General features: G+C 41.0%; 9 protein-coding genes and 1 long non-coding RNA gene across 16 annotated transcripts; 6 read left to right on the top strand and 4 right to left on the bottom strand.

Moving 5' to 3' along the window:
• Nucleotides 1–55,966: 55,966 nt before the first annotated feature.
• Nucleotides 55,967–61,217, bottom strand: fam72a (family with sequence similarity 72 member A). Of its 2 annotated transcripts, none has more exons than XM_022197305.2 (4): nucleotides 61,084–61,217; nucleotides 59,424–59,501; nucleotides 58,613–58,737; nucleotides 55,967–58,512 (listed from the first exon to the last, which is right to left on the bottom strand). In XM_022197305.2, the coding sequence occupies exons 1-4, from the start codon at nucleotides 61,212–61,214 to the stop codon at nucleotides 58,418–58,420; spliced, it is 429 nt and encodes a 142-aa protein (XP_022052997.2). In that variant the 5' UTR covers nucleotides 61,215–61,217; the 3' UTR covers nucleotides 55,967–58,417. The 2 variants fall into 2 exon arrangements, with proteins under 2 accessions (XP_022052997.2, XP_022052996.1); XM_022197304.2 differs by having other exon boundaries at nucleotides 59,754–61,196.
• Nucleotides 61,218–61,620: 403 nt separating this feature from the next.
• Nucleotides 61,621–121,288, top strand: srgap2 (SLIT-ROBO Rho GTPase activating protein 2). 4 transcript variants are annotated; one of them, XM_051948114.1, is made up of 23 exons: nucleotides 61,621–61,758; nucleotides 92,705–92,897; nucleotides 99,938–100,100; nucleotides 105,147–105,209; nucleotides 106,311–106,526; nucleotides 106,885–107,013; nucleotides 108,341–108,562; nucleotides 108,652–108,753; nucleotides 108,875–109,072; nucleotides 109,212–109,296; nucleotides 109,832–109,859; nucleotides 110,119–110,149; nucleotides 110,837–110,897; nucleotides 111,106–111,183; nucleotides 111,280–111,414; nucleotides 111,505–111,610; nucleotides 113,310–113,534; nucleotides 115,006–115,085; nucleotides 115,445–115,625; nucleotides 116,566–116,703; nucleotides 117,415–117,628; nucleotides 117,992–118,102; nucleotides 118,197–121,288. In XM_051948114.1, exons 1-23 carry the CDS (start codon nucleotides 61,692–61,694, stop codon nucleotides 118,752–118,754), a joined length of 3,384 nt encoding a protein of 1,127 aa, XP_051804074.1. In that variant the 5' UTR covers nucleotides 61,621–61,691; the 3' UTR covers nucleotides 118,755–121,288. The 4 variants fall into 4 exon arrangements, with proteins under 4 accessions (XP_051804074.1, XP_051804073.1, XP_051804072.1 ...); XM_051948113.1 differs by having other exon boundaries at nucleotides 115,427–115,625; XM_051948112.1 differs by lacking the exon at nucleotides 61,621–61,758 and adding an exon at nucleotides 91,600–91,770.
• Nucleotides 121,289–122,763: 1,475 nt separating this feature from the next.
• ikbke (inhibitor of nuclear factor kappa B kinase subunit epsilon) lies at nucleotides 122,764–139,317 on the top strand. Its single transcript, XM_022197300.2, has 21 exons — nucleotides 122,764–122,956; nucleotides 123,472–123,571; nucleotides 125,041–125,178; nucleotides 125,409–125,538; nucleotides 125,655–125,836; nucleotides 127,370–127,530; nucleotides 129,154–129,264; nucleotides 129,380–129,559; nucleotides 130,879–131,075; nucleotides 131,315–131,373; nucleotides 131,472–131,563; nucleotides 131,713–131,814; nucleotides 131,934–131,991; nucleotides 133,628–133,740; nucleotides 133,826–133,902; nucleotides 133,992–134,031; nucleotides 134,140–134,241; nucleotides 136,196–136,292; nucleotides 137,021–137,112; nucleotides 137,203–137,274; nucleotides 137,365–139,317. The coding sequence occupies exons 2-21, from the start codon at nucleotides 123,473–123,475 to the stop codon at nucleotides 137,426–137,428; spliced, it is 2,166 nt and encodes a 721-aa protein (XP_022052992.1). The 5' UTR covers nucleotides 122,764–122,956; nucleotide 123,472; the 3' UTR covers nucleotides 137,429–139,317.
• A 715-nt stretch (nucleotides 139,318–140,032) lies between these two features.
• Nucleotides 140,033–167,359, top strand: rassf5 (Ras association domain family member 5). 3 transcript variants are annotated; one of them, XM_022197297.2, is made up of 6 exons: nucleotides 140,033–140,879; nucleotides 154,383–154,510; nucleotides 162,626–162,739; nucleotides 164,120–164,453; nucleotides 164,541–164,656; nucleotides 164,856–167,359. In XM_022197297.2, exons 1-6 carry the CDS (start codon nucleotides 140,150–140,152, stop codon nucleotides 164,997–164,999), a joined length of 1,566 nt encoding a protein of 521 aa, XP_022052989.1. In that variant the 5' UTR covers nucleotides 140,033–140,149; the 3' UTR covers nucleotides 165,000–167,359. The 3 variants fall into 3 exon arrangements, with proteins under 3 accessions (XP_022052989.1, XP_022052990.1, XP_022052991.1); XM_022197298.2 differs by lacking the exon at nucleotides 140,033–140,879 and adding an exon at nucleotides 145,751–146,764; XM_022197299.2 differs by lacking the exons at nucleotides 140,033–140,879; nucleotides 154,383–154,510 and adding an exon at nucleotides 156,954–158,119.
• A 3,796-nt stretch (nucleotides 167,360–171,155) lies between these two features.
• dyrk3 (dual specificity tyrosine phosphorylation regulated kinase 3) lies at nucleotides 171,156–183,819 on the top strand. Its single transcript, XM_022197296.2, has 6 exons — nucleotides 171,156–172,127; nucleotides 174,296–174,405; nucleotides 179,298–179,503; nucleotides 179,638–179,941; nucleotides 180,060–180,476; nucleotides 180,581–183,819. Exons 1-6 carry the CDS (start codon nucleotides 172,085–172,087, stop codon nucleotides 181,310–181,312), a joined length of 1,812 nt encoding a protein of 603 aa, XP_022052988.1. The 5' UTR covers nucleotides 171,156–172,084; the 3' UTR covers nucleotides 181,313–183,819.
• A 25,654-nt stretch (nucleotides 183,820–209,473) lies between these two features.
• mapkapk2a (MAPK activated protein kinase 2a) lies at nucleotides 209,474–241,384 on the top strand. The gene is made up of 10 exons (XM_022197295.2): nucleotides 209,474–210,246; nucleotides 230,403–230,542; nucleotides 236,022–236,086; nucleotides 236,351–236,430; nucleotides 236,590–236,716; nucleotides 236,844–236,919; nucleotides 237,009–237,133; nucleotides 238,604–238,689; nucleotides 238,811–238,891; nucleotides 239,560–241,384. Exons 1-10 carry the CDS (start codon nucleotides 210,001–210,003, stop codon nucleotides 239,707–239,709), a joined length of 1,176 nt encoding a protein of 391 aa, XP_022052987.1. The 5' UTR covers nucleotides 209,474–210,000; the 3' UTR covers nucleotides 239,710–241,384.
• A 4,740-nt stretch (nucleotides 241,385–246,124) lies between these two features.
• Nucleotides 246,125–248,235, bottom strand: il10 (interleukin 10). The gene is made up of 5 exons (XM_022197294.2): nucleotides 248,071–248,235; nucleotides 247,809–247,868; nucleotides 247,478–247,642; nucleotides 246,676–246,738; nucleotides 246,125–246,554 (listed from the first exon to the last, which is right to left on the bottom strand). The coding sequence occupies exons 1-5, from the start codon at nucleotides 248,233–248,235 to the stop codon at nucleotides 246,444–246,446; spliced, it is 564 nt and encodes a 187-aa protein (XP_022052986.2). The 3' UTR covers nucleotides 246,125–246,443.
• Nucleotides 248,149–267,618, top strand: LOC110953340 (uncharacterized). Its single transcript, XR_002595848.2, has 3 exons — nucleotides 248,149–248,273; nucleotides 263,454–265,460; nucleotides 265,907–267,618. It is a non-coding gene; the product is annotated as an uncharacterized LOC110953340 (long non-coding RNA).
• On the bottom strand, nucleotides 263,198–264,972 carry il19l (interleukin 19 like). The gene is made up of 5 exons (XM_022188168.2): nucleotides 264,811–264,972; nucleotides 264,560–264,622; nucleotides 264,261–264,413; nucleotides 264,102–264,164; nucleotides 263,198–263,513 (listed from the first exon to the last, which is right to left on the bottom strand). The coding sequence occupies exons 1-5, from the start codon at nucleotides 264,967–264,969 to the stop codon at nucleotides 263,427–263,429; spliced, it is 525 nt and encodes a 174-aa protein (XP_022043860.1). The 5' UTR covers nucleotides 264,970–264,972; the 3' UTR covers nucleotides 263,198–263,426.
• A 302-nt stretch (nucleotides 267,619–267,920) lies between the features above and the next one.
• Nucleotides 267,921–279,032, bottom strand: prelp (proline/arginine-rich end leucine-rich repeat protein). Its single transcript, XM_022197293.2, has 7 exons — nucleotides 278,895–279,032; nucleotides 274,689–275,127; nucleotides 274,421–274,606; nucleotides 274,156–274,313; nucleotides 273,876–274,072; nucleotides 268,577–268,652; nucleotides 267,921–268,397 (listed from the first exon to the last, which is right to left on the bottom strand). Exons 2-7 carry the CDS (start codon nucleotides 275,121–275,123, stop codon nucleotides 268,307–268,309), a joined length of 1,143 nt encoding a protein of 380 aa, XP_022052985.1. The 5' UTR covers nucleotides 275,124–275,127; nucleotides 278,895–279,032; the 3' UTR covers nucleotides 267,921–268,306.
• Between the last annotated feature and the right edge of the window lie 9,326 nt (nucleotides 279,033–288,358).

The raw sequence follows: 288,358 nt of genomic DNA, 5'->3' as shown, positions 1-288,358 counted from the left end.
CAGAGGGGTGTTTGATGTAATCCAGGAAGTTAGTTCAGTAACTCCATCCCTCTGCCTTAGTGAAGGACAGGAGAAGGAGGGATGAAGGAGGCCCTTGTCTGGAGAGCCAGGGGTTTTCCACATCTGTCCTCCGCATTGTAGCCAGCCTCTCTAAACAGCCCAGGAGTCTGTTATGGCTGGGGGAGGCGCACACACACACACACACACACACACACACACACACACACACACACACACACACACACACACACACACACACACACACACACACACACACACACACACACACACACACACACACACACACAGCAGCTATGTCTGAGTGAGCCTTGTGGAACGCTTTAACACTGATTGCAGTTAAGCGTTAAATCATCCATACTACAGTTACCAATGAGAGAAAACACATCAGGACACAATTCATAGCTGGGCGATGTCTGTGTTTGGTGCACGTCTGTAGGTGTGTGTGTGTGTGTGTGTGTGTGTGTGTGTGTGTGTGTGTGTGTGTGTGTGTGTGTGTGTGTGTGTGTGTGTGTTTATGAAACACCAGTCACGCAACACTGCACTGACTGCTGAAGGGATCCTTGTTTTTCTTTTTTCCCCCTCTTTTTTCTCTGGAATTCTCTCTAACACGCGCTCGTCTTTTCTTTCTTCAGGATATTTTAGAGGTTGCCCTCACAGCCTGCTCCACAAAGTATCACCCAACAACCCGATACTAACTCACTACTTACCCAATCTATCACTGAGCTGGAGCATGGCAGCAACTTTGATCATTTCAATGAGTAGAAGGCAAATACGCAAATTATTAACAATACTGTGTGGACTCTACAGTCAGGCCTGAGCCCAGGGAAAGTGGATTCATCCATATCTGCACATTTGTGCCCCTGGTGGTAACAAAGAACAATTACTATAAAAATCAGTGCACTGAGTAGAAATGAAATTAAGGTGAGGTCAAGACATCTCAATTTTAGTAATATTGTCACAATTCAGACTGTCAAAGAAAACAGTGGTCAATTTTCAGCCAGAGAATGTAATTAGAATATGATGTAATTATGCCTTAATGAGATAAAAACAGCAACTTTAAAATTTCAACACAAAGTTACACATTCCAAGTTACAAGTAAGCCTTATTTTAGGCTGTCATAACCAAAGCTTACTTAATGATACCTTGTGCAGTACATGGCTCTATTTCTCGCCTAGAATTTGTTCTGTGTCAGTTTCTTAGCAAAGCAGTCATTCAACATTATTTCTTTCATTCTCTCTATTTCAACCATTTTCTGCCCATCTCAACGGGCTGACATGTCATTGTGGTGGGCGTTTGACAGTCAAACACGTTTCAATATAATTGCCACCTCATAACGTCATAATTACCATAGACGCTGCAGCCCTTACTTGTGAGAGGCTTGACAATAATGGGAAAGCTGTAATGATAGGTGTGTATCATGGTGCACACACACACACACACACACACACATTGACACACACGCAGAAACCAAAACAACATTGTTCCCACATGTCTACCGTGGCCCTGGCCAGGACTTTTTTGCCATTTCTCTTCATGTAGATAGCTCCCATTTAATTCAATTAAAAATTTTAAACAACCTAATTGGAAACAACTGCCTGGAAAAATTAAATTACATAAACAAAACTATTCTGACAGATTACGTCTAATATTAGGCATCTGGGCCTTATTAGGCTGCAGTAATAACAGCACCAGCACACGGGGAGGACAGGGGAGCAAGCCATTTTCTGCTGTATTAGCTTTGACTGGACACACAACCAGAAGGTAGGTTGTGTGTCTGTGTGTGTGTGTCTGTGTGTGTCTATAGGAGCTGCACACTCCAAAACAGAGCAGTGTTTATTTATCCTCTATTAGAGCAGGAGCAGACATTAAACCCAAAAAGGACTGGAGTACTGCTCCCCCCCCTGCCAATTCCTTCTTCTCTCCCTCCGGCCCGATTAAGAACATATGGAAATGGGACATGCTAAAGGTGAAAGAGAGGGGAGGGGGGCGCCTGTGAAGTACACATGTGTTAAGAAGTGTGAGCAACTATGCGTATGCCCTCCTTGAGGCTCTCAAGCACACACAAAAAAGTCTTTGCTTTTAAAAGTTTAATTCACTGAGCTAATGCGCAGTATGTGGGATGAACACCATCAGTTTTGGCTGCTACCCTGCCATACAAGGTGTTACTGTATGCTGACTTTAAGTAAGCAATGGGTGGGCTGAGAGCTTTAGGTCTGCAGGTCGGGACTTGCATGCTGAACTATCAGGCTTGTAGCCATGGTCCGGTGCCTGTTCTCACTTTTATGCGCTGCTGCTGCAGCTGTTGTCAAGGTCAACCTTCTCTCTTAAACCTCCTCTCTCAAACTTTCTCTCTGATCTCTGACACCCAAACTGCCTCTCACTGTCTGTCTCTCTCTCTCTCTCTCCCTCTCTCCCTCCCCTGCTGTGGTTTCAGCCCATGTCATCACATCAGAGTCGACAGCTCTAATCACTGTGCAGAGCGGACAGGCTGTAAAACATGGCAGGGACTGACAGCAGAGCTCAACACGCACACCTTTCATCTTCTGTAACCAACACACAGTCGTTCACATACATGGCCACAAATACATGGACATGCAAATGCACATAGGGGTTAAGGACACAAAATGCATGATTTAATTATTTATTTTTTGCAGGTGTAAACACACGCAGTGATATTTCAGGAGACCTCTATTTTTCAGCAGGCTTTCTCGGGTGTGTTGTAGTCATGGTTTCTCACTTGTGTTCTTCCATAACCCCAAACATGCCGTTGCTCGAAGAGGAGGCAGGAGGGGGAGGCGTAAAAGAAGAGAATCTGTCAATCATTGTCTGATCCACCTAATCCTCAGGTAAGACAGGAGCTTTACGACGGAAGACTGTCGCGGGCCAGACAGAGCAGAACACACACACAAACATGTGACCCTCGACAGGCAACTTCACGTCTTCGCTACAAGCTGAACAAATTTTATGTGTCACTGGTGGACAGGCAGTTACTTGGACAACTGATTTTCAAGACACAGAACCCTATACTGTACATATCGTCGAATCATAAATTCTTCAAAACCTTTACTGTCTGTAAACTTTGTTTTTTTTTAATTTAATTGTTCTTATTTTTAAATTATTTTTTACTGTGGTGCTCCAAATTGTGTTCAGGTGCATCCTGTTTGGTTTAATTTTCCTTGAGATGTGTCTGGAGCTTGACTGAGTCCATTTGTGGCAAACTAAACAGAGTGGACAAAGTTTACAAAGACACACACCTGTGTATATAACATCCTATAATTCACAGTGATGTCAGGACAAAAACACAGTCATAAAGTCCAAGGAACCTTTCTGTACACCTCCGTCATAAAACGGGGAGGTAAACGGGTGCAAAACCATTTCTACAGCTTTGGCTGCTTGTATGAACACTGTGGCTCAACCTTTGTTTGGAATCACCACAACTCTTCCTAGAGTCCAGTCAAAATGAGTATCTGAGCGAAAAGGATCTTGGTCAGTGAGGAGACAGGAAACAGTTATTCTAAGAGAAGTTTTCTGCAGTGACAAGAGAACCTGCTGCAGTAATGACTGTCCCAGCATCACTCTATCAACCAGGTCAGTGTGGCAGAGTATCTAGACGGAAGAATAAATAGTCAAGATAGTTCACCTGAAGTTTGCCTACAGGCATTTAAATGACTCTGGAGGAAATAAAGGAAATGATTTGCTGGTCTGATGGGACAAATATGAACATATTTCCAAAAGGTTACACATAAAAACTGTTTAAAAATAAAGCTGACTTGTTCTGATTTTAAAAAAAAATCACTTTGTAAACAGTTATTTTTCAGATGCTGCATATATCACCAATTCAGCAACACTGAACAAAATCTTTTCATTTACAGGATTTTCCAAAAACCATGAGTGGCCATGAGGAAAATTAGCAGAAAGGCTGAGTGTCTGCAAGTATCCCTCTTTATTAATTCATCCATGGGTTTTATACGTCATCTTGCTTCATATCACACTAGATAAATTTTGAAACAGCCCCCATACACACAAGATTGGAATCTTCATAAAGTGATGTATAATGCATAATAATGCAATAATAATTATAAAACATCTTAAGTGCTTAAGTGGAAGATAGCTGGACTTCTCTTATTGGATGAGAAGTGAAACATCCAAAAAGAAAAACCAAAAAGTTACATTCCACTAAAGCTCTTAGGATTTCTTTTTTTTATGATGATTATTATATTAGGTTTCTTAGCTCTTATTACTACCATGACCTGGATAAATGACATAATAAGTGGGACCTGAATAAATTTCCCTCTACACGATGAATAAAAAGACAAACTCTAAACTACAGAGAGGCTTATCAAACTGTCCAACTATCCTAACTAACCGTCTAGTTTTCCTAAACGATAGCCATGTGTGATAAGTTCAGCTTCGAAACAACAAAATAGAAACATCCCAGCAGCTGTGATGGAGATTAGGATTGAGGACGTCTGCTTTAAAATATGAGCATGTGTGTGACCTTTCACCTATCTGACGTCAAGAAAGGTGCATAGTGTGATTTGCAGTTGGACCTCGACCGATCCTGTCTCCATGAAATTGAAGTTACCCTGCTGATCCATGTACCTGAATATGCACAACTCTCTTGCTTTGGAGGCACTGTATGGACTCTGCTGCTGTCTGATGCTACATGTATTTAATAAACTCAGAGAACAGACTCCTACAAACAGCTGGAAGCAGCAAACTGTAGTTCCTGTATAAAATTTGTCAAAACTTGGATTACATGTATTACTGATTAGCCTCATTAAATTAGCCTGTTACAGATTCTGTCTTTGCTGCTGTAAGTTTGATTTTTATGATACTGGTACTTAATAGACGAAAGCAAGTGAAACTGTAACGTAAAGTAGATGAGATTTGTGATCAGTCTGTAATGTTTTTGGACCGATACTGATGCTGAAATGTGGAAAAAGTCTTCCCTAAACCCATTCACACTCAAAGTATACTGATTGCACATACAAATCTATCATTGCAATTGTATGCAGTTTAAATTTGTGACGTGTTGAAAGTGGTACAGAAATGTTATTTTGTCCGACCCAGACTGACATCTTCGAGAAAGGAGCGGACGTCTGAAAGAGGTTTGGCATACAGAATGCAATGGCTATCGTAGTACTCAAAAGTTAGATAAGGAAAAGGTTGTAAAGCTTTTATCTGATTATCATTAGGGAGAAAATTATTACTTTGGGGCTCAAAACATGTGATCAGTCTCCGCAGGATACAACAAAGAATGGTATGCTTATTATCAAATCTGTTTTTGTTAAAAATACATATTATTCAACAAGCTGCGAGTCCTTTGTCAGTCTGCACAATCCGCTTCTTCAACGGGTTTGTTTAAACAGCTTCGATGGAGGCTGTGAAGTAAGTCAAAGCAATGTTTTTTTAAAAGATCTTTTCAGTGTTTATCTTTAGAAACAAGGTTTTAAAGCGGTGCAATCAAAAATGTTTGGGTATTTATGAATTTTTCCATTCAAAGCAAGCAAATTTTATTGAGCTATATAGGTATTCAAATTATTTTTTAAGCTTGGATGAGGAGAAAGGACCAGTGCCTCTCAAGGTTGGTCTAATTGTAGTTGAAGTGGGTTGGTGTCCTTGCACTGTCCAGTCCTTGTATTTTCTCTAGTGTTTCTGAGGGTGTGTGTGTGTGTGTGAGATGGCTTGTGTGTGTGTGTATCTGTGTGTGTATGCGCTTACGTGCATGTACACATTAATAAAAAACATTTTTATTGACAGCCACTGTGCTCCTGATACAAAAGAAGTCTGAGTTCCAAGTCTGGAATTCATTAAGGGCATTTTAGCATTCAGCAAGACAACAAAATGAAATACTGTATGCATGTTGCCTGAAAAGTTAAAACAGTTTCACTTGCATAAACTCAGTTCTACACATAACATAATACTCAGAAGGAGACAAATAACTCAAATAACTAATTAAAAGAAGCTTTTATTGTCCTTTCACAAGCGCAAGTAATCAGTGCATACCAGCAACTTCTCTGCAATATTATTCAAAAATATTTTTCACATACAATATATGAAAAGAGTACGGTTGACAAATAGTAGAACTGGCTAGAACATCTCAAACTGTTGGTCCTTGAGCGCTATTTGAGTACAAACTTACATCGATACATTCCCCGCAAAATATAGCCATGAGGAAAAGATTGAGATCTTTAAACCACCTGAGCACCAGACACATTTTCACCATTCTTTAGTCTCTAAAGATACAACAAAACCTCTATTCAACAATTACAATGTGGAAAGTGTGTCTGGTGCTCCAAGGGACGAGCAAGGCTGCTTGCCTAACAGTTAAAAACGACATGTTTCTAACGCGTTTTACTCCGCAGAAAGTGACCATTATCCAATTAAAATCTATTGGTCAGGGGAAGAAAATGAGGGTGATTTTTATACCTCTGCTTAAAAACTTTTAAATGGCAAAAAAAAAGAGAGAGAGAGAAAATCGGAGCTTCCCCCTGTGAGTCACAACCGTAACAGCTCCCCTGTAATGTAATGCACGTATAGGGGACAATTTAAGTGATGTGCGTATCCTTTTCATTGTCACCCTAAGGGTTCAGTGGGTTAGAGGGAGTGAGAGGGTGGAGCTATATGTGTGTGCATGTGTGTGTGCAGGTGTGTGCGTGTGTGTGTGTGCAGGCGTGTGCATGTGTGTGTGCAGGCATGTGTGCGTGAGTGTGTGTGTCAGGAAACAGGATGGCTTCAGAAGATTTATCACTGCTTGATCAGGTTGCGAGTGAGTTACTACTGTTACCCCCCCTCCTCCTCTTCTGCCCAGGGGCCAAGGTGGTATATCAGCCTCTATATGACACATGCGCCACGCACACACACACGCACATGCATGTACACACACATCGCGGGACAGTATATCAGCTTGTCTGTGACAGGCTCTGTGTGTGTCTCTCCCATCATCTGGCCATTAGACAGTAATGGCTGGGAGAGGAGAGTAGGGTTTCCCTGTGGGCTCAATACAACAGCATTTATTACACACAACAGAAGCACCATCCTGGCCCTGCCACTCACAGGAGAGATGGAAGAGGAGGAGGAAAAACAGGCTGCTATAAAGTGTAGTGAGGACTGCGTGTCAGGAGTTCAGTGTAACTTTGTGTACTCCCTTGTTTAACTGTTATGCACCTCAGGATGCTGCTTGTGAATCTGTGTTCTATGTAGCTTTCAAATAAACACTACAAGTCTTTTTTTTTTTAAAAAAAACAAACAAACATACCTTTGCTCAGTAGATTTATTCATTCATTCATTTACTACAGACACTGACTGGAGGAATTTAGTAGAATCAACTAATCTTTCCTTATTAGCTTAATTTAAATATTTAACACTTGAGCTGCTCTACCTTGAGTCTTTCTTTACTTGACATGAATTGAATTAATTTGCTGCTGAGTGCTCATTGAACTAATTAATTTTATTTTTTAAAGAAACAAAACTGGCGTAATAGCAGACCTTCACTGTTTGAGACAATTCTCTGGAGACTCTTCTTTTTTTTTTCTACTATGAGGAACCCATTCATGATGCAAACTTGCTATGTGTCTAGAATACATGTTAAAACGAAGCCATGACTTTTTCTTCCCATAACTGTGAAAACACCAGTAACCACAATGAAGGTTAATAAATTCAGTCCACACTCCTGTACAATTAGCCTCTTACTGAACACAGTAAATGGAAGCAGCCGCACATGTCGTCTTTGGATTCCTTCTGATACATAATGGAAGCTGCAGCTGCGAGTTCACCTCATGTTAAATGAAAAATGACCTTGAAACAAAGAAAATGTATAAGGAAAATAAGTTTGTCTGGTTGTGTAAAACTACAGCGTTGCTTTAACTTCATATCTTAACTTGAGTGAATCTATTTTTTCAAGTTTAGTTAACAGAACCTAGCTAGATCGACATTTTCAGAACTGATAAAAATAATTTTAACTCTTCAGTCTACATCTAGTCAAGTCACATTTTGATGGCAGCAGAGAACTTACACATCTAAATGTATTTATACTGTGGCTGTGACTGATAACATAAATCCGGGCTGCCATCCATTTTTGTATTCCAGTAAGTAATGACAGCGTGACAGCAAACTAATACCAGGACCTTGAAACTAAAGAAGCTAAATGGAATTCAGTTATTGTAATTTTATTTTTTAAAACTGTGTTTTTCCATGGCTTGAAAGAAAAATCCCTTTTATCAGTCAGACGTTTCACCGCTACATGCTCACTTAGTATGACCAGTAACTAATGTCACTATACTTTAGATGCATGGCTGTGATATTATTGACTCAGTTTACTGACTTTTCACCCCACCTGGGCCACTTTTGCATGACATTTTTTAGCATGTCACACTTTAAGCATTGGCAGGACTTGGTCACAGACAAGAAGTAAATATACTGCACCTCACGAAAAACATGAGAGATAAAGAATTTGCTCATGTCTGTGTGTTGAGGCGCTTGTGCTTTGTGTGATTTTAAGCTAAGATATAAGACTACAGCTGTATGAGGAATGTGCTAAAATCTCAAACTGATAGCATGAAGTTTGATGCATATCAAGATTATTTTAGACGTAAACAATCAGTCTAAAGGAGCTTGTAAGCAAAGAGCTGGAATCAGGCTGTGGTTAGCTTAGCTTAGCCTGCAGAGTGGATCAGAAGAAAAACTTGAAAAGAGTCCCACTATTTAAGTTTCATATGTGTTGGCAAATGCTTTATTCCATTTTGACAAAGCCACAGCAGCACTTTCTCCTTGCTGTCTTTATGCTGAGCCATAGGCTATCTCCAACATGCAAATGATACTGATCTTGCCAGCAGACTGCCTAACAGACGTACATAATACATGAGAATGGAAGAAGGGAATTGGGAGTGAAGATGGAACTTCATATAAGTGCACACATTCAATACAGGAGTTGCAAGAGAGAAATGTTACACAAAAAGAAAAAATCATGAAACAATACTTTTAGAAAGAATGGCACATTGCAAATTTGATGGCGGATAATAGATTCCTTTCTGAGCTTCTGATACCATTAAGGTTCCCGAGTGAGGCTCCTCAGTAACCCCCATAGCAGGATTAAGAGGCGTGAAAAAGAAGGGTTTCACATGCGGGACACAGGGATCTACATCATGTTAGCGTCGCACAAAACATGAGCGAATAGGCTGTAATTCCCCAGTTTAAGTCCCTTATTTCCATTTTGTCATGTCTGAGCGCCTGTCATGCTTTTGAACAAACATTGACATAATTAAAATGCAAATGCAGTTTGGTGGTGGAGGAGACAGAGAGAGATCTCTAAGCTGATATGCACACAGATACAGAAGCACAGAAGGAGAAACACACACAAACACAGATTAACCCTTACAGAAAACACATAAGCAGAAACTCTGTGTGTCAATATCACAAACGACAATAAAGGTTTAGAACAAATTCGACACTGGGGCAAAAAACTACTGAGGACGTGTAAGTGGGTTTTTTGTTCTGATCCTCTGAGTGCACTGTTGTATACGTCGGTATGCGTGTGTACATACACGCACAGGCTCCGTGGGCTTCAGGCTCCCCAGGCCCTGGCCTTTATTAAGAGCAGTTGTTTGATGAGAAAAGGAGCCGGCCTTCACTCCAGGGCCCGGCAGAAGCCTGGGGAGTGGGTAAGTGGGGTTAACCCAAAGGCCCAGACAAAGCCTGAGGAATGGATAAGTGGGTCACCCGCCCTCAACTGAACACTCAAAGGATCCACTCTGACTCCTCTCTCTTTTATTATTAGAGTTGGTCTAATATGTGAAGGGACCTCAGGAAGGAACACAGCACTCATCTGTGCATGAGCGAGTGAGCTTCTATGAACGTGCATGTGCTCGCATGTGTGTGTGCGTTCTTGCAGCGAAAGCACAGTAAATGCAGTGGTGCTTGAAGACCCTGAGAAAATTAGAAGTAGCAAGTTCAAGGCCGCTGTAGGAATGCAGCGCTGCTATAGTGTCAACAGCACAGAAGAAACCGATACAGAAAAATGGCATCTTGTGTGAAGGATGCTCACATTTTGACCACAGTGTGACAAGGCACGCTGAGAACATGAAGAACAGAAAGCTGACTGCGGTGTTGCCATTCAGTCCTAGCACAGCTAAAAGACGCACACATACGGTTTGCCAGCAAATGCTTTCTGTCATTAAACTAAATTGTGCTGTTTTGTTCAACACCTCTCCTTGACTACGTTTATCTTGATCACAGGTCAGAGCTATACAAGGAACAGATTCAGATACTGAGAGTTTTATGCAGCTCTGTAAAATAGCAGTAATCAGAAAAAAAAAATTTTTACCTGAATTAATGTACCTAAAAGTTTAGCTTACGGTCTTGTTTGTTTTATGAACTTGAAACACACATGTTCTATACCCGTTATCTCATCTATGACACTGTTCTGCATAAGAAAAAATTGGTTTCTGGTTGTGGCACGTCCTTGTTTTGGCTGATGATCTTTGTTCCTTATTTATTGAAGGCAGTTATTTGCAAAAAAAAAAAAAAAAGATTGAAAACGGTTTATCATCATTTATGCAGACAAGAAATTGTACATCCATCCATCCTTTCCATTCTCTATGCACCACTTCACCCTCACTAGGGCCGCGGGTGCTGGAGCCTATCCCAGCTGACTCGGGCGAAGGCAGGGGACACCCTGGACAGGTCACCAGTCTGTTGCAGGGCTACATATACAGACACACAATCACACTCACATTCACACCTACGGCAATTTAGGAATAATCAATTAAACTCAGCATATTTTTGGACTGTGGGAGGAAGCTGGAGTGCCCGGAGAAAACCCACAGATGCACAGGGAGAACATGCAAACTCCATGCAGAAGATCCCAGGCCCACCCCGGGATTTGGAACCGGGGATCTTCTTGCTGCAAGGCAAAAGTGCTGACCACTACTCCACTGTGCAGCCCAGAAATTGTACAGGAATACTTAATTCATGCAATGTATTTGAATAATATGTTTACAACTTTTGCCTCTTCTGGTTAGTTTGAAAAAAATAGTCTGCCCAAAAAAACAAGGATTTTCTTTCACGCAAATGAAAAACTCTTTTTTTCAAAAGAGTTCAGTGGTCCTCAAAATGCCAGAAAAAACTGTCTGTTGAACAATGCGCGATACTGCATATGATTGTGAGTTTCAAAAATGATTTAATTTCAGAACATTTGTGGACAAAGGTTTTTTAGATGTGTTGCAATTTATTAAAACTACACTTTTAAGGTCTTATTTTCTTGTTAAATCTTTGATTCAGATTTCAGCACCACTTATGGCTTTCTCATGAATTGATATTCCCTGGTGTGTACATTATCCCAGTGCTGGTGTCAAGCTGCATATAACACATCTGGGAAGTAGATCTGAACTACTACAGTGCAAAGACTTCACCACAACAAGGTGCTGCATGGTGCACAATGCTCACACACACACAAACATCCAGAAGCACATACTTCAGCGGGGAGATCAGCAGGAGGATCAAGTGTAAAGTCTCTTGTGTAATGGAAAGGCCTTTGATGAAGAAGAATACAAACAGCGTATCCACACCAACATAACACAGATACCCATACTCACACACACACACACACACACACAAGACCGATTCACTGATTTCTTCCTGACTATAATTATCTTCTCACCACAGTCTCAATAAGATTTACTTTTATTCATCTGCTAGCATCTGGTTTCCTGTCATTTGCTGGGCGGCGCAAGATTAATGAATGACTTTTACTCCACTAATTTTGAGTGACATGCAGCATGCGCACACATGTGCAAACACACATACGCACACAGGCAGAGTTCCCACATAAACAAACAGAGCGGGTCTTTGTATTCCGCTGCACATCACCACAACACAGATCAACAGTCCCTGAGGTAACGGCCAAAATAAAGATCTCATTACTTTACTCTTGCTCTCTCTCTCTCTCTCTCTCTCTCTGTATGGCTTGTCAGCTGCCAGACCCTGACGTCTCCTTTCATGTTGGCCAGGCCTCTGAGAGGAGCTGAGAGATGCTGAGAGGCGCAGAGAGCCTCCCAGGGCTTTGAGCAGCGTTTGATTCCTGCTAGATAATAGCTGGTTCACTGTCAGCCGCAGGATGATCAGTTAAATCCTTAATCACTGCCTGTCCACTTGCATGACAGTTATTTTAGGGCTCTTTTCTGGACCTTCTCCTCTCCCTTTCCAGCGCTCCATCTCGCTCCCTCCCTCCGAGAGCAGTAATCCCACAAGAGAAGCAACAGAAAACAGCATGCGGGGATGGGAGGACAGAGGGGGTAGGAGGCAGCCTCATCCCAGCCAGACAGAGTTGCATGGAAGAGAGAGGACGAAGAAGGGCTCGAAGTATATGTGTGTGTGATTATCTATGAGATCATTCTTTTTGCTTGAAGAGGGCAAAAGGAGACAGATAAAGGAAGAGGGGGGTTTCTCCTAAAGGAGGAAGGAATAAAGACAAGTGCAAAGACCAAACTGAGAGGAAGCTGTCTTGGAACTGTCAGACTCGAGACAAGGAGAAGGAGGACTGCTCTCTTCCTCCTCCACTCTCCTTACCTGCCTGTTTTAAAGGACATTCAAAGGCCTGGAAGAGAGACAGTTAAGGCGTTGTCTGTCAGTCTGTCCTGTAACAGTGTCACAGGCTGAGCGGTTTGGGGAGATGAGCGTTCCATGTTCATGTCCAACTAAGGGCCTTGATCAAGGCTGTTCCATAGCAAGGTGCTGCCACCGCTGACAACCTCATCTCCACCCCCACCTGCCTCTGTCTGGAAGATGGAGGCTGTTTCACTCTGACAAAGACAGAAATTTGGGGGCTGGGTTGGTTCGGCTTACCTGATGTACATTTTGACTACAGAGAAATCACAGAAACTTTTGGACAGTCTGGAACATTGACGTTATTGCGTCGTTATATCATATGATAAACAGGTGGAGCTTTGATAAGTTTGAGTGTGGGATCACATTTCATGAGTCAAGTATAAGGTGTGTGTTATTTTATTACTAATATATGCAAAGATTTTTCTAAAACACAAATTGAATGTGAGATGTGGATTTAAGATGTTGCACATTATGCTTTGTTAATAATGGCTGTGGCTTTTACATTCCATTGAAAAGTGTAAGTGAGTTTTAATATTGGATATTTAAAATGGGTACTGGTTGAGTGACACCAATTATATGGATTTGACTTACATATGTTGCATTATTTCAGCTCACACTTGAGAGTCGTGGCCTTGCAGTTAAGTATTACTTGGATGTTATTCCTTTATGCCACATTTCTGGTTGATATCATGAAACTGTACATATAAACAAACAAATTTCTGAGATCTCTGAAATGAATATCATTGTTAATGGAAGGCACACCAGCAAGCATGAAGCCCAGTTTACCAGAGTGTGATCAGAGACAAAAGCCAATGGTAAACTTGTTCCCCCATAACTGCTGGCTGTAAATATTCATCAGAGCGTGCAGAATGACATTCACAATATTTCAGGTGAACTTCCTGAGCTTTGGGTTTTATCCCCAAAATAAGTGGTGTCTCCCACCTTAGTTTTAGATTAATTTTCTGAGTACAATGTTAAAAGGCCAAAACTTCAATAATAATATGAAGTTTTTTCAATAACCAGCTCTGTCCCTTCCAACTTGAGACTGGCTTGAAACTTTGAAAAAACCTTTCTGGTCAGAAATCACAGAGTCACTATCATGTCACTCTGCAAAAACCCGTCGTCGGATTGCATTCTGTTCTCTTACACTCCCTTGCCCGTCTGTCATACACAGTCTTGCTCTTTCTTTCTCACGTGCACCACTGTGTGTACAGAATGATGGTATTGTGACTTTGCTGTATATGGCCAACCGTACTTCATTGCCTCATTTCCACGAGCCTCGACCTTTGACCCCTGATTCTGACTGGCGGCACTTTGCTGCACAGGACAGGGAGCCTTTCAGCCAATAGAATCGGAGCGCAGCTGAAGGTCGCAGGGTCACAGACGCACCATGTATGGAATTCCATAGAGCTGGAGAGGTCAGAGGTTACTCTCAATCACAGTCAACACAAAGCAAAGAATCATGAGGCTCCACAAGCCACAACAATGACTGGGAGAAAGAGACAGACTAAATGAAAGAGGCAGGGCATGATAGGGTAAATGACTGGAAGAGTTGATGAAGTTAGAGACGATGATGCATCTGTACATTATCAGAATGCCAGTGTCATCTGACTGCATGGCTGGGCAGGATCTGGAATCATTCCGATGTGGTGCAACCACTGTAGATTTTTTGTAATATGTAACAATACAGTGGTCCCTCATCTATCGCAGGGGTTTGGTTCGAAGGTGAAATTCCACGAAGTAGCGACTTTACATTTATCTTACTGTTTATATATATTTTATGGCTTTATAAACCCTCCCCACAATCTTAGAAACCTTACAAACCACCGCAGAGCAACACTATGCGCAGCGATCAGACTTCGATGTGAAATGGACATGGCAAAGGCAAGAAGTTATTATGCTGAACGCATGCTATGGAGACGGAGGAGACTGATGTTACGGGTGCTGAGCCAATCAGCACCCAGTACTGTACACTATGCTTTTATTTCCATTTAATATTCTTTTAATATATTTTAATTATTGTTTTTTTATTTTCAGATGTGCTTAAAACTTTAAGGGCTTGGTGTGTTATTGTGTTTGATGATTCCTGTTGTGCTTTAGTGCAAAATAAAATCTTCCAGTGTTTAGATCCGTTTGCTTCTCTCCTGCTCTCTGTGCTCAAATATACAACATTTAAATACAACTGAATTCTCAATACATCTGCTCTCATTTACATTCTTCTGTTTGTGTTGTCAAACGAGTATGAAATGTTGACTGACAAGTAGCTAAATGAGACTACATGTTTACCAGCAGTCACTTCAGAGCCATTTCCTGGCTGCAGCTCGGCACCAGAAACTTAATAATTTCGATATTATCTGATAAACTCACCACATACACTAGTTAATAAACAGACTCACAGAGAAAGTTAGAACTGATAGAAAGTAGTGGTCTTACATCCTCATTCACAGCTGTGCAGTAAATCGCAGCTCAGCATTTAGTACAGCGCTAAAACCATATTTTATACAGTCATGGAAAATAAATAAATCATCTTTGCAATATTTCATCTGTAAATTGAAAGACACATTATAGGGACACGTGACACTTTAATTACTTGCTGAAATGAGCACAAGGTAAAACCACATTATTTGTTACAATGCTTGGTTGTGATGGATTAAGGTTTTTTGATGAGTTACAAAAGTCTTAAGTGTTCAGTAATTTACACTTTTTCAGCAATTAAGTATAACTTCTCCTACAAAGACTTCAATGACAATAAATACTTATAGCTTCTTATAACCACATTATAGTCGGTGTAACTATACTTTACATATGTATATCTTGCTCAGTGAAGGGGGGGTTAAAATAAATATACCAATATGTTATACTTATAAAAGAATGTAGAAAATTTGTACATGTGGGAAAATCTCTTGGTAGTCCCTGCTGTTGGAGTACAAATTATCAGAAGACCAGTCTTGCACTGTCCTGACCACTGGAACTTGCATTGTTAGCAACACTTTGGTTCCTCAAACCCTCATCAGCTAAAGATCATGTGACTTCTGGGATATTCTTAGTTTTTTCTCTGCATTTTATTACCAAAACTTGTAGCACAGAAAGTGGGTGTTTATGGTCTGTGCTAAAAAATCAGTACTATTAACAGGTGTGCTTAATATGGCAGTATTCATGAGGATGGTTTAGGCTGGGATCTACATTCCCATCTCTGTCATCCTAATAAACAAATTAAGCACCACCTACCTGCTGTATAGGTGTGTATATATATATGTACGTATATGTTGTATGTACGTGTGTGTCGAAGTCTGTGAAGAGTCCCAGAGGTGCCCTAGCTGCTTGTAGATCTGTTGAAAGATCATCAAGAGACTTTTTCTCAATCTAAGTGCGTGTGTGTGGGTCTGTGTGTGCGTGTGTGTGCGCATGTGTGCGTTGTCTCTGTGGGAGCATGCTGGCTGCGTCTGCTGCTTAACACTCACTTTCATCACACACACGCTCAGAAGTGACAGTCCCTGTCTCTACAAAGGGATTTAGAATATCACCAAGAGACCTGCCATCTCTTTCCCTCTCTCTCACACACACACACACAAACACACACACACAAACATGCAGAAATACCCGCACAAAGCTCGTTACAAAGGGATTCATGATGTCACCCAGAGACGCAACTTAGTTCCACATAATTTCCCATTATTCCTTCTAATGAATCTTAAAACAAGATAGTGGCTGTTAAATTACTCTCCTCTTCCATCTCCTCTGTTCATTCCTCCTCACCTCCACTCATCTTTATTTCCTGTCATCCCTGGCAAATCTCCATTCCATCCCACTCCCTATTGACACATATCCCCAGAACGTACAAGTAAATACCAGGCCCACAAAGGGCTAAGTACCTAAGCTAACAACCGATACACAAAAACACAACAACAAAGCAGTTGTTGTCAGGTTGTTAAGTCCCTGCTGCTGTTTCCGAGGGTCGGAGAGACGGCAAGCAGACAGAATAAGGGAGAACAGGATGAGATGGGCTTTGGAGAATAAAAGCCGGCTAATCCCTGCATTTGGATATGAGAAACGCAGGCCCGCAGGAGAACGCATCAAAGCCAGTGCTAAATTAGCCTACATACAGAGAGTGAGAGGAGGAGAGAGGAGACGGAGTGAGAGAGAGGCCGCTGATTTGAGACACTGCGAGGAGCAAAGAGAGGTAGTCTCCTAGGGCCCAGATTAGCAACACACACTCATTATTCTCCGGCATTGCTGTTGCACACAAACACACATGCGTGCACACAGCCATAGACACAGATTAGAAACATACACTTATTATTCTGTCTCAGCGGGACACTAAACCCTAAAATCCAGCACGCTTGCTGGGAGCACTTGCACAGAGACTGGCTAACCGAGTAACGGGGCCCAACACTGCCTTTGTAGCTGTGCATCGTTAGCCACTAGCCACACTGGGCGCTAGCACCTCATAGGGAGTGTGTAGGTGCACAACTGTGTGTGTGTGTGTGTGTGTGTGTGTGTGTGTGTGTGTGTGTGTGTGTGTGTGTGTGTGTGTGTGTGTGTGTGTGTGTGTGTCAGAGAAGGGCTGACGAAAGCAGGCAATTAGGACTAGAAGAGTGCGCTGGTTCATTCAGCTTCACAAGTGGAACCATCCAAAGCACATTAAATAAGGAAGTTAGGCAGAGACAGTGGAGGTTAGGACATGTCTTTGTGTGTGTGTCTGTGTGTGCGTGGGAGACAGAGGGGCTGAGGGAGAGAGCGATAGAAAAAGTATGTCCATGGTATAAAGAAAGACCAAAGAAGAGGATGCAGAGAGACAGATTGAGCAAAAAGAATAAACATATTGAGAAGAGCCATGGACTCAAATTTTTGACATTTTGATTTTGGGAAGTCTTCGTCTGTGTGAAGGGCAGAAAAGAGTATTCAAGAGAATGCAACTGAAAAGAATGGGTTCTGGCAATACAATTCATTTATATAGCACCTTAACAAAATAAAGTTCAAGCATAATCAAAAGGAAAGGAACCAAGAGCTACACAAGCACTTTCACACGGCTGACGATTGCATATCCAATGTCAGAACTTTTTTTTTTACTTGCTTTCATTTTACTCAGTTTCACTTGATTATTAGTTTTACTTGCTGTTTAGTTAAATGAAGACACCAAAAGTACTTGGTTAAGTTTAAGAGAAAGTTGTTGTTTGGGTGAAAATACACCACAGGTTACAAGGCAAATGTCAGTGATGACAATAGCAGATGACCTTTGGCTACAAATTCACAGAATCAATTCTTGATGTTGATGGACTGTTTAAGGGTTATCAAACTACCCTGCACAGTGAAAGGTAACGCCAAATGGTATCCAATATGTTCAGATGTGAGGCCATTGAGTCTGTATGGGGTGATTTGAGAGCGAAACCAGGCTCAGGAAAGGGATTGAGGGCATTATCACATCTGACAGGTTTGTGGGACAAGACCTCTCAGGGACCAGGTGACCAGTGTACTGTTGCCAACAATGATGAAATGTGTTAATTTTGTTTAAAAAAAAAAAAAAAACCTGGTCAAAATCCTGTCAGCAGAATTTTGGACCAGTTGGAGGCAGGAAGGCTTTACTGATCCCAGAGATCATGGCATTACAGTGCTCTAATCAACTAGTTATTGATGTGGGAGTAACATTTTTCTGCATATTGTAGTGAAAATTAATGGTCTAATATTTGAAATTCCAACATTGGCATAAAATGTTTGTCTAGGCTGAGGTTGTGTTAAAAATGACACCCATATTTTCCCAGATTTTTATAGCGCTGAGTGATTAAATAGGAAACGGATTCACAATTTGGTAATTCAGTATTTGCAATCTCAACATCCATAACCAGTATCTCTATTGTATCCATATGGAAGGCAGAGAATTGTGCGACACTCACCTGCAAGCAAATTAAGCAGCTATACATTGCTTTGGCTGATGCAGACTCACAGCTCAAGTAGATCTGCTTTAAAATGTAAATTGGTAAGTCTAGTTGGCCAAGAGGGGGCATGTATAGAGTGAAAAGGAGTGGACTGAACACCAAGCCCTGAGGCATCCCACAGTGAACACCTGTTGTAGCTGACCTGGCATTAGCAATACAGAGAAGCGCCTGTTTTGTGTTTTTCTCAAAGCTTAACCAGTGCAGGGCAATAACAACTCAACAATGCTTGTTCTTCTGCAAGTTTAGGTCTGGTTTGCATTTGCTCTTTACAACAGTAGGTGATTTTCTCTGCATCTCAAAAGTGGCTGGTGGAAGTGTAGGACTGTTTGTAGAGCTGACTTCATCCTCCTCATCCTCAGCAGATAGACCCTGACCCATCAATATCTTCTCACAGTCTCTCCATTCACATCTGATGGTGCGGCTCTTCCAGACACCTTCTTGTTTTTCTTCTTCTTGTTTGGGATTAACCTTCAACGTCTCCTTCAGATCCATCATCTTTTTCCTGTGAGGTAATTTTGTAAACTCCTGTTTTGAGACACTCCACTCGTACATGGTGAAATCCTTCCCTTCGGTCCAGATCACATTTAGATCGACAGGTGACTAGTCAACACTCAGCAGATAATCAACGTGACCATAGAAGTTAGAGACAGCCGCCTCCTCCAGTACATAAAGAGTTATTTTAGATCCAGCTAGAACTGATCTGATCCATATTCTGGTTACTGAAACACCTACAACAGGGTGACTGAGCATGCACATGCTGAAAAAAGGTGAAGGACATGAAAGTGAAGCAAGACCCTTTCAGAGAAGTGCATTACTACTTAAACTCTCTCCAAAAATGATTTGCAACAAGACAAAACAAGAAAGTATGGCAGAATTATATTGTACCTGTGACCACATAAAAGCTGCCTCCATCAGTACCCAATTACAATCTGTTCAGAAAAAAACCCTCTGATCCAAACAGCAGAAATTATTTTGCTGTTGACCGCATCTTGACACAGCTTATTTCATTTTAATAAGCGAGCTAGCCTGAGGGTTTATTAGCAATAATGTATGACAATGTTTTTGCTATGTTTACTGTCTGGCTGAATTCTCTGATCTTAACTCCTGTCCGGTGGAAGCTGGATGTTCTTTTAAAAGTGAAACAGAAAAAAAACAAATGCACTTAATCAGCATTGCGAGGTGTCATTGTACTGTGGGATGGGTGTGAAATGGATTGAACGATGTCACTCAGTAAGTGTGACGTATAATAAGTGTCTGATCTACTGGTGGAATTTGAAGAGAAATTTTTGATATAATTTACAGGTAACTTTGTTATCTGCAATTTGTCATAATGCTCTGATTTGTATAACACTTGAAGAATCTTATCTTCAGGCAGAACAATCTGAGACTACTTTCTCTTTTATTAGTTATCTGGAATAGTTCAAATATTTCTCATAGCGTGAGCTTTGTGTTGCCTCAGTTCAGAAGAAGACATATCAGTATCTGAAGAGTTGCTGCTCTCTTTCAAAATGTTACATAATGCAAAATGTCTTTCCAATTACAAATTCACTTGTACTATTTTCAAACACAGATATTATCTTACAGTATTTAGGAACATGGTACTACAGTTAGCGATGCAATGATTTGAGCAACTAAAAGTTGTTTTTGACACAATTTTTAAAAATCATTTTGTGAAAAACTATAAGAGGAAAGAACTTAAGGATTATAGAATATCTGATAGGAAATATCAGAAATAAAATGCTGTTTTCATTTTGTTTGTGTTGTATCTATTGTTTGGCTTATTTACGTTCTTTCATTTATCCCAATACCAATGACAATTGTAAATTTAACTGCTGTTGTGAGCTACATCGTACTGTCATATACTGTATTTTGTTTGGTCTGTATTTGTGCTTTGATCATTTTGTTCTGCTTGTTTACCCTATTATAATCACAGACAAGTCTAGCATTACAAAATATTGCCATTCACATTGAGCTTTCTGCACTGTGCTGTAACCAACTGTAAATAATATCTCATTTAATGAAAAGCATGGATTTCTCACCTATTATAGCTTAAAGTTGTTTAGCCCCTCTCTCTCTCTTTCACACACACACTCACACACATACACAGCTACTTGCCTAGCATCAACCCTTACTGTAACCCTGACTTAAAATCAATTCTGACCTTAAAGCATTTCTGTAAAGGGGTGTATGAAAGTGAAGAACAGCCAAAATGTCCTCACTGCAGTTGTCTAAAACTCAAACTGGTCCTCACAAGGATAGTTGTACAAGTACACGCACACACAACACACACAACACACATACACACACTTACACACAGTAGCAATTATGGCAATCAGCAAGCCGACCCAATTAGTGTTTCCTGCTTGTTAAGCCCTAGGGGTTGGCTGCCTGACCACCTCACTTTGCATAACTTAATCTGCAATGACAGGGTGTGACACCCAGACTTCTGACCCTACCGGCAGCTTGTTTGTGTGTGTATGTGTGTGAGTTTTGCCCACGTGTGTTATGTGTGAGACCCTGCTGTTTCCCAGCCCATGTGTGGTTACAATTTAGATTCACCAAAATGCTCCCAGGCTGAGCCAACACCAGCCAGGCCCGGGAGTTCTGGATTCAGGGGAGAAGCACTCTTTCTGGGTGTGATTCTGGAAGCTGCCTCACTTCTGCTGTGGGTTTCTCGTCTGTCTGAGCTGCTTAACGGCTGATGGACAACTCTGTTAATATGCAGTTTGTGATACGTGTCAGCTGCACACATGCAAGCGGGCCATGCTTCATGTGTGTAGGCAGACACTGAAAAAAAAACCAACACCTACTGCCAGGTTTAAACTCAGCTCCTCTAAGATAGTGCCACGATAGTAAAATTTGTTTCATGGTCAAACACTTGTGCTGTTATGAAGTGTATCCGAGGCCCTCCCCTTCTCAGTGAGTGGTTGCCCCGTGACACATGTTGCTAGGCATTAAACCTGACAGAAACCATGGTTACTGAACACAAAAGAACTATTGTGGAGGTGCGTTTGATCTCACTTGGTGTGTGTGCGTGTGTGTGTGTGTTTGAACTCAGTGTGAACTGCATGGAGTCTGCGGAAGCTTTCCTGCAAGGGGAACAAAAGCACAGCAGAGTGTGCGAGTGTGGCCATCACCCTGATTGCCGCGAGAGGAAGCAAAACAACCAACTTATATCTCCTTCAGCTCTCAGAGTTTCTCTCTTTTTTAATTCTCTGTTTCTTTCTTTCTCTGCCTGACTAATTGTTTTTTGTTGTTTTTCCTTTTTTTCTTCTTGAGTTCAAAACTGGCAGAAGCGAGGAAAGCGTAGCGGGGTGTGTTTGTACGAGTATCTCTCTGGTGCCTATTCCATTAAAGGCAGACTGATAAACAGGCTAGGATAATTAAAGGGGAGTGATAAATAGTTCTGCCTTAATTAAAGGGGAGTGATGAGGACACGTGTCGAAATGTTTTGTTAGCGGGCCGACGGACAGATGAAGGAGGAGAGTAATTGCTTTGGATTAATTATTTGGATACGGGCGGCGAGAGGGTACACACATCTCTTGAGGGCTCTGTCGGGATGGAGAGGAGGGGGAGATGAGGAGGAGTGTAGGAAAAGAAGGCTGGTTTCAAGGAAGATTCACTGGTGTTCATCTCTCTTCACGCCAAGAACAGCCTTTCGCACTAACAAGAACATCACCCATGAGGGGGGAAACAGGGGAGCAAATCAAAATTAAAGTCATGTTTACTTTACTATTTCCATCTTTATTCATCCAGGGAAAGCTGAAAGAGCGAGTCTTCTTCAGCAGCACCCTTTCTCACATTTGCACAGTCCTTTGCCTCTGAGAGTTGCCCATTTATAACCACATGCTTCAACTGGTGTCCACAGCAACTCCTAGAGATGAATTACGTCACCTTAGCAGCAGTTATGGTTCTGTATTATTGTTCTGCTTTTATCCATGGAAATGTAACAAAAAGGTTTTTTTTCCTTGGCTGAGGTGTGACAAAGTGCCCATTCAAACAGACAAACATATCTGATCTCTGGGGAGCAAGAAGACGAACATTCATGACATCAACATAAATGCCAGATCATATATTTCATGATTTGAGGGTTGACTGACTTGTCTTTTATTTGCATCATCTCATTGTGGTCTTCCCCTTAAATGGCAGCAGACTTAAAGGGAAACTTCGTTTTTTTCATCCTGGGGTCTGTTTTCATATGTAATTTCATACATGTGAATGATGGAGAGATGAATTTCGACATAGCTCCAGTATTTAGCCAGGCAGGCAGCTTCGCAGGTCAGCTAGCAACTCAGCTAGCGAAAAGTATGGGGCAACTTGCCCCCCCGCGTCAAAGTCTGCCCTAACATGCTTTTTTTTCCCCCACACTGACCGGCTCGGATAGTCTCAACGAGTGTCCTACAACATACTAGAGATGAGAAGTGAACAAAAACCTCCACATTACTTGGCGATTGCTATTTGTTGTGGTCTGTATCCCAATGTCGGGACGTTAGAAAGCAAATCTCGTTCCGAAATCATGCGAACACCGGTGGAGGCACGTTAGGGCGGACTTTGACGCAGGGGTGCAAGTTGCCCATACTTTTCGCTAGCTGAGCTGCGAAGCTGCCTGCCTGGCTAAATACTGGAGCTATGTCAAAAATTCATTTCTCCATCACTCACATGTATGAAATGACAAATGAAAACAGACCCCAGGTTGAAAAAAACCGATAGTTCCCCTTTAAGAAATCGCACCAAAAAACTTTTAATCTCGATGCACCCAACACCCAATTTTCACATTAACGAGTGGTGGATGAAATACGCATTCATTTGCATTTTTCCTTTGCCGATTCTTTGGAAATTCATTTAAGATTTGCACTAAAGCTGGATGGAAGGTTGGCTAGGAAGAAGGAAGGGGATTATACCTTTTTTAAGTTTTTTTCAAAACTTGTAAAACCATAAAGTCAAGTCTGTGTCTCTGCGTTTTGGATTAAACCTTTAACTAAAATTGCTGCAATTACATTTCATTTAAAAAAATGCTTTGGAATAGTCTGGGTAATTGTGGTGCACGATTATAACACTAATATACAGCGCAAGTCCTCATAACACAACATTTAATGCAAGCAGTCAAAGCACACTCTTTGTGTGTGTTTCTCTTATTTCATTAAACATTACATCAGTGTTCTGTAAGTGCATACACACATTTTATATGAAACGCTAAATTATTGTATTTATGAGCTAGCACATGAGACTGTTTCATGGTGCAGGAGCAGAAATGCCTTTTATTCTACACTGAGCAGTAGCTCAGTGTAGAATAAAAGGCATTTAAATGTGTCATTATTGGTATGTTAATGCATGCAAGTGTGATTCAACCTTAAAAGAACAGATTAATGCAAAGCCATGAATGTAAAAAAACAACAACAACTAACAAATTGAATTTATGATCATTTAAATTTGAAAATAACATGCAGAAACTAACAAAAACATTCTGTTATAGGATTCTACTTTATGTATTAGGTACATTCTTTAATTTATCATGATTAACTTTTTCATTATTTTGTTTTTCTGAAATACTTCTATTATGGTTATTTACAATGCATTGTAACCTGTTCAATTTCACATGCAGACTTTACAGACAGACAACATCAGTACTGGTTTAAAAATTGCTTGCAAAAGGAAAATGAAACAAAAGATTCTTTAACTTGTAACTTTAAAGTCATGCTTGGCATCAATATCTGAGTGAATACATTGGCACAGCACTAAAATACACAAAGAAAATACAAACTACCGCTCAGAGAGGAGTTAATATGTAGTATAGTCTGATATAAGCAACAGCTCAGGAGACTACACAACAGTTTCCACAAAAAATTTTGATGAAAAGCATTTTTTCTAAGTTTTCTAGCAGCCATGCTCTGAGAACAAATGGAGCTGATGGAGTAATGAGGATGAGGATGATGACAGTAGTTACAATACTTTTTACCCTCATACTGGTAAGTGTTGATGTGGTGACAAAAATCCTCTCAAAGTAACCTACAAAAGGCAGAATGTGTGGAGGTCCCGTCAGCTTTGGTAGCTTCTATGACAACATCAAGCCTGCCAAGGTAATGCTATAACATCGCAGTTTACAAATATCACATTCTTACACATTTCTTTACTGACATGAAAATCAAGAACTCCTGACCTAAGCTGAAGCTGATCATTCATACTTCAGAGTGAGAAGTGGGTGTAATTATCTTTATGCGTAGCTATTCAGACAAACAGGGAATGTATTAGTTGTCATTGTGCATGCTTTTTATATATGCTTACTCCTACTTGTTAAGTGTTTCTTAACCAAGCCTAGAAATCAAGCATGCATGACCCCTGCTCTGAGCAGTGCGTACGGTGCATCCCGCTGAAAGACTTTCCTTTTAAGCAGCGGGCACTAATGCCTAAAATGTACAGCACATACACACACAGCTCAGCACATAAACTCACACACTAAACATCTACCTCACCTCTCCACCTCCAGACTCTGTGTGTGCGTCTGTGTGTGTTGTATAAGTAGTGTGTGTGCAGGTAGAACCATCTGTGATGTAGATCACAGCCAGATGTCCTGGGCTCCACCAGCAGCCAGATCACCTTACATAAATACTTTACCATGTGAGGGAATCATTTAGCCATATTAATTGATGGTAAACTTGCCCTGGAACGAAGGCCTCAGACTCCTGCAGACACACACGCACACACGCCCACACGCACGCACACACACACACTGCTACATCACAGGTGGGTTCCTTCACTCACAGGAGCAGCGAGTGGGTAACCGGTGGTAACCGGACTCTGATCAAAAGGAAGATTGACATAAATAAAGAGCCTGCAGGAATGCATTGTGCAAACAAAATATGAGCTGGGCCCCAAAACATTCCCTGGAGGGGAGGGCTAGGGAGGAGGGGGTGAGGAGGGGGAGAGAGAGAAGGGGGGCAGCAGAGCAGTTCTCTTTTTTATTCCCTCTTGCACTCAACTCAACTGTCTTTCATTTCCAGACATGTCTCCGTATTCAAAGACAGATTAAAAACAAGAGCAGACCAGGTGAAAGTAGCAGGGAAAGTCAAAAGGAGCGGCTACAGAGGATGGTAGATGTGAGGGATGTTCATTTTTGGCAGCAGCGGACCCATCAAATTTAAACTGGAGAGATTAAAACACATGTACTTCAGGGCATAGCAGACTGGGTTTCGCCCCTCTAGTGACAGTCTAATGTTCTGCCACCTATTGTTGTCACGTCTAAACAGGACCAAACTTTCTTTAGCAGGGGAGTGACACTTAATCCCTGCTCGCTGAACCTTTGATATGGTAGCCTTCACCCATGGGCCTCCAAGGTTTGTGTACACTAAGACACAGAATGACACACACATATGTGCACACACAACAAAAACCTGTCTGGGGAACTTCCATGTAGCTTCTGGTGTCTGTTTGTCTCCATGTAAGGCTTTAAATCCAGAGGGGAAAACAAAGTGGCATAGCCCACGTAGACATACACACACAGTGCTGTACACATGGCCATAACACTACCATAAGAGGAGTTTACAGCTGGCATGCCGGGTCACTTCAACCAGCACCAGGACATTTTTAGTTTTTCTTTCCAAAACAGAGCCAGAGACTATATCACTAAAAAAAGAGTGTTGCTAAAATCAGCTGCCGTCACACACAAACAGAAACACACTACCATTTACTTTAAACAAAACTTTCTGGAAGTCTTCTCTTCTTTGCTTATGTCATCAGGTAATGAGTATTAAAATAAACTTCTTTGGTTTACTGTTGCTCCGTGTGTGTTTCTGTGAGCACTTAGAGTTTAAGTGCTTCTCATTTTTTTCTGTTTGTCTGCAAGTCCCAAAGCATACAGGAGCTACCGGTGAGGAGAAAAGAGGTGGAAAGGAAGGAGGAAACGCATAAAAGGCAAAACAACAATAGAGAGATCACAACATCTCCCCTGACAGCAGGTTGCGACCTCGGTTCTGTGGGGAAAACGCACTCTTTTTCAACTGTGTCACAAAGACGTTGTCGCTCTCAGTGGGGACCGTTCGCCCTGAGATGTAACTGTATGTTTGTGTTTTGGGGATTTGCATGCCCCTCAGCAACGTATACCACCCCCTCCAGGTAGGGGTGACACACCCCTCAGGTAGGGTGGGTGAGGGTGCTGAGAGAGCAGATCCCGCTGGCGATGCTCTGGGAAGAACCCCAGGGTGCTGCAATTCCCAAGGAAATAAAGGAGGCAGAGGACAGGTGACAGAACCAGGGAGGGAAGAGAGAGAAAAACAGAGGAGAAAAATAAAATAAGATGTAAGCAAGGAGAGAAGGTGGAGTTCCTGTCCTCCTTTTTCTTCAGCCCCCTTCAGTGGAAGAAAAACAACTTTGATGGAGAAAGGGAAAGCAAAAGGCAGGAAAAGGGCCGAATGAAAGGAAAGAAAAACAAGGAAAGGTAAATCTAATTACAGAGGCCAGATATGGCATCGATGTTAGTTAACACTGAGACAATAAACATCGCTCCCATGCAAGCACGCTGTGTCTGTGTGAGTGTGCGTCTGTGTTTTCATGTGAGTGATAGGGACCAGAGGAGGGCAACAGGGAAAGACGAGCCTGTGTTTGTTTGTACACGGCTGTTTCTCAGGCCCTTGACACTGGCATTCCACAGCCACACACACACACTAATGTACACAACCACATTTCATAAGCAGTGGAGGTCAGATCCCAGCACACACCCTGTGGCTAACTTAAGCCCTCGCTGCTGCACTTCGGCCCCAAACAGGCATGTAAATATGTCAATAAAGCACGCAAACTCACTGAAGCAACACACGCACACCAACGCAAGCTCTTATTTCTTGAATTATTTCAACCAGAGGCGTTTGTAGCGTAGTGAGAAATCACAGAGATGGTGCTTGCCAACGTGCCGGCCTTGACAAGAGCATCAGTGGAGAAGGTCTGAAGGGTTTTAATTGATGCTGCACTGTGCATGGTGGAATTACAGAGCTTAAGTAAGAAAAGAAGTTAATGCTGTCTTCACATATTAATTAACATTGCTTTGAAACATGACATTTCCTGTGCGTGCCCACTATGCCTGCACAATGCTGCATGTCATCTCTTTCTCTCCGACTCACACTCATTCCTCCCTTGAATACTTGGATGTGTTCACAGCAGGTCTTACTCAATAACACCTGCCTGCTTTGTGAGGGTGTGCACGTGTGTGTGTGCATGTGTGTGTGTGTGTGTGTGTGTGTGTGTGTGTCAGACATAGGGACCCCTAGTCTAACCTAAACACTTGTGAGAGAAGCTTTTTATAAAGTCAGACATTCAAAACAATCCCCCTGCCTCAGCCACTATCTGTCTATGTGGACGAGTGGGACATTTTTAAAAGGTGCTTTTACTGCACATTAGAAATTGAATGCCTCACAGATTTGGTGATCTAGTCTGCGCATGCAAAAACACACACACACACCCATCCACCCACCCCTGGTACCCCATCGGGGGAGGTCAGAATGAGGAGGGGGAGGTGGGTAACATGCCGCTGTATTAGTGCGCTTTTACCGTGGATGAAGAATGGCCATAAAAGGTAAAACCATCCTGCTCGGACCTGCTTACTGTAAACAAGCAGAGAGGAAAGTGGAGCGGGCGAGAGATGCCGTCTGGAGAGGTGCAGAAAATGAAGAAAGCAGCAAAGGAGGAGGGTGAGGAGTGGCAGAGGACTGATGAGGCCAGAGTTTCAGACTTTGTTCGCTTGGCAGGTAGAGAAGTTATTTATTTGGTCAACAAGGCCAAATTTCCATAACACACAAAGTTTTTGCAAGAAAAGATTTTTTTAAAACATAAAAGAAAATACTCCATGCCGGCTTCCACCACAAATCCTCAGCCAACATGTAAGCAGAAAACTGTGGCAAGCTCCTTCATCTCCATCGCTCCTTTACTTTTAGATTCTGTGACACAGAATCTCACAAATTGTTGACAACATTCACACGTTTTATATCTACCAAGGCACTGATGTTAAGCTGTCATACTTTTCCAATTAAAGTTAATAACAAATTATGCGTGTTACATAAAGATAGCTATAAACCTATATTATTTTGCACCTTAATTTCCAGGTCAATAAAAGTTCAAAAACCAGGGTTTTTTCCAGTTTATATGACACATTACCTTAATCATAAGCAGGTAAATTTTGCATACAGTCAGTCTTAGTTATTTATTAATTTAATCAAACTACTATCTCTTTCTTTTATTATTTTGTTCATTCACTTCACAGTTATTTTAGTGCTGCATATGAGTCTTTTTTCCAATATTGTATTGTGCATATAACTATGCACATTTCACATGGACTTGTAATCCAACAATAATTCAAATAAGCTATGCCCATAATGTTGCATGTACAATTTTTGTCTAATGGAGAAATTATGTCAAAAGATATGAACTAGACATCTTGCCGTCTTCTTGAGACTCTTCAGAAACTTAAACATTCATTGCACATTTTGATAATTTATACGACAGAATACAAAAAATATATAGTCCATTTTCCATTTCTTTCAATTTCCACAGCTCACACAATCGCTTCTCCTCGGAAATGTTTTAAATATGAAATCTCAATAGCTTAATAATACCCATTTCTTAAAAGTGCACTTGAACGTCTTTGGCTTCATGCTGCCCACATGCATTTGTAGAAAGACACCATGATTACTATTTGTGTATGAATGGTTAAAAAAAATCATTATTAACCACTAGAAGTCTTATTTCAGTCTGATTTCTTATTTCAAGACTGTGTTAGTTGTCTTCACTGTACACAGAACTTCAGCAGCCTCTTTTACAAAGCTGAAGATTCTGTGAAGAAGAATTCTTCCTCACAGAATGTTTTTACTTATGTTGAGAAGACAGACAGGTTGACTCAGGGTGAGGTGGGATTGTGGGATAATAATGTGTGCCTTTGTTCACCAAGTCTTCTTATCCTAATTCATTTCACAGGCACAATTTCACCAATTTCTCCTCTTTCAAGGTGATATATACAAATGAATAGATAGAAAGATAATAAATAACTCCCACTTCTAATCGTGAAATTGCATTGACCAAAAGCATTACATTTGAGAGGAGTAATTGCTTTTAGGGTTGTTTTTTTTTCCCAGTTGAAAGGACCTGGACAAGATATTTGTATACGCACACACACGCACACAAACACACACACAGGTTGGCCAGGGGCAACGTAACAATGCAAAGTGGAAAAACATGAGTCTGGCTGTTTGAGCGTGAAAAAGATGTCTTCAAATGAATAGAGTAAACCACGGCAAATGAAGAGATGCATCAAGGTGGAGGAGGATGAATGAGAGATGAATGGAAGCAAAGGGGTGAAACGGGGAGAGGCTGATTTGCGTAATCCCATTGTGGAAATTGACTTTTAAATGCAATATTCAATTTTCGCACTCCTGGTAGTGTGTGTGAGAGAGAGCCTGGCTTTTTGGTTAATAATAATAACAAAATAATGTACTTGAGACATAAAAGCAAATAGAGAAATGAGAAAAGGCGAGCTTTGGAAGGCAGAGACACATTTTCTGCAGCGCGCAAACAAAGTGCGACAGCCTTCACTAACAAGGCTGAGAGAATTAGTTCCACCTTGGCCTTTCAGGTTTACAATCAGAGCACGAAAAACACTCTGAATTTCAATAAGAGTGCAACAGTCACCGCAGATATGCAGAACGGACGATGGTCTTTGAATTCAACTCATTCCTCTTGTAGCTTCTGTGTATGCATCGCCAAACAGGAAGGTGTGCGGAAAAATTCAATTCAAGCCAGTGTAAAGGGTCCAGAGACCGTCCCAAAAGTCTCTTTGAGCTGACCAATAATTGATTATAAAAACATAACAAGCTACTGAAAGTTAAACACAGTCACTCTCAAATTACTAATGTATCTTCAGAAACACTCAGTAGGCACTGATTATTGTTTATACAGTGGGTGGAGTACAGCATAATTCCTGCTGGCGGACAGTTATTATATATAATTCAAATAATTCAGTTTGGTAACTCCGCAACACTTGGGGCACTGCTTTTTAATCATTTTCAGGTCATATATAGTTTAATAATTTAGTTTGTTCATGTTTATGCAAATAAATCCGTCTGGGTCAGAACATTTAATGGAATAATGATGGATGGTCAACATACATGAGGCACTGCCAAAAGTCCACAGCTCTGATCAGTAGAAAGAACAGAACAGAACAGAATGGCATACAATGTAACAGAAGGGAATTTAAATGAATGGAACAGAACAGATAAGAAAAGAAAATAACAGAAGAGAATGAGATTGAATATGAAGGAAGAAATCGACAAAAGAGAGCTCATTGTACCTGTGTAACCAGTAACCTTTAGAGTGTCTGCACTGATGAAAATGGTCACAGTTAATGTAAACAGAGCAGCTCATTCAAATACATATTACACTGTTAGTGGGGAAGGAGTATCCATCACCAGCACTCAGTACATCTATAACACACTTCTCTCAGCACATATTTAAAAAAAAAAAGAAATAAAAAATCTATATGTTTAAGAGGCAAGTTAAAGGCCATGATGTTCGGGCTCAGTTTGAATAGAAGCACTTAAATGCTGATTGATTCACTACGACAGGACATTGACTTTCAGTAATAATTTGAATTATTCCCTGCTACTTTGAATAAATGTCTATTTATGCAGTTGCGATTCAGCCCATTGTACTCATGCAGAACTGCATATGTGGAAAAGTCTTCCACCACACAGGAGATGGTGTATTTTACATCCTCGGCATCAGTATCTGCACTTTGTGCGCAATTAAGTGGAAAAGGAGGCAGGAATAGATAATACAAACGAAAAAAATCAAGGAAAGTTTAAATTCCTCTAACTAAATTCTAAGGAAAACCAGCAGTGAAGAAACATTTTCCATTTCTTTGGGGTAGTGCATCGTAAAAAAACAACTAAAACTAAAACCCCAAAGCAACTCCATAAGAATGACTGTTCAGCAAAAAAAACATTGCATACAAATATATGCATGTATATATGGAATATTTTATGACTATGATTACAGCTGGGAGTGGTGTCTGTAAGGTTGCTGGGCACCAATTTCTCATTGCTTGTAATACTATTGTTTAGTCTCCTTATATACATTTTTGGTTTTCTAAACTATTTACTTACTACCGTTATGTGTTCTCCAGTGTGTGTGCTGTTATTTTTGGAAATTGGATGTATGCCATGTGTGTTAGTGAGGCCATGTAAGAATGAAACAAAACACGTGAAAAATAATCTTTCTGCTTGGTCATGGCATCTAGTCACTTGAGAGGAGATCTGGAGTAGATAATATTAACCTTTGGCTTTGTGCTCTCCAGGTTAATCTCTGCTGTCAGGAAAAAAAGAAGTAGCCAGCAGGTTCATATTTAGGTCTGTCGAATGGGAAATTTTACACCCTGCCCAGATCAACAGTGAGTGTGCAGCGTCATGGGACACAAAATTGGCTTTGACTAAATTTAGGAGAAAACTTAATTACCTCATTAAATACTTGGTATCTTCGCAATCCAATGAAATTCAGGTCACTCCAAGTATGGCAATTCTGATATTTTCAATATACTGGAAGGATTACATGTACTTTTATGTCCTAAGATGTTTCAGCTACTTCATGGGCTCACGAAAATCCTTTCAAAACACAACGGAGTATAACAAAAATGCTTTATCATTAAATTTAAAACGAGCTTGTTTTCTTTATTCTGGAAAACATAATGTGCATGGTTCAAACTGGGTTATAGAAAAAGATGCTTTTTGAAAGTACTCATTAAAAGTGTTGACTAGACAGCCTGTTACCAAACAGGACTTCAGCCACAGAAGTGTCTTTTCTGTGGAACCATGATTTGGAAAGTGAGAGCAACAGTGTCAAGGATTTATATGTATGCAGAAAGCATTCCTGCTGTTTGCCTTTATTAACTGATTAATTAGATTCACTGCAAAAGCGAGCACGTGACCATTAGCAGCTCTAATCAAAATTTGTAGCATAACCTACTTGAAAGGTTCTGTGCCAAATACTGTACCTTGTTGAGACAAAATCCTCAGCACGCCACAGAATTTATTTTCTAAAAAGAAAATTTTGATTCAATAGTTTTTATGCAACTGAAAGAATGTTTCATTATGCATTTATCTAATCCATGCTCCAAGGGCATGTTGTCAATTCAGTCTTGACAGTAATGGATATCAAAGTGTGTTACACTGGTAGGTGTATTTTATGTCATCTCGAAGTTAATTAAAAGTTCCTGGAAATTAACTTGGTAAAAAACAAAACAAAAAAAACATGTATCTTTGGCTGTGAGCTGTTTTGAAACATATGTAATGGAATAGATGGGCTGCTGAAAGATGTTTCTGCAAAGTTAACATTTAAACACAGGTGTGCATTAGGCGTCAGTCACACACTGATATACTGTGCACGAACACACACACACACGAACACACAGGTCCCACAGCTCAGGCTGTAATCAGTGTGTTTATATGGAGTGTCAAGAAACCTGGGCAGCGCTGACAAAAAAGCACCAAGTGAAATGAGGAATGCCAAAGACAACGCACTAAATGGCGCAAGACCTCATCATCTGCCCCGAAACTTTACACACACACTCCGTTGTCCAGCGCCGGTCACTGACGAGGACTGATAGAGTGAACGGAGATGAGGACAGAGGAGTCAAACAAAGGAGTGAAATATGAAGACAGGAGGAAACAGAGAGCCAAAATAAGAGAGGAGGAAGCAGAGGGATGGAGCACAGGATGAAGATGACAGATATTAAAACAGCCAGAACACATGGAGAGAGCTTTCCCTTCCTGAGAGCTAATATACAGAGATTAGTGGGGGGTGGGAGAAAGAGATGGAGAGAGAATTACTTTCTTAAAACTTGCAAAAAAAAAATCTTAGGAGTGCATAAAAAATAGAAACTTCTTTAAATCCTAAAGTGGCCTTATCAGATCATTTCTCTTCTCTTTCAATTTTTCAAAGCAAATTTCTCATCCTGGCTGTTGGAAATATTTGATTTACCTGAGTATGTTTTAGGATCATAATGCTGCTTATAAAATTGGCAAAAATACAAATCATTTCATTGCTGATACAGTAAAAATCCCTTTGCTGAAGCTGCTGCGAAAATAAGGCCTCATTCACTGCACCTCCAGCCAACAAATAAAAGTGTAATTGATGTGTGGTGATAGTTAGAGGTTGTTTTATGTCTTGTTCATGGCAGTGGAATGTCACCGACTATTTTCACCAGTTGTGTAAGCCTTGCGGGGGACTGGAGGTAAATTTGAGACAAGTTGAAAGTGTGTCTTTTTTCCGATGTCTGGCTCGCTGCACACATCCATGGATCGCGCGCGCGCACACACACACACACACACACACACACACACACACAGAGGCAGAAAAACACATACGCAACCCCGGCTTCCTTCAGCATGTGTGGGTGCGGGGAAGGAAGGTGGGGGAAACTAATATTTCTCTTGAGAGAGATTGATGTGATCTGTTCAGCACTTCATTGTTTGAGGACGATTTGAGCGAACAGCCTGTTCTCAGCAGACCTGGGCGTCCCTGTGTGTGTGTGTGTGTGTGTGTGTGTGTGTGTGTGTGTGTGTGTGTGTGTGTGTGTGTGTGTGTGTGTGTGTGTGTGTGTGTGTGTGTGTGAGTCAACAGCAGACCATGAGCATTAAGGAAAGAAATTGCTCTATTATTTTAGCGACTGCAACAAATCAGTTGGTTCACCTTTGTCCCTCTCAATTGTTGGAGCGAACATGGACAAACTCAACCAGCACACATGGGACTGTCTGCTTGTTCGTGCACTGCATAAGCCCAGCCAAGTGAATAGACCCTTTCACATCCACAGATAAAGGGATGAAGGGTAATAAAACGTGTATACTTTATTCGCTGGTACACTTGGGCTGTCCTTTCATGCTATTCACCCGAGCCATCTCTGAGGGAATCAGTAGCATGCTCACACACAATGAATTATCAATTTGTCTGTCTAAACACGATGAAAAAACTTCCTGAAGTGCTTCTTGAAGTGTTTATTCAGTTTGTTGCCATCATTTAATTATAGTATGCGTCTTTTATCCGAGTCTACATCCGTATAGACCCTTTAATGACCCACGTCACGAATGACGTCACAGCTTTAGCTGGAGGCAAAAGAGGCAGCATGCGGCCGTGACCGAAAGGCGAAAGACTGAGGGACTCGGCTCTATCAACTTTTCTAAAATGTTGTCCTGCTGTGTTTTTGGATGCCAGAATAGGAGGAATGACATTGGCGAACGCAAATTAAAGTTTTATAGGATTCCACCTAACACTCGTGCTCAGAGGGAACGAAGACAGTTGTGGTTAAATGCACTGAGGCGAAAAGACTGGACAGAGACGATCAGCTGCAGTCAATTCCAGCCATTTTCAGTACAAAAAAATCGCTGATATTCTATTTGTAAATAAAAAATATTCAGTTCAATTCAATTCAGCTTTATTCCAGACACTGGGTCCAAATACACACACCATAAGAACAAGGACACAACAAGACACAGAAAAAAATACAATCAAAACAATAACCCGTTAAATATGACGAGAAATACAGGGAATATTGGAAGCGCATCGCGAGGTGCATTTCCTTGAAAACGACCGATTCGTGGATTTTATACCGACTTCAAGACATGTTTTGGACAAAATAGTTTACTGGCTTGTGTCGTCTGGATGTCCAAGGATGGATTATGGCCGTTTTTTGTGGAATATTTTCATCTGTGTGTAATAATGAACCCGGAAATGTGAGTCGCGCTGTGTGCGTTGAAGCCGTGTACAGAGAAAGGATGGATGGATATTCGTTGTTTGTCGGACAAATGTGTTTATATTACCCGCTGTGGTAATCACATCTGAAAGTGGTTTATACCGGCGGATTCATGAGAATCTAAGCTTTCCATCGGCGTATAGTGTTTATATAATCGCGTTTGCAGCCTTCGGACATTCTTTAAATTCCTATGCAAATTAGTAAGTGTACCGCCGGCGGTACACTGAAGTTTTACGGGTTAAAAATGCTCGAGTTTGCTGCGCAAACTATATACTCCCAGTCCCGCTTGACTTCTCGATCCGCTTTTGCCTCCAGCATAAGCCCCGTCCACAAAAAACGTCACAATGTTTGTAAACAAATAAAGGGTCTATTGCCCCTTTCTCTCACTGTCAATTTTTTTTTTTGCTTCAAAGTGTTCATGCAATGGAAAATCAAATTAAAAACAAATCTGTGAAACTTAACAGTGATGACAAATGAACAGCACTAATGGTAGAATATGAGCTAGAGCCCGACCAAATAATCGGCCTGTCAATTTTATCGGCCAATATGTTGGTATCGACATACACATTGTCTGATCTGAATACGTAATTAAAAGAATGCATTGCAGAAAGAGAGGCTTGGAAAGAGTTAAAAGTTGTGTCCTTGCATAGTTTGTCAACAGGCAGCAACTGTTAGTAATGGGCACATCATCAGCACATGCAACAAACAGAGTCTGCATCACAACTACAGTGGGGCGGTGTCAAATGGTGCCTTAACGCTAAGCTGCTAACTAGCTTTTAAGACAATCCTGGAAAGTTACAGCAACAACCCAATCACCTTCTCTTTTCAATATAATTCTAATACAGCTGTGTTGCTGATTAACTGTTATGCTGAAAGGACATGTTTGCCATGTTAGCGAGGAAGCTAGTCAGGTTAAGTTTGTCAGCAAAGTCAGCTAACGTTGGAAGGTTACCATCGTAGCATGTCTTACCACTGATCCTGCAGCTTAACAGAAAATGGAATGTGGTAAATTGTGTCTGACTTCGCACTACATTGTCACCTAGTTGGGGAGATGTAATGCTGGAAAATAAACAACATCTCCATCTTTTCAGTCACTGGATATGCATCATGTTACACATCCTTGTTTGTTAGCCAGCCAGCGAACCCCATAGCTACTCTCATATCTTGTCAGTTGAGCTAAGGCTAAAGGGTTGGCATCAAAGTCCATTCCACCTGTACATCATAACCTTAATGGGAGTCTAACTAATGGTAACATTAGCAGTATAAACTGTTCAAGACTCGCAGTTTGATACACACTCCAACCCGAACAATTCTCGTCACTGCATTTGCACAATTTAAAAGTCTGGCTCTCCACCAGAAACCAGAAAGTTTCCTCTGACGTTTCCAGGTCTTGACTCAGAAATAGAGATTAATGAGTTATTGATTGTAACCGTCGTACATTTACAACAATATTTTGCTTCAGATTACTTTTGATGAGCAAAAAGGAGTCAAATCCACAGCAATAATGGTTAGGAACAGATCTGTAACATGAATTTCAGAGCTAGCTTGAAACAGCAGATAGTTTAGTGGCCAAAAAATGTTTTACTTGAATTTCATTTTGGTATTTTTGATATACCAAATTAAGCTACTTAAAACAGATTTTAAAACAGAACATAAGATGTAAAGTGGTTACATGTCAAAATAGTTAATATCTAACACTTTTTTATGTCTAGAATATATGCTATATTTATATTGGCTGCTATGTTGATATTGATTTTTTTTTTTTTTTTCAGATATTGACAATAGCCCCAAATTTCTGTATCTGCTGGACTCTACTATAAGTATAATAAAAATGGTGATTTTAAATATAAGAAAGGTAGAACAACTCATTTTTGAAGTTCAGGGTGCTGAACCTTCTGCAATTCAGACTGTAAATTGTGCAAGGCTACTCTATGCGAGCAAATAAAGCGCAGTAATAGTCAGGTCAATTTTACTAGAGTAAAAAGAAAAGTTTTTAAACTAAATTTCTCAGCCGGACTCACTTTGCAAGATGGCAGAGGTGTTAAAAAGAAGCACACTGAAAACAGTGCTAGACTCTGATGGACAATGTAAAGATGTTCAAATAACTGATCTGTGGAGGTAAATGTGGAACAGGTGTATTATGCTGAGCTTTCCCAATTACAGCAAGAAGAAACACCAAGGGGAAGTTTTCATCATGACCCAGCTGGCTCGGTTGACCTGTTCAACTCTTAAATTCTGAAAGAAAACCACAGGCAGTGATGGTTAAGCACATCTATGCCGTTTCATTAAGATGGCGTTGTTCAAAAGTCAAAGCAGGTTGATAAATAAGGAGAAAGAGAGTGTACATCCATGTGGCTAGAGAAGTAGTAACATTAACTCTTACTCCAGAAAATGTTTCCTCCTTTGGGATATAAGCTGAAAACATACAAATGACGAACTGAAGAATCTTTTGTCTCAAACTACGATTCAGCTCAGATTTCATAACTGTTGAATATGCTCTTGTATATAAGTGCTGCTTAATGAGCAACCTTGTGTGTTTATAGCTTTACCACACTTATTTAGACAGATGAACACAGCTGCAGCACACTACAAAATCTAGCATATTAGCACAGGAATACTGGTTTCATCTGTTAATGTGACATGAAATAAAATGTTACCTTGTTTTTGTTTTTCCTTTAACAAAGACGCTGTTTGTAGTTTGTCAAATGACAAGGGCAGCCTGAGCTAAAGCTTCAGAGACGTGGCATTACATCGGTTTTGCTCTGAATAGTAAAAATTAGTGTTTTCATGTTCAAAGATAAAAGATAAAGTGCAAGGTTGTGCTCATGAACACTGCACAATGTTAGAGGTTGTGACATATTCAAGATAACACATTATTCTGTTGATTTTATGAACTAGTCAAAATTCTCTCATGCCGTGAAACTAATTTGCCAGGATAAAAGCACAAATGTAAGAGAGAAAAGAATTAAAACCATGTAGAGGTTAATACAATAAGTAAAAATAGTAAAAAAAAAAGTCAACAAATAGTTAAGGTATGGGGGAAAAACAAGGACAGTTTTAAGATGCTACAGAAGTTTGTTGTTTCTTTTGTCTTTCCCCTTAGTCTCCTTTTCATGGGATGATCAATGCCTTTATCTTTGTCTTTTATTTTATCACTGCTCATTGTTCGTGATCACAGCGGCATAACAATCAAGTTTGCTACTGCAGCATGTTAACAACAAAAACCAGTTTATACTCAAGTCTCTGTGGCACAACAGTCACTCCTCTGGATGGGACAAACGCCATATGAAAGCTTTATTATTGAAGAATAAACAATACAAGAGAACATCAAGGTTTTTACAAATCAGTAACCAAGTGAAACAACACTGAATAAAATATTGCATTGTCTTTAAGGTGGATTAAATAAGACATTTTCTTTAAGGTGGACTGAATCTAACTTTTATTTAAGGAAATACGCAAAGAAAGAGGGTTGCATCAAAGATAGATCTATATCTATATCAATATATCTGTATCGATATCTATTTATAAGGTGCAAAGGAGCTGTTGTCGTTGCATAGTAACTCATTTTAATTTTAATATGGCTCTATCATTTATTAATCTGCATTTAACTTGTCGCTAATGCTTATATATGTTGTCATTGACAAAATTAGCTCAAAATACTGTTTTGAGAGGTCAAATCAAAACAAAATGCATTATTCTCTGTTATATTCTCCGATGCTGTGCCACTAAATGGAACTGACATCTGATTTGTTAGCACTTTGAAAGAATTTTAAAATGTGACGAACCACTTTCCATCAATGTCTTCATGAGATGTGCTTATGATTCTTCATAATGCCTTATGAGCCGCACTTCAGACAAAGTGTTGGTACTTTGTTCTTTTCTCAGACGTGTCACGATAATGAGAAGCGTCAGGTTCCATCAAGCAGAAGAGGACAGGTCCACATTACAGATGCATACATCAGTGCTCTCATTTCAATGTAATAACACCTGTCAGGCCTGATGAGGTGGGAGCCATGATGGCTTAGTCTGAGAGCAACACACACACACACACACATCCATCCATATATAACGACACACGTGCATATGTGCGCACAAAATAATCAAATCAACAAAACACATGTAACACACTTCAGGAGGCACTGAAGAGCGAACCTGCGTTTTGTGTTTTAAGCATTTTCACCTGCAGTCACTACAGAAACGCATGAGATTAGCTTTGGGAGAATGCGTGTTGTCAGTCTCCATTACCGTTGTGTCATCAATCTCTGATGATGATTATATTTAGGATGTGAAGCTTTTCTGTATCAGGAGGACACTTACTCTCTAATGTCACATGTAATTTTTTATCCTGTGAAGACCACTGCAAAAAGTAAATGACACGGAAGAGTTCTAATGATACAAATGCCATCATGTTGCCTGACAATACAATCTTAACTCACAAGAACATCTCCACATTGTAATGATGAGAGATAAGGAAAGATTGTGTTTGGGGCTTCCCATGTTAACCTCAGGAGTCAGACTGGGGTCAGTTGTTATTCTAGTCTCCATTACTGGCAACTAACTAACAAAAAAGTTCACAGTTAACTTTTACAATGACATGACAGTAACTATTTGACACTATTGCTTTATCAAAGGATGCCAATGCCACCTTTCTTCCCTCTGGGAGGCTTTGATGTGGCTTTAATATTATGTTTGACCATAATACTTCACAGCTACAACCTAAAAGACTACCGTTCTCACTTGTTTGAGGAAAATGGTCGAGAAAGATAGTAAAGATATGGTCACAAAGAGGACAATATGGTTCTTCTTTCCTACAGTCTGTCTTTACTTCATTATGTTGTGTACAACTGGGAGGCACATTGGGATCCTGCTGGTCCATGCCACAGACACATTGTGGAAGCTGTCAAATGACAAAGGAGAAGGTAAAAAATATCTGATATTTTGTCTAGATGTCAACTATAACACACTACACTGGATAAAATGATCAACTGTCATGCCTAATGCTCATTTTTAGCTCCAATTCCTTCGGTCTTTCACTTTGAGCTGTACTGATTTATTTAGCCTGAAGCTAACTCACAGGTCATCACATGACCAAAATGTGGAACTTTAGTCATGTAAAAAATAGTTCTGTGGTGTGCATAAATAGAGAATGCAACTTTCATTAAGTCCCATCAGGGATTTTGAGCATAAGCAGGACTATGGTTTGAGATTATTTTGCTGTTTTTCATTGAGCGATGAAAATAATGAAAAGTGGTGGTAGGAACCAAACTAAAAAAGAGAGGGGCCTAAAAAGTTTTGATGTGTCTATGTTAATATCTATGCACAATGGATGCTTTTTAAAGTTTAATGCTACAATAAAAATAGATATTTGGGCAGAGACACATTTTCAATCTATTTTTGAAAATCAAGCAAGACTGTTTACAATCCATAACCGTTTACACAAAGTGCAGGCACTTTGATGACTTAAAAAAAAACTCAAAAGGCAAAAGAGAATTGCGTCTAATGAAGAAAGGGTGGCATTTGTTCTGATGCTGCAAAGTAAGTTTGAGATGAACATGTTTTAATCAGCATTGCAGTAGTTGTAGCTGAATTCTGCATACTTTCATGTTGTACTGTCAGCGGTAGGTCACTTTGTGAGATTTTGGTCTTCAGTTTCTGGCATTGTATACATTTAAAGGCAATTTGTTTTTTGCTATCAAAGCTCTACACCAGCAATTTGTAGACTTTTCTACACCGTTTTTGCTTGTTAAACTGAAGATGATGTAAAATTTATCTTATGACTGTCAACTTTAGTCTGGTGAACCCCAATTGTGTTCGACCTGTCACCTCCCAGTGACAATGTGCCTGCCACACTGCAAAAACTGCCCAGAAACAGCTTGAGAAACAAGACAAAGAGCCCAAGCCGTTGATGTTGCCTCCAAACGTTCTAGATCCCAGCCTGATTAAGCATAAATGAGATGCCCCAGAACAACCCGAAAGCCTTCGCCAAAGGGTTCTTTTGTGAAACCTTAGTGGAAACAAAAGACTCAAAGGATCTGCTGCCAACAAACAGTGATGGAAAAAAGTTTTAGGACATCCCATACATTTGCATGTATATTGCATTAAGAATCATTCTTAGGCGCCTGCTTCAAATGTGATTTCTTTTCATACAATCACAGCCATAATACTAAAAAATCCTTAAAAAGCCGTTAAAAACTGAAAATTCATTGGTTCCATAAAAATACGAAATTATGAGTACTGGGTCGTTTTGGTAGAATTTAGTTTTGTTAATTTTTCTTGTAAACAATAAACAAAGAAAAATCATTTGTATTTGTTTGTGTCTGTCTAAAGCAGCCACACCTTCTGAAACAGAAAAAAAGATTTTTCCACAAATGTTTCATGATAATATTTGAGATTGTGTAAAATTTTGAGAATGTCCGAGAACTTCTTTCCATTATTGTACTTGTGACCAGAGTCTCCCTCTCCCCAGATGTCCCACATCCATGACTCATTATGTCAGATCTGTTTTGGCAGCAAAACAGAGACTACAAGGCAGATGGTTTAAGTGTTGCAGCCGATTGGTTTATATATTGTTTAGTTCAATGAAAAGAAGGACTGGAACATTTAAGCCACGGATGCCTTTTAAAATTCAACATAACAGACTGAATCATATTATGAAAGAAAAAGTCAGTCCAGCCACAACCACTTATCCAATGAGTAATACTTTGGTTTGCTCTCCAGCGTTTTTCCAACACTTGGAATTAAGTTTAATGCCTATCTATTTTTTATTACAAAGAAGAAAATGTGGTGAAATAAGACTAAACGAGTTAATGGCAAGTTTAATAATGTGCACACATTTCCAGCGGTATTAGCTGTCTCTGCCATGTCTTTAAAAAAAATCATCAAAGTCAAAACCAACTGAAGAAAAGTTTCAGCAAAAATACAACACATATATTTCATTATTAAACGATCAGATCTTGCTGTGGTGAGTTGAAGCGAGGTAAATGGAATAAAGCAGGGTTGGCTTGCTAATGGACTTCGTACTGTGGCACATCGGTTCATAACAGTCATTCAGTGTTCGATGCTGTCACAGGTTTTAAGCTTTTAACCAGGCTGCATGCACCTAGAAATAAAAAAAAAAAAAAAGAACTCCAGAAACATCAGAAACCAGTAAAATGTGTGCAGCAGAGAAGCAATACATGCACACTCACACCTTTCACACATAAGCATTCACACACACACACATGCTCATACACACAGCAGAAGCAGTAGAACAAGGCATTACCATAAATTCATTAGAGTGGCTGGGCAGTATTTATAAACATGTAGAGATGTTGTTTACAATGTCTGACTGGATGGATTACACATCTACACAGACTAGTAAATGAAACACTCCCGATATACACACTGTTTACACTGGGAGAGGGAGAGAAGAGAGAGACAGGGAAAGGGGTTTGAGTACATCGCTCCACGAAGTCCCTGAGTGGCATGTTTTACAGAGCGAAGTAAACATCCAATAAAATAAACACCACTCGGCTGTGCTCTGCTGCACTCTGCTGCCATGTTCTGTACCGGGACAGCACAGAGAAGCCTCTGTGTGCGCGCTACATACAGGCAGAAATACAAGCGTGTCCACAGGTGTGAGGTGAGAGGAAGGAATCTGAGATGAGTTTTGAATGTCGACACACACGGTAATAAATATAGACTCATGCTCAAGTATTAATTAGATCTAAAATGACAGAGAAGCATTGGTTACCCTCAAGACACACACATATAAATGCTGTCGGACATTTTTTTTTCTGTTTGAAAGAAAATAAGAAATCACTTGATATCCATGCAATGATTTCTTTACATTTGTTCGAAAGAGTTCATTATTTTGAGAGATACAGTTCCTTTTCTTGCAGAGTGTTAGATGATAAGGTCAATGCTGCTCTCATACCTCCACTATAATAAAGCTGCCATCATCAGCGACTAGGTTAAGCTTAGCTCAAACCCTGGACTGGCATTATCATCTCCTTAGTAAACTCATGGTGACACCCAGAAGTTACTGTTCTCATCCAAGAAATGTTCTGATTCATATCACCAAACCACAATGTAACACTGTTAAACTAGTCAACAACATGTAAATTGAGGTTTGCAGGTTCTAGCAGGAGATGTTTATTCCCAATTCCAGTCTTTGTGCTAACCTTTGCAAGCCAAACTAGACATATATATGAATGTATAGCAGAGTGGTGTCAACTTCTTGGCATTACAGAGAATAAGCCTGTAAAATGTTTTCTATTTCTTTAAAGTCATCTAAATGGAAGCCTATCAGCTAAAACCGCTTTTTTCCCCCATTCATTTATATTTATACACACTTATGTTGGTTTTTTGAAATAAATCTTTGTTCCTAAATAACATATTCATGTGTATAATTCATGTATATAAAGCTGCTTAATAGTACACGGTTTCTTTGACAAATAGTTGGTATTTTCATTAATCACTAGGAACAATATGTAACATTGGAAAAACTGTGATTTTCCTACAAATAAAAAAAAAATTCACAAAAATCAGTCTTGCCTTCGATTGACGTGCTAAATATCAGATTTACACTGGGTCCTAGATCATATTGTTGAAATGTAAGTGGTGCCAAACATTTAAAATGGTAGTTATTGAGATACAGCCATTGCTGTATCATACTGTAGTTAGTGGTTAGTCACATGGAGTGACTCATTTTATCATTTTTCACAAAAGCACTAGAGCACAGATACTCAGCTTGTCTAGCCTGGGGGCCATTTTTGCAAAATGACAGGAAGCCAGAGGCTAATTAAAAAACAAACAATATTTATCAGATAAACTGAACAAACATTGAAAGGTCCATTGCTCATATTTCTTTGAAAAAATGTATTTTCAAATTAACTGAGGAACAGCTAAGTGACCATATTGAACATTTATCATACAAGCAAACAAAACAAATTCCCAGCATGAGTTATTTTCTTTGTGAATTAGAAAATGGTCAGAAGGCCAGCAGGCACCCTGTCATGGGACCGATTCAACTAGCAGACCATAAAATGCCCCATACCAGGATCACATGTGACAAAAAAGTCAATCCACAAATGAGAATTAAAAAGGGCTTTCCAGTTTTCATTGAGACTTTCTATTTAATGACCTCTGTTCCTTTTGGTATGTCTCAACTGTAACAAAAACACACATTTCTACTTTACCAGCTGTGGAACATCATTGTACTTAACTGCTTTTTGTGGTCACTTTGAAGCTGCATACATAAACCTAAAGTTAATAATGAAATACAAAGTGCAAATAAGGATTTATTTAAAATGATAAAAACTGCCAAAGGAAGAAGCTGAACTCTGATCAATGTCTAACAATCAAAGAACTCTGGCATTGGAAACAGCATACCGTATTTCATGTATCTAGATTTTACTTTTATATAGAAAAAACCCCCACAGTTTTAAATGTTTTAAAACATTGGATGTGTGAAAGGGAGGGGGAGAAGAAGTGTCAGAGATATTGAATTGGGGTGAAAAGTTTAAAAACAGACATTTTAATCGTACTAAAAATCGCACAGGAATACTATATCAAATGTCTGTAGGTCTGCACAACGTCAGATGGGCCAAGAAAAAGCAACAGATTATTGTATTTCTTTTTGATTCAATATTGTACAAATGAAAGCGAACTATAAATGATGGAGATCTGAAATTCCTAACATACAGTTCTAGTGGTATTTTTGTGGAAAAAACTACCAACTTCTTGGACTAACGACAGCACAAAGGACGTTAAAGCTGGAGTGTGGGACACATAAATACATGTGACATCCAAGCACTTGCAAAATAAGTTCACACAATGCTGATTTAGCATTTCAGAGGCAGGTTAATCACTCAGTATTTGGCAGCAGTCTGCACTAGAGTGTTAAATGTGGTGTATGCGGTGACATTGCTGTACTAGCGCACTGATGGAGATACACTTTATGTCAACCAGCAATGATCAGTTTGCCAGAGTGAGGAGACTGGCAGAGCTTGAAGTGGGAAAAGGTTTTCTGATGCTCCAGACAAAAAAAAATAAACTGTGGGAAGATCACAGTCTAAAGCACAAAGCAATTGACAGCGAGGCAGATATTATAAACAGGCCTCAACAGTGTGTAATCGCTTTCATTTCCAGAAGGGGGAGACAGAAGTTTTTGCCACTCGGGTTTTAGCAAAACTTGCGCTGTGCATTTAAACTTCTGCTCATCCTTAAGTGCAGCAAAAGTAATTAAAAGACCAACTGTGGACATTTAGCGGTTTTAAACCACATCATTTCACCAAACAATACTCAAATACAAGTGCTTTGCTTTTTTTAATTAGTGGTACTGGCCTTGACACCATGTTTAATGAACCATATGAGGCCAAAGGGAGGCAGAAAGGATCGGCACAAAGAGTGATAAGGGTGTTGATGGAGCAAAACATACACCGAGATTTGGAGAGAAGAGGATGAATTTATTGCTCTGCGGAGAAGCGTATATAAAGGAGAAGCAAGGAGGAGGAAGAGGGGGTAGGGACGGAGGAGAGGGAAATCAGACAGGTTGGACTATGAGAGCACACACAGACGCACTCTGTTTAATGTCTCGCTGACATTTCTGCTCTCCATCTCCTCCCCACCGACCCTCTCTCACTGGAGACGAATGGGCAGAGAGGAAAAGCCAGAGGAGAGAGGGGAGAGAGAGAGAGAGAGAGAGAGAAGGAGAGAGCACAGATGAGAGTCTGGGAGGAGATGCGACGTTCTGAACGTACTTCACTCAAGGTCACAAGCACCAGACAAAGTCAAGGGTCAGGGTTCGTGGGAGGGCCAGCCAATCAGGAGGCGGGCAAGTCTGGGTGGGATCAGGTTTCTCTGTCAAGGAGTTCCCCCTCATGGATTTGTGACTTGCTTTCCCATCTTTTCAGCTGCTCATCAAAAATCTTTGCGTCTTTTTGTTGTCGCTGCCTCTCCTTGCGCATGAACTTCTTTCATGTCCTTGTTAAAGAGCTGCAGATGCATTTCAATGTGAAAAGGTGCAGCGCTCTTGGACTTTCTGCAGGGCAGTTTAGGGGCTACCTAATAGTTCACCGCCTGAGTCCTTGAGTGAATTCTTTCTGGATTCCGTCATTCTATTAAGCTGAGCAGTCAGTGCTACGTGTGTGTGTTTGTGTGTGCGCGTGTGGGTGTGTGCATCATTGAGGCTTTCGTTCACTGTCACTGCTCTGTGTCTGGTGCTCATTTCATTGCTCTAAACCAAACCATCTGTGTATTCAATGGCTGGAATGTTCTCCACACACAGTGCTCCCTAAAACACCTCCCATCCACTGACCCAGTGCTAAATGGTGGTGTCCATATCAACAGATGAAAGATGTTAGCTACCAGCTTCCTTGCTGACCCTCATATTTACACATTAACCGTCAGCTACTTTGCAGTGCAGCAAATCTGGCGCTCAGCAAATCTTATATCAAAGCTCAAACAAAAACCGTCATCTCTAGCTTTTATTGCCCCTTCACTGGTGACAGACCCTTCCCCTCCTCTTGTGCTGTACAGCTGTTTAGACAGTCCCACAGCGGTCTGACCGGGCCAGTTGGCTGGAGTCATGCAGTGCAGTGCAGTGAGCAGCAGGGACAACAGGCAGCAGTGTGTAGACTCCTGGCCAGGCCTGAGATCACTTCACTAACCTGATCAGCACCAAGACAAATAGAGAGGTGATTGCTTCCCCGTGGCCCATCTGGCTTCTCTTAAGGCGACTGGAGGGGAGAAACAGGGGTGTGCGCGGATGTGTGTGTGTGTGTGTGTGTGTGCTCTCAGAGGCTGCCACTTTACATAGGGTATTTCAAACACACCACTGACTTGCCGACCAATTACAGCCAATCGGTGCTGTCGGTCTGACTGCTTTCACCCGTCAATAAAAACATTTTGCTTGGGACTGCTCAAGCCTCTCTGGACTGCAGCCCGGTCCAAACAAACGGCTCACTCGGATTTCTGACATTCCAAAACGGAAGCGGCAGAATTTTAGCACCAGATCTCGGCAATTTAACAGCGGAAACAAAGGGTGAGTTCAGTCCTGGAGAAGGTGAAGGAGGGGAAAACGAGCTGACCATGTAGGTGTGAGTGGGTATGTGTGACAGATGGGAATGTTTTCCATACGGTAGGCGTGTGGCTTCCTCATGTCCTCACAGTTTAGGACCACCTCAGCTCCAGCGGGACAGACTGAAACTGAACTGATGATCCAAATGCTTCAACCTTAAGGCCAACACTGGGTCAGAGTTGGAGCAGGACCATATACTCGGTGGCTGCCTATTTCCCACATCCCCACCTCCTGGCTACCAGAGGAACAACAGCCAAATAAAAACAGTAATCCTCCACAGTTCCAGACCATTACCTAAAACACATGTTTATTCTAATATAAGTCACTTTTTGTATCCGCTCAGTCATGCATCTGCCGCTCACTTTCTCCGTCTCTGGTCTCTGTCTCCTTCTTTCTGTTTCTCTTTCTTTAAGCTAATAGTAAACAGAGATGCTGCGGGCTGGGAGCTGTCCAAACAGCAGGACAATAATAACTGTTTGTTGTCACCACGGCTACACACTTTGATTACTGGCAACACACACGGGAGCATCTGGCTTCTGTTAACTGTATCCTAGCATCTCACAAACATATATGCATGTGTGTGCGTGTCTGCCGTACCGAGTTGTCTACAAATCAAATAGATTGGTGACTAAGATACTCTCCAACCTGACACTCATCCATCCCCTTCAAACACATGCACTCAGGTTTATATATGGAAATGAATGGACACATATCCCATGTGAGAGGGACACCTTCAAGCTGTTACCACCTGCAAATTACAACACAGGACTCAAATAGTTAAGATTGTGTTCTTTCAGCTCAGTTTGTGTGTCTGCCTATGTTGGTGCACGTGCATGAGGGAGCGTGAGTTTTGTGTATGCACACGCATGTGCACGGGCTGAGGAATGCCCTTACCGGTTAGAGTGTGGGGGCCCAAGCTGGGGGCTTTAGAGAGGGGCCCAGTGTGTGTGTGTGTGTGTGTGTGTGTGTGTGTGTGTGTTTGACTGAGCCAGTGGGAGCTTAGCAAGGGGCCCTGTGTTTTGTTCTGTTCCACATCAATGGGACGTCAAGCCGGGTTTGGGCCTGACAGCACCCGGATTAAAGGTTTTCTACCAGACACTCTCTACCCCTCCCCCGGCACACACGCGCACACATATACAGACACACAAACACACCCACACAAACACGCACACAGTGTGCTGAAAGAACACAGTCTTAACTCTTGAAGTACTAAATTGTAATTTGCAGATGGCTACAGGCGGTGGGACAGGCCCTCCCAATAATAAGAAAAGAGGTTAAAGAAATGCATGTGTCTGTTTAAGTGTGAGCCACAGCAAATGTGCACAACTAAATCTAAAATCTAAATCAAAACCTCTTTTATCCCTGGTGAATTTCTCTCTGCTCCACAAACTTTCACTCATAATTTGCATTAGGATGCAAACACAATACATCTGTGGATGGGTATCTGTGCAACAAGAACTCTACAATGAAGAACGACAGGGCAGACACACAACCAATTGCATGTGTGCAAGCATAATTAAGCATTTTTCACGGAGCATTAGTTAAAAATACAGAAAATGAGCAGAAGATAAGGCAGGTGTACAGTAAAGACATATAAAAGAAATATCTAAGAGTGATGCATGCAGAAAATGCAAGAGCACATAGAGGCCAGGCTAACACAAGGACAAAATACAAAACAGGCGCCATAAAAAGAAAAGCAAAGAGAGGCCGGGACAGAGCACTTAAAATTCAGTGACTGTCTGTCTGGTCAGTGGTTCCACATCATACCAACTGAAGCAAATGTATTTAAAATATACTAATGCAAAACCATAAACCCTAAACACACACACACACACACACACACACACACACACACCCTTAAATGCCAAAGTACACCAGCATGCACAAATACACACTCACACAAATTTTAAAAGTTCAGTCTATTCAGTGTCTACCGAGGTCACAAAACAAACCACAGCAATGTCGCTTCAGCTGTGCCTATTCAGAGCTGTGATCATGGAACATAGTAATATCCATTCTATTGAAATGAAATTTGAAAATTAGATGCAACATGCTGACACTGACCTGAAAGACAGGTTCACAGATTCACAATTAGTCTGCTTTTACAGTGAGTATTATTCTAAAGACTCTTTTTAACTGTCTAATTGTCATTACACTGAGGAAATGAAAACCATTTAAATTGGTTTTATTTTTCATGGTGACCAGCAAAATTAAGGTTAAATCAAGGATTTTGTTTTATTATGTTAACATGTATTTATATTTTACTTAGTTACTGGATAAATGTGGCATTTGCCGCAATTTTCTAAACTCAGCTAGGGGCACTAAGATGGAGAGAAGACAAGAGGAGAATAGACAAGCAAGGCTAAGAAGCTGTAGCTTCTGCTTTTTTTCTTTTTTTTCTCCTCCCAGGTGGCTTTGAAGATCCAGCAGTTCATGCCTCTACCGGACACTCAGCTGACAACAAACACCTTTGATGCTGATTGCTGTTGGGCTGTAAAGTTCCCACTAAACCCCTATGGTCTGGGTGTTGGGGAACACATCCAAGCCGACCGCCTCAGATCCCCCATGACTTAATTAGTGCTCTCTGATTCTCCGCATTAGTTTACTGTATAGGAACAACTTTTATCCTTAACTGTAATCAGCTTGCCCAGAAGAATAGAACACAATAAGAAGCCTGTTTGAAGTTTTCTTTGTGTTATCTTGAGCACTTCAACAAAAGCCCAGTGCAGCTAGCCTCAGAGTATAATACTGGGCCAGTAGGCAGCCCAGTTTTTAAAAACCTGCTCTGCTGCGTATGCCACCTGCAGTTCCTTTTCCCCAGACAGCATGGAAAAGCAATTGTTTTTATTATCCTTTAATTATAAAATGAGTACTCTAAAGCTCATGAGCTCATTAGTTTCTAAAGGATTTGTTGTTTTTCCTGGATAACTGATCATATTACATCTAAAATTGGTTTAGTTAAATTATTTAAGAATTCAAGCTGCCTGGCCTACCAGTATCATGAAAGTTTCCTCTCCTGATTAAAGGGATTATTCCTAAAGTGAATAAATTCGGCCATTTATTACCATTTGCCCTCCTCACCCACTGAAAAAAGATTTTTGTGATGAATTCTTGAGGTGTCATTAATATGCATAATCAAGCAAAGCTGGACATTAGTCTAGCCTTTTAGGTCTATTATCAGGAGATGACCATGACAGACTGCTGAGCTTTTATGAACCTCCTTATATGTAGTATAAAATATTCTGCTCCCTCTGATGATCAAGGTGACCGCTAATTTGATGGCAATCCTCTTCATCTGTCCTCGCAAAGTACAATACTGACATTTACTCGGAGTATTTAAATGCAAAACCATTTATTTCATGCAAAGAGAACAATAGTTCAGTCTTTGAAAATGCTTGGCGTGTCCATGAAATCAGCTGAAATGTGGATTTTTCTGCATATTTATTTATTTTTGATTTTTTTTTATTACCAATCACTCTATCATTATGACAATTCAGAGGATGTCAGTTGTTTTATTAGAGTCACATGACAGAAAGACAGAATTTTGTCCTTCAGGACCTTTCGTCTTTCTGAGTATAAAGTACTAATATAGTGATGTAGCAAATACGAAGAAGCATTTTTTCAAATCAATTATCTCTCTACTCCGTGTGCTTCTTTAACACTAAGGGGTTGTATTTATGTCTCTACCGAGATCATCTCATAATGGTCTCCATTAATGGTGCAACTACTCCATCTAGTGTCAAGAAGGCAAAATATTTTTCGGTTCTGCAGAGCCCCCTGAAGTCTAAGAAAAATGAACAACACAATTAGAGGCATGTTTTACAGGAAACAAACTGCTTCAAATAGCAACACTGACCAGCAATTGATTTAAAAATTTGGAGACCAGAGCAATACTGAATTTTGCTGAAGCTGCAATCCATGAATCAAACATAAGCAGACTGAATATTAGTCTTTTCGTGTGGAGACTACTTGCAAACAGAAACATTTTTTCCACTATTGAAACACATAAAAAATACTTATGTGCACATCAATTTTCTAAATACATGTAAATATATGTGCAATTCATGTGGTTCGACACAACTGTCAAAGTTTGTGTCTTTAATGTGGTAGTTCTAACAGATACAGGTCTACAGTTACAGTCTTTATATAGAAGATATTAAGTTTTACACTTACAAAAATAATTTAAGGGATTCATAGCCATCATTTGATTTTTTTTTTTTTTTTTTTTTTTTTTACTGATTTGGGTTGTAAACTTTAATTGGTTGGTTTGACTCAATAAGGCTGGTACTTGCATCAGCCTGATATGATGCGTAACCAACTACTTTTTTATTCACCTTGAGGTCAGGATTTCAGCTTCCCTCTTTTACCAAGTTTGCAATGGAGCAACTTTTTTTTTTAATTTGCTACCTTAAAATACTTCTGTTATGGTAATTAAGTACATAAAACTTTAAAAATTATTTTAAATAACATAGAAATACTACTTTTAAAAACAACATTTTTGATAAGAGTAATCCACAATGTTTCCAATCATTAAATAAGTGGAGGTTTGATAAGACTTGTGGGTAAGATCCCCCTCCAAGTGGCCTAGTAGGGTTTGTTAGTTTAACATAGTTTCATTAGAAGCTATCATAACCCAAATTCACTGATGCAAACTCTTGTGTTAATCTTTTTTTGTAGCCGATTTTTCTTGGGGGTGGGGAGCGTACGTTGTCTTTGGCTGCTTGAGATGTGGCTTTACTGAAGTCAGAGGTCAGATTGAATGTTTCCTTTACATAAGAAGAGTTATATTATCTTAAAAGGACATTATATTTCATTTAGACTTTCAAAAATAACATGTTGGTGCTTTTAAGAGACCTGAGAAATCAGCACTTTGTTTCAAGTCAAAGTCACACTGGCAGCCCATTCTGCTTTCTGTCTGACCTGTCAACGAGCTGTCTGTGGACAACACAAAGCTGCTCTGTCCTGAAGATTATGGACACTGACCTGAGACTCTGTAAAGCACCTTTCATGTTTTATTTTTTATTTTCAGAAAAAAAAACTCAGAATCTGTTACCACATTAAATACTTTTGTTGCCAGATTTTCCCTATTTTCTGTGTTTTTTTTTTTAAATATATAGATTTGTGTATTATTTCATAAACAGGTCTCTAGTCCACTCTTCAATGAGCAAAGAGGACTACAATAGGTCGTAATCATAGTTTACCTTACAGACTGCACAAATTGAATGTGTGTTTTCTAATATCAGCTTTGTTGACCTCCCTTAATTCACGTCTAAGGAGGATCACTCATTCAATCAGCAGCAATAGATCCAAATAAAAAAACAGGTAAGAGTTTGAGCATCACTGTGATAAACATGCACGCACACAGGCTAAAATTAGGCAAAAAAAAATTTTTACAATATTTTGGAATGTCACACATACATTTTATATTGATGTAACTGAACTAAAAGAAAATAAAAAATCTTTTCTTGACTTGTCATTGCACCTCAGATCCAACAGAGGGAGCCAGAGTGCTCTGCCGGAGATGTATCAAAGCATCAGGCATACAGTTCTACTTCAATACGCTGCAGTACTACAGTATTCAGAAATACTGTGCTACTGACGACTCTAAGTCTGATTATATAATCAGTTGCTCCAGTTAGTGTAGTTTAAGACTCTGAATATCAAAATTTCTCAGATTTTTCTGACAGATCAGATCTCTTCTTCTGAGCACGTTTGCTTGATTGGTATCTCACTCACCATCATGTGTAGTTTTGTTTTATCTGTAAGAGGAAGCAAAATGAGCATAATCTGTTTTATAAACAGGTTGTTTTTTTTACTTTTCCGAAGAAGTCTTTTAAAGTTCTTCCTAATTTAGTGACTTTAAATGAATGTGAATTTAATGTGGAGAGGTTTTGAAGTGCCTTAATATAATCACATTCTTGGGTGTTTTTGTGATTAAGCAACATGCTCTTGTTGTTTTACTTGTACTCATGCACTGAATGTTTGAGTGCAGGAAGCTTTTTCACAAGTCATGTCATAGCAGGAAAATCAGGTATAATGAATAGCATAATTACGGCTCCATTTCCAGGCTTGCTCAATACTGTGGCTTACAAGGACATTTTAGTGGAACAATTTGTATGACGCTCCTCACACAGTCCTTCAGGCAATTACATTTAATATGGAAAATGCCAACATGCAAAATTCAGCCTTGAAAAGCAAAGCAGATATAAGAAAAAGAATATTAAGTGGTTCAGAAGTTATTCGACTTCTGACCCTTAAAGCGTCCCAATTGTCACAGTTTGCACATCTATGAATCGGTATCGTCCGCGGTCGTTACAAAAGGCTATTTGTCAATTTTCTCTGCTTGTTAGGTCTTTGTCTATCACACTAGTTCAGCATTTTGTCATATTAGTTGAACAAGAACTGTCACCAGTGTTTTTAAGTTCTAGCAAATGGTGGCACTTCTGTCCAACTCACTATCACACTAGTAGCAACAAAGTCCAACTAGTCAGCTTAATGACGCACTCATCGCTCCCTGGAGTGAACTGTTGTGAAAATGAGGAGCAGGAATCATTGGTGACTTGTCTCTTTCTTCCCATGTCACTCAGCTTTTGGGGATGACTTGTTTTTGGCAGATCTATGCATGTTCCATATTCCTTTCATTTCTTAATGATGGGATGGTTTAATTATACTTGAAGGGAGTTGCTCTGAGTGTTCTTTTGTCTTCATAGACTAGTTACAGCCAGGAGCACTGAGTCACCATTTAGTGGACACTTCCAGATACGTGTGTCCTTATACTGTAGTCCCTTGACATACGTTCACTGCATTCAAATAATCTCCATTTCAAGAACTGTGACTTTAAGCACCAATTGGCCGCGCCTGTGTTGAATTAGTTGTGCTACTTTAAAAGGGGGGTGAATGCTTATGTAATCACTTATTTTAGATTTTTGATTTCTATTATTTAATTAGGTTTGACATGATTTTTTTCGAACGTTTTTGTCAAAAAAGCCAAAATAACCTTTGATTCAGTGTCGGAAAAACAAAAAAAACAAAAAAAAAAAAGAGAAAAACTTTTAATGCCACTAGCTGCTGAAAAATAGTGACTAATAAGAGTTTTTGTTTAACTAGGATGACATAATGCCATACTAACATGACCAAATGTCAACTCATGCTGACAAAGACCAAATGAGTGGAACAATATCAAGGAAATGAAAATCCTCAAAAGGCCTTCCATGAGCCAGTAGCACACAAACTTTTACAAATGTCGTAACACTGACTACAGATGATGGTGATCTTACCTTTAGGTGTTTTCAAAGCTGAACTTGTGCCTTCTGTAGTTAATATTCACCAAATAAAAGTTTTGTGCAAGTTAAAGTTGTGAACTGTGAAAGATTAAAACTATTGTTTCATTTGTGGAGTAGGAAAGGACCTGCAAGACTTGTCAGTCTCTGCCCTATAAGGCGAGTATCTGTCCGATTACCCACAGTGGCCGTCACTGAAGCATAAACACAGTACTGGATGGAATTTATCCATTATTTGTGCAGTAAATGCATCCGTGCATTGAGTGCTATGCATGCATTCTTCTATTTTACAACACCCTGTTACACATTCATTCACCGTCATACAAACACACGTAATAGAGGCTGCTGCCCCAAACAAGTTAGTTCTCTCATCGACCACTGGAAACTTTGAGGAAACAATGACTGTTAGCTGCTGGAGTGTTTGTCCTTTGGGTTACAAATGCTCCCAGATATCTCTTTTACAGGAGTACTGCATGCTGATCGAGAGAGGGACTCGCATCTTCTCTTGTTGGGATCTCCAAGGTGACATTTAGTGAAAGTTAAAACACAAAGAGCCGATGTTCTGCGTAATTTGCACAGATGCATGTGAAAACATGGCAAACCACAAGAATCTGACTTTTTTTTGGCACTTCCTAAATTGCCCTCTACGTGTCCCAACAGCAGCAGAGAATGCTTCATACAGAGGCATGCAAAAACAAATTCCAAAACTTCATTCAGGTCATTCCAAAGAGAGGTCAGTTTTCCTGGTGCACGTGAGGGTTTAAAACAACATACAGTGCTGCAAAGAACACAACGCAGAGGACTGCAGATCAAGCAATGCTTTGAAAATCTAGTCACTATTATCATGATTCCATTTCTCTTATATTTTCAGCATGTGTCATATTGCATGAATAAAATATACAACATAATAGTATAAATGCACCAAAAATCAAGCTTTGATCTCTCTCTCATATCAGCAGTGCTGATTAGACAACCTGCAGAGCCATGTTTTCATGTTGCTGGATGTGGAAAACCAAGCACAATAATACGACAAAACTGCAATATTTTGAGCATTTTGCACCAACTTTTTTTTACCCTATCAGGATCTTGTGTGCACCACATTGTGTTGATGAGTAATTAAAACAAGATGGAAGCATACAAAAATGATTTATGAAATTCCAAAAATATTCTACAGTGCAACTTGAGTACATAGGCCATAAAATATAATTTTTATTCCTCCCACAATAACTTTTCCAGTTTTGAGATCCAATTTTGAAAAAAATGACAAGAGAACTTCCAAGCAAGGAACATATTTTGAAAAAAAAAAGAAAGTTTATTAATTTAACAAGCATACAAAACAACAAATCCTCTTTTTTCAAACTACCAATGCAGTTTCAGTGCAATTCCAAAATATACATTTTCAGCAGGGCATGTTAATCAAAGTTATTCACGTCAGAAACAGCCATTTAAATAGCTCTTTTGATTATCATTTAACAATTGTCCTAGCCAGAGGAAGCTCACAAGTGATACCTTGTTGAGGTAAAACTGTACACATCCAAACTTTAACAGAAAACAAAGCACTACACAATGAAATATTAAATACATGAACAAAAACATAAGTACTATAGCACAATACAAACCAAAGCATTTGTAAACAAAGTCTGTAAACAAAAAGGAAGTATGTGGTTATAGATATTTGGTTTGTGGATTTAATAAATATCTATCAAATGCACTGTATGTTATCAATTTACCACACAGACAGTATTTGGTGTGAAAGTGTAACACACTGTCAGTTATAACTTTAAAGTTGACGGAAGTGGAAAATCTGGACCAAGTTCTCCTGTTCTATGAGTGTTTTTTCCCACAACTAAAGGCTTTAGCATAGATAAACAGAGGGCAAGTAACATGAAAAAAAGCTTCTTCCTTTATCCTTTTCCTTCAGGTAAGAAGTGTGACATTCAATGTTTGCCTCTTCAGCAATGTTTGCCAACAGCACAGGCAAATGTCATTCACTCACAGAACGACCGATACTTTAAGACGGGATCATAGTATTAGCAGGGCACAGCAGTAAAACAACAACATAGATGGCACTGCCAAAAAACGGACTGCTTTGGGTGAAGTCCCTTGTGACTGGAGGATTTTGAAGCTTGCTGAGAAGAAGGCCTGGTCTGATAGTGATGGCCAGCTAACACACAGCATCAACCCAGAGTCTACAGCGCAACAGTGGTTCATTGTCAGCAAACACAATATATCTGTCAGGCTAAAATACTAAAACGTTGCAAATTTTATAGTCAGCTGCACTGTTATAAGGTTAACTTTAACATCACAACAGATTGCTCAAAAAAATGAAATAATCTACAATAAACTATCCCAAAATGACAGAACTGAACTGTATTTTTAGATGGGTAGCCAGTCTGTAAGTTAAATACTGATATGTTACGTGATTCTTTGGAGTTCACTTTTTCCTTCTCTTCAGATGCTACAGGTATTTTGCTACATAAAACTGAATGGCGGTGTAACAAAAACAGAGCATGGATACCAGATTAAAAGGTGGGCTGTCACAATTGGAGACCTTAGTTAATTTTTACAGCTTTCATGTATCACTGATGCAAGACATATTTATTCTTTTTTTTATATATGACTTAAACTTTGAAAAAACACTTAATTTTAAACTCAGCTGCTCTACGCTTTTGTGGAAGCACACCCTATTCACAGATTAGTATGTTAGTACGGTATACTGCTACAGTTGGATTCATCTGGGTGTCAAACACATACTGCTGCTGTCAGAGGTGTAGCAAACACTGTATTAGCATATCAAAGTCTAATCACTGATAGAATATCAGATCATAAGGTAACTTAAATTAAATACACCCTTTAAAAGCAAGGAATATATATATATATATATATATATATATATATAAATAAAATTCAGTAATTGTGCTATTTGTCCAATACGAGGGGTTTAAAAAGCACTCAAAGCTTCAGTCAACACCCAGCCACACAGTGAGAATACAAGCCTTTAAGACATGACTGTTAATGGGAGCTTTTCTTATTACAGCATAACCAATATGCAGATTATAACTGCCATTTTAAAGAAAATAGGCAAACCGGAGCCATCTTCTGAGAAAGCGTAAACAGCATGAAAAAGCACAGCATTCACTGGTAAGTTCCACTGACTCATACCACACTCTCAACTTCTTATGAGGCTGATCAAAACTATGAGTCCAGATAAGTAGAACACACTGGATTAACGAGTCTACTTGTCTGTTAGTTTCAGTTTACTCCAGCTACATGTTTATAATAGCTCACGCAAATATACAAACAGTGAAAAGAATATATGTGTGTGTCTGTGCTTTTAACAGTGAAAAGTGATTGGGAAAGGCATGGTCATGGTTTAAAGGGTAATTCAACACTCAACTATAAAGACCAAAAACTTGTCCTGTGCTCTTCTCTGCAGGTTCAAACTTTAGAGCACATTGTGCTTACAGCCACAACTCAAGCAAGAATATTGCACCTGATATTTTCCATTTGGTGTCAAAGGCAAACATCTCCTGTGACATCACTTGGGTGTAGCCAGACGTGCACTACTGTTTTAGCCCACATAGAGTAATACAGCAGAAGTTATCTGCCTTTTGTGATTCAGTGTTCAATTACCCTTTAAGGCTCGTCTTTTCTCTCTCATCCCGGCATGGTTTGTACACTGTTTTAGCTCCAGCTCTCAAATATTGGTGCTCCAGGTCTCTCACAATGTCCGTTTCCCTTTCTACCTAATACACTCCTCCTCTGATGGGCTTTCTGATTCTTCATTCTCACTGTCGTCTAGCTCAGGAAGGTCTCCCCACAGGAGCAGATTCAGACCTGCAGACACATTGTAGTGTGATTTGTGAAGGCTTATGAACATTTAACAGGCTGAAATTGCATTGAATTCCAGTGTTATCAAAGGGAAGTTTTTACTGACCTGTCGCATCCAGTCTGTTCAGAGTAGATACAGCATCACTATTGAACATCCAGAAATGGCCGTTGTTACAGGAGAGCAGGCAGGGTTTACAGGGGGCTACAACATGATAGCCCACAACATTGCCACTGGGAGAGGGAGGGAGAGAGAATAAAGAAGAAACGCGAGTCAGCACTTCACTAGGGGCACTTCTGAAAAGTGCTAACTCCACTAGAGTGTGTCTATTATCTAACCGATGTTTGTTTTTGCCCTGTGTACAACAACAAAAGCCGGGGGAAACAAAAGAGGTTCCATAAACCCTCACTGTAGCACTAAACTCTACTACAAGAGTAAGTTTAAATAAATGCCAAAATACAGATTATCATTCCAAATGTATTTGCAGAGAGCTGAAACAGTAACACGACACCCATTATGCTATCCTTTACAAAATTTAATAGTAGGTATTACAATAACTGATTACCTACTATTTTGTTAATTAAATTTACAAAATATTTGCAAGTACCAGCCTATCAAATGTGATAGGTTGCAGTTTGATACATTTTAATTTCATTTTAAATTGTCATTGTAAAATGCCTCTGCTAGTAATTGCTTAAGTTAAATAAATCAAGTGATTAACGAATTAAAAATCATGAATCTACCTTGAAAATAATTGCTATTTGCAGCTCAACAGCTGGACACAGTATACAATACACACAAATGTGGAAAAAAAAATGCTTATTTGTTGCGGTAACTGTGGTCAGGTGTTTTTAGCTTTTCACATCAGCAGATGGTGTTCCTAAAGCAAACTTTTTGAGTATAGAAGAGCTTTACATACCATTTGAGACATGCAATGTCTCTCAGTTTGCATTTACAGCTTTCAGTAGAGTAGCAGCTGGCCACAAAGTCAACAGTCCTTGGTGGTGGGAAAGCGTGCAAAGAGAATCAAACACAGCCAATAAAACACTGCAACACACACTAACCTTACATTTTAATAAGAAAAACTATCAATCACAATTTGGTGAAAAGTATGTTTTCCTCTTCGTACTAAGTCAATATTGAAATATAAACTGATTACAGGTTTGTGAAGTACACCGTACCCTGGTAACAACAACAACAACAGACATAAACAAAGATTAGCAGCAATGCTAATAAAATTAGCACTTACCTATTCGGAGGAATATCGGTGGAAAAAAGCTCAACCTCAGTGTCTGCAAGAAGCACTGCCTTCATGCCTCTTGTGCACAGCAGACTCTCACAAAATATACAGTTCACCTGGGTCACACACTTGTTCTTAAAATTAGCGTTGGATGTAGACATTGTTGTTTTGCTAAAATGGACGAACTCTCTCGCTCTTTCTGCTTCCAGACACCAAATGCAGCAGAAAACAAGAGCCGGATCCGGTTGGTCGTAACTATCCGTGCAATTCAGTCAAATAAAAATTGATTTAGATGAACTCAGAGAGGTATAGAGAGCTCCAACGTCCTTGTGCAAACGTTAGCCTCTTTCCTGACGATTGAACGGAAGGCAGCTAACGTTAGCTTGTGTAACACGGAAGAATGTACAAATCCGCAAAGCGAACTCTTTCAGAAAGAGCTGGCTGGCTATATTATTGATGAATACACAAAGTCGGCGTTACACTAGCCTGTTTTACACCGCCGGCTCTGCATCCATCCAGACGTTGTTAACAGCTAACTAAATAGCTGTCAGCTTTGTTTACAACTTCCTGGTATTTAACGGCACTTCCTGAAACTATCTTTAAAAGACCCTAACCCTCACTCTGATTGGATATGCCTCGTGGTAAGCGAAGCCATTGGCCAGCTTCGTTACAAAATCTCAATTTTATTGGTTAGAAATTCGAACTGAAACGCCCTCATTCACAGCTTCTTAAAACTAATTGGCTTAACTGAATGTCATTCAAATGCCATTTCACTAATCGTAGTGTGGGAAGTATTTCGCTTGTCCTATAAAATTAGGCGGAGTCATCGATTAAAAAAAAGTTCCTGCTTTGATATTCCAGAGAGGGTGTGCGTCTTAACGACACACTGAAATCACTATATTCCGTTAAAAGTTGTTATTTTAGACAAACGCCACATGGTTGATAAGTTAAATCACAATGATATCATCAGTGAATGTGTAAAGCCCACGCTGGAGCTAAAGAGTTGTTTGCTAACTGGCTAAAGCTCCGACTTTTTGGGTAATTTTGGGCTAACGTTAGCTAAGTACTTTCCCAGAAGCACATGGTTCGTCACGGTTTTTCTTGGGGATATAATCATATTCGCAGACACTAAGTCTCTTGTCACTAGTTGTAACGTGACTTAAAAGTTTATGTCAAGTGGAAGTTAAAATGTTTTTGCTAACGTTACCCACATTAACCTAGCTTACCTATGGACTGTGTGGGTTAAATGTATTGAAAGTTTGACTTCCTCTTAAAGTTTGCCATGTACTGAGGCCTTCTCTGTCAAACATTTAAACGAAACTCACCTGACCAAACATACCTCGGTTTTTCTGCCCGCAGTTTAGAGCTTGCCAGCAGCAATTGTGGTTTCTGAGTCCAAATGACTACTACCCACGTTTTCATCCATGCTTGTCCTGCGCACTGAGGCTGACCAGCAGCCAGCCCCTCCATCTCCACCGGGTTTCCTCTGCTTTACTTCAGGAGGGGGAAGAAAAAGAAGAGAGCACTTCAGTTTGGGCAGGCGCACGGGCAGCAGCGTGACCGAGACCCGCTCAGGGAAGAAATTTTAAAAAAGAAAACTTTTTGGGGAGTGCTGGCTGACGAGATGCTAGTTTCTAAAGAAGGGAATGAGTCTCATTTCACTTGAAGTTGTTTGCACCATAACCGGTTTTGAGGAGGCGGTGAGGCGCGGCGGCGGATAGCAGCAGCAGCAGCGCCAAACTCACAATGCGCCCTGAGTGAGTAGAGGCAGGGAGACAATACAGAGGCACACTGAGGAGCTGCAATCTCTCATCTAGGGCTCTCTTTTTCTCTCTAAAGCCGCCTCCGGAGTGGCGTTTTCCTTCCATCCACGGCAGATTTATTGATGAACTGAGAGAAAATTGACTTGACTACGAGCGCAAGTGGTTTAATCTCCAAAACTCAGCCATGACGTCTCCAGCGAAATTCCGAAAGGACAAGGAGATCGTGGCCGAATATGAAACTCAAGTTAAAGGTAAACTTTTAAATGGTGATTTAGATGTCATCTGACAGCACAAAGCCGAGTCAATACGGCGTTAAACCTGTTCTTGCTTACTATGTGGTGTGTTTTCCTGGACTTGGCAGATTGCATGGCTTTTCCACCCCTCACCTCTCGTATCAGGCGCAATGGGTTGGCTTGCCTTTGTATTCTGCTGACCATTTATGAAGGTTAATTGTCATTATGCAGACGTGGCAGATCGCTAATATATAAATGATTGTACTCGTGAAAAGGGCATCATGATCGGCGTGTCTGAAAACGCTCGCCTCTAAAGCAGCGCACAGACGGCCAACAAAAGCAGGGAAAAAAACGCTCAGAAATCAGCAGTGTTTTCCAGATGTGGCCTCAACACAGCCTCTTATAAAGCTGATATGAAGGTGATGTGTGGATGTTGTGTAGGCTACCCAGAGGTGCTGAGGTTTCGACATTGAACAAGGCAGGGCGTTTTCTTTCCCCCCTCTGTCTCCTGCGCGTCTGTGCTGCTGGTTTGCGCTGCCGTCCCTTCATGCGTGAAACGCAGATTGCAATTAAATGATCAATTTGTTGCTATGGCTTGTTCATCGATCACAGTTCATTGGTGCCGCTTCTGCTGATGATCAAGGACATGGGAGAGCAGATTGTAGTTGTTAGAAAGGGACGTTGAGATGTTAACCGTTTACTGGCTGATGGGTGTGTGTGGATGTTTGAGGCAGACACACTGGATTCAGATGTCACAGTGACAGTGGGTGCTGATCAGATCTATAGGGGTTATGTGGGGGATACCTCAGCCTGTGGAGGAGAGGAAACGAGCAGAGGTACTAGGAAGAGGAGGACAGGATATTATAGTGTTCATGAACAGCGTTTGCTCTGCTACTGCAGTACCAGCTCGCTAGATAAGATGGGCCACTGCTCTCCTCATCACTACTGCTTCTCATTTCTGTTTAGCAACATGACACCCAGCGCCCCTCCGTACTGTCCCCTCACAGCACTCCCCTGTGGCTCTGTTTGATAGAGCTACAAGTCAGTGAGTTAGATTTTACGATAAGTAAGGTAAATGTTGTCAAACTACAATTTGTGGTGTTTTGTATACAGTTGAGTGACAAATAAAAACAAAAACCTGCCGAAAGTGTTTTAGTAAGGCCTAGTGGCCAAAGCAAAGCTTTACTGTCATGGCATGGACTCAACAAGTTTCCACAACTTAAGGAATCAACATAATTATTGCAAACCGTATTATTGAAATCAGTATCACACCTATCATCTGTGGTGCCTTCTTGCCCTGCTGGGCTGCATTTGAATTTGTTATGTTTTAGAGTTAGGGTTAGGGCTCTGTCCAAGCGTTTTTGTTTAATTTGATGCTTGTAATTTAAGCATCATATTACATCTGCACAAAATCTGAGCAAAGGTCTGAATTGGTGGCGTATTCTAACAGTTAGTCCTGTCATTTTAACTAACTTACAGAGCAGTCCAGGGTACCTCAACTTGCCGTTAACCTCCTCTTATTAACTGCCTCCTCTTGTTTACCTGCCTATTTGATAACTCCTTTGGTTGTCACCACAGTGACATTAGTGTTGTCGTCTCAATGTCCTTTTAGACTGCCGTTTATGCTTGGCGGCCTGTGTATAGGCTTTCTGTCCGTACTGCATTGTGAGGACTGTCTGCTTTGTTTGTCAGACTGTGGACTTAATGTTTGTCCATCGACCCTCTGCATTGATTTCTCCTGTCAGTTACTTCACTGCTTCCCAGTGAACAGCTGTATTGCGCTGCCTCTTCTTTCCTCACTCTGTCCGCTCGTTTTTCCACGTACCAACTTCGCTATCTGGAATGGAACAGATGAAAGGACAAACCTGTGCATCCACATAGCTGTTAGTGTCAGTGTGTGTTTTTCCATCTGTGCAGAGATGTCTCCAGATGCCGTGTGTCTGCTGTGACATTTCCAGCAGTCTGCCTTCTCCAGGTGACACAGTCTGTCATTACCCTGTGCACTGCTGTTACATTCTCTAATAAAGGGTATCCAGCAGCAATATGTGAAGCAGCTACTCGTCGCATCTCTATTTCCCGTATTTACTTGCATGTGTCTGTCTGTTATCCAAATCTCTTATAGATGCGCTCTGCTTTTTTAGGTCCAGCTAGCAGAGGAGGACTCATACATATCTGCATGTGTCTGCTATCGTCAGACAGCAGGAATAGATTTTACATGCTGCAGCCACACACTGCAGCATCATGGGGGAAATAAATGTAAATCCTCTCATGGATAACATTCATGAAGCCCTGCAGCAGGAGAGCGAGATGCATGAACATTCAGATATTCTCACAGACAAAGGCTTGACAAAAGTAATTAAGCACTTGGTGAATACATTTACCTTGATTATTCAAGACCTTCCCTTGCCATATTAAGGACTGTAATATTGTGCTGATTTTGTTTTCATAGCCCTCAAAGTTATACATATATGGAGCACTTTCCACTGCAGGAGCTTGTCGGTTGTTTTAGGGCAGCCCAAACCTTTATGTATGCTCTGACCTCAAAAACTAGGCCGGAGAACCTCTTTCAGGGCCATTTTTTGGCTGGAAAAAACTGAGGAAAAATCCCCAGTGGGGTTTGGTTGAACTCAGAGAAGACAAATTCTAATTGGATGAACCCAGAGAGGATAAGAATCTGCATTTTTCTGTTCTCTCAGTGCCTTTGTTGTCAAGTCGCAGCCTTACCCTCTAAAACATCGCCATCTTCAAACTAAAATTCACTAATAAGGCCGATATAACCCCTCCATTGTTCTATTTCCTTCATGCTCAAAGAACAGTTATTTCCAGTAGCTACTATTTATTGTTGTTAGTAAGTTAATGGCAGTATTGAAGCTGGTGGATTTTTTTTTTCTTTTTGAAAAGGTGGATTAGGGAACCGTTCTCGTAAACATTTGCATCACGCCACACTTAGCTCGAGTTCCTGCTGGGCAAAGCCACCTATACTGTCCTGTCACCATGCTGCTTGGTTGTTGTGCCATCTTACTGCTTGGAAAAGGGGTACATATGCATTCTTGTCCTATTTTTGTATTCTATGCAACATTTGCCAGTTTTAGCATAACATGACGCACTGAAAATTGTGGCGAGATTCCTGGCATAATGTGGCTTTTTATGATGGTATTTTATTGCCCCACTGACTGTCTCACTTTCACTGTTGGTAAATGTTTAACTTTATATGACAAATCATTTTTCATGATGCAAAAGGTTTTTGTGAAGTGAGGTTGTAGGTTTGGAGAGGTCAGGACAGTGTGGCCTCACCTGGTGACACGAGAGTAAAAGGAAAGTTGCTTTTTCAAATGCACAGCAGTGTTTGAATATCACCATCTCTTTCTCAGTCTGGGTTATTTCACACAGGCAGAGTGCTGATACTCTACTATGAGATTCTGGCTGATGCAAGGAATGTTCCTACTTGCTCAGGAGGCGGGTTTGTGTCTGTGAAAGTAGAGAGACACACAGACAAATGATTGAAAAGAGAAAGAAAATGAGACACGGCATTACAGAAAGAGGGGGGAAAAGGGTGCATTTTAAGAAGGGGTGTTGTGACACGGATGCCAATGGTAATACATGTTGCTCAATTGGAGTTAAGGATTGTGTTTATTGGTCTACCATTTGTAGTTCAGAGTATTTAGTGCATGAGGAACTAAATCCAGGAAGCTGTTTTGCCTTTAGAAATGCTCCAGATTGTTCTGTTACCATTCTTTCCCACAGCTTTTTCAATTCTCACAAGCTCTTTATCAGGTACACATGAAATGGTTTTGGCCAGTAGATGTGCATCGACCGATGCTGCCGAGCATACAGTGGTAACACTGATTAATTTGGAGTGTTTCCTTTCTACTCCACTGGCGATACCATCCCTCGTTTGACAATCAGTAAACTCCCAGTGTCATTTCAGTGGAAATTCAGTCACTATTTTGCTGAAACTGTTTCATTTTTTTCATGTGCATTTTGGTTCAGCATCTGCCACATCTGGGAACGATCATAAGTGGCCGCCTTTGTTGCCACTGATAAAAGAATTGAGGTGTTTTTGTGGTCCACCTGACAAATGAAAGTCTATGAATGGCCATCCAATCTGATGATGTACCGAATAACTGCTTCAGATTTTTATACTAAACGCTGTCAGACAGACAGACAGACAAAAGCATGCACAGGCCGCATCTCCAAACAGCTGTAGACTGTTATAATGCTCCAGACTGGCTAAGAAAGTCATTCAGCTCTGCAGATACGATGTTGATCTGTCCCTCTGAAGAGCGATGAGTGCCTCTGGCCATAACCTGAAACTGTGTGTCTGCCTACGTGTGCATTACTAAGCTGCATGTTTACAAGGTAGCCAGAGAAACATATGATTTAGGATAAATGGCTGCTTTCACTAGCACACAATAGGAAAGGTGGTGACACAGCAAAAGTTTTTGTCTGCAGGATTGTGGGTCTGTGAGGCTCTCTGCTTGGCCTATATTTTTGTGAGTGTATTGTTGTTGATTGATGCTTATTTGAGCAGAAAGAGCAGGGGTAGTGCAGAGGATTCTATTTTTACTTTATTATCAAAAATAATAAATGAAGAGGCAGAGGGAAGAAGATGAGTACAACATTACTGCTACAGCCACACGTTGCTGACGTTCATATCAGCAATCTGTGGTTGGGAGGATGTGGGAAGACATATTTAAGCTACTCAATTAAGGACCGCTTTAGGACTTTGTGTGTGATCTTTTTAACAACCTCTGGTTAATTAGAGCCGGACTGCATTGACTTAGTGGTGCAATTGTCAACCACAAGTCAATCACACAACTCTGAATGTGATTGTTTACTCGCTGCACCCGGTACAAGTGTGTGAATGTCTGTCAGAGTGTGTCGGTGTGTGTGTGTGGGCGCAGGGTCCTGGATCAGAGTGTTGTATTGTGAGCTGAATGAAAATGCTGACGGGGCTTAAAATAATCACTCAGGAAGGATGTTTGTGTGAAGCTGAGTTTCGGGAGGCTGGAACACACATGGATCATACAGGAGTGTGTGAGGCTTCCTGTTTGGACTCACAGCGTTGTGTTTGGGCAAAGGAATCAGCTGCCTTTCGCACAACACACACGCACATATACACACATTGCGACTGCGCTTGCTACGTGAGTCTTCTTTGCTCTGCAATTACAGCAATTGCCTCTCAGAATACAAAGGAACAGAAAGATAGATGAGTTGTTGTTTTTTTGAAGAAACTGAATCCTCTGTTCCCCTTGATAGGTCACAATAGAAAAATGTGTTCCAACCAAGTGTCCCACTGTCCTCTCAGTTTTATGTGCATGGTGCACCTTGTGCTGTGTCAGCATCAGGCACGACATGGCTGAAAACTCTCATTGATTTTCTGTTCCCTTTGGCCTCTTTGCTTCCTTATTCTTCAGTATTCGATATGACAATTTACTACAGGGCTGCTGCGGCACCTGAGAGAAAACACACAGCCCTAAATTTACTAACTCTGTAAGTGCTGAGTTGGCCTCCTCCACAGCTGTGCTTGCGAGTCAATGAGTGTGCTATTACGATTTGGATTGAGATGTCTAATTCATTTCTGCCTGCGCCCCCTACATTCTTGATACAGTTGATTGCTGAGAGATAAAAGAGGAATGTCTGCATTGCTATCACCATGGTATGTAGATGAACCGGTACAGGCAAACAACAACTCCCTGTGTATCAGATCTTAGATGTAACAGCTCATTAATGTCAGTGACGGAGAGATGAAGGAACACGGCTGGAGAATGAATGGAGAAAAAGAAAAAGAAATAAACCTTGGGATAAGAAATGGGCGGTCGGTGAAGCCAAGTGGGTAAGGTCAGAGTTCATCTGCTCGATGACTGCTGTTCATTACAGCCAGATGTTCCAGATCCTATGATTGGGCAACAGATGTTCTGTCTGCCCTGGTTGGCTAAACCTGACACTTTGGCTGCCACCCCTTGACTAGGCCTACAGCATGGAGGCGTGTTGGGATTGGTTGAAATCTCCCCTCCTTCTTTTCAGGTGCTTCTGTTTTGCTATAGAATAAGTGTGTGTTTTAGGTGCACCCATGCGAACCTCATTTGAATGGCCAGTCAATAGATTGCCTTCTGTGCTGTTATTTTGAAACACGTAGAACTCATGTTCATGCAAAACACACACGCACGAACATACAAAATCACCCCTCCAGCTTGCAGACTTTGTTGTTACCTGCTGTAGGGTTTTTGCATAATGTCAACTGTAGCCTTCCATTTAGACAGTTGCTTTTTTGAGGTTATTTTTTGAGATGATGGAGTTGAACAGTGTTCTGGTGGAGCAGCTACTTGCCTGTGTCAGTGGGTTAAACTGTCATATGTCAGATTCTGTACAGTGGTATAGGTAGCGTTCAGAAAGTTAAAAGAATTTTTGCCTTTGTATGAATGGTGGTTGACATATTTCTGTTGTTTCATAGTATAATCCCCCTGTTACTAAAGCTTATTTTGAGTATCGACCAATTTGCTGGTTATTTTCTCAATTAGCCTGCCTCTGAAGTGTCAGAATGTAAGGCAAAATGGACAGAAAGGGCACAAGTACACACAATTCAAACCCAAAGTTTTGTAGTTTACCAACACTGAAGACTAAGATGACTGCAAATATGCAATTTTTAATATGTAAATATACATATTTTGGGCATTTTGCTTGAAAAATGATCAAATAATTTATGTAAAATTTTGCAGATTCCTTTTCTAATTTGTTTCCGGTATAAAGTATATATGACAGCATTGCCCAACCCTGTGTGTGTCAATGTGTGTCTGGTCTGAGCACCATAGTTTGAGGTCTTGACCTCTGTTTGGGTGCCGCATTGAAATTTCTCTTTCTTTGAGACACACGCGGCAACAGCAGAGCAACCAGTGAGAGTGTTTAAAAATGTAAAAACCAGAGCTATGATCAACCCCCCCCCCCCCCCTTTTCTCTCTGACACACACACTCCGTCAGTCAATTCCCTACTACTCCCTTTTTTTCAATCTTTCTCTTTCCGTCAGCCTATACATCGAGTGAACAATCAGACCACTGTGAAAACTGCCGGTCCTCAACTCAAACTCTGTTTTTCTCTCTCTTTCTTTCTCGCCCTCTCTTTAAGTCGGCCTCACTCCTCTCCCGTCTCCGTGCTCTGTCTCATGATGTTTGTCAGTTGTGATGAAATGTGACACACTCATTTTCGACACACCTCCTATGGCAGCTTAAACCAATAATCATCACGTTTTGATTGCAGCCTATGTGACACATGTTGTGCATGAGCCTCTCCACCGGACACTGATTCACAACCAGCTGAGCAAGAGGATGTTTGTGCGTGCGCGCATGCATGTCGGTGCGAACATCTTTAAGAACACAGAGATCTATATAAAGCCGAGCAGGCCAAAGACAAAGCCCACTCATATCCTCTGTAAAACAATCGATAGAGGAACAGACGTCCAGCTGTAAATAAATAGGAGAGGCCGAGAGAAAGAAAGGACAGAAAACACAACAGTAGAAAGGTTGGATAATACTCCCAGGGGACGCCAGAGGAAACAGGTTGTGTTTGAACAGCCCTCGCACTGGCCTGAGAGCTGGAGGAGAAATAGCAAGGGGTCTAACCGAGGAGGAAAATATGAGCAGGAGGGGGACAGAAAGAGGAGGAGGGATCTGCAAGAGAAGGCCTGAGTAGAGGAGGATTTAAAAAAAGGTATAAAGGAGTGAAGAAACCCCACTTCTACTTCACTGTCTGTATGATCCATCTGCTCAGTTCAGTCTGCATTGTGTGCATGGTATACACTTGTATTAGCCCTTTCACTCCCCATCTCCGTCTCTTCCTCTCTCCTTCCCCCTCCATCAGCAGCTTCTCTCGGCACGTAGGCAGAGTTGGTTGCTAGGGTTACTGAATTGCCCCCATTTTTCTGGGTTTGTGAGGAGCAGAGGGAAAATGAGAAAGAATAATGTAGATTTGCCTCCCCTGTAGGGTCTGGCTAATCAGGTTACCACTATACACACATACACACACTTTGACTCCGTTTTGAACCTTCAGAACTCGGTCCTTTTCAGGTTTTTTCTCTTTAGCTTTCTTGCTTTGCATTCTTGTCCTTCTTTTTTTTGCTCTCCTCCGCCTTCTTTATTCCTTCTTTTCATTGCTTTCTTGCTCTGTTGGTGTCACTGCTGTTTCCTCATCTCCCTCAGGGTGTGTGTGTGTGTGTGTGTGTGTGTGTGTGTGTGTGTGTGTGTGTGTGTGTGTGTGTGTGTGTGTGTGTGTGTGTGTGTGTGTGTGTGTGTGTGTGTGTGTGTGTGTGTGTGTGTGTGTGTGTGTGTGTACTTGTTTCTGCTATACCGGTGGGGACTTTGACCTGACTATTTGCTATAAAGGTGGGGACTTGTCTTACGGTGGGGACCTAAAATGAGGTCCCCACGGGTGGCAACACCGTTTTCTTGGCCATATTGTTGTTAATAAAAAATGTAAAAGTGCAAAAACGTTTGTTTAGGGTTAGGCATTGATTTGGTGATGGTTAGGGTTAGGGTAAGGGTTAGGAGTTAGATATGAATGGGAGTCAATGGTAAGTCCCCACCGGTATAGAAAAACAAACGTGTGTGTGTGTGAGAGAGAGATGAAGCAAAGTGCTGTTTGATTAAAGGGAATTCTAAATTGTCGCTGTTGTTTTTTGAAAATAATTTGGCCTGTCAGTGATGTTTTAAGCTTGATATTTATGAAAGCCCGAGGTTGCGTTTCAAACCTGCATTTACATCAAACACTGTAAATGAGAGGCAGAGGGCCGGTGGGAGGGTGGGTGTTTTTGTTTTTTTTTTTTCTTTTTTTTTTGCTGGTGCCAGGGAGAGAATTTCAGTATTGTGACAAGTTTCTGTGTGTTGGAACAGAGCAATCACAGCACACTGGGTTCACACCTCTCCTAATGCTGTTTTAATGAAGCCATTCATCACCTCTTCTCAGCTGAATCTGCATCACTTGCACACACACACACACACACACACACACAACCTATTGCTTTTCTCTTCTCTTCTATATAAATGAGTGTGAGAACACTGTGTTCTTCCCCCCCTGGTTGCTATGTGAATGCACCAGTTCTATTTTAGTTGTTCCCAGCATCAGAGCTGCTCTGGTGGAGATTTCTCCCATTTTCTCCCAGTGTTTCTTACAAGCTTAGAGTGGCTCGTTTAAAGTGCTGAGTCCCGGCTTTTCTTAAAATATACTTTGAATGTGGGAATACTGCAGCTTTCTTTCCCATGGTCGGCACACACGCACTTGTTTTCCCACTGTGATGATAAAAAAAACGAAATGGCACACACTCCTGGATGGGTAGCTGCCCTAAAGAGGGGCATCCTCTGCTCTCTGATCCTGAGAATAGAACGAGTCAGGCCTTCTTTTTTACCTTCAGGCCCATGGTATCGTCTCACTTCACACTCCAACCAGGTGCACACAACCACAGACACTACCTAAACAGCATGGCAGCTGCACAGATGGTGTTTGGCTTCTAGCGTTTGACCTTAACTGAAGGTTACATTGAGGTCACTGCTTGCTGGTCATGGAGGAAGTAGATGTAGAGATCAAACTTCAACTTTTCAGTCATCCATGTGGTACATCTTATCTAGAGACATGGAAACATTGCTGCTTGTGTGCAGGAGCAAGAAATTCTAAATGTATTTCTACCTGACTGCAATGGTGGTTGATCTGAACAAGTTTGTAGCCATTCACCCAACCTGCAGTAAATATGAATCTGGTGGTGTCTCAGTGTGATTAAAAAAAAAAAAGGGAGTCTACAAGTGATGCTACTTTAATCAAATGCTTTTTGACATCTAGATGTTTAAACACCTTCTCTAAGAAGAGCAACCCACGTGTAATTCTCATAATGTAGGGGTTTGTGGGATGCTTGCAGTATGTGAGTTCCTGTGAACAAGATGTTTGGCGGTTTCGCATTAAAGTGGTCAAACATGGGTTCAATATGCGCTCAGAAGACATGCCGTATCAGTACCCTTGTCTGCAGCCTCATAGCAGTAAGTGCTGGAGGGTGTGGTTGTGTGAGCACGTCTGATTGCTGACCTCCTTAAATGCATGTATGTATTTGTGTTGGACTGACAAGTTAGCGCTGGTGCCATGCCTGGTGTGGATGATTCCACCCTGAAAATGTGGTTCACCTGGAGCTCACATTGTGCTTGTGCTGTTAGAGGCAGAAGCATGTACCTATGGCCTGGTATTTACCTCCTGGCAGGAGCCTGTTAGCCGACTCTGTCTCTTGTTGTGCCTCTCAATGAGTGAGAGCAGGGAGGCAATGGTGTGTGTGACTGTATGTGTGAAAAACATACTTAAATGTGCTCTTCACCCATGCATGCTTAAGTGTGTCCTCAGGCGGTGGAATATGCTGTCATATCCTCTGAACTTGTCATGTGCTAGCACAGCCATGGAGAGTGGATCTTTGTTGTGCTGCTGCTGCATGATAGAGTCTAACCACCCGTCCATCCACTGAGCTCAGGTAGCAGTTATGACATGATCGACATAGCGAAGACGACACTGAGAATAATCACGCACGCTCAGTAACAGGTTGTACAGTATACCTGTAAAACCTGATGTCATGTAACACAAAGCCCTGCAATAAATCATATCACCGTCAAGCTAAAGATGTTCATTATTTGTTGACACAGCGTTAGAGGCGTGTTTCTTCAGAGGATTTGAATCGACACGCCACTGTGTGCCAGCGCTTGTGATCTACAAAATATTTTAATGTTTGGGCACAGCGTGATTTGTTGAAAAAGGGCTAGGCACATTGATGAAATATTTCTCTTTTGAGGTTCATTACAGTTCATTTCACCCTCCTTTGATTCAGATCTGTTGCTATTTGTGTGTTATTGTAGGTCTAAATGAGATACTTTAGTAATGCTACAATCCCAGAAACTTGGTTGTGGAAAACCAATACCACCAGGGATGCAATGGATCACAGGTCACAGATCAGCCAAAAGAAAAAAGAAAAAACATGAGGGAGAGAGAGTTGGAGAGATACTGTTTCTGTAAACTGCTTTTAACATTCCTCATTCGAGTGGACTCACAACTGCTTTTTATCAAGTCACTGCAACCCTGTGTTTGGATTTAAGTATGTTTTCATTGAGGTTTGTCTGTCAGTTTATTTGTATGTAATTGTGTCTATTGAAAAACTAGCAGGCATGGTTCTGGATCAGTTTTATAAAAATTGTGAAATAGGGGCTTTGCAGAGAAGATTGCTTCTCTGAGAGCCGTTGTTACTTTAAAAAGTAACAGCGACAGTAGAACTGTATTTTTCTCTACCATGGTTCCGTGTGTATCAGTTACGGTTCATTACACCACTGAACTTTAATGAACTTTAATGAAATAGTAATGAAGTAATAATTCATAGGAATGCATTTCGAAATGGAATTTTATTTAATAAACAACTGCACAATTCACACAAACATACAAAAAGCAGTATATATTGACAGACTAACTAGAAGCCTATTAATGTTATTAAGAGTACATTGCTCACTTTATGAGCTATTGCTCATTATGGTATGAGCCATTAGCCTTGTGACATTGTTAATGGAGCATTGCTGCATAAAGGATAACGGTAACATTTCAGGATATGCACATTTTGTAAAATTAAACCAACTGACTCTCACTCACCTTTAATTCTGTGTAGAGACACAGATGCATAAAGAATGTTGAGTTGTTTTCTCTTTGTTCCAGATTCTCTGTGACAACGTTTGTACTCTGGGTTTTGGTTCTCTATAAGTTGTCTCTAATCCTCTAGCTCAGTGACTCATGTGCAAGTATTATCACATTTTCAGAATTTTGACTTAGCATGATGTACGTGTTAATTGCAAATTGATCGGTAAAGCGAGATCTGTTTGCCAGTCTTCACTCAAGATGCGTGTTAAGATGCGTTCCAATGCCTGGTGTGAACAGATCCACTTGGAGCTGTCCTCTTGTGATTGGATTACCTCAGACACATCTTAATGCTTAGTGTCAATAAGGTAGTAAATTGTCTAAACTCAGCGCAGGGTTTTCCTTGGGTTATATAAGTGAGCGTCTTACAAAACACTACGATTGTATTTGAACAAGATGGCAGGGGAGAGTTTAGAAGTACTTTTGATAAATCACTGTCTTGCAGTGATCAATTATCACCTTATAAATTACTTCAAAAGTGACTGGTAGTAATATTTTCCTGTACGCACAATACATTAGCATATTTAATTGAGGTATAATTGAGTGTTTTCTGCCGGTGAGGACTCCTCTAACGTATTTTTCAACAGATGAAGCAATTCCTCATATGTGTTGTTCTCCTGTTGGCACTGTTGGATTGCTCTATTCAAGCATGTGATTGATAGGGAAACCTTTTCTGTCAGCGTCGCCCTCGTAGTGCACTGGGCCCACAGTGGAGTGTAAAGACCATGTGCTAGCCTGCACTGTGGGATACCCCTCTCAGATTACCGCCTTCGCCTATACCCTGACCCTCCCTCTGCTGCCCTCCTCCCCCTCCTCACATTCCGACTCAGTCCATGTGCTTCAAACAGAGTGGAAATGGGAACATCCCACCCCTCATACATGCACACACACAGTCTCATTCCTGTTGTGCAGTGGCCCATGCAGGACAGGGGGTTTGAGTGGGGCTGGTGGGTACTTTTCATACAGATAATACATTTTGAGCTACAATATGTCTCAGGGAAGGAAGTAGAAAGTAGACTTCTGCGTGGACCTGTGCTGAGCTCAAAGTCGAGACCCAAAAGTTTTTTGTCGGAAATGAGCAAAGACAAGCTCCAAGTATTGAGGTGATGGAGAATTTGACAAAGAAAATAAGAGGAGGCTGTTGAGAGGGGAATGTTCTTTAGCATGAAGAATCCTCCCATCAAGCACTTCATCACATTTGTGGCATAGCTACTTGACACAAACATGTTCTCTGACCCCCCCCTCCCCATCACTCTTTTTTTTTTTCCTTTTTCCCAGAATCTTGCCTCTCTGTCTCCACTTCTCTGTGATTTCTTTCTGTCTGAGGGCAGTGCTGCGTGTTAAAGGTTGCTGTCCGTGACACATATGCACATACACACAGGCATTCTCTGTGTGTAAAGGTTGTAGTGGGAGGCAGCGGGCTAAGTGGCTGAATGTGAGTGGGGCTCTTGTCATGTGCTGATGGTGTTCCTTCTCAGGAATGTGGAGAAGAGAGTTTCCCAGTCCAGAATGGTGGATTCTGACCGCTGGGTCTGAGCATGAATGTAAACCTTCAGGAGTCACGGTGGTCCCCTTTTTTGTTGCAGTTATTGTACCATTGGCTATAGGAATTGTGAAAATGGCCTATTGAGAAATTGTTGGTGTCTCTGAACAACTGCATTTTTATAGAACTATCCCTTAAGATTTCTGAGTTAATTTCCCATCATGTGGCCTTATTAATGGTAGAGTGTGTTATAATACTATTAGGTTCAAGAGTTCACTTTAAACTGATGCTTGTTTCAGTCTGTGGGGCCACCAAGCACACCTTGACTGGTTGCGCTAAACCAGCTGTGTGCCAAGAGGAATTTATTTTTCATGAAGAGAATTGTGCTAACACTTTTCTGCTGACTTCATTATGGAATCACACCTTCCACAACATATACACACATTAAACAAAGGTTTCTCTGCCATTTGCAGTATGTGCATTTGTGGTTTTCTCTACGTTCTTAAACCATCTTAATGTAATGGGGGAAAGGCAGATTCTGCTAGTAACCATGGAAACTAGAGGTAATAAACAAAAGCTACCACTCTGAATGTTAGCACAACATTACAGTTGCATGTAATCTTGGTCATTGTAACTTTAATATCAGAAATAAACAAAATTGATCTTGTTGCAGAGTCTATATTCGCCACTTGATTGTCTTCCAGGTTTGAATAACAATAACTTGGCAGTGTTTTTTAATAACTGACGCTCCTTGATTTGAGAGCAGCTGATGATATATTGTGGAGACATTTGTTTAATATAAAAAGAAGAGCAGTCCATGTGTTCAGATGGGCAAAAGTGCCCTGAAATGCGCTGAACCCAAAGCAAAACAGCCTGGCAGTGATGTTTTTGTGTCGTAAAACAGCTATTGTATCTCCACACAGCACGTTGACACTTACTGGCCATTGTTTTCAGCGCCTTTGTTTACCAAAAGCAGCCAGGAAGGCTTACAGTATGTGTGAGTCAGGTCCCTGGCTGTATCCCTCTCCATTGTGTCCTGCTTTGCTGCAGATGACAATGATGGCCACTGTCCTCTGAATGAAATACATCGCTGACATAGCTCACATTCTACATGGTCCATATGCACACAGCACAGCTGGCCTCAGCACAGCTTCTACATCACCCATTTTGAATTAATGAGTTATTTTGTTGTTGTCTTGCTGGTACAAGAGGGAGAATGTGTCTGATTTCTAACAAGGGCGGCAGGGAGAGTCTGTGATTCCCTTTTTTTTGTGTGTGTGAAAGGGATAGAGAGAAAAGGAGGGAGCTCTCCTCTCCAGTGAGTGAGCGAGGAGTGTACGCCTGATGTCTGGGAGCTGGAGAGTCAGAACAGCAGGACTCTGCTAGATCAAACAGGCTTCCTCTGCAGATAAGAAAGAGAACCAAGCAGGGAGAGAGAAAAACACGAGCAGGGAAAGGATAAAGCAAAGCTAGAAGAGAGCTCAGTGTAGTCTTTCAAACTAGTGAGACTGTCAAACAATAAACGGCACTAACGACCATCTCCCTCATCTCGTGTACCTTTAGTCTGACTCCTGATGATCTTTCTGTGTGAGTCTGCTAAGGCCAGTTTAGAACAGGTGTGGGCCACATGTCTCCTTCTGGTTTACTGTGAACCTCGACCTCTTCCCTACAAGCCTCTGGTTCTCTCTGGGGACCTGCTCACAACTCTCAAGCCTGTTGTCAGGAGGGACCATCCTTGTATATTTTCCTGACAGCTCTGCATGTGTGAGCTTGCATGTTTATGATGCAGGGGTTCCACTGTGTGAAAGTGCTCCCTCTTCTCACCCTTTAACTCAAAGGGAGCATCAATAATTCAGCTACACAATGCTTAGCCCAGCACTGCGTTTTCCCTGTTTTCCCCTCTCCAGATTCCTCAGTATTTATCTGTCTCCTCTTAAGCACTTACTATACCCCCATTTTGTTTTTTTTACCGACACCCTTCCCTCCCTCAGCCTACTCAGTCCTGCCCACTGTCTCTTTCCGTTCTCTGTCATGTTTCCACTAGACCTGATAATCTGTCAAACCTCTCACTTTGTCTTGCATTCATTATTATCTGTTTTTTTTTCTTTTCCTCCGCACATGTTTTTCTCTTTGCCTCAGTTTTTTTTAATATATATATAAATATGTCAGGCATTTTATCCCTGTGTCTCCATTCCCTCCCTTCTGCTGCCTCTGTCCCTTCCTTTTTAAATCCTGTCAAGGCGGTTCTGAGGGGTCGGAGAGGAGGCTATGGAGGGGAGCTTGGAGGAAAGGGTGTGGCCACCCACACTGCAGCACTCTATTGTGTTGCACTGATTCCGACATGTCCTCTCTCTGACAAACACACATCACATCAGATACAAAATAGGACACACATGCTGTGTAGACTCGTCAACCTTGTGTTCCCCTCTCCACTCTTTGGAGAGGCGTATTCTCTTGATATCAGGGCTGTCCATTCCTGAGTACAGATAGCTTTGTTTTCTATCATGTGTTTCAAGATCCCTAGACAGCAGACTCCTGTTGTGTCAAAGGGCAGAAAGCAGGGGAAAGAGACGCTTGACCAGTGGGATATGGGCACAGGGTCTGGACTGGTAGATGTGATAGTGTGGTACTTCCAGAAGTTTGTCTCATCTGGGAGGTCAAATTTCAGGGTCAGCTACTAAGCGGTACCACTCTATACAGCATCTTGCTCATGCAAGTTCCTAAAGATGTTTACTTCCTTTTGTTTTTGGGTTGAGCCTATTGCTTCTGAATTGAGAATGCATCTTTAATCAATAGGATTAAATTAAAACTAACCATAGCAATGTATTAAAAAAGAAAAAAGGCAAGAGGGTGTGTGGGTGTGAGCATGTCGTTGCACGTACTGAAATATATGAAACAATCTGAAATGTGAAGTAGGAGGTCCAGTCTGAATAATACATCTGTGAATGTGAAGGCTCATTGATGCCAAGACGCTGCTCAGCAGGTTTTACTCTTTTTAAGTGGTATTTCACAACTTTAGAAATGTAGTATGATAGAAGTTTTTTCACTGCCATCTTGGAGTTATTTGAAGGGGAAATACATATTTATAAAACCAATGCACTGGTTTCACTAATTCAGGACTTTTGCAGTGGGTTAGAAAACACTAGCATGTTAGCAGAACTTTTCCTAGTGTGACTCACGCTGCAGCCAGGAGCACGGCTCATCATCTGTCCTTAGCTGACTGTGGTGACCATCAGACTGTGAGTGAGGTCGTGAAATTTGAGCCAGTCATGTGGGTGACATATCATGCTTGCTAAGTAGGCAAGTATGTGTGAGAAAGCAAAACAACAGAGTGTATGTGTTTGAGCATCACAAAAGGCAGTGTTCATTGTGTATGAAGATGTCTTCAGGCTGACCTCAGGTGAGTGTTCCTTCGTCTGCAGTGGTTTACAAACACACCCTACAAGTATCCTTTCTGTCAGATTTTTTTCTCTGAGAATTCTGTTAGAAAACAGGCATTTTGATCAATTCCCCTTTGGAATGGTGTTCTACTTTTTACTTTCCAAGTACTGTGAAGATTTGCTCCAGGCTTACTTGAGGGAAACATGCAGTCTGTAACACTAAGCCATACAAGGACTGAGTGACATTTAGCCAGTGAGCTCAAACTGACCCTGATTTACTCTACTGCAGGGAGATTGATTTAGTCTGATATATCCCAACCACTTACTGGGTATACACCAGGTCGCACACCTGCCAGCACACTATGTACTGCTCAGTGTCCACAAATCTGCATAAGTTGCGTACATATGTGTATGAAATAATAATAATTTATAAAGCAGTTGTAGCTTCGGTACCAAAAAGTCAAAATTAGAACGAGTCCTCTTGTATGGTTTTGGTTTTTTTTACTGACTCGAAACTGTCACGGTGCACTAGGCTGAAAGAGGTGTGAAAAGTACCGTTTTTATACTGCTGGTAGGTCTGCAAGTTCCTGTCCTTGAGCTTTTTTTTCAGTGATACTCTCAGTATCACTGTTGCTGCCTATGCTGCAGCTCATCCTGTTAGAGGAATCAGAAAGCACGTAGTGCTTTAATTCTAAACCCTGCTTCACTCATCCAGCTGCATTAGCATCATGTACTGGCATGTACATGTTTTAAATGCAAAAAAATGCAATTTCTAGCAGTTGCTTTATTTTCACATCATTTACCAAGTTTTGTCGCAGAATGTAATATTTAAATGAAGAAAAAAAATAGATCCAAATAATGAGAATGTATTGAGTTTGTCCAACTAGCTTGCAGATACTGATTAGTGTAATCTGTTTCACTCTCATTTTAAGCCTGCTGAAATGAATGGCCTGACTTATACATTTTCTATAATCTCATTTTCCTGCTTTACTTGCTACGTCTAGAAGACCAAAATATTCATTAAAGGGCAGCTCTCTAATGAAGAAGTCTGCATAGAAAGTGGGCTATAACCTAGCAGTGTAGTGAATTGAACAATGACTTGAGTCCTAATTCATTCTACTTTTACTACAAGCATCTATTTTTATCACATAGGAGCTTTTTTTTTTTTTACACCAAATCTGATGACTCATGATATCCCTGTCTCACAAGTTGCAGGAAAGACATTAGTTACTGTCATTTGCTAATAATGTATGACACTTCCTTTCAAACATCCTTTTGACTCCAGGTTACTGTGATCACACATCACACTATTAAGATGAAGAACCCAGTCTCGGTATTTAAAAATAAAAGACACATACTGGAATAATAATCTTCAGTTTAAACCATGTACGATCTAAAGCAGTAGAACAAAAGTATTTATTGGCTGTCTGTAAAATGGCTATTTTGTAAATATTTATTTTACTGATTAATGGAAGATACAACCTACTTTGTGTTGCGTGCATTTCTTTGTGAATCACATGACAAAAATAATCTACAAATGAACTGACAAAATGATTGTTTTTAGATTTTATAAGCAGTGCTTGAAGCAATACAATTGTAGCTGCCTAATTACTATTCATCCTGATGTCAATCATGCACATGGGACAGCTGTTTAATGTAGAAGTCACTATCATAAAGAAGAGTAGTAGTTGGAAAAACTTTGTACTTGCAACTCTTGTTGACCCTATCTCAAGAGAGCTGGTTTACCTTGTTGTCATAAAAGCTACTAAATGTAAAACCAGTTAAAGAGAGAGGAATACTGCAGAGAAAAGGAATGAGAGAAGAAAAAAAGGTGTCTTTCTTTCAGTCAAGTTCCTCGTGCTGTTCTCATGCTGTCCAACAGGAGTCTTCTGCGGTGGTTTGTTGTGCTGAGGTGTTGAGTTGTCGTCCTCACTGGGAGCCTCTTCATGCAGCTTGGCCCAGTTTCTCTCTCTTTTTCCTCCCAGTGTCTCTGCAGTATTCAGATACATGTCTGGGTGGGTATGCAAGCGAGGAATATTTCAACTAACTGGCTGAATGGGATCCGCATTGTGAGGGGAAAAAAGTCCCTAAATAAACTGAAGCAGTGAAGTACGACTCTTAGCGTTCAGCGCCTTGTTTTCCAGTATAGTACTGTATATACCACAAGGCTGTGTTCTCCATTGGGCGAGGGGCAGGCAGGGTGGGGCTCTGATCTTCTAATATGTAACGGTTCCTTGTGTACCCGGGCCTGGCATCTGCAAGGGCTGTTGTGACAGACTGCTGCCTGGTTGAAATAGTCGCCATATTTCACTGGCACACCTGCCACTGCTGGCAACCGTAGGCTGTCTGAGCCGCTACCTCTGAAGCGGTCATCGCATGACAAGGCCACCTTTCCATAAAGTGCAAACACACACATTAGCCAGAATGAATTACACCTTTGGAGCAGTGGGCTGGAGAGAAGGGCGAAGTGGAGGCTGCAAAGAGAAAAGGAGGGGTGATTGCAGTTGCTGCACTGGCTGCACCTCTCTGACTCACACACTGTTGTCTAATTGTGACCTACGCATTTTACCTCCAACGTCACTTTAGCGTTCAAAGCTTTGTTACAAAAGTCACTGTTTCTTAGCAAATACAAGTAGGCTTTTACAGATCAGTGTGTATAGGTTCTGGAAGCCTTCATTGATACTATTCAGGACTGTAACCATTGATTATTTTCTGTGTCTGTTAATGTGACCATTTCAGTTTTTTAGTTTAGCAATTAAGTCTTTTAAATATCAAAAGATGGGGGAAAATTCATAGTTTCCCAGATCTGAATGTGTGGTTTTCATTTTGCTTGTTTTGAAAACAAGTGGCAAATCTTCACATTTGAGAGACAAGAATTCATTGTTGTCTCTCAATTTATTTATTCGTCTAAATAAAAAAAAAACTGAACAAATGATCCAAAATTGTTTTTCTGCTTATCATAATTTCAGCAGTTATTCAGTTGTTTTACAGTTATCCTATTTTTTCTGGAAGAAATTGACAGCATGAGGTTTTACATAGATGAGAAATGTGTTCGTGAAATGTAAGGTTTTGTCAGAGGATCAGAACCATAGCTGCACGTTTTGTACATCGTCACACAGGCTGTACAGTGCGTTTTATCTGCATGTACCTGGCACTCCTTCCACTGCATCACTGTATCTTGTGCCTCATAAAGCCTCTCCCTAGCCCTCCCCTCCTCTGCCTGAGAGAGTTGCAGCTGAAGGGAGCGCCGATGTGACCTCAAGGTGGATGCAGTGATAGTATCTCATGTTATCGCCTGCTGTTCTGGGTCTCATCCTTTGTTTGATTGAACATATCCCTTTGCACTCTTCTCCCTGGATTCACTGCACATTCTCACTGGCACTCAGATTTAAATCAGCAGCCATCAGCAGATCCAGCCTTTAACTCGTGTGTTTCTGCCCACCCTCTGCTCTCAGCTCTCACTTTATCCGCTATCTCCATCTCCACCATTTTCCTGCAGCCATTTTCGGCATGCCAGTGATGTCTCTTGGAATGTGGAGATAAGAGTTTGCTACATAAGAACATATGTACCAGTCACGTACACGTTTACTATCGTGCGTCTTTTTCCCACTGAGTTCATGTGTGTGTGTTTACAGTTTGTTGTGGGACAGATACTGTCATGGACAACTACGAGATGACAGAGGGAGGCTATTACACACTGTGTTAGGCTTCAAAGCACTGATACTTCCCTTGGGGAGGGGTTTGCGTGCACTTGCACATGCCCACGCATCCCTCAAGGTTCCTGTGAATCATCAGTGATGACCAAACTAAATCTTGCTGAGCAGTGAAAGAAAGATGAAGAAAAAAATAATACGGGATAAACGATTGATGACTGTCTAATCGAGAAGTAGGGAGTCATTACGAGTTGTCACTCATTCACTGGAATTATGACAAGTGTTAACCTGCTAATAAAGATGGGGAAGAACCTTCACCCGCCCAGTGATGAGCCTGCACATGAAAGACGTCCGCACCCATCCATCGCTATTTGAAAGTACTCTCAGATGATTCTTGTAATGCTCGATGCTTAGAGAAAGCGCTGTCCAAGACTGTCGAGCTTGATTTAACTTACACACACCGTCAGACAGACCACTCGCGCAGACAGACACACACCCACACACACACAGTGGGCTTCTTCCCATGCTTGTGTTGTGGATTAGTCAAATCCCCTGACTGGCTGTTAAGCTGATTACAGAGGGTGTTATGCACTGGCCATTTTGAAACACTGGAAAGCGTGTATAGACACACACACGTGCACACGCACACACAGTGGGGCAATTCAGCTTAATATTCCCTCCCTTGCTGGCTGAAGATGGTAGGATGTGTGTGTGTGCAAGGCTTTGTCTGATGCCTGTCCATACCACCTCAGACAGATGGCATAGATCACTGTACAGTCATGGTTTGCATCCCTACTGCGAACCCTGTATTAGTGTGTGCATGAAAGAGTGTGTGTATGTGTCTGTGCGCTAGAGAGCGAATGAGATGAAGAGAGGGAGGCTGAGATGAAGCCTGTTGGAACAGACTGAGGCCCAGATGGCTGTGTCCAGCAGAGACAGGAAATAGAGGTGACACCAGGTGGATGGTACCCTTGAGGATGAACTACACACAGACACCCACACATGCACACACACATACACACGTCAGCCTGCCTAGAGGCCGAGAAAATTCAGGATGGCTGGTCACAAATCTTGCAAGCTGATGAATTCTGAGATAAAATGGGATCTTGTTACACGCTGAAAGTCAACACATGAATTAGCTATCAATGAATCTATCAGTTAAGTTTGCCTGAGCTGACAATTAGCCCCACATCTGCTTTGTAATTAAGTCATCCCTGCAGTAAAAGTGCTAAATATATGTCTGTGCTATTTTTTGAGGTTTCTGCATCTGCAATGTTATTTGCTGTCAAAACAGACAAAACCAGTAATTTGCAGACACCAGCTTGTGGTTGTGGCCACTCTTCCATAACCGTGTCATTTTACTGCTTGAGCGATTATTAAAACGCAGCTGAGAGATGAATGAAAATAACACTGCAAAAGATCATTAGTTGCAAGCCCTATATCATTTGAAATTCTTTCCTTGAAATTCTTTCATCTGCAGTTCCCGCACTTGTGAGACAAACCCCTCCCCCAGCACCTTTTTAGACTGGGTTACTAGAGCAGGCATGGGCTGCCAATGGGTGAAGAGCTAGTTAACTTTTGATAAGCAGTGTTTTTCATTATGCATAGAAACCCCAGCCCCCCAGTCTGCAACCCTTCTGCCAGCATACAAGAGGAATCAGAGCATGTGATGACAGGAAAGGACTGCTGGTGTCAGGAGGGGTAACTGTTTTGTGATAAAAAGGCAGAATAGATAGAATATACCCCTGGAAAGTCTGAGTGATTTAATACTAACAGGGATAATGATTTAGTTGAGTAGTGGCACTAAAAAAACGTGTGGGGCATTCTTCAGAGTTGAAACTGACAGTCGCATTGTTGTAAGTGTTTTGAAGCAGTTGGTTGACGTGGGAGACTGAGCCCCCTCCAGTAGCTTCGCGACCCTTTGGCCCCTGACCTCTGCTCCTGGCTCCTGGAGTGCAGGGAAGCCTGACGAGAACCCGCATGGCTCAGGCAGTCCACCACAGATGCATTAACGCAAAACACACACATTGCCACAGAAACACACCTCTCATCTTTCTCTCTCTTTCCTGTTGCCGTGTTCTCCGGCTGCAGAGAAAGCATTTTGCTGTCTGGTAAAGGGTTAATGACTTCCTGATCGGACTAGAGAGGTGTGGAGTAATGCAGAGGAATTCACCCCCGCTGAGGACTAACCCCCACAATAACTCCCCATCACCCTCCTTGTCACCTCCTTTTCACATTCTTCTCACCCAGCCTCCTCCTCCTCCTCCTCCTCCTCCTCTCCCTGCTCCCTTATAACCACCATGGAGAGGGCAGCAAGGACAAGTAAGGTGGCTACCAGGCGTAAACTAACCGTGACGTCACCCGCTGGTTTCAACGCCAAGAAAACGAAGCCCGGATTTTGCTACTTCCTGGTCGCCGTTTTGGATTTTTTGGAGCCAGTGACGTAAAAAGCGTCATCAAACAGGCTGGACCGGAGAGCAACTAGGGGCAGGATTGGCTGAGGACTCTCTTATCCCGCCCACGTTTTACTGCAGAGGCTTCTGTTGCTGTCCATCAAGTATAGCCACGCCCCTTGGCTCCGCCAACTTTAACGATTTATTTAAAATTCAGTATTGATTTATTTTAAGATCGGCCACCTGATCTCTCATTTTGACCATGAAAACTAACGGGAAAAAAATCCTGAGCTGTAAAACATCAGTCTATCAAATTTTATTTTCTCCAAAAATGAATTGGGGTCTATGGAGAAAAAGCTTCTTGGAGCCAACCCTAGCGGACGGCGTGATATTGCAAGTTTTTGACACTTCCGGGTTGGCTTCAATTCTGGAGCCAGATGCTACGTCCACTATATATACAGTCTATGGTGGCTACCACACTTCAGTCAGCAGTAGTACCGTAGTTAAAACGGCTCTTATCTGATGTCTGTTCTTCTAACTTAACATATCTGGATCTCAACAGCCTACATATTTATTTTCCCTCGGAAAGTTGGGTATCTATCACATCAGAGACTTTAGAAGTCACTGCATCAACCAAGAAATATTCACATATTCTCTTCATAGAGCCACAAACTGCTGTTTTCACACTCTGGCTTTTATGTGGATTAAACAAATGAGATGTAACTTACTAATTAATGAGCTTTGGTGGTGCTGGTGGGCAAAGAATGACTAGCTGTTTCCTTGTTTCCAGGCTTTAGGAAAACGAGGGAAACGGCTTTATATTGCACAGACAGAGAGTGTTATCATTCCTCTCATTTAACATCTAAGTTTGTATCCCAAAACTTTGAAGTATTCCCACAGCCCCCTGAAATCCAGAATCCATCAGCAGGTCTGAAAAGCATGTTATCTTGAAGAATATCAACAAAACTACACCATTTATTAGAGCCATAAACTTGAGTCCTCAAGCTATTAATTACCCAAATCTAATCTTAAAATTGTGACATTTCATCAAAATCACTTTATAGATTCTTTAAAACAAAACAACAATGAAATCATGCACTACCTAGTGCGACCATGAAGCCATCAGTTTGGAAACAAATTAAAATGTAAATTGTATGATTTCTATAATATACAAAATAATAATCTATATGTATGCACCAGTTTTTTTTTCAGTGTTGGTAACACCTGAAAGCACTTGGAAAAATGTTGTGCATGTTGATTGCAGTATTATTTATTGATGTTGAATAAACAATCAAAGGAAGTCAGATTTTGCTTGTTTTCTGTGATTTTTGGCATTATAACTGTGTCATGCTGCTCAGAAGACATTTAAGTTCTCTCTACTTCTAGCAACGGTTACACTGTTCCCATAGATTGGCAGGACTTTATATTCAGTGAAAAATGAGCCCACAGTGAGTCAAAATTTAAAAGAAGAGGAAAAAACAGAAACTGCTTGGAGTTCAGTGCTTTAAGAGGTCTGCTCTTTATTCTTCAAACACTGCATGTGCTTTGTTAGTAAGACAATTACTGATGATGACTGGACATATTTCCTAGAGCTCATAGTGTTGCCTTGTGTTTCTTCACTTTGTTTCTGTGCATTTCCTGGACAATCACTAACTCAATTATTATTTGAAGAGTGTTTGTTTGCGAGATGTGCATGAAAACCGAAAGCTCAGAGGCTTGTTTGCTCAATTTCCTGAAAGCATCCTTCTATACTCTGTTCTCCGATCTGAAGTTGGGTCAAAAGTAAAATCTATAAAGTTCTTAAAAGACTCCAATAACTTTCAGAAACCTCCTGCACTTTACTTATTGATGCCCAACTGTAGTTCAGAGCAGCTTTTATTTCCCTCTCTTTCTCTCTCCCTGTTTTCCTCCTCTCCTCTGCTGCACAGTACATTTGCAGTGGTTTGGCTTCAGCAGCGTTTTCCATGTCTAGAAGTCGCTAAGCTTGTTAACTTGCCTCTTCGAAACGACACTACTTTTCCTAAAGGTTTTAGGCTCTGGGTGAGAGAGGAAATGCCTATATAAGTTTTAATGTGGGTATGTGTGTGTGTGTGCGCGTGTGTGTGTTTGTTTTTAGAGGAAATGTCCAGACTCAAGGAAAAGACATTGACTGGAATCTTTCCATTCCTGCAATAGTTTTCCCTCCAACACTTACTGTACTGTAATTCTATCTTTTCCTCTACTCCCCTCTTCACTTGCTCGCCTGTGTGTGCACATGTGTGCGTTTGCGTATGTGTGTGTGCGTGTACATCAACACAGTATTAGGCAGACATGTCTGGAACTAATAGATTCCACCCTGCTGAAGAATCTTATTCGGAAATACTACCTGCAACCTGAGGCTTCAGTCTACCTACCCATTCAACTGCCTGAAAGTCACGTTCGCCCCCCGCTCCACATGCACACATACACACACTTATGCATACAGCTTTGCCCCACTCCAACCTGCAAACCCTTGGCCTGGTCTCTCAATCCTCTCTTTTCCTGCCTGGTTTCAGGTCCGGAGGGTTATATTGGTGAGCTCCATAGCTGCCTGTTTTTCTTCAGGCCCTTTCATTTGGAGAAACACACACCTCAGTGCAACCCCCCATCCTGCTGCACTCCATCTTGCGCTCACACACACACACACACACACACACACACACACACACACACACACACACACACACACACACACACACACACACACACACACACACACACACACACACACACACACACACACACACACACACACTTCCTGTAGTTGTTTTAGTATGACCCTCCCTCCCGTGTGCTCCCCACTGGCAGTGAACTGGTCCGACTGACTTCCCGTCTCCCTGTCCTCTCTTCCTGTGTGTACCAGGATGAATGGACATATTATTCACACTGACGCAGTGCCCTCCCTCTTACTCACCCTTTACACTACTTTGTGTTTCTTTCCCCCTTTCTTTCTGCTCCTTTCATTCTTCTGAGGACAATAGTATGAGCTCACAGTGGTACAACTCTAAACCATTACCGCCCCCTTTCTGCTCCCCCTCCTCTTTTCCACCGCTCTGTACTCAGTACTGCAGTATCAGCCCCCGGAGCAACAAAGACCAGGCCTTACTGCATAAACACAGCGCGTACGCGTGCTCACATGCAACACACACACACAAAAGCACTAATAGACCAAGAAGAATGGGTAATGTCGTACGATTCTCGTAGCTCCATCTCCTCGTCGGTTGTCTTCCCTTTCTTAGAACTAGTTGAGTGTATGTTCCTGTGCTCTTGCTGTGATTTTGGATTACCTGGCACAGGTTGTAGGAGCTTAGACCCAGTGTTGGCAGAGAGACTTGTGTTTGCTCTGTTGGATAGTTTTTGCTCACTGTGGGCTCATTTTTTGCTGCATTACAAGGTCCGGCACCTTTATGAAAACAGCACAACCATGGCTGAAAGTCAAGAAATAAATCAGAAAAAGAAAAAAAAAGCAAACGTTGAATTTCTTTGATTGTTTATTATCCAAAAATTTAAAAAAAAAATGGAATCATGTACAAAATATGTTACTGATACTGGAAAAAATGCAACTCTACATACTGAACATTTTTATTTATTTTCTGTCCGTTCTGCACAAACACAGCCTGCAGTTCAGTCCAATCCAGCCAAAAAGTCTCTGAATTTTTGGCTGTGTGACCGTTAGTCACTGCTGAGTCACTAATTGCTTCACAGTTGCCCAAATGAGCAGAGAATTCTTTGTTGTTTTTTTATCCCCCGCCTCCACGAAGTGGAAAAGGGGGATATAGGTTTGGCCTACATCCATCCGTCCGTGCTTCCGTCTGTCCGTCCGTCCGTCCGTCCGAGATGAAGGGGACAGCTTTTCTCGGAAACTATTACAGCTAGGATTACGAAATTTAGTGTGTAGCTTCACACCATGGACACCTTGATCAAGTTCGAAAATGAGACCTGTGCGATAATACTTAACAGAGTTATGGCCCTTGATCACTATTTTGGACATAGACTCATAGACATCACATGTGGCGGGGGATATTGATGACCATGGCGTCTTGTTTTACTGAATCTGATTATTGCTAGTGGTCTATTTTTGGTGAATTTTTAAATGGGACGTATAGAATACAGTGATTCCGATTAAATATCAGGACTTTAGAATTGCATCTAGTTCACGTCTGTTTCTCATCAAAATGGCACATCCAAATTATTAGTTTAGGGACCGCCAGAATGTTGAAACTTTTAAGGATTCTTTTTGTTTTTACAGTGGCTCTAATTAATTGTGTATTTTGGCAACATCCCTTCTAAACCACCCAGTAGCTTTTGAGATACAGAGGGTTAAAGATCCTGGTGTTCATTTTTCACCAATTGCCACGATCTGGCTGCCCTGTGTCATTGCTACAATGTCAATGATAAAAAAAATAAAATAATAAACAAAGTGAGAAAGTCAAGGTTGTAAACCAAACAATAGTTTAACCAAATTATCAAACTCAGTTTACTTTCTCTGTAGACAAATTCAGTGCTGTAGTAAAGTCAGCAATAGTTGTTGCAGATGTAAATCAAACACCACTGACTCCTGCCTGACACCAGCAGCACACATAACAGAATTTTGACCTGAGTGGTTTGATGTTTCATACCGCAGTACAACTAACATTACACCTTATGTCATGATTCTTTAGTTCTGAGTCATGTAATATTGTTTCTGGTGAAAACCATTTAAAATTTAATACCCAAACATACATACATATAATAGAGTAATGCATATTGTATATAGATACCTGAAATGAACTCAAATTGTTGTTTTATCAAGAGAATTGTCAAGACTGCGCTGTGTCCTCTTTTGTCTGCACTCTGTCACACTCCCTCTCCAGCCAGTTCATGCCTTGTCTCGAACATTCACCACATCATTACATATACTTGCAAACAGCTGTCATGCATAAAGGTGATTGTGTGTATATGACTGGGGATGTGTGTGTGTCTGTGTGCATGACTCTACTGTAGTAATATGGTAATAGAGGAGGACAGAACTGGGGTGGGGCTTCCAAGAGCAAGCTTGATAGCTACTGTCAAAACAGCTCAGAGTGACAGCTTGGACTGCATGTGTGCGTGTGCCGTGTCCGTAGCCCTGGGTGTTTTCAGGTATAATGAGTCCTCCCGGCAGTATGTGTGGCTCCTGTATCTAGGCCAGAATAGAACAGCATCCAGGGCAACCATCACTTCATTCAGCGACCAGCAAAACAGCCTAAAGCTGGTGGTGAATTTGCTGCAAAATTAACTCCAGCTACAAAAGGTGATGTTGCCAGAAAGCTATTTTTAGCCTTCACACTGTGCTTGCCAAAATTTCTTGTGACAGGTTGTGTTGCCTTTTGCATCATATTCCTTTTCTTCTCTGGTTTTATTTCCTTCTGAGCATCCATCCACGCATTTATATGCAGCAACATGTCCGGGTCTTGTTTGATTTGAGGCAACTCAGACCAGTTGCCTCGAATCCTCAGCCCACGACAGAATTAACAGCAGGTATTGACTGTGGTGGTTATGCTGTCTCCATCCGTCATCTCGCCACTTTGTCTTCCTTTCTCAGGGTCAGAATAAGCACACTAATCAATAATGGATGCTTAGATGGGGTAGGTGGAAGGTTTGAGGAAAAGAAAAAAAAACATTTGAACTCCTCAGATTTCAGCAAGTTCATGCTACTTTGTGAGTCCTGCACTGAGCGCCAGACGTACGAATTCATTGATGTCACTTATTCACATTATACCACCCCCTCACTTCCACCGAGTGCCAAAACAAACCAACAGGTGGCTATTGAGCATGGATAGAGTTGCAATAACAGAAGGAAAATAAAGGCAGATCTTGGAAAAGAAAAGGCTATCAACATCAACAGTGGTGTCACTATGCTTTCACTGTTGCTTCTACGGCCGGCACGGAAAATGCATGTCCCACAGAGAAAATTAGCTGCTTTAATGCGAGCAACCGTCTCGTTTTGCCGAACTGCTCCTGGTGATGGTGGTGTGCTGGGCCTCCTGGTGAGCAGAGTGAAAAGTGTATGAGCGAGGTTCCCGTAGACGGAGCCAGACAGCCCTCAGCACTACAGACAGAGGAGGCGGAGGAGAGGGAGGGAGGGGAACTGGAGAGGAGAGCATCAGTAAAGTAGAATCCCAGAGACCGATTACAAGACCTGCTCTCATCTGCCTGGAAAATGTGACTGGGCTGTCAGGAGGGGGTGGAGGCGTCACATTCCACTTCACATCCCACTTCTTACTTGCTTGGGATGATGACCATTACAGAAGGACCAAAGTGAAGGGAAGACCTGCATCAGTCTTATCTGACCGTGTCTTTTCTCTTTGCTGTACCAAGCTCCCTGTCTCTCAGCAAACACTCCTCTCTTGGTGATAACAGTTTCTGCATACAGAAAATTCTTTTTTTTTTTTTTAAAACATTACTTAAGGAAATTCAGTTTAGCAGCCAGGACCAATAGCATTTAATGTGGAGAGCTCCGAGTTAGCTGTGTCACACAGCCATACATTTTGTAAATGGAGCGTGCTGTCAAACTCACTCTTCATCCTAATGTGAATGTTAGGGGCCAGAGAGGGGTTTCGGGGCTCAGGGCTCGGCCTTTCTATTAAATTAATTTTCCCCCCTTTAAACGTTCTTTCTAACCGTTGGAATCACTTGGGACTGCTGTCGCTTTTTTTCTCCACATGTCGTCCACACCTCAAGCTGTCTCCACGCTGATTGCCATTTGCGTTGCGCCAGCTTCTTACACTCCTTGTGTATGGGAGACCTTGTTTTCAAGCTGAGGTGTTGTGTGTTGTTTTCTTGGATGGGCTAATTACAAGGCCGCCATCTCGAGGTTTAGTGTCACAGCCTTTAAGGGGCGGGCACTGACTCACTTGCCATTATTGACAACACTGTGCAAATTACACACAAACACGCACATACAGGCCATGAGACAACAACACATGTTGTCAAAGCAAATATGCACACCAGGTCATTAGCACACAAACAGACCATGTGCTTGTGTTTGTTTGTGCTCTGGTGCCACACGGTCACAGAACTCCTCCATTCTGGCCTTTTAATCAGCAAAGAATGACTGTGAGCGGACTCAGCCACCGGCTAGCGGCACAATGTTTAGGTCTGTGTTTATGAGTGAGAGACAGAGAAGTGGGAGGAGCAGGGTGGCCACAGACACATTTAGATATCCCACTTCTCTTTGTGGTAATGAGAAACTGCACTCTCAGCTGTTAAACACAAAGGCCGCATCAACAGTCGCTGTCGGCTGGGCAGGCGGCTGACTCTCGTCTGCCTTTGAGAGTGTGTGTGTGTGTCTGAATGAGTTGTGTGAATGTGAGCGAAGGCAGTCCATTCTGCCCTGAAACCAGGATGGATTCCAAAACCGTCCGCTTTCTCTACAGCCAGCGCTGCAAAGGTAGGAGAGCTGTGTTAGACCGAGCATGATGCAGCGGACAGCTGGCAAAGTGTGTGTGTTGTTTCTTAACTCTTGAGAAGGATGCATGTGCAGCCTACTCAGCATTGGCAGGCAGCTATGAGAGCATGGCATTAATCTGTCAGCTGTCTGCACTGATCTAGCTTATCACCCTTGTGTGTGTATGTGTGTGTCCTTGGATGTGTACATGTGTGCACGTGTTGTTGCATACGCTTTGTGCGTCCCTGTCTATAGCTGCAGCGGGCAGGATTCTCCAGAGGACTTTTCTGTAGCCAGTGATTGAATATGGTTAGTGAGTGTGTCTGCACTGAGTGCACTCTATTAATTTGAGGCCAGACTGGAGAGCAGCATGGAGGAGGGAGAGGGGAAGGAGGCAGGAGGAAAATGAAAAGTGATAAGCTGGGATAAATGACTGCCTCTGGAGATCTGTGTTTGGAAGATGATATCTGATTGCACACACACACATATGCACACTTAGGTATAAATATGATGACGTGCGGACACGCTCAGCAGTCTGTGCTTTACGAACTGATGGGAGGGTGATGGATTTCAGCCAAGACTTTAGGGCTCTGCCAGGTGTTCTACTGAAGCATCCAGTCATCCACACTGGCAGTGGAGAGAAAAGACATTAGATTTCATCATCTTACACATTGTTATGGCATGTATCTTAATAATAGTGCTGCATTGCCAGTGGTAATGTATGCAGTTTATTCCCTGGTTGTTTGGATAATTGCTTGTTGTTCTGATTTTTAGATAAAACAAGCTTTTGAGAAATGCAAGAAAACTAAAGAAACATTCTGTACAGGCTATCCTTTGCTACTTCAGTTTGTTGGGTATGCCTGTGTTGGAGTGACCACAATAAAGTTAAAAATTGAGTGAAACTCACTTCTGTCCCTCTTCCTTCCACCCCTGGCAGAGATCCGTGCCCAGCTGGTGGAGCAGCTCAAGTGTCTGGACCAGCAATGTGAGCTGAGGGTGCAGCTGCTTCAAGACCTGCAGGACTTCTTCAGAAAGAAGGCCGAAATTGAGATGGACTACAGCCGCAACCTGGAGAAGCTGGCTGAGAGGTTTCTTACAAAGACACGCAGCACCAAGGATCATCTGCTCAAGTATGAGGCAACCACGCATTCACACATCATGCTCTGTGACACTGAGCTGCAGGTTACAACTCAGGATGTAATGATCAGAATATTCTTCTTAAATTTGTCTTGACGTGCATTATTTCACATAAATAACAAAAACGCAACATATTGTGTACATGTAGTTTCAGCTAATATCCTTCCCTTTTAAACTTTCCAAGTCACAAAAAAAATCACCCAGTTTCCTTATTTAGCCTTTTAAACGACATAGTGTTTCAGAAACTGGTGACTTCCTTCCTGAGAATAGAGAAGTAGAGGCAGGCAAGAAAATCAAACGGAAGGATGGCTGATAGAGACTGCAACAGAGGCCAAATTAGTGCTTCTGTAAAATAATTACTTGCATCACTTACTGCCTCTCTGTTTGATCTGTTAGAAAACCAAGTGATTTATAGCCCGGACATTTTATTTAGAGGCTTCTTCTATTATCTGTGAGAGCCTTTGAGCTTGTGTGTGTGTGTGTGTGTGTGTGTGTGTGTGTGTGTGTGTGTGTGTGTGTGTGTGTGTGTGTGTGTGTGTGTGTGTGTGTGTGTGTGTGTGTGTGTGTGTGTGTGTGTGTGTGTGTGTGTGTGTGTGTGTGTGTGTGTGTGTGTGTTCTAGCATTTGCTACGTTGTGGGGGACCAAATGTCCCCACAACGGTAGGAAAACCGAAAACTATGTCACTTGTGGGGACCTCATTTCGGGCCCCACAAGTTTAAACAGTGTTTTCTTGGCCATGTTGTTGTTACTGAAAAAAGTAAAAATGCAAAAACGTTTCTTTAGGGTTAGCCATTGTTTTGGTTAGGGTTTGGTTAAGGTTAGGGTTAGGGTTAGGGTGAGGGGTTAGATATGAATGGGAGTCAATGGTAAGTCCCCACAATGATAGAAAAACATAATGTGTGTGTGTGTGTGTGTGAGTGAGAGAGAAAAGCTACAACTTTTGCCAGAAATGGCCAGGTGGTGATTTTGTGCTCTGACTGTTTTGTAGTGTCTTGCCGTGAGTGGAACTTTGCCCAAACAGGGATTCTCTCTCACCAGTGAAGGTCTCTTTCTCTTTGTCTCTTTCTTGTCCGTTTGTATTTCTCCCTCACTCCATCATTAGAACATACAATGCATACAAAGTCACACTGGAGTTAATCAGCTTTAACAGCTTAATGTTTCTGTATAAATTATCTGGTATTTTTTCCTTTTTTTGAGAGACAGTTTTTTTCCCGGTGAGGAAGGATTCACTGGACTGTTAGCTAATCATCAACCACACACACACACACACACACACACACACACATTCAACAGAGCTACTGATCACTGCTGGAGGCAGAGGGCACTTTCCAATTAGATAATTGCGCCGCTTTGCATCTGACTCGTCCGTCTTTTAGCCTGTGACTTGGAAATTGACTAGGAACACACCATCACTGAGGATATTTCAATACCCTAAATGCTTCTCAGAGGAGCAAAGAGACTTGCAGAATCAAGAAAACACCAATTTATGCCATGAAGACTTGGTCAATTTGTTGGCAGGAACCCTACCAACCCTAATTGTATATGATGATTGATCACTGCTGCTGATTTGAAAGGTCTGAAGGCTTCTGTGATCGTTACTGCTGTGTCGTTTTTACATCATTAAACAGTCCATGGAGGCACAAGTAGCAGTGCTAAAGGCCAGTTCATGGTTTTTGCATCTGCATCAGCTGACTGATGCAGACTTTCAACGATGACAGCAGATGTGCACACAGTTAAATTCATACTAAAAGGATGCACATCAGTTTGCTACATTGACAGATCGCATTGCCTTGCACAACAAATGCAGAAAAACAGACATAGTTTCTGCAGAGGGTTCTGAAATGCTGGCTGTGACTTTGCACTTTTTACAGGATACAGCAGCAAAGCATAGAAACTGGCTGCCTGAGTTTGTTGCCTTCCTGTCCCAAGCACAGTGGGAGGACATAGCACAGGATTTCTGCAGAATTCGGAAATTCCCGCTGTGTTTGGGCGCCATCAATGGAAATCACGTATAAATCAAAGCCCTTCCTAAGTCCGGTAGTAGCTACTTCAAAAACATCTGTTATGATGAGGAATTTTAAAGGTGTGGACAGTGCTAATCTCCTAACGCAGCCTCTCCTCAAAACAAGAATTGCTTTTATTTTTATGGCACTTGTTCAGACGGCATACTGGCAGTGGTCACAAATTTTGCCTCCTGCGCGTTTGGCCCCAGAGGGGTCCATGCAAACGTGCAGATTTGCTGATGACAAAATTTATGTCACTCGTGCCCCTGTGTTTGAGGAAAGCATGAAGTCTCCTTAAGAATTAAGTAATTCATGGGACAGCTATGTGTAATCAGTAACTACTTACTCTTCAAAATTACGGTGTTGGATGTAATAGAGATGACCAATTCTGTAGAAACCATAACGTCATCCTTTTTATGCATTTATCTCATGCATAATCAGTGAAAACCCCAGTAACAAAGGCAAGAGAGGACCAAGGAGATACTATAGTTTCGATAAATTGAAACATCTCTGTACTGTTTCAAACCAACTTCTGGATACTTTTCAAATTTTGGTATCAAAGGTGTTGTTTAATTATTAGACAGATGAATGAGACGCTGAATGTTCCACCAAGATGTACTCAGCAAGCAAAGGTAGTGCCCTATCCAGATCCACACCAAAATGTATTGGGTTCTTTCTTTCCCACCTCTTCACCAAGTTTCATGAAATTCAGTCAAGTAATTTTTGTACAGTCCTGCGACAAGACAAAACGGATAAATGGCACTGAAAGTACACATACCTCTGTCTTGGCTCTCACATTGATGAAAGAGTAATTGCAGCATCTTCATCTTTATTTAGGATACCAATGTAACATTTTTTAATGTAGAAGTGTAGAGGTTGCTTTATTGTCGTATTATTTGCTAAAACAAATAGTAAAAAGGGAAGAATGAGAACATTTTTCTAGTGGTTGCCAGCTTTGATGCCTATTTAATTTTACTTTGGAGGTATTCCAGGTGCTTTGGTTGCTCATGACTACAGAGAAACGTTTTTTTCTTTTCTAACTTTGTGATAAACTGGATCTTTCAAAATTACCTAAACCGTTGAGCAGGACAGGGATTTTTTTTCCTCTTCTGCCTGTCTTCTTTCTCCATTTAACTTCCCGTTAACTGTGACCTCCTCAGCAGCTTCTTTCCTCTTTTTCCCTGCGCTGTTGTTGTTGTTCTCTTTTCTTATGTGACATGCACCCTTCCAGAAATATTAATTCTTCTGCTGCGGGCTAATCCACATTCATGCTCTCCCCCGCAAAGGCACAGACTAAAAGGGATCAATAGGTCCTCTAAACGAAACCCAATTTCAACCACAAGGACATACCCCTAACACACACAAATTCACACACCCACACACACACCCTCCAGCTCGGATCAATACTGAGACAGTTGCAGAGTCTGTGTTTCCCTGTGTTGCATATTGGGGGAGGGATGGAGAGCAGAGGAAATGAGAGGGCAACGGACAGAGAATAAAATATGTAGTGGAGCAGGTCTGCTACTGCAGCTGCTACAGCAGGTTTGTTCACAAAGTAATCTATCAAAATGTTAAGAGGCTTTGAAAATTATAGTTCTCTGACTTACAAGTGTTCAGTCTTTATTTTTCATCGGTTTCTGTCTTCATCTCCCACTCTCTTCTTGCTTTTCTCTTCCTCCAACATCTGTGTGTTCAGCAGTCTCCCTGCATCTGCTGCTGCTCAATCCGGGTGCCACGCTGGAATTTCAGCTATTTTCCGGTTGTGTGTGTATGTGTGTGTGTGTGTGTGTGTGTGTGTGTGTTGGGGGGTGCCTGTGGCTGTTTCTCTGTACAGCCAGGCGTTGATGGTGCTCCAAGCATTGCGGGGTGTGAGGGGTGTGAGGGGTGTGAGTGCGTTGATCCCGTGGAGACCCCTGGTATTCGTGCTATTTGGCAGCCTGCATACAGCAATGGTTGAGGGGTTACATGGTTTAACTGTATTGTGTGTGTGTCCATGTGTGTTGGACTGTCTGTATGTGTGTGCCCCAAGGCTGACAGGCTGATTGGTCACATGGAAAAGCCCTCACAAGTTGCACACTCAGTCAAAGCCTATCCTTATGCTAAATATTAGCTTTGTTTCTCTGTTAACAATCTGCAGCCTCTTGCACAGCACATAGCTACATATTACTTCAATGTGGTTTTTGGGATGTGATCACATGATTGTATGAAAGTTCATAGAGTTAAACTTGCTGTTTAGCTTACAGATACCTTTTTTTTTTAAAATAATGTTTTTACGTTTCCATATCTCAACACTGTCGCTAAAGAGTTATGTTCCTTTTCAACTGAACTGGTTTCTCAGTCACATTTTAAAGAAACGCATTCGCTTCCTGTAAAGTATGTAAGAGCTAAAGAGTCAGGGTTGGGTGATTGTAGAAGTGGTTGTGTCATAAATCTGACACATGACTTACATTTCAGACACTGGAACTTTTAGCCAGAACATTTGGTGAAAGTCCCATTTTGATTATATTTAGACCTGTATTTTGTTTCACTTGCTGTTTCCCTTTATTTTCACTTGCCGCTTGGTTAGGTTTAGGCACCAACACTGTGCTGCTTGATTAGATTCATGAAAATATCATGTTTTGAATTCAAATTGAACCTCTTACAACACTAACTACATGTTAGAAGTTTAGGTAGGTGTTGGCGCTAAAACTGTTTGGTTTGGTTTTGGAGCATATCCTCGTTTGGGTCAAAATTTTCTTTCTCAACGTGTTTGAAGCTTCTCCTCCCTTGACTCGGTTTACCGGCATGATGAGTCCTATCCAATATCATTTCAAATATGTATGGTGCATACTTGGTTGTTTCATGATTGGGAAAAAAACAAAGATGATTTTAAGAAGTAAGAATATTATATACTGCATTTATATGTTTATTACATATAGCTGGTAACTAGTGACAACATGTGATAGATTGAAAGCAGTACAATGAACGACAAAGAATCTGTGTAGATTCTCAGTCATCCAGGTCATAGTAGTCCTGAGATCTTCAGTAAAAGGCAACTGGACTCTGGACTTTTTTGGCTCTTGAACACTTGTTCACTTGAAGGTTCTTGACTTCTAAACCAAGACCTTTCTTCCGTCAGGACTAAAGAGGCCTCTTGAATGAGAGGTTGAGCGTCTTAAAAATGGCAAAGATATGTTGATTAGACAGTTGTCACCTGACAAACAAGTGTAATCCAGAAGGAAGGAAAGGGTTTCTGTCAAAATGTATTGAGGGAAAGAAAGCTTCAATAAAAAAAGGAAATTGTAATGGAGTTGCGTATGATTTGAAGACACGACTCTCATGTCTAAGATTACGTATCAAGAATGTCATTTGAATTTAACATATTTTCAAATATGTAAGAAAACATCCTTTTTGATTCTGCTTTTGAACTACCATGCTCCTGTCTATTCATTGGTTTCACACACAGCAACACACTTCATTATAGTGCTGTTGACCAGAGCAAAACTCAACAAAACCTCACATACAACTGAACAGTTACAACAATTTATTATGACTGGGGCCAGATAGGGGAAATAATTCCATGCAGGGAAAGCAGTCTGTGCAATGATATATAACAGCGTCTTCACCATGTGACCTTTTGGGGAACCAGTGACATTTCAGTGTTGGCCTTGTGATGGCTGATGGTCAGAGAGAGTTAGGTGATATTTTCACCCAGTGCTGCAGTGGCAGGTCATCACTGGTGAGCTGAGGGTGACATGTCACATGAGGCAGAGAGGCTGAACAGCAGAGGAACTACAGCCCTGTTTTTGTGTTGTGCAACCAGAGAAGACAGACATACCGGAAAAACAAGCAGACGGCAGAGAACAGAAGTTGGAAGAGAATTTGTCACACACACGTGTATGTCCACATAAACGGAGCTTTCAGCTTGGAGAATTTCTGCATTTGAGCTTTGTAACAGGTGTGTAGGAGGATTTTATTTCATTTTAGTTTTCAACATTGTTATTATTGCACTCAGTCGGTTAGTCATTTGACCATCTGACCAGTGACAGCCAGTACCAGCTTATCACACCAATGACTCATCCCCCTACACACACACACTCACACCTCTCACACACACTCACTCCCCTTGCCATGGACACCACCCCCACTCTATACCCCTCAGTAAAGTCAAAGACTTTCTCTGTCTGTCTGACTTTGTGTATGCTTTGGTCACTGCTCTACTTTCTGTGACCCCCCCATCTGTGTGTGTGTGTGATGTAAATGCCTTGCAGCTCTTTGCTCTCTCTATCCAGTTAAAGCTGCTCTTAACGACACAAAGGCCTTCTTTCATCCACTTACACTCACTCATAATCCATTTTACCCACTAGATCATCCGTGGATCATCCATAACTGATACTGTATACACTCACACACACACACACACACACACACACACACACACACACATGCAGTCCCTTATACTGTGTGCACGCCCCGTGAAAGCGTTTGTGTTGTCGTGTAAGCGGGGCATTAACAGTCTTGCTTTTGTGTAGTGGCTTTATGGGCACTTGAAACAAAGACAATGCAACAGTACTGAACTGTTACGCTGTTAGTGAAATGATTACAGCCTTCAGAGTTCCCTCATTTTTCGGTCTCTTCTCCTCTCTCTTATTTCTTTCGACAACAGCTGTGCTTGTGGGGGAGCCTACTTCTTCCCGCTGGGTTTTGTACCCTGGCTGAATCCCCTGTTTGGGCTGGCTTACCGACCCAGTATGTGTGTGTGTGTCTGTGTCTTTGTGTGCGTGTAGAAGAGAGGGTTGAATCCGTCTGGGAATTCTCTCTCTATTGCCATGTCTATATTAAGAATGTGTCTTTGTACAGTATGCTTGTCTCTACAATTTACATGAAACAAACTTGAATTCATATGTGTGTGCAACTATGAGCATGATGAAAAGCTGAATTTAGAGGATGAAAGAGACTTAATGTGAGTCTTTTATCTACAAATATGCTCGGAGGCCCTTGAATACCTGTTAAGACTCTCTCTCTCTCTCTGTCTGTGTGTGTCTTTTTAGGAAGGAGCAGAGCATTTTATCTCCGGTGAACTGCTGGAACCTGCTGCTGCTTCAGGTGAAGAGGGAGAGCCGCGACCACGCCACTCTGTCCGACCTCTACCTCAACAACATCATTCCCCGCTTTGCACAGATCAGCGAGGACTCAGGACGCCTCTTCAAGAAGGTCTGCGAACCCACTCGAACACACAGACACACCAGATACTTACTCCGATTGCTTTTCCCAGTGGAATTAGATGTTATCTGCTCTTTAGGTTACCATCGTTTGTAAGCACAGTGTATGGATTTCAAAGCCTCTGTTACCATGTGTGAAAAGGTGTTCTATTTTTTTTTTTAAAAATGAATTTGGTAGGTAGAGGCTCCTCCTCCTCAGCTTCAAACAATAGCGGAGCAAGAGAATTCAGAAACTGTAGCCCGATATGCTAAATCCGTGTCATTTTTTTGCTCTGTCTGTCCATCTCCCCAGCACCTGTTTTCTGTCTTGGCTCATTTCTTGACTGACAGCAAGTCAGCTGAACCTCAAACAAGAAGAGTTTTATTCTGTCTGTGTTTGATACAGGAGCCTTTTTCTTGTCTCCTCTGATCTTTGCCTCTCTAGTTTGAGAGATAAAAGAGACAAGAAAGAGGAAAACAGAAAAAACAGAGAACCAAAGGAAAAGGCATAGAGAGGGGGGGTTTTACACGATAGAGTTCCCTCCTGTGAGACAGTTTTCCATTTCCAGGATGGACACATTAAAACTAAACACACGTGCTGTGAGAGGCAAATTTGCAAAGATAATGTATTTAATAGAATCCTTTCCGCTTCATCTTTTGATTTACATGCATTTTCTTTGTTTTTTGGGAGTTTTAGAACATGAACATTTCTGCAAGGTGACGTCATTTTGACTGATGGGTGAATGCACAGAGCTTTGGTCTGGATTTCACATTACTACTCTGATTAAGGTTTAAGTTTAAAGTAAGGTCAAAGTGAGGAGGGCTGGGCATGAATGCAAGGAAAGAATGTAATCAGTGGAAAGCCCTCACAGGTATAGAAAGATAAGTGTGTGTGTGTGTCGACGGCAAAGCGAAGCCGTCTGTGTGTGGAATGTCATGGCTGCTGATTCCAACCTGATAGTTTGTCTTTGAACTACAGTTTGATCACAGGCGATGGGAACACACACATACCTCCACCCTCATTTCACTGTCCACCCTGGTCTGATACACCACTACAAAAAAACAAAACAAAACTGTCTTGTCATGGACATCGATTTCCATTTTTATGTTTTCCAACACTGCTTGTTGTTTGGCATGAGGGTTGCTTCCATTATGTCTGGGTCATAAACAGGCTGCACACATACACACAGAGAATGCTCTGATGGCTAATTAAGTGGATAATTAGTCCATTTATAACATTTGCAGTCATCGGCATGAATACCAGTCGTGCCAGGGGCCATGACACACAAAGCACAAACATGCACCACTCATGGAGATGCACACCACAGCCTGTGTAATGCCGACACACTCATCTCTGACACATCCGTCCAGTGTGGAAAAGGGTGCTGAATGATACTGTTATCGCAGTGGGGGGGGGTGTGTGAGAGAGATTTTATCAGTTACAGAGAGGAAGTACTAATGAATCGAGCTGTGTTAATGAGTACACAATCTCAGCGTGGACCACAGACATCAGTGCTAATGAAGCTTGCTAGTTGCTAGTTAATGCTGCAGTCTTGCTGAGCTGGACTACATGACCACAGGGAAAATGAGAAGTCCAAAGGTCAGCATCCACAGTTGATGGATCGGAAGGTTCAGCCATGGCTGATTGCTTTTTGATTGGCTGTGGTCTGGTTTTTGTCACCTAATATGAGCCTCTGACAGCACTTTAAAGAGCGAGGGCGGGACAGTCTCTGTTACTTCTTTGTTGGCTGTGCTACCCTAAGTCCTTTACCATGCCGCTCTGTCAATCTGCTTTCTGTAACGTAGCATCTGTACTCCCTCTTTCCTTCTTTTTCTCCACTCTGCTTTTATAAACCACCTCTCACCTTACCACCCTTAACTTTTTCCTACCAGTTCACCGACAAACCCTCCACACACCGCACCCCCCCTCTCTTCCAGGAGGAGACAGATGCTCAACATGCGCTGGCAAAATCTGCTTTTGCTTTCATTCTGCATTCCTCATCCATTTTTTGTTACTTTCTCTGCTTTTTTCTCTCCTCCTTTTACCTTTCTCCTTACTTGTCCCCTGCAACCTCTTACCTTTCAGTTTAAGTCGTTTGGTTTTTTTTTTGGCATGCACACATTTGTATAATGTGTAAATCTGTATGCATTCAAGTTGTAACTATGTCAAATTTTAAAAGACAAGGGAGTGTACTTTTGCTTGCTACTGGTAGCTCTGCAAATTAGCCTATTTCTAAAAGCTCCAAATGCAGCAACACCCTTAAACTTGGCTTTATAAATATTAGATCACTGTTCACTAAAGCCTTACTGATAAAGGAATTTATTCTTCAGCATAAATTGTAAGTGGCTGATTGGTTTGTATAAAGCATGGCTTTAAACAAATGTTTTCTTAACATTAAATGAAGCTTCCCCACCTTCTCGTGTTACTTGGGTCAATAAACAAATGTTGAGGGATTGCCTGTGGTTTTGGCTCCTTTCACTGAAATGACAAGCCTTGTTGAAAATGGTACCCATGCCTTTAACGTGGCCATTACTAGTGTCCTGGATGTAGATGCACGTCTCACTAAAACACCAGATTGTCGACGAAGTGTGCACTCTGATTTACTGAAGAATTGCATGTTCTTAAGCAGGCCTACATGAGATTGAAAGGCAAACTGAGTAAGTCAAAGCTGGCAGGTTTCAACCCCTCATACAGAGTGTGTATCGAATTACCGTTCTGTCTGTCTCCAAAGCAGCATATTTCTTTTGCCGAATCAGCAGTAGTAAACACAATCCACTGTACTGTCTCTAAAGCAGCTATCTTTTACCTGCTGCTTGCCATTTACAACTTATTTTTAGATGCCTTTTTTTGCAGAAAAATGGATGAGACGAGAAAAAAGCTACAAGATAAATTCTTTATGTCCAGCTGCTTTTGCAGAACAGGTTGTCCAGTAGATCCAAACACTGATTGTTGTGAGCAGTTCTTCAAACATTGTCTAATGTGGAGTTGAGTTGAGACAACATCTTTCGCATTCTTGGGACCTACAATGCAGAATATCATGAATTTATTCTTTAAAAGTAACACTTTCTATATGACAACTAGTGTAGACCTTTAATTCAGAAACCACACCTTGACACAGGGTCTGAATAGTTGTTGGACTACGTCACAGCTCTTCTTTTAGCCCTTGCTTTTTTCTCTTTATACTTCACCTCTGCTATGTATGACTGGATAGGTGGAGGAACTTTATCAAATGATTAAATCTTTGTTCAGTTTATGTGCTATTAAAAACTGAAAGTCTACATTTCCAAGATTCTTAGTATTGACTTTCATTAAAACAAATGACCAGCCCTGCCTCTTGTCACCTTATAAATTACAATTCTCTCTCGTTGGTCAGTATCTGATGCAGCAACCCTAATTCACTTCTCCGCTTCTTTTCCACTTAATCTAACATCTTGTTTTCAGGCAAAATGCTGGTGCCAAAGGTCATCAGAATTCACCTCCAGCTAAAATTTTACCTCGAACCATAAAATTTGACCACATTTAACCAGTTGTAACTTCCGTTCAGTGGCTTCCTATCCGTGTCAGATCAGACTTTAAAGTGCTTGTGATGGCCTTGATGTTTTTGAATGGGAATGCCTCTTCATACTTTGCTGATCTCCTTAAACCTCATAATCCATCTTCTGCTCTCTGCTCCCAGAACCCAGGGCTACTTTCTGTCCCTAGATTTCAAAAGAAATAAGCAGGCTGCATGAGCTTTTTCCTATCGTGCCCCCTGCAGACATCAAGACTGTTTTTCTCCTAATGTAAAATTCATATTTTTACTTTAAGTATTATCTCACTAATATTCCATCTGCATCCGACTCTCCATAAAGTCTGGTACAGTAGTAGACATGTTTGTCCTCCTGGCAAGATCGCACTAAACTTTCTAAAAACCGCTGCATCTCTTTAACCCTCTGTCAGTTTGCTGTCCCTAAAGCGTACTAACATCCAAGCTGTGCTCTCTTTGGTGTCCCTATTTTCTTTTCACTCGAGCTTCACTGTGCTGGGTGTTGATGCTTCATTCCAGATGTTTTTGATCAGGATCTTAGTCTTGTGGGACATTCAGCTTCTTTTCTTGTCTCTCCGTCTCCCCTATGAGCATGTTGTGCTCTCTCCTTACACATGTTTACTTCCTTTCTCCTACACATGTGAAAGTTTTACATGACTTCTTCCTCACATGTGCATGAACTCTTTATACATATTGGGGAGGAGGTCACATGACTCAGGCTCTATCTGTTTGGCAGCAGCTTGAAGTTTCTCAACACTGTCCTGAATGTACACTTCATACATGTTCACCATGATTGTTCAGACTGTAAATCTGTTGGTCTGGTCAGAGGTCTGTTGCTCTTTGTGAGAGAGATTTATTTTTTATCCAATTTATCTAATGAGTGATATTGAGCTACAGAAGTAGAACTGACCTGACTCGATTTTATCCCTCTCTTGGCATCAATATTGAAAATAAGTTAGAACTTTGTCCTTTAAATAGTTTAGGAGAGTCCCAACATGTTTATGCAAATGTGTAAGAGCTGTGAATACATGCGTTTGTGTGTGCACACTTGTGTTTATGTGTGGAGCGTTACTGATGTGTGGGTTGTTGTGAAGTCATCAGTCACTAGTGGCTCCAGGCAGTTATGTCTGGGGAATAGCAGTGCTTGTATTTCTGTCTTTTTTAAAATCTTTTGCAGCTTCGTCATCTCGCGCTCTGTCTTTGGCTCTTTTGTCCTCTTGCCGTCTCTGCTAGCTTGTGGAGATCAGTATCTGCAGCTTCCCCTCCTATCCATCAAGTCCATCACTGCCATGTTCATTTATCTGGATTAAAGGCTTCTCCGTTCTTGTTCGGCCACATAATCTGGCCTTGATTAATGATGGCTCAGTTGCTCGAACACACGGCTCAGTGGGTTTGAGTTTAATTGGTTTGCAGAGAGATGACCAGGTAGACGAAGAGACGGCAGAAGCTGCAAGTTATGATGTTAAGCTTCTGCTTAGGACTGCATATTCACATTGTTCTGCCTTTTTTTTTTTTCCTCACTGTGTCTTCAGAGCAAAGAGGTCGGCGTGCAGCTGCAGGAGGACCTGATGAAAGTTCTTAATGAGCTTTACACGGTAAGGAAAACCCCTGCCCTTCCACTCACAGTATTGTAATCCATAATTATGGGTTGTGGTCTCTTGTGTCTCATACAGTCTAACGGAGAAAGCTTTGCTCATGCGCCTCGTTCTTCTGTTGGGAAGAATGGGAAGCTAAATGTTATTTTACAGTGCATTTTAAAACCAATGCTAAAAACTAAAAATTCAACAAATATGGGCATCAAAAAGCATGGGGATTCCCTGATTTTTCATCTAGTTTTACCCACAGGTTGACATTCGCGATTTTATGCGAAATGTCTTACAATTATTGAATCATTTATGGGTAAATTTGGTGCTAAATAGAATTGGCGCTTAAGTTTTCAGTCAGATAAAATAAAGCACTTGATGCGCTGATGCTGCTGCTGGAAATATTTTGATTTCCGACCAAACGACTGAAATACCAATGGCACCAGCCTCCACTGTACTTTATCTTTAGCAAATGATACCATGCTACAAAGCTAAACCTAAACCTCGCTGTCTGGTGTTTTGATCCTCTTACGCTATCACGAGCATAATAGCGTCTGGTTCCACATGTCCATGGTTCTGCCAAAAGGACTGAGGCAATCGCAGTGTGTTTCCCTGTGTGTGGGTTTTCTACTACAGCAGCTATGGCCTCAGTTCAACCAGGCACCATAAAAGCAAGTCTTATGCTGTAATTATAGTCTGTAGTAAGAAATAGAAATAGATCTGGTTTGAGTGACGCTCGCATGCAAACTCATAGACGGACCAGTGTGTCTGTCTGCAGTGTTGTCGGAGGGTTTGAGCAGAGCAGCATAATAATGGTTCTGGTGGTGGTCACTGAAATAAGGCTGACAGTGCACACACACTCATTTCATGTGTTTAACTCTTAATGGTAAACTCATACCATCACCTCTAAGCAGAGTGGGGCTGATTAGTAGAGGCTGGTTGTGTGAGTCATGCGCTGTAATATTGTGGAATGCCATCGCTCCACAGTCTCCACGATGCTGACTGGCATAATCCTGCTTTTGATCCAGAGGCAGAACTGAAGAAAAAGAGACACACTGGGGAAACATACACAGGCATGTTCATCATGTTCAAATCTCTGCCCTTGTTGTGCAGGTGATGAAGACGTACCACATGTACAACACCGACAGCATCAATGCCGAGTCCAAGCTGAAGGAGGCAGAGAAGCAGGAGGAGAAGCAGATGGGACGCTCGAGTCGACAGGATGACCGTCAGACGCCGCGCTCCCCCGACACCTTGGCCAGCATTAAGACGGACGAGAAACCCGTCCGACGCTCCAGTGTCAAAAAAATCGAGAAGATGAAGGAGAAGGTGAGCAGAGTCTGGTCTGGTCGGGGAGGGGAAATCAAGGGCAGCAAGTGGAGGGAAGAAGGCTGTTTCAGTGTGCCCCACCTGTTGTCACACAGACTTATGTGTGTGTCTCATGAATGATTTATGAGTGTACGACTGGCTTATTGCTGACCTTGTCGGCTACAGCTGGAGCCTGTCACTGCAACATGGTTCCCCACTTGTTATTATCCCTAATCAATACTGAGGCGTTTCACTCTAACACCTATTTTGTCTCTTCTTCCTTCCCTCTCCATCATCAATACTCTTCTTTCCTTCTTTCCTGATTTCTTTACTGCTCTCCTTTTTAACCTGTGTTTTTCTTCTCTCTCTCTCTCATCAGAGACAAGCTAAATACACAGAGAACAAGCTGAAGGCCATCAAGGCCAGGAATGAATACCTGCTAGCTCTTGAGGCTACCAACGGCTGTGTCTTCAAATATTACATCCATGACCTCTCTGACATCATTGATGTGAGTATAAACACACAGTACTACTCTGTTGGTATCATTATGAGCCCTGTGTGTGTCTCAGTGTCGCTATGTCTGAACCACAGGTGGCCCCTCAGTCAGTCTTTTCACATTAGCTTCAGTTCTCTTAATGAAGGCAGAAGACCTTTTGCTTCCCAAGACTTCACACATGGTGTGTTGTGGCCCCCCACAGACAGCCGGTGGCGAGAACATCTAGATAGAATGAGAGCTGTGCTTGATAGTGACACTTCACTGCCGGCTGGAGCAATGGATCTGCCACCAGCGAGTGCTTCTTCCTGATCAAACTGACACACACTGATTAAGCAAACCACACTCAGCTTGGTAGTGTGTACTGTACTGATATGTTCTTATTTTTAAATTTGAATGCTTTTTGTTCAGATTGAAAAATTCTTATTTTTCATACAGTTTTGCTTTAGAATCTGGCATTTACCAGGTAGACACAAAGTTAAATTGTGCACATAGTAAAGAGATTAAGGAAGTATTAATCACGAGATCAATATATGAACATATTTGTGTCATGTCAATAATGCACATATGATAATCTAAAAAATAGTCTATATGATTGACTCTCCAACATAGAAATGGCATACAGTATACTTGTATATGCTTGTATTTTGTGTGCTTTTCATTGTGTATGAAAAGAGACAAAACACACAATGAACACATTTCAGGCTGACTTTGTGTAGATATTGTTGTTAGATATTGTAAAACCACTGTGGTTGTATCAAGGAGCTTCATATTTCGAGTTTGAGTGTGAGAATAGCATTGCTGAAAAAGAGAGCAGCACTCTCAGTAAAACATGTTACATTTTGTCTTTCTGTTTGTACATTTATCATGCTTGTACAATACCTTTGGCATTGCAGATTACAGACCTTTTAAATTTAAAAAAAAAGATCCATTTTAATGGCATTTGATGATTGACATTGAAACAGTGATTAAAAATGAAATGACAAACATAATATAGTATTGCAATCGTGTCAGACATTCAAAGAGAGATACAACATGTGACATCTGAAACACTACATGGTGATACGTAAACTTACAGTGCAACACTTTTAAAACTTATCAAGTACAGATCAGCAGTGTGTCTAAATAGTCTGGCGATATTGCTACATACTGTAATTATGTTGCATTCTGGTTTGCGTCCAGCTCAGGACTTTCTCACGTCATTTCTCTCCCTATGTTTCTTGTCTGCCTCTATTGTACAGGACAGCAAAAAAAGGATGGAATTCTAAAAATCTAACAGACTTTGCAGTGCTTGCATTTCATGCCATGTCTTATTGTGCATGTGTGCCTGTATGTGTGACAGTGCTGTGACCTGGGCTACCATGCCAGCCTGCATCGTGCTCTGAGGACCTACTTATCTGCAGAACAGAATGTAGAGACGTCCAAACACACCGGCCTAGAGACACTGGAAGGAGCGGCCGAGAGTTTGGAGGCCAACGGTGACAAACAGAAACTGATGGAGACCTACAACAACGTCTTCTGCCCTCCGGCTCGCTTTGACTTCCAGTCCCACATGGGAGACACGGTACAGTTGTGGTGTTTGTGTCAGTGCATTTCTTAACAGCAGCTTTATAATATGTTAATGTTCTCGATGCGTGCGTGCGTTTTTCGTAGATGGGTGTGATGTGTGCACAGCAGCCGGTGGAAGGCGAGCTTCTCCAGAGGTGTCAGCAGCTGCAGTCCCGCCTCTCCACACTGAAGATTGAGAATGAAGAGGTTGGATATTTTTCTGCTTCATCTAATGTTATTTGATTCAGCCGTTTCCTCTTCACAACTGTCCTGTGAGATAATCATAACTTTTGTTTTATGTTGTTTTCTTTTCCTAACCGTCGCTTAGGTGAAGAAGACCATGGAGGCCACTCTGTCCACCATTCAAGACATGGTGACGGTGGAGGACTATGACGTGTCTGAGTGCTTCCACCACAGCAACAGCATGGAGTCAGTCAAGTCCACTTTCAGTGAATCCTATCTCAGCAAGCCCAGCCTGGCCAAAAGACGGGCCAATCAGCAGGAGACGGAGCAATTTTACTTCACAGTCAGTTCCAGTTATGGTCATAGAAAATTGTTTAGGCGCTTTAGTGTGATCAAGCCTGTAACTGCTGAAGCTACATGCGTATATGAGCATAATCTGCACGCATGAGACTCAAGCACGTGTGTTTTTATGTGTACTGCAGAAGCTGAAGGAGTTTCTGGAAGGCAGGAACCTGATCACCAAGCTGGAGGCTAAGCACGACCTCATCGAGAAGACCCTTGGAGAGAGTAAGTGGGACTGCCAGTGTCCTTCATACCTTTTAGACATTGTCCTTGTTTCCCATCTGTGTGTTTAGTGGAAGCCCCCCAGTAGGACAGAGATGGGTTCAGGAAAGGTCTGGTGCCTGGAGGCTAAACAAGGAGCACATGAGAGAGGCGAGCAGGGCAGTGGGACACGTCAGGGCTCGTGGAGGGAGGCAGAATGACTTTAATATATCTAATAATCACGAACTGTGTGTGTCTGTGAGTGGAAGGGGAGGTCACAGTGACAGTGACCATATGTGGATGCAGCTGTGTACTGTAGTGTGAGTAGGGGGGTGTTCCTCTGGGCCGAATGTGTCGATGTTTCCACAACCTTGCAGGAAAACCGCTCCTAAATTGTGTGTGCGTATGGCTCAAGTGGGAAGTTTGTTTCCCGGTTTCTGTTCCATCTGACGCCGTTTCCTCATGCGTCCTGCTATAACTGCCTATCTGTGTCTCTTTTCTGTCATAACCCCCTTCCCTCTCGCTCCCCTCCCCCTCTTCCTGTTTCTCCCTCCTTTAGATCAGAAGACTGACTGTTGCCTTGCCAGGTAGGTGTGGTGAAGGAAGGAAATATGTTCAAACACATATGCACACACACTTGCATATACCATAGCAGCTTTAAGGCTTGATTCTCTGGCAGCCAGGGGTATTATTTTCCTTGTCACTGTTTATAGATATTCTCAACACATGTGCATGTGTCTGTGTATACAAATAGAGCGTTACCAGAGTTGTGAGTATAAATAGACTTTCTCTGGAGACATAATGACAGAGTGCTGCTTTTTCTCTCCCCTTTCTCTCGCTGCGTAGTGGACGGAGAAACTCCACAGTACGGAAGCAGGTAATTATCTGTATGTGTGTGTTTGTTTCTGAGTGACTGCTCGCGTCACAGTCAGAGCCACTGCAGATTTGTTTTTAACTCGAGCCACATGTTTTCTCACAATATCCTCCGCCCACACGATGTATTCGCACATAGATGCTGAAAGTGATTTGGGTGTTATCACACAGCCTATTATAACCCGATATGTAAATATAAGCCTCTATTTCTACAGTTGAATCAATAGTTAGTGATGAAAAGGCAAAAGCTCCTTCAGGGACTCTCATGTTTGTAGCTCCCCCTTGTGGCTTGGCTTGTGTTTTGGCCACAAGCTCTTATTTTACAAAGAAATCAGCTGATTGTTATTTTCAAATAATAGTTTCAGCGTATAAAACCACATTTGTATCGACAAAACAGTGGGCACATACATGACCCAGTATATATTTCGTAGCCTCACATCCCAGATTTTTCTCGCAAACCCCAAATAAACAAAGGGAAAAGGAAAAGGTACTGTCTCCTAGCAACAGCTGGGTACTGCGCCCACTGTCTCTCCCCCATGCCTGATACCCATTCCTCCTAAACGTGTGCACCGATGCATGTACATGTGCAGACGTGTGTGAGGAAAGAAGTGTGCTGTGTGTGTTTTTTTTCCACATCAGTCTCCTGTCATGTGTTCTTCTAACAGGAGCGTTCTTCTCTCCCCTGTTGTAGGAGTCGGGTGAAGCCATTCCTCTGATGGTCGAGAGCTGCATCCGCTTCATCAGTCGCCATGGTGAGAAAATTCTCCAGTGAAGTGATAGGTTTAGCATCAGCGTTTTCAGTCTGCTCATTGGTTGCATTGTTATGTCAAGTGTGATTGGTTCTGGATCAGTTTGAAGTGGGGAATTTTTTACCAGAACTTCTTACCTCCAGATCTGCAGAAGTGGCGATGAAAACGAACTAAGGGTCTTGATTTTAGCGTGTGTGTTATGTCTGTGTAGGTCTGCAGCATGAGGGAATCTTCAGAGTGTCAGGCTCTCAGGTGGAAGTCAATGACATCAAGAACGCTTTTGAGAGAGGTAATTCTATATTCCAGCAGGAAGCATGAATTTTGTGCGTGTTTATCAAGTGCTTTTATTATGTTTTTCTCTCATTTTCTTGTCTTCCGGATGTAGGTGAGGACCCACTGGCTGGGGACCAGAATGATCATGACATGGACTCTATTGCTGGTGTACTGAAGCTGTACTTTAGAGGGCTGGACCACGCCCTCTTCCCTAAAGAAGTCTTCCATGACCTCATATCCTGTGTCTGTACGTGTCCCTTCCGTTCCTCTGTTTGTGTGTTTAAGAGTTCGATTGTGTGACTAATCTCCTGGGTGTCGTGACTTTGTTATTTTCCAGCAATGGAGAGCCTCCAGGAGCGGGCAGTCCACATTAAGAAAGTTCTGCAGTCCCTGCCAAGCAAAACCCTTATCATCATGAGATACTTGTTTGCCTTCCTCAACCAGTGAGTAGCAGGACGCTTAGAGGTCAAGTGTTTGGGTTGTTGAACCGCAAGTGCATCAGTATCAAGTGTGTGTTCATGTGGAGGGACAGTTATTGTGAATAAATGATGGGCGAGCTCATAAACAAAGCCAGATGGGTGGACAATGAAATGGTAGCAGCTAAAAATCAAAAGATGTGTTTTCCAAAACAGTCAGATTATTAAATTAAATCCAACATAATGGACAACAAGCTATGAAGATTGTTACACACTTAAGGATCAGTTTTCATTTAAAGTAAATTACACGGGCAAGTGTGCCAACGGCGCATTTACTCAAGTTTGCTTCACCAAAGAACACTGCATTGTCTCAGCTGAGCTCCCAACCTGCATCAGTCTCTACTGGAAGCATGTCAGAGGGTGCAGGTTGAAAAAGACTGAAGTGAATCACTGTTATTACCACTGAGGACAAGATGTATAATTAAAGATGACAGCCTCACTCCTGGACCATTTCAGTAAATGTTAATATCAGTCACAGGAAGAATGAGAAACAAATTCAATCAGTTTCAGTGTCAGTCAGTGTACAAAAAGTTTTTTCAATTTATATTTATAACGTCACAGACAAGAATAACTGTTTGCACAATATATGGCCAAAGGAAGCAGACACTTATATTGGTCAAATAAATGTGTATAAGGAAAACCAAATCTTACTGTGTGTGTCTAAAAAAAGAAAAGACAGTTGTGCATAATTTAATATAAAGCACAGAATATCAGACTTTCCTAGCAACGGCACTAATATGTCGACTTACAGCAGCTGAAGAAGCTTCCTCCTTCCTTCCTCTCCATTTACCCCATACACACTCATTTGTTTCATAAACATCAACTTGCACTCGACTTTCTCACACCAAATTCTAAACATCCTTTAACCTTTGTGTGGAGTCAAGTATGGGCCGTAATAAAAGTTCAAAGTGCACAAAAAATAACCAGCACTTCATTACTCAAGGAGCTGGAAACGTTCCTTCTTGAGAAACAGTTTAATTTCCCCCCTTCAAATCAAGTTTATTTTTATAGTTGATATTGCACAGTGTCTCAATGGGCTCCATATTGTCACATAAGCTCAAGTTCACAAAAAAAAAGACAAGGGCGAACTCTGCAAAAAGGATTTATAAAGGTATACGAGTCTCAAAGCCATGCCAACAAATGGGCAAAACATAAATTTTACACATGCTCGCATGCATGCATGCACACAGATAAAAAGGGAGTCGTGCATTCCATTCTGTCCAATCCATCCTTGAAATCCATGACAAAAACCTTCAGTAAAGGGAGGCAACAAAAGGGAGCGAAAGACAGAAACCAATGGGATGTGGGAGACCTGACATTTTAGACTCCTGGGTAAACCAAGTGGTCCCAGACACTTATGTGGAGACAGGGGAGCTTCTTCCTCTGCTTCAGTGATTTACAGTCGATCCAGTGCTCTTGTTTCTTCTCACTCACACACATTGTGTCTCCATCACCACAGTTCTGGGTGCTGTTTACTGTTGGACCTCTTCTAGTTTCATATACACAGATACTGGTTGCATTCACAGCTTCATCACTAGGATGTCATTGTCTGCTAATAACATGTCACAGTTGTTGTATGCATAGTCTGCTTTGTGCATGTTATGTTTGAGACAGACGAAGGAGATAATTCCCTTTCAATGACTCTGCTTTCCCTTCCGCCCTTCAGCCTGTCCCAGTACAGCGAGGACAACATGATGGACCCCTACAACCTGGCCATCTGTTTCGGCCCCACCCTGATGTCTGTCCCAGAGGGCCACGACCAGGTCTCTTGCCAGGCCCACGTCAACGAGCTCATTAAAACTATCATCATCCACCATGACACCATCTTTCCTGGGCCACAGGACCTGCAGGGCCCCATCTACACCATCCCCGGAGCAGGAGACGACTTCTGGTGAGGCTATAGGATGAGGGCGTATATGAGAGGGACGTTTAAGGAGTGACAAGACATGTAGGGGACAAACTTAAATTGCAAAAGCTAGTAGAAGGGCAGGGGGCGTCGTTTCCAAATCTTATCTAATTACAGTAGAGGGGGTGGTTGATTTAGTGGCTGCTGGGGAGCCATGGGGGGCTCGGCTCGTCTGCTCCACTCTGGGCCAGGGGGCCACGAGGATCAGCTTACCCTCCATCGCACAGAAGATTAAAGCACCGCCTGACCACAGCAGCCCAGGAGAGCACAGCATGCACACACACACATACGCACCACACCACACAACACACAATGGCTAACTTTCAATTTTACTGTAATGACAAGGCTTGGCACCAGTTATTATGATTACCGCCAGTCAGTGCAGTTGTATAGACTGTGAGTCACACTGCAGCAGCAGCTTTCACTCTGCTGTAGAAAGTGTAGACAAAATATTATCACTCAGGCGTAGCTTTGAGTTTTCAACCTATAATTTCAGAAAATGCACATTTTGGGGATTTAATTGAATGATTGCATTATTTTGGACATGTAGATATGAAAATCTTGCTACCTTTAAATTAGCGAAAATCACTATTTTCAGAAAGCTTCCTGGCAGTTTGGAGGATAATGTAGATGATGTCGTTGATCATCAACATAAACATCCCCAGTTCAAGAGTAGGAAGTTTGTCATATCTTGTCACATCTCCTGTATCATCTCTCTGGTATCTTTCTCTAACTGAAAACATCATTAAAACCATTATAATAAAAACTTAGGTCAGCTTTCTGAGGTAGGGAGGATACAAGTTGATACCTTCCTCCTTAAAATCCCAGCTACAGTTCTGGATGCCCCAAAACCAAGCTGTAGGTTTTGAAATGCTTAAAATCTGACAGTCAGGCTTGTGGAGTCACAGAACACATGGAATGGCATCATGTAATCAGGACAGAAAGAAGAATAACTGTATTCCATCAAAGTTACAAAAAATACTTAATCAGATTACCAATGCATTTATTGTAACTCTGAATTGTTAGCAAGATTACAATTTCAATATATGTTTCAAAATAAAGTGATTACTACTCACACACACACACACACACATCACACAGTACACCTGAGTACCAGTCATCTTTAGCACATTTTTCTCTTGTTTGCATGTCTTCGGTATCAGGATCAAAGTAATAAAAAGTTTAGCTATAATAGTTATATTAGGTCACCGGCTACATTTTTTAACTAGTTATCGTACAAATAACCAACTGAACCCTGCTCATTTTGAACACGTTATTCAAAGAAGCGCAGAAGGTTGCAGGACAGTTATGATCTCAGCACTCAGCAGTGGTGTGGTGTGTACATTATCAGCTTATGTAACTCAGTGGACGACTGTGAGCTCAGGCATGATGTCAGTCTGAGATTTTGGTCTCTCCTAACCTCTCCTGTCCTCTGTATCCTCTATATCCTCTGTAGTGACAGTCCACACTGTGAGCCCCCCCTTGTGGAGGAGCCGGCCCCTGACACCGTCTCTGTCACCCACAACAGTGAAGATGGTGCGTAACACACACACACACAAACATGTAACTACAAGCACTATATATGCCGTGTGTTTCTTGCTGTCACCAGTTTATGAGATTTCATCCTGCTTTTCTCACCAGTTACTGTGGCTTTAACCTTTAAAACCAGCTTACATCTCGCTCTTAGTAACCTGTTAGTTATGCTTTTATGTTACTGCAGTTTTTAACCTTTGTGCAGTCACCATCTGCAGCAGCACTAACCTGCTATGCACTAATCTTTGCTCCTCTCTCTTTCACTTCTCTCTTCTCTCTGAATTGCTGCTGCCTCCCGCTTCTCTGCCACTTCCTGCCTCTGTCCGCCATTCTCTGAATCACAGGCTCCTTGGCTGTTTCAGAGTCCGACCCGATCGAAGCCATCGCTCGGTTCGACTACACCGGACGAACCGCTCGGGAGCTATCGTTCAAGAAAGGTGCCTCTCTGCTGCTGTACCAGCGAGCCTCTGATGACTGGTGGGAGGGTCGGCACAATGGAGTGGATGGACTGGTGCCGCACCAGTACATTGTGGTCCAAGACACGTAAGATGTGTTGTAACTAGTCATGATAGGAGAAACATCTGCTAAAGCAAGAGAACAGAACTGGGTCTGAATGTCCTATTTTTGTCTGTTATAAATGTTGGTTATGATATTTCACCCCCTGACCAAAACACACCCTTCTATCAAACACATAAACAGCAAAGGTCAAACACTTGTTGATTAGCTAAAAGTAAACTAGTTCACTGGAAATCCCCGTAGCTAAGGAAGTTGATCTGCCATCAGACAACCTGCCTATCATAGTAAATCAGTTTCCTTTCAACTTAACTCGCTGTTTGATCAAGCAGACTGGTTTGTTTAAATCAGTGTTAGGATTCCTGACACTTCTGTATTTTCAAGCCATGTAGTTACAAACCTGAAAAGTTTAGGCGCCCATATCTGTCAGTTGAATAAGACAAAATGACAACCGAAATGAGACTTCACTGCTGCTGATCGCTCTATAGCTGCTATGTAGTTTCCTACATCAGCTTAACTTGTGAAATTATGCTAATTATCAGTGGTTTACGAAAACTCACAGCAGATGTGGTGAGTAAAAGGTTATCAGTTTCAGTCATAATAGAAAAGAAAAAGAGACTTACAACCAGGTTGACAAATACTGGAGTTACCCTTCAAGTTACAGTGGCTTTTCTTCTGCCTATGACACTGTAGTTTTGAAAAGTAGAAAACATATTGTAAGTAGTGTTTCTGTTATACATTTAGTACAGCATAAACAGTTTTCATCACTGTTCATACTCCCTTTTGTCAGTCTAGTGTTGCCGATTTGGATAACAATAAAAAGTATGTGAAGTATTTGCTAATTAGTCATAAAGTGACACTAATCACAGCGTTTTCTTGCAGATGCGATGTGTCAGTGTGGGATCTGTTCCTTCCTCTGCTGGTTTGGCGCAAGAGAAGTGATTTCTAAACTATTGTTTTAATGTTTCAGGTCTGATGTGGGACGGGGAAGTCCAAAGCCTGATGTGGACAGCAGGGACCTGCTGGAGGAGAGAGTGTCCACTAGAGGCAGCGCTGCCTCTCCTACAGGAGCTCATGTGGCTGACATCTATCTGGCCAATCTGAACAAGTGAGTTTACCTTCTTACAGCATATCATAGAGGTTCAGTTGAAGTTTTAGTTTTCAGTAGGACATTTACCATGCGTGTTTCAGACCATTTTTCTCATACTACAGGATGTGTAAAAGCCCAACAGATTTTGAAATCAGACCCAAAATGATACTACTGTCTATAATGGCATGTCACACACTACTAGATGTTAAGATTATTATGCTAGAGGGAGCAGTCAAGGAGACGTGCATCACCTCAAATGATCTCATGCAGGCAGCTGTAAACAAAATGAAGAATGTGGTGCAACAACTTACTGTTACGTAAATAATACTGTGCATCATAGAGGTGCATCACCTACCTTTTAAAATGTACTGGGGAAGAATTCAGGTGACATGGTGGAAATTCATGCTTGTATTTGTCCAGTGCACTTTTTCATGTCATTTGTAATGTTTCCCTGATGATTATACCCATCCTGATTTCATCTCGTGAGTATAAGACATGTTTGATATTAACTGTTTGAGGGAGGTTTAAGACTGGAGCTGTAAAGAACTCAAATTACCAACCAATCTGGATTGAACTTTGGTTCCCACCAAGATTTCAGACGAGATTAATTCTCCAATTGTCTGGATGGGTGAAACAGAGAAAATTACCCTGAAACTCCTGTTTCTTGAGATCTGTCTTGTGATTTTGAACAATATGGTAAAAATACTTGCAAAATCTAATCTCATTCAGGTTGAGGAAACGGCCAGAGCCCGGGAACATCCGAAGACCGTTCCGCTCAGAGAGCGACACTACGAGTCCAGGAGCCAGTGGAGGGGGAGGAGGAGTGAGAACAGCTTCTCTTCCTGTTGGCAGTGCTCTGGTAAAAGAAGCAGGAGATAAACGACCAGTCAGTGCTCACAGCATCCTCAACTCTGTCACTCGCCACTCCTCACTCAAGACCAAGGTACTGAAATTGGAGCGTCTTTTAGCTGCAGCAGCTTTCTATATTTGCTAATTACATGTAGACTGAATTTGGAAGGCATTTAATTGAGGCCCTTGAACATCTACTCCTCCTGGTGCCTCAGCAGAGCTCAGAACGTCATCAAGGACAGTTCACATCCCAGTTCTCAGCTTTTTGATCTGTTGCCCTCTGGAAGGCGCTACAGATGCATAAAAGCAAGGACAAACAGACTTAAAAACAGCTTCTTTCTGAGAGCCATCACTACCCTAAACTCTCACATGCCTCACACCCAGGAAATAATATAGTGTAACTGTGCAGTATATACCACTGCCTCATTCACTTCTTCTTCCTCTTCTGAATATTTAGGTGGAGAGTCCACAGTTGCGGAAGACAACTTCAGCAGGACGGTCCAAGAGCTTCAGCAACCACAGACCGCTGGACCCTGAGGTCATAGGCCAGGTGGAGCACAGCTCACAGGTACTGCTCTCATTTCACACCTACTTACTCCTTTTCTTGTAATTGTGCGTGTTTACCTTTTATCTATATCTCATATCTGCCTCCTGTGTTGCAGGACATTGAGGCGACCATGAGCTCTACCCTGAGTGAGCTCAGTAAGCTGGAAAGACAAGGCACCCCGAAGCATACACACACCCCTGACGTGGTCCTGGACACACTGGAGCAGCTGAAAGGTGTTGGAGGCGGTGGAGGAGCTTCAGAGCCTTCTAGTCCACTTCACTCCCGTCTGCTGCGGGACAGCGAGGGGGGCTCCTCACACGCCCATCCACTTCAGCGCAGCGCCTCCTCAGCCAGCGACGTTCCCTCCTCCTTCCGCCCTGCCAAGAGCCAACCGCGGAGCCCCCTGCCCTCGGCCACGTCCCCCTCTCTGTCCTCCTCCTCTCTCTCCTCATCTGTACCTTCCTTTAGAGAGCTGCGCCCTCCAGCTACAAGGCCCAAGCCGGTGGTGTTCCCAAAGAGCGGCGGAGGGAGCGGCAGTCCAGCGATGGGCTCCCCGACCTCCACCGTTCCCCCTACGCCTCCTCCTCCCCCAGCAGGCCACACACACTCGCTCCCTCACACCCCTCCTCCCCCTCCGCCACCCCAGTCTAATGACAAATCCTGCCCGGCTTAGGTCACCTCAGTCTGAACGGCAACACTGATCCCTACAAACTCTTAGATTCTTACAGCTCTTCTACCAGGTGCCAAAAGCACTTCATTTATTTCACACAAGACCCCTAACCCATTACTCACATGTAGCATTCACTTGTTGGTGTCCGGGCCACTTCTGTCAAGAGTTTTTTCTGCTCCCTCCTGGCAGCTCTGCTTTACTACAGGTCAACTATCACAGGCCGCAGACCCTTCAGAGATTTTCCTTTTTCTTGCCACCACAGAGATTCCAGAGGTCGCTGGATTTTAAAATCTTTGACAAGGGAACAGGACTTAAGGTGGACACCTACAGATCTAAAGCTTACATACACTAGTTTGTGACGTATGAATTTGTGTTTGAGTGGGCGTGCAAGAGTGTTACTTGCCTTTACACACAGACGTACGCGAGGAACTAAAAAAAAAGCACTGTTTGATTATGTATAGTAGACATGACAGGAGTTTTTTTTTTTTTTTCTTTTAGAAGACCCCATGACTAGCAGACTGGGTGGGCGTGCTTGATTTCTTTGAATAGACTGTGAAATGCTAAGCTCTCACTCTTGTGTAGAACTGAAACACACTGACTTGCTGCTTCAGAAGTGGAAGACTGGAGTTAAAGGTGGACTTTTGGGATGATGAGAGAAACGAAAACTGGGCCAAATATCAGTGTAAGTCATGTGATCAAGAGCTTTACTTTATCACTTCCTCCAGTGTTTGATATGTTTGTGATTTTTTTTTTTTCAATTGCCGTTTAATACTAGTACCACAGCAGGAGCATAACATATACCTAACACGGCCAACAGTAATTCTAAATCCATATATAGCAATAAAAATAATGAAAGCTGGTAATTTGTGGCATTATGCTGCTTCTCTCCTGCAGCTCTGTTATGTGTGTAGGGGACCACTGAAACCCAGCATTTTTATATTTAATGTTGGACTGTACACACACATGCACATTTTCCCCCAAATGTGTGTGTGGTGGTGTTTTGTGGCAGCTAGACGCCTTTTCAGGTTTTCCTTGCATGCTGGGGCCATAGACAGCAGCCACAATAGCGAGCTGGCTGATTGCAGTACCAGCTACGAGACAACTTCAAACACCGTCACATCTTGCTCCTTTTAACTATATACTTCAGACTTAACAGTAAAAAAAAAAGGGGGGTTTCATTATTCTAATAGTGTGTATGTATATTTAATAATCATGATGATAACTGGAAGCACGGAGCTGAGGATCCTCCTGAGTGTGTTTAGATAAAAGCACAACCAACCACCTCATCTGATGCGTTCTTAAGCAAAGTTTTCTTTATGTTGTTTTGAAATGTTTTTTTTTTTTTCCCAGTTGATGCTCAGAATCTTTTAGGGTAAAACTTGTAGCCGTCTGGGTGTGTGCATGTGTGTGCGCCTGTGTGAGCATGCATGGAAAGACAGCAAGTATGCACCTCACCCAACTTCAGAAATGGATGCCACCCAACAGCAGCGGTGTGTAGATGCACAGGAAAACTCTTATCCCATCATCTGGAGTACTAGTAGCCTTAGTGTTGGAAAAATAATGCACTCTATACATGTGACCAGGTAAAAATCCTCCAGGGATACCTGAAATGTCTTCAGTGGGGGACCAGCTTTAAGTAGAAAGAAGACGAGAAAACCCGAATCTAATATTTGTTTGGTATTGTTTGCTATTTCCAAATTTGGATCTGGTGGTGAATTAAGGAATATGTGAATCATTTTGCAAACACTGACTTAAGAAGTGGACACATGTCATTCAGGGTAAACTGAATAAAGCCTTTTTTTGTCGTATTTCTTGAGAAAGTACTGAACTCACTTTACCCAGGTGTCCTATCAAGCCTTTGCCCCTTCCCCAAAAATACAGCACATACTGCATTCCTTTATGCTCTCTTCCAGGTAATGAATTGTAATTGTTGAGGTTTTTTTTTTTTTTAAATCTCTGTATACTGTTTGTGTATTACCTGGTGTATTTGTGTTGCTCTTACCTCATCATGACAACTGGAGGGACTGTGTATGTGTGTATGTTTTGTGGTGCAGAAACATGAACTCGCCTCATCGACACACACGCACACTCTCACACATACAGACATGCATGTGGGTGGTTGGTGTGTTTTGTCCCGGTTGTGCTGTCAAGGGGAGCTGGGACCCTCTTCGATCTCAAATCAATCATCGTGCACTTGAACAACTTGGCTTGCATGTGGACTAACTGTGTGGGGATGATATGTTGGAGTTGAATATTGTTAAATATGCATTTTTGTGTCCATTTGAAAACAGCAGAACTAAAAAAAAAAAAAGACTGTAATGTCAAATCTATTTATAGTTGTCTCTGTATTACTGGAGAATCCTGTGTTCAGATGTACTTTGTATATACAATGTTGTACATTACAGAGGTACACTCTTTTTTTGGTACAATATTGTACAGTAATAGCAATAGTAGTTTAATCAAATAGGCCTTATATAATTCTATGTGTAGTTCTTGTAGTAGATCTGTTTTTTAATAAACATTGCTTGCTATAAAGATTCTAGAGTTGTTTGTGGCATTAAATTGAAAACATTACAGTTCAATTCCAGTAAATTATCTATGAAATATAGATTTTTAAAAAAAATATATATATATATATATATGAAATTTGTCCAAAGTACATTCAATTTAAAAACTTTGATTATCAAGAATTACACCAAATGTATAAAGATATAAAGTGGAAAATTAGGGGTTCTATTAACCAAAATCTTAAGATGAACAATTGAAGCTGTGCAAACAGAGGAAGGAAGGATATCAACAAAACAAAACGGTACTCTGCTACATGGGCACTAAAAGGGCCTGGGAAGTGCAAACATGGCGTTCCAAGGAGTTGGGGCCCACATGGTGCTGTTTTTCTGTAAGTTTCTTTTATTCAAGTGAATGAGACAACAGGAGACAAAATATATTCCTGCACAGTCACAATGGTCCCCCACTCTCCTTAGTAATCATGGAGGTAAACAATGCTGGATTTAAAATGCATAAAAATCTGCTGATGAGGAAGAAAATGTAGTCACACTTGTTTGACCTCTATAATTCTCTGGATGAGCTTCCATTGTTTGTGAGGAAACTCCACAGGACACCTTTAAATATCTCTGAGCACAAAGAAAAAGTGCCTGCCACTGTGAATGAACCCAAAAAGTCGTTGCAGTTGGAACACGTTTTGTAGTGGTGTGTGAGTGAGTGAGTGAGTGAGAGAGAGTGTTGATGTAGAGCACTAAAAAAGTATAGTGTACCTGTAATTGATGTAACTGTGTGTATCATAGGTGATGTTGCTTTTGCAGCTGTGTTAACCCTTTAATCCGTATTATGCATTTGTTAGCCCACCCAACAAATTTCACCACCAGCCGCCACTGTATATATCTGTGTGTGTGTGTGTATGTATATATATATATATATATATATATATATATACAAAATATATAAAATCACACTCACATTTACACTTATGGATGATATATATATATATATATATATATCATCCATAAGTGTAAATGTGAGTGTGATTTTTTTCTTGCATATATATATATATATATATATATGCAAGAGAACCATCTGTGATCCTGTAGTAGTTAGTCAACTCATTGACCTGTGGATGTGGAAAGCATGATTTGGCTTTAAAACTACAGTAAATTATACAATGGCAGGTTATGACAACCTATGATTCCACCTTTAAGAAAAATAAAATAAAAAGAGAATTATTCAAACCAATTAAAATATGGCGACTAATTTAGTAAATGACAGCTAATCTATTAATATTGCTGCTCTAACTGGAATTCCTCCATAACATCCTTTAAACCTGGAGTTTCCCAACAAGGGCTCAGAGAGGAAGGGTCGGATTTCAAAATGAAATACATTTTGAATCTATATATTTTTTCTTTCGACTGTATGGGATATCCCCTCTGCTCAGGGTGCTTTCACCGTGTATCTATGGCTTTCACGGTCACATTTAGTCGAAAGCTCATAGTCTGTGGTTTAGACAAATTTCCGTCATCACCCAGACTCCTCCCCATGTCAAAGCCACACTTCCTACATCCAGCACCGCAGTGAGAAGAAGCTGCTGCCGCTCAGAGGTCTCTCATGTTTGGACGAACTTCAGGGAGAAACTCAGGAATTTAGTTATCGTCTTCTAACAGTCTGAGCTGTTTCAGAAAGCACACATTCCTCAGGTATGCAGTTGTTTGTATTTACGGAAGAAGTCTGACTCGCATAGTTTAGTTTCCAGGCGAGTTTGATTTACGGTAAAAGAAAGAAAAAAGTAAACACGAAGCTGACAGAAGTTAACGTTCCTTACGGCTGGCGTGAATTAGCTTCCTTAGCTTTAAAATAAAGTACGGCTAAGCTAACGTTACAGCTAATGAGGAAAAAGCTCGATACATTAGTTGCGAACCAAGAGTGAGAAATTAACTAGTTAACATGAATTGTGTTTACAGGAAAAGTCGACAAGTATATCGTGATGTTAGCTATCTAGTTTACAGCTCAAGGAATAAACACAATCATAATGCAGTGTTTTCTGAAGGAACTTAGCTTATCAAACTATTAGCTGCTTCTTTTAGCTAATGCCAGTTAGCATGTGTCTGCTTTGTTTTGGGTTTTTCCAGGAATTAGCTTGTTGCCATTTCCTGAAGAGTGAGCAAGGTTTGTCTTGATTATTTTCCTCCTGCCTGTTTGTTTTTTTCTGCAGTATGTCAGGACTGACAGCCAGCACAACCAACTACCTGTGGTCCCTGCAGGATGTCCTCGGTCAGGGGGCCACTGCCAGCGTCTACAAGGCTAGAAATAAGGTATGACTCTGTTTTCATAACATCCACATCACTGTTAAGGTGAAAGGTGATCTATTTCTAATCAAAATCACCTGGTGTAATACTGCAATTAGCAAGTCATGCAATTTAAAGTACCGATTCTGCAGCACATCTGACCTAAGGTGTATTTTTATATCATTCTTACTTCATTTAACTGAGCTTTTGTGATAGTTTTATGTTCTATTGAAATATGTGAGAAGTAATTTGTGTCTTAAAGTTATCATCCTGGTGCTGCAGTCTCTCCTTTATTAAGTTTAGTCTCAAACTACATGTGTAAATCACTGTCCATATTAATAAATCTGAAAATTAAAATAGGCACTGTGCAGCACATCTGACCCAAATTGTATTTAAACAAAAAATGTTATTACTTCATTTAGCTCAACTTAGTGTTCACGCTGCTTCTCAGCCATGCAAGTCCAACCTGTTTCAATCGTAGACACGGTTTACAGAAAGGTCTTAGTATTTAGTTTTTAACTTAACACAGTCACAGCTTTCGTGAATGTTCTATTTGCTAAATAAAATACGATGAAAGCAATTCGTATCGTCAAATTCTCATCCTGATGGTGCAGTGTCTCTTTGATATTTAGTCTCAAACTACCGGTATTAATCACTGTCATCGACAGCTTAGATCCATGTCAGTAAATCTGCAAATTTAAAATATGCACTGTGCAGCACACCTGAGCCATAGTGTATTATATTTTATTATTATTACTTAATTTAGTGTATATACAGTTCCTCAGCCATGCATGTCCAAGCTGTTTCAATCTAGGAAATTATTTACAGAAAGATCCTACTATTTATTAGGTTTTTTTTTTAACCTAACAGAGTCATAGCTATTGTAATAATTCTATGTTCTGCTTTTCTCTGCCGAGTGAAAAACTAGAAAATTAGCATCTTGCTTTTCTCATCCTGGTGGTGCAGTTGCATAGAGGTCAGAACTTCAGATCTGCTGTGTGAAGTTTGCATGTTCTCTTTGTGCTCTCGCTTCCTCTCAGTCCAAAACCATGCATGATAAGTTACTGGTGATTCTAAATTGGCTGTAGCTGTGAGAATGAGTGTGCGTATTTTATATTTTATCTTTCTCTCTGTGTTAGCTCTGGGATGGGCTTGCAGCATGTATCTAATGTCTGAGCTGGTGGTAATGATCTATAACATGTTTTGAATCTGTTACACAGTGAATATTTAACTGAAGCTCAATTTAAAATTTCGTTGCCCCTCAAATTGCAGTGTCTGTCGGAAAAATCGCAGTTAGATATTTTCTCAGTCATTCAGCCCTTATCTTTGCTGCCATCGTCTCACATGTTCCAGCCTTACTTTTTTGCTCAGAAGCGACATCAGGACGTGAGATGAAATAGGCTGTGGTTACAGTGATGTGGGCTGTTACTGACGTTCTCACTGATGCTGTGATGTATTTGCTGATGTAAAGTGTTTACGTGTGTCTGTGTGTGCAGAGGTCGGGGGAACTGGTAGCCGTCAAAGTGTTCAACATGGTGAGCTACAACCGCCCCCATGAGGTCCAGATGAGAGAGTTTGAGATGCTAAGAAAGCTCAACCACAGCAATATTGTTAGACTGTTCACTGTGGAGGAGGTAAGGCTACAAAGAGAGGAGAAAACGGTACAACAAGGGCAAGTGTAGAACACAGATGTGATAATAGAAGGAGATAATTGATTCAGAACTTTATCAAATATTTGAATCCATAGTCCTACGCTGATGGGTGCTGATATCAGATTGTTTTTATTCACATATCTAGTCAGTTACATACAAACGATATCTCCAGTTTAATCCAACAACAATCTGTCAAATCTTTCTCTTACTAGCTGCCGTCTAAACAGAAGGTGCTGGTGATGGAGTATTGTTCAGGAGGAAGTTTGCTCAGCTTGCTCGAGGAGCCAGAAAACGCCTTTGGTCTGCCTGAAACAGAGTTCCTCACTGTATTACAGTGTATAGGTGGGTGTGTGTGTGTATACAGATATACAGATATATATATATATATATATATATGGGATACTGTTTTCTATTTTCATGTACATATTTCTAAAGTATTTCCTGTCTTTTGTCTTCAGTGCAGGGTATGAACCACTTGCGAGACAATGGTGTGGTGCACCGAGACATTAAGCCAGGGAACATAATGCGGCAGGTCGGGGACGACGGCAAGTCTGTTTACAAGCTGACAGACTTCGGAGCAGCAAGAGAGCTGGAAGATGATGAAAAGTTTGTGTCCATTTACGGAACTGAAGAGTATCTGGTAAGATAACAGCGGTATGAGTAAACTTAGTAAGCCTTGCAAATACCAATAAATGCTCATAGTTTTTCCACCTAATGGCAGAGAACGCCAGGTCTTTCTTGTAGTGGAATTAAGATTGTATTATGCCTGTTGTTATGATTGTGGTTCACTGGCAGATACAAACATAAAGTGCAGTGCTTTTCAAATGTACACCTTCACTGGGCAAAAGGACGTTCCTTCCACTTGCATATAAAACATGGCATATTTATTTTTATGTAGCAGTGTCATTTTATTTGCCTGTCAGTGTTAGTTTTGCATCAGTGCCAATATTTCACTTTAAAGCCTTTATCTGCTGATACAGACAACATACTGCTATCATCGTGCATCTCTAATCTGAGAATATGCAGCCCAAAAATACTTTCTTGAACAAACAGTGACTTGACTGTGCCTGTGTACATTTTAAAAAAAAATTTCTTTGAAATCTTTAAACTTGTTTTTTGATATATCTTGCTACCTAAACAGGAAACATCAAAAAACATAAAGTATGTATTAGAAGTATTAAACAGCAGGACATGCTCCCCAGAAGAGATACTGGCACCTCTTTCTTTCTTAAATTTGTCTCGAACCAGCAGGTCAGGTTAGCCTGCAGGCAGTCTTAACATGGACAGCTGCATTCATAGTCCATTGACTTTACCAACAGAAAGTCCTTTACTGCCTCAGTGATGGGGACATTACTGAGGAAGTGCATTCTAACCTCATGCCTTAGATAAATAAAGGTATCCAAATAAAGGGAAATAAGATGTGATAGCTTGTGACTCTTATGATTGTGCATTTGGTAACTTCTCTGTTTTCCAGCAATGAAAGCTCCCTAGGCTCATTTGTAGTAGTAATGTAGTAGTAACAGTAATGTCTTTCAGTGTTACATTAGTAACCAGTTCTTTAGAAAAGAAAAGCATCTAATTTTAAAGTCAAAAGTGCAATATATACAGTCTCTTTATTTCTACAGTTTTAGCTGCTTCATTTTATACCCAGGTTGTGTGCTTCTAGACTTTTCTGTGTTTAATCATTTCATTTTTGTTGTTTCCTAATGGGGACGGCTCACCCTCTGAACTGAGATCTGAATGTCTTTGTTCTATGTGACCGGTGGTTTGTTAGAAACTCCACCGCTGCATGCGAGTCCAAACCAGACTGATGTGAAAAGCCTGTGTCACCAGGATCAGGTTTCACAGTAAAGTCATTTATGTTGTTGAACTGACAGTAAGAAAAGGTCTGTAGAGGACCAATCACAATATTTCAAAGCAGCTGCCATAGCCAAGACTGGGTGTCCCTCTAGTGGTCAAATGAGTGAACATGCTGAGTATACGAATGAAAATTGAACATGGAAATACTGCATACACAGAATAGCTTGTCAGACCAACAACCATTGGTTTCTACGATGCTCAGTGACTGTATTTAAATGGAACAACATAGATAATCTCAACCAATATCAGTATATTATTATGAATGTATTCTGTTTTCTCATCTTACTGTGTGTGGCTGTTGGTGTGTGTTTAGCATCCAGACATGTATGAACGTGCCGTGCTGCGTAAACCTCACCAGAAATCCTATGGCGTGAGCGTTGACCTGTGGAGTATCGGTGTGACCTTATATCATGCCGCCACTGGGAGTCTTCCCTTCACACCGTACGAAGGACCACGCAGGAACAAACCCACCATGTAAGTTGATATGTTTGGTGTGATAAAGTAAATCACAGCGGGACCCCATGGTGACGACTAATGGGGATCCAATACACAATAAACAATACAATAAACAGCGACTCATTTCTAATGACAGGAGTGTTTCAAACTATGAAACTTAAACCATAGCTGATAACGGGATGTTAAAATCCTTATACGCTAGTCTTGCCACGCCACAAGCATATCTGTTATGGTTCTGGACAGTTATTTTGACTAACACGACCAGGACTTTATCAAAATGAATGGAGAGAGACCCCTAACAGCAATTTTAATGATAACTACAACATAAAAACTATTTTCTCCCACTGTTATACTATTGCGTAAGTGCATGGTTTTACAACATTGGGATCAGTGCAACAATGCGATTGGTTGGATGTTTTCCAGTTCACCTATAAGAGAACAGACAGTTCGATTTTTGACAAGAGGGTTGGGGCAAGTATCACGGGGTTTCTGCAGAGCATTGAAAAGCATTAATAGTCATTAAACTGATTTTGCAAAAATTAAAGCCTTAAATGGTGTTAAAAATCATTAAATTTGATTCTCAGTGACATTAAAAATTCTTTCTGCTGTTTTTAAGAAAAAAAATTAATAATGCATAATAATAATGTAACAATATATAATTATAGACTGCGATTTGCCAGATATGTACGTCCGAGTAAACATGCGGAACCATTGCAGTAATTGTTCCGGTCGGTCGGGTACAGTCGCAGTAAAACTGGGTGTTCGGAAAGAGACCGGCAGGCTGGACCAGGTGGAGGAGAGCTGGGAAAGGGGGAAATGCACATTCCAGAAAAAGTGGCTAGAAAATGTGGAATTGAGAGATTGGCTACAGCTTACAGGTGGTCAAGATGGAGAAGGATTTTACAGTGCTTGCAAAAAAACAAAATTTAAGCTTGGTGCAATGGGTATCAACACCAAGAAATCTCACATGCAGTCCGACAGCCACAAATCGGCTGTGAGAGGCAGACAACGGTTAACTGTGGCTAGTTTCTTTCCTGTGACGAACAGCGCAACAGCTTCAGCATCTACTTGAACCACCACAAACAGTACAACTGCAGCTGTAGTAACCACCGCTCCCACCGGAGCCACTGCTGCTATTGGAAAATCAAGCAGTCTTCGGGCATCTTTTGGGTCGAATGCATCGCTGCAGACAGGAGTGCTCTGGTGTCTGAGCACTGCTGTGCAGAACCACTCATATGCATCAAGGGAAAGCATTTCTGACTTGTTCCAGGCTGTGTTTCCGATTCAGAAACATTAAAATGTAGCAACGGTTCATGTTTGACAAAAAAAAAAAAAACCTGTGTCATTTTCTTGAGTTCATGGTCATGGCATTAACATTTTTACAGTATAGCTTTAAAATAGCATTAAAAAGCATTAAATATGGCTAGCTGATTTCTGCACAAACCCTGTATCATACAACCAAAACCTTTGACATAGATTTCTATTCAGGGTTCTTTAAGTGGCGAGACTCTCCTTTATGATGTTCGTTTAGTCTCAAACTACCTGTATTAATCACTGTCTCCAACGGCCCAGGTTCGTACGGATTGGCAGGACCTGCTGCAAGTTGTTCCATCAGCCTAACTTGTGTGTTTTCTTTTGTAGGTACAAAATAACTACAGGGAAACCTATGGGAGCAATAGCTGGCATACAGCGGGTGGAAGGTGGACCTATAGAGTGGAGCTACCACCTACCTCACAGCTGTCAGCTGTCACAGTATGTCAGCTAATGGAAATCATTTGAGCATGTATCTCTGTGATTCTTTACTGAGATCATCTGATGACCACTCTCCTTTCCTGTCCCTCTCTTTCTTTTTCCTATCTGTCTGCAGGGGTCTGAAGGTGCAGCTCGTTCCGGTACTAGCAGGTATACTGGAGGCCGACCAGGAGAGATGTTGGGGTTTTGACCAGTTCTTCACAGCCACCACAGATATATTACAGCGGCAGGCAGTCCATCTGTTCTCTCTGCAGCAGGCCGTAGCACACTGTATCTACATACATCACTATAACACGTAAGTCTGCTCTGGTGTATCATCAAACCCATTATTCTGATCAGACTTAAATAAAGAAGGGTTAAGAAGATCTGTTTAAGTGATAGCATACTTAAAATAAAGAGCATTGTTTCCAAATCATCAGACATTTTCAGAATTATAATCAGGTGTATGTGTGTCAGACTTAAAGAGTCAATATAACCTGTAGGGGAAAGCATTGGATTGCCACAATGACCTGACATCCCATAGGTTTTTTTTTTTCAAACCAGAACTTAAAATTGCAGAATTTTACCCATATTTGTCTGATATCAAAGATATAATAATGTTGGTGCCACAACATGTTATTGGAGAAAATGGCAGTTCAGAATTGAATATGCTTGGCCTGATCATTTGCTGTTTGTGTTTGGTTTGTGGAATGAGAGAAGAGGGGAAGATGAAGAACCAAGTGAATCCGTGTAAAATAAGTAGCAGAAGGAAATGGGATGTGGACATTTTTAGAAGAGTGTTATATTAATTATTGACCACAAGACTTATTCGACTAATGAATTCCCCAACACCTGCTATAATTCGTGGAGTTCTTGTCAGAAATGTGCAGCGATTGCAGAATAATGGGGAGTAATGTGTGTAATACATTTAATGTGATAATGCGAGTAGAGTCTGTGCTGAGCTCTAGATTCCATCTGTAATCCCAAATTGCTTGCATTAAGACTTTTCCTCTCAGTTAATTGAATCCCTGCAGCAGAACTCAGAAGGTGTATGTTACAAGCTTCTAATCTGAGGATAACGAGTTTGTGCAAGCTGAATAAATACAAGCTGAATAATTTAGGTAAGATGTACAGTGGTGGGGGCCTGCAGTAGCCTGACGGTATTATGACTGTGACATCCACAGCTAGGGGTCACAGTTGCTTGTTACTTTCATAGACTGTATATTTTATACGGTCGATGGTTACTTCCCTCCTTCTGCTTCCATATTTCCTGTTTTTAGCACAAACAAAAAACATTGTCAGTACATGGAGCAAGAGGGGACCCTCTGAATTCACGCTTACCAGACAAACTAAAAGTCACAATTAGATGATGTGCTCCGATAGTAGATAAACAGTAAATTATTTCGCTTACTTTTACCACAGTTACTGACAGTTATTGTGCTAATCATTGTTTTTCCATGCATTTTTGCACAAACTCTGATTTTCAATCTCTCTTTATAAATAAATATAAATCCTCCTGCAAAAAGACTCATACAAAATGCAGTGACCAAAAGCACTGACCACAATCTGAAGATCTTTTCAGAATTCAAAATTTGTCCTGGAGATTAAAATTGTCCTGTCCCTCTTCTCAACCAGAGTGTCGGCCTTCTTTGAGGAGGTGGCGTCTCAGACTGGTATCGGGGTCCAGCAGCAACACCTGATGTATCTGGGTCATGACCTGCCCCTGGAGGGCAGCATGAAGGTGGTCAACCTTCCACATACTTCACCTTCTCGGCCCCTCATTCTGCTCAGCTACGCACCAGAAGCAAACACCAGCCTGCCCTTCAAGGAACGTAAGAAAAACAAAGTCATGTGCAGCTTTGATATGATTCTGTCATGTTCTGATTTTCTCTATCCTTTATCCTTCGCTGTTTTGATTATGACTCGTATTTCAGTTTAACATGCTCTACCTGTATTATGCAAAATAAAGGTTATTTATAAAAGATTGCTATCGTCTTTGTAGTAATGTGTGAGCGTACACTACCTTAAATCCTATGTTTTTGGGGGTGTGGATTTCTTCTTTGTTTTGTAGCAGAGACTCCAGTCATTCCATCCAGGTTTGATGTCATGGCGGACTACAGTTTCTCCAAGGTACCACTGCTTTTCTGTCCCACCTATGCCTAATGTTAGGTTCATTTCTCATGTGAGTCCTAATTAGTTTTCTCCTCTTATCCCCTTGTTGTCTCCAGGTAATAGTCGGAGTCATCCACCAGTACCTGAGGATAGTACAGCTGCTCCACACACACCGAGAGCTGCTGCTGCAGGGATACTACAGCTACATGTGAGAAGCACGCATGCTAAAATAGAGATTATTTGTTTCCCTGCTCTGAGTGATGTATGAGATGGCTCAAGGTAATGGCCCTTTTCAAACTCTTATCCCCTCCATTACTCCTCTGTGTCTCCATATTTTACACTCTGATCGTTTCTCAGGATGAAGATGCGCAGTGAATGCGGAGAAGCCATGCACAGTATCGCGATGATCACTCTTAGATTGCAGTCCTGTCTCAGTGCAGATCACAGATTTCAAACACTGTAAGTTTATTCATGTTTTTTGGTATAAATACAGCAAATTCATTATGTGTGTAAGAGTGTAATATTCTCATTTTTAACTGTTTTTCTTTTTGTCCTCTCATATCTTTTTCGGTCCTTAGAAGCCCTTACACTTCAGAAAATCAAGGCTCAGCTGATCACAGTCAAAAGCTACAGCAGGTGAGTGTCTTCGAAAAGCATCATCAGAGACCAGTTTGACTAATGTGGCTGTACAGAGTAGCAGTGGGAATTGGCTTATCCAAATTTCTTTTTTCCCCACTTACTGTTCAATATACGATAAGTACATACGCTTCTTCTCTTTTTTTATATGATGTACACTGAAGTACAACTAATGCAACAGTTATACAGTAAGTCCTATCTCATGAAGGTGTAGAAGTTGGTTTTTGTTTGAATTGATTTAGTCGGTCGTGGTCGTTTTGAAGTAGTGGTTTACTGATGAGGGTTCTTCCCATGATATTGTTGGTTTTTAGCGGCTGCAGTATGTAAGAGTTTAGTCACGTATCAATGAATCCCCAGGTGTCAAGTATAATACTAGTAAGAAATGAACTCCCAGTGTAAAGCTTAGTCTTTTCTAAGGCTAACAGTTACATTTGCATGTTGTCCCACAACCATCCCACATGACAAATCTCAGAAGTAAGAGTGGAGGCTGGGGACGCTCATGCAGTCGTGTTTTGAGCCCTCTAACTTTGTTTAGCTAGCTGAAGGCTTATTGCATTACAATTCCCAACTAAAGTAATGTAGCTTTTCTTAGGCAGGAAACCAAACTCATCCTAATTATACAGATGGTTAACACTGTATATGTTATGAAGTGTGGCAAATTAAATATACTTAGCTTTGAAGGAAAGAAAGTGAAGTCTCACCGTTTGCTCTCAGGTAAAATTACATCAGCATTGGCAAGTTTCTCTTTGTTTCACAGCACCCTCTAAGAATGACCGGTAAGGCTGCCCTACTGCAGATTCTGCATTATTTATTTGGTTTCTGGCCTTGTGAAATGCTGTAAATTAGGGCAAATCAAAATCGCAAATTGAAACAGTGCAGTTAACAAATTGCAGATGCTGCAGTTTAGGATATATATTTTGCACCACATCCCACCCAGGGTTCAAACTGGTGTCAGGGGTTTTACAAATGCATTCCTCCTGTTTCAGTCTTGCTTTTGATCTCTTGTGGTAAAGCTCCCTCAGGTTTTACAACGTTTACACAGTGAACTGAAGCTTTACTCTAAAAAATTATATTGTAAAGCAATTAGACATTTTCCGCCAAATCATTCAATCCTATCGTGAGTTAATTAGCCAGGACTGATTATCTTAAAATGCCATTTATTAAGCATTATTAATTTACCAGACAATTCATCATTCATCATATCATTACTTTGGAAGCTGCAGTTTTTGATTTTACTTAGCGTGTAGACTAAACGCATGACTTTTAACTTAGTGTTCCTGATAAACTGGTACTTTTGTGTAGTTAGAATGAAACATGAAAGGACCAAAACAAGCGCCAATGAACTCCGTGAGAAAGGAGTCATTATTATTTAAGCAAAGGAGCCTGCTTTGAAGGCCACATATCTAATATGTCCTTGGAGGAGACACTGGATCCCTACATGGATTATGAAGTACTATATTACATATTGTTGGTGGCAACTGTAGAAGGTAGTATTTGAAATGGATTCACATTGCCTTGGTATTATAGCAGCATTTAAACTGATGGTGTATATGTTGACCAATCCAGAGTGCATGAGTACAGATTTGTTTTCCCTGCATTTAGCGGGTATGACACTCTTTGGCTGCTCTCTCTACAGGTCCATAAACATCTGCCGATATACACAACGGGTATCCAAGAGTTTCAGAACCAACTGGACCACCTGCAGATAGAACAGGCCAAACTGGCAGAGACCCTGGCCAATGACAAGAGGTACTTTAGGGGAGCCGGAATGCAAAGCTTCAGGGTGGCCAGAAGGGTTCTTGTCGTTTCATTTTGGACTTCTTGTCTCCCTCAGCTGCCAGAAGATGGAGATGCTGCTGCAGAAGATAATGGCAATTCATCAGCAGTATCGTAAAGACAGACTGACCGGAAGTACGCATACTTCTCTGATTGCATGTACAATGTATTTGATGTTTGTGTATTCTATTATTCACCTGACAAGATTCCAATTTATACCACAGAGCTGGCATATAACGACGAGCAAATCCACAAGTTTGAGAAGTGAGTATGTGTCTTTTATTCAGGATTTATTTGACCACGCAGCTGGTGTTCCAGCCTGTGAAGCATCTGAGCCTCACCACTAATCTGCTTGTCAATCTTACTTGCCAGAATCCACCTGTCATCCCACATTAAGCGAGTGAAATCTCTCTTCAGAGAGGACTACGTGCACCGATACAAAGAGCTTTTAGCGTCAACAAGGACGTGGAGCAGGTCAGAGAAAGTAGAAACAATGTGAACTTTGCATGAGGGTTCTTATCCTAACCAGTCTTGCGGAGTAACAATAAAGTAATGTTTGTTTGGTTTGACAGACATTAATATAGGTAGTGTCTACAGATACGGACCCGTACCCGTAGCCTGTGGCCTGCGGATACGGCACTTTCCCTTACCATAAATATTAATGAGACGGACATGAATATTAATGAGCCGGCTGATGAACGCGCTTTGTGATTGGCTGGTAATCCGACGTACATAAATATTAATGAGCCGGCTTAGTAATCCGAGTGATGAAGGCGCTTCCGTGATTCGAGGGGAATCTGCGTGCCGAGCCTGTCATATCAGTCATCTGCTGTTCTCTTTTCTATCATGCATAATGTCTTATAAATATCATTATCTGAGTTTTTCACGGACAGTGATTTGGGGGTTGAAATCAGCACTGCTATTAAAAATAGCAAAAATTTTTATTCACGTGACCCTGTTCCAATAAAGCACAAACAGCAAACAAAACAAATGGCGGAACTAACAGCCAGCAAACTACAAGTATTTTTTTACCTTCAAAAGTAGCGACAGACTATTACATATTAACAACCTAAACAAAACCCTGACGTATTTTCTGCGTCTGTCAACACAGACACTGCACGGCAGTCACTTTCATGTTAGCGGACTCTGTTGAATGGCTAAGTTACATCACCACAAACAAATCTCACAATATCACAGTAAATCGAGTTTGTGGTTTTTTTTAATTCATGCCGAATTAAAGAGCTGCTCCTCACCATTCACGAGTGTTTGTTTCATATTCGACATCCTTAACTTTATCTTGTAAATTAGCGTCCGAAATTAAATGGGAACATTTGCAATGGAGTTCGTCAGCCGCTTCCACCACTGAACGCGGTAAACTACTTAATAGGAACTGGACTTCAAACAATTTATACACGGCGTCTAAAAGCGTAAAAACTGCAATGTCTAAAGTGTGAGAGGAGACGGTGTATTTTTGGTGAAATTATACAATGTTCGCCGTCAAAGTCATTCATATAAACTGCCTGTAATGTGCAGCAAATAGTAGTTAACCGGCGCCAGCTCTTCAGTGACCTTAACGGGTCCGTACCTCTAGTACAGATGCTACGGGTACGGGTCCGTACCCGTAGCATCAACCATTAATATAGATGAAAGCTCGTGTGAAGATGATTAGCAAAGACCAGTAAGACATTGCTATTCAGCAGTGCATTCTGAATCATTAAACTTCTGTTTAACCTGCTACTTTGACTCTTGCTGTGGGCTCATTTTTCACTGCAATGTAAAGTCTTTAACCTCTATAGAAACAGCACAACTATGACAGAGAGCTTGAAAATAGATTTTGTGCAGTATAACAAAGTAAAAATGCTGTAAACCAAAAAAAGATGAACTTCGCTGTGTTTTGTACAAATTTAAAAACTGAAAACAACGTACATTTTTTTCAAGTACCCACTGTGTTACCATTACTGAAAAAATGTTGCATAACTTAGATTTTTAATGTATCTCCACATTTGTTTCCTGTCGACTGTTTGTAAAAATTCAGGGACTTTCAACTGAACTGCATTCAGACAAAAAAGTCCCTGAATTTTTGTCAGTGGTCGCTGATTGCAGCTGAGTCTCTATTGGTTTCAAAGTTGTGGAGATGAAATTAAAATGATTGCTTTTACAGAGTTGGGTAAGTGAAAACTGTATATATTGGGGAAATTTGAAATGAGACGGCATAAAATGATTCTCTGGGCGATAATGAATTTAACTTAGTTCTGTGTCATTTCCTGACCAAACGGCACATCACAGAGGAGTAATTCATGGCCTATTAAAATGTTTTAACATTAAACATTTGCAGTTCTTCTTGCTTGTTTAAAATCCAGCAGGCTTTAGGATTTTGTAAAGACGGTAACTTTTAACTTACTCAGGTGTGTTTTCCTTTTTGTTGCAGTGTTATGCTGGACATGCAGACTCGACTACAGGACTTCAGTTCTTTCTCCACAGGCTTGTTGGCGGACTTGGAGATGAGTGAGCAGCGTCAGAATAAGGTGAACATTATCAGTTTTCATGCTTTTCATCATGTTTGAAACGGGGCCCCGTAGACGATCTGTTAGCAGAAAGGTCAAGCCTGTACCTGACGCTGTGTTCATGCAGTGTTAGAATCATTTGTGCTCTACTATTTTACACTTTTTCTTTTTTGTTTTCACTTGAAAGGTTTTTGAATCATCATAAATGTCTGACTCATCAAATGTAGATTGTGGGTAATCTTGCCATCGGTTGCACATTTTAGCACGTATTTCTTTTCCCTTTTCCCTGTTGCTGTTCCTGTTTTTAAATTCTCTTCACTGCAGGAATCAAAAGTAGCTGAAGTATAGACAGGCTTCACCTTAAGTGCACAGAGTTTAAAATATCTAATTATGTCTGTTTTTATCAGTAAAAGTCATATCTGATAGTCGATCCTGTTCTTCTGTGTAGACTTTTTCCATTTTAATGACAGTGCTCGCCTCATCATGTGCCAAATGTCCTTCCAAAACAAGTCTTCCCCACCCAGGCCTGACATTATTTTACTGGGTGGCCACTGCTGAATTCTGGGCTTTAGCACTGCCAAGGCGATTGTGATTGGTTTACAGAAATCCAAACAAGCTGGAGTGTTTTTCTCATGTAGCGGAATGATAATGGGAGCATTCTCTGGTGCTGACACAGCACTGAGGAGATGTTGGTGTCGGTGATGTCATGGATCTCAGTGGTGATGTAATGTCTCATCTGTCCTCCTCAGGCGATGGACAGAATCCTTTTCAATCTGCAGTCCAAGAGGGAAGGACAGCAGCCTGGAATCGCACCCAGAGACAAGGACCAGATGGTCTCCAGGTCTGTCTTTGTGTCTGCGTGCGTCTATGTGTGTGTAAAATGGAGACAGCTCCCCAGTTTGCCCTGACAATGCCTCATGCTTTATTATAGGATGCACCATTTGAAGGAGGAAATGGAGATCTTGGTGAGGGAGCTGCAGTGCAACAACAGCATTATTGAGAGGTCAGTTGAGTGACCGTCTCCTGTCTATAAATCTCATCTGTCATAACTCGCATTCAGCATAACGATGACTGTGTTTCTTTGGTCCTGTAGTCTGGGAGCAGTGAACCCTTCAGCAGCTCTGGGCCCGAGTCTGACCCGGCCGTCTACACTGTGACAAAAAAAGTGCAACATCTGCGCATCCTAAACTCACAAATTCACACGCACTCTCTCTGACAATCGCCTCGTTTGAACAGCCATTAATGAACAATTTAGTGGATGCTTTTCTCAAGGACTGCTGTATGAAGAGGAAGCAGCTGAAGGCAATCGATAAAATGTGAAACTCAGTTTAGAGATGCACAGAAAGACAAAGGAGGAAAGGCCAGCAGTACAGCAGTTCAATACAAACCTCATTAATGCCTTTAGTGTTATTGTATTTTTAATAGGCTGCCATTGTGATAGACTGTCAGGATAAAGCGGAATGGATGCCAAGTCAGCAGTTGGGCTGTTTTTGTGGTTGCTTGTTATTTGCCCAGCAGAAAAAGCAGATTGTGGAAATATTTAATGGTGAATTTAACCTGACTCAATCTTTGAGTGCATATATATTTGTATTTGTATCCTGGTTGTGAGTCTTTTCCTTATTTTGATCATGTTTGAGATGTAATGTGTACAATAGAGCCTCAGTAATCTGGTTATTCACGTCCCTGTAAGTGTGATTGTAGCAGTATCAAGGCTATCCCACCATCTCAGCGACAGTAGTTTGTTTAGAAACCTGAAGAACTCCAGGTTTGATAAAACTGGACGAGGGTAAACCAAAACTGGATTTTAATCAGGATACTTGTATGTGTGTAAGCTCTCATGTAGACCAATCTGTGTGTGTGTGTGTGTGTTGTCTGAAATAGTCTGAAATGACTGTGTTTGTACATTTTCTTTTAGTATATCATTGTAAATTCAGTGATTGGTAGCATCATTGACTAACAGAATCTCCAGACAAACTGCACTGCCATTTGTGGTTTTCAAGTTTGTCTCTGTTCCTGTTGATGTTTTACTGGAATAATAAGTTATTTCTCTGTATTTTATCGTGGGATTCACCGTGAAAAAGAAGAAGCACAATCAGGGAAACTCAGCACCCACCACAGAGTCCCCCTTTCTTCACAGAGCTGCATGTGGCTAACAGTTAGTGAGTGTATAGCAGAAAAACATTATGAAATGACATTAACCCGTGTGGGCCACCCTGTGGGGAAATCCCAGACCTTAGTATTAGTTGTTTATCAAAGGGCAGTGCATGAGGTTAAGATTTTTTTTTAAATGTACTTCTTTTCTTATTGTGTTTATTGCCACGTTTTTTAGTCTTCCACTCTTGTGAAATAATGTGACCTGAGCCTATTTTCAGGTTGTGAAGTGAAAGTAAAAGTCATTTCATGTCCTGTCTTGTCAGTTGGCAGTGATGAAGAAACAACACACTCTGGAAATTCTGTAAGGTCATGAATGACTGTGTGACAGGAGTGCTCAAAAAACTGAACACAAAAATAACAGTTGTGACTCTCACAAGTCAACTGTAATAAACAAAGTTTTCTACCCAGTCTCGAGGAGAGCTGTGGGTGTTTCTCAGCCTCACTAGGGGGATGAGCTCAACAGACTCTGTGGTTTTTTTGCAGCTCATATGACGTGCTTTTGGCAAAGTGGAAAGTTTTTTTTTATTACTGTTTCAAGCATATACACTGTGTGACAATGTGTTTTTGATGGCTTTGATTCTCCTCTACATCAAGGCAATATTCATCAAGGCCCACACCAACACTCCTGGTTCATTCCTACACACCGGTTTCTTTGTATGTTATTGGTTATTTGTTAGTGAGATAGTGATTGTGTCAATAGTGGCACAACAGTTCTGCTTTATGGCCTTATAAAAGTAAATCTACAGTGTAAAAAAATGTACTTTCTAAACATTTTTTTTCCTTTTTTTTTATACAGTTTACTGGTATTCTACAGATTCTCGCTGCTTTGTTTTTGTTTGTTTTTACAAATAATATGTAGTAAAATCATAGAAATAAAAAGATATTTATTTAACATGTTGATTGTAAGAAGAAAATTGTCAAATTGTACATAATGTCAACATCAAAAATCTGTATTTTTACAAATAGCAATTTGTTCTTTTACAATGCACAGTAATGTGTTACTGGAAAAATATAATTATTTTACAGATATTTGCTGTTATTTTTACTGTTTTACGTTACAATGCTCCACTTTTGTGTCATTTTTTTGTTGCACATTTACTGTCAGATTGCTTTTACAGTTTTTGTTTGTTTGTTTACGGTATGTAGACAGCTTCACTTAGTCTAAGATTAGTCACCAGATGTCAAATCGTGGCTCCTTAGGTGAAATTTGCTGTGCCATATTTTTTAAACTCTTTGCAAATGTAAAACCTAAATCATTATAATGATTATATTCTTCATATTACACTGATTAATCCAGTCTGATTGCCCTCCACAGCTTTTGATCTGTGATTGTGGTTTCTGTCTTGTGCCAGGTTCTTTTCTGTAGTCTACTTTTAGTCCCAGTGGTTTCAGAAGATTATAACTGTGGCTTCATCTACAGTAAATGTCTGGCTGCAGTAAAACGGCTAACAAATTGCAGTGAGTCGTCAGAAAGTTTACTGTTGTTATCCGGGGAGGCAGCAAGCTGCTTAATAATTCATTAAATGCTACTAAGTGTGAAGCTGGGATTAGTGCGCGCCCCCGCAGCTGTAGGAGGGGCGCGCTCTCGGCATTTAAAGCTGTTGGGTTCCCAATGCGTCACTACTACACGCGTGACGGGCCGAGAAGTGAGTTTACATTCAGGGCAAAACACACTAATACACACTCCGTACAGCCGAACACACACACTACCGGGAAACTAGATAATGGCGTCCGTGGTGGGGCAGCACCCGGGTCCGCACCGGCTGGACTCGGAACCGCAGCTGCTGCTCTTCAAACTGTCCGGCGGCAGAAAGAAAATCTCGCCGCCGAGGAGAGCGTCCTGGGAGAAGATGATGTTCGGAAGGGGGTCCGCCGCTGACGGGGAACCGGGAACTCATCCAGCGTGTCCGGGACTGGCAGGAGGAGAAGCGGCCGTGAGAGGAGGAGGGATGCCCGGGGAAGGATGCGGGGCTCCGGCCGCCCCTGCTGCGCCACGTAGCCCGGACAGAGAGGAGAGCAGCGCGGGCAGCGACGGGGGCACCGCCGGGACACGGGAGAGCCAGACCGGGCACATGAGCAATGATTGCAACCGGAACATGGACGCTGACACTAACCGGAGGGGGACCTCGCTGAATGGACACAGAAGAGCGCACCGGCACCGGGACGCGCCACACGGCAGAAGGAACTCTCGGAACGGAGACAGCGGACATCGGACCATCTCCTACTCGGTGTCGGTCCCGCTGGAGCGACTCACGCAGGGCAGGACCGGAGTGGTGAAACTGGCCCGGACGGAGCCTCACCGCAGGGAGGCCTGGTCCATCTTCCCCCAGGGGATGGACCCCCGGGTGAGGACCGAGAGGGGCGAGGGACACCGGTTCGAGGACAAGCCCGTTACGCAGGACTGGTGCGACGCCTGCAGCCGACAGATCACTGGGCAGGCTCTCAAGTGTCAAAGTAAGTAGCACAGAACTGCAAATCATGCAGCCAGTTCTTTTGTCCTGACACTGTTTTTGTATTTGCATAGTAGAAATTATTTTTTCTACACACACTATGTGATGCCCACTTCATCCAGATGTGTATTTTCCTTTGTGAGATGTGTTCAGTGAGACTCTGTTAGTGAATGCAGCTTATTTAGACTTAAAGCTGCCTGTCCCTGGGCTGTTTCATGAAGGACACACATAGCCGGGTACTAAACTCTTCCATACTGGTGCTTGTGTGTTTGTACACACATTCAAAAATGGTGCATGTGCCTTTATGAGTGAGCCAGCATGACAGGGAAGGACATTTCCCAACACATTTCTCCACAGACCAAAATCCTTCCACTGAAAGCCCATTATCTTGCTCTTCCAGCTTTGCCTCCCAGGGTCTCCTCTGACTCTCAGTGAAGTGCAACCTCAAAGAAAATGGGAAAGATAGTAGAATTCACAGCGGTGGGTCGATTAAATCCTACAACACAAAGGAAATGTCTATTACAGCACAGTTAATGTGAGAAACTGAGTACATATGGAGATGTGGTGGGATGAGAGGATGTACTCAGCAGGAGAAAGCAGCATTTTTTCACTGATTATACAGTCAATGGTCAATTAAAGGCCCTTTCTTTGTGCTTAAATGCATTTCTGGGTTCCCATACTGTGTGAGATCTGGACGCCACTCCTACCTACACATAGAAAGTTTGGACCATTTGACCTGGCGGTGTTTTATCCAGCTTGAATATGCACGCACATGTACTTTCTGTTGGAGCTCAACCTGAATGACATCTGTGTGTGTGTGTGTGTGGTGGCTTCTGTGTGCACATACTGCACATCCATGATGTATGTGTGAGTCTGTGTGTGATGCTGCTGAGCTGGCATTGTGTCAGCAGCACTCCGTCATGAGGAGGCTGCGGCTGCCGGCCAGTGCGAGATAAAGGAGGGTTGAAAGTGAGGATAGGAAGCGATGAGAATAAAGGAACAAAAGTAAGGAATGCGAAGTAGCTGGACACAGGGATGCAGGCAGGATGACAGGAATGAGGAGAGACAAAGAGCGAAGAGCAGTTGGGGAGGAAAGAGAGTCGGAGTGAGCAAGAGATGGAGGAAAAGGGCACAAGTTTGTCCGGCACTGCAGAGCTGTCTGATTTAGTGTGCTATCAGCAGGAGCTCATTGGAGCGAGAGCAGAGATTACTGGAGCTCTATTCACACACAAACCCAGAGAACCACGCACACACGGCGTTTCTTTACAGCCCCAGAACTTCACAAATTTTTTTCTTCTTCAGTGCTTTCTATATGGATTAAATTAACCCTCGTGTTGTCCTGCGGGTCAAAAATTGACCCGTTTTGAAAATGTGGGGAAAAAAATATATTTTCACAGTGAAACTTCTGATGTCCACATTTTCAACATTTTTGGGAAATTTTTTGAACTTTTTTTTTGGTGGAAGAAAAGAAATGTTAAAAATGTTTCTTTAAGAACATTCACAAAAAAATCTTCCAAAATCCAGTGAATTTCGCCGGATTTTTTGTGAATGTTCTTAAAGAAAATATTAAAAGTTTTACTGATATATATGTAATCACTTTAGGTATTTTTGGAAGATTTTTACTAATTGTTTTGGAAATATTTACAAGAATTTTCTTGCCAAATTTGGGGAACTTTTTAAATAAAACTTTGGGGGGAACTTTTAAGGAATTATTCGAATTTTCTTCCTGACAGTTTTGCAAATTTTCAGAAATTTGGGGGATTTTTTTGCTGAATTTTTTGATTCAAGATCAGTATTTTTGGTGCCTGTAAATTAGGACAACAGGAGAGTTAATTTGCTTCATTGGAGCAAACTTCTGCTCCCTTTTCCCTCAGAAAACATCAGAGGTGAGCGTGGAGGGCTGTCACAGGGGTCTCCGTGCAATGCAAATATAGACATTTCAAGGTATTTCTGTGGGGGAGAGAAATGCAGCCTAAACGCCAAAATAGAAGCAGCACACACGCAGGCTGAGTCTCCTTTCAACTACACCCAGCAAATAACAGGGAGGGAGAGACGGAGGCCTTGCAACCATAAACAACCATCATTCCGTGTCTTTGTCTTGTTGCTTTGCTCCCTCTGCCTTCCTTTAAATTCCCTCCCTCTATCTGCATTGGCTTTGTTGCATATGAAGCCTATAGAAGCAGCTCTGCAGCGTGTCCCTTGGGACACTTGTGGCCTTGCCCTACACAGGAATCTGTCAATCTGGCCACAGCTCCCGGCCTCATAGTCTGCCGCTCTCCTGTTTTATAAGCCTCCGACTCTCAGCTGCTGGCTTTCATTCGTGTTTGTGGGTTTCTGTTTTTTCTTTATTACTCGTCTTAAAAGCTAGATGAGCGTGTGATTTATGCTACAGCGACCTCACTCGATATGCATTAGGATGCTGCACACATATATGAGCCATATGTGGCATGAGGCCCTAATGGAGCAGTAATGAAGCACATAAACATATCAGATAAGTGCAGCAGTCAGGCCTTTTACTAACACCGGTATCTCATCTATATCCGCTCCTCTCCGATTTCTATCCCAATGCCATGCCAGGGGTTGTTTACGCCTCTTTCATGATTTAATTTGTCATTTCTCAGTTGTTTTTTTCAGTCAGGAAAGGCAGGCAGGCAGGGCGGGCTAATGGCAGCCTCCTTAATCCCAGCTCAGGGTGTCTCCAGCCCAGGATTATATCTCAGGAGTGCAGTCGTTGGGATTACAGACAGACAGAGTCAGACGTCAGATTAATATTTAATTACAGCTTTCAGGGAGCCGTGCTGTTGTGGCACCAGTGGCCTGACATACTGGATTTGGTCGTCTCCTCTCTTTAGACTCTGTCAACCAGTTTGACGTGAGACTTGTACAGTTTAAGCCCTTAACCTCAGAATTTAGCATCAGATGAACAATTAATGATTTATTGTAGTTTTAAGCAGATGTGTGTATTTAAATTAGTAATAGTGCTGTAAGGATTTGGTAATTGAATGCAATTATATATGTCACACTGTGTTCTTGGGTTAACTGTTCATTAACAGCTATTAAAGCTTCAGCTGAGGAATTCTTATTATTGGGAAATGCAAAATAGACACTTAAATGTCCTTATATGCAATTTAAGTGCACTCAAAACATTACAGTGTGTTAGAAGCCTTCATATAGGTGTCTATAAACTGTCCTTAATTACTAAATTGGTGTCTGAAAGCAATGCCAATAGCACTATTTATATGCATTTTTAATTAGAGACTTAGTTAATGATGTTTTTCTGAAAGATATCTTGTTTATTCTTATTATTACTAGTCTATAAAATATCAGAAAGAAGTGAAAAAAGCCCTTTGAAGCTTTCGTTTTTCCTAATTGTTCCTTTTGCTCAACCACAGGTAATTAGCAATAATATAAAACAACTGAACGCAGCAAATCTCACATTTAGGAAGCCATAACTACAGAATGCTACTTTTGCTTGAGAAATGACCCCACTGATTGTTTAAATAGTTGTGAATTCATTGCCTCTCGCTCACCTGACTGATTATTGAGGTAATTTAGCTCTAAATTAGAGATTATGGTTTGCAGAAACTGTTTCAAAGTGCCTTTGTGTGCATCTCCTCTGCTGGTTTGTTATCAGTCCTGCTGGTGAGCCTGTATATCTCTGATCTTTGTGTCATGAGCTCTGTGCAACAAGGTGAACGCCCGGGACTTCACAGCTCCTCTGAGAACAATTTCACAACAAGAAAAAGCATTCATGAACAATATATGTGAGCTAATATTAGCTCAGACTGAATTTGTCTTCTTGGAAGGCCCACATGTGAACACATGTGCCACAGACCTTCACAGTGACCCTTGTTTCATTATGCCCTATGGCATTCCCGATGTCTCTCCAGGGACTGTATTATTTCCTTAAACACCATCTTTTCCTCATCCCACCCCTTCCCTTGGTCGACACAGTGCGGGCCTTGTCTCTGGAGCCGTTTCACATTGGCCTTCTCAATCCTGCCGTGGAAGAAGAAAACATGGGAGGAGGTTTGTGTTAAATGGCTCATAACCTTCTCGTCCCAGCATACCACTGCTGCTGCTCTGCCAGACCTGCGATGAATGTAGTTTGAACTAGACTTCAGCCAAAACATTCCTTCAGTGCTCCTTTGTCTTAAGCTGAAATCAAATCGAATCTGACTACAAAGCTGCTTTGAATAATGAAGAGAACGCCGCTACTATGCTGTATTTCTCTTCAGTATGAGTGAGTGTTTTTGTTTAGTTTTAGTAACACGGAGAGTCTTTGCCCGTCAGGCTGCCGCTAATTTTTTGGCCTCGTGATGAAGCCAGGAATATAGGGCATGCAGATAAGGGTTTTGTGGTTTTTTTACACAAAGTCTTGCACGGTGTTTAGTGCTCTTCTCACTGTGCATCGCTGCTCCGCTCTGCTGTATGTATGGCAGAACAGTGGGGATTTTCAAGCAGGCTATATTTAGGTTGCCCTTGGTGGATACTGATAGCAGGACTGCAGAGGAAGAGGTGGATAGGGCAGAAAGAACATGACAAAGACGCTCTTAGGCACATGGTACTTGAAGGTGATTCAGGGATTTTGCTTTAAAAATACGCACACATTACATCACACTCCGTCTACAGTGAGAAACCTGTGACATCAGAGCAGAACTCCTCTTATGGCGCTGCTTGTGATTATGTCATACACTTGTGAGTGAAGCTGGTGAGCACATCCTGTTCCTCCAAACTCTTCAATTTTAGAAGTAGGCCAGGAGGAGAACTCCCAGTAGTTCTTTCTCTTTCGCAGTGCATATTAATAACCGACGGACTGCGCATCACCTCAACCCACACATCCAAACGCGCACATTTTAGGTGATGCGCGTCCTTCACACTGACAGGATATGTCACCGTTATGGGGTTAGACAGTACGACTGACTCACTTCCCATCAACCGGGCTGTGGAGTTTCACAACGAGGAAGCAGAAAAAGGGGGAGAAGAGAGGAGGAGGTGTCGGTAACCACCTCTGCAGTGCTTCTTTTGTATGAATGAAGTCAAAGAAAAGAGAGAGAGGCTCCTGTTGCTGGAGAGAGAGGAGAGAGAGGCGAGGATAGTGATTGCATTTGGGGGTCTCTGTCTCTTTAAGCTGGCTGTTTGTTGCTGCAGAGTGTGTGGGTGCTGCAGTAGAGGGAGAGAGAAAGAGGGGAGAGAGGAAGAGAGAGGATGAGGGAGCTGTGATAACAGAGAAACAGCAGGACGGGAGAGGAACAAGTAACGCAGCAGAGATTCAGGGCTCATGTCCGCTCGCTGAGACCGTCCAGGTGTAGACCAGAGCAGAAAGAGGAAGGTCCAGAGGTGAGAGCATTAGGGAGTGTGGCAGGAGTACAGGTGGAGGGGTGGCAGAGCGAGTGGAGAGGGGGCTGTTTATTCGGAGCGTGGCACCGGTGGCAGAGTGGCTGCGCTGGGATGGCAGAGGGGGGCACTGGGGGGGCTGGCGCTGGGGCAGCCCTCAGAGGGACAGGGGCGTCCGGCGGCAGGACAAGAGGTCCAGCGACAGCTACGCAAACAGGACGGTGCCTGCCGGATGGTGCCACCATGCCCCGTCCATGGCACAGATAGCACCTCTCGTCCCGGGGCAGGAGGAGGAGAGCAAAGGGGAGGCCGGGGCGGGAGCTGGGTCGGGGGGAGTTGAAGGGGTGGGAAGGACGTTTCTCGGCCAGGTGTCGCTGTGTCTGGAGGAGGTGAGGGGGGATTCGGAGGGGGAGGCCGGCAGCGCCTGCTTCGGCCAGGTGTCGCGGAGGCTGGGGCGGCTGCTGAAGAGGCTGCCCAAGTCTCGCTCCTGGAGTGACAGCCTGAGAATCCTCCGACGGTCGTCCTCCAACGGATCTCTGCTGAACACCTCAGGTATGGAGATGACAGTGTTGGAAGTAGTGAAAACTGGAAATTGAGTGAATCTGATCAGTTCAGAGCGATGAACAGAGAGGTTGGTGCTTTGAAAAGATGATGAGTAGACAGGTTGAGCTGGGTTGGCCTCAAAGGCCGGCTCTAGGCCAAAATATTTGTGTATTGTGTGCACCAGTCTGTCTATCTTTGAACTGCAATGCCCTCAAGCCCCGTTAGTCTTTGTCTATACCCACCTATCGGCTGATCCACCCCGCTCGCTTTTGTGTAAGAGCACATATTGTCCATGTGTGTAAGATCGCGTGTGAAGCATGAGGACAGAAGCTGCAGACTGGTGGTAAATAGCAGAACAGTCCAGTAAACAGGTCAGATGAAAGCTGCAGCTCCAGAAATACACCTCTGACACTGACAAACATAGAAAACCTGCACTTTTTCAATCTGTCTAGAAAATTCTGTGGAAGTGAATTATCATATTGACTTTCATATTTGTAGCAGAAATTTGAGAAAAGAAACAGCCTGCTGGAGGCTGCATGGCATCGATTTTTCCCATCATGTCTCCAAACAGAGAACTGGCTAATGTCCCTTTTTTGGGGGGTGTGTTGGGGAGGGTGATGGTAATGAATGCATAGTGTAACATTAGCACAAAGTGTGGTTGGGGTGAACAGAGGCAGAGAGCAAAATGGCTGTGTGCTGCAAAATCATTGATTCATTCACAGCAAGAGACTGACAGCTGAATAAAAAAAAGGTGTTGCTGTAGCTCTTCAGTGTGTGTGTGTGTGTGTGTGTGTGTGTGTGTGTGTGGCCTGTGTCATCCTGATAAGAGTCTGACCAAACATGACTCAGGGAGCTCTTCATCACCGCTCCACCTGAGTGACGTCATGCTGCAGCCTCAAAAGCTTTAGAAATGCCATCAACAGCACAAGCTACTGCAGACAGATAATGGCTATTTTTAGACAGTGTTCCCTGTAAGGAAACCCAATTAATCCTTTTAAGAATGAGCTGGTGCAAGCTGGAGTCCTCGGTTCCTCTTCTACTGCATCTTCAAGCTATATTTATCTTCTGCCAAAGTAGGTTGTAATCGTGGATGATGCCAGCTGTCTGGGAATTCTTGTTTGATGCCTGTAAAGTGCTTGGAAGATAGTAATTTAGTGACTCTAACCACAAATGTGGTTGGAGGGGCAATAATGTGTTTTAGGAGAAGACTTTTAACAGGCTTTTTGTGTTGAGGCCCCTGTTGTTATTGACACCATTACATATATATTTCACTGGATAAATCTTTCTCAGGACCACCAGTTTTACAAAACAATGTCAGATGTACTTGTCATGAGTTATCCTCAGCATGCAAAGAGAGACTTTTAAAGTGTGAGAAAACTTTTATGACGAAGTGGAAGCACTGAGTTTAAAAGATCTGGACTTTTATCAAGCAGAAAGACACTGTTCATGACAACAAACAGAACTGAATTTCTGCTTTTTACTGCACTGTGGAAATATAAAATTCAGCGTTGGAAAAAGGCTGCTTCTTCTATCCAACTTCATAGAAATGTAGCAATAAATCACTGCAGAAACCCTTTAATTCAAGCAAACCGTAATTAAAAACTAAATAGGCTTTTGTGGTACACATTTGATACATTTTTTATGGGTGGAAAACAGTGTAACACATTTTACTGGACTGGGCATCAGAATGACTGAGGTTTGGGGTTCATTCTTAAACTTTGAAGTCATTAGAAAATATAGTATGTTGGGAAATGTGTCATGTTCTCTTGTTTTGTTTCTGGAGCTTTCAGCCACATCTCTTCATCAGCTGATGCGGTTTGCTCTGTTGCCATGGAGATGGTTTAGTTGTCATCATGTGACAACATCATCATGGACAGATGCAGGATGGTAGTAACCAGCCACAACACATGAGGAAAATGCAGTAAACTGATTTAAAAAAAAATGATTTCAAACTTGATTGTTAATATGAACAGAGCTGAGCACTCAGTTAAAGCTTCACATTGCATTCTTTGTGATATAAATAACCCTGAAATGTTCGGTAACAATGTCACAAGCCTCTAAAAGAATCTGAAGAAGCAAAAAAAAACACCCCTTTAAGCATTCAGCTGCTTTTATTTGCAGTTCGCCGAACAGAATAAACCTTTACAAACAAATTAAAGCCTGGTTCCTCTCGTTTGTTTGGTTAATTCAGGGAGCATCTGTAGTGGCACAGATGGAGATGAAGACAGACTCAGTGGTGATGGAGATTACAAATGTCAGTATCAAATATGAAATTACTGTTTACATGTTTAGGCACAGATGTCCAAGTGAAGAGGGTCAGATTTTATGTAGCTTTGGGATTAGATTTGTTTGTCTGGTGGGTCGACACAGGAAGCCTTCGTGCTGCTGTGTGTTTGTGAACGAGGGAGAGGAGGAGACTAAATGTGTGAAAATGGTAATGGAAGACAGTAATGTGAGTGATGTGTATGAGCCACGCAGTAGGAGAACATGGATAACTGCTTTGAACCAGCTATGATGGGATCAGACGAGCTAAAACCCCCAAAGACCCCAAAGCTGCTCTTAATTCCTTCATAAAACCTACCGAGCTCCCCTTAGGTTCATTAGCGTCTGTTAATATCCTCGCCCCTGTGTAATAGCTACCTAACCCCAGAGTACCCCCTCTGACCCCAACCAGACAACATGTTCCTCCCTAAGTCTCCCCACTACATCTCTATCTGCTGCCACACAGACATCCTCCGTGACCTGAGAAACTAATCTGTGTTTTTACCCTCCGCTGTCTGTCCCACACCCACTGTATCACAGAATAACAACCACCCACATCCCCCATTTTCCCATTCCTATTTCAGTCCAGTTTTTTAACACTCGCAGGAACGTGTCAGGTTGCGTTGGAAGAAATGGGACAATTGCGTGGCTCCCTGCGTTTCTGATCTAACAAAAAAATCTATTTTTTTAAAGAATAAAAATGAGAAATGTGATCATAACAAATGTTGCTATAGCAGCCTCCTGCAGACAATCTGAGTGTCCTCTTTTTTAGAGCAGCACTGTCTTTACTAACCGCACCACAATCGAAGCTTCTCCTTTTCCTGTCTTTGTTTTATCTACCCAACTGCAGCAGTGGAAGTTAACTCAACCGCCACATATAGATCATTACATATTGAATGTTTGAGCGTCTTCATCTCTTTCCACTGCACTGATAGAGTTTCCTCAGGCTGCGTCTTTGCCATCTATCAATCTGCATTATGGTACGGGATCTCTCTCTGAGCAGTGCTGGTTTAAAAGCAGTCCGACTGGAATGATGGGCTCAGAGACAAAGAAGGAGTCTGTGAACGTGTCTCCTGATGTGTGGAAGTGACAAAACCCGGTGTACCATGGAGACACACAACACCAGAGCCCTTCTTCATGTTGAAACAACACACACAGACTCCAGACATTACAGCTCTGTGATGAGTGTTTAGGACACAACGTTATTACAGTGTCACTACAGTCATTTGGTGTTCTGTACATACACTGATGATGTGTATGTTTCTGTGTGTTCACTGTCATCAAAGCTTATACATTTATATAGCACCTCTATTTAACAAAAGAATGGCTCAGTGAGATTTAGCATATTTTAGAAGGCTGTGCTGGTTAAAAAATTACACAAAATATGTACAGATTGATATCAAATAGTGTCCAATATATGTCTGCTTTTCTACTAAATAAATGGAAAGCCTGCACACAGTGAGTGTATTAGAATCCGAAGCTATATAAAGCGGAATAATGATGACAGCTTAACTTGATAAGGCAGAAAGAATCAAAAGAATCATAGCTCTGCAGCCTGCCAGACAAAAGATAAATCGAATAAAATGGTCTATTAAAGCCGTCAGCTTGATTAGCTTCCCTCAAATCATAAATGCTTTAAAGGAGTCCAGTGGAAGTTTTCTGTGTGACTGAAGCACTTTCCATTCAAAGGGAGCATGAAGGCTCTTTCCTCTGACTTCAGGAAACAAAAGCAAATCTGTGGAGTAAAAGGTAGTTCCCAGCTGAGTTTGGAGTAAAAGCATGGAAGTAGGGTAGCAATTCCTGTGAAATGGACCTGAATGCAAAACTAACTAAAAGCGCAGCAGAAGGGATCTGCCTCAGTGACTCTGAATTCAACCAACTTCTCCATTTGACAGTCGGCGTCACTGTGTACTTTCCGGAGAACCGAAAAGGGAAAACCCCTGCAAGTTCCAACGAGGACTCCAGAGAGGAGTCTGTCTCAATTTGTATTCAACATTTGTAACACAAGAAAAACAAGCCTTTTTGCTGACTTCATCGTCGTCTCCCAGTTTCTCTTTCATTCCCCTTCATTTTTCTCACTGTGCCTGCAGCGTCAGCACGGCTGCATGACCTTCAGAAACCCTTCTGTGTCTCGACCTGCTTATTAGCAGCCACACATGCATGTGCTGCATCTCACGTAGGTACATATAACACTTGTGCACACATCTACATCGACACGCTGGCACACACACGCTCTAACCTTTAGAAAAAGGCTGAATCGAGTGAATTTCTCATTTACCAGCTGGACTGAAGCCACTAAAAGTCACATCCAAGCGGTAACACCTCTTATAGTCGTAAAAGTAAATTCAATTCCAGTCAAAATTATGCCTCTAAAGCAATGCTCTGATCCCTTCTCATGAACACTTCTGTGAATATTTGGTCAGAAATGCTGAAAAGCCATTTTTGTTGTGTGTTTATTTATGCGAGAGGTAGCGGTAGTGTAACTTATCAGTGTGGGAATAATCTGGATGAAGCATGACTTGCTGACAGCAGCTGTGGATCATGTACAGTTCAGCACAAAATTATTCATATTCATGCAAAAGTATGAGGAACATTTGGAGAGGTCTTTTCTGAAAACAATGAAAGCATTCTCTGGCAACTTCAGTTAGTAAAAATGTCAAATATGTGTCATTAACATCTCCAACACAATGTTTTATCTTGCTTTCTCGTTTGTGAGTATCATTTTCAACTAGATTAACCCTTCCAGTCAAATAAAAATTCTCTATAAATCACAATTTGGCATAGGTACGGATACTTTAGGTGTGGGACAGGATAAGGATTCTACTTTAGATGACATGTTTTCTTTCCAGCTCCCTTAGCAGCTTTGTCTAACCTTCTGATTATCAGAAAAAGGGCTGTGTCCTCTAAATCCTCACCACCCAAAACCAACACTGGTTTCTACCTTCAGGATGACAGCAGGAGAGGAGTCGGCTCGGCCACACGTAGAGGCAAAGGCAGAGTCAGTGATCCAGAATGAGGATGGATTGATTAAATGAAAGCAGGACAGGAAAGGAGTTTCTCTTTTTCCCTTCCCCTGTGTGCTTCCTTTCTTCCTCTGTCTCTCTATCTACAGTGACCTTTAAAGTGTCATGAGCAGAGCATCTCTTATCTGAACTCTCCTCTTTCCTCGACACATCCCTCCTGTCAGCGAGATATTTCAGCCTTTTTCTTCTCACACCCTCTCTCAGCCAACCTGTCTCTGTCCCACACACATGCTTATGTTTTGCTGGCCTTTGAGCTCTTGTGAGCAAAGTATTCTGCGTGAACTATCCCTGGAGCATTTCATTCCCAAGCACCGCTGCATAATCATTATGACGTTTATAAGTAGCTATTAGCCAGAAAACCTCCACACATTGCATCCTGCCAGTGTCTTTATGTAAGCAGAGCTCTTCTCTTCAGCAGTGGTCATCAAGAAGCCTGTTACCATGGCAACGGCAGTGATGCTGAGTGTGAGAGGCGCAGCGGTGTCCCTCTGTCAGCGACCCGCTAATATCAGCAGGCAGCAAAATCGCCGGGCTCACCTCAGCTTATCTATTCAGCTCTGGCTACAGCAAAGGGTTGAAACAGGAAACAATATGTTGTTTAGAAGCAAACATTTACGTAAACGTTCAAGTTTTAGGTCTTTATTATAATCCTGTTTATCACATGCAGCCTATCTGAGAAGGTTTCCTGCTTGACGGCCATAAAAGGGTTGTGACTCAGAGTTTCCCCAAACTGCAGTTCTCTCTTTGTCCCCGCAGCTTTAAGATCTCTCTTCGCTTTCGCATGGATTATCTCACCAGCTGAGGAGAAGTGAGATCTGAGGCTCGGTAGGAAAGCCCGTGGCCACAATAAAGTCTGCGAGACATAAACAGGCAGAGGCTGACATATGTGGAACCCACTAGAAATTAAAGAACAGTGGACTATTTTGAGAAGTTTTAGGGGAAGAAACTGAATCTATTCTTTTTTAGCTGAGCGGTAGTTGGGAGTTGACCATATCAGGGCTGCTATACCGCTACTTTACTCCATGCTGGCCTTCAGTGTTTAAGTGCAGTGCGTCCATTCGTTGTTACAACACATTACATCTATGTTACATTATTTATTTGTTTTGTGCTGGATCCTATATATCCATTATGAACCAGCAGCGATTGTGTTTGTGTGTAATCAAATTTGGCTCTAATTGATTTCTTGCTATCTGATGGATGAAATAACCCAAGAGTCACCTTGAATTCTTGTTTTGTTGTTGCTATGTTAGGTTAGGTTGTAGACCAGCTATTCAGATCACCTTTTGTGCAGGTGTGTCGCCTAAATCAGTCTATACACAAACATGTTGTCCTCTGTGAACCCTCTGAGCTCCAAAACCCACCGGTGGGTTTACAAGGCAGAGGAAATCTTGAATAATGTGCGGTTCCATTCAGAAAATTAACCAAATCTAAGCTTAAACTTGTGATGTTTCATCGACTTTACTTCATCGACATGCCTCTTTTTTAATGCCAAAAATAGCATTCATTTGCTCAAACTAGATCCTGTAAAAATCCTGTAAAAAATAAAACATTTTGAGGTCTTTAGCGCTACTGAGAAGTCATGGGGGAATTCAGCTGTGACCAACAATCACATGACTAAAATTCAGGGACATTTCAGCTGAACTTCAGAGCAAAGGCGATACCACAAGCTAGACTGAAAGGGAAAATAAAACACTTGATTTGTACAATAAATGCAGCATGGCTCAAAAATGTCACACAGAGGAGCAAGTTATCATCGAGTTGAGCATGGGGAAATATCTTTCAGCAGTTGATGTGTTGATATTAATTTAAAAAGCAGCCAATTTGTAGAGGTAGTAAAAACAACAATAATTCGATATCTATAGAAATGTAGAGAGCACTTGTGTGCACATCATGATGCACATATTGGTTGCAACTGTACAGCTGCACAGAAGACATTTTAGAGTTCTCTGTACTTCTCTCCATGGTTGTACTGTTTCCATAGAGGTGCAGAAGTTTTTATTGCAGTGAAAAATGAGCCCACAGTGATTAAATATGTGACACAGGCAAAAAAAAAACAAAAAACATTCAGACTCTGCTCAGGGTTCAGAGGGGTTGATGAATACTGTCACTGCCCATAAAGCTCATGCATGTGATTCTGACATTAGCCCACTAGATGGAGCCAGTTTTCTGTGCAAAGGGAGTTTTTGCATGACTACATGTCTCCTCATTTCTTACTCATACACTTACAAAATTAGCATTATACAAAGGTCACATTGTTAGATCAGCACCGCCATTTTATTCACTGTTTGGTCTGTCCTTGTGTCCACTCCTGTTTCTGACTGGTGTGTGTCTGTGCTCATCAGACTGCAGCTACACCTGCCATCTGGAGTGTGAGAGTCACGTCCAGCTCGACTGCAACCAAAGGGACAGAGAGCCCGAAGAAACTCCATCTCCCACAAGCCACTGCTCCTCCACAGCTCCTCAACACAGAGTGAGTATTTCAAAAGGCAAATGACACTACATTAGATGAAATAAGACTTGAGAAAAGGCCACAGGGAGCTGTTTGTGCCATTTTTAGAAGCACGAAGGTACAGAAAACGCTTCCAGTGTGTTTAACGTTGTGCGGAAGTTTCTTCAAGTTTGTGCACTGCAGAGGTGTGCATGAGTCAGGATTGGGTAACAGCAGGGTTCATTCTGCAGCATCTCTCCATGACTACACCTTTACGTAACCATCCTTCACTTTTACAACACGCTGTCCTCACCCAGCTGTCTACTTATGAATTTATTTATGGGCTCATTTGCCTTTTTGGTCACAGAATGTTCTCAGGACAGAATCTGCTATGTCACATCAGCGTCCGCCTGCTTCCTTCTCTGCTGCCTGCTCTCTTCCCACGTTCACTCTCTGTCTGTCACCTTTTTCCTGTGGTTTGGCTTTGTTTCTCTCACTCAGTGGTGGGTCCTGCTGCCATCATATCTCGTCAAGAATGCAGACTCATTAGGTTAATCACTATTCTCCTTGGAGACCTCAGTTATACCATAGCTGTGTTTGTTTAATCTTTTCTCTGATTGTTTGTGTGCTAGTGGGGAATGTCCGCTGTTTCAGTTTGTTAGAATTAAAGCTAGATGGCGAGGTCAACACTGCATTAATTCCATGGCTCACGTCTCAGTTTTCTCCCACTGTACAAGCCACAGGATGTCCAGTGATACAGTAGTTATGTAAAATTCATCCTCAAAATAGTACTGCATGTGAGCGCATGGTTGTGTACAGGAACCTGAAAGAGTGTGAGTCGGCATACTGCTCTTGGCATCCCAACCGCAGTCACCCACGCGATGTGATCCACACACACACAGATAGCTGGATAACCACGCAGGCCTGCAGCAAAATGTTGGCAGCTTTTCTATGCCCATGGGCCAGAAAATGCAAAATTCGACCCCTGGTAGTGTGCCAGGTAGTACTACGCTTCTGGAGAGCATGAGCAAATGCACATGCAGCCGTGCAGCCCTGAAACATGTTGATGGTGAATATTGGAGCGATTGAGGAGAAAGATAAATCCCAGAAATCTGTTCTCATGTTTGGTGCCAAGCAGCAAACTTCAGTTTTTGCAGTTTTTCACAAACACATGCTCGTTTCTTTCAATACCCCCAAACTACTGGAACTAATTAACGTAGTCGAGTCCAGCTTCACCACTGCTTCTGTCATTTGAAGATAATGAGCCGCAAGTAAAAATTGAGTGAGCGTTGATGAAGTCTGTCTGGGAGCTATGCGAACTCTGAAGCCTGTCTCTGCAGTCACTCTGGTTTGGTTCATACAGGCTACTAGTACTGCAGACAAGAGCAGAGATGACAGTTTATTTCCTGCAGTCCCTTTCTCCCTGTGCTTTGTTTTATAGCCGTGGCTCTGTGTGTGTGTGTGTGTGTGTGTGTGGTTGTGTTTCTCCCCCCTCTATTGTATTGTGTGTGCATCAGCAAAAATTGATCCTCTTTCACCCCAACATGCATAGACACTGCTGCAGTCGCACACGTTCAGCACACTTACTGAGTTTCATCGACTGGAAGCCGACTGGAATTTTTTTCACTGCCCACCCTTGTGTGTGTGTGTGTGTGAGAGAGAGGGTGGATTTGTAGCATCCCACCCCCTGCTCGCTGTCTTCTCCCATAGTAATTACACTGATGGAGCCGAGGAGCAGAGCTGTAGGTAATCGGTCTTCAGCTGACTCAAACTTGACAGGAGGACGTCCAGTGAAACGGTAACACCCTGAGGCTGAATGCCACTGCTCTCCCATAGCAGATAAACTCACCTATAATTGTATCTGAGCAGATTATAAAATCATATTCCAAGCACAGATACAGCATGTGCAGACAAATTGCACACGTGTACAATCAATCTCAGCAGTGATGGGGGCTTTAGCTGATTTTTGACGACGGGTGTCACTGCCAGAGTCAGAGGGCAGATTGTGGGGTCAGAGTAAGGTTAGAGGTCACTGTGATCTCTATGGTGAGGGCAGTCGTTCATCATTTTCTTAATCTTACTTTAAGCACCAAAAGCCCAACCCTTTACTATCAAATCAGCAGTAGTGGTGCAGCTGGATTTATCATGCTGTTTGTCCCTAACTGGTTCCGGTGTGGTAATTAGGTCTATTAATGAAATGCTCCTATAAAAACCACATTCATGGTGGTTGTGACGGTTTCTAGTCAAATGTTGCATGCTGCAGCAGAATATCAGCAGCAGCCATCTTGCCCAGTCTCTGTGCTGCTTCCTGTCACTGCTGCTCTTACGTATGTAAAACTGAAGCTGTGAGGCTTCATATCTCTCCCTCATCAGCGTTTCTCTCTCTGTTTACCCATGCCTCTGCCTCTCTCTCTCTCTTTCTCTCTCTCTCGTCTTCTGTGAGAGGAAGTGGCTGTGCTCTGCAGGGTGCAGTCACTTGCAGGAAGAGAAGAGAGAGAGAGAGAGTAGAAAGGGGGAGGGTGCTCGCAGGCTGATAACACACTCAACCACAGATGGTTGAGCAAGGTTGCGAGAGAGTGAGGGAGCAAAACGGCTGCAAAGACAGGCAGAGAAGAGAGGGAGAGAGCAAGAAAGAGAGGAGCTGAGTGGGAGGAAATCTGTCGCTCTGGTAGTATTGCCAGAGCAACAGAAAGAAGAGGAGAGAGGAGGCAGTGCAGGATCTGTGAACGTCTTGTCTCTGCAGCCAAGAGATCTTCTGCCGCTGTTTACTCTGTAGACCCCGGGGACGGATGGATGCTTACACAAATAAATGCCAGCATAATTGAGCTGCTTCTGCACCCGGGACTTGAATTGAACTGAGACACAGAGCAGGACCAGAGCAGGATGTGGTATTGCGTGCATGCCTTTATGAGTGTTTGCTTGTGGATATAACAGGTGCTCTCAGGTGAGCAGGGTTAACTTGAAACCAACCTGTAAGCCGACTCCGTGACACCAGCGTGTGCCTATATCTGTGTGTGTGTGTGTGTGTGTGTGTGTGTGTGTGTGTGTGTGTGTGTGTGTGTGTGTGTGAGGTAGTGGCAAGCCGTGTGTAAATGTGTACATGTCTGTATGTTTGGCTAGGTCCATATACTGTATGACCTGTGTGTGTTCGTGACACCGGCATCACAGCGCTCACTCACACACACACAGGCATCAGGAGGAAGTGACACTTCTGTGGTTGCTCTCGTATTTCCTGGTCCCCTCTCCTGTGGCGCCCAAAGTGCCGAATCTGAGCCGAGTTCGCCTGTTTCGCCGTCACAGGTGGGACTTCAACTCTCTGGATGCATCAGCAGAGGAGCACCAACTTTTTCTGGAGGAGCAAAGGACAAGTAGATACGTTTAGACTCTGATTGTGGCTGAGTGTCACTTCAGCCCTGCATTTCAAGACAATCCAGCACTTCCTCAAGCTGTCAGCCTGCTGCCCTGGTGCTGCTCCGGTACCAGTGACCGTCCTCGGACCTCTCCATGACTGTCAACACGGTGCCGACCCCCTCCATGACCAGCAGTAACAGCATGAGCAGCGGGTACTGCAGCCTGGATGATGAGAGCGAGGATTTCACTTTCTTCACAGCCAAGACCTCGTTCTTCCGCAAACCCAAGCACGCACCAAAGGTACAGAATCAGGACAACCTTTAACCCTGCCAGATGAAATTGTGATATTCAGGCAAACTCAGATCTAGAAGATGGTTTGTGTTTGAATGGGGCTGAGAAACTAACTGCCATTTAAATCTATATCAAAAACATGCAGGCAGAAAGCAGAAGTCAGGAGAGGAAGTGGTGATGTTTGTGCATGTTCAAGCAGGCGTCTAGGTGTGTGTGTGTGTGTGACTGTATGTGAGAGTGCAGGATGGGGCTAGTGTCATACATCTGCATTGTGTAACATTGATCTGCCGGCTTGGAAGCCTTTCTCATCAACCTCGATGCCTCTGGGCAGCTCATTTCTCAAGTGAACAGCGAGTATAGATTCAGCACAGGCCTGATAAGAGCGTTTGGAGAGCAAAGACCTGCTGCGGTGTGGTTTCATCTTAAACTTCTAAATGCGGCTGACGGTGTTTGTCGTGTTTTCACAGAGATTCTAGGTTAATGATCCAAACCTACAGATTCCATAGAGGCTTCCTCTCTATAGTGTGTGGGAGAGGTTTCCGTAGAAACAAAGCTGATAGATTTGCACAAGTGTGTGTGTGTGTGTGTGTGTGTGTGTGTGTGTGTGTGTGTGTGTGTGTGTGTGTGTGTGTGTGTGTGTGTGTGTGTGTGTGTGTGAGAGAGAGAGAGAGTGGGGCAACTACTTAACTGTACTTTCCTAGTTACCATGGCAACTTATGGTTTTGTTGGCAGTTTTCACACTTCCTGAGATTTTGTTTTGCTCTACTGTACGTCTGATCACTTCACACATAACTGTGTAATAGACTCTAGCTGCAGTCTGCACAGTAGCAGGGAGCTGTTTGTAGGGACAGATGGAGAAAGAATGAGACAGTGCCAGACTATGCAGACAATTGCTTTCATGTAGAACACGGCCCTCTTCTTCTTGCTGTCCTCGTCTTGCACTGCGTTTGGTGTCTGACTTGGAGAAGGTATAATCTCTGAATAATTGACCAGCTGTGCTGTCAGCGTGCAGAGTTAGGGTTCCTGCCATGCTGATGCAGACGGGTATCGAGGTTAGCCTGTCTGGCCTGCCAGCACAGAAGCTGCCAGGTGACGAGGACCAATTAGTCTGGCACCTTATAGAAGCTATGTGAAATATAATACAGCAGCTCTGTTAACATGGCAGGGAATGGCCGAATCTCCTCAGCAGGAATTGAATTGTTTCCTCTGACACTAAGCAGCATAGGCCTTTAGTTCATCGTAACAGAGCAGAGTGTTCCTGCCTCTGTTTGACTATGGAAAAGAGGTATGCAAAAATCTGTGTGGCACCCTGGAATAGAGACATCATTTTTTGTGTAGAAGGCATTAGATATGCGTCACTGTGTTAAATCTTCTCCGTGTGCGTGTGCGTTTACGTAGACAGACACACAGAGACACATTCATCAAAACAGGGGAATGGAGTTGAGATCCTCTTTTCTTTATGAATTATTTCCAGAGCTGAGCCTTTTGCTCCTGATTTGCCAGCCAGCTGTAATGTGTATTCGTGTGTGTGTGTGCTCTGCTGGCACTGATGGCACACAGTGGTCTCTGTGCTGTGAAACAGAATCAGTATGTGTTCTCGATTTTGCTTCTCCTCCTTGACACTTAACCCTGTAATGGCATCGTGCTGACACACACTGTTGTCAGTGTGTGTGTGTGTGTGTGCGTACTGTATCTGTGCATCAAATTTTGTATACACACACACACACACACACAAATTGTTATTTGACTGTCAAAGTCAAGAGTCAGTCCTGAGTCAACTTCACTAAAAGCTGGTCAGGTTCTACACACAAACAGGTCAGGAACATGGTTTAATACGACAACTTTGTGGTGACATTTCAATCAGTCATACGACCTCTCTTGTCTGATCTCATCAGCGTGGGAGCTTCAGCACTTACTCATGTCACCCTCAGGGTGTGTGTGTATCTGCATGGCATGTATGCATGTATATGTGTGACTTTTGTAACAATCTAAAATATCCCTCAGATTTTAGCTGCATTTCAACATACAGCAACATAACATGACCTGGACCTCTATCTGTCACCTGTAATATTAATTAAACATTTAGAAAAATGTAAAGCTTTCACTTAATACTAGCAGTGTGTGCTTCGTATGTACAATGCCCCTTTAGGAGTCTCAGTTGTGACCCGGAAAAAGAACATATTAGTGCATCACCTGTCTCATCAGGTACTTATTTTGCCTGGAGTACCACACCTAGCACTGTGTATGAGTTAAATTTAAACATTGAGTCTGTGGTTCTGGAGAAGGATTGTTGATGTTTAGCTAGTTAACATGTTTAAATATTAAGCACATGCAAGATTTATTATCTCTCTTGCTCTCCTCCGTCTCCTCCATGTTGTAATACTGTATGCATCGAACCGAACCACTCTGTTTTTTCACATTTACAGAGCCAGTTCTGTGCAGGAACACTGGATCTGTGTTCAGCACATGCATGGAATAGACAGCTAACTGACCATAAGGAGATCTTCACTGATATTGACTGGAAGTGTATTAAATTTGAAATGCGGACTCTTTCAGTAAAGTAACTGTATAAAAGCAATAAAGATTAATGTCAAAGTAAGAAGTCAAACAAAATTGAAAAACAAATGCAGCAAAACACGCAGACAATAAATCTGAATATGCTCCATACAACAGGAGACGACTGTAAAGTACCTACAGCAGTTCTAAAGATTCCTGACTACATAATGTACACTAAAGCAATTACAGCTGTTGACCGGTCAGTGTAAGGCTCTGATACCAACAATACACATAAACAGTTGGTCACGGTGCTTGTCCTTTAAGAAATTATGCTTTCTTGTAACCATACATTTATCTCTGTGCAGATTGTACTTTTAGTTTCACATTTTCTGCCTCTGTGTCCAGTCGGTTGTTGGCTCCTCTGTGACCTGCTCCGGTCAGGACTTTGTGGAACTCTCACGGGTGAAAACTGCCCCATTGTCCCGCTCTATTGTCCTCTGATCACTCTCACTGGTATGCAGAAAGGGAGGGCAGGGCACTGCCTCTGATACATTTAGAAACTTGCATACAAACACAGGAATTCCTGCGAAGTTCTTTTCACTTTGTTGCTTTCAGCTGGAGAGGAATTCTAGACACAACTCCTCTATTTCCCTCAGATTCTTCCCTGTGCCCTGAATTACAGAACACATACGCAACATTTATCCTCCAGAGTTTCATTAAATGTATTGGTCGTTATGTTATTTCTCTTCATGTGAAAGTGACTCAGTAAACTCAGTGACTATTTATGCATTTTACAGAATTATGATATGACAGAAAAACTTATGCAAGCAGGATTTCATTTTCAACAGCATCACCTTCTTTCTACACTCTGCTGCATCATGGGCATTTAACATGATAGCAGGGCTTTAAGTGCATTGAGGAGTGCCTGATGATGAATGATTTGAAAGATAAAACAGAGTCAAAAAGAATGAGCTATGAGGTGTTGTTTCCATTCACACGTTGACACACTTTTAAAATGTTATCACCTCCTTTGGCTCGTGGTACGCCATAATGGACTCTGCATGGTAGCATTAGTTGACATTGGTGCGCACACACACACACACACACACACACACACACACACACACACACACATACATATACACTTATGCAGGCTGCCTTTATACTGAAAGAAAAAGTGACTTCATCACACAACCTGAGGACTCCCCTCCAGAAACAATCCCTGCCCCACGTTTGTTCTCTCTCACACACACAGTGTCTCCCTCCCTCTGCCCCAGAAAATGCAAACGAAGAGTAGAAGGGAAAAAAAAAAAGCTATTGTGAGATAGAGAGGATGCATCCCACTGTACTATAAATAACCTAGTCAAACTCTGTGTTGCTAAGGCTGGCTCAGCAGCAGCTCTTTCATCATTCCTTACCCCTTACTCGCTTCTTTCACTGCCTCCCACTCTTCATCGTGTCTTCCCTCTCTCAGGCTCTCATTCGTAGTCGCAGAGGGAAATGAGTGAGAGTGAGAGGGAGGCAAAGCTGTCAATATACTTGTACTATAATGGTGAATGTGTAATTGGCCCCATTCACAACATTTCCTTTCCCCAAGCAGAGCTGCAGCACTGCTGTGTAACCCCCTGCTGGGGAGGAAGAGATGGTTTAGTGTGTGTGTGTCAGAATCTCCATCAGCCACAGTCAGAGAAGCAGTTTTTCTGTCTGAGGATGCCAAAGATGGAGGACAGGAGAGGTCCATAATGCAGGAACTAGGCTAGATGCTTATTTTCAACCAAATACTACATCCAGTACACCTGCAAGTCAGACCGCCCGATTTATTTAACGGGCTGCATGGTGGAAGGTTTCCTCTGATTCAGGTGTGTCTATTGATAAGTCTGAGTAAAGATTTTTAAAAAAGACCATTTATTTATTACATGGCAGGTTAAAGCAGCGCCATCTGCTGGTTAAAATAAAACATTCCTACTACTCATAGCAGTCCATAGATACTGACATTCTCCTCTTTTGTTGACCTTACAGCAGAATGAAGCAAAAGAAGAAGAGGAGAGAGGAACAAAAGACCTTTCAGAGGAAGATGTGCAGTCCAGGATAGAAGAGTACAATGCTCAAGTGTCAGGAAATGGCATGAAACTGGTGAGTTATTAATTCATGTTGTAGGTGGCGAATGTGTAATGTCAAACCAACAATGACACTGGATTGTTCCTCAGATTTTTCACTTCCTAAATGATACAGAATAAATAAGGAATTGAGCTTAAATGTAGTGTGGTGATTGATTCTACAGAAGCAGCAATAAAAGACAGCAGTAGTTTGAAACTGATAGAAGAAAGGTATACTCAAAAGGTGTACTCAAATTGTTTCACCCAGGGGCCACGTTTGCAAATTCACTGAAGGCCAGGGGACAGTTAATAAACAAACAATAATATTCGTCTGATCAAATGCATAATCAATAAAAAGGCTCTTTTAAAATTATTTATACTCAAATTAAATGAGTAACAGTGAAATGTCTACAAAAGGTGGATGTAGCCTCCTCACTGAAAAGTGAAGCCAATGCGGCCATGATCAAGGCAACCTTGGTGCCTTAACCCTGCATTCTTTCTCACAGCCACCAGGGGGCAACACCTTTGGCGGCAAAAATATGTCTGCTTGTATAAAAGTCTACAAGAGAATGGCAATGAAAACAACAACTTGAATTTTTACCTCTGTAAACATTGTCATAAAGAGTTTATGGTCTCTATTGCTAGCTCCAAGTCTTTTTGAAGACAGCATGATGTTCATTTGTAAATTATAGTCCTAAATTAGAGCAACATAGATATAAGAGCAGGGTCTGCTTTAGGGCATGCCTGCCATGTGACTCACAGATCAACTACTGTATCAGCGTGCATGGAGTAGTCGAGTTCTCAGTCGCTTCTAGCTCGTTTGTTTCATCTGGTGTCAGACAGCAAGATGACGAAGACCAAATTTCAAACTCAAGGAACATTTACTGTATTAAATCAACAAAGAAATCCCCATGTCAGTCATTTTAGTTTCATAGTGAATGAGAAAATGGTCAGCAGGGGAGCCAGCACCCTGTTGGCCCACAGGCAGTAAGTTGAGTTTAACTGATGTACTGTAGCCATTGAAGATGCATGATTTGATCAGTAACAAACATTTTTCTACTTGTTATTCGGGAATTAATTATATGAATTGATTTGGAAAAGTGGCAAAGGTCAAACAGATAAGAAAAAATAGCTTCTATATTGTAATTTTTAGAAGAACAGTTGGACATCTCGGAAAATATGTTTGTTGAATATTAAATAGTAAAAGGAATATTTTTTATATTTCCTGGCTTTCACTGACAGATTAGTGCATGCAGTGGCATGGGAAATTATCAAATTTATAATCAAAAAATTGAAAGTTGCCCAAAATATGGCACTTTCTTCCAGTTGCTATCGTGCTCACCAACTCAGTGCCCATATTAATACAGTACTGTCTCTCCCCTCTCTTGCTATCTCGATCTGCCCCCATGTGCTCCAGGCTTCAGATGGATCTTACACGGGTTTCATTAAGGTTCACCTGAGGCTCAGTCGACCAGTCACAGTCCCTGCTGTGGAGGCCGGAGGCTCAGAAGGAGCGTCCAGGCAGACGGGCGGCAGCAGCCGAGCGCCTCCAGAGGACCAGGAAGCAACGGACTGTGGACACGCTGAAAAGAGGACGTCCTTCTACTTACCATGTGACTGTGTGAAGCAGATCCACATCAGCTCTCTGACCACCACCAGAGAGGTCATTCAGGGCTTGCTGAAGAAGTTCATGGTGTTGGACAATCCTCGCAAGTTTGCGTTGTACAGGCAGACGCACCGGGACGGACAGGGTGAGGGAGAGAGACACCTTTGGCTCACGCAGTTTTGGAGAAAACATTTAATGTGTCGTGCTGAACGATATATTTTTCTTTCTGCAGATCTGTTCCAGAAGCTTCCTTTAAGTGAGCGTCCTCTTCTTCTGAGGTTGATCGCAGGACCAGATGCAGAGCAGCTCAGCTTTGTCCTTAAGGAAAATGAGACTGGAGAGGTAGAGGTAAGAAATCATCAAAACACACATAAACATGCAGATATATATACATTTGGCAGGTTCTTTGTGTAATATTTATTTAATTATCAGAATTATATGGGTTGTTGAGTCTATATACATTTTATCGACATTTAGAGATGGCAAGCAGCAAAATAATAATAAGGATATAAATCTCCTCCTCTCCTTTTCCCTCTTCCCCCTACAGTGGCATGCATTCTCTGTCCCTGAACTCCAAAACTTCCTGGTAATACTGGCGAAAGAGGAGACGGAGCGTGTTCGAGCAGTGGAGCAAAAATACGCAGTTTACCGACAGAAACTAGAGCAGGCCCTACGGAAACATGACCCCTGACCCCTCACCTGTTACCTTATGACTTCAACCCAGGGAGACACTGACCCTTTGAACACTGATCCCTCAAGACCCCCAGAATCTATTCAGAGAGTCGAGCACGAGCGGAACTTTTCTTCACGCTCCACGTACATACACACACAAACATGCACACAAATCACACACAGTTGCATATCCTTTCTCAGGACGCATACAAGCCCATCCCCCCACCATCCACACATCTGCTCCCTGCAGAGAGAATCAGGAGTTGAAAGTGATGCGAAAGGCTACAGGGTGTGTGGTCTTCGAGCTGATTGGACAAGTTGTGTTTTCTTTGCCAAGGACACACACACCCAGAAGGATCTGTACTGTAACTCCGACTTGAGATCTCACTTGGGACTGATATGAATCAACGGTGTTTTTTAAAGATTCCCTCTTCTTCTTCTGCTACTGCTGCTGCTACTGCAAGTGTTACTTATGCATGGGTCTCTCTCAGCTCATCTCCCCTGCACATAGAGTTAGGATTAACACACAAGGCATGATTACTTTTTTTCTGCATCTCATTGGGATGGAAGGACAATCACACTGTTTTCTTTTTTCCTTGTTGTTTTCTTGAAATTGATGTATTGCCTGTCACCAGATGTTATTTTTGTTGCTGAAATTGAAGAGATGTGGATTTGTGACGGGGGGTGTGTGTGTTTTGAGTTGGGGGTTGGAGAACTGGTTATTGGTGCTTTGCTTTAAGCTAGAGTAGGAAGCAGGAGGCTGTTTGCTTCCAAATCAAAGAAAAGAAAGAGTGGAGGTATAAGAAAGTGAGATCCATCCTCTGATTTTTCTCAGGGAGCATGTGTTGAGCAAAGAGTAAACCTAAGGGGAGGAAATAGAACCCTTTTCCACCTTGCACCACCCTGTTTTAGCACATGCTTATCTGTCCTTTACGCCACGTGACGAGACTTGAAGACATGAAGATACTGTCAGGTGCTTCGCTGGCAGAGATCTTCAATCAGACCCTGTTAGCGCCTCTCTCCTCGCTCCTCCAAACACTCACACACAATCCTAACATTTTCTCAGATGATAACTGTGGTATCATTTCTCCTTGCCCCTGCATAAATCCTGATCTCACCAAGCCTTGCATGAGCTCCACCTGCAAATGAAGCCTACTGAGAGAGGCAATCCACATACCTTTACTGATACACTTTACATACAGTACATGTGTTGGGGGTGTATTTGAATGTGTGAGGACTTTTACACCAAAGCTTAGAGGGGCAGATCTACTGAGAGGATTTGAACAAGATCAGAGACAATTGGAAGTTTGTTAAATTAAAGGTGAAGTATGTAAAAAATCAAACCAGCTTCTGTTTTGCACATATAGATGCAGGTCAGTAAATGGCCCGTAAATCTGGGGCAGGGCATGCATTTATGTTTTTTTTTTCCTTTTATCTCCCTGCCTTCCACCCAAAAAAGAAAGAAATGAAAACATATAAAATTCATGATAATGGCTATGATGTACCAATGATGTGTTTGCAATGCATATGTATTATGTAGACACTGGAAAAAGAGTGACAAGGTTTAACTTTGTTGTAATTATGAATATTCAGATTTTTTTTTTTTGTATCATTCCTACTGGTTGGTGTGTGTGCTCATCTTGGGCAGTGAGGAAAATGTGAATAGTGTTTTAAAATGAGTGTCTGTGTGTCATCAGCGCTCCCTGAATGGGCCTCACTTATTGAGTATCAGGACATGCACTGAGTGCACATGTATTACAATAGCACATTTCAGCTGCAAATTAGGTTACAAAAGAAAACTATTGGGCATGCATGTTTCAAAAAATTAATGCTTTTCATCAAAACATTCTAAAAACTCTCACTCATTCTTGTTTCTTCGTTGATTCCATAGAAATACTAATGAATGAGGCCTGTTGTCCATAAGCACATGCTTCTCAGTAAACCCAGACCTTTTTTTTTTTATTTTATTTTTTTTTACCATCACCACCCAAAGCCTGAGCTGTTCCTGCTGGCAGTGCCTTTTGTTTCATGTGCCCCTTTGTGTCCATGTAAGGTGTGATTCAGCACACAGGTGCCTGAGTATATGTATGGGTGCTTTTGCATGTGTTTCTTGGGTGGTGCTGGATGTTTTCTTTCTCTCCCCAGTCCCTTTAACACTCGTGTCCTTCCAACAAATCCTCAGTGTGAGTGTGAGTGCATGTGCGTGTGTGTGTGTTTTATTTATTTCATAGTTCACACCATCCTCATGATATTACGTCAAGGATGTTGAGACTTAATGCTTTTTTTGGGCAATTTATTTTGTTTTATTTGAAGAAGTGTGTATAAATATATCAGTAGAACTGTACAGAATATTAAGATGAAATAAAAAGGTAAACATCGCTTTACTGTAATGTTCTCATTTCTTCATGTCTCCGAAGCCTACGTATACCCCCTGTCAAAAGTTTTAGGACACTGTCTCATTCAAATAAAGTAGAACCTGTCCTACAACTTTTGGCAGGGGGTGTATTTCATCATATGGATGTGATCAGGGCAGGACTCTGATCATATACATAAAGTTTCAGGCGGATTGAAGCATGTTCAGGGCATTTACACAGCATGTGAAATTTCATGGCGAAGGATCAAAATTCCAGAGACCACCACGGACACGCCCTTTGACTTTGGAAAAAGATTTAAATATCTATGGATCATTAAGGCCTCCTGTATGTACTGGCCGAATTTGAGGTGAATTGGAGTTTCCCCCTAGGAGGAGTTTGCTCTAGAAAAAAAAAGAAAAATGGGCAAAATCTGACATTCAACACAAAATAGCTCACTTCCTGTTGGGTTTGGAATGTGGCTGTCGCTGACTTTTTTGTTCAGCCTGATGTGCTGCATATGTGTACCAAATTTGGTAGATACACCTCCTGTCAAAAGTTGTAGGACGGGTTCTACTTCATTTGAATGAGAAAGTGTCCTAAAACTTTTGACAGGGGGTGTAGTTTCACTGAAGCAGAGCTGTATAAAACATTACTTCAGTGCAAAATCATATACTGTGAAATTAGGATTTCAGAATTTATTTTTTATTTTTTAGAGTCGTGCACCATTTAACGTGACGTTAATTTGTGCACAATGTGTTGTCCACACATGACCCCAATAGAAACTGCTGTGCTACTCATGTTGTTTTCTTCACCAGAAAACAGCTTGTACTGCTTTCAAATCAACAGCAGATGGAGCAGCTTCATCTAAACATCAACTACTCTATGTCCATGCAGAAGGAACTCTGTGAGTGTTCATGCACAGATTCATGCTTGTGTCATTTTATCTTTATATATTCTGATATGCTAGACACAATAAAGTATTTAGGTTTTGTAGGGACACTGTTGCACAATACATTCCCTAATAAGGTTTTTTTTTTAACTGGATTCTGTATTCACGGGACATTTAAAATGTGGAGTCAGACCAATAAACCCACAGGTGTCGGTGTCTGTCACAGGGTCTGAGACCAAATAGAGCCAGAACCCCCACAAGGACCTATAGGTAGCTCTGCACCTGGTCCCATCTCTTGCTGTAGTTGTAAATTCACAGGCTGTAATTAAAGTGGCACTTGGTCTTCACACTTACACCTTGAACCCTTTGAAAGGGAAGTGCAATGAGAAGGTCAATTTATAGGCATTGTCACCCTACTCACTCCATACACTACCATCTAAGAATAATCAGCATGGCCAAACTGGTCTTAAGGGCTGGCCACTTCCCAGAGTGCTGCCTGAAACTGTGTCAGTATGCATATTTATGGTAGCAAATATAGACAGAGCCCTCTTCTCACCTCTGAGAAAGAGCTAAGATTAGCATCACCCTCTGCCCAGCATGTATCACTATCTGTATTTAGCCCGTTCCCCTTCTCATGCCTGCCCTGTCTCACTCCGTCTGTCCTCTGCGCTGCCTCTAGCTATATCTAGCCCTGTATCTCCAAACCGTCTCCAGTTACAGTCCACAGTTTTCCTCATAGGGTATGCAGAGTAAACGACCAATAGCACTGTGTGGGCTGAGGAGAAGTCACGCTTCACCTTAAGGCTGCAACTGACAATTATTTTAATTATTGATTCATCTGATGTTTTTTATTTGACTGGTCAGTGAATTGTTTGCTCTTTAAAATGTCACAAAATTGTGAGAATTTCAGCAACGTTGCAATCGTCCACCTATCTCATGTATATAAAATGTCAATAACATGCTCTTTACACACATCTAGAGCTATGCATAGTAGTTAAAAACATATTTTCCTTTCTTTAACCTGTTGCCCTTGTTTGAAAGCATGCATAGTTTTTGTATAAGTGCTTTGAGAGCAATGAAAAAACAGGGTTCATTTCCTTGTGTGTGCACAAACACTTGGCCAGTAAAGCTGTTCTGAAAATTTCCAGTCTCATAAAAGGCAAAAGATCAAAAGTCCCAAACCCAAAGGGCGTAAATATTCAATTCTTTCATACATTTAAGAAATTAAAAACACAGAATAATGGACATTGCTGAAAACTTTCTTTACTGGGCCATTTTCTCACAATAACCTTTCCTTTACACATCCTCATTGCTGTACATTACAATCAGTGACACTGTTCACAGTTAAATGGTCATTTTTAAAAATGGTTTCTTAGAGTTAACCAAGCATTTACTGAGCACGTTCGGGTTGCCAGGTTGTGGTTGGTACAGTCATCTACTATCTGACACTGAATTTGTCTTTCAGTTCTTTGATTGACCGTGAAGCTTCTTCCAAAGGTCGTTTGACCTCTGATTTTATGCAAAACCATTGTGGGGAATCTGGAACCAAATCTATCAGCTAATAATTTATTACCATTTATTATATTAACTGCAAACATAAATGATTGCTTTACAATCTGTTACGGCCTCATCAGCATACCTGTACAGTTAATTTTGACTGACTGGCTTAATTACTACATCTGTCTCTGACCTTTAAACTCTTTATTCTGCACCTTGACCCCTCAGATCTGAGAATCGTTTACTATTAAAACAGCCCAGGATAAAACAAATAGGATCATAAGAACTTTTACAGTTTTAGCCTCAAAGCTGTGAAACAAGCTCCACTTTACAGTCAGAACAGTGAGGTCAGTGCCTAATTTTCGGGAAAAAGAAGCATTTTAAAAAGTCACATGTCCAGACAGGTAATTGAGTTACATTTTATCTCTTTTCTAATGTTTGTGATTGTCCTTTTTGATGTTTCAGCACCTTCAAAGATATAGATAAAGATAAACTTTATTAATCCCATAGTGGGGAAAGTTCACCATTACAAATGTTTAATGTTTTTATTTTATTGGTTTTGAGTCTAAGGCTTCAAAAAGTACCTTGTAACTACATTCTTATTATTATTACTATTGTTATATTATTATTATTAATTTATGAATACTCAATCCATAAAAATAAAAAAATAAATACATGTAATGTCTATACATTTTGTTATTAAGTATTAATCACAAGAAATAGAAAAAAAATGTATTGTTCTTTTTTCTTTTTGTGTTTCAGTGTCTTTGCCAAGTTTTATTACCTTATTTTAATATTTTGTAAAGCACTTTCTTGTTCTTCTTCTTCTTCTTCTTATCATTATTATTATTATTATTATCAACATTAACATTAACATCAATATAAACCATAATATGAATAATACTAATAATTATGATTAATAATAACTAATAATTTACTAAAATCTACAGATTTGATGTCTATATCTGTAATTAATGGCCATTAATTTGAGGTTAAAAAAAGAAAATAACAGAACCCTTTAAGGAACCTTAAGAAAACATTTGCCACTGTCTATTTTGTTTTATTGTCTTATTTTAATGGCAACTATTTTAATGTTCCATAATAACAATAATAATAAAATAATAATAACAAAAATAGTTTATTAAAATCTACAGATTTATTGTCTTTACCTGTAATTAATGGCCAAGTCTACACAAGTCTAAAACAAACAAACAAACAAACAAACAAACAAAATCTTCAAGGAACCTTCAGGAACCCTTGTCTTATTGTCCCTTTTGCCTTTTCGCTGTTTCAGTGTCTTCAAACAGAATTCCTGTTTGGTAGAATGGCTCAGCAGACAGTTAGACTTCTGACAACGTGTCAATTTAGATTATGTTCCTACACAAACACAGTATGTACTGGTACATGCGAAGACTTACAGTACTGCGCCTGCACTCAGCAGTGTTGGCTCGGATGCAGGTCCCCTACTGGACGCTGCGGGGCGCCCTTCTGCCGGCTGTCTGCTCGCTAAGCGCCGCCCCGCTCCCTCCTCCCTCTGTTTGCCTGCTGACTCCAGGCTCAGTGAAGACGCCCTTAGCAACAACATACAGCCGCGTCGAATAAGATACTCGCAGCACACAAGAGGGATTTAACAGTGCAGCTTTCTGCACTGACTCCAGGTGAAGCCTTTGTGCTAAGGGGATCCCCGGTTGGTTCCGCGACCAGCATGGGGCTTGAGTCCAGTTAGCGAGCTAGCCGGCGTTGGCTAGGCATCCCAGAAGACGAGTGAAGCAGCCCCGAGCTGTCCCGAAGGAGGACACGTCCTGGGGGTTTCGACGAGTGGTAGCATCGCTGTTTTGCTAACCAGGAATAAGCACGGGAATGGTGCTCTGGACCGACTCATTGTACCGTCAGAGAAAGGCGAGGGGCACCCGGGTCAGACCACCAAGCTGCGGCATTTGGACTCAAACTATTTTTAACAGAGGGAGCGGCTCTCCGGCGGACGACTGTTTTTGTGGCTGTGCGAGCTAGCTGGCTAGCTAGCGGAGGGAGACGACCCCCACTGCCTGTTCAGGTTTTTCAAACTGCAGCCAGGGCTAATGTTAGCCACGGCGACACACTGAATACACAACTCTGGGATTTCAATTAAACGAGGATAAATTATTGTCATAGCCAAAACAAAAGTAACAAATCCAGAGGAGAAAAAAAACTTGAGTTAGTTCAGTCGAAACTCCAGAGTGTTTGGACTCCGCTCACTAGCAAACAAAGTTTTAAATGCTAGTAGCTCAGTGTGCTACCTGATACCAGTTTGATATTTTGTTTTTCCACTTTTTTACTCGGGATTTTTTCCACTTCGGATGCTGGCATCACATATTAATTGCAATCATGATGATTATAAGCCGAAAACCAGAGGGCCCAATAGCAACAGGTAACCACAACAAAGTGTTTCGTCAGTAGCTTTTGTTTCCTCCGTGTTGTATGAATGTTTTAACGTTGTTTTTGTTTCAAGTGAGTTGATTTGACTCGCATGACAACAGATTGGACGTTGAAGTGGATCAAGCAGCAGCTGGAAACGTGCCGTAGCTTTGGTTTCATCCTCGAGCAACTCTTGGCATTTACACGAATATCTTGTTCCCCAAACGGCTTTGATTGACAAATAGTTTTCTGGGCTCCGGGCTTAAATGTCAGTCCGTGGACAGAGAGCGGACAGATGCAGCTAATGTCACAGTGCCGTGGGCTTTTCACAAGACGCCACTTGTAAACATGTTTTCTTTTGCTTCCAATCACGAGACTTGTGTCTGTGAGTGTTTCAGAAGACAGTCCAGGAAGCGCCGTGTTGTTTTCACGCCCTTCTCGTAAGCAATCATTGTTTTATCAAAGTTTGATAAGCTTTACTGTGAGCTGTTTGCGTGCTGGTTTGGAGTTTGTACCATGACTCTCCTCGTTGTTATTATTTTATGTGTCTTGGCCCTGACCACATCTTTGTTTCCTTGTGTGTTCAGCTTTAGGTGCATTTTTTTTTGCAGGCATCACATGCTCTAAAATGTAAGGGGGGGACATTGCCCTGAAGCCTCTGTCAGATGCACCCTATAGTTTACATTGGGCGTATTCTCTGTAGAAGAGACACTTTGTCGAGGATACCAGGAAGGGGAGGACATAAAGCCGTGACTTTACCCCACCACAGTCCCACTCACACGTTTTGTGACACATGATCTGCTGTCTGTTTGCTTGAACCTTGTTCTCTACTCTTTGCTGTGCAGAGGGGAAATCTGTACAGTGTGGAGAGCTGAAGGCCAGCTGGATGAAGATGGCTGGATGTTTGTTTGCATAGAAGTTTAGGCTCTGTTTAATTGTTTTGCCTTCGCAAGGTTTGCTTGGACAACACGGTCAGATTCTGTACAGAAAGTGCTGAGCCCCCACTGAGTGATTAGGAGTTTGCAGATTGCTAATGGGGTCCATGCTTGCCTAATATTGTGCGTGGAGCCCTAATGCCGCTGTTTGCTGTGCTGTGCAGATTTAATGCGTCTGTAACCAGGCAGCAGCTCTAATCTGTCCTGGAACTGGTCTGTTGACGAGCTCGCACTGGGGACGTGGGCTCTGACGCACCTGCACATGGTTACAGCACTCTCAGGAGCTAGTCAAGGAGAACACCAGGCATGCCGCAATTTTAGGCTTTTCCTAATGAGCTAACCCGACACAATAGCCATGTAAATGGCTTATACCAGCAGGCCGCTCTGTCTAGCTTCAAGATATCAGCGATTATAGTCTCAGAGTTATTCTACTGATGTAGCAACTTGTATGTCAGCTAGACAACTGTTGAGATAAACAGCTGGCAGATAGGGGTTTGTTAATTTAGTAACTGGCTTCTGCCTACAGTCCCAGATGCTCCTCTCATCCACATCTCATCTCACAGAAGGTGTTTGGCTTGATGCCACGGAGGTGAGCATGAAACGCTGCACTATTGAATGACAGGAACCTGCATCCGTCTATAATAGCTCTAATTCTGAGCACACCTGGTGTGTGCACTACATGACTTGGCCTGAATGGACAGATGGACAGACGGAAAGATGCTGTCGTCACAGAGGCATCTGTTACCCCCATTAGGCCAATAATACCACTTGCAGCGCTAGCGATCTGGGACCCTAAGCCCTATCTAAGCTGGTCAGGTCGGAGCCCTGGCCTTGGTTACAATGTATTGGACACAATAGATACAATGGTGTATCTGCTAATAATGGCCTTTTCACAGTAAATGTGGGCTAGGATGTTGTGGCAGACAATATTCATTCCCTCTGATCAGTATAATGGGGCCGACCTGCTGAGGTTAGCTCAAGGGAATTGTCGGGTCATGTCGAATTATTTGTATTAGTCTCAGAGTAGTTATTGGAAATGGGAGTTTGATTGATGTGATAATCAATGGGACTTTGCCTGCTTTGGGCAAACCAGGGATCGTCTGTCTCTGTGGAGAAGATTAAATGGCATTCTGTAGACTTTGCCTCTGAACGTCATCCTCAGCTTTTATCCCTGAGTGTGTCTGTGTTGCAGATTTGATGGTCCCACATTGTCACACTGTTCTATTTCTTCATTTTGTCCCCTCAGCACGACATGGTGATGGTCTGTATGACTCGTACATGAGGACAGACCACATTCTTAAAGACGACGCAGATACAAACAGTCCGTCTGGGCTGCCCCCAGTGCCCAAACACACAGTAAGTATACACACAAACACAGACTCATACGCACAAAGCAAGTTAAGCTCTGTTTCCTGCGCTGAAGCACACTCTGTCTCCAGACATCCTGTTCCTCTGAGAGATATTCCCTGGTCAATCTTGCTCCTATTCATCACATTTGTACCCTTCCTTCCTCCTTCCTTAGTCTTGCTGTGTAGGGTTGGTAACTTAGCTCTTTTCTTGTCTTCAACATGTGAAGTTCCATCAAATATTACACCTTTTAGTGAGAACTATGTAATTGTGCGAGTAATATTGATTGACTGCTTTAAGGCATGTGAGAATGTTTGTCACGTCTTGAAAGCTCTCCGTATGTTAGATAAATGAGATAACCACTTTCTGTCTTCATCTTGAGCAAATACGAATATCCAATAGCAACTACCAACCTTGTGAACATGTTTGATTGTGCAGAACGGTGCGTTTTACAATTGACAGCATGCAAATTTATCAGTGTACACTTAGTTCACGTGTTGTATGATCTCAACCTCCTTCATACACAACTGCTCCCATCTGCTTGGACAAATAACTGGCCTCCAGGTCCAATACAGACTGTTTTTGATCTGCAGGTCTGCAGTAGTCCAACATATTTATGGAGATGCCCGTATCTTTTATTGATAAGATTCAGTTCATAGGTTTCAGTAAGTTGACCCACTTACCACTATAGTTTTCTTTCAGCTGATCAGTCGATCCATTTTGGATTGTGGTCAGGCAAGATAAGCATATTGGGGACATCAGTTTGAGAACTAGAAACAACTTTTAACAAGTTTTACATTGATCTGTTATCAAGAAATGTACACCTGTTATCAGTTGCACCCAGGCGGAGTATCTTTTTGCTATGATTGCCACCCAATAGTGCCTTTGGCAGAAAATGCACACACACACATCCTCCGCTGTCTCCCGCATCAGAAGAGGAAAAAGGCTGGTTTGATATATTGTAAAGATTTATTGGGCTTGAAAATGTGACCCACAAACAAAATCACCAATCAGCATTCTTCCCCTCCTCCTCGTCTAGCTCGTGTAATCCTCCATCAGTGGGCTTGCACAGAGGTTAGGCCTAGTTTTCTATTCTAGTCCTGTCCTTCTTCCTTTGTATTTTCTGTCACGCTCACAGAGGTACTGTCCTCTGCTAAATGTGACTGTCAGTCATTCGCCCCAGTTCATCGTGTTCAGTACTCGCAGACTTGCCTCATGCTCTATTAAAGTAGTAAACTGATTTTGCCTCCGTTTTGTGTTAGCAGAGGGGATGAACTACTAAAATAAATTGTTCTAGTGAAGTCTATTCTGCATTGTAATACAAGATTGAGCAAGATAGACGGTAATGATGTCGAAGGGTGTCACAGGCCTCGGTTTAGTCAACAGTGACCCACCTTCTAGCTACGTGTTACCGAAATTTAATTAGTTTGCAATAAAAGGTCTGTGTGGCTGCTATGTGTGTTGGGTTGTGCAACCCTGTGTGTGCTTGAGAGAAAGATACTTAGGTGTTTCTGTAGCAGCAAAGGGATAAGCTCTTCTCCATCTGTTGCACCATGCAGATTTGCGCACAAGGCTCTCCGCCCTCTGTAATACCTGTGCTACAGAAGATCCACACTCCCTGTTCTTATTCCCATCTTTAGCCACTTTTTAATGTGTTTTTTTCTAATTGCACCCCCTGTCTGGTCACAGTTGGTGCCCCACACGTCGAACGCTTTGATTTTTATGCCTGTTCTTATGTTTGTGTATGTGTGTGTGAAAGGCTCAATCAGTGACATTCACTGTGTTTGCAGTAGCTTTGGGACAACAGCTGCATGGGATCCTGGGTCAGCAGTAGGGCTGTTGTAATAAGTTAAGACTATATGGTTACATGTATGGAAAATCATCCTGCATTCCACCTCTATTTTAGGACTCAAACCGACAACACAAACACACTCCCAGCCGAGTCTCCTTTCAGTGGAACATGTCGACACCTACTTTTAAAGTACGCTTCCTTGTTGTGTTGTCTTAATGAGTTGACATGGTTTCTAGCCATAGACCTGCTTGGCCTTGAAACCAAAAGAGACAGCCAAAAAGATCCAGTTAATACGCATCTCCAGTGTCGCTTTATGTGGGAAGGCTGTGTGGAGTTTATATCAGCATGTCTTCGCAGTCACACTGGTTCTATAGTTTGAGAGTATAATCTAACTTTAATGACTGTCATTTCCCTTGTGCTCCATAATCTTGTGGAGGGTTCTTTCCGCTGGTGAGAGAGAGAAGACAGGGCGAGACGGGGAGTGAGGAGCAGTGAATTCTTGGGGTTGCTGAAACGCAGCCGTTTACTGGCAAGGCTTTCAGACCTTTCCTTTAACTCTTCTAACCTTACAGGTCCTTCCAACCAAAGGCAGATGTGTCACTTTTAAAGCTTATGGACAACTGTGTTCATAAAGAGTTACAAAAATGAGAAGTGTTTGTTTGTTTAGTCCAGATTGAGATGCAATCTCTGTTGTTGGTTTGGAATTTGATTGCTTTGATTTTGCTGGTCACGGGAGGTTTTAGTGACTGTGGCCAGCCACTTTTAGCAGTTCAGGTCCAGTCGGCATGTTCAGATAATTTAAATGAGCTTTATGCTGATCCAAAGATTACTGATGCCTTTTACCTGATAACAGCTGGGACACAAACAAGTAGCAGGAAATGTGGGTCCTTTGCATGTGTTTTGGTCGGGATGGGTCTGTCATATCTTAGTTTTTACTGCCTGACTGGATCTAGATCCAGTTGTGCTGGTTCACCAACTGCAAGCTGTGTCTCAGCTGACTGCGCACTGCCCGTGATAAAAGAGTTTGCTGTTGATATTTTGGCCTGTATCTAACAAAACCTGACCTACATCTGGTAATTAGTGTATCATTCTGCTTTTATTTGGAGTATTAGTCACAACTTCCTTTTGAATCCCTGTCATCACTCTTTCCACACTGCCTCTGACCATATTCAAACTCACCAAAACACCTTGATCTGTAAATACAGTGCCTATCATAAGTATTCACCCCCTTTGATGGTTTACCCTTTTATTGCTTTCATAAATCAATCGTGGTCAATAAAATTTAGCTTTTATAACAAAAAAATTTATTGGAAAAAAACTCTTTAATGTCAAAGTGAAAACAGATTTCTGTAAAGTAATGTTAATGAAAGAAAATTATATAAATGAAAATAATTGTTTGCATAATTATTCACCCCCTTCAAGTCAGTATTTAGTAGATGCACCTTTGGCTGCAATCACAGCAGTGAGTCTGTGTGGATAGGTCTCAATCAGTCTTGCACATCTGCCCACTGCAATTTTGCTCCATTCTTCTTTGCAAAACTGCTCAAGCTCTGTCAGGTTGCGCTGGTATCGGGCATGAACAGCCCTTTTCAAATCCAGCCACAAATTCTCTATAGGATTGAGGTCTGGGCTTTAACTCGTCCACTCCAGAACATTTACCTGGTTCTTTTTTTAACCATTCCTGTGTAGCTTTTGCAGTATGTTTTGGATCATTGTCTTGCTGGAAAATAAATCTTCTCCCAAGACGTAGTTCTCTTGCAGACTGAAAAAGATTGTCCCCCAGGATTTCAGTGTATTTTGCTGCATTCATTCTGCCCTCTATCTTTATAAGCCTTCCAGGTCCAGTTGCTGAGAAACATCCCCACAGCATGATGCTGCCACCACCATGCTTTACAGTGGAGATGGTGTGTTTTTGGTGATGTGCAGTGTTTGGTTTCCGCCAAACATGACGTCTTGTCTGATGGCCAAAAAGCTCAATTTTGGTCTCATCGGACCAAAGAATCTTCTTCCACTTGACCATGGAGTCTTCCACATGCTTTTTGGCAAACTCTAGTCAAGATCTAATATGACTTTTCTTCAACAGTGGCTTTCTCATTGCCACTCTCCCATAAAGCTTTGACCGGTGAAGAACCCGGGCAGCAGTTGCTACATGCACAGTCTCTCCCATCTCAGCAGCTGAAGCTTGTAACTCCTTCAGAGTAGTTGTAGGGGTCTTGGTGGCTTCTCTCACTAGTCTCCTACTTGCTCGGTCACTCAGTTTACGAGGGCGGCCTGATCTAGGTAGATTCACACAAGTGCCATATTCCTTCCATTTCTTGATAATTGATTTCACTGAACTCCGGGGGATGTTCAGTGCCTTGGAAATTTTTTTGTAACCATCCCCCGAATTGTACTTCTCAATAACCCTTTCCCTGAGTTGCTTAGAGTGTTCTTCTGTCTTCATGGTGTAATGGTAGCCGGGAATACTGATCAACCACTCTCTGGACCCTTCAGACACAGGTGTTTTACAACTCAATCACTTGAAACACACCCACACCACTCAGGTGATCTTCATTTCACTAATTGTGAGACTATTGGCAACAATTTGATGGACCTCTATTGAATTAGACCATTACATTAAAAGGTGAATAAAGGGTGAATAATTATGCCAACAATTATTTTTATTTATATAATTTTCTTTCATTAACATTACTTTATAGAAATCTGTTTTCACTTTGACATTAAAGAATTTTTTCAAATAAATTTTTTGTTAAAAAAGCTAAATTTTATTGACCATGATTGATTTATGAAAGCAATAAAAGGGTAAACCATCAAAGGGGGTGAATATTTATGATAGGCACTGTATGTGTAAATATATCTGTAGGGTGCCAATATGTGTTAATGACATCTTTATTACCCCTGCTGTTCACCTTATATGTGAAATGATCAAGTGATTGAGTAAAGAAGGCAATGTTTAGTTTAATATTCTGTTCAGTCGTTTGAAGGTTAGATGCCCTTTTTGTAGTTAAATAAACTAGAAAAATAGAAATTCCCTCTTCTTTCCTACAGCAGAATAAACCACATGCATACCTGGATTTCCTAATGTTTGAGTATTATCTTTCCTTTATAGGTTGTCAGTAACAAAGCTGTAATGAGGGATCAGGTGACTATGCGAGGCGGCCAGCTGAAGGTCAAGTATCTGTATGAAGACTCAACCAACAACCGAAAGATCAACGCCATAACCACAGCATCCACTCAGAATAGTGGGACCACTGGCCAGACGCCCAGTAAATCTGCCCCAGTCTCCAGCATGTCCAAGGAGCATAGTGTTGAAAGGTGAGAAGGAGCAACCATAAAAATACAAAAATAACATCTTTGAGGGCACGCTATGCGGCTAAAAAACCTACAGACAAGAAAAACAACCATTTCAGTTGTTGGTCACCATATTAACCATGTTTCTTTTTCTACAGCACTGAATCCAGCAAGGGCTCCAGTGAATCCTCCGGCCCACATGGAGCTGGGAATGGTGGAAACAGCGGCAAGCTCTGCGGCCCACTCACTTCTGACCAGGCCCTGAGGCTCTACCGATCTCAGCTTACAACCCTGGAGCAGACGGAGATTCACTCCTACCCAGACATCTACTTTGTGGGGCCCAATGCCAAGAAGAGGCCTGCCATTGCTGGAGGTGTAAACAACTGTGGCTACGATGATGAGCAGGGTGGTTACGTTCATGTCCCCCATGACCACCTCGCTTACCGCTACGAGTTCCTCAAGGTCAGACACACATGTCTTGATGCTGGTAAATTTTTAAAGGCTATTTTCATATTAGTTGTATGTCTGTAAAACTCATATCACTGTCACTCTGGTCTTTTCTTTTTCTTGCCCTCTTCAGATTATTGGTAAGGGTAGCTTTGGCCAGGTGGCTAAGGTATATGACCACAAACTGCAGCAACACCTGGCTCTGAAAATGGTGCGTAACGAGAAGCGATTCCACCGGCAGGCGCAGGAGGAAATCCGCATCCTGGAGCACCTCCGGAAGCAAGATCGCAACGGCACCATGAATGTCGTGCACATGCTCGAAAACTTCACCTTCCGCAACCACATCTGTATGACCTTTGAGCTGCTGAGCATGAACTTGTATGAGCTTATCAAACGCAACAAGTTCCAGGGCTTCAGTCTGCCTCTGGTCAGGAAGTTTGCACACTCCATCCTGCAGTGCCTGGAGGCCCTTAGCAGACACAGAATCATCCACTGTGACCTCAAGCCAGAGAACATCCTGCTCAAACAGCAGGGGCGCAGCGGGATCAAGGTAATACATCTCATATTTACATCCTCGGAAATTGTGTGCTGTTTAACAGATCTTCTACATTCTAAGTTCACCTCTCCAATTTGCTCTTCTCCTGTTTCTGCCAGGTGATTGACTTTGGCTCCAGTTGTTTTGAACACCAGCGGGTGTACACTTACATCCAGTCTCGTTTCTATCGAGCTCCAGAGGTGATTCTTGGTTCACGATACGGCCTTCCTATCGACATGTGGAGCTTCGGCTGCATACTGGCCGAGCTGCTGACTGGGTACCCCTTGTTCCCCGGGGAAGATGAGGGGGACCAACTGGCTTGTGTCATGGAGCTGCTGGGCATGCCTCCGCAGAAGGTCTTGGAGCAAGCCAAAAGAGCAAAGAACTTCATCAACTCCAAGGGTCACCCTCGCTACTGTGGAGCCAACACCCTGCCCACCGGGGCCACCGTGCTGACGGGGTCTCGCTCTCGCCGAGGCAAGATGAGAGGCCCTCCAGGTAGCAAGGAGTGGAGTGCTGCACTTAAGGGCTGCGAAGACCCCACCTTTACTGACTTCATAAAGAAGTGTTTGGACTGGGACCCCTCATCTCGCCTCACCCCTAGCCAGGCTCTCAGACATCCTTGGCTGTATCGCAGGCTTCCCAAACCCCTGCCTGGGACCGAGAAGAGCCAAGGGGCTCCTGTGAAACGACTCCCAGAGCACCACAGCACCTCCTTTCCCTCTATCTTGGCCAAAGGGGGGCCAGGCTTAGGCACCACAGCTGCCAACAACAAACTGAGGAGCAACATGATGGGAGATTCAGGGGAGGCCATACCTCTTCGCACGGTCCTACCCAAACTTGTCTCCTAGAGAGAGAGTCCTTTAATCTCCTCTCTTGCTCCACTTTCTCCTTTTCTGCACTCCTCAGGAGGAGTCAGAGTTCAGGAAAAAGTAGAGCCTAGGTTTTAAAACTTGTTTGGTTGTTCTTTTATTTGTTTTCTACTGAGAGGTGTCGACACCCCAGTTCCTGGTTTTTATTATGAGCTGAACAGAGAGGAAGAGGTAATAAAAGAAACACTCTAAATACAGTTTTATACAGATTATCTCCTAGCGGCTGTGGATTTTCTTTATACAGCTGGTTGATATGGTTTGATTTAGATGATGCTTTTTAAAAACTTCCTTGTGTGAGTGGACAGCTTCATTAAGAAGAAAATGTTTTTAACCTGTGTGTGATCTCACATGAGTGTTGGGTTTTAGTAAAACACACTCAAACACACCTGCACTGTCACTTGCCTCACTTCACACTCTTAACACCTGTAGGACGCCACCCTTTCTGGGGAAGTGTTTGTATGAGTGAAACTTGAAAAGGGCTACAGAGATTACTCTTATCAGGTTAGAGTTAGAATGACAAGATTTGTGCAGCCGACATAATTTAATAGAATAAAAACTCGGGCTCGAGTATTTGGGTCTTTCAAACACTGACACAGTCATCCCTCATATCTACAACAGAATGCCTTTTTACAGGTAATACAGGACTGGCTTTATTGTAGTGAATAATTAGGAAAACATTTCTAGCAATAAGCCTTCACTTCCTCAGTTTTTCTTAGTGCGCTCTTTTTCCCCTGCCTCTCCTGATACCTGGTGCTCGCATGTCAGCTCAATATGTGATGTTAGTATGTGTGTACTTTAGCTTCGTGGTGCTACTGCGGGAGACATCAAGAGGGCACGGGACAACCTATTTACAGCCCCTCCTCCCCCCCTCCTGGTTTCACCATACGAGTGAAAAAAGAGGGAGAAGGGAGGACAGTAGCACCACTCAAACTCTGTCAGAAAGGTGTCACCGTCACACACGGTACTTCACAACTGGTTTGCGAGAGACTATGCCAGACCGGCTCACATAAGCCGACATATATATATGTCACAGGCCAAATTAGAATCCAGGCAGATTTTAAATCCGCCTAGGCGGAATTAGAATTTTGATTTCGCCAAGGCGAATCTGTTGTACAGATTTAAATCTTGATATATCAATAGCCTGTATATTAGAAAGAATAACCCTAACCCTCTAACAGGATTTTGGTATACAGTATATGAAAAAAAAAAACAGAAACTAAATTGACAACATAATTTTTTCCCTGTTTATTTTGCCAAGTGTTGAAGACAAAAGTTGACATTACTTCTAAAGTAATTATTTACCTTGTATCTAAAACCAAATTTCAAGGTATATAATGTTAGGGGAAACAAGTAATTACATTAACAGAGCTTATCATATTCAAACCCCTTCAAATTTCAATCTAGCCTTGGCGAAATCAAGATTCTAATTCCGCCTAGGTGGATTTAAAATCTGCCTGGATTCTAATTTGGCCTGTAACATATGTATGTGTATATATATATATATTATACATAGAGAGAGAGATAAAGTGGAGAGCTGCAAGTCATTGCACATAAACACCAGTGGGGTGATTGTCAGGAAAGTTGTTGTCGGAAAGTTAAAGTTTGGATGAGCGTCACCTGCCTTTGCCTGTAATTGGCTACTGTGATTGCTGGCAGTGATAATTCTAATGAAAGAAGAGTGAAAGGCCGGAAAGATTATGGGATAATATGAAGGACAGTAAGTTTAACATGAGCCAAAATCTTTTTTCCTTTTTTTCCCCTTTTGGGGAGGTGTAGAAGATGGGCCAGTGACAAAGGGGAGTTTTTTTATGGTACTGAAGAGAGAAATGTTTCTCAGGGAGACATACTTGACACATCCCTTAATCTTACATTTACTGTGTTCCACTGACAGTCATTTGTCCCATCTATGGATGAACATGCATGCGGTTCTGTCCACTGAAAGCGAGAGATTGCATTTACGAGTGTGTCTGCACAGGGGGTCTGCATGCTCCACAGTCTGACCTAGATTCTCTCTCCTCCCCCACTATCTCTCTTTTTTTCTCACCCTGTCTCATGTAGGCCAGGGAACCTCTTAAACCCACACATATATAGTGAATTATGGTGCTGTCCGAAAAACACACACACAGAAACACGTCAGGTGCATGTTGGTATGGACCACACCGCTCGAAGAGTTCTTCCTCTTGTCCCTCATTTTCTAAATGAAACTGTCAGGGATTTGTACTCTGTCTCCATTTTTATAGAAGCGGTTTCTATTGCTTTTCACTCCAGAATATCAGAGGATGTAAAATGCAAAAGCAGAATAAGAGGAAGTCGTATACTGTCATGTTGTACTAGTGGTGTGAGTTAGTAGGAGGGTGTTTGTTCAGCATGAAATCACAGCCTGTTATCAGACCGAGTGACTACGAGAAGAGAAACTGTACAGTAACCAAATGATGTTGTGATAGTTTCTTTTTCTAAAAAAAAATAAAAATGACTATCAAGTGAAATGCGCTGCTCTGGGGTGATTTCTGGTTGCAAACAAGGATATTTTATGGCTGAGAAAACAAGGCTACATCATACTAGTAAGTGTTTTTCCTAGAAAACATTCCTTTTATACATTCCAAAAGCTCCCAGATTTGGTGTGCTCTGTCTGCAGAGCCAGTCAATGAACCATAAAGAGACTTTTTAATCTGATGTTCAGTTCTGAGGAAAGCTCTGTTCTCTGGGGAGATTTGCAGAGACAGTGCGACAATAGATAAAATTAAACTTCGGTTCGAGTTGTCTGAGCTCATTCGTCCGCTGACCCGAAGCTCTTGTATCAAGCGGTAACCGTGTTGTTTTTGCTATCTGAAACCTGCGGCCTGTGTTATGAAACAAAATGGCCTCCAGTCTCGTCGGTATAGTGAATCAGTATAAAGCGAACTGGATTTCAGTCAGTGATTAGGTTACAGATTCAGCCAACACTGGGATACTGATGAGTCAGTGGCCTGTGATACTGACACTGCCTTGTTATTATGCACTTCCATGAAAGCCATGAAACACTGACGGAAGACGGCTGGTAACATCTGTGGGTGAAGATGATTCACTCATCCAGACCATATGGTTGCTTTCTTTACGTAGCACTTCTAGACAGTGAAACATAAAACATGTTGTAACACTCAAGTTTGTTACAGCGCAAAAGGGGGCAAACAAGTCACAGCAGCCAGACAATGACGGGTGATGGTTTGATGACAATATTTGGCGTTTTTTGCTGATTTATTGCTGTAGCTCCATCTACTCTGCTGTAACATGCAAAACAGGTCTGCTGGGTGTATACAGATAGAAGTTTCAGTCAGAAGGAAAGCTCAGGCGTTCATTACTGACATTCTCGAAGATCTAAGGAAGTGACATAGCTGAAAATCCTCTGTGCTTTGTGTGGTTATGTAACTCTTATTGAATCCTTGTTCTCATTGAGAAGGATTTCTTCCAATTAAATTATCTTAGTGTTGGTTTTTTAATCAAGATTTTAAAAATGTAAAAGTTTGCACATCCTCATAATGTACTTCTGCCTTTCTCCAGTCTCACTGCACTTCACTGTATGCTTTGTGTGCCATTTGTAGAACAGGGCACATGCAAATCTATCATAAATCTGAGTGGAGATAAAAGATGACTTCTCATTAACAGTGACGCTACACTGATGATTCATGAATGTTTACGCCGGCAGGTTAGTGCCCCCAGAGAAGAAAAAGTCAGGTAAGGGTTTACACGCAACAGCAGGAAGAGAAGAAACCGGTTGAGCGACCTGAACCGAATGCAGAAAAAAAGAGAGTGTGGCGGTGTGTGTTGAGTGGGTGGTTGGGTATGTGTGAGAGAATTTGACACAGGTGTTTAATGCCAGCTGATGTTGAAAGTATGAAAGGCGCCTCAGGCTGAAATGGCGTGCGTATTATTGCTTTTTGTCATATCTGGGTGTGGCACTACAGAAGCAAGTCATGATGCCCTCATTAATCTGCTCATTCAAATAAGCGGCCAGCTTGAACAAACCATCAAGCACTCATGTAGGAGAGTAGAAAGACGGTGTTATTTTGCTGACCTTAACCGGAGAGAAGTACAAGAATCTTTACATTTCTCGTTTTTGAACAAAAGTGCTATTCTTAGAACATCTGTGGTGTAGCACATTAGGTCTTTGAAGTTGGTGTCTGTATCAGAACAGTGTGTTTTAACCCTCTGAACTTTTGCTTCTGTCACCTTTTTTACTCACTGTGGGCTCATTTTCACTGTAGTATAAAGTTAGCATGCCAAAAGTCAAACAAAAAGAAAAACTACATTTATTTTTTCTTTGATTATTTAACCAGAAATTTTAGAAATCCTGAAAATAACGCGTACGACATTTTTCCAAGTCCCAGCAGGTGTGACCAATACTCGGAAAAATAGTGGCATTATAGACCAAAAATATTTTTTGCCTCCATTCTTTTCTGTTCAACCAAAAATATCCTAAGTGTTTTTCATGTGACTCACAGCTGAGTCATTAATAGCTTCCTGTTCATGTTGCAGAAAACAGGATTTGATCTCAATTGAGCGCGAATTTTTGAATTTCACAAATTTTAAATGAGACATGTAGAATGGAGTGATTTTGGTTGGTGATTGTTGTTTTGCCTGACAGAAAAGCCCAGCACACATTCAAGCATCATAGCAAAGTTGTTGGGTTTGGGGCATTAACAATGACATATTCCTCTTGTATTCTAGTTTTCCATGGCCTTTTTATTTTTAAATTATTCATTCGTGACCTCATCTCAAAATTTCCTCGTAAGTTCTTTCAATCTCTCTCCTTGTCTTTCCAATAATGTAAAAGCAGATTAGGCCAATCCCATTAGACATCAACCCAGTCACCTTCTGACCATATGGCCTAAAGCTCCGCTCTACATCCACTTTGACACACTGATGTCTGTTCAATGAACCTGGACACTCCTCTCCCCTCCTCTCCTCTCCTCTCCTCTCCTCCTTCTCTTTCTCCTTCTCCTTCTCCTTCTCCTTCTCCTTCTCCTTCTCCTTCTCCTCCGTACGAGAAACTCTCAACAAGTCTAAGCCTGCAGACCATATGGAGCCACAGCAGGACTTCTGGTCCAGAGTGTGGCTGAGGAGGGGCAGAGTGGTGACAGGTTTCTGATTACCATGCAGGTTAAGAAATCTTGACCCGCTTGTTGCTCCATGTATGGCTCAAAGCATAAACATGTGTCTGTGTCTCTCTGTGTCTCCTTCTACCCCCTTTATTTTCTTGTTGATGTCATGATGAGGAAGCTTGTCATATCTTGACACATCACTGTGGTTTGGATGCATCGCTAGGCAGTTTGAAAGACAACAGCGGCTCAATTTTTAGTTTTACCCAAACTACATCACAAGATAAATAAAGCGCTGGCTGTAAGTTTGGTAAATTAGCTTTAATGGGAGTTAAACTAGGACCAAACTGGCAAAAAACTGTGACTTTAAGACAAGAAAAGCCTTAATTAATCCCACAGTGGGCAAATTTGCAGTATCACATTAAAGCAATGTAGTATAAAATTAAGAACAGACCATAATATACAGAAGTACTACTTCTAGAAATGACAGTCTTGCACATATCAGTGGTCTTGTACAGATTTTTTCAAAAACAGAAGAGAAGTTTAATACTGCAGAGATTGTACATAAGTAGATAAATGACGATTTAACATACACCGATCAGGCATAATGTTATGACCACCTGCTTAATATTGTGTTTTGGTCTCCTTTATGCTGCTAAAACCCCTCTGACTCAGTGGGGCGTTTACTCAGGACCTCCGTGGCACTGGGATGGTGGCAGTGAATCCTATGAGTCCTGTGGGTTGCAGGGTGGGATCTACGTAGATCAGACTTTTCATGGCACATCCCACAGATGCTCGGTGAGATTTGGATCTGAGGAGTGTGGATTTTCTCTGTCGTGTTCCTCGAACCACTCCTGAACAATTTTTGCAGTGTATAGGGGCACATTGTGCTGCTGAGGGTGGCAACTGGCATCAAGGACTGCTGAGGGATTGATTGATTGATTAACCTGCATTGTTTAGGTGGGTGGTACATGTCAAACAGCCACATGAATGTCAGGACTGAAGGTTTCCGAGCAGATCTTTGCATTATAACAAGATGATTACTGTTTTTCACTTCACCTCTCAGTGGTCATAATGATGTAGCTGATCGGTGTGTATTCTGGCAGGCCTATATGTAGAAAAATAGGCAGTGCACAGGGTTTTTAAAAGTACAAAGTATTCGTAATTCACTGAATGTATTGATATTGTGGGAGCAGGGCTGGTTGTAAGATAAATAGACTGCCGCCAGAAACAGCTTTGCTCCTTTTAATCTACAGAGTTTTTACTACTTTTTGTCATTATATAGATCTCTTTTCTGTATGATGTAACCCAAACACAATCTAAAACTCCTAAAGTACTGCAATTTACATTCATTTCCGTATTATGTTGTTACTACAGGGACTCAAAAGTGTGTTACAAAAGAACTTGAACTTTGAACTTCTTGAAAACTCTCTGAAGCCGCAAACTTACTTAACCCGTATTCAAGGATGTGACAGGTGACTTATGGGTCTTGGCAAACATGAAGGATTCTCTGAGTGCTGGCAGCGTGTGTGTTTTTTAAAATGCTTTGTTTGTTTGTATATTTGCATATTGAAATCCTTCACAGGGCTTGTTTGATGTCACACTGAGCTCTGTCGTGATCCACCAGAGGAACTCGTGCTGTCTGGACTGAAGCTTCTACCGCTGCACTGAGCACCATCCTCACTGTTTAATTTCTCCAGTCACACAAGCACCTTTTTCTTTTTTTTTGCTTGACGTTGGAATGGACAAAGCAGACACACACAGACGGCGGTGGGTCACAGAGTGCAGACACACACCAGAGCTATGTGTGTCGTCTGGCTTCAGTCCATTGGGACAGCTGAGGTACGAACCAAGCGACAGAAGCAGCAGCAGAATGCCACATTAGTCCCCCCGTTGCACCGATACACACAACACATGTCCGCACATGCACAAAAGCAGACGACGGCCCACTCTTCCTCAGTCATATGCACACAGTGACACACTCACAGCTGAGCTCACACACACGTAAACGCACAACTGAGTGAGCACATGTCTATACAGGCTGAACAGATGCAGATCGTTGGGAGAGGCGGGGTAGCACTCCAAGAACATTAGCCCACCGATTCCACCCATCTACATTCCTCGCAGACTGCAGGGTAGAAGAAGCTGTGCATGTGTGCATTTGTTCTATGTAGGCAGTTTGTTGAGGCCTTCTTTTGTAGCTTGAAACCCAAGCTTCATCTGTTCCTACAGTTCATATATCTGCTGCCTGCATATGCAGCCCCCGTATTTAGGGTTTTGGTTTCCTTGTCTTGTTTACATGACCCAGCTGGGTCACAGTTAGGACTGGAATAGAGGATGACTCATCCCTGTCTACAGAGATGTGTGTCTGTTTGTGTTTCTTGTTTAAGTTTGCATGTGTTTTTACGACTGCATCTTTCCACCTCTCTTATAGCCCGAAGGTTTCAGGTCTGCACGGCAACACACTAGGAAGAAGCTCTGAGGGCGCATCAAAGCAGCCGTTTCATAATATCTGGAAACCCACCTACTCAAAAGCTCTGAAGGGCTATTTTCTACTGTCTGCTCAACAGAATACATGCAGATGTAGCTGAAAATATTTATCAGGCGGAGGCAGAGGTTTGTTGTTGTGATGTCTTGTCTTCCATTCACTGCAGTGTAAATAAGACATTGCAGGTGTAACTGTATAATGTCTTTCATAAAGAAATGTATGAGACATAAACAAGGAGCGAGTCAATATGTGAGGTAAACACAAGGCAATATAAGAAGACACACACAGATATGATTTTAAAGTCGAATGCTCTGCGGATCAGTGGTTTTAGAACACCTCCACTTTTCTAGTTGTTACTAAAATTTGCACAGTGTCATGCCTCAGTGTACAAGAAATAATAAATAACCAACAATGGAATCTCAAACCCCAAGTTTCATCTACATTTTTGACTCATTCAGCAGCCGAACAGTCTTGTGACGTTCTGTCTACAATGGAAAGAAAACATTGTTGCAGAAGTTCCCACAAATGTGTCAAGCTTGAGGGTTATTTCCGTTTCACTCCTCCGTCCAGTTCAGTCCAAACCAGCTCGATGTGAGTTGCGTCTGGATACTGTGCTGGTCTTTCGTCTTTGGAATTCCTCTGTCCAGTTATGTTTTTTTTTAATTTTTCTGAGCTATTACCTTGCTTTATTACAAATCCCTGACAACCAGTCTGTCTTCCTTTGTCACTTGTCTTTTCCTTACCATTCTAATGGCATCTTACAGTAATACTTCCCGCAGTAGCTCCTTAATGAAATATAACAGCGTTTGAAGAGAAATAGTCTCCTCCAACACTACCTTTGTGCAAATAGAACTTTTTAAATAATCAGCAAAAATTGAAGCATCCACACCAATTTTTTTCTCTCATTTTCAAAGCTTACTATATTTTAGTCGCTGTTCTTCATTAAATTTGCATAGTTCTTCCATTTTCTGTGCCCTAGACTTGTTTTTTTTTGTTTTTGTTTTTTGCTACCCTCTGAATTTCACTGCTTACCTTTGTGCCATTTAAGGTTATTGGGTGAAACCGAACAGCTTAGATTTTAATAAAGAAACAGGAAAACGGGGGTGTTGTAAAACACCGACCAATAGTGTTACACTGCTTAAACAAGTAATATAACAATTACACTACAACAATAACATTCAAGCTTTGATTTATAAGACAAAATCTAGGATTAAGAAAATCAATCCAGTGTTATCTGTTGCTTATTGTATGTTGACTCATTCAGGCTCTATGATAAAAGAGAGATGAATACTTAATTTATTGATTCATTGACTTATTTTAGACTAGCACAATAACATGAAGGAAAAAGAGAGAGAGAAAGAAAAAGAAATCACACAAAATGAAATAGAAACCCAAACCTATAAGCGGGCTTGTCCTCAAATCACTGGAGGCCATAAATGACTTGTTCACCTGGCAACGTCAAGCTGCTGTCCTCAGTTCATAAATGATATCAGCCCGTCACCTCTTCTTCTTTGTTTACATGCTTTTCTCACACTCTCTCAATCACTGTCTCACATTATCTGTTGCATTATATGTTTAGCTACAGGTTATTTGCAGTGAGACCCCTGCTTTCTGGGAAAGCACCTGCAGTCTGGACCCTGTTGTCACATCCTTTCTGTTGCTGGGTAAAAGGGATATTTATGGTTGGTTTCATGTTTCCTGGAGAAGACAGGACAACCTTTAGCGGAGAATTTTTGGAGTTTGAGAGTCGGTCGTCTGCCGGCGTGAATCTTAGCCTCCTGTTTCGTTTATCTTCTCCTTCTTGGGCTCCCATCAGTCCTGACACGTCAGATTAGCTGACCTTGTTTGGGAACATTTGTAAATCAGATGAATTGCATTTGTAAAGCAGTGAAAAGATGAGGCAATAGGAACATGCAAATGACCGTCCCTACAAGTTTCTGCTTCCCCGTGTGTATGTACACTCAACAAAAATATAAACGCAACACTTTTGTTTTTGCTCCCATTTTTATGAGATGAACTCAGAGATCTAAAACTTTCTCCACATACACAATATCACCATTTCTCTCAAATATTGTTCACAAATCTGTCTAAATCTGTGACAGTGAGCACTTCTCCTTTGCTGAGATAATCCATCCCACCTCACAGGTGTGCCATATCAAGATGCTGATTAGACACCATGATTAGTGCACAGGTGTGCCTTAGACTGCCCACAATAAAAGGCCACTCTGAAAGGTGCAGTTTTGTTTTATTTGGGGGGGTCCACTCCTCTTTAATGGCTGTGCGAAGTTACTGGATATTTGCGGGAACTGGTACACACTGTGGCATTGCGCTGTGTGATCTGCACCTTTCAGAGTGGCCTTTTATTGTGGGCAGTCTAAGGCACACCTGTGCACTAATCATCTCAGCAAAGGAGAAGTGCTCACTATCACAGATTTAGACAGATTTGTGAACAATATTTGAGAGAAATGGTGATATTGTGTATGTGGAAAAAATTTTAGATCTTTGAGTTCATCTCATAAAAAATGGGAGCAAAAACAAAAGTGTTGCGTTTATATTTTTGTTGAGTGTAGAAGACACAGGCTCATTTGTTTGCATCTGTAAATGCGGACTCATCAGTCTCTGTCACATGCTTCACCTTGTTTCAACGAAGCTGTTTTCCAAGTACAAAAATCAATGTATTCCACGTTCATCCAGCAAGGGCAGATAATTCTGTGAAATTGTCCTTTGGAGCTACTGTTGATCAAAAAGATCAACAATTTAGTGTGCTTTCAGACGGAGCAGCTGTTCTTTGAATGCTTTCATAACAGCCGGTCTTTATCTATCAGTGGATACTTGGTAAGTCAGTTCGACGCCGATTATAGTAAATCTAGTTTGAAGAGACCACACGGCTTTACTTTGTTAGAGCTGACAAAGGCTCCACTCAAATGTTCCCTGAAGGTATCAAACAGGACATTATATGGAAATGTTTGCAGGACAGGGTGGCACCAGCAGTGTACACAGAAGATATCCATGTATATGTTTATTGCTTGTGTTTGCAGGGAGGTGAAGCCCCAGTGCCCTCATTCTCTCCATTGGCCTCTTTCTCACATCCATGCCTGTCTCCTTTGTAACAGCTGCTGGCTGAATTGTTGTCCTGAGAGTTTTTTTTTTTTTTTTTTTTCCATGGCAGAGTGTGGAGAGCCAGTTTCCGTCTGCTTCTGACAGGAAACATGCTGACCTACTGAAGAGAGGAGAGTTTCCCTCAGGAGCCAAAACGATGATCACACTTTGAGTTAGCTTCTGTTTTTCTTCTAGTTCCTTCCCAGTTTTCCTTTCTCTCACTCACACGCGCTCCAAGGAGGCCCTGGAAACACGCTTGAACACAGTCCCATCAGCTGGGCATCAATAATTCAATCCTCCTGCACTACGTTGATGTTTATGTTTCACTGGTGGATGAACACAGTCACCAGATCTATATTAAGACCTCAAGTATTGTGTTGAGAGGCAACGTAGCTGCTTTGTAAAGCATTGCAAAACTGCTAAGAGCCTTCCAGGAAAAAACATTTCTAAGGGGCTAAAATAAAAAACATAAAAAATGAAAAAATAAAATAAAAAATAAAAAATATAAACGGAGCAAGATTAATAACAAATACTAAACGCAGGGAGAACATTGTTCCAGTCCTGGCTGAATTAGAGTGACTCCCCATTTAGTACAATTTTCCATTTAAGATTCTCTTGATTGCTTTTAAATCTCTACGTGGCCTGACTCCACTTGGCATTTCTGAACTTTTAATTCCATATTCTGCACCTATAAACCCCTCCGATCTGAGAATTACTGTTCCAAGCACCACAGTCCAGGCACAAAGCAAAGGCTTTTACTGTTTTTAGCCCCAATACCATGAAGCAAGCTTCAACTTACAGTCAGGAAACTTCAATCAATGCCTCAGTTTTGAAAGGTTTCAAAGCCCACCTACTCAGACAGATATTTCATGTGAATTTCTAATAATTTGTTAGAATATAAAGAATATAGGAATAAAGTTTATTGTTATTATCATTGTTGTTGTTGTTTGAACACAGAATGGACGTCATGAAACAAACAAGTACACACTATACTGGAAATGTTAATGAGCAAGTGGAGAGGCTCATAGACCAGAAATCACAAGTCAGTAGTGAGTCACAGATCAGTGTGTGATGTAAGCAGTTCATTAATGTGGTGATGCTGACTTACAGAATGTGGTCCAACTCTTCCTGAACAACTTGGCAAAGTTGATGGACATTTGTAGAACAGGCTCAGAACTGTGTGAAATAATTTCTGAGATGATGAATAATGAAGTTGTGCGGATTGAAGTGTCTGGCTACGGCCATCACTGACAAACCAGCGTCCAGTAGCACATTCTCATCTTTCTGTTGTCATCTGACACATTGTGTAATTTGAATAAAGCTGCACTTAAAGGTGGCCTTTTATACTCACTGGTCTAAAGAGTTTCTGTGTACTAGTTACTATCTGGTTATTGTCTTTTAAAGCCACACCTGGCTAGGATGTGGATTAACTCAATGACAGCTCAAAAACCTTTTGTGTACAGGTTCTCTTAACTGAACTCTTTTCGAACCACAAAAATTGAAATTTGGTTCTTAACTTTTTCTCACGGTAAGTAAAGAAGACCATTTGGATGCTGTGTCTATATTTTCGTTCCATTTCTTTGGCACATTTGCAGTTGTGGCCTGTTTTTCATTCCAGTGTCCTTTGCCAAAAAATAGTTAGACATTTTAGGAAACTTGCTAATAAGCATTTTGGTGGAGAGATGAAAGAATTTCTCTCGTTTTTGTCAGCAGCCAGTGAGCTTAGCACAAAGACAAAGGAGAGACAGCTAGCTTGGCTGTGTCCAGGAATAACAAAATATGCCCACCAGCAACTATAAAACTCATGTTGTTTTATTAATGCATACAATACCTAACGTGTAAAAATGACAGCTTTCTGTTTTATAGGTGGATTATGACTTTTTTTTTTTCGGCTAAGAGCAGTAATTTCATGGATTCCCTGCTAGCTGCCTGCTCTGAGCCATAAGACAGTCTGAAACTGGATTTTGTTCCCTTTTGATCAAGGCCAACCAAGCTTTTTTCCACTGTTCTCAGTCTTTATGCTATGCTAAGCTAACTGTTGGCTTCACCCTCATATTTAATGAGCAGATATGACAGCGGCATCGGTCCTCCTACCTGACTTAGAGAACAAATAAGCAAACAAAACAGAACAGTGGACTGAACAGCTTTAGGACATCCACCATGTCGCCTGTGTGCACTGAGCCCTGAGTTCAAGAGTTCAGGGCTTAATGTTACTAATCCTGTCAGTTGGTGAAATGTACACTGGAAACGTGAGGCAGGCTGTGCAGCATTATGTATATACAGTATGAGAAGACTAGAGGTTGAAAATAATCTATTTGTGTCACCCAGGTGAAAATGGCATGAGTTCACATCTTATAGAGAAGCAGGTGTGTTTGTCCATATGGACATTCTGTATATGTATGGCAGGAGCAGGGCAGCTACTCGGACGTGATATTGGCAAAGACGAATGTGTGTTTTAGGAGTGGACTCCAGGAATGGAAATCCATACTGGAGGGGCATGCTGGTCTGTGGGTCATACAGCCATACAAGGGCATAGTGGAGGCAAAGGCCCATCATACCAGGGCGCACATGCACATACATCTATGTGGGTGTGTGCGTCTGTGGTGGTGGTAGTGCCAGCTGGGCAGCTTAAAAATAGTGCGGAGTGGAGGATTGCAACTGCACGGGACTCTAGGAACACATGACCGCTCATGCGGTAGTAATTTACAGCAGATTTCTCTTAGCTTTGCGATGAGACAACGAGAGGGTGACGATTAAACCGAGTCATCTCATAGGGCCGTATCTCCGACGCCTTGCTTTAATTATGAGGCGCTAGAGGAAGCAAAGGGAGTGTGCTGTTTGTGGGCTAAGGCCATGCTGTGTGTCAGGTAGGGGGTGGGATGTGTTATGGGTGTCACAAGGCCAGTAAGCTGCAGAATAAGGCCTCCTCTGTGGTGAAGCGAGCCGTGCAGACATGCAGGGACAGTGGGGCAGTAGGTTGGGTGGAGGAGGTGAAACGTGATGGGGATCAAACTTGTAGGATTAAAGAGCACTGGACTAACCTCTGCTAATGCACAGAACACAGAGCGGGGATGAAGAACCAAGGGGAGGCTGCAGGAACAGCTGCTCATTAAAAAGGCCCAGCGCACTCTGCCCTCACAGCACATCAACACTCGCACACAGCTATTAATACACGTGCATACGCACACATAAAGACAGAAAAATACTTGTGGTACAACATATGTATACACACCATAAACTATACAACTGATTTGGATTGGAGGATAATCTCATGCACAAAGTGGCTCTTTCACCTCACATAATCTCAGTTTGGATTAAGATGGATTATTGGATTACAAGGGCCTTCCCTGGGAGGGAGAGAGAGAGGGAGGCAGACAGAGACACAAAGAGATGGATTACTGAAACTCATACTTGATGAACATAGCAAGTATGTATGTATTTAAATACGTATTATGAAGTATTACTATTATCAATATTAATACCCTCCATTTCATTCAATTCCACAATTATACAGCATGTGTATTCATGTATGATTGTATATATTCTTTTTCTGGAGATTTTGACTTGAGAAATATCCCTACATGCTTTTCTGATGAGAGTTAGAGGAGAAGACGGCTATCACTGTCTTAGTTGTGGACTATATATGACGCAAACACCAACAACCACTTGACTTAGCTGAACTCAAAGACTGGAACCAGGAGGATAAAACAATCCTGACTCTCTAAAGACAACAAAACCCATCTATCAACACCTCTACAGCTCACTATTTCAAGAATTATATCTTGTTTAATTAAACCGTACAACAATCCAAGCCTAAAACGTGACATGTTTTTACTAGACAAGCTGATAAGATGTAAGCTAATTGGTAACTTTCCAGACAAACATGAGAGCGATATTAATCTTCTCGTCTATCCACGGAGCTTGATACATTGCCCCTACCTATCTTTCTATGTCAGCCACTCACAGTTGCAATCAAAGTAATTCAAGACAATAAACTTATTGTAGACAATAAACTTACTTAGACATTCTAATGGCGACTGGTGGCTAAAATTTAATGAAAAGTTGTCAAATGAAGCCTTGGCAAACAATCAAAGAAAGCTTCGTAACTAAAAAACTATTCTGAACTTACCAACAGTACTAGACATAACTGAAACAAATCCTATCGATCCCTGGAAGCAAAATTATTCAAAAGTCAGGTTGTAAGAATTATGTCCTGTGGCCTTTGTGACGTCCATTAAATATTTCTGATCAGTTCTCACAAGATTCTGACTCCTCTTTATTTTTTGAGTTTTATCCAGTTCACTCATTTTCTTGAGTTTCAGTGCCACATCTGTTTTCTTCAAATTACACCAAAATATTCAAGGACATTCCAGGAGACATTCCTGAGCCTTCGGTTGACTTGGACATATGCTTGATCACTGTCATGCTGAGTAGACAAGTGATGACTAAGCTACAATTTAGTCACTGAGGTCATTGCATTCTTCTTTAAATAACCTGGTATTTTTAAAAAAAAATCCTACTTGCTTCTCACACAATCAAGTTTACCAGTTCGTGCAGCAGAACACCCCCACAGATCCATCTCACTGAGTGCCTGCTGGGATGCTGTTCTTCTTGTCCCTTTGGACCTACCATTCCCACACCAGACGTACTCCTGACCTGTGAATCCAAATAGTTGTAGTTTAGCCATTAAACAGACTCACAGAACTCATTTGTTTTCTTGCATATTCAAATAAACATCTATGTTCAAAAATGGCGTGTGGAAATATTTCTGTCCATGATGTTCTTGTCTTCTCAGAGTTCTTCTTGCAGTCTGTACAGATTGTCTTGTTCCTATGACATTGGTTTCTCCTGGAGGTTTTTGGCAACTGTTCAGATGTTTCAAATGCCTGTCAAGTCTTGCCTTTTTGTCTTCATCAGGAAAGATTGCTGCTGTATCATGAGTTTTAAACTTACTGCTAACTGTATGTCGTAATTTCTTTGCCTCACTGTTGAATTCGGCTCTTTAACTTTGCATTTTTGCAACTCAGCTTGGACACCTACATTTCCTGAAAGCTTAATTATGTTTCGCAATTGCCTGAAACACCAGTGTTTGATCTTTTCTGGGCCTTTTGAACACCAAGCTCTATTGTTTATAACATGATCTAAGCTAAAGATAAGCGATATAAAAGCATGAAATTGACTGCAATGAAGGAACAGAAAGGAAAAAACAGGAAGCTGGGACAGTTCCAAGTGTCGTGTTGACACTTTATTTACTAAGCTGATAGGGAAAGGTCACTGGGTGTCACTGAGAGAATATTAATATAAATAAATTGAATATACAAGCATTAGGGCGCTGTGTGACCTTCATGCTGATCTGTCAAAAGACAAATGGGGCAGCAAATAGTGCTTGTACGCTCATTTTAGACACAGACACTCAGAATTAGATAAGAAATTCATAGTCACAAAGTAGCCATTCACTATACATACATATCCATGAAAGGCATCTTATAATTAAAGGGCCCAGTGACCTTCTAGGACATTAAAGCAGCCCTATAACTAAGCCTATGTGACTGTGCACACCCTACTAGTGCCTCAACAGACACATTCAACTGTCTGTGTGACTGAGTGAGTGTGAGAGTGTATCTCCTCTCCAAGACTGGGTCAGCGGCCTGCAGTGAATCACGGAGAGGAAAAGCAGCAATGACATTGTTGTGTCTGCTCGAAAGACAGTCCTGTGCCAAAGGACCCATAACGGCAGAGGCCACTCTCTGTGCAGGATAACTGGAGCATCCTCCAGCCACATGCCTCTGGGTCAGCAGAATCAGACTCGGCCTAACTGTATATGCGCAAATGTGAGAAAGAAACAAGAGACAGGGAGAGCTACAAGTATGCGGGTGAAAGGGAGAAGGGGGTGTCAGCGTGTATGTGTGCGGTTGTTTGTTAGCAGGATGGAAATGAAATTAGGGCATTCTTTACAGCTGAGTAGGGCAAAAGAGAGGCTGGCAACAGAAGTAGGCTAAATCATCATGTCCCATCATCAAACACCCTCTTGTTTATTGCGGACTAGGATACAGAAATGCCCATGTGACTTAAACGTGAGAGCAACTTGCTCGCAGATGAGCTAACAAGTTGTTGTCCTACTAACCTGGAAAGAAAGAAAGAAAGAAAGAAAGAAAGAAAGAAAGAAAGAAAGAAAGAAAGAAAGAAAGAGAAAACTGGCATGCTTTACATTTTCAACCTATTGCAATTTCATTTTCAAATTTTTCAGTTTCTTGTAACTTCACTTCCTCATGTCCATTCTTTGCTTTGATGTGCTTTTCTTTCACTTACACAGACAGCCAGGGTCAGTCTGAAAAGGCCAACACATGCAGCCACTGTGGGCTCTCATGCCTCTGCAGGGACCTGTGTGATTCGGTCTGAGATGAAAGAGGGATTCCAGTGGTGGTCACATGCTTCCTGCGGCGCTACAGAAGAGTCCAACCGTCGCATGGATGACAAGCCATACATGGCTTTCCTTTGTGTGTGGATGCACGGGCAGGTTTCTGTGGCGTTGTGCAATTCCTCTGTTAAAGGCAACCTATGCATGACACGTGTCTTTTCAGGTTTCACTTGTATAGGCGAGTGTGTGCATGTGTGTGTGAAAGAGGTTTGAATTTTATGTTTGTTTCTTGAGGCTTTTAGGTGGAATGCACAAGCAGGCAAATGTACTCTGAGAGAATAATATGAATGAACTACTATTATACTTAATTTTATATGAGCTGCATTAATAAAATATAAGCAATTCCTGTAGCAAACCCATACACACACACACACACAAACCACCTTCATCTCCGTGATATACTTCCACCTCCAGAAGCCTGTGATCCAGAGCTGAGATTGGAAGTGACTTTTCCCACTGTGCATCGAGCCATAGATTGCCTTGGAGCTGGCTGCTTCTGTGACTCGTTGCTGGGCTCTTTACCACCTTGTGTATGTGTGTGAAAATTAGAAAGCAAGGGAGACATAAAGAGAGAGATAGCTTGCTGAGCTCCTGCATTTAGGAGCTGTTGTCTGAGGAACTTTACATTCGTCTCCAGCAAAACCAGAACAGGGAAATCACCTCTACTGAGGCAAACCAGACCAAGGGAACAAATAGACAGACAAGTAAACAGGCTGTCAGACAGACTGGATGATAGACAAAGGTTCTAGTTTCTACAAATTCTATCTCAAGGCTAAGTTTGGACAAACCAAATGTAAACAAATGCAGTGGCTGAATGATGCAGAAAGAAAATTGCATAAAGGAATCATATGTAAATATGGGTTCTTGGTGCTCCACATAGCAATTATAGAGAGGAAGAAAGACAAAGGGCATAAAGTCCGAGAGTGAGTGAGAGAGAGATCATAAGAGGGCATCATGAGGGAGAGTGTGTCTGCGTGCATCAGTGGGGTGAGCAGGTTCAACAGGTCCCATGTTGGGTGGGAGGCTTGTGAGTGCTCAGGTGCTAGAATCCTATATCAGAGCCAGTGCTGACCATGGGTCTATATCAAGAGCCGGATAGGGTTTCAGCTCTGGGTGGAGGATTATTCTGAGAAAGATGGGTTCTGGCCAGCCTGAAATAACTGATCCAAACTTGCTCTGACTTATGCACGCTAATGAAGAACAGGGGGAGATGGAGGAAATGCAAAGGGTGATGCACCTCCTGCCCCTGAGATTTCCTTCCAGTCAGGAAGTTAAAAGAAGTGCTGTGAAACTGGAGAGAGTGTCAGGGGAGCTTTCTGGGAAGGAGTGAAGAAAGGGAAAATGTCAGCATGCTGGACTGTGCAGCTCTGTGCACAAGGCCATGCATTCCTGATCTTTGTAAACCATTGCAAGCGTTGGGACACTGGCACATAATCCATCCGCTATGGACAGTAACCCTCAATGTACAGTTGCTGTGATTTGACTATTTTGGCGGCTGTGATGTTGAATAAAGAGAAAGATGGTTGAGGCCATGACTGCATCCCCCTGGGGAGAACCCTGTAATGAACAGGTCGTCCCAAGTGTCTGGGGAGAAGCTATAAGTACACTCGGAGCTATGCAAAGTGAATCTATGGCTTGTGTTAATTCATCAGTACAAAGCTGTACAAAGGCCAGTCAACAGTTTCCAATTTCAGACTTGTCTCTCATGTATGTGTATGTGTGCGTGTCTAAGTGTATACTCTGTGTACATGTGTGCGTGTACTTGTGCGCAGGTGTTTAAAAAGGTGTACATGGACATCTGATGTGCGTCTCTTACATAATGGTCGATTATAACTTGAAATGTATCCAAGTGGAAACCAGGAAAAAGGACGGTGTCACTCCTCTGTGCTGGGCCAGAAAAATTTACTATAGATGGGAAATTTGTGAAGCTGATACGATAATCTTATAGCACATTATGTGACTTAATATAGATTTATTATATTTAGTTTCACTGCAAGCCTTGCATCATGAAGTGAAAAGAAGGATTGAAGAAAAAATGAGGGATACTTGTTGGATTACAAGTGTGGCATAATGTTTGTTTAAGATTGTATAAATACTTTAAGTTATTAGATCATGCCAAGACATGTGCACACAATTAATATTTTTATTCTACAAAAAGCTCTGCATTGCTATGGACATGTTTTATCGGTGACATATTTCTGATTCTGAGTATATGTTCTTTAATATTTGTTATTTTCTAACTCTCTCTCTGGCGTAATATACATAGTGCAGTTCAGCAAGTTACTGCTGCAGTGCGGTTTCTAAACTATCGGACAAAAATAATCTTGACAGTCTAGTCGCCAAACATACAAAAGATTTTTTTTAGTAATGGTTACCAAAAATGCAGCCCACCCAGATCAGTTTACTTGTCATGAAAAGCATTACTCAGCTAATGTAAAGAGCTCATAATATCTTCTCCCACATGCAGGTGCTTTATACAGTCTTCGTATATACATCTTGGGCTGAGCTTGGACACCATTAAAAAGCATTGTGAGAATTTTAAGATTCACCACGTTTGGACCAGTACTAAAAGTTAGGATATCTCTGCTTTGATTTTGACCCTGACAAATTTTAGGAATCCATAAACCTTGCAGAAGGGGAACAATAGACCACCAGAGTCCCACTTTAAAGTGAAACATGGTCAAGATTCCATTTTCCTTCTGTCCACATATGTTGGCTTCTCTTTATGTGGCAGAAAAACTCAAACTGAAATACAAAATGTCCCTGGTCTCATTAGCCACTTCAGTGATAAATGCCACATGAATGTCAGGTAAAACAAATATAATACATAATTTGGGTAATATGGTATGCCTACTTTGTAAATTATTTTATGTGTGACCTATCAGAAGTGTATTATTACATTATGTTGTTAGATCTAACAACTTAAACTATGTTAGCAGAGTGGAATGAGGAGCCCCAATAATGTGATGTTGAGCTGAGGACAGATTACAGCTGTCTGTCTCCTCTGCACTAGCAGTGGCGACTTCCACAAGTCCACCAAAAGCTACAGTATGGTATATTCACACAATACTCCCTCTTTATTGACTGCATTTTCTGAAGTTTTTCAGATAGAGAGCAGAGAGCAGTGAAGAAGAAGTACTAGAGAACCCTAAGTGTTTTAGTTCAAGTCAACTGGACTTCTTTATTGGTTCTTCTCTTATCTTAGATTCTTCCTCAGTTCTACTGGACTGGTTTGGAGAAGTCCAATTACCTTTTACTAAAGCACTTTCCTGGATTATCTGAATGACTGAGAATCTGCACTTCAGGACCAATGTGTCGTGGAAAAACACAGGTTGGCATGTGAAAATGTCATGAAAGGCCTTTATCGTGGACATTTCTGGTTTTATTTAAGGTGTAATTCTAATTTAATGGCATGACTTAAGTTAAGCTGAAGCTCTGTGAGAAAGTCATTGTGAATGAGAACAACTGTACAAATAAACAAATAAACCAAGGTCAGCTGAGTGCACTGCCAAAGCATATGCACTGCTGGGAAATTAAGTTCCAGACATTTTTCACATTTTTTTTTTTTTAGATATGGCTGGGCACAGCTGTGTGATTGCCCTACATACTGAAGCATATCAGTGCTGAATTATTCTTATCATCAAGGCAGGAAAGTTAAATCAACAGATTTCCCTTAGACTCAAGGGTCTCTTCAAACCGCTAGGACCATTTTTATTGAGATGAAGGAGTTTGAAGTTTATTTGGAGTCAAACAGGTCTGGGTTGATTGCCATTAAATTTAAGGCTGGTCTGCCATCTAGTGGTAAAAGAAGGTGATGCGTTTAGGTTCCAATAGTCTCACCGAGTCCAAAGAAAATGCTAAACGGTAAAACATTAAAGTTGGATAAGAAGAAACTGTAAAAGACAAGAAAATACTGCATAAGATTACTGATTGATTGAACTGAAGAACGACAGTCCAAATAGCAAACAGCAGAGGTGTAGTTTTTCTGTTTTCACCGCTTGTTTCGTCCGTCTAGTCTGTTGTTCCTGTAGCCCTTAACTGAGACACAGTGCTGATATTCAAACAGTACTTTGGATTATATTTGCATGTATTCTATCAGCAATTGTTATTAGATCACATTTGTATTTTCATGTGAATTTCTATTTAGATTGGTGTTGAACTTAAATGCATTATCGGTGTGCAAAACAAATGCAGCGTCCCTTCCACTTAATGAATTCATTTTCTGTTATTGTTATTTTTTTTGCTGTTGTTGTCGTTTTTAAATGAGCCCACACATTGGTGATTTAGGTTTATTATTATAATCACTTGATGTAAAGGTGCCATCACTTAAAACATCTCATGAAAGGCCAAAATGTCAAGTTTTTTCCCCCCCTGTGGGAATCTGGAAATTTTGCAACAAAGTTAGAATTTTAATAATCTACAGTTAAAGTGTACACATGGTGTATAATGTGCACTGCTACTTTTAGGTCTACAAATAAACTTTCAAAGGATTCACCGTTTCGCAACCACAAAGCATTTGTGGCAGCATGGAAACAGCTCTTATCATGTTGCCACAGACCTTTATGTTACTAAAATTTGCTTGCATAAAACTAAACATCAGCTAGTAAATTAAAAAGCAAAAGAAAATTCTTCAGAAGGACAGATAAAAAACTACACTAAAACAAGGAAGGAGAGAGAGAAAGACAAAAATAATTTCTTTCTATGTCTGAGATAAGGGTGACCAGGACATTTGGATTCATAACCCCAGGCTGTGGCACTGCTGCCAGTTAAACACCATGTACTACACTGAGAAATGTAAATTTATGAAGAAGATATATAAAGTGTTCCACTTGACTTACCTCCCACAAAGTTGTAAAACTGAAGAGTAAAGCCATTTAGGGATAAATAGGTGCATTTGTGTGTTTAATAGAAACAGCTGAGTGAAAAATGCAAGAACTTTAACACTGAGAGAAGTCATAGTGACTAGAGATGAAAGAGTTTCTTTTTCCCTCTGTCTGTACTTTCAAGATACTGCAAAAGAGAGGCTGGAAGGATGAAATTAAGGCTGTCTAGAAGATTAGCTTCCCTTCATTGGCTTCATGTAAAATCCAGAGTAGAATTTAAAATCCTTCTCAGGGCTCCAGACTGCGACTAAATGGTCGCATTTTGCAACCAAAATTTGAGCAAGTGCAAGCAAATTTTTTCATCCACTGGCGCATGTGTGACCAGTAAATTTGCCGATTCTTTTTTTTTTATTATTACTATTGAGTATTTTTTTTGTTGCTTTCAAACTTCTGCTCCACACTTCAGCCCAGTAGACTGTAATGCGTAAATGACCTGGTTTACCAACCGACATGAAGTCCCGAAAGAAGAAGAAAGGAGACGAACACCAAAGAAGAAGAAGGCGGGGTAAGAGCTGGGGGGCGAATGACGGTGAAGCTCCTGATGTTTCACAAAGGCTTCCCTTACGTTCAGTCTTATTTTGAACACAAATTCACCTTCCTGTCCTTCCCTCCTTTCTTGTCCCCATTCCAGCTGCTTCTAATTTTAGACACATCCTTTGCTAGACAGCAACAGCGTGGAACCATTTTCTTTCGTCTTTAGGTGAGTTTTCGGACTTTTCAGCGTCTTCGTCATGTCAAGAAACCTCTTCTTAGATAAAGATTTCCTGTGCCGCTGAATTGGTCACAAAATAAAAGCTCGTTGCCTTAAAAATACGTTTTCAAAATAAAAGCCTGAAGGGAACGGTTATTTTAACACTAGCAAAACAAAGGCTTGCCAAAAATGATGAACTGATCAACAGACCTTTATAGGAGTAATTTACACGTGATTCAGTATAAATACATAATGTGCACATGCATAACACATGCCTGTACTCAGCACAAGGTCTTTTTTATGACAGATTTCATCCGTCTGAAATTATACATCAACTGAGCAGCCTTGGTGGAGTACTGCACTCTGAGTGTTTTTCTTGTTATGTTGTGTCAACTGCTGCACAGTAAAATGTGAATTGAAAACACAGTTTCTGCATTTATTGTGCAAGTATTTATCAGTAATACAGTGAAAATGAGAGGAAATGTGAATATTTACGTTTCAAGTCGATTTTGGTGTGCGCCCCTAAATTTTCTGCTTGCGCTTCTAAAATTTTAAGTTAGGGGCCACTGTGCTCCTAGGAAAAAAAGTTAGTCTGGAGCCCTGCTTCTCCTCAAATACAAAGCCCCCAACGACCAAGCTCCATTGTCTCTTAAATACCTTTTGCACCATATGATCTGAATGGAACATTTCACTCTCTGCATAAAGGCTTTCTTGAGGTTTCTAGAATTTGGACAGCAAAATGGGAGGCAGAGCCTTTAGTTATCAGCTCCTCTGCTGTGGAACCAGCTCTAAGTTTGGGTTCAGGAGGGAGAAACCCCCTCTATTTTCAATATTAGGCTTGAGACTTTCATTTTCATAAAACGTATAGTTATGGCTGGTTCAGGAGATGCCATAGTTATGCTGCTATAGGGTTAGACTTTCCATGATGCACTGAGCATCACACTCTCCTTCACTCTCCAAACATTAAATATCGCCATTACATGTCACTAACCTTGTGTCTTCTGTCTCCTGTAGTTTGTGATTTGTTTCTCTGCAGGTATCTCTGGCTCCAGAGCAACACAATATTGATCTGCAGTTACTGGCCTCACCATCCTCCTCAGTCCCTAACGTTTGCCTATGTGTTGTTTAGATAGCAACCCTCCCTGAGCCTGGTTCTGCTGGATGCTTCTTCCTGTTAAAGGCTGCTGACTGTTGTCAAAGAGCTGCTCAAACAGAATCATTTAGATTTGTTGGGCTTCTCTCTATGATATAATATTGTAAGTTTGTTCCTTTACTTCGTGAAGTGCCATGGGATGGCTAGTGTAGTGAATTGGTGCTATATAAATTAAATTAAATTTAAGTTGAATAGATTTAATAAACACTAATATATATAAGGTAAGCTGGAGAAAGATGCCCTCTGTAGGTAATCAGAATCAGAGAAAAACTTTATTTATCCCAGAGGGGCAATTAGGTGGGGAAAGAGCAGCACATTAAAAAAGAGCAAGAGAAAGGAAAAAACACTAAAAAGGTAGGTGGGCAAAAGCAGCAAATTATGTGCAGTGGCAGGCCTGCTGCCAGTGATTGTATGAGTGGTAGCTGCGGAGGTAGTAAAGGTAGTAGTGTCCATATCAGTGTCAGAGATGCAAAACAGCCGATTATGTGCAGCAATAATAATAATTAAAAAAAAACAGCAAGTATATTAAAAGCAGCAATTTAAAACAGCAGACTGAGCAGCAGAATGTACAGAATGGTAGTACTGCACAGTGTAAAAGCCAAAGTAAGATTGTCCCCTCCCTCATTATTCCGCTGGACATAGTCAAGTTTCAATTCACGTCTTCCTGTTTTTGTTTTTGTTTTCAGTGATAGTTTCCTTGCTAATCTTTAAATGGAAACATAGTCATTTTCCTGGTGGAAATCAAAGGAACTGGTTTTAGGTATGCTGATATTTGATTTGGCAGTATGAAATAAGCATTTGTACAAACATTTTTTTTCTGTTTACATGAGAGTCATAAGGAGGGCTATCAATTACTTTGAACAAAAATGAACAAATACCTTTTTTGTAGTGTGTGAACATGTAAGAGGAGGATTGTTGAGGGAAGACACTAGTGTAGGCTAGCATCTCTGTTGATAGGACATTATTTTTATTTCTGTAGTTTAAATACCAGTAACATTAAAGTTGTATCCCCCAAACTGTGATTTGTTGCAGACCCATCAGCTCTAAATTGATTAGTAATAATCAAACCGTTTGACATACAATGAAAAATTAATATTGCTATTTATGTTGCAGTTAGGGCTGCCCAGTGCAGTAGTGGTTAGCACTTTCGCCTTGCAGCAAGAAGATCCCGGGTTCAAATCCCGGCCTGGGCCTGGGATCTTTCTGCATGGAGTTTGCATGTTCTCCCTGTGCATGCGTGGGTTTTCTCCGGGTACTCCAGCTTCCTCCCACAGTCCAAAAATATGCTGAGGTTAATTGATTACTCTAAACTGCCTGTCAGTGTGGATGTGATTGTTTGTCTGTATATGTAGCCCTAATTAATGTTAAACACAAAAAACACGGTTGTACTGATCAGAATGACTCATCATCATCTTGTTTAAATATATAACTAATTCCTGACATAAGAGGCAAAATGTGTCAGACATAGAAATGTCTTAGATATCATTTATTGTTTATTTATTATGAAAATAAATATATGAACAATATAAAACCACTTAAAGTTACACATGAATGGTTTCATCTATCTATCTATCTATCTATCTATCTATCTACACACGTGGACAAAATTGTTGGTACCCCTCAGTTAAAGAAGGAAAAACCCACAATTCTCACTGAAATCACTTGAAACTCACAAAAGTAACAATAAATAAAAATTTATTGAAAATTAAATCATCAAAAACAGCCATTACTTTTGAATTGTTGATTAACATAATTATTTAAAAAAAACAAACTAATGAAACAGGCCTGGACAAAAATGATGGTACCTCTATAAAAGATTGAAAACTATTTGACCAGAGTGACATGATTAACTCAGGTGTGTCATTTAATTGACATCACAGGTGTTTCCAAACTCATAATCAGTCAGTCTGCCTATTTAAAGGGAGACAAGTAGTCACCCTGCTGTTTGGTGAAAAGGTGTGTACCACACTGAACATGGACAACAGAAAGCGAAGGAGAGAATTGTCCCAGGACATCCGAAAAAAAATTATAGACAAACATCTTAAAGGTAAAGGCTATAAGACCATCTCTAAACAGCTTGAAGTTCCTGTGACAACAGTGGCTCATATTATTCAGAAGTTCAAGACCCACGGGACAGTAGCCAACCTCCCTGGACGTGGCCGCAAGAGGAAAATTGATGACAAATTGAAGAGACGGCTCGTTGGAATTGTATCCAAAGAGCCCAGAGCAACCTCCAAAGAAATTAAAGGTGAACTCCAAGGCCAAGGTACATCAGTGTCAGATCGCACCATTCGTCGTTGTTTGAGCCAAAGTGGACTTCATGGGAGACGACCAAGGAGGACACCACTGTTGAAAAAAACTCATAAAAAAGCCAGACTGGAATTTGCAAAAATGCATGTTGACAAGCCACAAAGCTTCTGGGAGAATGTCCTTTGGACAGATGAGACCAAACTGGAGCTTTTTGGTAAGGCACATCAACTCTATGTTCATAGACTCAAAAACCAAGCATACAAAGAAAAGAACACTGTCCCTACGGTGAAACATGGAGAAGGCTCAGTAATGTTTTGGGGCTGCTTTGCTGCATCTGGCACAGGGTGTCTTGAAAGTGTGCAAGGTACGATGAAATCTGAAGACTATCAAGGCATTGTGGAGAGAAATGTGCTGCCTAGTGTCAGAAAGCCTCAGTCGCAGGTCATGGGTCTTCCAACAGGACAACGATCCAAAACACACAGCCAAAAACACCCAAGAATGGCTGAGAGAAAAGCGTTGGACTATTCTAAAGTGGCCTTCTATGAGCCCAGATCTGAATCCCATTGAACATATGTGGAAGGAGCTGAAACATGCCATTTGGAGAAGACACCCATCAAACCTGAGACAACTGGAGCTGTTTGCTCATGAGGAGTGGGCCAAAATACCTGTTGACAGCTGCAGAACGCTCATTGACAAATACAGAAATCGTTTAATTGCAGTGATTGCCTCAAAAGGTTGTGCAACAAAATATTAAGTTATGGGTACCATCATTTTTGTCCAGCCCTATTTCATTAGTTTTTAAAAAAAAAAAATAATTGTTAATCAACAATTCAAAAGTGATGGCTGATTTTGATTATTTAATTTTCAATAAATTTTTATTTATTGTTACTTTTGTGAGTTTCAAGTGATTTCAGTGAGAATTGTGGGTTATTCCTTCTTTAACTGAGGGGTACCAACAATTTTGTCCACGTGTGTATCTATCTACTTCATACCAGAAAATACATGCATTTAGCCTGTCCTCGGCAAGCAATCACAAAATCAAACTGCAAAAATGAAGTGTTAAAAATGCTATTAAGCCATAAATATACACATACAACTAAAGTAGGAGCCCCAGATTGTTAATATTATTTCTATTGTCTAATTTTTATTTTTTACTTTATCTCATTTTTCATTTTATTATTTTTACCCTTTACTTATTTATGTATTTATTTTAGTTTTTTTTTTACTATTATCATTTTTAGTTTTATGTTTATGGTTTTACCTGAAATTATCTTTTATTCCACTTGTTCTTTCCCTTACTTGGATATGGCATTTTATTATTTTATGCGTAATTTATTCTGATAATCTTTTACCTTGTTTGGAATGACCAGACTTGTGTTGTTCAGTGTTCTTCCTGAGCATCTTTCTTTTCTGTTTTGCACTGATTGCAAAGCACTTTGTACACTCATTTTTAAAGGTGCCATATAAATAATGTTGTTGTTGTTATCAGTAGTAGTAATATGTCAAACAATGCATAAAGTGAATTTTTAACTACATTCTCCATATGAATTTCCATATACACTACCGTTCAAAAGTTTGGGGTCAGCCAAACAATTTCATGTTTTCCATGAAAAGAGTTTGATTCATGTGCTAACATAATTGCATAAAGGTTTTCTAATCATCAATTAGCCTTTCAATACCATTAGCTAACACAATAGAACACAGGAGTGATGGTTGCTGGAAATGTTCCTCTGTACCTCTATGCAGATATCCATTAAAAAGCAGCCGTTTCCAGCTAGAATAGTCATTAGACATTAACAATATCTAGACTGTATTTCTGATTAATTTAATGTTATCTTCACTGAAAAAAATGCTTTTCTTTCACAAATAAAGACATTTCTAAGTGACCCCAACTTTTGAACGGTACTGTATATGGTTATGAATATTATATGTTCTCATGGGGGGCATGTTACCCCAGTTTACCCTGTGTATAAACCACAAATGTTGTTTACTTTGAGGCTGCCAGATGGTATAAAGAGGCCTTGTGTTGTGTTATATAAAGCAGCTTCTCCTCGGCCGTACTTCTCCTTTAAGGCCTGACGTCAGGAGTAAAACCTGCTCCGGCTGGGTGTCCGTCGGAAAGTGAAGTGTGTTTGGCGTGTTACTGCCATCGGAGTTTTCCTCTCTGTTTTCTGTCTTTCGTTTCGTGTTTTTGTGGGTTTCTAACTTCACTCTCGAGGTGTTTCGTTGTCGTTTCACAAACCCGGCGCTGTCCCGGACTTGTAGGATGTTTTAGAAAAGTTCCTGAAGCGTTCTTTGAGGAAACCGGTGGACCGAAGACCCCACCGAGATGGAGAAGCTAGCCGCTAGCTGAGTCGTTAGCCGTGAATCACAGATCGTAGCACTGACTCGGAGCTAGCATGCTAACAGCTAGCTAATTTAACATTTTAAAGGCTAACCGAGTGACTTTGTTAACCTGTACCGCCGCAACTACCGACATTTTCTCCCCGGGCTCGGCTGCTACACCGTGAAGAGTCCGTCAGAGGCCGGCTAACTCAGGAAGACCCGGTTTATGTTGAGAGGGAATCGGCGTAGCAGTATTGTCGAGGTGCCTGTTGTTCATCTCAGACTATGAGCATGCTGTCCAACGCACAGAACCAGCCACTGTTTCCCAACCCGGCGGGGCAGCAGAACCCGGCTGGGCAGCAGAACCCCACGGGCCAGTTTCTCCCCTTCCATGCAAGACCCACCTTACAGATCAAGAAGAACGCCATAACAGACGATTACAAGGTGACCAGCCAGGTGTTGGGGCTGGGCATCAATGGCAAAGTGCTGGAAATCTTCCAGAAGAAGACTGGCGACAAGTATGCACTGAAGGTAGGTTACATCTGGCCTGTAAAACAGAAAGAAAGTATCATGTTTTATGGCCACTTGTGGGTTTCCCAACTCTGGCTATACATCCTTTGAAGCTTACACAAATTTTATTCAAATAAATAAACCTGAAAAGAATCAGAATCACTTTATGCATCCCCGAAGGGAAATTCAGTTGTCAGGGTTCTTATCTGTTTAATTTTGAATTGAATAGCCTGACTAAAAAGAAGTAATTGTTGAGGAAATACAACTTAAAGTGAGAGTTTGTGTTTCAGTATTGGCCTGTTGGTCACTGTAATGTAATTTGATTTTTTTTTTCACATTTTACAGTCTTCAAAGTTTCTTGATGTCACTGTAGTTGGCACCCCACCTATCTTTGTAAATTTTGTAATCACTGGCCATCGTTACTCACCTTACAGCGTAACCAGATGTTTGCTGATGAGTTATTGAGTTATCAATGATTCATACACCTCAGTGAGAAAGGAGAAGTCTCTCATGTTCCAAGTTGAGATGATAGTACATTAATACTGGAGTGTCTTCCACACAGACAGCGAATGAATTTCTAAAAGGCATCACACCACCTCACCTGGAATGTGCTCTGTCTTATCTGAGGAGCTGCGTGTTGAACGGATCGCATTGCTGGACATGTTATGTAATATTAATGTAGTTTTTTTTTTTTTATTAGCTTCAGTGGTTTTCCTGGTATCTGCGCTGTAGTGGTGTTGCATATCATCCATATCTGCTATCTACTGTGATAAGATTAAACTGCTATTACCAAGTATTGCTTGACAGTTTCAACTGTTTCTTAGAGCTCCGGGTTAAAATTAACATTAAGATAAAACTACACTGCTACCCACAGAACTACCTTTAAAGATCGTTTTCTGTTGGTCAATGATTGACAAAGGATAAACGTCACAGCAGCTACCCACACACAGGTGACTGAAACAGGAAGCAGTGTAGTAGATTCAGTTGCTGAGGGCCCATTCAGTTTTTCCTAATCATTAAAGAATGGTTTGTAATGTGTAGTTTGTTCAAATTACACAAAATCTTCCCACAATGAATCACAGTCTGGGAAAATCCAGTGCACTGGGTCAAACCAAAAGTGAGTATAAATAACCAGGTCACAGCTATCTGCTGGTTTGTGTGTTTGTGTGTGTATTTAACATGAGTGCACATACATGCACCTTCTCAAACCTGCTTGCTGTTGTACGTCAGTGAACCTTGAGTTTGTTAGTAAACCCTGGTTAAGCAGTGTAAACAAAGAGTCACACTGCCTTGTCAGTTGTCTTTTCACAAGGCCTGTGCTTGTGAAAAGACAGCATTGATGCTTCAGCCAGTAGAAAGTCAGAAGAAAAGAAAGCTATGTTTATCCTAGAAATGTTGTCGGTTACAATCACTTTACCATGCGATATGAATATACTTTTGATGACATGAAGAGAGTCCGATACTTACTGTATGAAAGAAGTTCAACCGTGGTTAATGTGGCCCTTAATGCAAAAATCAAATCCTACTCCTCACACAATTTATTAGAAACTGCTTATTCTTTCTGTTGTCCGCTCAGCCTGTCAAGTTACATGAAACTGCTTAAAATCACACAGGTACAAGTCAGAGGCCTGAGTCACTGTTTACATCAAACATCCAAAATAGAGAAAAATGTAATCTCCAACAAGCTGGTTTGTGTCTCACTGAAACAACTGATTCCCTGGGATTTGTCGAGCAAGTGTCTCTGGACTTTGCTTAGACTGGTACTAAAAACATCCAGTTACTGGCAGAAAGATTACATTAGCTCAGATAACTTTGGTGAGAATGCATAGCACATCTAACATTTAGATAGATACAACAACAGTAGTGTGGGGATGCAGTGGCCACACACTCCTCAAAACTGGACAGCAGAAGACTGAGCTCGTTTGAAGTATTGTTTCTGATTATGCCCATCTTTTCATTTACACAATTGATCTATTTTCAACATGATAATCCAAAAAAGAAGAAGCAAAAGTCAAATAATGCATGAACATTTGATTTCCGGCATGAATAGTGAAAGTTTATGAGTTTAAGTTTATAAAGTTATGTCAACAAGGATTAAAATTCCAAAGCAATGTTTACAACACCTGTGGAATCTGTTGCATGAAGAACTGTTTTGAGAGTAAGGGAAGACCCTATCTATCTACTGATTATAATAAAGTTATGAAGTGCTCGGTGAGTGTAGCTTATAGACATTTGTTTGTCAGGAAACCGCTGTATGTCACATGTGCAAATTTGGTATCATACTTTAAAACCTTTGAACTTACTTAAAAAATTCACTTTTTCATAGCACTTATCTTTATTTGTTTGACATGTTTTAGCGATATATCTGCAGCAATCTGAGTCTTATTAGTCAGTTCCTTTTTAAACGTGCTTTGTAGAGGTCTTTGCTTTTTTTTTTTTAAGAGATGGTTAGGACTAAGCAGGAAACGTACCCCTGGCTAAAATTAATATACATACAACTGTGGCTATTTTATCGGTAGTCAACATTTAGTATGCAGTAAAATTTCTAATTTGAAATCAGTGAAGGACATCTCCTCTTATATGATGGGATATAATGAATTTGCACATAGCTATCTCATTTGCCAGGCTACAGCTGTCTTGATTGCTGAAAGCTTGTGGGTAGAGGAGCAGTTTTCGAGCAAAGACAAACTCCCTGCTTAGTCCACATGCTGTTTTTGTGCAGTCTAATAGTTGTGTGCTTAAAGTTTGTTAACACTGTCACAAGCTTAGCATTGCCAGCACGAGCAACACCATATTCTGCACAGTTCACTAAGAGCATCATGTTCTGTTGTTAATTGTATCACAGTCTGGTTGAGTTTCATCACAGTCTGGTTAAGAACAGTGCCAAACTCGTGCCAAATACTTATTGTTTTTTTTTAAATTGCTACTCTGTTTCTGTTAGCCTGTGGGGACAGCACTAGACGTGCTTAGCACATAGTAATACTCAATAGCACATTTCATCACAGCTACCATGTTACTGGTGGCCTTCCAGTAATGTGTCTGTGTAAACTTTACAGAAGCAACAGTGTGAAGATAGTTTGCCCATGGCTCACTCATTGTCTTTGGCTTTATCTCTGATTATTATTTCTGAAGTGACATTAGACAACAGACCCGTTTTTCCACCCCAAAAAATCAACTGTTTGTTTTGCAGTCTCACCAGTGCTGCTTTTTCAGAAAACATTTACATATACCTGACATAAAATTGGTCATAAAGTGTATTCAATGAGTTGCATACAAAGAGGAAACTACTCACTGATTATTGTAAGCTTGTGAAAATTCAGTGATGTAATATTTTGGCCAGTCAAGGCTTTCATCAGGCACACATCATTTGACAGACTTTCCAAAGCAGGAGAGCATGAGAGAAAAAAAAATGTCAAGCAAGACAAAGAGAAAGCGAATGTGTGAAACTGTAGAGGATTAAGAGAAGACAAGCTTGCATATGGAAAGGAGCGACTGACTTACCTCGTGTTAAAAATGTAAATCAATGTAATTCTTTTACATTAGGATTTATGGAACGAACCTGCATATCTGAGACTGACATTGGCTACCAGAGATAAATCTCTGTAATATTATGTAAATAAACAGAAATGTACGGTATTCTGTTCTGTATGAGTACATGCTCTTTCCACTGTAGCCTGTTCCTATGTAAAGACTTTTTAGTACAATTTATCAGCCAAAGTGATATGACTTAAAGTCCCAAGATAGAAGTATGCATAGGGAAACAGGCTCACACGGTTCATATGGAAATATCTCCTCAGCTTGCTCCAGTCACCAGTGGGCTCCCCAATTGCACAGGCCATTTTTGTTTCTCTTTGAAACTTATTTATATTTTTGTTTTCCAAATCCATCAAATAGGTCACTCAAAAACAGTGGAACTACTGAGAATTACACACCAGACAGGCTGTCTATGGTCTTTTTGTTCTGAGTGTTAAACATTTCTAACATGGATTGTGTGGGTGCAGAAATAGGAAAACAACATATTCTTCACGCAATTCAAGGTTTGTGAATTTTGATCATGGTGAGCTCCAGAATTTTGACTGACCTACATGAACTTGAATCTGTTTGTTTCATTTCATGTCCACCCTCTTTTAGCATGTCATAGCTAATCAAAAGCAATGGAGAAAACGGATCAGAAGACAAGATTTTGTTACACAAGAGTCTCAAAAAGTGAATGTAAATAATGCTGCTGAGAAAGATGGGCTTCAACAGAACCGAGATTTATTTATCATCACTAGCAATACAAGTTCCAACCTGAGAGAGGAGCGGCAGGGAATTGCCACAACACACTAAACCTTATTTGTGTCATTTTGACTAACTACATAAATGCCCGTAACAGTGTACTGCAAATACTTCTGTGCTCAAATTTCTGGACAGATGGCTTTATCTCTTGCTCTTATATCAGAGCTGGAAGTAGTCTCTGTTTGTCAGATAAATGCATGTATGTATATATTATCACATAGATATACCTGCTATGACATGCTAGCTTCTCATACTGTTGGAGACAGACTGTAACCGCATACACCGACGTCTGTACTGCATGAGCTAATGTCCTTGTTGCTCCACTTATTGACGTCAACTGAGTCAGCCCCATCTCATCTATTGTATTCATTAGGTTTGCATTAGATGCCCAAACTATGAAGCAGCCGGCATGGCCCAAGGTGACATCACCTTGTAAAACTTTTACCTGTCTCTTGAATCAAGTTTTGTGCTAACGGTGCAGCCGAATAATTTATGAGTCTGCGTGTGTGTTTGTAGGAAAGAGACTGTGGCAGAGAAGTGGAGAGGTTATGTTTTCAAAGTCCTCTAAATTAATATTTCATATCTTTGTAATGCATTCTGCTTAATGTAACCTGTCTTGTAGAATCAATAGCCTTCAGTTTGTGGCTTTTGTTTGAGGCAAAGCTTTGAGCTCTTCTGTGCTGATTGGTCTGCCTTTAAGGTGTCCTACCACAGACACACTTTCAAAAGGTGTGAAGCACTGCAGGTGTCGTCTTACAGTGACGACATTTGTATGCTCACCGGGTTATTGGAAGCAATCAGGTTACGGCCACATTCTGACCAAAATAGCACTGCATTTTTTAAAAGACACAAAGAGTTGTATTTGTGTGACCATGGTGTTACATGATACCGAAACAAAAAAGGAAACTCCTTCTTAAGTTGCAGATAAAATAATGCATTCATTGCTTTAAAAGTTTACCAGATGTCACAACATTACATGATTTTGCAACTTTGGAATTTGATTTTGGGTTTTGTGAGGCTTCTTTTTTGTCTCCTTGTGTGTTTAACAGTTTAATTATACATTTTACCTCAAACTTTTGACTCAATTGCAATACAGGGCTTTGCTGAATAACGCTCCAGTAAATGGCAGCAAAGGTTTAGCGGTGTGGGTTATGGGACTCAACAATAAATTGAATATTAATGTCCAACATGATTTTTGGTTTCCCACAATCAGATGAACTTGCTTGACTGTGACGTTAAAAATGCATGCTGTGGTCATAGAAAACTGTCCTGTAGATAAAGTCTAGTGCTTCTTAAACGAACAGCTCAGCCACCAAGGAGCAATTGAAGTGAATTGACTACACTTTTGGGAAGCTGTCTTGCTACTACGTGGGTACACCTGTAGCAGTAGCCAAATGTGTAAAGAAAAATGTGTGAAGAAGAGGTACTCCTGTGTTGTGGATCACAATTCGTTGTTTGGAAGTATTTTGGATGCATGGCAGTGATGTTAAGTACAAGCAAATTATATGCAAAGATGGCATGAGACTTTAATCTGTGCTGCAAAGGATTAAATTGATAAATGCCAAGAGAATGACGTTGCCTCACTGAATTCTTGTACTTGTTAAGCTTTAGCTAAGATATCTATAAAAAGCAACCCTATACGGTAAAATGAGGTAAAATCGTTTAAACTGCCGTTAACTGTAAAATCTGTTACAAAACAATTACAAAAAACGAATCTGTCATCAAGATGAACCAACTAATTCACTCAGATTTTACTATAATCAATGCATCTCTGTCAAAAGCAGCTGAACAATGTCGAAGCTAAGCACAACTTAAAAGCATTGCTTTGATCATTTATTTTGTTGGTAAAAGATTTTGGGAAGTTTTGTTTTTTTCATGAAGGGGATACCTTGACAATAAGGACCACCTTTACTTTGATGCAAAGATGTGCATTAGAAAGAGTTTAGCACAATGTACAAGTGAAATCCATGCTCTTTTTAAATTAGTGCTGTCAATTAATTAACATTTTTAATCAGAGGGTTGCTGTGGATTCATTTCCATTAATCACGATTAAATATTCATTTTTATTCTATATTAATCACATTTCATTTGCATGAGCAAACAGACTCAAGAAAGAACAGGATAGATAGACAGATGACTACAGATGGGCTAATTGCGCTCAAATTTGTAATCAGACTAATCATGATGATGGATTAATCCGCATTAACTCGTTAATTTTGACATTCCTAATTTAAATGTGAAAGTGCCATAAGAGTATTTTTGCCCCTAAAATTAGTGAATAATTTTGATCTCAATATTGATTCAAATAATTGTAATTATAATTTTGGCTTTTTGGTCTTTTTGTGTAGTCAGTTTTCTGGCCAGATATCATTGCATTTTTTTGTAGAAACCGTTGTTGTCCTGAGCCCACATTGTGCCAACTCAGTGATTCATTGCAACAGAGGAGAATGTTGCAAGTTTTAAGTCGGACTGTTGTTGGTCTGGCAATTGCCTAAAGCAGGAAGTTGGAGATTCCAGTGTGTCATTTAGTTGTTTAAAATTTTGGCCTCTGGGAAGGTTAATGATTTACTACAGAAGACTTTAGGATGATCCTTTATGTAATTCTTTTGTGCTTTATGACCTGTCAGTCAATTTCAGTTGAAAGTGAAACTTTGAGTTTATCAGCCAATTTGCTCAGCCAGTACTGGATAAAAAGAGATGGTTTATTTGTAATTATTGGTTTCAGGGTTATATGTTTGTAACTGGCTGTAGTTTATTTGCACAAAATGTGTAGCCTATAGGAATGGCTAAATGGAATTTATAAGGTATTTATTGAAGGTATTTAATTTATGCAACTGGATCTCTGAATTTCATACATCCTGGACGTATCTGCACTCACTGGCCACTTTATTAGGTGACATCTAATGCAATTCAATGCATTAGCAACAAGTGCTTTCATAAATGTACTGTTACAAAGCTTGTGTCTCTAATTTTTTGCCCTCGCCATGTATGTTAATGGTTGGATAAAATAACTGAAACCGTTTGTAATGTAATGCAGTACAGTGCTCCTCTACCGCCCACAGTGACCTCAATAATACACACAAAGTACAGTCATCACCTTTTTGACAGTTTCATCAAAAACTGAAAATGAACTCGTTGGCCGCATTTTGAGTCATTACAGTTGCATGTCCTGAAATTTGGAAAGAAGTATAAGTCAGTGTAATGAAGTGAACACACCTGCCTGGAGTTGGCTAAAAAAAACAAAGAGGAACAAGAACCACCAGGCAATTTAAATGACTGCCATAGAGGAGAAGAATCCCATCCTTGCATAAATGAAACAATGTTTTTGTAAGTAGTGACTTTCCTTCGTCTCTACAACATAAAGCCTTCTGAATTCTCGGTTACTGTGGCTAATTAGAAGTCATCAGAACTACAGAGAACAAACTCAGCCCTCGCTTCTGTCATTAGATGGTGAGAAAAGGAAGGAAAAGCAGGGAGGGACGAAGGAAGGAAGAGGTTCTCTTTTGGTCCTCTCAGTAATTTTTCTACTCAATCTAATAGTACCTTTGAGTGCGGCATGTTTTTTCAGTCTTTTCATTACTGGATCATTATCTATTCTTTCCTCCACTGTGCCACTGATTACATGCTTGAGCAATAGTGTAAACTCCCTGCTTTCAGTAGAAAATTAATTAATAATCAGTGGGTTTTTTTTGTCTCAGTAATGTGATCTTTCTGACTTGCCTATAATGTGTACTTGTGATTACACTCTTACAAAAACATCCTAAGAAAAAGAATGTGATTTCACTAAATATTTAATTCCATAACACCCTTACAACATTTTAATTTATTTTGCCAACAGATGTAATAGCTGTTGATGGGCTAAAAATAGTTTTCACAGATTCCTGATAGTTTATAGACCAAATGATTTCCCTTGAAACAAATTGCGAGACACAGAGATGAAAATAATTGAGTATTTAAGCTGAACTTTTTAATCAAATGATGCAGAGTTTGAGTTTGCAAATGGTTTCTTAGCATGCCACTCAATTTTGGATGTAGTTTGAAGTTGTAATGTAATTTTTCTAAGCTTAGGAGAGCCAAATAGCCTGGCTATATGTTAGGCTGAAACTACTACATTGGTTTTGTGGGCTTCTCTTGAGTGTGTTTGTGCTGTTACTGGTTCCTTTGCCACTGCTGTGGAGAGGACGAAAGTGAAACGGAGTCCTGTTGCCTCAGGAGGAGTTACAAATTGTACTTTTACATAAACACATTCATTGCTCATTACACAGACCCATTACCCTTTACAGTTGGAGCCAAACTATCAACTCGGGGGAAATGTTATCGCAGAGGTGTAACGTACTGTTGGTTTGTTGCAGGACTGCATGCAACCTTGTCTTCTTAGCCTCTGCATTGGTGGAAGTCTCTTCTTCTTTGCAAGCAGACACCAAAATGGAACCATACATCTGCTTTTACACAAACCTGTGTGTGTCTCTGTGTATAGATGTATATGTCTTCTCTCTGTGAAGAGTGAACTATTTGCTTGGTATTTTCTGACAGCTATCACAAATGAGGGCCTAAGAGCAACCTTTTGTTTCTGACTGTTTAAAACGTATATTATCTTTTTCTATCGGTACTTTTCCCTTTGTGTAAAGGTTGCTGTGGCTGGTGGAGAGGCTGTTGATCGGTGATCAGTCTGTGTTGTTTAAGTCTGTGCTACTTGTCAACATTATAGCAAAATGGTGGCAAATCTCATGAGAAGACGATCTTCTATTAAGATGGTCGTGAAAATATTTGTTTGGCCTGTGCCACAAACAAAGAGATTAATTCAGCTGAAAGCTCCTCTGGTAAACATTTATCTCAGTGTTGTAAGCTCCTTTGACATAATATGTTTTATTCAGGGGCAGTTTGCTGTATGTAATCTGTGATTGAGTGCAGTACTAGCCTCCCACCCACACACATGGACCTTGTCTTACTCTGTTGCATCTCTTTCTGACGAGGGAAGTGCGTTTGGAAGGATGTGGTATTGTGGTTGTGATAGAAGGACCCAGAAGTAGCTGGCCATGTGTAAATGTGATGCAGAGTAATTTCCAAGCTGAGGCAGCACTCTGTTACACAGAAATGTGCCTCGTTTCTGAATGTTTGTGAGTCCTTACTTTATGAGCTCACAGTAGACATCATTTTACTATAAGACAAGTTTTCATGTTTCCGTGCTTCCCTGACGGTTAATACTTAAGCGTCTTGTGATCTGTTCTTTATAAGGAAGCAGCTTGGTTAAATTGTGCTGAATGGTATCAACTGTAAAAGGAAGTGAATGTTTTTTCCCTCTTTTAGAGTTCATTCATTCAACATGTGACACACTCAGCTGCACTTGTGTCAGTGTGTTCAAAACTTTACAATACACCAGTCAGTCACTAACCGTCAAAATACGGGTGTTTTTACTTCAGCAGTCACAGTTGATGCAAGTCTGTAACCTTAAATGTAACTGTAAGATCGTTAAATTAAATGACTATACTCAATTACAGTAAAACATAATTTAACTGTAAATTGAAAGTGGTCGATAAAACAATCTCCTTTTTTTCTGATTTATGCGCTTTTATTTTGTTTCATCCTGTACCACATACTACCAGTGTGTAAAAGTCACTATTTGTAGCTGCACATGACTTGTCTTTGTAACTCTTTATTTTAAACCACGGTGTTACTGTTGTATTAAGGGGTTAATTTCACCATGCTGGCTTTGGAGACAGTTGGTTTAAAAAAAAAAAACCCAACATGGTCTGTATGTTTCACTTGTACACCTACAAACACACATATGACTAACTGAAGGGTCACGTCACTGTCATTTGAAAGCATTTGATAGCACACAGAAGGGGATTTACTCCACGAGTCAAAGTGTCCAGAGAGAAGAATCAATGACTGCACCACAAAGAAAGGGGTAGAGATAAAGGATATCAAAATTATGTCTCTTGTCTTTAGTCCATTTCACTTTAATAGCAACACATTTCTGGTAATTATCTCTGAGTGTCTTTAGTACTCATAACCCTACTCTTCCCCTATTCCATTTTTTCTCTCTCTCTTTTTTAAAAATCTTTTTCAGGAAGTGAGACAGTTGCTTGTGTGTTTTATAAATGTTGTCCTCTCTCACTTCCTCGCCTTTGCTAGCCACCTTTTTTATGAATGTATATTGTGCATTAGGATGCCGCAGGCTATCTGTCTGTCTTGAGAGCCTGGCTGTCACTGTTAGTGACAAAACTTGAGCAGTGATCTGTAATGACTGGTGATGCCTTCAAAACATGGAGGATCATTTGGAATTAATGATTCTGTCTTTCAAATGAAACAGATTTTCACCTGTTATTACCAGCACAGTTAACAGCTGGTGTTTATGCAGTGTTTTATTCACTCCAAACAGCTTGTTCTACTGCTTCTGCACATGTTAGCTTTAACTGGCCAATAACTTAACCATTAACTGCATGTAGTTGTTGTTTGTGTCAGCTCAGAATGTCTGACCTCAGAAGTCATCAGGAACTCCAGGTCTCTCTGTTATTCCCCTTCCTTATCAGCCTATTTCCCTCTTGTCTCTATACATTTAGGAAGTAGAATCATACAGATTTGGAGTAAGAGCGTGAAAAAATTGACTTCACCTACAGTTAAAAGCGCATTTGTTATTGCACTAACCTCACTATTGTTCTCTTTTGTAGGCACATGAAGCTCTTATTACTACAGTATTCAGATTGGCAGAACTTAACACACAGTCCTCATGGCAGCTTAGGCCAGAATGTCACTGAAATGTCAGTAACAGAATTATTCTTAAGTAATGGTAGAGATGTTTATATGCATTAACACACACAGACATGTGAAACATGATTAGTACAAGTACACACATGTGATAGGCTTGTGGTATAACAGATGTCTTTAATCAGATCATGTCTTACTGACACATAAACATGTTTTCAGCCTCACTAAGCCCACAGTGAAAAGGTCAAATTCACATAGTGACACCTTCTGTGCTCTTTAACCCGTTTTTGTCAGGTTAAGAAGCTTTTCTGACTGCGCAAAACTTAACCTGTCATCCCTCTGTAATCTCTGCCCGCCACAGAATTTAACTGCCCCGTCACCCTGAGTGGGATATTTTTTCTGTTTTCACCAAAGTGAACCCCAGGCTTTTTATTGGCTCATGAGTAGCAGGTGGAGGATGGGTGCTTCTTCAGCTTAACCCCATCCCACCTCCCACTGTCCTGCCCTGAGCTCGGGGCTTTTGTGTTGGCCAGAGGATGTGTATTGTGTGCCCATCTGCCCTCATCTCCCTCCTTCTCCACAAGCTTTGCTGTTGAGCCTCAAAGGACCAACAGCAGATGGGGAGATGCAGTCACACGAACACCAGCAGAGAGGTGTCAGGCGTGGGTTCTCATGTGTTAAAAGGACAGTGTAAACTCTTTGTTTGAGGAGGGAAGTCTGTTATTTTTAGTTTGTCTTTTCCAGTACATGCATGCCCACATGTCAGTCTTTAGTTCCTCTCTGACAGTTGGACACCAGAGTAACCATAATCAAATAATCTCATAGTCTCAAAAACTGCCCAGTGCATAACTTACTGCTACACTAACTTGCTATTTTAGTCAGCGATGTATATTTAGACAGCATTGTAGTTTGTACAAGGACCACAAGGCTGCTGTCTATGATGATGAATGATGAGGAACCAGTCCTTTTGTTATGCCTTGATTGATTTGAAACCAGTTTGAATACGTATCACTGTAAATTAGTTGTGTTAAATTTCAAAGCAGCCACAGAAACCCAGTGTGTTAAAACAATGTAACAGTACTTTCATTACTCTATGTCCTCTTTGCCATTATTGTTCTGTTTAAAATGGTATGCACCAGATGTCTAGTGTTTTGAGATCATGGTTTGGTACATTTTGTCGGAACATTAGAGAAAACAAAAGCAATTCACAGAATAACACAAGCATTGAACAGTAACTTATTGGCCATGAATCTGTTCGTGAGTTAACTATCAAATAGCAAAAATAAACGCAATCTATCAAGCTAATTGCAGTATAATGATAACGATAATAATTAAAAACAAAGCAGTGTAATTTAAGTATTAAAATGCACAAATAGTGCTTCTTTTCTCTGTTTTTGTCAACATCGATGTCACAGCCAACATAAACTTCTTTGAAGTAGAAAGTTTGTTGTTTAACAAAACTGACCGAGCGCTTTGTTCTTGTGTTGCCCCTACTGTGTGAGCAGAGGAGACTCAGGTCCTAGCTGATTAAAACATGTAGTGTGAGAAATAATGTTGTGAACATTTATAAACATTGGATAATGTCTGCCTATTTTTAAGCGCTAGCCCTATTAGCATGCTATAGCTGGTAGGTAACACGTAGCACTCTGCCAAAACGTTCCTGTTGAATCTCAAGCTGTAGAATTTCTAATCCTGAAGTGCGAGTACACAGACCATAAATAGCTATTTTACAAGTAATACTTTGAATCACATTTCGTACCAAATGAAGGTAATGTAGTGCCTACCCAAACATCCTGTACAAATGGTTGTAATAGGGCAAGTACACCTACTGTTACACATTTATTTGCTACCCATCCCCCTTTCATGCATTTAAGAGTTTGACTACCTGCCCCCACATGGACTTGCTAGGATTCTACATGCAGATACTTTTTATGAGAAAATCCTCCATTTGTGATAGTATTCTCTGATTTAGTGGAGGTAGTATGAGTTCAAACAGAGAAAAGTCTTCTATTAAACCCAGGCTCAGGACAGTAATGTTTAACAGATTTGTGTATTCAGCAGCTTAGAGCTACATTGTACTGCCTGGAATCTGTAAATTTGACTGCATGTCATAAGACTAGATAGGCATTCATGGAAGAATGCAGCACTGGGGGAAAAAAAAACAACTTTACCTGTTGGAAATATTGCTTTTTTTGAAAGAAGTGTAACCTTTAAGAATGACTGTTAAAATACCCTGTTACTTTGAGAATGATTTTTAAGTACAAAAGTGCTTTTAATGGTTCTGAGATGAAAAGAAGCTGCTGACATAAGAAACATTTATGAAGAGAGGTCTATTGTATGGGTTTGCATTGATGCCCAGAGTTACAGCTGCAGTTGATGCCATCTTTTCCAGTTACAGCCAAGCCCTTCCAAGTAAAGAATACAGGGGGGCTGCCTTTCAAGTTACCTCAGTCTGAAGCGAACACTTGTTTACTGGAAACGCCAGTTGTTCACACGTCAACTAACACTTACTACTCGTGCTACAATGTGCTAACAATGTCAGTTTTGAAATATTGCGTGATAGCATTTTGTGAGGGCCTTGCTAAGATGTCTCTATAACCACAAACACAGTAGAAAGTACTTATTTATATCTGTGCTCTGTGTGCATTGTGTGCTGCTCTTTTTCTTTTCACTGTTTCTGCTGCTGTATCACCGAAAATTTCCCCGTTGCTGGATCAGTAAAGATTTTATCTGTCTAATCTCCGTCTAAAAATGTATGTCTGGAGAAAAATGACCTTTCTTTAAATAGGAGCTCCAAAAAAGTCCAAATTCAGGGGAAAGGGCAGCAGACAAGCAAATTGTCACAGGCTGTCAACCAGTGTGCAACATGAAAGCCCTTATTGATGGAGTCATAGTTTACAAAAAGACTATCTGCACCCACATTAGAAAGTTTGAACTTAGTGACTGAAATCACAATGACTTGCAAAAAATGATTGACCTTGTATTTCTGGGAAGAAATTGATGGCTTTCAGTTAGAGCCAGTTATTTTTTAAGCATTTTTTTAGTGTCCCATTAAGGTATTTCTGCTTCTACCTCCAGCTATAAGAGTTGCCAGCTGGGTAGCATATGTCCATTTAGTCCCTCCCAAGAATAACAGTAGAGTTATACATCACAGTGGATGACAAGCTGTGCATCAGGGATGTTTGTATACACTGCTCTGGATTTATTCCAGTAGGTTAAAATTTTATAACCATTTTTTTCTCTCATAGGTTTAGTTTAGTGAAGTAGAAATACATGACATCGGTTATATTTCCATATTTATGGGATTAGATTGTGTAAGTGACTTCCATTATATATTACTTTTTCAAACATGCAGCAGCTGTGATGATATATTGTACAGGGTGAAAATGTTGCAAGATTACAGTCCCTCAGCTTCAGCTATGCCTACTCTGTATCCAGAGGACTTTTTTTTTCTCTCTGTGCTGTGACGCAGGATGTAAGACCCACCCTTGTTTGTTCTGTCCCAAAGGGTGGTTGAACTGTGCTGTGTGTTCAGTATTGAGATAAAACAGAGTCATGAGCCTCCATGCCATACCAACTCTTCCTGGTAACAAAGACAGTCAGTTTTTATTGGTCAGTGAGCCCCTCAGCCCCTTGCTTCTAACCTATACAATCAATCTATCACTATAGTATAATATTGTGTTATTTGCTGTATGGTGTGACAATATTGAAGACATCAAAACTATGAAGTAACGCAAAGCAGAATGTTTTATATTTTACATTTCTATACGTAACCAAGTTTGTATACACTCTGCATTCTCTCAACCAACTTCATGGCATTGTCACCAGGAAGATTTTTCCAGTAATTCTAAGAGAATTCCCACATATACGGAACTATAGATGGCTGCTTTTCCGTCCTCTGCAGCTTGGCTCAACCAAAGAGTCTCTTTTTGCGATTGCAGAGGCCAGATCATCTGATGCCGCACATTCCTGGGTAAAATATTCCTTACATTGCATGAAATGCACCTTGAATTCTGAATATATCAGCAAGTTCAGCAAAATAGTTCCCATCTAAACCATAGTTCCTCCTCCATGCTTCACAGGGGAACCACACATACAGATTCCATTCCTCACTTTCTCTGCTTCCCACAAAGACACTGCGGTTGAAACTAAAAATTTCAAATTCAGTTTGCGCATGAAAGCCTGATTGATACAAGCTCTAACCAACAGTTGAACTCTGGAAAACATCAGTTGGGCTCTAATTTCAGGCACCATTATTGAGTAGGGATTGGTCCTGAGCCCTGGTACTACATGAGTGCTGAGGCAAAATTTGTAAATACGGAACTACCAATAAGCTCTGACGTAACAGTTCTCTGGATGGTACTTGTTAGAGTAAGAAGATTGTTGTGTTGCACATTTTGCCTCATCACATAAGATGTTTCAGATGTTTATTTGTCTGTTCTGCACCTTTGCTTTCTGAATGCGAAACTCTGACGGACGGAATGTCAGGTGTGTTGGGGGCGGAGCTTCTCTGTCACTGCAATGCAGTGTTGTGCACCAACACAAGTGACGAATGAGGAGAAATATGCATTTAAAAGTATTATTAAACTTCACTACAATTGATGCAGAAAATATTTGGTGCCACAAGAGTGACAAGTCATTTTTATGTCATAGCAGAAACAGGGATCAGTCTGTTGAAACATCGAGTAAAAATTAATCGCATACAGAGCTTGTAATTTATTCATTGATAACCAGGTTTGTTATGTTTGCTAGCGGGTTGAACATGAAGTTATCTAAATTATACGAACATAGGATTACAGGGTTCTCACCAGGATTTTTTTACAGCCCAATGACCGGTCCTCCCGCACGCGCATGTGCACGAGCCTTCATTAAATCTCGCGAGCGGCCGGCCCAGATGTCAGCCAATGAGCGTCACGCAGATGCTCCAAATGCTCGTGATTTAGGTCACTATTCACCATACATGGCATCACGGAAACAACCGAGACATGCTAATTGTAACCCCGAGATTGGAAGCGACTCTTAATTTTAGACGGGAACGGGTCAATTGACAGGAAAGTACAGCTGAGGTGGGAAGAAATGAATTAACCTAGATAGGCACCCAGTCGATAAAAACAAACGCACATGGCGTTATCTGTCAAAATAACAGCGTAGCAGCCCTAATCACAGCGTAATCTTTTAAACTGACAGCGTAACGGCCGGTTACGACAGCGTAACAGCCTGTTATGCTGAAATGCGCTGGCGAGAACCCTGGATTATATTTAGGTAAGAACTAAGTGTTCTCTAGCCATTTACACACACACTGTGACCGTGTGAATTCAGTCTGTAATTCAGAGCATCATCTGAGTTGTCATTCAGAATATCAATTTCTCTTTCAGAGCACAGAACAGCAAGATTTAGTTATTTGGATTCTACAGACAAACTCTGTTTTCCTCGCAAAACTATTAAAATCACACAGTAAAAATACTGTAAAAGGCCTGCAATAATTTTTAGCTCAGAAGTGAAAAATGTACTTATGTGTTCAAAGTGGAGCTTTATATTCTGATGGACAGTTTATTGAAACACAGTGGATAATGTTTTGTTTTTGGGTAAAACCTGTGACGCTGTCCAGTACTCTGATCATCCCATCAGCACAACATTAGTGTTTATATACATTTTAAGTCTTATACAATAAATATGAGGAAACAAACAAATTGTTAGTCTCTTTTTAAGCATTCTAGAAACATTCATAGAAACATTCTTCTGTGTTTGCGTTCTCCTTGCTACATTATTCAGTTTGTCCTGTTTTGTAGTTTTAATGTCTTCAATGTTTTTTATACACTGTAGAAAACAGTGGAAAGGAAGAAGGCGTGTGTTTAATTCATCTATCTTACAGCGGCATGTTCCCACTAAGGTTATACAAGTTAAAGTTAAAAAAAGTTCCCTGATGGTATCTCTTCTCTCCATTGTCTTGTTTTTCCTGTTAGTCTACCTTACTACCTTACGTCTCTAGAAGTTCCTTTTCTTTTTCTGATCATTTATGTTTCTTTCGTAAGCCCACACTAGAAATGACATTTTTGTTACGTAAGCCATTTTCCACTTCAAACATCTTGATAGTCAGGTTGTATAATAATTGAACGTACGCACTGTAGCATCTCAGTCAGCTATGTGATCACAGAACCGCTACCAGTGAAGTCTTTAAAGCAAATGTGGTCAAAGTGATAAAGCAATCAAAGACCAATGTGAAAGGGACAAAGAAACAATGGACTGACCCTTCAGTAGCTCGATATAATGCTTGCAAAATAAAAGCATATAAAATTAACCTGTTTTTAATAAACATGTCCCTGATCCCCACACTACTGTTGGAAAGCTCTTCTGCTGTGATTTGAGGCTGGCAAAGTGAGCTGTGGGCCTATTGAACTTGAAAATGCACAGCTAGATTTAAATGTGCTTTTTTCACTACTTTTTATTTTGCAAGACAGTTTTATTTTTTGTAAAAATGTCTAAGTGCCCAATAATTTTAGTTGATTTTTTTATTTTATTTTTTTAGACATGCTTATCTCTACTTACTTGGAAGCATCTTATTTAGTCATCTTCCTCTATAAGAACTATGGAACGACAGTGTAGTTTATTGACCAATAATGTTTGGAAATGGGGCTGAAGCCAATCACAGTTTACTGATCAGACTCAGCATTGGACTTGACAGTGTAGATGATGAACTGTTTGCATCCATAGCATTAAGATATTGTGTGCTTAGAAACAAGAAAAACATCCTGGTCTTGATGAGCTTCATGTGTTCTCTGAAAATGATTCGGCTACAGCAAATCAGATGTCAATCAAACTTCCATTTTTTTGATCATGACAGCTGGATGAGGAGAGACGAACAGTCGCACAGAATGAGTAGACACGACTGTCGGGTTTTAGCTACTGCCTACACGTTGCTGTTAGTAAACTCACTGTGTATCTCTTCCTCCCTGTTTTTTTTTTTTTTTTTTTTTTGCAGTGTAATCTTTTCCAGCTCTTTGTAAATGAACAGTTCTTGGTGGTTGAGTCTTGGTGATAAGATCTCATTTTGTAAGTATTGGTTTGCATCAACAGATGCTTCATTTGAAAAGGAAGCTTAAAATGTTCAAGTTGGGTTGTTTTTTTTTTTTTGTAAATCAAAGTAACACACCTCAGGTCTTGTTTTGTTGATTGGACTCCCAGTTTGCAAATGCCTATCGTCAGTTTAATTGTGCTGAGGTCATTAGGCTGTGGGTTCACATATTCAGTATAGACAAGGACAGTACGGTTATTTTTATTCAGTTAAAATAGATGATGTTTATTCATAATTCTTTTGAAGGTCTGACTATATTTTAAGGAAATTGTATACACAAATGCAGATAATAAGGATTCACTTATGCTTTCTGTCCACGTTACAATATGTAATAATGTCCAAAAATGTTGGGAGAGAGCTCTGATACTGCTGCTTGCATCTCCACAGGAACCACATTACAGCACTGCATGTAAACACATTGATTTCTCGTGTACCTTCCCAGTTCTGAGTAACCTGGCTTCTTACGAGCATGTAAACATACTGACAAATTTGTGTGCCAGACAGCAGACTGCATACTCATTGTCCGCTGGAATGAAGCCCACTGTTGTGCTGTAAACGTGGGCAGCGTTGGAATGTAATACACTACAAAATGGACGGACGATGGCTCTTTGTCAAAGCTACTTGACTGAATTCTTTCCATTGACTGACAGGGATATTTTAAGATTTTACTTGCCGGATTGCATTCTGTTTGGTAAAATTAATTCCATAAACAAACACGATTGGCTAATTGAATAATCAGTTGTCTCTGTTTGTCTTTTCTACACTACCATCACTACTTTCATACTTTTATAAGCCTCTGGTAAGAAGTATACACTCTTCTGTAATTGAGAACCTCTTTGAATCAACTATGAATCAGTTATTTTACACCTGTGATTAAAATTGTTGAATCACTTGCAAAAACTATAATGCAAATTTTGATTTCTAAATAACACCAAAAATGAAAGTTGCTTTGAAATGGAAGTTAGTTTGAATACATGTTATATTTACATCTTTGTAGTTTTTAAATGAGTTCTCAGGACAGCCTTGGTTCTTGTTTCTTATATTTGCTCTTTGAGACATACTCGAGCTCATAGTTCACAAGGCCTATATTTGACCAAGCAACTGTTTTTACTACTGTAAGGGAGGCAGCTAGTTTCCTGTGACAATCTCTGTGGCATTTGCTGTGTTATTTACAACTGGCAAGGTCATATAATGCATGACTCTGTCCATAGTAAATCCTACTGCTTACTAAATAGGGGTACCCAGTTTAAAAAAAAAAAAAAAAAAAGACTCATGCTAAGTAACTTACTGACAGCTTTAACTTATTTCACTTTTACTTGCATGACCAATATTGAGTATTCTACTCTAATTGTGGTAATGTGTAAATATCAATGCGTACAAACATTTTAGGCTTCAAAAAGTACAAGTGCTCATCACGAATAAGGGGTTATTTTAGAAAAAAGTTTCAAGTTAAAATCTACGTACAGTTGTCTTGTGTCTAACTTTGAACAAGTAAAATAACTTGTGTGTGCCCTAAATTTATTGGAAAAGATAAATATCTAAATTAATCCATTATGTGTTTCCTCAGTATTATGTAGATTAACATAATATTGGGTTCAAAAGGACAATACAAAAATAAAAGATGGCCAACAAAATGCATCCCTACAAAATTCCCAGTTTAAGCATTTCAGGCTGAAAATTAATTCCACAAAATCATAGTATTGTAAGTGTGGAAAAAATGCATAGAAACATTTGATAAATCATTTGAAATGAAACCTGTGCTTTTGAATACTGCACTGACTACATGTGACACACAGAGGGTGCTATATATTCATACAAGATGAGTTGGAAAAGCTGAAGTATCTTTTCAACATTCTGCCATCTGATGGCAGCACTGTACTTCTTTTGTCTTTGATTCTTAATACTAGCAATTATAGTAATAGTAGTGCTTTCCATTTTTCTATACTTTTCTTCCTTTTATCACTTACAGACATCATTTCATCACACACCTGATAATATCTGAGACAGTTACTTGGGCTCTACTTATCTCCTACTGCCAAATTGATTACTTTTAACATATTTTGTATGTATAATTGAGTTGATGATGCCTTACCTTGCCCACCTGTGTCTCTGTGATCAGATGCTGCAGGACTGTTCCAAGGCCCGCAGGGAAGTGGAGCTCCACTGGAGGGCGTCGCCTTGTTCCAACATTGTGCGCATCATTGATGTTTTTGAGAACCTCTATCAAGGCAGGAAGTGTCTTCTTATTGTGATGGAGTGGTGAGTAACCATGCATGCACAAGCACATGCACACACATTTTGGAACTCCCCTTTTTTTTTACTTTTTTTTAAAAATTGAAATTCAAGTAGTTCAAGTCAAATGAATAGCTTGAAGTGGTACAAAGGTAAGTGGTGAACTGCCTGAGATTTTGAAAAAAGGTAAGGTTACCCAAAGCTGAAAAATAATGTACATTTCAGAATTATACAAAAAGGCCTTTTTCCAGGGAACAAGAAATGAGTTATCAACTTAAAACTGTTCTGCAGCAATGGAGGCTGATCAAGCCTTGAAAGTTAGTGCTACCAAATCCTACAGGTGTCCCAACTTTTCTTGATTACTCACAACCCCTTCTGTCTGCATAAAAGTAGTGTTGGAACACACCATGGCACCATACCCTCCAGAGCAGTATTTGCACAGTGTGGTCCTGCAGAAAGTAGCATGTTATATGTGCTATGAAAATCGTGGTGAGAAGACTTAACTATAGAAGAGACACAGATCATCATAACACTTAAAAATGTAGGTCTTTCCTACGGAGAAATTACGAAGAAAGTCAATGTGTCAGTGAGTACGGTTTTCTTCACTATCAAAATGCACTCAGAAACTGTTGGAAACTCTGACAGGAAGAGGTCTGGAAGACCCAAAGCCACAACAGAATCAGAAGACAAGTTTAGAGTCAACAGCTTGGTGATTTACAGTTCACAGGACAACATCTTCAAGTACAGCTTAATAGTGGTCGTAGTAAGAAGTCTCAGTTTCAACCGTGAAGAGAAGACTTTGGAGTTGCAGGTTTGACAGGTCCAGTTGCAGCAAGAAAGTCCATTTGCTAAGATGTCAGAATAAGAAAAAGAGGCTTGCTTGGGCCATGAAACACCACCAGTGGACTACTGAAGACTGGTAGAAGATATTATGGACTGATGAATCAAAATTTGAAATCTTTGGTTCATCACCCAGGATCTTTGTATGATCTGGGGCTGTTTAACTGGATCCAGGGTCAGTGACTTGTACAGAGTGAGAGGTACACTGAACCAAAACAGCTACCACAATATTCTGCAGCGCCATGCAGTACCCTCTGGTATGTTCCTAGTTGGTCAGGGGTTCATCCTACAGCAAGATAATGACCCAAAACATCATTCCAGGCTATGCCAGAACTACCTTAGGGAAAAGAACAAGCTTGAAAACATGGAGTGGCAGCACAGTCTCCAGACTTAAACCCCAATGGAGCTGGTTTGGGATGAACTGGACAGAAGAGTGAAAGCAAAGCAACCTACAAGTGCCACACATTTATGGGAACTTCTGCTCCAGAGTTGGGAAGAACTTTCTGAAGAATATTTGATTTTTGTTGTGGAACGAATGCCACAAATGTTTTCAGCTGTTATATTCACCAAAGGTAGGTACTTTGAGTCAAAAGTTTAGAAAACATTTTGGCTTCTAAATTGTTTTTTTTTTTAAACTTCATTTAATTATTTGTTCTATGCTTTGATTTCAGAGTACAATGAGACATTAACATGCAGAATTTCCATTAAAAAAATTGAAAAATTGGGATGTTCTAAAACTTTTGACCGGTAGTGTATACTCAGTATAATACTTATCCATGTGTATTAGCAGACCGTAAATAAATGCAACTTATTGTCCTTCTGCCAAAAATTGTACCACAGAGGTGTTTGGAGGGCATTTCAGTGAAGGTAGCTTAGAAGAGGCTCAGCTTTCCAGAACGTGAAATGGTTCATGACCTTACGCTGAAAGAAAAGATAGCTGCCCAGAAAACTTTTTTCTTTTTTTTTTTTGGTTAATTGCCCGCTTAATTTTGAACCTTTGCAACTGGGGCATAATGTGTTATAAATGGCTATATCCCACTTGGCACTTTATTCTATTCTACTCTATTCATCATTTTATTTCAAATGCAGTGTGCTTAGGTAAGGAGCCTGAAGAACAAACAATGTTTAACTGTCCAATTACTTACCTTCTTGTGCATAGTTTCATTTTGACCAGGAAAGCATGTGCTAAGTGCCCAAGGCACAGCTTTTGCGATAGTAGTAATGCAGTACAGTAAGACTGCGTTTCGTTAACACAGAGATGAGAGACAACTATGACAAGAAAGAGATTTGACTCATCTGATTACAAAAAGTGCACTTGGTTATGAATGATCTGTGTTTCAAATCTATGGGAAATTCAGATAAAACAGGTCAATACAACAATAAACTTAATATCAGCTCACTATAAATAGGTGGTGCCCAAATAAGGTAACATTATTTTACTGTTTTCTTGCACTTTTTACTTTCGTAATTTATATGAAGAAATGTGTTTTTCATTAGGTTTAACTGGGTTTTTTTTCCTTCATGTGTTTCCTGTGATATTCATGTGAAAGTTCATGATTTAACACACTTCAGCAAGGTCAGTTATTGTAAAACTGTTGTTTATGACCTCAGCAGAAAATGACCCATTTCTTCTAAATGAGCTAAGTATATTTTCCTCACCTTTGCATTTCCATTTTCTAGCATGTTTAACCACCAACCCCTCCTCACCTTGTCACACGTGCATTCATTAGGTCTGTGGTTACCACTCTAGTGCACAGGATGGACTCGTCTGCCTACACACTCACATGCAAAAATGCTTCTTCTGATGACTAATTTCCCTGAGAAAATGAACTCAGCATTATTTGCCAATAAAAAAAGTTTTCTGGTGAAACTAAAATGTTTCCTCGAATATCACACTAGGAGAGACAGAAACACAGTTTGTTTCTTTGTTCTGTCTACCTGTCCTGAGTCACCGAGTCAGTCGTATGACCTATATTCTGCTGTGATGTCCCATTTTGTGTAAAAGGTCACTATGTCAGGTCATCATCATTTAGGAAATTCAGTGCTGGTCTGGTTTCTGGCCCTTCTTTTGTTAATGTATTAGTTGAAATGCACACGGTGTTGTTGTTAAACCTGGAATATTTGCGCACATTGCATATTCAAAGTAGTTATGGCAATGGTTCAGCAGCTCATTAAAGAATAGTACATAAGTGTAGAATGTACAGATGGTTAATATTACAGCTTTTTATTCATCATTAGAGCTTTAGATCATTTGACCAGATATAAACTTTTATTTATTATATATCCAATGTCAAAGATCAATATAATAAATGTGCAAAGGTTTATCAGAATGATAAAACATTTTTTACAGTTTTGGTATTGGAAAAAGAACACAGATGCTTGCTGGAGTTGTTTTTTAAATGATTCAATATCTCCATTTTATCATCCTTGCTGGTGAGACGTCTGTATATGAGATGTGAAAGAGGGCAGATTGGAAATTTGTAGCGCGTTGCATTTTTCTGCTGAGATGGTGTGAGATGCACTTTTAGTACTTCCGTGTTCATCAAAATCATTTAGTATCCATTCTGCTGAGAAATCACACTTCTCTCAAAATTTTGAGAAATGCAGAGGAAGAGGGTGGGGTTTAAGGGAACGTTTTTCATACCTTTGACCACATCACAAAAGACCAGAGTGAGATTCGTTTGCACGACCAAGGGATTGCCTCACTGCTCGAGGTTTCTCACATGAGCCATCATTTTTATATCTGAGCACCCACGGTCGATCGAGCTGCTGTCTGTTTCACACTATGCAAAATGCGATGATTGATTATGAGAAGTTAGAAGTGTGCTGTGGTTTAGTAGGGCTGTCCCGCAGCTCGCAGTTTGCAGATCCTGCTCTCCCATTAACACCGGCGTCCCTGAAGAATCAGTCTGTGCTATCATACGCTTTTCGATGCTCGCAAAATTGGTATTGATGGTTGGACCTGAGTCATACTGAGCATAAACTAGACTAAATGAAACTTATCAAGCAAGCTTAGCATGAGTTTCTCATACTCAATAGATGTAAAGTTAGCAGCCATCCGTTCTGCATTTGACAGTACTTGCTTACCTCAGTTCCATTTTTTAATTTAAATTTTCTACTTTATTTACCTTTGTTTTATGGTTGTAACATTGCAGAGATATAATCATAAACTACTCAGATGCCAGTAGTACTTTATGAAATGTCATTTAAATGTAGATATTTTTTTCATACAGCAGCTGACCCCAAAAATAACACAAGTATGCAACTTGTGAAATTTGTTGAAAACATGAAAGCTGCCCAAGACAACAGTGACTGTTTAAGACCAAAATTCATATCTTAGCAGCTGGAGAGAACAACCAACATTACAAGGACCAAAATCACTGGGGAGATAACTTTGATTCATTGAAAATGCCAAGACTTTCTGATTTCTAAAAAAAAAATGCATAAAAAGCTAAGTGTGGAAATCCCTTTCCGTCCTAATGTCCAGTCAGCTTTTTGTGTGATTGAGGGAAATAAAATGGCTACAAGTTATATCATCATTGTTTCAAGTCCTTTGACCAGCTGGCTATTTATGCATTTTCTCTGAAATGGCTTTAACAAGTGTTTTTGTAATCATATCCATGCAGTTTGATGCGTTCTGTGTACAAGACTTTCCAAGTGCCAACATGCTTTAATTATACCTTGACTGTTTTATACAATACAATAACTTTATTAACTTGTTTTAAATGACGTAACAGAATTTGGTTGTTGTGTGAGGGAGTCAAACATCTGTACAAAAACTATGTTTCTGCCTTCTTTTAAATCTTTATAGAATACTGCTTTTGATGTGTTCTCTTTTCCAAAATACATTGCCAGTAACTACTGCTCATATGTCTCATACACTCAACCAGCATGAAGTATCAAATCATGAAAACTGCATCACACATTTGATATCTGATTTCCTTGGATTAATTGATTATCTTTGCTATTGTTTTGTGTATATTTTTCTGTTTTTCTGCTATACAGACAACGTAATGTATCCTTGCCTCAGAGGAAACCATGTAATAGTAAACAGTGTAGTCAGTCGCAATATTCTTTGAACACACGTGCTAGTTCTCTGGTGCTCACTGAAGTCTTCAGTCTTTGTTCTGACCACATTAGAACAATTGTGTGATCAGTGTGAAAAACAGTTACACAACTGAGTACCTGCCTCACTGTTGGAGGTTTCTGAAATTGTAATTACTTGGATATCAAAATACAGTAGAAAGCTTCATACATAGACTGAAGTTAAGTACCAGACCATAGCGGTGTCGCTTCTGTGCTTTTTATGGTCTTCAAAACATCTGTGCTATGTTGGAGCACAGTTAAACTAGATTTTACGTCAGTTATTTTGGCTTGAGTACTTTACTTTGACGCAATTTTTTGTTATCATACAATGGTTATCAGTTTTAGATGAAGTAATAGTTTATTTACTGGAAACTTTCTTTACGAAAAATGGTCCTCCTCAGGCCTGTTTCTGTTTGGTATCTCTACTAGTGCCGTTGCAACACCACTCCACTATTGATGTTTGACTCCTTAAATATCTTTATTAGGCTGCACATATTATAAATTAGAATTTACACAAAGAATGCATCTACTTAAAATAATATGATCCTAATATATTTTTTTTTAATTTTTTTTTGACCAGCATGGATGGTGGTGAGCTTTTTAGTCGAATCCAAGACAGAGGAGACCAAGCCTTCACAGAGAGAGGTAACAACTTGATGTTGTACTGTACTGCAATATTTTGATATCTGATTTTGTAGTGCACTGATTCAGTTACCACTGTATCTACACAAACACAGACTGCCGCCTGCTAAATATATAGACCGCTTTTAGTTTCAACAACGTCAGTAAGTCTTTATGTGATACTCACATTTGCTGCACCTTAAGAGAAGAGTTGAGATATCTGGCCATTACGTCTCACAGTGCAGCACTTGTAATCTGTTAAACGTGCTTCTTATCTCTTTACTTTAGAGGCTTCTGACATCATGAAGAGCATAGGGGAGGCCATTCAATTTCTTCATGCAATCAACATTGCCCACAGAGATGTCAAGGTTTGTGTCACAACTTAGTATTTATATACGAATAAACCAGAAATTTACACTTTATTTCTTGAGAAATTAAAGCAAAATGATCATTGGATAAGTCACAGCTGCGGTTACTAACAGGATAATTTATTTTCTTTTTGCGTGAATCTTCGATACTCCTCGCAGCCAGAGAATTTACTGTATTCCTCGAAGCGACCCAGTGCCCTGCTAAAACTCACAGACTTTGGCTTTGCCAAGGAGACCACTTCACACAACTCCTTAGCTACTCCTTGCTACACACCCTACTATGTTGGTAAGGACCTGTTTTTGCATGTAATTTTCTCTCTCTGCTTATTTTTATTAGTAAGTGGTTCTAAAATGACAACACATTGATTTCACCTACTGACCGTTTTCTTTTATTCCTCCCTGACTTTGTTCAGCTCCAGAAGTTCTGGGCCCAGAAAAATATGACAAGTCATGTGACATGTGGTCATTGGGTGTGATCATGTATATCCTGTAAGTCAGCCTTCTCGGATCTAACTGATCCTTTCATGTATGATTTGTTGTTATTGCAATCTAATATTGCCGTTTAAAACCCTCGACAGGCTGTGTGGGTACCCTCCGTTTTATTCTAACCACGGTCTAGCCATTTCTCCTGGGATGAAGAAGAGAATCAGGATGGGCCAGTATGAGTTTCCCAACCCTGAATGGTCTGATGTATCAGAGGAAGGTAAGACTATGAACTGCTGCAGTGTACTGTAGGAAGTTGTTTATTTAGATGTATTTGCTCTGTTTGTGTAAATGAAAACTGGAGGTGTTGATTTGAAATGTGGTACTTTGTTGAGAGTTAACCTTTGTCCTAAAACTGTTTTAAGAAACCAAATTTACAATGGATCATTTGGTTTACACAAAGTCATCACATTTAAAGCAAGAAAAGCACTCAGAGAGCGCAGTACTCCCCTAAAGCTGCTCAGTCGTTGTCAGATTTCCGACGGATTAAATCTTTAAAAAAAAAAAAAAAAAAAAAAAAAAAAAGTCGTGGTTCACAGCGGTCAGTTTGCAGTAGGATTGCAATCGTGATCATCAGCAGGCAGCTGACGTAGTGTTCACTTGTTGTCATAGTTACAGTGATGCTGTGCCGCTATCTCACAATAATACAGAAATCTATCCATACAATAAGCTGCATCACTGCCAAAATCTAATCACTTTGTCCTTGTGTCATTTCCGACTTTTCCTAAAAATTTTATCGAAATCTGTTAGTCTGTCTTTAAGTACCGTTGCTAACAGACAAACCAACGCCAATCGTCACAAAACTCTGCCACGTTCCTTGGCGGAGTATCTGATATCTCAAAATTTGTATCATTTTAAAAAACTTTCACAGAGGTTAGAATAAGTTTCATGATGGTGTCATTGTTTCATAAACTCCTGCAGGTATCCTTTATGTAGCATCTCACCTATACATGACAAACAGCCTGGTCTTTACTCTCTGATCAAGAAATTGAAACTGATGAAGGTTTTTCACCTCTAATTTGTTACTTTCATTCACATTCGCTGCAATTGAAAGTGAAGTCCTATTTTCTGACTAATGCACTGGTTTTAAAGAGAAAATACAAGTTAGATGGTGACGGTATACACCTACCCAGTTTATCTCTGACAGGGGAGTGTACGTGTTTGTGTCAAACTACAAAATGGATGGTTGTGCTGTTCTTACTGCAATACTCTATTCAAGAACCATTACAGTCTGTACTGTTGATTTTCTAAGTAAGATTTCTCAATAGTAAAAGGACAAGGCAATAATTTAGAGAAATTTGCAACAGATAAGGCAGCCTCTCACAGATCAGTCTAAATTGCAGTTTCAAAACTCCCTCACCTCTCTTTTCCTATTCACATTATCTAGAAGTATAGGAAGTGTTCTATAGAAAATGGGGCACTGTGAACCCTGTCTGTTAGTAGATAGCTCTTCATATATGGACATATGCTGTGTCTCTATGCTAATAAATGCTAACATAACAAAAGTATAGTATATTTTATCACCTTCATGCAGGGCCAAAGGTCTCTGTCTTTAACAAGCTGTTGTTGAATGTGTCTATAATTTTTATGCACTTTTCTCATTTTGTCATATTTTTGATGGAAGACTTCTGAAAAGTACTTGTACTAGCGTGATTTCTTTAACGCAATTCTTTTTGAATCTTGTTTGAAGCCAAACAACTGATTAGGACCCTCCTAAAGACTGAACCAACCCAAAGGATGACCATCACAGAGTTCATGAATCATCCATGGATCAATGTAAGCATTTCTATACACATTACATGTACTTTCTTGTCTTGACTTTCTTGTGTCGGCTGTGGCGGCCCATGTGATCACACTAAAGTACAATTGGGATGTCACTCTGTGTGTCGTCTCAAAGCAATCAATGGAAGTTCCCCAGACACCACTTCACACCAGTCGGGTTCTGAAGGAGGAGAAGGACACATGGGAGGATGTTAAGGTTGGATATCTGGTTCTCTTTGTACCATACGGACATTTTCATGATCATCAAATGAAAAAAAAAAATGTTTTGGCGTGTGTATCTATCACCTATTGTGATCACATGAAATATATTTATTAGCTAATTGATTTACACCATATTCCCAATGTAGGTTAGTTATTTAATTTTGACTACGACTACATTAAGTCATCCACTGCAGGCATTTGGCTTTTCAGTATAGTTTCTTCTTTACATATTTAATTGAGAAATCAGAATTACTGTACTTGAACTGGAAATTTATTTATTTCCAATTTGTGAGATCAGCAAGCTAATGACTTCTTTGTGTGCTTCACTTTATCCATGTACAGTGAATTGTTGTGTTCAGTGTGATAAATAATTCATTGTTGGGTTTTTTGTTCAACAAATATTTTTAATAATGTCATGTTTAAAGTAGGGCTGGACCCGAATATCCGAATATTCGTTCGCTATGGCACTATCCAGATATTAATTTTGGTATTGTCTCCTGGCAGTAGCTTCATGTAGGGCGGATGTCGTGCTTTGACACGTGCTCTCTTACCTCTATGAGCCTTCCAGTATGATTTTATATTGTCTATTTGAAAACGGCAGATCTTGGTGGACAGAGCAAGTAGCCTCATGGTCTTCTTTTCCTATTTTTTTTTTTTTTTTAGGAGGAAATGACGAGTGCCTTGGCAACAATGAGGGTTGACTATGAGCAAATCAAAATCAAGACCATCGATGACTCGACCAATCCACTGCTAACGAAAAGGAGGAAGAAAGCCAGTAATGCCATGGCGGACCCAAAGTCTGCCGCCCACTGAAAGATGTACGCATGCATGCACATACAAACACAGGTTGCGAAAAGGAAGCAATAATTTGTCGACACAAGTCGCATTGCATGGATTTTGTCGGTGTTTTATTTTTCATGACAAATTCTAATGTTTTGTAAGAGTGTTTTGTTTTTATTACTTTTACCATTTTAACAAGCTCGTCACTCTGCTCCGGCAGAGAGGATGATTATTTGTGTTTTTACACCACTGAAGAGATTATCAACTATAGAAAAGGGGAGGACAGGGAATCGGTGAGATCTCTTTCCTCTTCTTTCCCAAATATCAGGTTGTGTACTCAGAGGGGCTTGAATGTTGGAATAGGACATGGAGCCTTAGCATTAGCAGTAGTTATCTCGTACCCTGCAGCCCTACTCTAGCCCCAAACTTCTGAATGTTAAATGAAATGGCTAAATCCCAAAAATATAAACAAGGGAAGGTTTCTTTTTACATACATGCAAAGTAAGCAGATGTATTTTGAACTGACATGTGGAATGTAAGGACTCTTGTCCCCGACTGTTGGAATTAGCTGGAAATGGTTGCTAATTTCTGTGACTTGGACTGGGACTGTCTGTCAGGTTCAGTTTGTGTTTGTGAATGTTGAACAGAGGCCTATGCACTCACTCAAGGGCCGTGTGCCATTCTGACAGAACACCTCACTCGTGGCCCCTCTCTCCTACCTTAATCTACGCTTGTTTTTCAGGTACATAGTTTTAGGGCAGAGAAAAAAAAAGCCACGTTTGAAAACAGAAACTGGCCCATCTTTCTCCTGCATGTAGCTCATAGGAGAGTAGGAGGCAACTGATACTGTATTTTTCATGGTCTTCATGAACGTTTTAGCATAGGCCTTACTGAGTATTGCTAAATCAGCAAATGGCTTTTAACCCCTGCCGACCATTTGGTTCAAGCTTTTACCAATGTTATGCTTCCAAATTTAAAACATTGCCACATTATTTCATGTTAATGCTATGCAGATGTGTTTGTCAGCTTGAAGTACTACTAGAATCTTTTTGTTAGCGGTTTCTGTTTGCAAATACGTCAGAGATGCAGGGCAACAGTAGGGAGTGTTTGTGTATGTTTATGTAAGCAGTAGCATCCCCTTGAGAGTACACAGTGCAGACTGGTCATGTAGAGTTACTGTTGTTGCACCAACTCAATTGTAGGCAAGCTCAGCCTTTGGCCAATTTGGCACAATGCCAGCGTTCTCCAACAATCATTCATATGCCCTGAAGGATTGATAGAAAGTAGGAACGTACTGAAGAGCTGCTCCTCATCCCAGAGGACTGTCTGACATACCACCAGCAAGCTGTCATCACATTCAGAGCGGGGAAATGTTTTCTGTCTCTTTAGTGTTTGTTTTTGCACAAAGGACACTTCTCAGTTTGGTTGGGATCATGGAGAATGATCGATGACTTGGTCACTTTGATTCCCTTAATTCTGTAAAGTCACATCCACGTTTCTTTTCACATCACACCTACAGTCTTTCAGTAAGTACAAATGCTTCTTGAGTGTTTATGAAAAGTCTTTTTTTGGGTCCCTCTCAACACAATTTTTTTTGTAATGGAAGCACAGATGTGTCTCTGTTTTCCTGTCATTGAGTCTGTTCAGCTCCACCTGCCGTACTTTTGTCTGCTTCGGCTTTGGATTAAAAAAAACAGAAAAAACAAAATGCTGTTTTATCTTCTTTTCTGAATTTGAAATCTGTTTTGAAAGACAAACAAAATATCCATTCCACTTATAGAGGCAACGTACTTTACAAATATATAATGAATGATATAGAGATCGGAAGTGCTGAATTTCTATATAACAGTCTTAAAATCTTCAGTAATTCCTGTTGGAAAACTTCTATTGAATTTCAAACTTTTGGTAGAATTTTCACCTTTAGCAGTCTGGTGATGTTATAGCATCTAGTTTTAACTCTATTATAACAATCCTTACAATGAATGACATACTGAATTATCAGTACAGATGTCAGTACAGTACGGAGTATCTTTAAAGTGTTTTCTTCATATTTGACCTCTGCTTCCACATTTACAGACTTTTTCAGCTCAGACATCTCTCTAGTTGTGACTCAGGTTGTTGGGTCGGTTTGGGATTTGTGGGTTTGACACTCAACTTGTGACAAACCTCTCGTCTTTACTAGCATGAGTGACTCCTGGAATACACGCATTTGCGTAGCTGACAGCACAGTGGCATTGAGTCAACACGGACATTTGCCAACACTGGTGTGTTCAGAGCGGTTTCCCGCCAGTGCACATGGTTATTTCTCTTCAGGTAGGCTCTGAGCTTCCAGCTCTGAGTGTCACGAAACCCACAGTCATCTCTGTCAGTCTGTGTCTGCCAGGTAAGTGAGAATGGGGGTTAATGGGGCTTGAGGGGAGTTCCGTAAGAGGTTCTACCCCCTTACAATACCCGCAGTCAACCTCAGGACACCTACCCAGCTCACTTTTCGTAAAAAGAGGAAGGGCCCTGCTCTCATTGTGTTCAGGACACGGGGGGGACCTGAATACAAGATTTAAAACTCAAGGTCATGTTTCAGCTGAATTAAACTATAGAGGCTCATGGTCTGTGTGGTTTCTGAAGTGATCCTCTCAACAGTTAAGAATGGAGGATTTTCAACATCAAAGGTTGGTTGAGTTTTCAGTGTTGTTTTTCACAATTATGAGAATGGGTGACATTCGTCTTTGTAGTTGTGACCCCATAATGTCACTTTTTATAGGTGTGAGAGGAAGGTGGAGGTTGAAGACTTCTCAGCTGAGGTGATGAGACAGTGCTTTGAAGTGGCATCATATCCTCCTTCTCACACACACACTTCCTCTCACCAGACAGAGCTGACTGACCTGCCCCAGATAAGGAGGTGGTTACTTCAGCATAAAGGCCACAGCTCTGGGTGAAGACATGATCAAATGGAAAGCCTTCCTGTGTCAGTTTTACATATGCAACAGCATTTGCTTTCACGTGTGCTGGAAATCCGACTGTTCTTACTGTAAAGTGCAGCTGTGGGTATATGTTGTGGTTTGTGGCTTTTTCTGTTCATGTCTTAGCTGATTACTTTAAAAACGTGCCCCTTGTGTAGAAAGGCATTCTTCAGTGTCTTCCAAGAAAAATGAAAGAGGAAATGTAGATTTACATGCAGTAAATGCTTTCAGAAATAATGGTCATGAGTAGATTTTATCAGTTAACAAAAAGAAAAATCTAAATTGGTGTAATCAGCCTTTCCCATTAAAACGGCTTCAGTTGTCCAAGGTCCACTTAAGTCTTTTTCAAGATACTTAGCTTTAAATATGCGTCTTCAGTAAATTTAGGCTGTCTCTGTGTTTTCTGTCTCTGTGTAATCCCAGACTCACTCCATGAGGCTCCATCAGGACTCTGTAGAGGCAGACCTTTTGCAGGACTCCTTGTTCTTGCTGCTGTATGGTGTGGTCTGTATATTTGGGGCTGTTGTGTAGAATGAATTTGGCTCCTATCAAATGATAAAAATCTAAACTTCTAAAACCTTTGCACTTTACTAAATACACTCACCGGCCAATTTATTATTAACACCTGCTTAATTGCTTGTAAATAGATGATAGAAAAGCAACAGTAACTCGGATAACCACTTGTTACTACCATGAAATGCAGAATACTATCTCTGAACACGCAAAACGTCCAACCTTAAAGACAATGTGCTACAGCAGCAGAAGACCACACCGGGTGCCACTCCTGTCCGTTAAGAACAGGAAACGGAGGCTACAGTTCACATAGGCTCATATTGGACAATAGTAGATTGTAAAAATGTTGCCTTATCTGATGGGTCTTAATTTCAGCTGCAACATTCAGACGGTAGGGTCAGAATTTGTTTTTAGTAACATGGCATGGATCCATTCTGCTTTGTATCAACGGTTCAGGCTGGTGTCATGGTGTAGGGGGTATTTTCTTGGCACACTTTGGGCCGTTTAGTACCAACTGAGCATCATTTAAATGCCATCACCTACCTGAGTATTGTTTCTAACCACGACCATCTCTGTAATGACCACAGTGTACCAACTTCTGATGGCTACTCCCAGGAGGATCATACACCATGTCACAAAGCTCAATCTCAAACTGGTTTCTTGAACAGGCCCTGCGACAGACTGGTGACCTGTCCGGGGTGTCCCCTGCCTTCGCCCGAGTCAGCTGGGGTGGGCTCCGGCGACCCTAGTGAGGATGAAGCGGTGTATAGAGAATGGATGGATGGATGGATGGTTTCTTGAACATGATAATGAGTTCACTGTACTCAATGGCCTCCGCAATCACCAGATCTCAATCCAGTAGAGCACCTCTGGGATGTGGTAGAGTGGGAGATTATTATCAACAGTCAACACATCTGCAGCAACTGCATGATGCTATCATGTCAATATGGACCAAAATCTCTAAGGAATATTTCTAACGCCTTCTTGAAAATATGTCACGAAGAATTAAGGCAGAGCTGAAGGCAAAAGAAGGTTCAACCTTGTACCAGCAAGGTGTACCTAATAAAGTGACCAGTGAGTGTACATTCATTTACTATAAAAAGTATTTGCCCTTCCTTGAAAGTTTCTCCCTTTTGTTGCTTTTCCAATGTACTGAAGGTCACACAGTTAGTGAATGGAGATCAAATGAGAGCAGAAAATGTGTCTCAAGAAGCTTTAGTATAAAGACACCTTCATGTGGAAGGTCCAGTCACTGTTCAGTCAGTACTCCTAGTTATGAGTACGCCACGAAGACTACTTTTTATAGGCACTGTACATTCTGTATATACAATTATGCTGTTGGACACCGATTAACTCTCTGGACCGTGCACTATTTTTCCAAACATTTGCTGTTGTTTAACAGATAACTGGCCCCATGTCATTTTCCAGCCATTTTGACACTTGTGTTAGAGTCCACAAACAGGCATGAATATGTGAAAACACAAAACGGATCACTCACACACATCAGCGCCAAACTGTGACTAAAGAGACTTTTCATTTCAACACTCAGTATGGCCATGTCCGTGCACAGGAAGTACCCAGAGTTCCAGTCGTTACACAATGATGGACGTTGACTTCTGTTTATAAGCTGATGCTGTTGTTAAATACGACGCTGTGACGATCTTGAGTAGACAGACGACAGACAGATATAAGTAGGCGTTATTGTGCTTTTACTCATGATGGCATGCCATGAAGTGGAACTGATGATACAAGTCGTTGTTAGTAGTAGTAGAAAGTTTTAGAAACCTGTAAGTTTAAATACTTTCCCTGCTTCAAGGCAACAAAACATCTCATTCCTTCAACTGCTTTACCTCTCTGGTGATCTGCTCTTTATGAAGGCATCTGCCCCAATATTCAAGATGTTTGACTGATTATTGTTAGTCTTTTAATCTTGTGCACCACTGTACTCTGCACATTACTGTACAGCAGTAGTGTGAAAATGACTGCCTCTAGTTTCTCTCACCCTGCCTTGAAGCCATTGCTGCCTGAACAGAAGCGTCCACTCATTACAAAACAGACAGAAATCATCCTCATCAGTTCACAAACGAGTCGGTGAAAAAGTCACCGCTTTTTCGAGGAGACTGAAATCTAAATCGACATTTGTTAAAAACATTTTGAAAGGACTGAACACAGCTGTGGTTAAGGAGAGCTGCTATCAACACTGGTCAAAATGAAACAGCCATGCTCCGCCAGAAGAATGTTTTGAATATCTTTTCGTCCTGTCATTGATGGAATGATACTATGCAAATCATCCCACACCGACTAAGCAAATGACTGATGAAATGTCGTAGAGTAGTTTCAGTGCAATGCCCTGAGTCAAGTCAAGAGTCACTCAATTCAGAACCCTGACTCTTGTGTGACTTTGCAGTCAGAGTTAATGCACTTGCGTAGATTCAAATCCCACGACAGGATGTACAACACGTTTGTGTCGTTTCTTTTTAAGTGCTTCTTTTGTTGCTCAGGTGTTTTGCTATAACCGATTACATAAACCTCAGAACAAACCTGCACTTGCCCCTTCTCTGACTCTATCGCGGTGAAGAAGGTGACACTAATTGCCTGTCGTGTTTCAGTGCAGGCTTCATTTCACCATATGTGTTAGTTCTGTTCCAAATGCGTTCGTGTGTGACTAAGTGAGACTGCTTTTGCATGCGTATGTGTTTGTGCAAGTGTGCATATGGCAGAGGGTAAGGGTGGCTAAGTACGGTTACGGTAAGTTAAGATACAGCAAGGTTGCTGCTGGTAAGTGGTGTATATGGGTCACGTTTGCAGCTTGTGCATCAGCTTGTCGAGTTTATGCTCTCAGGTTCCGCCTCATGTTCGGTGCATTACTGCAGTCATATATTCAGTTCTCTACCAGTTAACTGTCCCCAATACATGGCTTCTTGTGAAATAAAATGCAAAGAGGCATTCTTTATCAAAAATGTTATTTATTAATCCGTAGAAAAGGCAATAAATACAAAAATATATTACTTGGCATGGTAAAAAACATAATAAATATCAGCGCTTCACAAGCTGCAGGTTTGACATCTTCAAGTTTAGGAGTCAATACAATAGAAACTTGTCCCTAGGACAAAAACCTAAGTCTCACAACAACAAAGACATCAGAGGGCTTTTCAAACAAAATCAAAATCTGATAACATCTCATACCACAGAAAAAAAATATGTTAAAAAAAAAACAGATAAAATGCAAAAGAGTGCAAGAGTGAGTGTTTTCCCTGAGGCGAACAAGATTATATTTAAATTACGGTCAGTGGGTCTTCAGGCAGAGGCCGGCTGGCTTATTTGTCGTTTAGAAGCCAGATATGACTCAATGTAGTTGAACAACAGATTCATCTCCCCCATGGCTTTGTATAGACCTTTATCCTTCATCTGTGGACAAACACATGGTTCACTTATTAACTTAAGATTGAACAGAGCATATACGATCTACACACTACACATCTGAATAGTTGTAAGTCAAATTCTAACAACTGGTAATCTTGACACTCACCTCAGTATAAGTAGAGTTTAGGACTCTGATGTCAAAGTGCGTTTTGCAGGAGAAGTAGTGTCTCTGTAAGAAGAACAGAAAGATGTCACCACAGGGGCTATACAGTGGTTATTGTTAATGTGCATAAGGTCTTAAGAGAGATTTGAGTATGTCAAATGAGTAATGATTTTTATTTTTTTTTTGCAATTAATCAGCGGCAGTGTCAGGGCAAATAGAAATTCACTAAGTAGAAATATTCATCCCACTCTCTTTCCTTTTTGCACAACTGGATGTGCCAGCTGCTGCAGTTTATCACTGATTAATGCAACATTATGACCCTTTCTGTGAGCCATAGCTAAACTCTTCCCGTTTCTGTGTCAGGCTGATGTCACAAAATTTGGAGAATATTGTGACAGTGTTTGTAGGAGTAAAAAACAATCTGACGATGGCTTTAAGGGTCGCAATGTGACAGATAAGGGCTACAACTTCGATTTTCTGACAGATAATCAAATAAAGGCACGTCAGCAACTGCAAATGGAAGCCTACATGGCCAATTGTTGCTTTTCAGTTGCACATAATGACTTGGAAACGATTGCGCATGTTTTTAGTAAAGTTTTCGATTGTCATTATATCCGGCAGTATTTCTACGATTTTTAACAGTGACAGCAGCAACGAAATGAACATCCTGTCATCCAAAAGGTTACTAGAACAACAACTGTACTGCTGCACATTTTTAGTCCGTCTAATTTTTCAGCTGTGCGCCACCGGTGCGTATTTACATTCTTATTTCCCTGTAGGAGTAACACGTGTATCAGCTACTCACACATTTGGTGACATCATTCTTGAGCTGGTCGAAAATCTGCTGTATGGATTCCATGTGGGGTATCAAGTCCTTGGTTTCCTCAGTCACCCCTGCAAGTGCTGAGGGGAGCACGGTGCTCAGGTAGAAGCCCAAAACGCTGTTTACGGAGTGGCAGCCAAACGGGCTCTGAGAGAGGAGGGAGGAGGACACCAGTCTGGTTATTGGATGTCAGTAAGTTTATTGTACCACTGCGTATTTTCTGATAGACACCACAGCAGCTCAAAGACGATTAAAAAACAAACAAACAAAAAAACATAAATCAACTTCTTGGATAGTTTGCGGAGAGATTTACCTTAAAAGAGTCCTCTACACTCTGGTCTAGCAGTGCTTTGTCTAAGTCATCGTTGGCTTCCTGCAAACGAACAAGAAAACAATTAAAAAGTGTGATCCGTGTGCCGTGAGAATATTTCTGCAGAGCGCTAACAGTGGTGAGAAAACGCAGCATCATCTGCAGACAGGCAGGCGCGCAACGCGGTCACAAGCGTGGTGGGAATGTTTCCAGTGCTGCAGAAAGTGTCAGGGTGCATGTAGGAGTGTAGTGTCTCTTTACTCACAAAGAAGCCTCTGATCTGTGAATAGTCCTCTCGGAGCTTCTTCAGCCTGACAGGGAAATCCTCCACGAAACGGCAGCAGTCGTTATTGCACGTTGGATTGCACCAGGCAATGCAAAGGAGCGACAAGACAGCCAGGACGGACAGGAGGAGAAACCGGAGAGTCATGCTGCTGGATAAACGGCTGGAGTCTTCTGGTTGGAGAGGTGAGGAGAAGAAAATAAGGTTCTTCTGGGTAGAAATGTAGCTGAAGAGCTCAGAAGAGACAAGTGCACATACAAGGGCTCCTCATTTGTCTGTATTTATAGGCAAAATTGGGACAGAAATTCGAGGGAGGAGACTAACTGGAAGACAAACGGTTAAACATGCTTCATGCGTGATGGTTTTTTTTTTCTAGAATCATGTATTACAAAGGGGGTACACCCACTAGAGATCTCATGATCTTGAACTGTCAAGGGGAAAAATAAAATCTGTCATAGCATTTGTGGAAATTTAATACATCATTATTTACTGTCAGCATCCAAATCAATATTTGACAGAATATTCCTCTATAAAATACAAAAAATATGTTCATAACAATAACACTTATCATTGCCATTATTATGATTACGATTATTGCTATTATTGTCATTACTATTGTTATTATTATTATTAAAAATGAATCAATATTATTCAGTCAAAACTGGTAGGATGACAACACATCAGTCCCACTCAAAACACTTAACTACTAAATACAGAGCTAGCAAATGATGTTTAATCACATTAAACTGTGCTTAAAATTGCATTAAATTTAGAACATGACAAAATATCATCATATGTATTCTGCACAATAACAAAGGAAATGATACCACTGAGATGGAAATGCTATTAAGCTGTGGTTTGATGACGCTGTGGATTCTCTCTGTATGTCAGATTTGCGTAACAAGAGTGACAAGAGTGAAGAGATCCACTAGTCTCTGCGTTTGATGGTGAATTGACGATCGGGGTTCAGCTGTTTTTCTTTCATGAGATTCCATTATCTTGTTCAGTGAGGTTTGCATATGCAGGGGCAAAAAATATGATGCTCTTGTAAAAGAAGAAACCACATAGAGAAGTTGTTTGGTTCTATCAGAAGTGGCAGTGTAAGGGGTATTTTTTCCTTTGGTGCTATTTCACTTGCATGGAATATCCACTCACCCATAACTGTTGTCTCTGTCTGTTCAGGTCATGCTTTGTCTAAGTTTTCTTGGGCAACACTGGTATTTTTGAAATACTTGGAAGGCAAATTATTCCCCAGCGATTACCTCTGCGTGATGAAGACTTCACAGTGTTCAGGATGATTTGCAAAAATTAAAGTTCATTTACGTGAAACTTATTCCATATTGAAGAGGACAAAATGTTTTCCTGCAAAATTAAATATGCCTGTTACAGTGAGTTCATCAACAACATGAATGTGAAGAAAGATTGCACCAGTATGAGAAAAAGATCTAGATTTTGTGTTTAACATGGACTATAATATGGAAGACTTGAAGGGCCTAAATAAAAACACATGCAAAAAATGTTTATATAAAATGAGGTTATTTTCCTGCCTTATATATAGTTACTGTGTAATGAAATGAAAAAAACCTTTAAACAGGAGAGTTCTCTGGAACAGGATTAACTGTGTTTCAATGTGATATTTGGGCATCATTAGTGTTATATATACTATTTAAATCAAATTATGACACAAAAAGCAAAATGAACAGGTGTATGGTATTTCAGTGTGTTTCAGAGATTAGCAAATATTGCTGATAATGATCACTAAAGTATTTTTCTTTATGATGACTGTCTAAAAAGCACAGATTCAAGGTTTTGGGGTTTCATATGTAATAAACCTAAGGAACTAATTCTGTCAACTTTCAGAGTGGGGCTTTCTGTCTTTTTCAAACTTGGTGTTTGTGTTGAGGTGACCCCATAGCACACTTGGATGTGGGGGCACCTCAGACACAGGGGACATAGTCCTTATGTAGCTACAGTATAGCTATAGTGTGTACATAAGGGCTACAGTTGCTAATGCTGAATATCTCGGTTTAATTGCAGCTCATGAGCTGCTGCATGTCGCCTCCTATTTGTGCTTCCCGCTTTCTTGGATGTCTTGAGTTTTTCCAATGTAACAACTTAGAGTAGTGTTTTTGCAGACGTGAAGGTGAGCTGGTGTGCTTGAGCTGCAGTGAGCGGAGACGCAGGGACTGTTTATATCTGGCACAGACAAAAAAAAAACTTTAATAGATGGAAATGAGTTTCTCGTTAACTGGACAGGAACTTGAACACTGGACACAAAGAACTGCAACAATAAGATAGCATTACTTTTGAACCGACAGTTCAGTTAGAAGAGATTTTTTACCTTGCTAACATGTTTTGACAGCGTCTGCCGTCTTCATCAGAGCGTCATCTGACATGTGATGACGTGTCAGCAAGGTAAAACATCTTTTCTTACTGAATTGTCGGTTCAAAAGTATTGCTATCTTATAATAACAAACGATAAAATAAACAATCAAACTGCAACAATGTGTGAAAAATAGCGGCATTTGCATTTTGCATTCTGGTGGATTAATAAAAAGCATGTTTTTTTAAGGTATTAAATTGGAAGGATTAGAAAATTATATTAAAAAATTGTTGTAGATTGTAAAAAAATTATCATAAAAATCCAAAATTGTTTGTCTGAAGGCCTTCAAGCAACTTCTATACTTACAGGTAAAAGCCAGAAAATTAGAATATTTTCATAAACTTGATTTATTTCCGTAATTGCGAACAAAAGGTATAACTTTTACATTATATGTAATCATTGCACGCAGACTGATGCACTTCAAATGTTTATTTATTTAATTTTGATGATCATAGGTGGCAACAAATGAAAATCCGACATTCCGTGGGTCAGAAAATTAGAATATTGTGAAATGGGTCAAGTTTGAAGACACCTGGTGCCACCCACTAACCAGCTGATTAACTCAAAACACCTGCAAAGGGCTTTAAATGGTCTCTCAGTCCAGTTCTGAAGCTTACACAAACATGGGGAAGACTTCAGATTTGACAGCTGTCCAAAAGGCAACCATTGACACATTGCACAAGGAGGGCAAGACTCAAAAGGTTATTGCTGAAAAGGTTGGCTGTTCTCAAAGCTCTGTGTCCAAACACATTAATGGAGAGGCAAAGGGTAGGAAAAACTGTGGTAGGAAAAAGTGTACAAGCGACAGGGATCACCGCGCCCTGGTGAAGATTGTGAAAAAAAACCCATTCAAAAATGTGGGGGAGATTCACAAGGACTGGACTGCTGCAGGAGTCAGTGCTTCAAAATCCACCACCAAGAGACGCATGAAAGACATGGGTTTCAACTGCCGCATACCTCGTGTCAAGCCTCTTTTGAACAAGAAACAGCGCGCAAAGCGTCTCACCTGGGCTAAGGAAAAAAAGAGCTGGACTGCAGCTGAGTGGTCCAAAGTTATGTTTTCTGATGAAAGCAAATTTTGCATTGCCTTTGGAAATCGAGGTCCCAGAGTCTGGAGGAGGACAGGAGAGGCACAGGATCCACGTTGCCTGAAGTCTAGTGTGAAGTTTCCACCATCAGTGATGGTTTGGGGTGCCATGTCATCTGCTGGTGTCGGTCCACTCTGTTTCCTGAGATCCAAGGTCAACGCAGCCGTCTACCAGCAAGTTTTAGAGCACTTCATGCTTCCTGCTGCTGACCTGCTTTATGGAGGTGGGGATTTTATGTTCCAACAGGACTTGGCGCCTGCACACAGTGCCAAATCTACCAGTGCCTGGTTTAAGGACCATGATATTTCTGTACTCAATTGGCCAGCCAACTCGCCCGACCTTACCCCCATCGAAAATCTGTGGGGTATTGTTAAGAGGAAGATGCAGAATGCCAGACCCAAAAATGCAGAAGAGCTGAAGGCCACTATCAAAGCAACCTGGGCTCTCATAACACCTGAGCAGTGCCAGAAACTGATCGACTCCATGCCACGCCGCATTAATGCAGTCATTGAGGCAAAAGGAGCTCCAACCAAGTATTGAGTACTGTACATGCTCATATTTTTCACGTTCATACTTTTCAGTTGGCCAACATTTCTACAAATCCTGTTTTTGTTTTGGCCTCAGGTAATATTCTAATTTTCTGACCCACGGAATGTCGGATTTTCATTTGTTGCCACCTATGATCATCAAAATTAAATAAATAAACATTTGAAGTGCATCAGTCTGCGTGCAATGATTACATATAATGTAAAAGTTATACCTTTTGTTCGCAATTACGGAAATAAATCAAGTTTATGAAAATATTCTAATTTTCTGGCTTTTACCTGTATACACAGATCAGGCATAACATTATGATCTCTGACCCGGTGGGACATGGACACAGGACCTCTGTGGCACCGGGATGGTGGCAGTGAATTCTGTGGGTCCTGTTGGTTGCAGGGTGGGATCTATCTAGATCAGGCTTATCCTGGCACATCCCACAGATGCTAAACAAGAGCAATTCGAGATTTCTGACCTCCGCCAAGGGAAGATGATACGAAGTTGGAAAATCTAAATCCGGATCCAGAATCCAGATCCTTAACTGGATCAACACAAAATTTGAATGGAGTCTTCCCTGGGCCAAGATCCACCTCTGGTGAAAATTTCATGAAGATCCGACAAGTAGTTTCCGAGAAATCCTGTCCACAGACACGCACACAGACAGACAAATAAATAAACGGACCCGATCACATAACCTCCTTGGCGGAGGTAATAAGATTTGGATCTGGGGAGTGTGGAACCCAGGTGAACACCTTATCTCTGTCGTGTTCCTCGAGCCACTTCTGATCAGTTTATGCAGTGTGTCGAGGTGCATTGTCCTGCTGAGGGTGGCAACTGGCATCAAGCACTGCTGTTGCCACGGGGGTTTGGGATGGTGGGGTTGATTGACCTGCAATGTTTAGGTGGGTGGTACATGTCAAACATCCACATGAACGTCAGGACTCAAGGTTTCCCAGCAGAGCATTGCATTATGACAAGATGATCGATATTATTCACATCACCTGTCAGCGTTCATGATGTTGTGGCTAATCAGTGTATACATTTGAAAACTAAATGTAAAGTTAGTGAGTCAGCAGAAACCATTTATGGGAATCCCCTCTTTGTTACTGTATGTGTATGTGAGCTCATGCATGTCTGCTCTCTGAATTATGTGAGTGCAATAGGTTGCGGTTGCATTTTAGATGCTTCTTTGTTTATTGGGATTTCGGTTGTGACTTTTTTTACGTGAGTGAGAGAAGAGTCATTCTGAGTCCGCTATTAAGTCCCACAGTTGGATTTTTTTTTCAAAAAGTAACCAATTTTAAGTTGTTAGTCAGAGGGCTTCTTCCTCACACAAAACTCATAGCGTTGTGCTCAGAAGTGACCAGCAAAACCTACCATGGTGCTGAGTGACAAAACCAACGTCACACACGATGTCTTTCGACAGCTGTTCACAGAACTGCCATGTCATCAAGCTATGAGTATCTCGTGAAGGCTTTACAGTGAAACTATGTGTAAAATATTACTTATCTTGTCTCTGTCACAAGGAAAAAAGTTTGACTGAATGGCAAGAAAGCTTTGCAAAATGTAGTATTCAGTTTATCCGAGCATCGAGCAGGTGTGTGATTTTTATGTTTTTGTTTTCTTTGTGTATGTAAGAATTCTAAGCTGTTCAATGTTGAGGTGTAATCCTGTAAGTTAGAAAACATGCTTGTCAAGTGGAACCTTCAATCTGTTGAATTTCACTGTAAACCTGAAGGAGGAGTTAAATTTATCATGCAGATCAAAGATAAAGGAGCTTTATTGTTCACACTGTCTCCTTGAAATGGGTGAAAGCTGAATCAGTCGATTCTTATCTTACACCTATCACTTTGTTGTTGATCAGAAAGTCATCTGTTCCATGGATGATCATGTGCTGTGCTGCTGTGGTGCAGGCGTCTTTCTTTCTTTTTTTTTTTTTTTTATATCTCGCTGGGCTTTTTAACCTCTTGCCTCCAAAAGTCAGTTTCTAATACTGTCACACACACACCAGTGCCCAGAATCTGCCGTCAGCAATTTTCAGCACATTACCTGAAACCAGACTGCTGATATCATATCTGCCTGCTGTTGGAACATGAATCAAAATGGAACACTCTGTCATAATCAATTCAAATACGTGACACAATGTGATGGATGCTGGTAGCCGTTTACACGATGCTCTCATCTGCGAATCTTTGTGCTTTGCAGATCTGATGAGCTGCACAATGTACCTCATGCACCACATCTTCTGTGTGTGTACATATTTTGTGTCTGCATAGTGTAACCTTTATAGGAAACCTATATGTCTCTCGAAACAGATTCACCGCATTCCTCTTTCACTTTCACACCGGCTGTCCGTTTGACTGCACATGTGTGTGTTTTTGTGCGTGTTGCACTGAACCCTCCAGTGTGTCGAGTGAGTACTGTTACTTGAATACAAATAACAGCAGTGAGTGTTTTACAGTTTTCCCCGATAAAGCTTCCAAGGAATGAGGAAATTGAGAAATGTACAGGCAACTTCCTAAAGTTACTTCAACAGGGTAACACAGATCACACCCATTCATTCTGGTAGACTCACACTTTGTTGGTTGTGGTGGCATGTGGTACGACACCTGATATGACACCTGATATCTGAGTGGGTGGATGCCCTTTTTTAGGGACTGTGCAGAATGGAAAAGCAAAGTTCTTGAAGTTTCATATGCGTTAGTGACCTGCAGGGACCCTTGTGGAATTCCAACTAATTCTTTAGTCATTTAGACTACTTCCTTCCAGTTTGTGCATAATGGTAAATGTGAGCTGTCCGCTGATTAGTAATATTACCCTCCACGCCCTCAGAATATTTATCATTTTATATCTGCGGAAGATCTGTCGAGATTCTAAAGAAAACAGTTAAAAAATTTGAAAATATTAATCTAAGTGTGACCTCAGATACTGAGTTAAAACTTCCTTGGAAGCCTTATCATTTCTGCAGAGCTGAGCAAGCAGCACCGGAGGAATGCATTGCTGTAACCCCGAACTAAAGTAGCCCTTTCCTTCTGTTGAACAAGCATCTGTCGACTGGACATGAAACTATGAAATTCCGGCTGCACACAGTGTTCAGTTGGCCTGGACACTGACAGTAATACAAGTTCAAATTAGCTAAACCTATGTGATTTAATTAGTTATTTATATGTTTTAGGTTGATGCTTTAAGTATGACATTAAAGGCTCCATACTGTTTTTGTTTCTATCATGTTTGGGTACAAGTGCGTAAGCACATCCATGCATACGACCATTTCCATAGACGCCTCTGATGGTGTTAACCGCATTTATGTAAGCACTGCTCGTTGTGACAGCTCACATTTTCCATGGTTTTTAAGCATATGAATGCTGAATTAGTGAAAGTAAAAAATATAACACGATCTGTCGAAGCAATTTCAATGATGAATCATAGTTTCATTTAATTTTCATCACCTGAACTTGGTTCATGGCTCGGAAGAAACCAGACTCTAATCTGCAATTGCAGATTAGAGTCTGGTTTCTTCAATGACAATTTAAATGAGAAGTTAACTATCTAAAAATATGTAAATGAATTTCAAAATATCTGTATTTGGTTTTCCCCATCAATTTATTGACAACGTGCTCTCCAGCAACGATTTTGATTTCACAAGTTTGTGTAAAAAAATGCTCATGTTATGATCTGACAAGGTTCCAGAGAACTTCTTGTGAATGTTTGGTTTTCTCTGTCTTCAGGCAGCCACATTAATGTTTAGTGCGATCAGGTGACTGTGGGGAAGGGTCCTTGGTGTTCAAATAGCTCTTCAAAGCTTTGAGGTGTGTTTGGGATCATTATCCTGCTGCAGTACGAATCCATCCCCACCATGACGCAAGCCAAATGATCCAGAATACTTCTTCATGGTCCGATAAAGTAGATTCAGTATAGTAGTATTAAACAAACACAAAAAAATACATGAACCTTTATACCATATTAATAATTGGACATGCATGACAGTACTGCACAGAGCTGAGCACATGTTTTAACACGATGTGCCCCTACTGACCTCACCTGCTCTCTTCTCGACTGTTGGACTTTTGAGACTCTTATGGTCTGGAGCTCTGGGCAGTCGCTCATTTTCGCCCCCTGACACTGTACGCCTTGATCTTCTTATAGTAAAACAAAAGCTTTGGTCAGATTGGTGCTGGGAAGAGGTGAAGTTTCTGAACGCCCTTTCAGTGTTGCAATGCTGCAAGAAACAGCTGACTGTTCTCCTGATTGAGGCACACAAAGGTCAGGTTTCAGCAGCTTTCACATACTTACATGAACGATCGTACTGTTAACGTAGCTTTCTTAAAAGTTGGGGCTTTTCACCGAAACAGTGAGGACAGAAAGCACATAATCAAAAGTTTAATTTCTAACTCCCTAACTGACTTGATGTATTTGCGTGGTTATGAAAAAGCTCAATTTCGACATGTGGTGTGTTACCAATAGAAGCAACAAAAAGCAACATGGCCGTATCTAAATATTACATGCTCGCTTGTTTGATTTCTGTGGCAAACGATTTCTGTTGCCTTTGACAAATATCGGCTCAGCAATCTAGATCTCAATGAGTAACATCACCTTCCTCCATCATCGGAAGACACATTTGAACTTTCTGGCAGTTTCCACCCACTTGAAGCAGTCGCAAACAGCAAACACTGAACTGTATTTCTGAACACTATGCACAATATGTTCACTGTACTGTATAAGAATTAAAAGCATTTTGTAGTTTTCATAGTTTCTGACTCTCACCTGAACAAGATTTTCAATTTAAAGCTCCTGTCCGGAGTTTCCGTTTGTTTTCAATTTATGTATCATTGTTTAACAAAGCTTAAATGTGTTAGTCTAGTTTGATACTATAATATAATGTTAGTATGACGCGATATGAAAATTTATTCATGAGCTCCGCCTTCCTCTCATTGACCCCCATGTTATTCCAAAAAGCGCCGGTTGCTGCCGACCAATCAAGTTCGAGCTTCAGCTTTGTCATGCTGTCAATCAACGGTTACGCGCACAGCAAGCAAGCCAATGCAGAGGTGGGCGAGCTACGCACTACGCAACCGCGCTCACATTTGTTTTGCTTGTGGAGGAGAGAGCATCAGGGATCAGCAACTTCCACAAAAGTTACCAATCCCACAGCTTGTCAGGCCGAGAGACTGCAGGACGTTTTTTGGCTCGGGGTGCTCGCGTCGCTCCCCGACCACGGCCTCCATAGCCCGCCTGACGGCTTCGTTTAGATGCCAGACCTCTGGAGGAAGATGTTGGGGCGTCTGGGACATACTCTTCGTCAGAGGAGTCATGCAATTCTGAACTCTAGATAGAAATAAATAAACAATGTAACACATATACACGCGTAAATGCACTAAGTTTGATAAACAACGTCATCGAGAGGGATACACGAGTGTAATCACATATTGAAACTTTACTCGTTCGTCCTAGCAGATTCATGTTATTTTGGTATTAGGACAAGTTAGACTCAATACAGAATTCTAACGTAATTCCTTTATTATTTACTAAATGTACTAAATGTAGAAGAGTGGAAAACAGCAAAACAGGCAAGATGCTGCAGCACTCCGGGCACTTCTCTCTTGTACTGCGCGCGTGCACAAATAAAGGGTCAAAATCAGAGGGAGGGCGGGACCAACAGTGTTTTGGGAGACGCTGCGATTCAAACTCCGGACACGAGCTTTAAGGTCCAATTTCTTCTGAAATGAAAAGCACAGAAAGATGACATCACTAACTTTTTCTGTTATCGTGGATACACTCACAGCTCTTTCACCACCGTCATGAATCAAGGGTCATTAATAGCTCTAGGATTTGCATATATCCTGAAATGCAGCAACGTGTCTTCCTGTTTCTCCAAATGGGGATGTGTAGTCATGCATGCTGCAGCACTTTAGGAATCTCTGACTAATACAATATTATTACTAACACCGTATATGTTTACCTCGTCAAAAATATGGGGGATATTTGGACAACTTTTGGGTGTTGTCCAAAACAGGAAGATGGTGTTAGTCATTGAGATTTAACTTGCTGAGCTCATCACATAATTTTGTGAAAGACACCACAGGTTGGTTGATTCTGTATAAGAACAGGAACTAATATGAACATTTTATGAGCAGCATTTCAGTGTTGACGTGGCTATTTTGTGACTCATAACCCTAGTAGTCCAAATGTCCAAAACCTGCTTTTCATTAAAAAACAAAAATATTTGAAAATGATGTTGAACTTCAAATCAGTTGTAGCCAGCTCATATTCTGGACATCATGCCACATTTTTAATATCTTCTCCTCATACTCTTAACTAATAGGTCCATTTTGAATCAGGAATGTTTCAGAGGGATTTGTCTTGTCACCTCCTGTTTGTTTTTGAGAAATCAGTTGTTGACTTTTAAATTGACACATCCCTCATTGTGATAGAGACAAACTGCTCTGGCTTCACCAGTTATTCATTGAGTTAAACCCCAAATTTTTCATAAAAATTGTAAATGACATTGAGAAATGACCAAAGACAGTAGGACATTGTGTAATAAATGTTAATGATGAATTATAACCATTTCTTCTCAGAAAAAAAACTAACATTTTTTGTTAAAAACGTCATGTTCAATATTACCTCTGGATTCCTTCCACAGTCCAAAAATATGCTGAGGTTAATTGGTTACTCTAAATTGCCCGTAAGTCAAGAAATGGTTAACAGAAAACAGCCTGTTGGAGTGGCTCGGCCAGTGTCTGGATCTGAACCAGAGCAATGGCAAGGAACACTTCCTTCACTAAAGACCTGGAGTTTGTCACGAAGAGAAGTAGAATAGAATCCCACGGGAAATTCTGAAACCGTTTGGCAGCTGTACTGAGAATCAAGGCTTTGCTACTAATTACTGAGAATGAATAATTTTGCACACAGAACTTGTTAACAAATACATCATTAACATCTCCAACATTATGTTTTATTATCATTTGTCTCATGAGTTAGAGGAACATGAAATTGTTACTCACAGAGAAGTTCCAAATATGGGATAGGTCCTCGTGCAGCTTCCTCATCCTGACAGAAATCCTCCATGAAATGGCAGCACTGATTGTTGCATGTTGGACTGCACCCTTCCTGCTGTAGAGAAACGATGACACAGCCTGGACAGACAGGAGGATACACAGGTGGACCATAGCTGCTGGTGGACTAACTGTTGAAGTCTTCTGGGTGCGAGGAGAGGAGAAGAGTTGGCCCAAGACCGAAAGTACCGGTGGCTCAGTGAATGCAAACAAGACTCTCTGACTTCTGAGAGGAGAAATCTTCTTTACAGGATCTAGCTGGAGAACTCAGAAGAGACGAGTGCATAGATTAGGGCTCCTTATAGTTGTCTGTATTTATAGGCAAAATTGGGACAGAAATTCGAGGGAGGAGACTAACTGGAAGAGAAACAGTTAAACATGCTTCATGCGGGATGTTTTTTTTCTTTTTCTAGAATCATGTATTACAAAGGGGGTACTTACACTAGAAATTTCATGATCTTGAACTGTCAGGAGGAAATAACATCTGGCATAGCATTTGTGGAAATTTGTTAATACAAAATTTAATGAAATTAAACTGTGCTTACATTGCATTAAGTTCAAAAGATGACATAATATCATTCCATGTATTCTGCACAATAACAAAGGAAATGATGCCACCGAGATGGAAATGATATTAAGCTGTGGTTTGATGATTGTCTCTGTATCAGACTTAAGTAACAAGAGTGAAGAGATCCACTAGTCTCTGCGTTTGATGGTGAATTGACGATCGGGGTTCAGCTGTTTTTCTTTCATGAGATTCCATTATCTTGTTCAGTGAGGTTTGCATATGCAGGGGCAAAAAAATATGATGCTCTTGTAAAAGAAGAAACCACATAGAGAAGTTGTTTGGTTCTGTCAGAAGTGGCAGTGTAAGGGGTATTTTTTCCTTTGGTGCTATTTCACTTGCATGGAATATCCACTCACCCATAACTGTTGTCTCTGTCTGTTCAGGTCATGCTTTGTCTAAGTTTTCTTGGGCAACACTGGTATTTTTGAAATACTTGGAAGGAAAATTATTCCCCAGCGATTACCTTTGGGTGATGAAGACTTCACAGTGTTCAGGATGATTTGCAAAAATTAAAGTTCATTTACATGAAACTTATTCCATATTGAAGAGGACAAAATGTTTTCCTGCAAAATTAAATAAGCCTGTTACAGTGAGTTCATCAACAACATGAATGTGAAGAGAGATTGCACCAGTATGAGAAAAAGATCTAGATTTTGTGTTTAACATGGACTATAATATTATTACTATAATATTTTTCCTTGGATCCTTTTTCAGTGGCATGGAATATCCACTCATCCACAACTATTGTCTCTGTCTGTGTGTGTCTAGACAGCATAGTGACGTGGTGGTACTCAGGGCTCGCTTTGCACTGAACTCAACAAAAATAAAAACAAAAAGTTAAAAAAAACCACAGTGTTTTGGTTCTCTCAGAAGTGGCAGTGTCAGCTGTATTTTTTGATTTTTTTAAATGATTTTTCAGGAAGTCCACTTATCCCTAATTTGTTGTGTTTCTGTCGGTCTCATTTACACTTTGCCTGACCCCATTTATGTCAGATATTTTGGTATTTTGGAAATACTTGGTGGTAAAAGCAAATATGAGATCTGAAAAAAATAAAAATCGAAATGATTTCCAAAGATAAGTTATCAATATTCCATTCTATTTGTAGTTGTCAGTTCCTTTACAGATTAAGACGTCATATTTAAAAAAAATATAATATATCCTATGTGCTTTTAAAATGCAATGCATTGTTAAAGATTCAACCACGGATTCCTAACCAGTATGTTTTATGAGCAGTTTGGCTCACATATCTGATTTCATGTGTCTCTGAGTTGTTTGTAGTTCCACCAGAGAGCTGTTTTGTCTCTAAAGTCCTTGCATGTATTCATTCATTTAACTGTTTAAGGTAAAAACATAGCTTGGTAATGTCTCTTTCACTCCAGTAATACACAAATAAAACCAAAATACTCCTAAAATGACAGAAGCTTGTGAATTTAACTAGCATTTTACAACCTTGTGGGACCATTTGGACAGGCCTTAGCCCTTTAAAATCAAGTGACTAAACTTGTGAACTCTGTGTTAAAATAAACATCTCATTTCAGCCCCCTTTAATATAAAACTGCACTTAAACACATGCAATACAAACAATCTTATATTACACTAAAATCTTACTCACAGAGCCCATTTATTCAGCAATGAATATTTTTGCATGGTTGTATTTATACTTTTACTCAACTAATGCTTCTGAATCCTTCCGTTTCCTCTGATTAGTAAAACTCATCTTTTCTGTCAAGATGCATCTTCTTTGCAACAAAATGTTTTCTGGTTTCAAAACCGTCGCACCACAGAAGAACACAGGTCACATGATCACTGTGACATTTCACAATAAAAACCTAGAAGTACAGCAGCAGAATTTAACCAGATCTCTCTGCTTTAAGTTTCATTTCTCTCTTATTTTACCATTAGCAGCTGCAAAGCAAAAAAAAAAAAAAAGTCTGGTTTTCCAGAAAACAGAGAGCCTTACAGATGGTAGGTACTGGGGAAAAAGAGAATTAAATGAGTGTGCAAGTTTTTCTCTATGCAATTTGTGAGTGTGTGTGTGTGTGTGTGTGTGTGTGTGTGGTCAGGTGCTGGCTATACTTGTGGGGACCAAATGTCCCCACAACTGTAGGAAAACCGAAAACAATGTCACTTGTGGGGACTTCATTCGGTCCCCACAAGTTTAAATAGTGTTTTCTTGGCCATGTTGTTGTTACTGAAAAAAGTAAAAGTGCAAAAACGTTTCTTTAGGGTTAGGCATTGTTTTGGTCTGGGTTAAGGTTAGGGTTAGGGTAAGGGTTAAGGGTTAGGTATGAATGGGAGTCAATGGTGTGTCCCCACAATGATAGAAAAACATAGTATGTGTGTGTGTGTGTGTGTGTTTACTTCTATCATTTGATTTTAAAAATGCCTCACTGTCTTGTATGTTAGAGGATGAGACTTTATTTATTCTGCGCTGTGCCAAGACTTCATCTATAAACCCAGTTTGATGAGAATCCATTGATATTATATTGGCTGCAAAAGTGAACATTAGAGTCTTTATCCACCTCCAGCATCTAAAGAACTGAAGACCAAGTGGATTGCTCTTATTCTTGATTGTGACGTTACACCAACAATAGGACAATTCATAGTGTTAACATGTTGTGTTGCTAATGTCCAAACAACAGAACAAGTTTGACAGAGATGGAGACTCCATGTGTTAACTAGAAGTAACTTCAGGGCCATTTCCAAGCTGTCACTGCATCACTAAACTACAAATTGTATAACTATAAGGTTGTCTGACAAACTTGCCAAACACAAGAACAACAGCTGTGTTGTGAATTCTGCAACATTTCCAAGTAAAAAGATCATTCAAAAAGAAAGTTAGAAGTACTAGAAAGTCCTGGTATCACACACTCATTCATGTCTATGCCAGGTGCAGTGTGGTCAACTGTTCTGCTCCGTTAGTCACAAACACAGAAAGGGTTTTCTTCCTTAAGAACGCATGGACAGGCAGCACTCACCTGCATTTAACTGAACTGAACTGAACTGTTATGAGCCTCAACAAGAAGAACAGATCTTTATGTGGACCATCTTTTTGGAATTAGACCCGAGTGTTTGGGCATGAACCCATTTCACGCCATCTTCTAAATGTTTGTGTAATGTTGGTCCTGTCGTCCTACAGGTGCTCAAACTGCTAACAGCTGGACTGTAATGGAACTAAAGAACATGGTGATCTGTGGGATACACTTTAAGCGCTGCTTTACAGCATAATAAGGGGAGCCTGCACACACAAACATGCATTTAGGTGATATTAGGTTCAAATTTGTGTCATGTGTTGACCATAAGAAGCTGCATTTTCATTGATCACCACTAGATGGTAATGCAGAGCACACGTCACTTATTGAAAGGAAACACTCAAAGTTATTGTCAGAGTAGTGTTTTATTGATGTTGAAATCAAAGCAATGTTGGCAATAAAACCCACATTTGTTAGGCTGCATAATTACCTTACAGTAGAAGCACGCATACAACACCATAAAAGCTTTCATTTCCTGATAAATATACATCTAAAATATATTGTCTTAGGTATAAATATTGCAGTGAAATATCAGTATACATGTTAGTGGATTAAAAAACAACAACAACATGATAAATTAATTCAAGTACAAAAAAGAAATGCAAAATGACAGAAAAAATGAAATCAGCAAATTTGAAAGTATCAGGTCAAAAGTCGCTTGGGAATTCCGATTATGCTTGTGTTTTCTGTTCCTCCAGCCACTCCAGCACGGTGTCCAGCTCTCCCACCGCCTTCTGGGCCGCCTGGCTTATCTGGAGCTGCTCAGCATGAAGGAGAAGCACAGGGTGGGAGAAGAAAAAGTGGAAAAATAGGTTAAGTGATGAACATAATTACACAGACAAAACATAGTTGGTCTTTATGGTAAAAGAGGTTTCGTCAAAGCAGCTACAACATGTGTCTTCTAAACCCATTGTGTTTACATTATTCAGTTTAATGATTCTGCCCTCAGCACAATGACAAAAGTTAATTTAGAATATTTTCGTGTCAGTTTGTTGCATGTTAATCCAGGATTTATGAAAAAAAAGTCTATTTGGGGTTTGAATTATGGAGAAAGAGATTTCCTATTAATGGCAAACAGACAAAATTCTTTAAATTTAGATTTTAAAGCTCTTTAGTCTTTGAATCCCTGTGACCCTCTGTGTGATTGTGTTACATTCTTTGTAACAAAACTAAATATTCACTTCAGCAGAAGCTGTGTTACAATAGATGACTTTTATATCACTTAGGATATCATTTGAATAAGTGATTTAAATAGATTCTGGGGTTTACTCCTTTGCACCCTCTGCAGTTAACATGAGGAAATGTTTTCTGTGTCTACAGTGAGTGTTTTTCTGTGTTCTGCATACCTTGATGAACTCAGCGTGCACAGAGTCCATTTTTCTCTGGGTTTCTTCCTCACAGAGGCAGTGCTGCACAGAGCAGAGGACAACTATCAGTACAATGTGGGATGCTTTCAATCAAAGCACATTTTCTAGTTAAACAAACTTGTTGAAGTCCTAACTTACACATTTGTGTATATCTCTTCTGATGCTGATGAAAGCGTTGGCCAGAGCGCTGGAGCAGCGCTGCTGCTGCGGATGAGAAGAGGCGTAGTTGCTGAAAACTCTCTCCACATAGAAACGCAGCACCAGGCGTATGAAGCAGCACGTTTGACCCTCCTGATAGAGACATACCATGGTCAGAATACAGCACCTTTAACACACTTCTACTGGTACTCATATAGGGCAGACAAATGTGATGAATGTAAAGATAAAATAAGATGAACAGCTTGTAATCATCACTCACAGGTAACAAAAAACCTCACCTGAAGATCTTTCATTAATGATTTATCCAGAAGTTTCACTCCAATTTCACTGTCTTCTGATATCTGTCATGTAAAAAACACAGCAGATCAAATTAGAATCACTGTCTGCAGGTTTCCTTCCTCTTAAAAGTGTCATAAACAGTATTTGTTGTGAACAGTTTCTGACATGTCATGTGTGTCCTGCAAGTTATTCTGAGTGAAAGGCTGCACTGGATTATTGAGAGATACAGGTTTGAAAAAGAATGTCTTACCGCATTTGATCGTATGTCAGTGTAATATTTGCGCAGTTCATGCATGTGAACATTGACAGAGCAGCTGTTCAGATGCAGAGTTCCACTCTCCACAGGTTCAGTCAGACAGATGAGGAGCAGCAGCAGCAGAGAGACGGAGCAGCCGAGCAGCATCTTCATCGCCACGGTTATCTGGAGGCAAAACTAACAGACATTTTGTATGTTGAAATATCTTTAAGAAAAAAAAATATATACCACATAGATATATTTAGATTGGTAGGGTTTCAATTAAAGATAAGCTTGGTCATTGATTTGTCTGTTAAGCATGTGTTTGATCAATCGAGGAATTGTCCATAAAGTCAAGAAGTACCAAATGTTCAAAAATCTACGTAATTCAGAAGCAAATGTTTTATTTTTTTTGCTAAATAAATGAGTAATCAATTGATAGAATAGCATTTTCTGACAATAAACACAATACACATGCAATTCTTCACCCGTGAAATACATTTAAGCACATGAAATATAGTAATGATAGTCACCAGCACCATCCCCAGAACTGTGTTTAAACTCACCTGTGTGTGTGTTAATCAGACCAAGAGTCCTGGAAACGATGTGTCTCTGAGCCTCCATGCTGTCGCCTCTTATAGTGCAGTGAGGGGGATTTTCACCAGGTATTGAACAACGTACACAGACACACACACTCATGCATGAACCCGCACGTGCCCAAATCGATTTACAGGAGAAGGAAGTGTGTAGCAATTAAAGGAACTGCCAGGTGATGTCTCAATACCTGAATGGAAGACACAGAAAAGAAATGATTGATAAGTTCCTCCTGTCTGATGTGTAGAGAAACGCCTTGGCAGTCAATGACGTGCTGTGTAATTATTTAATGACGCATTCATCAGACTAGAGCGTAATCATTCCTCTGCAGCTGCATGGGTTCCATTAAGAAGTATTCAAAAAGTCCATAATGATGTTTATTTTAGGTGAAAGATGTGTGAGGAAAATGTTTTGCATCAGTATCAGTTCTTTATGGATTTCTAATTTATATGTCTTCTGTATCAGTTTGTTTTTGGTTTCTCATAGACTTCTAACTGATCCCCATGTTTTTCTTCAGAGGTTATACAACTGTTTGGGTCTGTACTGGAAATAAAGCCTCCTTCAGCACAATATGAGACATTACCCAACTTCTTTCCCTTGAGGAGCCCTCTCCCACATGGAGTGACTTTCCTCCTGCCAGACAAGTGCTGATTGGAAATACCCATCAGACCTGCTCATCTGCTTGGAAGAAATCCAGAGCAGGGAAGTCCAGCGGAAGCAGGAAAAACCTGTATTGTTGGAATAATATACAGTTTGTCAGTAGCAATCTATAGGAATATAATTATAAACAGGGAAGTGCAAAACTTCCAGCTTTTTGGAAACAATTGTAGGTGTCATCATCTGTACTAAAAATACCTGACAGCACTTCACAGCTCAGGAATGCTTCATGCTTGGTGGATAGTTGTGTTCACCACTAGAGGTCGTTATGAAGCTTTTTAAACAAGATGAAACCTCTATTGATTTAAGTCAAAATCCTCTGCATGTGGACAATGTGTCATTGGCTGGTCTAAGATATTTATGGTCATGTAAATCACTTTTACTACTATAATATAGAGGTTAGATACAGAATTACATTTTTATGGCTCTGAGTGAATAAATAAACAGAAGCAGCAAAAGTACAGTAGGATAAGACCATAGTAATAAGCCAGTGTCTTCCAACCTTTTTTGAGCTGTGATCCTTTCAAACAACACAATGTAGAAGAATGAGGAATGCTTCTGTGTTAGAGCTTGAATTTCTATCTATCTATCTATCTGTCTATCTATCTATCTATCTATCTATCTATCTATCTATCTATCTATCTATCTATCTATCTATCTATCTATCCATCTATCTATCTATCTATCTATCTATCTATCTATCTATCTATCTATCTATCTATCTATCTATCTATCTATCCATCTATCTATCTATCTATCTATCTATCTATCCATTTCTGTCGCAAAGTGCATGTATTTCTTCGGTACTATCTTAAAAATGATCTTATGACATCTCAGCTTTGTTTTATGACCCACACTGGGAATTATTAGGTTAAGCAAATATTGTCAGATTTATTATTATCATTTGTCCTCTTTTTTCAGTTTTTGTAGAGTCATATTGTGTAATCTTTGTTTATTTCAACTTAGGAGTACCAGTGACAACTCAGATGAACACAAATGAAAGTCACTGCTTGACATGTAGCAACATCAATCTAACAAATTTAAAAAGATACTGTATTACACAAGGTTTGCACTGCAGGTCTAATAACACAAATTACTGAAATCAGACAAACAACAAAGGTCCTGCAGCCAGGGGCCAAACCTTCGACCCTGCAGTTCTGTATGTGGTATGTGCTTGAGGCATCAGACTACTAGGGGACCTGTTGTTTTTAATATTTTAAATAGTTTTATTTAAATTTTAATTACATTCATATTAACTCAGCATCATAGCATGACAAAATGCTACAAAATGTCCTACCATGTGCATCCTGTGTGTCCTCCTGCGCTGACATTATACCAACAAAATGGGGAACCTCTTGTAAAAACACGACACCACAGCTCTACTACTGGTCAAACATCCCACTGTGTATTTTCAAAGAAAACAACTCTAAACCAGACTTTCCACAGCTTCACACACCTCATTTCCCCCCAAACTGCTGTTGCTCTGTTACTGTTGATGCCAGTGGAGCATGCAGTACTAGAACGGTGATTATAAAACTGCATTTTATATTTTCAATTAAACATCCAACATAATCAGATGATCCAAGAAAACTTTTTATTTACCATGATTTGTACAAAGCTTCTTTATACAGAATAATAATATACAGAAGACTAAGAATAAAAAGAATAAAATGGCATTTTTACATGGAGTATCCTGAAAATCACAGGCACATTTGGGACAGTTTCAACTACATGGTAGTTATGTTTTAATTTGGTGCTTTTGACATCCACTGCAGGTCTGTTTGTTGTCGCTGGCAGCTGCTTTACTCCGATCACATCTGCCAGCAAGCATAACTACCTTTTGTATCTGTAGCATGTCTGTCAATGTACCTGTATTTTTAGGCTTTTTTTTTTTTTTTTTTGCTTTTTCTAATGTTTTTTTCGATATTCAATGCTCTGTATCTTTGTAGACAAAATAAGACAGATAAACTGAAACTCCTACAGAAACCTAACCCTAAATGTTGCAACATCCACTTTTTGCAGATTTGTAGTTTAATGTTTGAATTCGCTGGCAACAATGACATTTATCAAAGTCAAAAAGTTTGAACTATCAAAGCTTTACAGATATTCGTACGGCTGGATAAACGTCACTGACCGTGATGTGTTGTCTTGAATTCACTTTGTACACAGTGACTCTGCGTTTGTGTGTTTGCGTGTACTTGTGTGTGTATGTGTGGTTTGTGCGTGTGCGGAAGCCTGCAGGCCTTTTGGCACTTTTCTCCTAAATAACAATAGAGTGAAGGTGTCTGAAGCACATGATGACATCCAGAGGAATGGGTGGACTCAGGTGATTTCCATCCAAACGCAGGTACCTGAGACAAAACAAAACAACAACAAAAAAAACACACACAAAAAAAACAGGAAATTTACGTGCCATCACAATGTCTCTGGGTTTTCAAAACACTTTAGGTGCTGATGCAATTCCTTTGTTTCTGTGGAACTGTGCCAATTCATGTTGTTGAGTGCCAAGATGTGACATAATGTGCCGTACCTTAGCCTGGGCACCACGCTGTGATCACTCAGGTCGGCATGCAGGCTGTAAGGGCAGAGCTGGGTGCCATTAATGCCTGTTAGGAAAACAAGGTTGTGAATATCCAGCAGTCAGCTTAGTTTAGTGGTGATTGTTAATAGTACAAATGATGGTAATTTATTTAACAATTTTAAAGACAGAGTCCAAAGTGCTTTAAAACCAGGGAAAGACATAACTCAGTAAAAAAGACAAATGGCATCAGGAAACACCGCAGGAATAGGGGAAATAGGGATAAATAAATTACAGACAAGACAAGAAGACGGCACTAATTAGAGGCAAATATTATGGAACACGTCACATGAGGATTAACTTCTGAAGGATGACTTAAAAAATATTATTGCCTCTGGAAGCTTGGAGTAAAGCTCTGCTGCCCTGTCAGCAAAAACTTGCTGAGCTTTAGTCTAAACAAAAACAAAGCCATGAGAGAGTTTTTCTTTAAAAAAAAAAGAAAGAAAGAAAAGAAAAAAGAAAAAGAAAGAAAAAGAATTTATAAAATTAAAACAGGCCTACTGTGGCTACCTCAGATTCAGTAGTAAGAAAAGTAAATGAACCCTTTAGAACAGGCATGGGCAAACTACGGTCCCCGGGCCACATACGGCCCGTTGGGCTTTTCAATCCGGCCGCGAAATAATTTTGTCAATATTAGAATTGACGAATTACAGTGAATACCACATTCATTTGGCCTTCCCCTGCAGTACCCGAAGTTTCTGTTGTCTCCACTAGATGGCGCGCTCCAGACACAAGTGATATTTATTGGTTTATTTTCTCTTCTACTTTGCAACTGCATTAAGCCCTGCCATAACAATGAGTGGATTAACGAAAAGAAAAGTCGATAGTGTGTGTCGAGTGTTTCGGAAAGAGTGGACTACTAAATATTTTTTCGCTGAAGTCCGTTCAAAGGCTGTTTGTCTTATTTGCAGTGAAACCGTTGCGGTTTTTAAAGAATACAATATCAGCTGGCATTTTTCCACGAAGCATGCTAACTACGCTAGCAACCAGTCAGCCAAGAACGGACAGCTACGGTCAGAGGCTGGCAGCCAGTTTACACACTCAGCAAAATACGTTTTTTTCTGCAAAATACGATTCAAGAGTCAAGCCCGAAGGCAAGTTATTTGCCAGCATTCAAAATAGCAAAGGCTAGCAAGCCTTTCTCCGAAGGGGAGTTTTTGAAAGAATGCATGGTAGAGACAGCAGGTCTCCTGTTTCCAGAGAGCAAAAACAAATTTGAAAAAATTAGTTTATCACAGGACAGTTACTCTCTGTGTTGAAGTAATGGACGAAGACTTAGCCAGCTCACTGAACGAAAAAGTGGTTTGCAGTGGACAAAAGTAATGACATAAAGGCCACTGCTGAGCTTTTAATTTTTATTAGAGGGATTAATCAACATTTTGAGAAAACGGAGGAATTTTTGACCATGGAATCCATGAAGGGGAAAACACATGAAGAGGACTGTAGGACAGGAAGTCTGGGTCATCCAGAGGATGAAGCTGCTGTGGCATAAACTTTCCAATGTCACCACGGATGGATCACCAAACTCTACAGGAAAAAACGTCGGGCTGCTGAAAAGAATCCAGGATAAGGTGAAGGAGGAAACCTCTGAGCTGGATGTGATTTTCCTACACTGCATAATCCACCAGGAAGCGCTCTGTAAGTCTGTTTGGCATCTTGATCCTGTCATGAAGCTAGTCGTAAAATTTGTTTACTTTATAGGAGTGAGAGGGCTTCAGCATCGTCAGTTCATTAAGTTTCTTGAAGAAACTGATGTTGATCACCAGGACTTGCTTTACCACTCTCATGTCCGCTGGTTAAGTTTGGGGAAAGTATCTCAGCGAGTGTGGGAGCTCAAAGGCGAGATTAGCTCATTTTTGAAGTTAATTGGGAAAACCAATGATTTTCCTGAGCTGTGCCACAGAGTGGCTGTGATTTTGCTTTTGCCGTGGATGTACTGATGCACATGAATGAGCTGAACGTGAAGCTGCAAAGGAAAGATCAATTTGTGCACGAAATGTACACAAATGTGACAGCCTTCAAAGCCAAACTGACTTTATTCTCAAGACAAATGTCAAAAAAATCCTTCGCTCATTTTCCTACACTGGCGACGCTGACAGAGGCCAGTCGACGTGATGAAATACACTGCTCAAAAAAAGTTAAGGAATACTTTGAAAATACATCATATTTCAATACGGGGAAAAAACAAACTGGATATTAGCATTGATATGGACTGGATAATGTGTTAGGAATGAAAAGTGCCACATTGTTTGATGGGAATGAAAATTATCAACTAAATTCAAGACACCCCAAAATCAAAGTGAAAAACTGATGTGGCAGGCTAGTCCATCTTGCTGAAATTCCTTGACAGCAACTCAAAATGGTATTCAGTAGTTTGTATGGCCTCCATGTACTTGTATGCATGACTGACGATGCTGGGACAAGCTCTGAATGAGACGACAGATGGGGTCCTGGGGTATCTCCTCCCAGAACTGGACCAGGGCATCGCTGAGCTCCTGGACAATCTGAGGAGCAACCTGATGGTGTCAGATGGAACAAAACATAATGTTCCAAAGGTGTTCTATTGGATTCAGGTCAGGTGAGCATGGGGGCCAGCTAATGGTATCAGTTCCTTCATCCTCCAGGAACTGCATAAGTTCTCTAACCACATAAGACTGGGCATTGTCGTGCACCTGCTCTCATCTGTGAAAAGCACAGGGCACCAGTGGTGGACTTGCAAATTCCTGTGTTCTATGGCAAATGCCAGCCGAGCTCCACGGTGCCGGTCAGCGAGCACAGCGGGCACTAGAGGACGGTGGGCCCTCAGACCACTCTCATTACATCTCTTTCTGATTGTTTGATCAGAGACATTCACACCAGTGGTCTGCTGGAGGTCATTTTGTAGAGCTATTGCAGTGCTCATCCTGTTCCTCCATGCACAAAGGAGCAGATACCTGTCCTGCTGATGGGTTGAGGACCTTCGACAGCCCTGTCAAGCTCTCCCAGACTAACTGCCTGTCTCCTGGAATCTCCTCCATGTGCTTGAGAATGTGCTGGGAGACACAGCAAACCTTCTGGCAATGGCACGCATTGATGTGCCATCCTGGAGGAGTTGGACTGTCTGTGGAACCTCTGTAGGGTCCAGGTATCGCCTCATGCTACCAGAAGTGACACTTACCCTAGACAAATGCAAACTAGTGAAAAACAGTCTGAAAAAATTAGGAAGGAAAAAAATGTCACCTGTAAACTCATTCCTGTTTGGGGGTTGTCTCATTGTTACCCCTCTAGTGCATCTGTTGTTAATTTTATGAACACCAAAGCAGCTGAAACTGACTAAAGAGCCCCTCAGTTACTTACTTGAACAGATCAGTATCCCACATGTTTCACTGATTTGATGCAATACTTAGATTAAAAAGTGTTCCTTTAATTTTTTTGAGCAGTGTATATAGAATCACTCGACGACCTACATGGAGAATTCTGCCATGGGTTCTCTGATTTTGAAGAAACTGACAAGCCACTTCAGCTGGTATCATGTCCCTTGTCACAAGACCCAGAAACGACACCTCAGGAGTTGCAGTTGGAACTGATCAATCTTCAAAGTGACTCGGTCTTAAAGGAGAAGTTCAGCTCCCTTAAGCTGAATGACTTTTAGGCTTCACTAAGTGAAGCCAAGTTTCCAAACATTCAGAAGATGGCACAGAGGACGCTGGTGTTGTTCGGATCTACCTACGTATGTGAGCAGACGTTTAGCGTGATGAACATCAACAAAGCACACCACAGATCCCAGTTAAGAGGTGAAGAAGCTTGTACAGGCAGGCTGGAACGGCTGGAGAAAAGTGTCAGGTGTGATGTGTGACAGAAGAGTTTCAGCTAAAATGAAAGGAAAGTTTACAAAACTGTGGTGAGACCAGCCATGTTGTTTGGTCTGGAGACAGTGTCCCTGAAGAAAAGACAGGAGGCAGAGCTGGAGGTAGCAGAACTGAAGATGCTGAGGTTCTCTTTGGGAGTGACCAGGATGGATAGGATCAGGAATGAGTACATCAGAGGGACCACACATGTTAGAGGCTTTGAAGATAAAGTCAGAGAGGCCAGACTGAGATGGTTCGGACATGTCCAGAGGAGAGAGAGTGAATATATTGGTAGAAGGATGCTGAGTTTCCCATTGCCAGGCAGGAGACCTAGAGGAAGACCAAAGAGGAGGTTTATGGATGTGGTTAAAGAGGACATGAAGGTAGTAGGTGTGAGAGAAGAGGATGCAGCAGACAGGGTTAGATGGAGGCAATTGATTTGCTGTGGCGACCCCTGAAGGGAAAAGCCGAAAGGAAAAGAAGAAGAATCACAATTAACTGAAGAGAAGATATAAAATGAGTGACTGAATAACTATTCACCCCTTTTAAAGTGGCTCACTTAATTCAACAATCTTGCACCCAGTTGGTGCTAGAAGACACACAGTTACTAAAACAAAGATTATCTGAGCGCAGTGAATGGGTCTCAAGGTATTGCAGTATAAAGACGCCTGTATCTGGAAAGTTTAGTCAGTGTTCTTCAATATAACTGCACCATGAAGACAAAAGAACACTCCAAACAAGTCCGTGAAAAAGTTATTGAAAAGCAAAATTGCAGTGTCCAGATGTGCACGGCTGATTGAGAGCTATCCACACAGACTTAATGCTAATTGGCCAAAGGTGCAGTTATTAAATACTGACTTTAAGGGAGTGAATAGAATCACTTATTTTATGTTTCATATTTTTAATTAATTTGCATCATTTTGTAAAAATGTGGTTTCATTTTGACATTAAAGAGTCTTAAATTCTTGTACAAAAAGCCCAATTACATTGACTGTGATTCAGTGTCAAAAAGTAATAAAAGCCCAAACTACCATGGGGGTGAATATTTTATGGGCCCTGTTTATGAATCACTGCTTTAATGACACCAATAAAGCCTAGAATGAGTCAGGAGTCAGCAAACAATTCATTCAGTGAATCCAGATTGCAAATCTGGGTGAGAGCTGCTCTGACTTTTGCTATAATTCCCTTTTTACAACCCGCATACCTCACAAAAATAAACCTCTGAAGGCTTTTGATCAAGAATTTTTGAACTTCACGAAGCTGAAGAATCTCACACTGTAATCTCAAATACTGTAGCTTTGATGTTCATCACTTCACAGTCAGGCAAACTGTCTAAATCTACTGTCGCTACTCTCCCTAAATGTAGGCGTCCAGCTAAAATGTTTCCAAAAGCAAAATGCAGATGAGTCTGTGAGATGACTTACTCTCAATGCTGTTGTGGTTGAGGTGCAGGTGCTCCAGATGACCGTTGAAGAGGGGAACCGAGGCGAGCTGGTTGTGGGCCAACTGCAGGTCCAGCAGGGTGGACACGTTGAACACAGCTTTGGGAACTCCTTTGTCACTCAGCTGGTTGTAGTTCAGCCTCACAAACGCCAGGTGAGTGAAACCTCCGAAGTAGTCTCTGAAAAGACAAGAACACCAACTGTGAAAACTCGCATCCAGCCATCCATCTACTGTGAGACATCGTGTGCACTGTATACTTGCTTTGGAATGTCATCTATACGGTTCTTATCCAGGAAAAGCTGTATGAGGTTGCTTGGTACGCCTGCAGGCATCTTCTTCAGAGTATTACGAGCCAGATTGAGCTGCATGAGGCTCTTCAGGTCCTTAAATGTGCTCTTTCCTATGTCACTGTCACTCAACTGAAAGTAAAGACAGACAGCACTCACTCATATTTGCTGCAGAAAATGTGAAAGATAGTTGATTGTTTTGCTGAAATAGTGCAGTGTAGGAACTGTTTGAGGACCACCTGGTTGTTGTACAGGTCGAGCAGAGTCAGATTTACTAGCTTGTTAAAGGCTCCTGCAGGGATCTTTGAAATGCGATTCCTTCCAAGGCGAAGCTGCTCTAGACTCGCTGGAAGGCCTGAAGGGACTTCATTTAGCTGGTTTTTCTGTGCGTAGAGATACAGCAGTGCTGGGATCTTCTCAAATACCTGCACAAGAGATAGACACAGAAAAAAACGCTTTAAAATGGCGTTTCAAAATCATGACTATTATTAGAGGAAACTCTCTGACCTGTTTATCTATTCGGTGGATGCGGTTGTTTGCCAGATTGACCCAGCGGACTTCGGTGGCGTTGTTGAACGGTTCCGCTGTTACCTCTGAGATGTAGTTGTTCTGCAGGTACAAATAGTGAGTTCTGGATGGGATGACTGGGATCACACGGATGTTCCGGTTCTCACAGTTGAGAGAATTGGGATAGCTTGGGGAGCATGTACACTCTCTGGGACAGTCGGGGTAGATGGAGGGTGGGCCCAGGATGGGCGGGGGGAAGTCTGTGGGCTCCTGGGGCTCTGGCTGTGCTGGTATGGCAGGCTGGGGGACAGAAGGCCTTCTGGTGATAGGTGGCCGCCTGCTGGGTTTTGGCTTCTTTGGCTTTCTCTGGGTGGCTACTGCTCCGATTAGGAGGAACAGAGCCAATGCAGAGAAGAGTCCCGCACCAGCCTTCATTGTCCTGCAGTGGAAATGGAAGTTGTTGTTTTGTATTTCCTTTACAGTATGTAGAGTACAGTTATGTGGGTAGGCTGAAAGAGAAAGTTTGAAAGCTAAAGTACATCAGTCCCCTGAGAGTTTCTCTCTCCGTGTGGGTGTGATGACTCATGTGTGTACAAACCTTTAATCGTCTCCCCGAGGCTCAGTGCTGTCCAAGATGGTCATCTCATCTTTGATAGTGCTGAAAATTTTCAGTGAGCAACTGTTTGTGTTTGCTTTTGGACTTTTTTTTATTTTTGAAGGGAGCGTGGGAATATTTCTGGCACAAGTCAAAAGCCGAAGGCAAACATGAAACAAGTTTCACTGGCATCTTAACAATGAAAACACTGAGTCTGTATAGTCATATACCCAAACATTCAGCAGTCTGCCATGCCAAGTATACTCTTGTTTCAACTTCAAAAATGTGCAAAAACAAGATATTTATGACTTCAGTGTCTTGCTGAGCTGAAAATAATTTAAATGTGCACCCTGAGAGAGCAGTCCAAGCTTTTATATGAACTTTCCAGTGTCCTGCAGTGTTTCTATAAGTATGAACAAGTATCTGTTATGACAAGTAGAATAAGGCTTACGAATCTCATAACGTCAAAGTGACAGAAACTGATTACCTCCTCCAGTTGGAACTAATACTTAGTTTAATTTGATTGCATTGTAGAAGAGAGGGGGTGAATGGTGATACAGGAAATTAGTACTTATGAATGAGAGGGAAGAAAAACTTTAGGATAAAGGCTCTATTGTGAGCACTGGTCCAGAGTGAGAGCTGTGGGAGAAAACTACAGGTCTGGAAGGTTAATGCACTTTGATGCAGGAGGCCCAGTGGAAACTGTACTAAACCCCAAACAAACTCTGCTGGAACAAATACGTATCTTAAAATTCTTTACGTCTGTGTTTTAAGTTTGCATATTACATAGGAATGAGCTTATGTTGTTTGCAGAGTTGCTTTCATGAAGGAATTCTTCTTTTCATATTGTAGCACAGGGCTGCACAGTGGTGTAGTGGTTAGCACTTTTGCCTTGCAGCAAGAAGATCTGTGGTTCAAATCCCGCCCTGGGATCTTTCTGCATGGAGTCTTCATGTTCTCCCTGTGCATGCGTGGGTTTTCTCTGGGCACTCCGGCTTCCTCCCACAGTCTAAAAATATGCTGAGGTTAATTGATCACTCTAAATTGCCTGTAGGTGTGAGTGTGACTGTTTGTCTATATGTGTAGCCCTGTGACAGACTGGCGACCTGTCCAGGGTGTCCCCTGCCTTTTCCCGAGTCAGCTGGGATAGGCTCCAGCACCCCCGTGACCCTAGTGAGGATAATGCAGTGTATAGAGAGTGGATGGATGTTGTAGCACATTAATTGTATACAGACTCATCTGAGACACACCCAGGAGTTTTCATTCCAGCAGGAGAGCAGAGGGGAGGAGATTTTAGGTGTGTACTCGTGACTTCTGAATATATCCAACAGATGTGAAAGGCTTAAAGTGGCTTCACTGTGTGAATGATGTAAAGACCTCCCTCACACAGAGGCAGTTGTATTCACCCTTCAGCTAAGATAAATTCATTTTTCAAAGTGCAATGATCCTCTTAGGCCATGCTGACTGCATCTCATAACTCCTGAAGCATTTCTTCTCACTGTGCATCATCAGTTTAAACAAACTCTAAATGATCACCACACAGTTTTCCAAATACACAATCCCTCAGTATCAAGGCACTATTAGTTTCCGATCACGCTGCTTTGGTTCGGAAAGCTCGATAAACATCACATGTAAGTCTGAGGGCAGGAATGAGACTGAGGGCCGGAATCTGTTATGCCTGACAAAACATATTTGAACTTTTCTCTGATGGTGCTGCCTGGCACTGCTTTTCGTTTTCACTCGCAGCACGTCACTCAAAAACAGCACCAGCTCTCCTCCTGCCCCTCATGCTCCAGCCATGACCAGAAGTCTGGCGAACTACTGAAGAATCAGTGTTGGAGCCAACTGACAAAGGTTTGTTATTTGGGACCTCAATAAGTTAATGTGATACACATCAGTATGAGAACTACACTCATGGCAGCCAGTCAGAGACACTATGACAAACTATCTTATCATACAAGGACTGGATTAAATTATCCTTATCTGGTAGGTTTTTCTGTCTTTAATTGACTTTTTAAAAGACAATATATTATGTCATTTAATTAAATCTTCATTTTAATACACCAGACAGCTTTCAATCATATGAAACCACATTGGCAAAATCCACATGAGGACCATATGATGTGACTAAATGGACCAACTAAGTGGTGGATTATGTTCTTAACTCCTGTTTACTGGGTCCACAGTGCATTTTTACTTTCATCTGTTCAGTTGTCTTCTGTAATTAAAGTGTGACATTAACTAAATAGACAACATATGATATCTTTTGTTCTTATTAAATATGTATTCTTTGTGTTCTTTGACATCAAAAACCAAAATATTTATTTCCACAGAGCAACTGATGGTCTCTCCAGCTGCAGTTATTAAACTAAAGTTCAGATATTTTGAAATTTTAGAACTGTGAGATACTAGTCAAAAGTAATGGTATTAGTAATTCATATCTTCTGTCATCATCAGAGCTGCATGTATTAGACTGTTGTTTATACTGATGTGCATCTGGAGATTATAAAAAAATCAGGATTTTCATTTTTTTAGTGGCATGCAATTAAATAGCACTCATTGTCATCACAAAGTCCCTGATGATGAGTTCTTTCCAATCTTTTTTTTTTCCATTTTGTTTTGGCAGAACAGCCACTGTCATTCCTTTAACCAAAAATCATCACCAGTGTTTTGTTAAACCACACAAGTCCTCACGTCATACGCAGCAGAATTCATTGAACTGACCCAGATATCTGAAAATATCTGTGATATCATATCCTACCTCCTGGATCACAGATTGGATCTGTTTCTATGGTGACTCCATATAGATGAGCAGTAAAGACGGAAGAAAATACACTGGAAAATGTAACAGAGAGAAGAAGCAGAAGTTTACACTGTTGTGCAGACTCCAGGACTCTGTTCTTCTGTCTGACCTGAACACTGTCATCCTGCTTCTTTGTATGGCTCATCAGCCAACTCAACCAAGATTGATTGCTGTTTTCCTTTTAACATTCTTCTCATGCTGCAAAGATGATCTTTTTGAACCTCACTTACAATTTAGAGAAGAGAACAAACATGCGTGTCTGACAAGTTCCCAGAATATTCCTTCTCATCTTTATTTTGACTTTTGGTTAACACCCATCTTGGAGCAGCATCTGAACTCACTGCAGGGTAAATAGAGCAGAAAATCCTGTCAGTGATCACTTTGAAAACCTTGAGGATCCATCTGATTGCACCAGCCAAAGGGAGCAATATGTGTTTTTCAGAAGCACAGCTGAAGCTCCTCCACATTCTCATTTTATTGGAGTAGCAGCTCTCTTCACTCAGTGATGAAAAAAACCCTGGCTGAAATCAAGGTGAGCGTGAAGGAGCAGCAGAAAGCAGCAGAGTCGGTGTGCGGCAGCTCCACGGAGGACAGAGTACCACTTTGTGTGGCAGCACGTTTCTATAGAAACACACCGGCATGGCTCAGCTGCCTGTGCCAGGATTCCCCCTTCAGTCCACAAATACATCCCTCTTTCCTCTCTCTGCTTCTCTGTTTGACTCAAGCGCACTCCTGGCTGCATTCTTATCTTATTGATCACGTTCCATCAAAAGCAGCCCCACTGGAGAAAACAAATAAAGTTTCTTACCTGCCTCTGGTACCTGCCCTCTTCTGTCAAGTCACAAGTTTTCTGTCTTTCTTCTCTCTGCCTCTCTCACTCTTTTCCTTCCCCTCTCTCCCTCTCTCTCTTCCTCTGTTTCTCTCCGTCCCTAACCCTCCCTCCCTCCCTCTCCCTCCCTCTCTCTCTCTTTGGTGGACAAGCCTGCCTGTTGGGTTTGTTCCCTGGCTTCTTTCCCTCTGAAGGTCACAGTGGTTCTTTCTCCCCCTCTGCTCGGCAACGGGCCAGAGAGATTTAATCTTAATTCCTTCTGGAAGACCGCAGTCTCTTTCATGTGTTTAAACTGCATCTCAGTTTATTATTATTTTGTTTTGCCACACCGATGGATGAGAGTGTCTGTATCATGAAAAAAAAGGCAATAAAACAAGGGTACTTTGGACACGTTTGCATATTTGTGTGTAAGTGCACAAGCATGTGTTTCTATGTCAGAGGTCTTTGAGAAATTCAGTGAACACTGGACTTCTGTTAGGGAAAGACCAGCTGTTATTGCATCTCTTCTCTGTCTCCCACCCACTCCGCCATTGTTTAGATGGCTGTACACGGATCCAGTCATGTGCTTTTCATTAGCAGCATCTCTCCACTGACTCCATGGCATCTTTTCTGTGTCAGTTGGACGTCCAGGAGGATTTTTTCCCTCTCTAGTATAAGTAAACTGAAGCAGCCTGATTACTGAGGTCCAGCTGAGGCCCTGGTTGTTGTGGTGGGGCTCTCAGGAAGTGGGACTGGGTGGCATTGGGATTAACAAAGTGTACAGCCTCTGTGTATGTGTATGTGTGTGCTTATATGTCACTGGGGGTTAGGAGGTGGACATGTGTTTGCTGCCCTGAATTCCTGCTTGGTGAGCTGCAGCCACACGATAATGAGGCGAACATATGTGGGGATCAGTCTCTAACACACATGTACACACACACACACATCTCCTTCTAGTCTTCTCCCTACTGCACCGCTGGGCCCAAACATCTGGATCAGACCGGTCCACACTCAGTAAGAAAAGGAAACTGGAACAAATAGGACACAAAAAACAGCAAAAAAAAGAGTAAATGTAACAACAAATACGTCAGTTTTTGGGTGGGTGCTTCTCCCCTTTAGTTTCTCTGCTACTAGTTAAAAGAGTGTTCATGAAAGCTACTTAATGACTCAGCTCCTGTGATTAACAGCAGCGACCTCATTTCTGTGTAAAAGTTTTTATTTTGTGCCGTTTTCAGGGATGACATCATTTTGAAATAGTCTTTAAAAGAATATTTCATGATTTGGGTCAGTGTTTCATGAATCGTGCTCATAATATCATCAGAAATAATTCAAAACAGTAAGCAAGAAGTTTAAGTTGAAGTCACTGGAAATTAAATCAGGGTCATTTTCTCAGTGGTGGTCTGCCACTAATTATTGGTATCCTGCTACTGTTTGGCTCTGGACTGACACTAAATGTGACAGGACCGGTCTGTGGCTGCTGCATCTCTGTCCAGAGGTGGAAGATGCTTTAAAAGGACAAGATGAGGGGCGCTCGTGAGCCAGCCATGGCGTAAGACCTCTTTTTCAGAGCTCCTGCAGATTTTTCAACATTCCTTATTAAACAGCCTATTTCCCTAGAAGACTAATCGAAAAATTCACTAAAGCTGTTATGAAAACTTGAGAGGTTACACTACTCAACTAATTTTAACCTGAATGGTGGAAAAACTTCAAAAATACAAGTACGGTGGTGGTTCTACCCGGCCTGCAAGAACCGCGAAGCAGCGTGTACCAGACGATCCCGACACACCCTCTCTGATCCAGGCTCAAGACACAGGTATGACCGCTGAAGAAATGAAAAACGATATACTCTCATCTTTGAAGGGAGAAATTTCAAAAATCATAAGAGAAGAGCTAAAAAATGCATTAACAGAGGACTTCGATGCCTTGAAAGCTGAATTAAAAGCAGTCCGTTCAGAGATTATGAGTAATAAAACTGCAATCCGAGCTGAAATTACGGACATGCAGACGGACATTCAGGAGATGAAAGACGGATTATCAACATGGTCTGACAACACGGCTTCATTACAAACTACAATAACCAGCCTACAGACCCAAGTAAAAACTCTAACGGACCGATGTGAGGGCCTGGAGGGGCGAATGAGACGCGGCAACATCCGCATCGTCGGTATCGACGAGCAGCCAGATTCCAGCTCCCCTACAGCGGTGGCTAAAGTTATCAGAGAAGTCCTAGCCATGAACCGGGACATAAAAATTGACCGCTCTCATCGCACCCCCACGCCTACGAGACCGGGAGACCGAGAGAGGCCCCGGGTGATCATCGCGAAATTACACTACAACGGAGACGCCGCGGAGATCCTGAGGCGGGCCCGGGACCGAGCCCCACTGTTGTATCATGGAAAACGGATCGCCATATTCCCCGACTATACCGCCAGCGTTGCCAAAGCCAGAGCTGCGTTCGCGGATATAAGGAAGACTCTGCGAGGACGAAGAGGAGTCCGCTACGGCTTGCTGTACCCTGCTAAACTCCGTATTTCACACAAAGATGAGGTCAAAGAGTTTGTAGATCCCAAGAAAGCCATGAAATACGTGCAGGAGATAGTTGTTCCCTCTACAGAGCCTGAGGACTAAGTGTATCCTTCCTTATCCTTACTATGTACAGTAGTGAAAACTGCTGATTACAATATCTGACTCTTACTCCCTTATATTCATTGGTTATATTTACTTTTCTTAAAAAAGGGATGTTTATGCCGAATAGACCTTAAACACGTTGCTGATAGTAAAGTATAATTATGTACGCTGAGCTTACTTCGTAGTTGCCTCTGTTGTTTAACATTCTGGGGTTTTGCTTATCTATTTCTTGCTACCCTCGAACAAAAGGCTGTCTTAATTTTCATAACCACCTATGATTGCAGGGGCCTGAATGATGGACACTCTATTTTACTGAAACACCCCTAAGCACAGTCAATTCTATATTAGACTGTGCACTTTCGCTGCTTAATTCTAGTAGCCAGGGACTAAGTCCCATTGTTCTACTATAAATGTTAGGTAGTTATGGTCCTAACTGTTGTTTTATGTCTCACGCTCTGATTCTCTTGTTCTTAGAGGATTCACTAGGAATCAATGTCAAACTTAGTTCCTTCAGTGCCAGTTTTTGTTTTTTCTTTTTATTTCCCACTCTCTCTGGTTTATTCGCTCTCCTGTCGCCACTCCACAGGTTCCACATGATTCCCAGGCCTCTTCCATTGTCGGTTTGCCTCCGCTTTCCATCTTACATCCCCAGCCCTCAGTTTAAAAGTATTAACCATTTACCGTAAGTAATGAACACGCTAAAATTGGTCAGCTATAATGTCAGGGGTCTTCATAGTCCAATCAAGAAAAAAAAAATTCTACGGCAACTAAAACAAATTAATTGCCAAATAGCATTCCTTCAGGAAACCCACTTATCAGATAAGGAACATGAAAAGTTAACAAAGTCATGGGCAGATAAAGTATACTTCTCTTCACACCAGTCAGGAAAAAGGAGGGGTGTAGCCATACTTATCCACAGACAAATTAATTTTATCCAAACGCTGGTGCATAAGGATAAGGAGGGAAGATACATCTTAATTAACGGTTTATTAGATGGTATAGAAGTATCTTTTATAAATGTGTATGCACCAAACGAGGACGATCCTGAATTCATTAAGAGACTGTTTAGTGAACTTATATTGTTTAGTACGGGCCTACTGCTGATGGGAGGAGACCTTAACTGTGTAATGTCACACCAAATGGACAAACAGCCTCCCTCTAAAACTTCCCTCTCTAAAATGAGCAGAATGCTCAAATGCCAGAGTTTAGAAGCAGGGCTTGTAGATATATGGAGAACCAAGTTTCCAAGAGGTAAAGACTTTACTTTCTATTCAAGCAGGCACTTAACATACTCAAGGATAGATTATTTTTTTACTCCTAAGGCTCAGTTACATAGGATAGAGAATATCGAGATACTCCCTATAACTATCTCGGACCATGCCCCAGTGGTTTTAAAATGGGATGTTGGCTATACACAAACCTCAAAAAATTGGAGACTGAATACGTCCCTCCTTAATGATGAAAAATTTATTTCCTTTATAACAACAGAGTTCAATCAATATCTGGACATTAACACTACAACTGAAACATCCCCTCTAATGCTGTGGGACTGTGCTAAAGCCTATATTAGAGGATGTATCATTTCATTCACCAGTGCTAGAAAAAGACAGAAGGAAGCTAAACAAAAAGAACTGGAAGACAAAATAAAAGAGTTAGAAAGTAAACACAAACAAACTATATCTCCTGCCCTCATAAATAAGCTAAACACAATTCGTAGAGAACTCAATAACTTACTATCAGACAAGATAGAGGGTAACCTAAGGTTTACCAATCAAAAGTATTATGAAGATGGGAATAGAGCCAGTAGACTGTTAGCATTTAGGCTGAGAAAGCAGCAATCCTCTAACACAGTACAGAAAATAAAAGCACAAGACACATTCGTCACAAAACCAAAGAAAATAGCAAATGCCTTTGCAGATTACTACAAATCCTTGTATAAGAACTCAGATACCTGTACAAATGACATTGAACTAGCAAACTTTCTTAAGCATATAAAACTGACCGAACTACCTGAGGAAGAAGCTAAGAAACTGGATGAGCCAATTACAACACAAGAGATCACACAGGTGATCTCATCACTCAAGAATAATAAGAGCCCAGGACCAGACGGTTACACAAATGAGTTTTACAAATCTTTTAAAGACCTATTGACCCCCTTACTCCTAAAAGCATATCATTATGCATTAGAATCGAAAACTATGGCCCCATCTTGGACAGAAGCAACAATTGTAGTGATACATAAAGAGGGTAAAGACCCAACTGAGTGCCAGTCCTATAGACCAATATCAATGTTGAATGGCGATTTACGCATACTAACCGCAATTTTAGCAAGAAGGGTTAATCAAATAATCACACAAATTATCCATCCTGACCAAACTGGATTTATAAAAGGGAGACACTATGAAGACAACCTAAGGCGCTTATTAAACATATTGTCATATCTAAAAGATAACAAATCAAAATCAGTGATTATATCTCTAGATGCACAAAAAGCATTTGACCGAGTGTCATGGCAGTTCTTAATTCAAACTCTAAAACGGTATAAATTCGGTCAAAATTTTGTCAGCTGGATTCAGACCATCTATTCATCCCCCAAGGCTTCGGTTCGAGTCAATGGCCATGGATCAGAGAAATTCTTATTAGAAAGAGGGTGTCGGCAAGGCTGCCCTCTATCACCCCTACTGTTCGCTATCAGTATCGAGCCATTGGCCCAGCTTATCAGAGACAATGATTACATCAAGGGAATTGTAGTAGACAAAGAGGAGCACAAGCTATCATTGTATGCTGACGATGTACTATTATACTTGTCAGAACCCATATCAACCATAACACATCTTATGAACCTGATCTCTGAATTTGGATATCACTCGGGATATAAGGTAAACGTTGATAAAACCCAGGCAATTGATGTCAATGAAAATATTCCACAAAACATTAAATCACAATGGAGATTCAGATGGCCTAGAGAAGGCATCAAATACCTAGGCATATATATCACCCCTTCTCTACAAAAGTTGTATGATGCAAACTATATTAAAATTATCAGACACATCAACAATGATTTAGAACGTTGGACGTCACTTCCTCTTTCTCTCCTCGGCCGCATCGAATGTATTCGCATGAATGTTCTACCCAGACTATTATATTTATTTCAGATGCTACCTATTGAAATCCCAAGAACAACCTTTGAAAATTTGGACAAAATGATCTCAAAATTCATTTGGCAAAATAAGAGACCAAGAATTAAATTTAAAACCTTACAACTCCCGAAATCAGATGGAGGTCTTAAGCTCCCAAACCTGAAATACTATTACTGGGCCTCGCAAATGAAGCCTCTGATATCATGGATTCAGAATGATACAAACACACGCTGGCTTAATATTGAAAAGAATAGGTCTCCAGATCCTTTGGCAACGCTTCCATTTTCGGATGGCCCTGTTAAGGGGCTAGCACAATGGACTATGACTACTCTAAGTGTATGGAGGAAAATAAAGTTAGCTTTTGACCTAGCAAAACTTTCACCATTAGCAAATATTGGATTCATGAAGACCTTCATACCCAACAACTTAGACTCTGGCTTTAGAAATTGGTCAAATCGTAAACTCGTTTATTTGCACCACTTAATTGAGGGCGATAATTTCAAGTCTTTTGAACAATTAAAAAATGACTTCAACCTTGAGAAGACAGACTTCTTTAGATATTTACAACTAAGAACCTTCCTAACAACGCATAAAGAATGGAGAAAAATTATACATCACAGTCTCATAGAAAAGTTCCTAATCGAAATACAACTGGGGAGGCAAGTTAAAAAAATAATTGGTAAACTATATGACATATTTCTATCAATGACCCCACACAACACCCTTCAGATCAAACAGAGGTGGGGGGCGGAGGCAAACAAGGACATTTCACAGGATACTTGGATGGAGGCCTGCATTGAGGCACACTTAGCCACTAATTCAAACACATGGCGGGAATTCAAATGGAAAGTGATAACTAGATTCTTTAGATCGCCAGTAATAACAGCTAAAATGAACCCAGCGTGTTCTAACTCATGCTGGAGAGATTGTGGGTCAGAAACATCGAATCACACTCACGTTTTCTGGTCATGTCCCAAACTGTTCACTTTTTGGAAAGATGTTTTTGACGCTCTCCAGCATGTCTTTCAACAAGATATTCCACAAGATCTGGCAGTTGCAGTGTTAGGGGTAATACCTAACGGTCTGGATGGGAGAGCTAAGAAGTACCTTTTAAACATTTTACTCACGGCAGCGCTGAAGTGTATTACTATCAGATGGATGAAACCGGACCCCCCGACATATAACATCTGGATCCAAAAGGTATGGGACATATATCAAATGGAGCAGATTACCTTTGCACTGAGACTGCAAAAATCTATGTTCAATGAACGATGGAGGCCTGCCTTGTTCCTGCTGATTCAGTGACTCTTACCATCTAAGAATTCCCCTCCACCCCACTATCTACTGTCATGCCTACATGCCATATATACTTATCGTAAAAAGACAATGCTATATTACCAATAATACCTGGGAGTGGACAGCCTAGAGTGAATGCTTATTTATTTATTTATTTATTTTAAGTTAGATAATTATTATTTATCACATTATTTTACTTATTTTATGTACTCTTTGTTTTGTATTTTTTTCTCTGTACTGTTCTGTTCTGTTTAAGTTGACGTTGCTGCGTTGCTTGGCAACTTAAAAAAAAAAAAAAAAAAAGGTTGTAACTTGTATTATATACACTGTACGAATCCCAAGGAATGAGAATAAAAATTAAGTTCAAAAAAAAAAAAAAAAAAAAAGGACAAGATGAGCTGCAAATCAGAAGCTCATGCAATTAGGGAGGCCTCCTGGACATTGAAACTGTTCCAAGAGTATTATTTGGATTCAGTAATGGTAATGCACTTCACTGTCCAACCGATGGTGTAAACACAACATAGTTATGTCACGATTGTTTCTTTTTTGAGGGCTACGTCAGAGTAGAGTGAAAAACTGTGACATAACTGCTTTAGTTCGTTCTTAGAGAGAAGGTCGACAGGTGAACTGAGAAACAGAGTTAAACTTTAGAGACTGAATTTGCTTTGTAGCTTGATCTGCAGAGGTCTAATAGAATCCCCTATGAGTGTCATTTCTGAAATTCCTCAGGAAATTATTTACTATAGAAACCGATAAAATAGAGTCAAAAATACTACAGATTGCAGAAATTTGAGTGACCACGGAGATAGAAGAGAAGATGTAAAGATAAGGTAAATGTATACTACTGAGTCTGTGGATGGATTATTAGGTTGAATTCATCTGTCTGTAACATAGTAAGATATAGTGACTGTTGTTAAGATGACTCCGACAGAAAAGGGGAAACTGTTGATAATGGTAACTACAGCTGAAATTAGAACACAACTGATTCCTCTAACATTTGAATGAACTGAGTTTTATTTTAAACACAAAAAACACAGTATTCATCTATTAAATTGACAGCAAAACCAGGCCAGTCTGATCACCTTTTCTCTTTTTCTTACCTGTTGAAATGTGTCTGTTGTAGCTGAGTTTAATTGTTCATGCTTACCTGAGTTTGGACAGTTTTTATCACTACTATTTCTTCACATCTTCTCTGTCAGATAGTCGGTGCCCTGTGTTTAAAAACATGTAGCATAGTTCCCATCAGAATCTCTGCCTATTGTTCTACAAATTTAGACATCATGCATGTGCTGTACTATATTATTCTTATTGAATTATTCAGAGCTTAAGTGGCTAAACTTTGAGAATAAAACTGTGTGGTTTGGTTTTTGCATGTGGAAACTGAGTCACATGGCCTGTGGAATGCAACTTCTTGGCCTGCAGTGTTCAGATTCATGCAGTCTGGACAGAGACGCTCGGATGTTAGCGCTGCGTTTTGTTCAGGCCTGAATTCAACCTGTGGATTCAACAAGACAGATATTTATAGGGCCGAAAACTTGCTTTTACTGCAGGAAATCTTTAAGCAGCCGTCCTCGTCGGTGCAGTAACATACCGCAGCAGCTGTTTTCCAAGCAGATGGAGAGAGCGGGCAGGCTCAGGCTCAGACCCAAAATCACTTGGTGTGTATAATAATGTGAGAACTTTCCAAGAACGGCGTGTTCTGTCATCTATGGAGTGATCTGGATGATTGAACTGTTTGCTTTAAAGAGGACGCGCATGAGCTTCAGCCAGAAATGTTCCCAGAGGAAGTAGAGCCAAATGAATACTAATATTCTCCCCCTAAAATTTACAGACAACTTTCTAATGAGTTTTACGGCAGCATCCTGTTAGCACTGTGTGTACATACCCAAGTTCTGCAGGCTGAACCCACTTTCTCCTTTCTAAAGTACAATGAAAGTCCAGAGCTCTGGCGAATGTTATTCATAAAACCAAATGTTTACAGTATTCTCATTGTGTTCGCCCTTGAAGGTTTCATACTAATACAAACTTACTGTCTCATTAATCATTTTATGATGGCAAAAACTGCATTATTGTTGAATCATGAATAAACTATGGTGTACATTTGAAACAATGCAGGGTGTTTATAGAAAAAGAGAAAGTGAGGTTAATTCTATAAATGTTAGGCAGATGAAATGTCAAAACAAATTCGGCACACTGATATGTGCTGCGGAAGAGCTTTTTGTTTAGATAAAGCATACCGAGTTGTAGTTCTGTTTTCATGCTTTTGCAGCCGCCTACACCACTTGCCTTTGTACAGAGTTTCTGTTTATGTCACTGAAATGTCTGTTCATCAGTGAAGACAGGTAGGTGGAAGGCTTTGTTTGTGTATGAAGCCAGTTGAAAAACATGATAATCACGATA

The sequence above is a fragment of the Acanthochromis polyacanthus genome, chromosome 5 (assembly GCF_021347895.1).
Source record: "Acanthochromis polyacanthus isolate Apoly-LR-REF ecotype Palm Island chromosome 5, KAUST_Apoly_ChrSc, whole genome shotgun sequence".
NCBI lineage: Eukaryota > Metazoa > Chordata > Actinopteri > Pomacentridae > Acanthochromis > Acanthochromis polyacanthus.
Note: the sequence above shows the minus strand (reverse complement) of the source record. Positions and strands in the feature narration are given on the sequence as shown.

Excerpts from the sequence above, each read along its gene's own strand:
- fam72a (XM_022197304.2), bottom strand. The coding sequence starts at position 59,905 with ATGTCTACATCCAACGCTAATTTTAAGAACAAGTGTGTGACCCAGGTG. Across the intron at positions 58,738-59,423 it reads GACATTGCATGTCTCAAATG|TGGCAATGTTGTGGGCTATC; the intron begins GTATGTAAAGCT and ends TCCCTCTCCCAG. Across the intron at positions 58,513-58,612 it reads GAACAGACTGGATGCGACAG|GTCTGAATCTGCTCCTGTGG; the intron begins GTCAGTAAAAAC and ends ATGTGTCTGCAG.
- srgap2 (XM_051948111.1), top strand. The coding sequence starts at position 91,674 with ATGAGTTGTGTGAATGTGAGCGAAGGCAGTCCATTCTGCCCTGAAACC. Across the intron at positions 108,754-108,874 it reads TGAAGATTGAGAATGAAGAG|GTGAAGAAGACCATGGAGGC; the intron begins GTTGGATATTTT and ends ACCGTCGCTTAG. Across the intron at positions 113,535-115,005 it reads GGAGCAGGAGACGACTTCTG|TGACAGTCCACACTGTGAGC; the intron begins GTGAGGCTATAG and ends TATCCTCTGTAG.
- ikbke (XM_022197300.2), top strand. The coding sequence starts at position 123,473 with ATGTCAGGACTGACAGCCAGCACAACCAACTACCTGTGGTCCCTGCAG. Across the intron at positions 133,903-133,991 it reads TAAAGACAGACTGACCGGAA|AGCTGGCATATAACGACGAG; the intron begins GTACGCATACTT and ends TTTATACCACAG. Across the intron at positions 134,032-134,139 it reads CAAATCCACAAGTTTGAGAA|AATCCACCTGTCATCCCACA; the intron begins GTGAGTATGTGT and ends CTTACTTGCCAG.
- rassf5 (XM_022197297.2), top strand. The coding sequence starts at position 140,150 with ATGGCGTCCGTGGTGGGGCAGCACCCGGGTCCGCACCGGCTGGACTCG. Across the intron at positions 154,511-162,625 it reads CCACAGCTCCTCAACACAGA|CAGAATGAAGCAAAAGAAGA; the intron begins GTGAGTATTTCA and ends TTGACCTTACAG. Across the intron at positions 162,740-164,119 it reads CAGGAAATGGCATGAAACTG|GCTTCAGATGGATCTTACAC; the intron begins GTGAGTTATTAA and ends CATGTGCTCCAG.
- dyrk3 (XM_022197296.2), top strand. The coding sequence starts at position 172,085 with ATGATGATTATAAGCCGAAAACCAGAGGGCCCAATAGCAACAG. Across the intron at positions 172,128-174,295 it reads AGAGGGCCCAATAGCAACAG|CACGACATGGTGATGGTCTG; the intron begins GTAACCACAACA and ends TTGTCCCCTCAG. Across the intron at positions 180,477-180,580 it reads AGGGGCGCAGCGGGATCAAG|GTGATTGACTTTGGCTCCAG; the intron begins GTAATACATCTC and ends TGTTTCTGCCAG.
- mapkapk2a (XM_022197295.2), top strand. The coding sequence starts at position 210,001 with ATGAGCATGCTGTCCAACGCACAGAACCAGCCACTGTTTCCCAACCCG. Across the intron at positions 236,431-236,589 it reads TTGCCCACAGAGATGTCAAG|CCAGAGAATTTACTGTATTC; the intron begins GTTTGTGTCACA and ends TACTCCTCGCAG. Across the intron at positions 237,134-238,603 it reads GTCTGATGTATCAGAGGAAG|CCAAACAACTGATTAGGACC; the intron begins GTAAGACTATGA and ends TCTTGTTTGAAG.
- il10 (XM_022197294.2), bottom strand. The coding sequence starts at position 248,235 with ATGACTCTCCGGTTTCTCCTCCTGTCCGTCCTGGCTGTCTTGTCGCTC. Across the intron at positions 247,643-247,808 it reads GTGTAGAGGACTCTTTTAAG|AGCCCGTTTGGCTGCCACTC; the intron begins GTAAATCTCTCC and ends CTCCTCTCTCAG. Across the intron at positions 246,739-247,477 it reads AGAATGATGTCACCAAATGT|AGACACTACTTCTCCTGCAA; the intron begins GTGAGTAGCTGA and ends TTCTTCTTACAG.
- il19l (XM_022188168.2), bottom strand. The coding sequence starts at position 264,969 with ATGAAGATGCTGCTCGGCTGCTCCGTCTCTCTGCTGCTGCTGCTCCTC. Across the intron at positions 264,623-264,810 it reads CTGACATACGATCAAATGCG|ATATCAGAAGACAGTGAAAT; the intron begins GTAAGACATTCT and ends TTTACATGACAG. Across the intron at positions 264,165-264,260 it reads GAAGAGATATACACAAATGT|CACTGCCTCTGTGAGGAAGA; the intron begins GTAAGTTAGGAC and ends TGCTCTGTGCAG.
- prelp (XM_022197293.2), bottom strand. The coding sequence starts at position 275,123 with ATGAAGGCTGGTGCGGGACTCTTCTCTGCATTGGCTCTGTTCCTCCTA. Across the intron at positions 274,607-274,688 it reads TCCACCGAATAGATAAACAG|GTATTTGAGAAGATCCCAGC; the intron begins GTCAGAGAGTTT and ends TCTCTTGTGCAG. Across the intron at positions 274,314-274,420 it reads TCGACCTGTACAACAACCAG|TTGAGTGACAGTGACATAGG; the intron begins GTGGTCCTCAAA and ends CTTTACTTTCAG.